General features: G+C 42.4%; 1 protein-coding gene across 3 annotated transcripts; it reads right to left on the bottom strand.

The window, feature by feature from the left end:
* Positions 1 to 4,369: 4,369 nt before the first annotated feature.
* Positions 4,370 to 163,535, bottom strand: Chd6 (chromodomain helicase DNA binding protein 6). 3 transcript variants are annotated; one of them, XM_075962929.1, is made up of 37 exons: positions 163,438 to 163,535; positions 125,623 to 125,679; positions 117,539 to 118,056; positions 102,593 to 102,740; positions 99,263 to 99,412; positions 90,650 to 90,712; positions 89,615 to 89,673; positions 88,873 to 88,990; positions 84,472 to 84,558; positions 84,171 to 84,305; positions 80,004 to 80,125; positions 78,402 to 78,645; positions 77,118 to 77,294; positions 76,513 to 76,656; positions 73,452 to 73,707; positions 72,007 to 72,217; positions 68,472 to 68,667; positions 55,332 to 55,496; positions 53,014 to 53,193; positions 50,855 to 50,965; positions 48,766 to 48,968; positions 47,958 to 48,157; positions 47,307 to 47,466; positions 45,811 to 45,900; positions 44,743 to 44,846; positions 40,723 to 40,852; positions 38,637 to 38,697; positions 27,529 to 27,589; positions 26,727 to 26,943; positions 24,941 to 25,149; positions 22,100 to 23,671; positions 18,786 to 18,937; positions 18,207 to 18,413; positions 16,891 to 17,343; positions 14,146 to 14,334; positions 13,085 to 13,204; positions 4,370 to 7,150 (listed from the first exon to the last, which is right to left on the bottom strand). In XM_075962929.1, exons 2-37 carry the CDS (start codon positions 125,653 to 125,655, stop codon positions 6,260 to 6,262), a joined length of 8,136 nt encoding a protein of 2,711 aa, XP_075819044.1. In that variant the 5' UTR covers positions 125,656 to 125,679; positions 163,438 to 163,535; the 3' UTR covers positions 4,370 to 6,259. The 3 variants fall into 3 exon arrangements, with proteins under 3 accessions (XP_075819044.1, XP_075819046.1, XP_075819047.1); XM_075962931.1 differs by having other exon boundaries at positions 40,723 to 40,801; positions 163,438 to 163,526; XM_075962932.1 differs by lacking the exon at positions 27,529 to 27,589 and having other exon boundaries at positions 26,727 to 26,938; positions 163,438 to 163,526.
* Positions 163,536 to 288,358: the final 124,823 nt, after the last annotated feature.

Consider the following 288,358-nt stretch of genomic DNA (forward strand, 5'->3'; position numbering starts at 1 on the left):
GCACTACTGGTAGCTGGTAGGGTAGGCAGATCAGTTTTCTGGTCGGCTGCCCAGGCTCCAGTGGGTGGCCCCACACCCATGCACATAATGAAAACACTAATTGGGGTCAGAGAGACAGAGAGAGAGAGAGAGAGAGAGAGAGACAGACAGACAGACAGACAGAGACAGACAGAGAGAGAGACAGAGAAAGAGAGACAGAGAGAGAGACAGAGACAGACAGACACAGAGAGAGACAGAAACAGAGACAGAGAGAGGGGACATGGTGGAAGGAGTTTGGAGAATGACTACACAATCTAATCACTCTTTGGGTCAGTTTTGCCCCTCATTCAATTCTCAGATCCTCAAACGCAGGGTGCAGTCAGCTGCTCCCTTGTACCCTTGTAGAGCATGGAAGGCTGTCATTTCAGAGTCCAGCTGGCTGGAGGGAGCCAGGGGGTATTTGCTGGCCTTGCTGTGGGTTGTAGCGGGATGGGGGAGGGTTTATGGTGAGCTCTTATTTCTGCGTTGATGTCAGGCTCACCTGCCACACCTGTCTCCCTGTAAGGTTTCCCTGTGGTCTCCTCTGCTGACCAGTCAAAGATGGCTTTGACCTTACACCCTGACATTTCTCCTTCTGTACTTTCCGGGTCTTCTCTTTAACAATCTCATCTCTTGGCAGTATCTTCAAATTTGCCCTCTTCTGCCCCTTCCCCAAAAGACAGGAAAAAGTGTGGAAAGGGCAGGGTAGGGTAGGATAGATTAAACTTCCCTCCAAAGTGAATGCAGGATGCTCAGGAGACTGCCTAGAGTCCGGGCAGCTTTGAAGTCTGTTTTTATCGTCCATTCTATGGCAGGATCCACACTCCTAGAGGACCATGCTTGAGTTCATGAGTATACTTTAACTGACTTAACACAGACTCTATGAATTAAATTGATGTGGGCCGGGGGTCAGCAGGCATTCTTGGTCAAGGGCCAGGAAATAAACATCCTAGGCTTTTACAGCCACAGGCTCCCATGGCAACAGCCAGGCCAGCACAAAAGCAGCATAGATAACCTGGAATGAGTGTGGTTGAGTACTAACAAACTTTACTTACGGTAATTAAAGCTTAAATGCGTTATAATCTCCATATCCATGAACTATTCCTTTGGTTTTTACATAGTTTATGCATCCGAAGTCCTTTCTTAGCCTGTGGCTATAGCTGGTTGGCTCCATTCTAGAAAGGTATGTGGGGCCTGTGGCTTCACACTCGCAGCCAGAGTAAGGGCACTGCGTTCAGACAGTCCCACATTCTTGCCTTTCTCCTCACTAGTAGTGCCACTGAAGGTAGGTGGTCATCTACTTGAGCTGGGCTCTCATCTGCGCAACATATGCTGTGGTAGATTCATGTCTCTCAAGCCTGACACAGTGACCCACAGAGGCACCAATAGGTGCTGTGGTGATCCTCAGCTGCATGAAGCTCAGCTGCCTGGGGTGGGAGGCCAGGCGTGGGAGGGTACTGTTGATTCCTCTTGTAGGTGCTTCCGTCTCAGGTCCTTCTAGCTGAGCAGGTACTCCCGCCCATTCAGACAGGAAGCCACATCTCATATGGCTCCTTGGTCCTAGGCTGATGAGGCCAAACATGGAGATACCAAGATATCTCCAGATTATACCCCAGCCCAGAGGCCTCCATCAGCACACTGGGCTAAGAAATACTTGCTCAAATTAACTGTCTCCCTACTGGCCTCCAGGCTGATATTGGTAGCAAAGGGGGCATGAGCCAGCACAGCTACTTTATGAAGCTCAGGGCAAGCTTGCTCCCCACAACTACCCATAGTCAATTCAGGGCTCTGGAACCAATCTGGATTCCCAAAGACCAGCTCTGTCACTGACCAGCTGGCTGACTGGACAAGCTGTTTACCCTCTCTGGACCTGTGTTGTCTTATAGATATAGAGATAATGCCAGTTACTGTGGAGAATAGACAGGGCCAGTCAGCATTCTGAATATGTCCTGGTAGTGTGTATTGAGCCACTTCCCTCTTCCAGGCTCTACAAAGGTCTCCTCACCCACCCACAACACAGGTGATGCAGAAAGCAACCTTTCTCGTGTGGGGGGCCCCGGGGCTGGGCCAGAAAGCGTGTTTCCTACAGTGTTTTGAATCCAATTTGCGGTCCACCTGTTTTAGGACCTGCAGTAAGTACTCCATTGCTCACAACTGGCTACTTAAATGAGTAAATTATCCAAGACTTGACTTTCCGTCAATCCTACTGCAGACCCTTCAGGATACAAATGACCACAGATAAGGCTCCTCTCCCCTCAGAGAAGGTAGGAACGCAGTTCTTTTGTCCCCTGGGAACCAAGATGTCTGTCTCCCAGGGACTCCACTCCCCCTTCTCATCCCACTTCTGCTTAGGCTGTTTGGGTAAAACCGATTTGTTACTGCCATGCTCAGTTCCCAGTCCCATGCTGTCCTCATGGAATACTGCCTTCGTACCAGCCAGGGCTTATTTCACCTGTTTCCCATTTTATCCCACAGATACTTTGTATGGGGACCATTAAAGCAGCTGTGAGTAGCATGTCCTGGGCTTCTGCTATTCAGCTCCTGTACCTCAGATGATGGGTTTGAAGAAGCTGAAAACACAACCAAACTAAAACCAAGTCCTTGGATTTGGTGAACCTTAATCCTGACTCAAAGAAATTCTTTTGAGGTTTCCAGACCAAGCAAATGAACAAAGTCACAAGGTAAGATGTAAAGGACCCAGGCACAAAGCTCTTCAGTGAGTGTGGCTTTGTGTCTGCCCTTTTCCCCAGTGCCAAGTTCTCAGCTGAGTTCTTCAGAGTTCTGGTTTCCAGGTTGAGAGGTCCCAGGCTGCTATCACAGAAGCCAGGAATGGGGCGTTGTCTTCTGCCAGTGGGACCATGAGCTCTAGCTTCAGCCTCTTCTAGGATAGCCTGGCAGCTGGCTTTCATTAGGCAGGCTAGATGTAGTCTCCTCCTAACCGACACTCACAACTTTGCAAGGACAAATGAAGTTGCCCATGAGAAATACATAATACTAGTGAAGTGTACTTGGGTAGGGGGCTGCCTGGGACAGGGGCAGAGGCCCTGAAAAACCAAAATGCTACTAGTGAGTTAGTTCTTCTCTATCCAGGTGAGCCCCTTAAGTCTCCCTTAGAGATTCAAAAGACCAATCGTTTACTCTCTCTCTCTCTCTCTCTCTCTCTCTCTCTCTCTCTCTCTCTGTGTGTGTGTGTGTGTGTGTGTGTGCGCGCGCACATGTGTACAGGTAAGGGTTACTTTCAGGAGTAGGTTTGTTCCTTCCACTAAATGGCTTCGGAAGGTCAAATTTAGGTGGGCATGCTCGGCAGCCAACCCCTTTACCCACTGAGCTAATGACCAGCTAAATGCTGGTCCTCCATTAGAGATCTTAAGTCGGTGGTCAGAATTTTTCACTTGAAAACCAGTTGCAGGGCCCTGGGACCTCATCCATCCACTGCTGATGCCTAGGACTGGTGACTCCGCCCACCAGTGAGGCTGGGCTAATGTCCTGTCCCCACTGAGGCCTCATTGATAACCTTCTGGAGGCAAGCGCTTCCCTACAGCCCAGAAAAGAAAGTTCTTAGACAGAGACCAGGTGTTCCTTACGGGACACACACCCCACAGCATTCTAGCTCTCTCAGAGATTCCAGGTTTGAGGTGAGACTTTCGGTGTGTTTTTAAAGAAGTGCCTTGAGGGAGAGCCTTTGCACGGGGTCTGAAGGAGAGAGGTGGTGTGGCTAACTCCTTTCCGTGGCACAATTTAAATCTGTGTTCTGGTGGTAGGGAAGGAATTGGGCACCTGGAAGGACTGTAGATTCCTGGTATACACATGATACACCCATAAAATGGCCAGATAGCCAGGCATCCAAGTGCTAGTGAAATCTTCAATACAAATCTGAATTTTGAACTTTCCATTTTAAATCCAGGATCCAGACCACAGACAGTTTATTATGTGAGACATGGGTAAAGAATGACCAAAGGACGGTATGACTGTGAGTGACATGGAATTAGATGAAGAGGCTCAAGTTTGCTGAAGAGAGTTTAAATTTGGCTTTTGCTCTCGGAAACGTCAAAATAATCATAAGAAGCACTTGTGCCTTACAGAGCAAATAATCCACAGTGTCAATTTCATTTTGCAAACAATGTCACAACAGCAGTCAACAGAAGCCTAAACACCCGCGAGTTAACATACAGGTTTGGTAGATAGAACAAGGGATTGTGCATGCTGGTGGTTGCCGGGTCCACACTGAACCCGTGACCTACTCGGAGGTTTGAGTGGGAACTAGGGGAGTAGCTTTCCACATGAACAATATGAGACAACAGGAAGAGCAGACTCTGCTGGCGGCTATAATGCTCATTCGCAGTAAGGCTTTCAAGATACAGGAGTTTTTATAGCATTTGTATTTTAAGGATTTAGGGCAAATACATTTTTTCTACTTGATAAAAAGAAAATTAGTACTTAAAAGGTTCAAAAATATATTGATTGAGTGTTTCTTTTACATAAATAAATTATATTGATTTTTTTTTTTTTTTAGGATTTAACAGCTGAAAACCCTTTCTGCTTCCACTGGAGGCAAACGGAACAGAATGTTAGTTCAACAGCGAGCAGCATTTCTAAGAAATCTGTTGTCAGTATCACAGACCTTCTACACTACGAACACATCATTAAATAGCATTTATTCAGTTCTTGGATTCTTCCTTCTTATAGATCAGATATAGAATTTCTAGTTTATATCTATGATTCATAAAACCGGGACTCTTCTTTTTGAAAATACACCTGATTGGTTTTTTCGGTCACAATTTAACAGACTTCTTTGAGATGCTCATTTTAACATTTACATAATTTATAAACCCAAATGTATAAAAGACAATGACAAAATCATCATAAATAAATAATGCAAACTGAAATAGCATGCCAAACTTTCAGACCTTCTGATAAATTAGCAAGACTGTAACAGGAAGAGTAAGAACAGAAACAGTCAATTGTGACAACGAAGTGAGCCTGGTAGGTGGAACACCTGCCACCTGTCCACCCCTGAGCCCTGTGCCTCAGAGAGCTGAGCTGGGCGTGGTTGGTTCAAGTCTCAAGCATGAGCTGTCCATGAAAGAGACCATCAGGAGGGACATGATGTAAGGGGGAAAGGGGAAGAAAATGGGAAGCTGAAGTGCCGCTGGCTGGGCTCTTCCCTGCTCAGTTCAACATGGAGAAGCAGGAGAGAATACGCTGCTGACTTCACAGAACCTTGCCTGACTGGCAATTTGGAATCTGGGCCCAAATCTAAGATACAGACAGAGTAGGGAGATAAGGGAGCGGGAAAAAATTTTCACAGTTGTAATGTCAAAGATGGTGTGTGTGTTCAGCCACACTACACTGATGACAGAGTCTAGCAAGTACTGAGCGATTACCTCCCACAGGCTCCATAAAGCCTGGCTCTGGGGGAAAGAACACAAAATAAAATCCAGCAGGTTTCTTAACATGGAGGGGAATGAGTGGCTAGAGTCCCGGGGGGCGGGGGATAAGGTGCCAGCAGTGCTTGTGGACCAGGGGAGCGGTGCTCTCCCACTTGCTGCAGTAACGCAAGCTGAAGCTTCTCTCATTTAGTGGGCATGATATGCATACTGCCTAGCTGGCCAGTATTTCCTCTTCTGCAGGTGTCTGAACAACTACGAGGGGGAAACTGTACTACTATCAGGAAGGTTCCTGGTTTAAAGAAGCCATCAGTACGTGCATTTTCAATCTCAGTTCATACACTGCAGACTACTCAGTAACCGTGATAACACAGAGACTCTTGAACTAAGAAAGCACGTACCAGCACTTCCTACTCTGTGCCTTTCGTGCCCTTGTTATAATCTTCCTATTAAACTGCTCAGAGAAAAAGAGCTGCACTTGCTTGTCTCTGCTCTTTGGCCCCGGTGAATCCTTAGGCAGCTTTCTTCTGCCATTTTCTTCCTCAGATAAGGGGGACTTGAAAGAGAAGGGGGAATAGGTATGTCACCAAGTACAGTATCAACTATGATTGCTGGAATGAACTGGATAAAAGAAAGAATTCTGTGCCCCCTACACTAGGTAGATGACATTCATCTAATGAAAATGGCAAGACCCTGCAACTATTAACATGTTACCATAGTTCTCAGACAGGAAATTAGGTAGGTAATATTACTGATGGAGACACAGGTTCTCATGAAGGTGAAGTGAGGGAAGTAACAAACCTTTATGGGATAAGAAACTTACAAGTCACAATCATTTCTTAAACGAAAAAGTTCTAATTGGTATCATCACTGGAGTCTTTGAGCCCCCCTTCCCCGGCCTGTGCCACGTGTTCTCTTTGTGGAGGCAAAGTGGTACTCAACTCGGTGCAGTTCTGATCACTGTCTGGCTCCCTCTCACACCCGGATGCAGGCTCTGGGTTGGCGTTATCCCCCTTTGTTTTCTTCTTTTTCCTCTTCTGGCTCTCAGGGCTGACCATCTCTGAGTGTCTGCCCTGCTGCATGGCAGGCAGAGCCATGCCCATGCCAGGGGAAAGAAACATGGATGGGTAGATGAGCCCAGGAGACACTCCTGGGATGAGAAATGGGTTGAAAGCCACAGGACTACTAGTAGTTATTGTGGGTTCAGACTGATCAGAAAACGGACCTGGGCCAGACTTATCTTCAACCAGAGTGTCTGCTTTTACTTCACGGCCACTTAGTTTGTCCTCTGTAGTTTTTTCAGTGGCTGAGGTACCACTTTTTGTTGTGCTTGAGAGAGATGCTGATGCAGTGGTCGTACAGGTGGTTGTCATGGGTGTGTTGAGAAGTCCACCAACACCAAACATCTGGGGCACTGCAGCCATGCCTGGCAGCATCATGGGTAGCATGCTGAGGGTGCTTTTAACCTCTTCACCAGTAGGCATGGTAGCAAAACCAGCTGGGAAGCCCACCAGCCCCGTGAGAGGAATGCCTGGAATATTTCTCACATTCTGCAATCCTACCAGGTCCATCCCTGCAATCAGTCCATTCATGAACAGTGGTCCCATTCCAGAGGGAGAGTCTGCCACAATGGCTGGAGCTTTTAGGAGTTCAGTCCGAGGCCGCCTCCCCCTCCTGCGGGGGCCTGCATCTCGAAGCACAGGCTCAGCTAGGGTGTGATTGAATTTGCTTTCTGGGAGAAACCCCTGAAAAAGGACAAAGAAACATTGGATGCTGAAAGTTAGCAAATGGCAGGTGGTGGCTGCAGCTGTGTACTGGCACAGCTCATTCCTAGTTCCACACAGGGCTCGGTTGGAAGGGTATCTACTGTCTACAGGCCCAGAGGGCTTTGACTCTTAGAGGCTGAGAGGATTTAGTGGCAAGGAAGCAACCAGATGCTGGTGCCCATCAGACAGTTCTTTCAACACCAACTGGCAAGAGCAGTTTCTACTGTGTGAGAAACTGGCAGAGCTGGGACCTGGAGACCAGCACTGATGATGCCCCAGCTTGACTCTCAGCCACGAACTCTTCACTGGAGCACAGCAGCCACCTTCTACACTGAAGCAGCAAAGCAGAGTGTGTTGGGGGAGGGGTTGGAGTCAGATGCAGTTAATTTTAAAGGTTGACTGGGCAATACTACAGCTGAAGCTGAGACTCAGGATGGGTCAGCATTGGTTCAAAACAAAACAAAAAGACAGTGACACTTAAAAGTCTCCAAAAGTAAGTGTTTAACATGCACCCCAGGCCCGTAGGAAGGACCACTTTTGAGGGACATGGCAGGGACATGGATGCTAATGTTGCACATGTTCCAATCTTTCCTGAGTCCCTGCAAGTAGTGACTTGGGATGAAAAGGGATGTATGCACACAGGCTGTAGAAATGAAGGACCTGGAGCACTGTTGGGCATACGTCAGTCAAATAACTAAGGCTCTGGCTTCCCTTAAGGAAGAGCATATATTTTCCTCTTTCTGGGGTTTGTGCCAAAAAACTTTTTTATTTTTATTTATTTATTTTTATTTTGGAGATAGGGTCTTTCTCTATAACCCTGACTGTTCTGGAACTTCCTATGTAGGCCAGGTTGGCCTTACACTCACAGAGATCCACTTGCTTCTACTTCCTGAGTGCTGCGATTAAAGGCTCTCCAGCTTTTAAATCAGTACAGAGCTCCGCAGTCAGCACTTGCCACTACACATGGATCACCCCCACCACGCCTCATCAGATGAGCACATGGCCTTGATGGTGGCAATAAGCAAGAGGGTACACAGTGGCAGGGAAAGTAGAGGCTGCTGCAAAAACCTGCTTCTTGGGGCCCACAGTCTGGTTGTAGAGAGGGCTAACAGAAGATGCTGGAATTATAATGGCTCCACCTCTGAACTTGTTTTGCAGGCATTGTGAATCCTTGAAAGGAGAGAAATCTGTTTCCTCCACAGGAAGAAGTGATCTCTCTTTCCATTTGCTGCCTGCAATCCCTGGGCCGTGGACAACTGCACACACCTTTCTCTGCTGTCCTGCACTGTTGTGTGTCTCTGCTCTGTTAGTTTATCACATAATATAGAGCCACAGGATTAAAACAACCCTGTGCTGTTGAGCAGTCTCAGTCTTTTCTCATAAAAAGGGTGCGCGCGTGCGCGCACACACACACACACACACACACACACACACACACACACACACACACACACGAGACCCCACTACCCTGTATCTCCTCCTTGTATTCATGTTACAACCTTCCTTTAACTCTGGCAAGGTTGAAAACAGAATGGTCAGAGCACCAGTGACGGGTCTTGTGAAACTGGGTGTGCCCTGTGGATACAATGTCAAGGCAGTGCACCTGTGCAGAGGAGCCTAGCATCTCTGAGCTGATCTGGTGCCTCTTCCTGAGAACCTGAAGGGAGGGGCTCCACAGCTGCCTGAGAACCAGAGACAGAGGTCTGGCTACACTCCTCAGGAGAGCAGAAAAGAGGAAAAAGGAGGCGCAAGTCTTACAACAGATACACAGGGCCAGAGGAATCCTATTATTAGGGCCTAGAGCCTTACTCAGACCATGGGCTTTTGAGCAGGTAAGGAATCTACTTTCCACTTCCTGAGGCTGGTATAGGAACTTTACTCACAGCTCTGGCATGGGCCATTGCTTTCACTGCCCCTCTTCCTCCAAAACTATTTAAAAAAAAAAACAAACCCTACAATGCTCAAAAGAGCTCTGCTTAAAGAGCAGTGACGGCTGTTGGTGACACTGGTTTCAGGCTCTCAGAGAGCTATGAGGACAGGCACAGAGGGCTCCAAGAGAGGCTCCTAGAATGCATCTGTTTCCCTGCAGGGAGTGCTCAGCAAGGGGTGACAGTGACAGGAAGAGCCGCAGTAGAAATGCCGCAGGACTCCACCACCTTGTCTCAACTTATTGTCACACCCTGAATCAGTACGACAGGGTAGCATCCCAGAGAACTAACAATTCACAGGCACGTGACTCAAATGCTTGAGTCCCCAGAGATAGCTATCTTTTGAAGTGCTATACCTGTCCTTCAATTTACCAAAGAATATTTCAGGAAAAAAAATTATGGACAAAAATACTTTTGATGGCAACTCTGAGAGTTCTTCAGAAAGCTTTGGTTTATATCATAGAGCTGGAAGGCACCTCTTCAACAGCAACAGGCGTCTTTCCCTCTCAGAACTGAGTGGCAAGGACTACTGTGGCAGAGCTGGGAGGGACTGGGTAGGAGAAGCACCCAGGCTCTTTTCATCCTACACCATGCCATATGCCTCTATTCCAATATGCCAGGATGGTTTGTCCTGGAGTGCCCGGCAAGTGCTCACCCCGGTTTTGGGTTAATCACGAGAAGTAAACTCCTGGCTGCTTATTTCTAAAGAGACAATCGGGTCTGAAGGATGGGACTCAGCTAAGAGGATGATTTTCTACCAGCCTGTCTTGAGCTCACCAATACAAACCACTTTGCTCTTGGCCTCTGTCTATACCATGCCATCTTGATCCCTTGCTTGTTAATAATCCCTTTTGCTAAGCACAACTGTATTTCAAAGCTTATCTGAGGCCTTTCTCTGCAGTCTGCCTTCAGCTGAGAGTCTAGGAGAGGTCCCAGGGAGTCTTCTTCCTTTACACTACACATACTCTAATTCTTCCCATAACTCTCTAATGTGAAGGGCACATTCCACATCAAGGTCTTTCTGTTGAGAGATAGGTTCAGCACTTGATAATAAAACCTTGTCCCAATTTTTAACAACCTGCTGTAAGAAAGACCTTTACCATAATTTAAACCAGTGGTTCTCAACCTTCCTAATACTGCGACCCTTTAATACAGTTCTTCATGTTGTGGTGACCCCCAAGCATGAAATTATTTTCGTTGGTACTTCATAATTAATTTTGTTATTGTTATGAACCATAATGCAAATATCCTGTATTTAACCCCTGTGAAAGGGTTGTGACCCACAGGTTGAGAAGCACTGATTTAAACTAAGTTCCTTCCCAGGATAACTCATTTATGACTCTGGCCTCCCTGGTCCTGCCCACTAGGTGCAAAGGGCTCCTCAGGCTCTAGGAGGTCTAAAACCATCCTCTCTTTGCCCTTGTTGAGAGCCACAGATTTAACAGGAGCACAGGGGCCTCAGAGAAACCAGAGCATGATGGGAAGGTGGAGGCTGCTCTTTCTTTTCTCCTCAGGTATGGAGAGCAAATGAGCCTGGGGGAAGAGAATGATCCATGTACACTGTGGGACACATGGATAAAGGAAGTCAACCCACACCACTTCCTGTGCAAGAGAGCTACTTTAGCCACCCAGATGCTGCCCACCACAGACAGGTGCCCCTCCCAGCAGCACTGCGACCACACACAGCAGTTAAATCGGGCTTTGGCAGTTCTCCATCCTGGTAATTATACCCTGGGGAGCAAACCTGCTTCCTCTTCTGGAAGAGGCCTGGACAGAGCGCAGGGAGAGCAAGAAGAGCGGAGGTGAAACTGCTTTGCAGATGACCTCATGGGGTCTGACCAGAGAACAGCCTCATCAACAGATGATGGCGTTTGTCCTCAAACTCTTGGGCAGAAGCAATGAAAGGATGGGGACCAAATCATTCTCATTACTCTTACAAAGGCATATCCAGAAAACACCGGGTAAAAACAGACCCGGTAACTAAATGGTTAAAAATCTCCAAAGCAAAGCAAAGCCAAACAATGCCAGGTCTAAAGGCCATTTCTGGAATCACTGGTAAAATCTGAGAGCGACTCTGGCAGCACAGTCTATCAATCTTCACATGTGTGACGGTGGTGATAACAAGGTAGGTAGTTACAGTGTATCTGTAACAAACAGATGAAGACCTCACCATATGCTAAATGTGTAGAGATGCAGCTGATAAGCAACCACTGCACCCCGGGCATTACAAAGTCAAGTCTCACTGCCCTTGGTGCTACATGAACGTCACCCAGACTGTAGCACATATAGCAGGACGCTGAGTTCACACTAAGTTCCTTACCAGCTTTTAATCTATTTTTAGAAGGGGGAGGGTTTCTGCCTTGGGCTTTGAATGTTCACATCCCACCCCAAAGCTGGGTGGCAGTGAGGGCTTTACAGTGATGAGATCATGGGGCCAGCTCCTTATGGATGGGATTAGTGCCCTCCTAAGAGATCCCAGAAGAGCTTATTTGTCCTTATTTGTGAGGGTGCAGCAAAATGTTTATGAATATTGGGCCCTCACTAGATACTTGACTTTCAATTTCTCAGCCTTGAGAACAATAAGAAACAAGTTTCTGTTGTATATACCCACTGAATGGTGTAAGGGCCCCTCTGGGAGGGAAGAGGCGGCCTGCTTTGAAAGCTGCAGACCTACTGCCCGTCTATGTTTTAGGAAGGCTGAGCAGTCCCGAGCGCCAGGCAGACAAAAACTTCCTGTTCTTGCCTCAGTGTAGAAAAGGGACCTCAGAGACACAGCAAATGTGTTTATTTCATAAAGGAAGGTGATGCACCATAGAGAGGAGGTTGGCTTGCAAGATTAGAAAGGGGTTTGCTGGCAAGAGGGTCAACACTTGTGAAGTAGCGGTGAGCAGTACTTTCCAGGACTGTGAGGGAAACTGCTGGGCATGTAGGAACTGGAGGTCTTCCCCTGGCCTTCCATAAACACTATGTGCTGAGGCACAGGACAAGACTGGGAAAGGGTAGATAGGACAGAAACAGAAGCGGGTCTGTGGGTAACACAAGGTCCAAGAATAACAGAACAAAGCAAGAAAAGGGTAGGAATGGAGGACAGACCTGAGTGACCAGGCCTGGCTGCGCTGTGGCAGCCGATCCAGAGGAATGAAGGCAGCTGCCTGTGGAGCTGCTGGGAGAGTGGCAAAGCCAGTGGCAGCTCCTTTCTGCAGAGGACCTGACTAGGGTGGGCAGTGTTTGCAGTTCAGTAAGAAATCACTCTCCCGCAATCCCACCAAGGCAGCTGATGCAGGGAATGCTGTGGCTTGGCTAAAGAGCTGGAGAGTCCAGGAGAGCTTAAATTTATGGGAAAGCTGGGGAAGAGCAAGTGCCTCTACCTCTGGATGCACTGAGAGATAAAATGCTCATGATGTGCTGTGGACCCAAAGTTTCCTAAGGGAAAAGTCACTACCGCCCCCTTGAGGTTAGGACTTTTCTGTCTCAAACTGTAATCCATCTGTAAGCTATAATTAACTCAGATTCGTTAGACTCCAAGTATTCTGAGGATGTCTTTGAAGCTGGTTCCAGTCTTATGATTCTATATTAGGAAGAGGGTAGTGCTCAGAGTCAGCTGTTTTTCATTGCCCGTGCAGAAGCACTAGGAAGAAATGTCTTACTTAAATGGTCATTAAAAACTTAGGTAAGACATGCCTGTTTCCATCATGGCATCTATTAAATTTGAAACAACAGAGTGACATCTAGGGCTAAGGATTTTTATCCCTTGTAATCTCTACAAATAGTAGAAAAAAAGATTTTGGAATGGTTTAACAAACTGTTCAGGAGGTGGAGACGGGAAAGCTCAGGAGACACAGTTAAAGCTTTCTGTGCTGGCCTCCTGTCCCTGGAAACACACCATCGCGCTACCCACTGCTCACACTTGGCTTTCTCTCAAGTGTGCACGATATGGCACCGTTAAGATGGTTCCCTTGCCCCACACTCAGTGCCCTCTTCCTACCCTCAGTCCTGGCTCCTTGGGGACAGCAGAAACTCTTTCTTCTCCACTCAGAGAGGGGATGTCTAATTTTCCAGGTTCTTTGCAGCGTGGTCTCCTCTGCTTGGGTTTGTCTGAAAAACTCTAGGAGGCAAATGGAGAAAATGTTACAAAACATTCTGCCACAGTCTGATATGGGTGGTGCTTTACCCAGAACTCTACACCAAGCCTAACTGCTGTCCTCCAGGTATCAGAACTCAGACAGCAGGCTGGGAAACAAGCTGCGGCCAGGCCTTGACTGGGGTTGGAGCTGACTGAGCAGCTCCCTGGGGGCATCACCGCAGCAGTGCTCACCCTTCTGAGTCTCTTTTCACTGTTACCTCACTAGCTGGTTCTGGAGTCGTGTGTGTGTGCATCTAGGATATGTGCTCCTGTCCTGTGGATTTATCTTAAGGAACAGATGGGGTTGGCACAAACCAAGAATGAACGCCAGTGCTTAGGAGCCCTCCTGCAGGTTCCTAACTGGGAGGAAACAAAGAAGAGGAAAAGGCATCTAGGTGACTTCAATGAAGTCCACCAGAGCAACAGAGAAAAGAGCCTTCTGCAGAAGCAAGAATAAATTAACTTGGAAAAATTTCATCAAGTGGTAGAGTTTATACAACCTAAAGATTCATCTGTGAACTTAAGATGTTATGTGGTCACTTCTGGGGAGATATGAGGGGGTGAACTTAAGTCAAATTCTGTTCTTGTAACTTTTGCATGTAAACTTATTGGTATGCTCTAGCAATTTCTGTTACTGGAGAATTTAAACATTAAAAACTAAAACAAAAAGATAATCTTTAAAATGATGTTCTTGTTAGGTGGTGGTAGTGCACACCTTTAATTCCAGCACTCAGGATGCAGAGGCAGTCAGATCTCTTGAGTTTGAGGCCAGAATGAGTTTCAGGACAGCCAAGGGAAAAAAAGAAAAAGTTCTCAACACAGATTTCTTCCAAATAGTTCCCACCTTCTAGTTTCCCTCAGCAGAAATTTCCCTAAGTTTTCAGTGAGCTAACTGGTCTGGGATAATAGGAGCCAACACTTACTGCCCCAAAGCCAGGGACATCCAAGGAGTAGTCAGCTTGTTGCCGCAGCCAGTCAAGTAGGCTCTTGCTGGGAACAGCTTTCTCAGTCTGGTCGTTGGCTGCTGCTGGCTCAGGAGCTGAGGAAGCAGCTCCTGGCCCTTCAGGGTGTGTAGTGCTTAGAGTAGTCTGCCCAGAATCTTCATGGACTTCCTAGATTAAGAAAAAATGAGCACATGTAGATAATCATGGAAGGATAAAATGAGTTCCTGAAACACCAATCTCTACATTAGTCATGCCAATCATGGGTCTACTGTAGAACATGTAGGTGTTCATTGGTCATGCCGATCATGGGTCTACTTTAGAACATGTAGGTGCTCTTTGACTTTTCCATCTGCTCCCAAACCATTATCAACACTGGGTGTTTGAATGTGAACCCATTGAACTACTGACTGCTCACTGCTCCTACAAATGCTAGGTGTGCACCACTGGAATGCCTTCCACCTGTCTACTCAGCAGGCTTGACCTCCATCCTAAAGCTCCACCCCTTTGTCATCATCACCCACTGTCCCTAGACACTGCCTCCCAGACTTCTTACATCCCAGAAAATTAGATGCAGAGGTTTGCTCACCTTTTCCTCCTCTGTGGCTTGGATGTGTGTCTGAAACACCAATACCTATATAAGTCTGATAAAATCCTACAGTAGTGCTATTAGTGTTTGTATCTACAAATTTAAAAACTATCCAGAAAAGAAAATATGTATTTTTTTCTTCCAGTGACTCCTTTGGAATACTATGAGCACAAGAGGAAAATCACTGCTTTGTATTTTCAGAAAAGAAGCACATGCCTTTAGCAGTGGGGAGAACACACTCAGAATGTACATAGTTGGTAAGTACAGAGCTTTGTTTATATACATGAGGACCTGAGTTCAGTCCTAAGAACCCATGAGTTTTTTGTTTTTTTAAAGCCAGAATGACCAAGAAAGATGGCTCAGTGATTAAGAGTACCTACATGGCAGCCCATAACTATCTGTAGCTCCAGTTCCAGGGAATCACTGCTCTCTTCCAGACTCTGTGGGTCAGGCATATGCATACAGTGCATACATACACATTTAAGCAAAACACTCTAACATATAGAATAGGAATAAGTAAACCTAAACTCCCTCACCAAAACACAAGACTTCAAACAAACAAACAAACAACAACAAACACAAGCTTGTACCATCAGAGCTGAGAAAGTGGGAAGGAGTGCATCCCTGGGGCTCACTACACAGCCAGGCCTAACTGACAAGTTTCCAGGTAAGTGAGAGCCTAGTCTCAAAAAACCAAAAGGCGGATGTGCCTGAAGCATAATACTCAAGGTTGTCTTCTGGCCTCCATGTGTTCATGCTAGTGTGTTCATGTACGTATGTACACACACACACACACACACACACACACACACACACACACTCACTTCAACTAGCTTGAAGGAAGGAGGTGTTGTGGTGGATGCCTCAGACCAATGAAATCTGAACAGGTAGATTGAAGGGTCCTACTGATCCTGGTGGCTGAGATAGGAGGGTCAAGCGAGCCCACAAATTTGAGACTAGTCTGAGCAATACTGAGATACCACCACCCCTGCCCACCTTAAAAAAGGGTGGTGGTGGTGGTGTTAAGATATATGTTAGCCGGGCGGTGGTGGCGCATGCCTGTAATCCCAGCACTTGGGAGGCAGAGACAGGCGGATCTCTGTGAGTTCGAGGCCAGCCTGGTCTACCAAGGGAGTTCCAGGACGGGCTCCAAAGCTACAGAGAAACCCTGTCTCGAAAAACCAAAAAAATAAATAAATAAAAATAAATAAATAAATAAATAAGATATATGTTAAATATCAGACTATTAAATGAAAACACAAAACAAATAGTAAAATTATTGTGTAGGACTAGATAGGGAAAAAGATACGCCCCTTCTACCTCTCAAATTATATACAAAATCTGAGAGGAAGACACAATTCAAATGACACAGTTCACCATTGATGTTCTCAGTATATAGAAAACAAGGCTCTCTAATTTCCTGCCGTCACTCAAGGGCTCCTTTTTAAAAGCTTTTACGCTTCAGGTAATCATTTTTTTTTTTTTTAGAGCCGTTGTGAGGCTTCAATTATGAAAGATTCCAAACACATTACACACTCAGTAAATATTATTCTATTGAAATTATGAAATATGAATATCTACTTTTAGGACTCAAGATTAAAAAAGGATCAGCCTCCTCAATGGTTTACAATGCTCTTCTCTGAGTTTAGAATGCACTGCTTCTCTATGATCTCTAGGTGTCTTCTCAGAGGCTGTCTATAGATGATTTAGAGAGAGCAGAGTATAGTTCAGTGGTGTGCCCGTATCAGTGCCAGATACCAAGGCCAGAATCAGCCTTCCATGTCCCACATTTCAGCTCCTGGAGAGTCTCACTATGCTGAGGGAATGCTGCCTGTCACCTGGCCTTGCTGTTCAATTGCTTGCCAATGGCTCTTTTTTGAAACACTGGAAGATTTGGGTTGCTTCTATTTGAAATAAGACCCTTTGGTTCACTTTTCCAGGCTGCATGCATATTAAGGGCCACCAATGGGTGGTTAGTATTACCTATTCTAGAAAAGATGGAAGGCATTTCATAATGATAGAAAACAAGGACAACTTAAGTAGGTGTAAAAGATCTGTAATTAAAACAGTTGGTATCTGAAGAATAAATTTGTTTCTCTATGTACAATGGTTTTTACCTAATGGACTCATATACCTACCAGAATTCCAGCCTGAAGTGTTTGCTCCTTCAAAAAGATGAGGTCCATCCCTCCTTCAAGATGTTTTCTCCTCCCTCTCCGCCTTCTCATGGCAGCATCATCTCTCCTGAGGCTTCCATTGACGATCTGTCCAGTTACTGGGTGGATTAGGCCAGCTTGCAGAATTCCAGACAAGTCCATACCTAGGGCTCCTTGAAGTGAACCGATAGCCCCAATCTTAGGGGTGCTGGTGTTCACTGGGAAAGGGGATGTGGCTCCTGGGGACCCCTCTGATGAGCAGGAGAGGTCTATAGCTGACTCCCCATGCCAGCCATTGAGGACAATGGGGGGACGCCCATGGGTAGCAGAGTATTGTTCTAGGCTCCGAGCTTTGGCATCCCTTTCCACCTCAAACTCATAGGGACGTCTGTGCTTTTGTTCATCTTTTGTGAATACTGGGGCTAAGAAGCTCTCCTGTGAACACACACGGCAAAAAGTTTGAATGTAACTTCTGTGACCAAACACCAGTTTCTTCTCCAGGCCTCATTTCCTCAGGACTTGTATTATTTCTAGTTATCTTCTCTGTGACCTCAAGGCTCCTCAAACATTAGTGCTAAACCACCATATGGCTTATTAAATCTAGAGTCTACTTTGGTGAATCTACACTTTTAACAGGCTTTGGACTGTACTGTGGTCGCGAGCTTAAACCTAGTGATTCTCAGCCTTAGTTGCATATCAGAATCATTTGGGAAGTTAAAGCAAAAGCAACTCAATATCCAAGCTGCACCAGACCAAGTAAACCAGAGCCAGCAGTTTTTCAAGGTCCCTACCCAAGTCTAAGATGCAGTCAAACAGACTCGGCGTGTGCTAACACCCCCTAAGTCACTCACCTTCCCTCCATATACATACCCCTTCCTGCCTTGATTTCATTATTGATATCTATTGCTGCCATCCTCTGGCCTCTAAGAGAAGACACCTGTTCTTTCCTCAAGTCATCGCTGCCAAGTTAGTTCCTTTCTCATCCTCTAACCTGCAGCCTAGAACTTTTTCTTTGCAGCATCCTTACTTGGTACGCTACTCTTCTTTCTTTGCTTCCCCCGACAACCTGCAGGCTCTACTTTAGGTACAAAGCTCTGCTTTTACTTCATTTTTCTTTGTACCAAAGCTTTTAATAGCTCATCACAGTCTACAGAATAAGGTGCAGAGTCCAAATTAACACTAGCTACCTGACTGAAAACCCCAAACCAAAACTCCTAAATACTTGTTGAGTAAAGGACTTAATGGAAAGTGGGTGTGACTACCGTTCTTTGGTAGTCCGCCATCAGCTGTAACCTCACCTTCTGGATCTGGGCTGCCAATGCTGCACCACTGCTGAAGCCATGTTCTGCTGCTTCTGGCTCTGAGAGGCTGTTTCGAGAACCTGCACTGCTGTTTAAAATTGGCGTGGGCAGTGCACCTGATGGCTCATACTGTTGGCTGGAGGGCCACTTCCCCTTTAACACCACATGGCAAATATTATCTAAGCGGTTAATTATCACACGATCCTGGGGGAAAAAATAGCAGCCCTGAGGAATAAGTTTCAAGTTATCCAATTCTGCAAAGTCCCTGAGAGCAAGGTCAAGTTTTTTATGAAGAGCTGACCAGAGATGAGTTCTCAGATGCATTCACTACATAACCTATAAATAAATGTCAAGGTCTAGAAAATAAAGAGTAAAAAAGTGCTATGACTGAAGATTCATTCCCTCTTATGGTTTAATTAGTCTGGTGAATATAATTTTTCTTTTTCTTAGTGTATCATCTTTAATGTTCAAATGTACATAGCTAAGTTTGTCTGATAGATGAATTTTATAAAGTTTAATGCAAAGGAATCAAAGCTGGGAACGCCCTGAGTGGAGGATGCAAGCTCTGGAAGATACCTTTGGCCATTCTGAGAAGGAATACAAGGTTTTCTCCTGCAGCAGCTGAGCAATGGTGGGAGCCCGTACTTCCTGTGCCTCTTCCCCAAGGTCTCCTGCAATGCCTGATGTCGAACTCTTACTCTCTTCCTCAGAGTATTTTCCTGGGTAGTCTGGAAAGACAGGTTAAAAAACAAACAAACAAACAACTAGATATTTGGGGAATGCTAGTGATATGAGGGTCTGGACATTTAAATCTGTCTCTTTTGTTTTCAATTAGTCCACTCAGTGCTAGCTTACTTTAAGTAAACTACAAATTGTCATGTTTTCTATCTTCAAGAGACCTAAATTGTTAAACCATAGAGGCAAATCCTGCTTGGGGCCTCTGAGGCAAGCTGTCATCTAAGACTACCTAAACATGCTGGTTTAGTGGACAAGAAGACCAAACACTGTAATACTTGACAGTTTGAAAGGATCGTCTAAGATATGAAATGTGATAGACCAAGAGAGATGAAGTCATGGACTTTCCAACAAAGCTCCAAGTTTCATATACAAAATAAGGCAAATGAGCCAGGAGCTTTACTGTTAGCATAAGTAAAGGAAAAAGATTTTTGCTATTTTGAGACAAGATCTCATTACGTAGCCTTGGTTGGCCTGGAACTCACTGTTGAATTGGTTTTGAACTCAAACAGATCTACCTACCTCTGTTTCCCCAGTGCTTGGATTACAAGTGTGTGCCATCATGCCAGGCAAGGTCAAAGTTAATTGTTAAGTGTGGCCTGGAATGTCAAAGACCTACTACTTAGCAATGAGAGAGCATGAGCAGAGGGCAGCGAGATGTCCAGGGTGGAGACTTGGACCTCTTTTCCCGACAAGGAATGTGTGAGTTTTACTTCTGACTGTGCAATGAGCCTCCCAGGAGCCAGAGCAGCTCCTTCCTAGGAGCAGCTTTGCTAGGACTGGCAGATCTGAGCTCTCAGCGTTCTCCCTGCCTCACAGGGGAGATAGCAAACAACCAACTATGGAGGAACAGCCAGAGTGTGGCAGTGCTGCACAAAGTACAAACATACAGAACATGGTGGCTCACGTGAGTAATCTCAATATTCCAGAGGCCAAATAAGAAGACTGGGACTTTGAGGCTATACAATGAGACCCCAACCCCAAGAGTAAAACATCCAAAGAGAAGAAAACATGATATGATGATGGGGAACAACAAGAAAGGCTTATCCTAAGTAGGTTAATACACAGGGCATCGGTGTGCAGGTGAGGAAGCAGGTGAGGGGAGGGAAAGGCATGCTAGGGAACCAAGACAGCCAGGAGTAAGGATAAGCATGAAGCTGGAGGCAGGAACCACCTAAGTTACCCAGAGTTGTTGACATAAAACTGGATTTAGCTCTGGAGTCAACAGAAGCATCACTGAAAGGTTTGAAGCAAGGGGCAGACCCTAAAGGAGCACAGGTAAGCTACTGCTCTTTCAGGACGGCAGGGTTTCTAGTTTCCAGAGTGGGCTCACTCGCCTGCACTACCTCTTCCGCACCTCTGTAGGCAGTGCCCTCCAGGGTCTGCACTGCACCGGTACTTATCCAATTATCACAAAGCTGCCAGCCTCACTGACCCCAGAAGAAAGGAGGAACGTCTCTGTCCTCTAACCCACAGTTACCCTGTGCTCATCTGTCTCAATTTTCAATACCTCATCTTTTTGATTCATTCATTCATTCATTCACCACAACAGGGTCCAAAAAGTGTTATGAATCTAATTTGATGCATGGCACGATCTTTGTTGGCCTGGGTAAAAAGGAAGCCTGGGGCATGGTCACAGACAGGTCCTCCTGGCCTTATTTGACCACAAGTCCATTAGGTAATTTTCAGTTCAGTTTCCAAGTCTTTACTGTAGTGACTATATAAATTTTAACTTGGGTTCAATTAGTTACTAATCACAATGACAAAAACTTTAAGGTAGGAGTTTTAAAAAAAATGGCTATATGGGTTAAGGAGATGGCTCAGTGGGGCAAACTACTGTGCAAAATTACTATGAAAGCATCAGAACCTGAATTTGGATTCCCAGACCTGACCCCACATAAAAGCTGGGCATGGTGGCCTAACACCAATGCTGGGAAATCCGAGGAGACAGGCTAATCCCAGGGGCTCACTGGGATCTAACTGAAAGGTGAGCTCCAGATTCAGTGAGAGACCCTGTCTCAAAAAATAAGATGGAGAGTGATCAACTGTGGCCTCCACACACGATTTCACAGGTGAGTGCACCTGCACATACACCTTCAGTGGCAGGTAGAAGGCACATATGTGTACATACACATACACCAAATACACATACACAAATAAAAATTAAAAAACAAAAAGAAGCTACATAACCCAAGATGGTCAGTCTTTTCTTCTCTAATAGAGGTCACGCTTGTCTCACTCCTGGATCAATACTTCAGTCAGTACCAGACAATGGCAATAATAAATGACCTACTTCATTCACCCTCTTATGCCCTCTTGAACCTAAGGAAGTAAACACCACTGCAGTTGTTCATCAGAGCCCCTCATCACTGTATGTATGTTCCCACAAAGCATAAAAAATTTCAGTCACCCATAATTTTTAACTTTTAAAATTCCTTTTTGAGACAGGGTCTCATTGCATACTCTGGCTGGTTCTGAACTCAAGAGATCCACCTGCCTCTGTCCCCTGAGTGTCAGATGAAAGGTGTGTGTCACCACATCAGGCCTGCAATTCCTTCTAACTTGAGTCCCCATTTAAGAATTCCCTATTTTAAAAGATCAAACCTATGCTTTCAGTTGTTTATAACTGCTATTTTTATTCGTGTTCAGTTCTAAAAGAAATCTAACACAAATGCCCTGACATAAAGCACAGGGTTTTGACGATGACACGAACAACTGCTTTCTATGCTCACCTCAACAAAGGCCAACTTGACTTGTATTTTTGGAGTTCCTGCAAATTAATGGCACCTGTATTAGTTGCAGGTCTCTGAGGTCCCAAAGCTGCTCTATTTCAGCTAGTTCGATACATCTAGTGCAGGAACAAAGCATTTCCCTGGGTGCCAGTTTGCATCTTCTGCACACTCACACATACACAGTCCCTGCTACACCATACGGCTGATGCAGTAGAGGCACTGTGACTGTATATAGTCACCCCCAGTTCTCTGAAGTGATCAAGCTGAACTGCTCTGCTGAATCTCTATATCAAGACCCGTACCTTGTGGTTTTACCCATGCAGTGTGGGTAGGTAGGTCCATTTTAGGAGTGAAAACTAGCAACCATGGCTTCCCCAGCACCCCTCTTCCCATCACATGAGTATACAATTCTATATACTGTACCTTGACTGTGGCAGGTTCCATCTTTCTCATAATCATCTTTATTCTCAAAATCCATGTCTTCTGGTTTGGGCTCAATTCCCTCAGGAACATACATGGAGAAACTCTTTCCCCCCTCTGCACTTTCTTTCCAGGGTTCTTTTAAAAGCTCATGCTTCAGTTTAAATGGCTCTGCTGGAATAATGGCAGGCTCACCTTCCACTCTAGTATTATTGGCCTTGCTTCTGTACAGGTCTGGTTGATAAGCCTTGAGTTTCTCTACTTCAGACTCCTCACTCCCCAGGCCATGTGCCCACCTTTCCATGTGTTTGCAGTGGCACTGACTGGCTGAGGGAGGAAAGGCCCTCTGTGGTCCAGGAGTCTGGCTTACCACCTCCAGGCTTCCTTTCTTGGCTTCATCCTGGTGGAAACAGAGGTTCTTTCCCCTTGGGATGTTTGCACTGGGCCTGGTGAAATGCAAGCCCTCTGGCTTTTCTGTGGTGCTTGCTACTATGGCTAAAGTTTCATCCTCATTTTCTTCCTCTTCCTCATCACTCTGGTTCTGACTCAAAATCAACTTACTTTCTAGACTCTTGTTTTCTAATAAATCAATTAACTGCTGATCTGATGACATTTTTCTTCTGGAGTCACACACGCTAAGGCTGCACAGATCTACAAACCCACTTTCATGTCCTGTATCTAAGGTAGGGGATAAGCATTTGGCCTCTAGGTGGCCCGTGCCTTCAGGTCTCTGTCCTGTCTCACTGCAGCAGGGTTCTCCTTCTTTTGAGATAGAGATCAACAAATGTTTTCCATTTTTAATGTTCATTTTAGCTACTCCTGCTTCTAAGCTGCTCATTAGAGAGTTTGAAGCGATTTCTGCCTCAATGCCAGCAGGTTGGCAGCTCTCATCTCTGCTGGCTGAGACGGTGACAGTATCTTTCCTGGACTGTGTGTTGGTACTTGGGGTTTCCTGAAAAGAGAGCGGCTCTCGGCTGAGTCCTGTCTTACCATACATCATGCTCTCCAAGGACTCGGGCAGCAAGCTTTCGTCATGGTCGATAGAAATGACCTCCTGAACTTTGGAAATAAAGTTTTCACAAGTTATGTCAGATAAGCTGCCCTCAGGCAGACAGAGATGATCGTCTCTGTTTTCCATTTTCACCAGATTCTCTGGCTCACTTTCCAGGGACTCTGAAGTCCTCCTCATTTGGGAATAAGTAAGAGATTCATATAGTTTAGAATTGTTCTGGTAAAGGCAACAGAGACTTCCAGGTGCCTGTGTGTCAGTTCTTTTGTGTTGGGCATAGTTTCTGTAGGCATCTAGGAAGGATAACTGGGGGTCGTTCATGATGTAATAGTCAGTGCGGTTGAGCCCATGTTTGGCAGTGCCGATGAGCAGGTCTCGATCATGTTTCCCACACTCCCACCAGACTGGGAGGTAGAGGCTGGGCCTGCAAAGCTGGAGGCGCTCATGCAGCTGTGGACACCTGAGCACTTGCTCACGGACTTTCCTCAGCAGTTCAATGCGGTACAGAGTTTTTGCTGCCCGCTCCTCAGTGATGGGTTCAACATAGATGTTGGCATCAGAGGAACCTGGAGAGAAAGATACACAGAACTTACTACATGAGGCTGCTATAAATACTCCCTGCACCCTCAGTATGGCGTTTTAGGTGTGAGCACCTACTAAAACTGGAAATCAAAGACAAATGGGCGCAGAAAAACAACAGTTCCCACTTATAAGCCAATACTATGAGCTCTCACTAAGTTCACAATTTGTTCTCCAGTTCTCAAAAAAATAAAAAAATCCTGATCACTTCTCTTTTAAGAACAATGAGCCTGTGCTCAGAAAAGTCATTTTGCTTACGGTAGCAAGGCAGAGTTCAAATCCAGGTCTCATTGAGATGACTCTAAGATCTAAATTAGCTCCTTGACTTGAAACCAAGCAGAGGTTCAGTGCTCGTCTCTGCTTTCCTAACATGTGACAATATCAGGCTGAAGAGACTGGAGGGAATCTGTGTGAAACTTCAACCAGGGAGAAACTTCAGAAGGGTTGCCTATTGGAGCAGATGTTTAAATGACAGTCATTTATCTTATCTGAGCCAATATATAGAAAATTACTTAAAGTTCCTAATGTCTCATTCAAAGATAGTATAAAGAGTTCCTAATGTCTCACTTAAAGATAAGATTTATTTATTTTATGTACATGGGCATTTTGAATATATGTAAGGGTACACATACATGCTTGGTGCCATCAGAGCTCTGAAGAAGGTGTTAGATCCCCTGCAACTGGAGCTACAGATGCTTGTGAGCTACTAGCTACTATGCGGGTGCTGTGAACTAAACTCGGGTCCTCTACAAGAGCAGTAAGTGCTTATTTATTTATTTATTTATTTATTTATTTATTTATTTTTTGGAGACAGGGTTCCTCTGTAGCTTTGGGGTCTGTCCTGGAACTAGCTCCTGTAGATCAGGCTGGCTTCAAAGTCACAGAGATCTGCCTGCCTCTGCCTCCTGAATGCTGAGATTAAAGGTGTGCACCACCACCGCCTGGCCACAATAAGTGCTCTTAATCACTGAGCCATCTCTCCAGCCCTTCGATCTTGATCTAAAAGACTAAACCCTATACTTTGGATAGCATAGTTAATGTCAATCTCTTAGTATTTCTGTGAAGTTTTAATTGAAATTCAATTTTCACAGAAGTTACACCTTTGGGGATTCAGAGATCTGAATGAGAAGATCAGACCTCTGACAACCTACTCATCTTTATCAGAATTCTTCAGATTCCAGTTTTGTAGTTCAGCCAGAGTAATTCTGCAATTTGAACCTTAACATTTGTCTCCACAGTGACAAGAGTTTTCTCACCATCATCTTTCCATGTGGGAAGACGACACACATTCCGGCACATGGCTACAAAACTATAAAAGTAGTGTTCCAGGCTCTCATCTGACTTCTTGTCCAAACGGGAAATGATGCGGAACTGTGTCCAGTCAAAGGCTTTCTTTTCTTGGTCATACACAACGCCAAAGGAAGACACTGTTCTATAGAAGTCGGCTTGTTCTCTTCTAGTCCACCTGAAAATTAATCAGAAGAAAAGTGAACTGTTTTTTCTACCTTTACAAACAGGGTTTTTTCCATGAAAGTTGATCCAGAATTCAAGATCTGCCTGCTTTCCTTTTTCTGAGTGTGGGGGTTACGGGTCTATATTACAACACTTGGCTTATTCTTTTATTAAGAACGTCAACAATTATTTAAGAACATGCTGTAGAAGCCTGTAAAATCCAAAGCACAGGTGAACTGCCTTGTGTATTTTACTAATTACCTTTAAGCTATGTTGGGTGGAAAGCCTTACATCCCACTCTCAAAGAGGGAACTGCGTTCAAATCTTCAGCTCTTCTGGTGTTGATCACTCTATACCAAAGCCAAGTATCTCTTTGCTATCTCTTGGTCATCAACTTAAGGATTTTTCTAGTTAAACTTTCACTTGTAGGGAGATAAGGACTCAAGATACTTACGTACTTACTTTGTCTTTTACTCTTTCCCTCATGACAACACAGAACAGACTCTTGCCCCATCTCAGTCAACCTCTCTACCTTACACAGGACACTGGGACTGAGAAGGCGAGTGTTCCCACTCTCCGTTTCCCTTTAGCTTTCTCCCTATTATTTGAGCAGGCGGCCTTAGTCAGTCACCTTCTCTGGGAGACAGAGGTCCTCACAGGATTCAGACAGTGACTCGGAGGGCAGGTAAGCTCCTGTCACCAGTCTTTATAATAGGTTCTTGGGTATGGTGCTCTGCCTTATATGGGAACAAAGGGTGGGATGAGAGGTCAGCAGGGAGTGAGAAAAAGGAAGGTGCTCGCAGCTGCGCCAGGCAGACTTCCCAATTTCGTGACCTCAGAGGGAGTATGGCGAAGTAATTAAATTTGCTATCATTTAATTTTCTGGGTGCTGCACCAGAAGAAAAAGGATATAAAGACTGAGAACTGCAGCTCCATTGTGTTCATTCCTAGCCTACACTGGCCTATGGCAGCCTTTGTAGCTTAACTCTCAAGTCTAGTGACTACAAGTAATAAGTACCTTCTTTTTGGCCTTGTATTTTATATGTATTTATTGATCTTACAATCTTGACTAAAAACAAGATTATAGTAAGACAGCTTCAACAAACTATTTCTTTTGTTATAAAAATCAGGGAATTTGAAATGGTATGACCTATATTAGTGTGATGTTTTAAAGTTGCATTTTCAAGAACTGGGGTCTGAGCCAGGTGGTGGTGGCACACACCTTTAATCCTAGCATTTGGGAGTCAGATGCAGAGGCGGGCAGATCTCTGTGGGTTTGAGGCCAGCCTGGTCTACAGAGCAACTTCCAGGACAGGCTCCAAAGCTACAGAGAAACCCTGTCTTGGAAAACCAAGGGAAAAAAGGGGTCTGATTTCGGGAGGAATATGAAGTTAGAAAGTCTTATGATTAGGCATTGTGCACAGAGGGTTCTAGATCTATTAGCCTCCCACTCACCACTGGAAGAAATTCTGAAGACAATCTAACTGTCACATGGGAACTAACCCACGAACCTCCACCTATAAGCCTTTCCCTTGTCATCTTTACCCCGTGACCAATTAGTTTAGCATGCTTTCTTGCTTTGGCTGTTACCTCTTTTGGGCTTCCTTGTTGATGAGGTCCATTTCTGAAGTTCTCCTGAACACGTCCTCCTGAACCCAGTATCCTTGATTACCTGGGCCTAGAATTTCAGGTCGGCAGAGCTCCTTGCGATTGCAGCGCTGGTAAATAGTGACCAGACGCCGGAGTCGAGCAGTGAGAGCAGATGAAACTGGCCAGGGTGATTTGTCTGGGTTGGAGCCATCCTGGGCTTCAAACATCAGTGAGGATATTAGTATTTACAAATGCAAATACAAGAGGGACTTTGCTTCGTTTGTTTAAATACAAAGACAACAGGCTTTAGTGACTTTAAAGCAGCTGCTTTAACATTAACCAGGAGTGAGGCTAGTGGGAAAGGCAGCAATTTTGCTTTAGAAACAGCTTTATATTGTGGTCAGTGCTGTTCTCACTCAAATATACACCTCTTTCTGAATGGCAGAGTTGCTCTACAGAAAGAAAAGAGCAAAAAATCTGTTGTCTTCTTCACATAGAGTCATGGCTTCTGTGTAGCTGACCTTTCCAACTACCAAAGCCCCAGCCAAGTCTGAACTCAGATACAGAACAGCCCACATCAATGAAATTACAGTCCCTTCTTTACTATCCAGATTCTATCCTAAAAACACCACTTGTTTAACTTTTGCATTTTGAAGTCAAGAGACATGTGTCACTCTAGGGAAGCTTAATACAGGTCAACTTACTTGGAAGTCTCCTTAAAGATAACATTGACTTCATAGAAATTCTACAATAACTATAAACTGAGACCTTACTTTTCTTTGCCTGCAGGACACAGTCTCACCTGCCTGGCTGTCATCCTTCTTTTCACCAAAAATGCCATCACTTCCATCACTGGGGCTCGCCTAGGGATAAATGAAGCCATTGCATCAGCGAAACTGCAGCCCATAAGAAACTCCCTGAGAAAGGCTCTTCTACAAGGACTATGCATGCACAGGGAGCCTGTGGGCATCGTAAGAGAGGACCTCACAGACACAGCTTACTCCAGCAGTTTGTCTAAAGGGACCTCCCCAGGGCATCTTCCCACAGAGAATCAGGCCAAGGGACAGCAAACTCAATTAGGGTTTATAAGCACCATGTCAGTGTTAGCTGTAAATTTAAATATCAGCTCACGATTTCATACTGTCATCTAACAAAGAACATGCCTGCATTTCTGTTTTGCACTGTGAAAAAGTGTCAGGCTAACTAACATTCATTCATATGGAAATGGACACTATTTTTATAAAGCATGACTGCTCCAGACATGGGCCCTAGCAGGGTAACGCCTCAGAAACTTAAAATGAAGGAAGATCTGAAGCTCCAGACAAGTCTGAAGTTGTCAGTGCATTCATGAAGCTGCATGAACAGACTGTTTCACTAACTCCACCCTGTCTCGGGTGAAACGTCACAGATGATGATTTGGAATCTGGAAAGAAGATGACACTTCTTAAAATGCAGAACCATCACTCTCTAACCGCCATCTTTTGGCCCAAATGACGATGCAGAATGAGCTCAGGATTCAAGGCTATATCATGTTACAACACAGGAAAAAGAGAACAAGAGTCAGCGGACCACAGCATGCATTCATTTTTGTGGTATATTTAAGCCCAAATTAAGAACGGTATATTTATAAGAAGGTAAGAAACAGAAGACCGTGACAGTGAGTGAAGGGGCTTCCTGTCCAGGAAATTCACTATCTGGTGCTGATTGAAAGCATTTGGTGTATCCTAGATAGGAGACAGGTGCTCAACACAGTGAAAGTGGACAGACACATACAGGTTCAAGTAATTAAAACCCAAAAACATTCTTTAAGGCCCCTGAAACTATGTATGAATCTGAAAGAGAAAACTCTTGAGAAAGCAAAGAGAAGTCAGTCCATTTCCTGAACACACACTTGTCCTGTGTAGAACGGTAGTAACAAACCCGTTATACTATGGCTTGTCTGGTTATGCCAACCATCTCCTGAGACATTACTATCTGTGAGAAACAGCTCGGTGAGCCCTCAGGGTCTCGGGCTAACAAATGGGCTTCAACAAAGGTAGTCTGATTTGAGGACCAAGTTATTTAAGAAAGGGCACTAAGAATTGCAGATAAAAATCTGCTTTGGAGAGTGAAAAGATACTTAGAACTGGGAAGCACTAGCTAAGTTCCCTCCTAGGGTCCAGAACTGTTTCCTGCCATTTAATACAGAGCAGAAACCTGAGGATGACCTAAGGTGCCATTCTGAAATGACATCTAACTGTGCCACCTCACTTTACTCTTTAGGGAGGAAAGAAAAACAAAAACTTCCCTACCTCATTTTGTATATCTTAGGGCCAGAAAAAAACCTTTATTGTTCAGAATATCTGTAGGGTTCTTTGAATGCTGACATTTATAATTGCAGATATTGGCAGGAGAAAAATATTCTACAGTTTATAAAATGTGGGTGGTATGCACCAGATGGAGAGAATTCCCTATGAAGGCATCATGGCAGCGAATGAGGGCATGCCCAACAGAACGCCAGTGTGATGTGAGGTAAGCATGCAGCTTTCCCCTCCAATCTATCCAGCAGTTTCTCCTGGTGAAGTCAGCAAACAGTCAAGCAGGAAAGGCTTTGGTATTAGCAAGTGCCCTTTTCAGTGGCCTGTCTTCTCTTGTAAAGCATTTCTCCGTAATGGAATGACAAGATGTGGTCAAGCTGTCACTGAATGTGTTTGATGCACAGGAAGCCAACAGGACTTGGTAGAAAAAAAACCGTACAGTTGAGCTCACAGTCTAACATGGCGCACCAGTTTCTGCTTACATGGGGAAAACATGTTCATCTTAGAAATGAATTGATTTCAGGTAAGGGGCCCCAGAGTGCTGACAACACTGACAGAAAGCACACAATTTCTCCATCCTGAGAGAACAAAAGCCCTCTGTTCTTTAGCTCTGGGCAAGGTGCTTCATTCTCTCTGAAGTGCCTTTCTAGGGTGATGGGGAATATAATGAGTACAAGGATGTGAAGTGTTTAACCACACATGGCAGTGGGGAGAGAAGGAGTACTCAGTCTGACCAGACCATCACTTAGCTTCTCTTTTACCTGAAGTGCATGCTCTTATGGAGACTCCAGAGTATAACCAGCAGTAACAGCACCGCCGAGGTGCCACAGACTGGAGTCAGTACTGCACAGCATTTTCTTTATTGTAACAACTCATTTAGACAGGAGAGTACGGCGTGGTGGCTGGGAACATTACCCAATTGCAAATAGTCATGGATGGTGAAGACCAGAGATCGGAGAGGACTACTGAGGATGTGGATTATATACACTATGCCCCTCCACAGCACAGAAGCCAGTTAAAGGCCACAGCTACATATATGATACTTCCTCAGAGGACTGGGAGATGTTTCCTTACTCAAAACTAGAAGTCCTAATCTCCTTTTCTTATGGCTGCCCCTCCAGGCCTGGATGCCTCCCAGATTTTGTCTCGGAAAGGAAGAGGTGTCCACAACACAGACTTGTTGTGATCTGTACACATAGGGGATTTCTTCTATGCCCTTACAAACCCCAGTGCCAACACAGCAGGTAGCCATATAGACCGAGTATCTTTTAAGTGTCAGGAACTGTGCTAGGCTCCAGGACTACAATAGTGAACAAAACAGAAACCTTAGGCCCTGGAGTTCTGTCTAGTGGGTGTGAGGGACAAGTAAGCAGGGGCTATGCCGAGCCACAGGCAATGTAGAACATCAGCCAGGTGCTGCTGGTGGAGGTCCAGGAGGTGACTCTGACACTGAAGGGTCTACAGGAGTCTGCAGAACACATACAGGCAATAAAAGGTCTGAAGGCAGAGTCAAAAAAGCCCCACTGATGTTTTCATTTCGCAGGAAAATCAAGCATTCTACCTTTGCATAGACGGTGCGAAAAGCAGGCACTGAAACAAATGTCATAAAGTTCACGTGTTTAGAAAGAGGTGAGCAGGTGAAGACCCTGCTCTTGTGTCCTTTGGTTGTAGGACTTGTGCACCTGACTGAGACTGTGTGAGCTCTAATCCCCTACAATGAGGATAAGAATGATGCCTAATTAAAAGGAAGACATGTTTGTAATCATGAACAAAATTTACACACAAATAATGCTGAGTTCAGACTATCTCAAACTCCTTAACTCACAAGAAATGGGTTCTTGTTCAGTTCCTAACTAACGTTTTCTTAGAGTAGGATTTGACCATTTAAGGCATAAAATTTTCTGACAAGTTTTTTCCCCTTCTCCCTAACCTCCCATTGGCTGCAACTTTCATCCTATTACAGACTTTCTATTTTAGAAAGTACAGGAGACCCAGCCCAGACATTTGTGGTTGAAACTGCAGCACACAAATAGAGTGCCTATCTGTCACAAGGTAATGTGCTAACTAACAAAAGCTGTGTAATGGAAATGTTACTTTCCCAACATAGCACACAGGTTTGATAGAGACTGCTGACCATTCTGGGCTTGATACCATTTGTAACCTTACTGCTGGTTAAATGTTTATTGATCGTAAGGACCACAGACATTAAAATATAGACAGGAGGAGAACACTGCGTTACTTCCATAGTCCCTGCTACCCTTAAAATCTCTGATTGTAACTTTTCTTTTTTCCCCCCTAAGACAGGGTTTCTCTGTCACTTTGCCTGTCCTGGAACTAGCTCCCTCGTAGAGCAGGCTGGCCTTGAACTCAAAGATCTGCCCGCCTCTGCCTCCTGAGTGCTGGGATTAAAGGCGTGCACCACCACAGCCTGGCCTGATTGTCACATTTTGAGAGAACTGGAGTTTGCTTTTGAGTTAAAAGAGTAGCAAGGAACTGGAGCTGATCTTTGATAATCAATATAAAGGAATTAGGGTCTGGACAGGACAGGTCTGCTGTGCTCATGAACTCCAAGTAGCTGTGGTTGCCTGAAAAGGATTAAGCCAGTCAGCATTCACACAGAGCGGGAGGTGCTCATGCTCCCACTCCTTATGGAGGAGCTGCTGACAGCTATGATTTCTGGGGGAGGGGGACAGCTTTCTTTCAAAGGTGTGGCCCCCCAAAAACTGGACTCATACATTATTTAAAAAAAACAAAAAGAGTACATAAAGTTGGGAAAAGGTAGAAAGTGGATCAGGGAGGGGTTGGGGGAGGAGTGGGGAAACTGAATATGATCAAAATACATCATATATAATTCTCAAAGAATTAAAAAAGTACTGTATTAAAAATATTTTCCTTGAAAAGAGACTTAAGGAGATCAACAGAGTAACCAATGTCAAGAATTCAAAATCTCACCACAGAGTGCACAGGGCCATGGGATGGTACAGCAGTGACGACTTGTGTTTGTTTAACCAGTCTATTTGTCCACGTGGGGAGCCCCACTTGGCGGAGTCAAAGGGTTATTGAGTAGATGACAGGTTGTTTTTGTAACTTTCTCGGGTGCCGCCACTGCTATGCCTCCTAATACAACAGCTGTGGGGTTCTTTCCACAGCCCTTTGGTGGTGTGTTTTATACTTACTGGGTACATAGGTAGCTGTGGATGGTCAGGAAGGTGATTTCTGCCTATACTTTTCATTACTCAGTCTGACATGGGATTCTCAGTCACAAAAACTAGCCTTTTACACAGACAGCTACCTTAGATTTCAAAGCAGATTAAAAGCAGGCTGGTTGCCCCTAGAGATAAATACATGAGGTCATTTTCCCAGGTGTTGTTTTACTGACTCAAGGCCAGAGCTTGAAGCAACTTTAGATATAACTTCCTGCGGCAATGGACCTTTCTGCACTCCCCAACCTCAAGGTTCATCCAATTGTTTACTGTCTGGGAAACCTCACCAACTTAGAAATATGTGCATGGGTTAATATGACATTTCTAGCCTAAGAGAAACTCCGTGAGTTATCTGGAGTTTGGTTGGGCCTGAAAAATGTAACTTCTAATTGTTCAGAGTGTGGCTGTGAAAGAAGACAGAGAGCAGAGCGAGGCGGCAGAGGGGACAGGCAGCGCGATGCAGAGATGTGCAGCTGATTAGGGAGAAGCTGCTAAAGAGGCACTGGGAGGAGAGAGCAGAGTTTTGTTTTTAAGTAGTAAAGAGAAAGTTACCATCAGAAAGAGTCTGCGTTTCTTTTTCCCCCTCAGATAGAAAAAGTCTAACCTTTCGATAGACAGGAAATTTCCCTAAGTTATTACTGCATTCGTGGATTTTCTTATTTACTCTGGTGCTGACGGGAGGCTGGTCCTCCAAGTCAGCAACAACAGAGGAAACAAAGTTTTCTGGTCCTTGTGGGACAGAAAAAAGCGAAGTGGAATTCAGAGAATCAAGTGAGAGGTACAGAATGGATCAGTGTGAGGCAGTACCATCCAACAACAAAGTGGACCTCATTCCCAAGCAGGAGGCACAGCCCTCTTTCCCCACCACGGGTCATAGCACAGTCCACTGAAAGACTGCTCCAGTATGTGTTAGCGCTCTCATCAGTGTGAAGATTCTGCCATTCTTCTCTTTATTCCCAGGTGTGCTCAACTGTCCCTGTAAACTGTATTTTTACATAACGGCCTGGGCTTTTTAACTTCCTACTAAGAAAGAAATGAATGCCCAGCTAGTATCTTCAGGGAAGAAGGTGCAGGGTGAGAGGGAAGGAGGAGGGAGTAACAGGCCTGATGCCCGCCCTTATCCTCCTCCTTGTGTACAATGTCAGTATGTGCACCAGAAGTCAAGTCACATCTGTTTAGAATCTGTCCACCTCACAATCTTAGAGAAGCCACTGCTGGTTCTACCTGCTTTTGATTATATTGTATTGCTAAGGTTCTGAGGATCTGAAAGATGAAGAAATAACTAAGCACTAGTTACTCAAACGAAGAAGACAGGCAGTTCATGCTTAGCTGAACTGGAGTGGAAGGTAAGTTACTTCTCGCGCCTACGCCCTGCTCTCTCCCCTCAGTGCCCTCCATCTGACAGCTATTCTGTGAACACGACTGTGGACAGTGTTCAGAGCTAGGCCAGGCTGCAGTTGGTCGGCAGCTGTCTTTCATGAAAATACGAACTACTGTTGCTGAGAGGAGGGGCTCAATGTACGCATCTGTAATACTTCCCTTCTCCTGGTTATAAAAATTCTCAACTACTAGCTACTAGAATTTGGCAGGCATTTAACTTAGAGGCCAAAATCTCTTTTCTCAATTGTCAAATAAGGATAAAAATATGCAATGTACTTCTTTTACACTGCTGAGGTAGGGGAAATGTACTTTAGACTGAGGGACATTCTGTATTAAGTATTACTTTCCTTTCTTTGGTGCTCAAATGGTTTCTATGAGCTAACACATTCTAAATCTCAAACAAAATACTTACTGATGAAAGTTAGGAACTGGACCCAGAGCCAGAGCGCGGTTTTTAACTGTTTAGAGCAGAGCCCCAGATCCCTTCAGTCCAACAGCGTAAAGCACCATCCTGACTTACTTTAGTTGACTGTGTCTCAAGTCTGTGTGGCACAGAAGACAAGTCTTTGAAAAGGTTATTTCCCACTTGGGAAAGTGGTGTTATTACTACAAGCAGATGACTCAAAAAGCTGATAGGGGATGTGTGCAAGTAATAAAGAGAAATAACTGCAACTGTGTACTAGGAGAGTGGTGACTCTAGCAATGGAATCACCCGAAGACAGTGCCATAAAAACTTCCGATACCAGCGTCCATGGCATTCATGGACATATTTGCTCTATTGCTCAGAGAGCATATGCTCAAATAGTGCTGGGGCCCATATGGCATTTTACACACACACACACGCACGCACGCACGCACACGCACACACAGGCACACACACAGACACACACACGCACCCACCCACCCACCCACACACACACACACACACACTTAGAATGTAAGAAAGCCGTGTGCCCCTGGGGCATGCACATGCACCTATTCACCACCTGTAAGTACAACTGAACACTCTGTAAAACAAACACAGAAAACTGTGAAAGGAAGAAAGCTGAGTAAAACAGGAACAACACGGTGCTGTTTCCTGGGCTTCCTTTATAAATCCTAGATCTGGTAAGGAAGACAACTATCTAAAAGTGATACAGGGTATAGAAAAACAAACAAACAAAAAACCCAACAAAAACTTGTTCTCTCTAGTAAAAGATCAAGAAAAGAGCAAGTTTGGAGCACAGAAATGTTAGGACAGTAACTGTTATGTCCACCCCAACAACACAGAAAAAGTGGCTCACCCAATCTATGCCAGTAAAGCTCATGTGAAGGGCCTAGACGTCCACCTTCTTCAGGTGCTATAGGTTGCTTCATTTGCCTGGTGGATGGTGCCAGAAAAAGCTAAGAAGTTTCCAAGTTTCATCCTTGATATGCAGCAATGACTCTCACCCTTATCCATAGCATTAACAAGGACCAATGGGAAAACACTACTTCTATGTCCATGGTACCGAGGCCATTCTCTGCCAACAGTATCAATGGGAGCATACCCAAAATGTAGAGGTCAGCTTCCATCTCAGAGAAACTAGGTGAACCTTAATTCCTGACTCTTTGCTAGTGTCAGAGGAAGTCAGCTACAACAAGGTTTAAATAAGATATACAGTCTCCCCATGTAATACCCTAAAATCTTCAGAATTCCCTTAAAAATGCATACCAAACATCAGGAAGATCTCAAACTTAGAGAAAAAGAAACTAAATGTCAATATCAAGTTAACAGTGGTTTACATATCTGACACAAAAATTAAAAAACCACGAATAAGCAATTCTAAACAAATATATAAAACCAAGTTTTATCAGAGAAACAAAGTAAAGAAGGACCAAAGGGCAATTTTAAATCTGAAAAGTACAACAAATGAGAAAAAAAAAACACTCAGAAAAAAGAAATCCCCAACAGCAGACCAGAAGAGACAAATGATCTGTAGAATTAAAGTCAGAGTATGAAAAAGCTCCGTGAGCAGAGAAACAGATTACAGTGATCAGGTCTCTGGGACTGTAACCAACACTCATTTCACCTGTGTCTTGAAAAGGGAAGAGAATTAGGGAGAGCAGAAACATACTTGAAGAAAAATGCTCCCAATTTAGCAAAAGACAATACTACAGATTCAAGAATGTGAGTCAACTCTAAACATGATAAAACTCAAATCCTTTCCAAATCATGTAGTTAAATTTCTGAAAAACCAAAACCAAACCAAAACAACAACAACAAGAATAAAAAACCTAATGGGGGGAGGTGTGTGAGACAAAGGATACTTTTACTAGAAGGGAAAAACAAGTAAACTGCCCAATTTCTCCCTAAAAGCATGAAGGTCAAATCAAAGACGCACAGTATTTTTAGAGCTGAAGGAAAAGAGTCAGGAATACAGAACCTTAGGTAAGAAAAACTTACAAGGAAAATCTTCAGTCTGACCCTGAAGAATGACTGGAAGAATTTCTCTAAACAGAAAACAGATGAAACACTCCATCCAGTAACAGGAAGAAAGCACTAGAACATGGAACGGCATTAACTCCTCCACTTCACAGGGTTGAATATGGCCGACAGTGCACAGAAGAAATACTTAGGACACTCTACATAGGAAAGGGTGGGCTCCTTGGGGCCCATGGGTTGGAGAGAACTGATTCCTACAAGCTGTCCTCTGACCTTTATAAGCAACCTAACCCAATTATAATAAATAAAAGAGGGTAAAGGGACAAAATGACATCTTTATACTTCACTTGAGTTGGAAAAACATGGAACCAGTGACCGTGGTGTTACCTATGTAACAAAATACAAATACCAATCAGGCTACAAAATCAACATGTACTTTTAGAGTACATATGGATGCTTCAGTAAGAATGGGCTGTAATACCGGACAGTGTGCCAATAAAATTGTATTCAGTGTGAAGACTACAGGTTCTATGTGGCTGCCTATAATTCTAGCTTCAAATGAGGGGATCCCTAGAGCAAACTGACTAGTGAGATTAGCCGTACTGGTGACTGACTTTGACTGAAGAGACCCTAACCTACTGAATATGGTAGAAGAACAATTGAGAAGGATTCTAGCTGAGTAGTGGCAACACATGCTTTTAATCCCAGAACTCAGGAGGCACAGGCAAGCACATATTTGAGTTTGAGTCCAGCCTGGACTACAGAGTGAGTTCCAGGACAGCTAGCTGTACACAGAGAAACCCTGTCTCAAAAAACCAAAAGAATGATCCTGGACATCAACCTCAGTCTCACATACATACACACCCCCTCCACATATGAAAAACATATGTGGACGGACAGGGACACACATAGACACACTAAATGAAAAGAAAGGAAAAATATTATCAAATAGAAGTATTCTGCAATACATAAAATAATTATATACTTGATCAAGCAGAGCTCATGCTAGTGCTGTAAGATTGGTTTAATATTTTAACTAATCATAGTAATTCTCCTTCCTGATAGGCCAAATAAGAAAAAAAACCACCAAATATTATCAGGAAAAATAGTGTATGACAAAATTCAACATCTGTTTATGATAAAAACTCAAGAACTAGGATTATGGAAATACCCTTCATTTTTGATGTAGAGATTTTTAAGGTAATCTACAAGCAGTGTAACTCTTTTTTAAAATTAGAATTAAAAATATTTACTTATGCTGGACTGTGGTGGTACACGCCTTTAATCAGAGAAACCCTGTTTCAAAACACACACACACCCACCCATGCATGCTTTCCATGCATGTATGTATATGGCAGAGGAAGAGAAAAAGAGATCACAGGACAGAATCCAGAACTTTGAAATGGAACCTCACAAACATGTCCAACTGTCTTTTTTTTTCCCCAAAGGTGCAAAAGTAATTTTATAGAGAGAAAGAATATTTTAAACACTTATGGAATAATGGGATGTGACCAGGTTAAAGAAAAACCTGATCTAATTCTCATCATTTAAATTAGAATTAACCTAAAATGGATCACAGACATTTATGTAAAACTATAAAATGTAGGGGAGGGGAGGACAGAGACTTTCTAGGCTGCAGCAAGAGCTCTTACACCTGGTACCAAAAACACAACCCACAAAAGTAAAAGTGAGAAATTCATTTCCTCAAATTAAAAATTCTTGCCATATTAAAGACAACATAGAAAGGGCAAAATGACAAAGCTACCTATCTGACAAAAGACTAGTATCTGGAATTTACATGAGCTCTAAAACAGCAAAGAAAGTAGAACATTTACTGAGCAAAGCACAAGAAGCAGTGAGCATCACTAGCCGTTAGGGAAATGATGTACAGGGCACTACTACACAAGCATCAGAATGCACCCATAAAAAGACAACAATATCAAATGCAGGATGTGTAAAAAGCAGGTCACTTATTTGCTGCCAGTAGGGGCAAAGATGATACAGCTACTCTGAAAAAAATGTGGCAGTTTCTTAAATAAATGTACATTATATAAACAGTGCCATATCCATGCTATGGAATAACATTTAGCTACCACCCCTGTCCCTAACCAAAAAAGAAAAAAAAACCTATGGTTTAACAGACAATAACTAATTTTCAGATTATGACAAGTGAAAAAAGCTAACTGCTAAAGATTCATACTGTATGATTCCATTTATAGAACCTCTTTAAAATGACGAAGTTATGAAAAGGTCAATAATGGTTGCCAGGGACTGAAACGTGGTGGAAAGGGAAGACAAATGATTATGAGATGGTGCCAAGACTTTTGTAGTGACAGGAATGTCCTTTACTTTGAATCATCAATGTCACCATCCTGAATATTATAATAAGCACAATCTTACAAGGTATTACTATGGGGGTACAGGGGACATAGGGTTTCTCTGTACTGCATTTTACAACTGTATCTTAAATTTGCAGCCATCTGGAAAAGACTTCAGAATACAAATGGAGTCCACTGTGTGGCTGGAATCTCTGTCATGTGCAGCAGTGCACTCCAACTCCCCACACCACGAGCTACTCTCTCAGCATGAAAGAGCATGCAGTACCAGGACAGCAAATCTGACTCACCGTTTGCTTCTGGAGACCATCTAACTTGTCCTCAGCACTGTCTTCTTTATCTATGTTGCCTCTAAATAAAAGTAATTACATACCACTTAGGATTTATGTTACTACCAGAATGCTTGTAAGCAAGCCCTCCAAATCACCGCTAAAGGGAAGGTTAGTAGATATCTTTCTTAAAGGCACTCAAAATCTTAAGATTTTCTCTTTCTTTTCAGAGAACCTTAGAGACACTGAGAACGAGAGAAACTACTACCAAAGAATTTTATCATGTGGGTGAGCAAGGACTTCAACTCGACTAAGACCTTCCATGAGGGTGAACCCTACCAGGCTCACTCTGAGGCTGACTGTTCGACAATGATACTGCCACTGAAACGGTGATTACAGCCCATCAAGAGCTGTCTGCTGCTGGGCAGTGGTGGTGCACGCCTTTAATCCCAGCACTCGGGAGGCAGAGGCAGGCAGATCTCTGTGAGTTCGAGGCCAGCCTGGGCTACAAGAGCTAGTTCCAGGACAGGCTCCAAAGCTACAGAGAAACCCTGTCTCAAAAACAACAACAAAAAACAAACAAACAAAAAGAGCTGTCTGCACATACAGCTCTGAGAAAGAGAACAGATTCTAGTCAAAACTGACAAAAGTGCACACCCTTAAGCACACTGGGGTAACCACTTCTAAAGCCACTTTCTGGGAAGACAACTCTCTCTGCTGTTGAGATGAAAGGGCAGGTTGTCCTCTCTGGTATTGCACTTGTGACTCCATCAGCTACGTCATGTCTCCTGTGAGTGTAACTATTCTGAAGCCTGTTTCCATTATTCTTCAATGCTTAAACTGGACAGCAGTTAGATGCCTTGCTCCTAGCTTAGGTGCCCCCTGGAGTCACCAAATAGAAAAGCTACACACAGATACCTCAGCCAGGTGGTACTTTTGCTGAACCAGTTAATTTAACTAACACCAGGACCTGCTGTGGCAACACCTGCTGTGGCAACACCTCCCAAAATATGCTTTTATTATCCTGTCCACAGATAATGGCTTTGGGGAAGAGAACATCAGACAGTTGAAGTGTTCACTGGGGCTACTGGCAGTGCCATACTTTCACGGCTAGGTCTAACCCATAGCCATGGGATCAAAGTATCTCATCCTTAGCAGAGGAGAGATGTGGACAAAGCTGACAGGACACATCTAAGAGAAATGCTGCTTTCTAAACCTTTGCATATCTTGGAGATCTATTGGTTTTAGCTGTTACTTTCATTTTCCTAAGAACTTAAACGTTTGGAGATTATACCAATGATAAATAAAACTCAGCCAAAGAGGATGTTTCTATATTTTGTATACAACTCTTTACTATACTAAATGGCTGCAACTTCAAAAAGTGCTGAGTTTGACTTATTCAGAGTTATATGATCCTTGGATATCAGCAATCAGCTGAGGAACTTTATGATCAGGATACTTGCTGTGTCTGTGTAGATTTTTGCCAGCTTTCTTCCCTGAAAGCCCTCTGGCTAGACATGAGAAGAATGGTTAACAAGCCAGGCAGGATCATCAGCCAGGGAAATCCATGAAGGACAGGAAGTGGAATTTGGTCCAAAGCATAAGTATACGGTAGAGTAGGATGAACGGAAAGAAGCAGTTTTGAAGGGCATCGTCACAGTACAACAAGGCTTAAGAGAGATGTCAGTCATTGAGGGAAACCTGTGGTGGTTTGAATGAGCAATGTACCATATAAGCTCAGGTCTCTGCACACCCGGTTCCTAGTCGGGAAGCTTACGAAACTTTAAGAGGTAGAACCATGCTGTGGAGAAATATACAAATGAGGCTAGGTTTTGAGGATTTAAAGCCTGGCTCCACTTTCTGTACCCACGAAATGTGATCTGTACCCACTCTTGCTGCCATGTGTCTTCCCTCCATATGAACTCTCTTTGTGAAATATTAAGACAGAATAAATGTTTTATTCTGCAATGCTCTTGGTCATTATCTCACCATAGCAACAGAAAAGTAACTACTACATAAAGATACAGAGCCCTGGATGGATGTGGAATAGAACACAAGTTGGTGACAAGGCAATGTGACATCAGAGAGGGCCTATGTGGCTTCTCACCTTTCAGGAATGTCTGGGGTTCCATCTGTGACACCCTGCTCTGCAGACAGGGACTTCTCATCAGGCATCCCGACTTTCTCTAGGAAGCAGAGTGCTGGGTCAGCCCGCATGGCATTGTACCTCTCATAACCTGAGCGGGCAATGACAAGTGCGAGAAGTCAGGGCAGAACCCACCAGACCTGCTCTGGCCTAGACATTCATTCTGTCTCTTTTATTCAGTGAAAACTAAGACAAAACAAACTTATCAATGCTTTAAACAATTTTAAGCAATTATTTAGGATTAATGCTAGCTTAAGAGACCTCCCAACTGGGAGCTACTATTCTGGAGCTATTGCAGCCTTCTGAGTAGTTTCTTACTAAAGCTGGAGCTCGCGTAAACACTGCCTGTGAGCAGATGCACCGCTGAACTATCCTCACTGGTTTGCTGTTCTGTGCAGCAAAGGGAAGGATATGAGTTACCTGACAACCTCTTCCTCTTATTCCTCACTCTGATACCCAGTTACGTACTAAATGAACTTATTTTCACACAGTCAACTCTATCTCACAGGTTAGAAAAGGAAGCTGAACAAAATGATAGCTCTAAGTGCTGAATTAAGAACTGGATCACGACGACTGTTTATTGGGTTAGCAGACTTGGCCCAATTACAAACCCAGTACAACAAAATCCTAAACACACTTGCTGGGGCTTTGGAATTGTTCCTCATCACATGTTTAAAGTAAATAAAAGGAATATTTTGACCCAGAAGATAGACTTTAATGGCAAAACAACTACATGAAATGCTCTGTGTTTACATGTGGAGGCTAGAGATTGATGTTGAGTGTCTTTCTCTACTGCTCTCCTTGTTTTTAGAGACAGGGTCTCACTGAATCCAGAGCTCACCTACTAGCTAGGGTGACCAGAGAGCACACGTCATCTTTTTGTCTCTGCCCTTTCCTCAACCCCCAGTGCCAAGGCTCCAGGTGTGTGCACCATGCCCAGCTTTATGTGGTACTGGGAATCCAAATTTAGGTCCCTGTGTTTGCATGCCAGGAACTTTACCTGATAAGTCACCTCTTCAGTTCCCCCCAAATTGTACTTTTTGAGAAAGCCCAAGCAGGAGGATGTGTAGTATTTTATTGAATCTAACATAATCTTTTTTAGGGAGCAAGGAGAGTGGGATTCTCCTGAAAGTATTATAGAGTAAAATGTAATCTCATAAATAAGGCAAAGCTTGTCCAAATAAAAGACCCAAATCTATTGTCATATCAAACTATTTTGGGAGACACTCTTTCAGGCAAGGGAAGACTCTTAGGGCAGTTCTCCTCACAGACAATGTCAGTCATCGGCTCTGTGACATGTGCTGGGACCCTGAGGTAGGTGCAGGAAATGCAGAATGCTAAAGATAACATGCTTGATTGTAAGAACAGATTCAACTTTGTCAGTTTTGTGATGTACTGCATCCGTTACTAGGATAAAGCACCTAGTACTTCTCAACAAGAACTACAGGACATTGATCTTTTTTAAAGTTTTGTTAAGATTTTTTAACTTTTAATTTTGTGTCTGTGTATGGGTTTGTGTACATGAGCCCAGATGTCTACAGAAGCCAAGAGATAGTGTTGGATTCCTTGGAGTTAGAGTCACAGGCAGCTGTGAGCTGCCCATAAAATGTGGGCCCTGGGAGCTGAAATTAGTCTTCTAAAGGGCAGCCCAAATTTAAATGCTGAGCCATCTCTCCAGCCCCAATGCACTTGATTTTTTTTTTTTTAAACATAGAGCAATCTTTCTGTCATCTTAGATAGGAGCTGTTGCCATACTGTCACGGAAGCATGTGCCGTGAGAAACTGCACTGCTTTCTGTTTTTGTCTTTTATCACTTATTCTTTACAATGGTGATCTGACCAATGCAAGTCTCTTTAAGGAGACTTAGGGTTCTCTAGAAATAGAAGCTTGGTCTTCCTCATAATTCTGAGTTTTGTAGGGTTTTTTTTGGTGTGGTTTTTGAGGGCCTGACATTATGCTCACTCAATAAGCAACAAGACTAGATGAACTGGTTTTCTTGAGATCCTTTTTCTTCCAATTACTGGTGTAGAAGAAAAATTATTCCGCACTATCTCCGTTGAAGCTTACATCAAAGTAAACTTTCCCCTAATATGTCTGTGTTAAAGAGATTCCTGCCATGGTCTGATCCCCATGAAGAGGTGAGTTATCAGATAGTGAGACAGTGAGCGCCTTCCTTTATTGTCCCATTACTATTGAGGGAGGTTAACCCTCCACAAGCGTTCTGCCTTCCTGATCTCTGCACGACATGATGGCAATGAGATAGGCTAGGGTCTTCCATGTGCCCACCTGGGTAAATTTCTACACTGTATGGTCTTATCATGTGTGGGCCTGATAGCTGGGCTCTGTATTTCTATTTCTTCATTAGTTACAAGGCTGGAGTGGGGAAGACTGAACCCCTAGCAGTGACCCTGAAAGAGAAACCAGGAGCGGTAACGGCAAAACAAAGACCTACAGCCACAAGACCGGTCCTTGAAGAGATGGAGGCTGCTTACCACATTTCGAGTAAATTTTTAAGAATATGTTTAGAAATACCAAAATCCTCATATTGAGGAATATTTCATGTACCCAGGCTGTCCCAAAGGGGCAGTTACCATTTAGTGCGTGTGAGAACTATCGGGAACATTATGCAGACTAGGCTTATGACAAAGTGTTCTGGCTGCAGGCTAGAGTTCCCACTGAAGACTCAGCCTATTCTACTACAGATGGCTCCAAGACAGAAATTTCTCACCTAAATATGGCTCCACAGCAGGCTGTCTGGAGACATACCCACAAAAACTTTAGGAGATGAAAAATTTCAGCACTATACTACACACCCAACCAAAGCATGGAGAAAGGTGTGCACACTTCGTGGTACACGATCTGGGGAAAATGAACCGTCTGTAATAACTGCCAGTCAACAGAAAATAATAGCAGACTCTTAAGGTAATGCTTTACCAAGGGAGGATAGGCATTTGTTTCCATTTCCCCAAGCTATTAAAACATGCTAGTTCTCTTTAACTTCTTGGTTAATGAAAAGAATTAAAGATTGCCCAGAACATCTTTACACCGAGATGGTAAAGTTACAAACTAAGAATTTTGAGTTCTTTAAATCTTCTTAGAATTCCACACAAAAATGATCTAAAACCTAGCACTTGCCTTCACTCCCTAATTCCTCTACTCAAGTAACAGGGGTACTTACTATGTGCTACACACTAGGGCAGACACAAGGATCACTAGGAACAAATGAGCGAGGTCTAGGGAGATGGCTCAGTTGGTGCTGTGATTTGAATAGGAAATGCCCTCCACGGCTCACATGTTTGAACACTTGGGTCTCCAGCTCGTGGCACTGTTTGAGGTTATACAACCTTTAGGAGGCAGAGCCTTGCTGGAGGAAGCATGTCATTAAGAGTGGGCTTTGAAGTTTTATAGCCTAGCTCTCTACTTCCTGTTCTCTGTTTCTATTTCTGGTGTATGGATGGAATGTGATGGCTCTGCTTCCTGACTGCCACTCCAGCCTCATATTCCTGCTGTCGTTACCTACCTACCACGATGGACTATATTTCCTCAAACTACGAGCCTTTCTCCCAAGCTACTTCTGTCAGGGCATCTACCAGAGCAATAGGAAAGTAACTAACACGGTTGGAAAGAGTGCTTGTTGTAAGGGCATGAGGAAATGCATCAGATCCCTGACACCCATGTGAAAAACCAAACACGGCTACATATTTGTGTGCCCATAACCTCAGTGCTGGGGTGGAGGGGAGGAAGGAAGGTCCCTAGGGCTTGCTGGCTATCATCTAGACTAGATATAAAAGGTCTGGTGAGAGAAACTGTCTCTCACACATTCATTGGGTCAAGACTCCAGGTAGGTGGACAGCTGTGAGGTTCAGCTTTCTGAGAATTAGTTAGCGGGATTGTTGGGAGTTTGCAGGAATATGTACAGCCTAGTTAAGATTGCTTGAATCAGTTTTTTGGGTAATTGATCTGGAATTTTCTAAAACACACCGTGCTTGAACACGCCAATGAGAAGAGACTTATCAGCCTCAGCATCCCACCAATCCACTGGGATTTCCACGTAGTCAATGTCAGGCAGAGGCACCTCCAGTTCCCTGTGGAAAGAAGGGTGTGGTTTCAGTGTTCTTTGCAGCCAGACACAACACAAAAGCTACTGAATCAACCCTGGTATGAAACCACATTCCTGACTGAATGTCTAAGTAACACTAAGACAATCCAGAAGGCTGTAGCTCACAAAGCTGTTGAAGCATAGGTACTAGGTTCTCAAACTCCACTTGAGACTGGAGGAGAATCTACTGTCAGCTGGCTCTGGACTGTGTGTGTAAAGCAGTTCTAGTCTGTCCCTTTAATTAAGAACCAACGCAAAAGTCTTGGATGTTTTGATCATGAAAAGGCGACATTTCCCCCAAATGACTGAATCCTTCATATTATCTACACCATCTTACCTCAGCGTTGACATTGGTATAGTCTGAGGTATAAAGAGGGCCTTTCAAAAACTAAGTGGTCCGTTAGGTCAAAACCAATCATACATTGCATTTTTCTGGCCAAAAGAGTGAGCATAATGCTCAGATGCACACATCAGGATTGGTGAACGAGCCAGGACTGGCGAGCCTGCTACCATCAGCCCCTCTGGGTTTCGGTCCATGTTCTAAGAAACACATGGACCTGAGCTCCCTGCCTTCATTTTCAGGGCTTGGATGGAGGAATATCTACCTGTATAGTTCCTCCGTCCTCTCCCCACTGCCTGGGATGGTTTCTCTGTAGAATTAACAACTGTCATTAAGATTCTTATTGTGACTGATATCCCTTGACAGGCCCAACTCCCTCTCCTAACACAGTGCCATTTTGGGATGAGTATAGTTTATACATTAAACCTAAACAGGACCAGTGACAGACTGCGAACAAAGTGGAGGCCTTTCTTCTCTATCTCCCTGTTTACTATCCAGTAGCTGTCTTGGGCAGGGTAGAAACATGGGTCTCCTGAAACAACAGGCTGGATCTGGCCAGTCTATGAGCAGGTAATTTACATAGATTATTTAACTCTGGATGATGTATTACCTGGCAGGAGTTCCCTCAAATGCTTTATCAGCTGCTTCTCCCAGTATTTCAGCTTTTAGGAAGTATAGCATTCGGACTCTCAGAAGCACCCTATGAAAGATGAACACATTAATACAATATTCTGGAACCTAAGATTGAGAACACATTACCTAATTAAGACAGAGAAATTAATAAGCATTCTTGAGTAGCAGGAAGGGGTATATCAGAATATACCAGAATAAGACACCAGTTATCAACGCCAGATATTACTAGTATCACCCCTTCACCATCCAAAAAAAAACAAACGCTTTCCCAGTTTCTTGCTAGACCATCCTGTTAGCCATAAGTCAGGGTAGAGACAATCAATAATACCTCCCTTAACCCCAATCTTTTCATGTGGCCACAAGGACCTCAGGGGTAGCTGGATTCCAAGAGGCTAGTTACCAAGTATACTAGTTACAAAAGAGTGAATCTGTTTGAATAGTGTTACTTTCAGGCAGTTTTACACATACACAGTTAGATACTTAAAGGGCAATTGTTTTTAACGGCAGTACTCTTTTCCTGAGGTCACATTCACTTTGATTCTGCACTCTTAGGCTCCATGGCAATGTACCAATTGTGTTTAAGACGAGTCAATTAAGTATATGTTCGTCAACTGCCACTATCCTGTACCATGCTATATGTTGTAAAGAATATAGCAAAGTAAACAATTCAATCATGCTCTACAGGCACCTAGAAGTCCACTGTGAAACGAGACCAACCACAAAGAGTCAGAACAGAGAAACTGACAGCTGAGGCCCAGGCTAAATATGCACAAACACAGGATGGAAATATGGGGAGGTGCAATGGAGAACACCACTGCTAAAGAAACGCTTCCTACTTAAGCTAAGCAGCAAAGAGGTCTGGAGGGAACACTTGCAGTTCACTCGTAATACCAGTCAAGAGTAAAGGTTAGCCACTGAGGGAAAAGCCTATGTACTCATATGGCAGTACTCATAGAGGAACTGACTTCCAGATAACTTGTGTGATGAGGGACCACAAATTTTATGGACGATACCGACCATTTTCAGGAAGAAAAAGTAGGTTATTTATTTATATATGCTGGTATTACAGTTCTCTGAAGAAACAGGCTAATAGACTGTCTCTGGAAAGCAAATGGGGGATCTAGAGATGGGAGGAAAACCTATTTTTGACAGAGGAATTTTATGTGCATGAGTGTGATCTATTCAAAAGAATGCAACTTAGAGGCTTCGAAATAAAGCATAATTCTATTAGATCTGAGTAGAAAATGGCACTGTGGCCCAGCTCAGAAGCAGAGAGAGGATGTCCTGACTGGTTCTCAAAAGTTGGCTTAGAAGTCTCTGGGTACTGAATATATTGTAGGAGAGAAGACGCTGAAGGAGTGGGGAAGGGGCATAAAGAATGCAGACAGTTTATACCCCCAATCCCCTCCTTTCTCCAGACCTTGCACGGGGTGTGAAGTCAGAAATCTGGCTGTTGGAGCGAGGCTAACTCACTTGTTGCAGTGCTGTTTGAGGTGTTTCTTGTATCCATCATCATGTAAGACCACCTCAGGGTTGCAGGTGGCTAGCCAATCTGCATTCTTCAGTTCTGGGAGCAAGAGCTGGTTTTTTGTCTTTTTTCCTTTCCTCCCTCTGGGGACAGGGGCAGACAACCCTGAAATGGAGAGATAATGACACAGGATGAGCCAAAAGGGCTTTAATATGGGCATTAAATCTGGGCCAGGTATAGAAAACGCATGGTGGGCCTCTGGTGACAGACTCCTCAAGTCCCCAGAAAGCAAGGTGGTCAGCAAGATTTAATAAATGACTTGTGAGACTCAGGGAGGAACAAAACAGCTTGTCCCTTTTGGGCTCCTGGGGTCTGGTAAGAAGGAGGAGACTTGAAGGGAAGCTTGGGTTAAGGAAAGAGAAGCACAACATAAGACAAGTCATGCCACAAGTGATGCAGACAGAATGGTGCAATGGAAAAGACGAGCCACAGAACACGAGGTCTGAGTCCTCAGTTCAGGGGACTCCCGACGGACTCAGGTAAATGAGCAAGACCACATGTAGGAAACGGCAAGAGCACTCACCTGCCCTTATAACAGAACACAGGCAACAGTAACCCCAGAGGAGAACTCACAGCGGACCTATTTTACCACTTACCTGAGTGGTTCTGGAGGGTCTGAGCTTGTCCGTCTTTGGAAGGTGTGATTAGCTCCCAAATAAAACTCTTGATCTTTTCATCTCCTTTATAATGCTTGACACAGTACACCAACAGGGCCCGGCAAATCATTTCCATGTCTTTCTCATTCAGGTGCCACTTAAATCGCCCATGAGTCAGGATGTCCTTCCACCGGCCCCAGCTGATGTAAGAATACAGAAAGTGTTGGAGGAAGAGTCAGACACACCCTCCACAGAGCAGAAATTAGAAAGACAAGAGGTTTCTCATCTTCTTATAGTGTATTAGTTACCCTAAAAGCTTAGTCCTGAAAGGCCTATGACTTTGACTGCATGCCCTACTTGTCTCTAAGGTGTCCTACATGCTGGATCATATGGCTGCTGGATTGTTAAGTAGTGATGGTCCAAATTACTGGGGGCAGAGAATAAGTTTGGAATTGAAAAAGTGAAGCTGCAGTAACCACTGCATAACCATGCCTTAAGCGCAACATTTTTGTACTGATTCCTTATAATACATTCCTGCGTGGAAGAGGAAATCAGTACCAGGCAGCAAACTGGTACCAGACATTTTCAGTGACATGTATTTGAGAAGATCCAGTATGTCTATATTACAGCAACATAGCACAGTGATGAGGGGAATTTTGATCCAAAGCACAGCTTTCTCTTACTGCTGCAGACCTCATCAGCTAGTACCCAGAGGGAGCTACAAGTTCACTGCACAAATCTTAGGGACTTAAAAAAAAAGTGAAAAAATAATGGTAACCCCTTCCCACTAAGCAGAGCCAGTTCCTACCCAAAGATGAGCAGGTTCTTCTCTACCCGGAAGCACTCGGCACGGAGGTAGCGCCTGGCTTTGTCATTGAGGCGCCTCGATCGTGTGGGCCTTTCATCTGAGTCACTGTCTAGCTCTGAGAATTCCATAAGCTCATCCTCTTCAAATGAGTTGTAGTGCTTGGTCTGCTTCCTCACACGTGGCCGGTCAATCACTAAGCTTTCCTGGAAATGGAGAAGACTGTGTTGAGAAAGCCCCCTTTTCTTTACTCCCTGCCACTGTGCACAGCACCCCGATGCCATTCCTCAGGGCATATTTGAGGAAGGACCACCCACATCAGGCCCTGGCAGGGAAAGCTCTTTGCAGCACACCTGCTGTCTCTATGATAACAGACAGGACAAGCACAGGGGATTCTCAGGAACTTCAGTTCCTTGGTTTCTTGGTTCCCAGTGCTGTCCACAACCATCTGTTGTTTACGCCATCATTCTAGCAAGCAAAGCCTCTAAGTGCCCAAAGTGGCAGTCTGCTAGCTCCAAGAAAGACTGGCAAGGGGAGCCCCAGCTGTTCTGTCCGTCATGGAAAGGGCAGTCTCAGTTCTGGAGACAGGACCAGTAAGAGGATTCCATCTGTTCAGCAACTTCCTGAAGACAGCGCATCCTGCTGCTTTCATATCCACTTCCTTTAATTGTATTTACTAACCTTTTGCTAAAAGACAGAATTTCTAGTTTAGGAATCTCATTTCAGTGGCTCCCCTGAATTGCTTCTTCTCTAGTCTCACTATTTTCTGTTCCTTATTCCTTCTTCCCAAACTCCTCAACACTTCTCCATGCAGCCCAGACAGTGAACCTCTAGCATCACTTGCCTCAGTGACCTTGTTCCTACTCTGGACTCCTCCCATTCTTTTTGCTGCCTACAGGGTAGGAGCTTGTCCTCCCCTACCGATGTCCTGCCCACACAGTTGCTCCGTGATTAAGAGACTCTTTATGGCACTTCAAGAGCTCAGAATCTTCTTAAAGGAGGAGAAACAACATTTCTAGTTGAAGAAAAGAAGCCAGGATAAACAAACCCAATGGTTAACTACAACAGAACAGTAATGTGGGTTCTCACTGACTTGGCTAGATTATAAGAAGGTTGATTTCATTGGTTAAATAAAGAAACTGTCTAGGCCCTTTAATAGGATAGAAAATTAGGTAGGCGGAGTAAACAGAACAAGATGCTGGGAAGAAGGCAGTGAGGGCAGTTGCCATAGCTCTCCTCTCTGAGATGGAAGTAGGCTAGAATCCTTCCTGGTAAGCCATGAACTCGTGGTGCTACACACATTAATAGAAATGGGTTAAGCAAGATGTGAGAGTTAGCCACTAAGAGGCTAGAGCTTATGGGCCAGGCAGTGTTTTAAAGAATACAATTTGTGTGTTATTATTTCCGGGGCTAAGCTAGCCGTGTGGGATCTGGGCGGGAACGTTGTCTGCAGCTCCTACTACATGTTTCAGAGATTTGTGGGCCACAGAGTGCAACCTACACTTGAAGAAGACAGAAAGAAAGGCTATGTACTCATCTTGAAGTAAGGCAGTGGGGTCAGGGACAGAGAAGGAGGAGCCAGCATTTTATGGGTATCTCATGGCTGGTCAAGCACCAGTGCCAGTCACCTGACTCTGCCCTGGGCTTCAACATTTCCTTTCCCACTGTCTGGGTAAGGTCAAGGGTGTTGCACAAAGGCACTGTCTAGTTCTACTCTGGCGCCCATGCCTCTCTCATTTACAGAGTGGAAAAACCTGAGACACTGAAGAAAAAAGAGGTAAAACCAGTAGGTATTTTCTCTCCTTCTTCCTTTTGATTGTTGAGAGGTGAGATTGCTTTTAGAGACATACTGACCAACCTTCCAGACCTGGGACTGACCGACTTACAAGCTGCATCTCGAACTGGGGGCTCAGCAGACGGCGTATTCCACTAGTCAGTTAACGCTGACCCAGGGCTGTCTGGGTGTCACCGTTTTCTAAGTGTGTTACAACAGCATTTCACGTAAGAGTCAAGACTCAGGAGTAAAGAATGACCTGTGCCATGCAGGCACGGTCCCATGCAATCCAACCCAGGTGAAACAGATAAGCTATACCTTTTCATTATTTGCTTCAGTGTCTAATTCGGCTATTTTAGCCCATTTCTGCCAAAAATTAGGATCATCCAAGGAAATATCTGTTCTGTTTCCTGAAGCCACAAAACTAGCCTGTGAAGGAGACAAAAATGAACAAACTGGGTTTAAACAGAATACAAATAAAATCTAAAATGCACCAGAAATACAAAAGCCACCCAATGTCAAAACTAAAAACCCCAACAGCAATTCCATAATCTCAAAATGATTCATTTTTCTCTTCCTTTTAAAGACCTAGCAAGGAAATAAAAATTTCAATCTACAGGCTCATTTTCCTGAAACTTAAAAACTTTAAAGTAAAAAGACAACCTCTTTAGACAATAGCAATATATTACCTGGTGTCTAGTTGTCTATAAGAGTAATATTTATTTGCTCATATTTTGATAAAAATATAACCAAGTACACACTTAAAACATATACATTATATATGTCAACATATATTTAAATACAGGATCTTACTATGTAGTCCAGGCTAGCTTAGAACCTGTGATCCTTAGCCTTCCAAATACTGGGATGACAGTCATGCACCATAATGCCTGGACTAACAGGTTATCTTCTTTCTTTTTTCTTTTTTCTTTTTGGATTTTCGAGACAGGGTTTCTCCGTAGCTTTTGGTTCCTGTCCTGGAACTAGCTCTTGTAGACCAGGCTGGCCTCGAACTCACAGAGATCCGCCTGCCTCTGCCTCCCGAGTGCTGGGATTAAAGGCATGTGCCACCACCGCCCGGTTTAGGTTATCTTCTTTCTTTCTCCCCCTTCCTCTTCCCCTTCTTCCCTCTGTGATAGAACCTCATGCACCTCAGGCTGACTTTGAACTCATTATATAGCTAAGAATGACCTTGAACTTCTTATCCTCTGCTTCTATCTCCCCTACCCCAAGTGGTGGATTGCAGACCTACTATGCTCAGTTTTATGTGATGCCAGAAACCGAACCCAGGACTTCATGCATGTCAGGAAAGTCTACCAACTGGGTTAAATTTCCAGCCAAGAGGTTTGAAAGATCACATTTTTCTTAACTTTCAGTTTTATAGTAAGTATCTGCTTTAAAAATGGCACTGGTGTGTGTGTAGTGTGTGCGTGTGTGTGTGTGTGTGTGTGTGGTGGGGGTAAGGCACAGTAGTGCATACCTTTCAAGACCAGCTTAGTCTACATAACAAGTTCTAGACCAGCAAGGGCTACACAGAAACTACGTCTCAAAAATCCCAAACACAAAACAGAAACAAAAACCCATAGAGGTCCTGAAGCTGGGTAGAGGCTCAGTGGGTAAAGTGATTGCTCTCCAAGTTTGGAGACTGGAGTCCACACCTGCATGTAAAAGCTGGGCAGGTGTGGCAGCCACCTCTTATCCCAGCATTTGAGAGGAAAAGACAGGTCATTCTCAGGGTAAGATAACAGAATCTGGACTCATCGAGTTCCAAGTTTAGGGAGAGACATGACCTCAATATAAATAAAGTGGAGAATGATCAAGGTAGACATCCAACATCAAGTTCTGGGGTGCACTGGCAGACACGTGGACACACTTTTAACATGCACGCACATCACATACACGACAAAAGAACGGTACTGGGTTAGTAAGAGGTATTGAATGAGATGCAGATTACCTATACTTCCCCTACTGTGCACAAAACGTTCTCCTGAACAAGGCTTGACAGGTGATAAAGATCTTATGGGAATTAACAGAACCTGCAGTTGGAGCAATTTAAGAATAATCTGCAGAGTTCTAAAACCCAGTGATCTGAACAACAGAAGAAGGTGGACCTGGGGTGAGAAGCTGAGAATCTTTTAAAAATTCCTATTTCTGTGAAGTGAAAAACACCTGCTTGAATTTGAGGACTGGAAGAAACAGCTGAGGTCCACTCTCTGACAGTGTTCAAAGAAAACTTTACAAAAGCATCAGGATGTCCGCTCAAGGGTTGTGGAGCAGATCTTGTAAAGAGTAGACCCAATGAAGTATAGACTAGTGTCTACCTGCCTGTGGCCACTAACTCCTCTTTCTAACAGTCTGTGTCTTCCTCCAAGTGTCTACATCATCAAGAGATTGCATGTGGAGGAACAGAAGCCTCACTGATGAGTTGAAAGAATAAACAGTGATCCCTTCCCCTTCATCCAAATGAGGTCATGTACCTTGGCGAAAGTGGACCCTTTCCCCTCCGACTGGATAGTGATGGTATGGGTTCTTCTTTGCAGAATCTGGTCTATATCTTCTTCACAGAACTTGGAGCCTTCATCTTCCTCATCCATTAAAGCCCCATAAGCACCTTTCCGAAGTAAGTCCTCCACTTCCATTTTTGAGAGCTGCTGTACCTGAACAAGTCACCAAAGTGGAAAATGCACAGGAGAAAAACAGCCTCAAATGTGGCTCTCATGATTCAGGACATGCAAACATCAGAAAGACGAGCCAGAAATGACAGCTCAGCTGAAGGTGCACTGACTACTTTGCAGGGGTGTCAGGCAGGCAACTGTCTATAGGGAGCTCTGTAGTAAAGCCTAATACATGAGCCAAAGGCCTAGCATTCTTCAGGACACTGGTTATCATCAAATGTCATAAGTCATTAAAGTTATGCACAATCGAAGAGGATATACTTGACATCTTATTTTAATATTTTAGTTTGAACTTAAAGTTTTAAAGCTTCCAGATGTAACACATGAGCTGAGAAAAAAAATGACTTACTCATTATTAAATAAATATATTTGTATTGGAAATGATGTCATCCCTTAACTAAAAAAAAAAAAAAAAGGATCCTTTGCCAAGTGTGATCTTTCAACCACTTGTTGAAAACAGGAAATGGAGTTCAAAACACCCTTTCCTGGTTCTAATTAACAATCTGGTTCTCTTTATTTCAATCACAAGAGGGAATTCCACAGCTCTCAGGAAGAGCAATGGGAGTATGATGGTTAGTAACACATGCATAGCTAAGGACACAGAACATCTGCACTAAGGCTTTTAACTCCACTTCTGGTTCTCTAAGCCCAGCGATGAAGGAGATACACTGCTTTATACTTATGAAAATTTAAGACTCTTAGTAGTAATTCTTAACCCTCTCCAATTCAAACCCCAAATTGTGTTGCCACTTTTTTTTTTCATTTTGAGATCGGGTCTTACTGTACCCAGGTTGTTCTTGAAAACTCCACATGTAGCAGAGGCTGGCCTCGATCTACTGATCTTCCTGCCTCCACTTCCTAAGTGCTGGGATTATAAGCATGTGTTACTATGCCCAGCTAGAAAAAGACTCTAATTACTGTATTTCAAACTTATTTGTTCATTTATTATTTACTGACCACCACACACTGAACACCTTTAAGATACTGTGCACTGTTTGGGATCATGGGGACACAGTTAACACTGACTTCATTACATCATCAAGAAGCTCAAAGCAGTTTGGAGAGACGTCTCTTTCGTCAAGAGCACTTGCTGCTGTTGCAGAGGCTTGGCTCCCAACACCCAAATGACAGATTACAACTATTTGTAACTCCAATTGTAGGAGATGGGACACTCTTTCCTGATGGAGGAGGGTCATCTGTCTATGTGTTACTTTCATTGGTTAATAAAGAAACTGCCTTGGCCCTTTGATAGGACAGAAAATTAGGTAGGCGAAGTAAACAGAACAGAACGTTGGGAGGAAGAAGCCATGATTCTCCAACCCGAGAAGGACATAGGCTAGAATCTTTCCTGGTAAGCCACCACCTCGTGGTGCTACACAGATTATTAGAAATGGGTTAAGCAAGATATGAGAGTTAGCCAAGAAGAGGCTAGATATAATGGGCCAGGCAGTGTTTAAAAGAATACAGTTTCCGTGTTATTATTTCCGTGGCTAAGCTAGCTATGTGGGAGCCAGGCCACAGCCCGCCGCTCCAAATCACTACACTTTCCTGGACTCTGCAGCCACCAAGGTCCACACACGGCACACATGTATACATGCAGGCAAGCACTCAAACACATAAAATAAAAATAAATAAATCTTTAAAAAAAGGCAGCACAAAGTCTGGGGTATAAGTTAGGGCAACAAATACGTCATAAAAATGTTAGGCCTTTGGCTCATATATATACACACAATAGAGAATGTTAAACCTACCAGTTCTGATGGGTGTGGTTAAAATGTATTGCAATGCTACTGCCATGTTGAACATCCCTACCACTACCACACAGCAGCTCCCAGAGACTACCTTTATCCATTCAGAAAATGCAGGAACTGCCTCCAGATTATTTCCTGCTATAGGAGATTACTACCTACCTATGCTGTGGAGGACTGACTCAAATGGTGAAAAAGGAACCCAGAAACAGCTTTTAGAAATAAATAAATAAATCCTAGAAAGTGCTCTTTTTTGCTGTTCTGAGACAGTCTTGCTGCTCATCCCTGACTGGTCTGGAATTCACAGAGCCATCTGCCTGGTTCTGGGGTCAAAGGCTCCTCAATGCTTCAACATGGGTACAATGTACTCACCCCATTGGTGCTGCCCTTTCTGTTGATGTCCTGAAGAATAGCTTTGTCCAGGCCTAGTTTCAGACTGGCCTTGTCAAACATTTCTCGCTCATAAGAGTTTCGAGTGATTAGGCGATACACCTTCACGGCTTTGCTCTGGCCTATCCGATGACACCGGGCCTGAGCCTGGGAAGAAGGTTCATACACATTTTATAACCATGGATACTCACATTCACACACAGACACAGTGACAGTGGCTCCTGTGGGATGAGTGGTATCATCTGCCATGTCTGGAGTCACCCATTTCCTTCCCGACTGCTTCACTGACTATGTGTGGTGATACAAAGCAGTGGGGAGGATGCAGCCGTCTCCCCTCCTGCTATGGTGGTTTGCAGGCATCTAGTGAGGTGATGCTCACCCTCGGGATGCTGTTCCACCCCTGGGAAATGCCTCAGAGGCAGCAGCACTGCTTTTCTTCTGTTTGTAAAGTTCACTACAAAAAAATCCCAAACACAGACAAAGCCAGAGAAAAGCGTAGCATAGTAGACCCTGGTGGACAGTCTGGTTTCCTTCTACCACACTCCTACTCTCCATAACAGCAAGGCTCATCCTTACATATTTTAATATGAACTTCTAAAGGTAAAACACATCCATCCCCTCACCACTGCTATGCCTAAAAACAACTCTGTCCCCCACTGCAATGGAGATTAAACAAAGGTCTAACACATGGCAGGCAGTGTTCTACTTCTAAGCTATAGGCCTCCAAAACAAAATAATTCTATCAACCAGCCTTCTGGCCTTCCCACTCAGCTGTTAGTGGATGTGCTGGTCCCGTTTCCCCATCTTGCTTACTATATTTGTGCTATATCTGAGTGAGTATTTTTGCCCTTATATTTCCTCTAAACTGGAGTTATACCTTGTGACCTTTTGGCCAGGCATCTCACAGATGAGATTTCAAATTCCGTTAAGATGCACATGCTAATCTGCCTGCCTCGTATGAACTTGAAAACTACTGTGCACATCCATTTCTTTATTGGAGGTTATATTAATATTTTGGTTGCCCTAATATATAATTATTAAAGAAAAGTTAAACATTTGATTCTTTCTCTTTATTTAATCAATTTCTAAAACAACATCCTCTAAAGTAACTAATAAGGTTTTTATTATTGGTTCTCTAAGGAACACAATGACACCATATGTTTCAATACAGTTGTTAGGTCTGACTGCACTGTAGTCATATGGCCTGTGCAGATTGATGCCTGAGCTTTTTCAACATTGTCCAGCAGACTATGGAGGTAAGACTCTACAGAATGACTCTGTAGTGTTAGCATGGAGGTATCAGTATGAATCAATGGTCAGGGGGGTGCGTGTTTGCACATACATGTTCAAGGAACACAAAGAGCTGTGTATTTAGCAGTTCCCTTGCTTTTAACATGTTCCGCAGTTCTTCTTGGTATTTCCTGAATAAAACTAAATTCACCTACTGTTTAAAAAGAAACCCTGTTGTTTTTTTCAACAAGAAATGTCTGTTCCCACAATCAAGTAGGGAGGGATGTCACTGACAGTGCATGCCACACGTCTGAAGGCTGCAGGTACTCCTGCAGACCCGAGTGCTTTCTTGCTTTGATAGAGGTGAACCCAAGCAGTGCTGATGTACCCTGGCTCTCAAATGAGTGAAGACTGGCAGAAAAGGACAGCTTCAGAGTCCTGCTTCTGTCTCATGGTCTTACTGTGACCCCCAGCATCTGGAACAGAACAGTAAGCAGTAGGACTCACGGTTCAAATGCCAGGAGGTTAAAGGAGGCTATCTGCGGGACAGGAAAAAGGAAGGAGTCTAAGTAAAATAGAGATTCTTAAGTCTGCTTATCTGGTTAGAATTTGACCCTTTTACTAACTTATGGCTGAAAATGACACCTGAGTCGTTTAGCAGTGCTCAAATGGCACAACAGCAGAAGACCATCAAACACAGAGACCAGTTTCATGTTGTGATGGCTAATATTGGTTGTCAACTTGATTACATCAACAATTAACTAAAACCCAACTGCTAGGCATGCTTGTAAAATGTTTTCTTAATTGGATCATCTGAGGTGGAAGACCACCTTAAATCTGGGCATCCCACATAAAAGGAAATGGAAGAGAGCTTTTGCTCACTCCTACTGGCAAGTTAACTTCCCGTGTTACTTAATATTGACTCTATTAACTCTGTTCCTTTAGCGAACCCTGACTAATATGCACATCCGTCTATTAACATGCTCAGAAAAATACTATTACAACACACCAACAGCACTAACTAGTGAAAACAGCATATTTTTCAATGGGAAATTAATTTCAGTGGTGTGTGTGTGTGTGTGTGTGTGTGTGTGTGTGTGACAAATCCAAACCAACACTGTACTCCATGTAAGAAAAATAAGACTTGAGCCAGGCAGCTACACATGGCTGTAATTCCAGCTACTGAAAGTTCAAGGCCAACCTAGGCAACTTAGTAAGATCCTGACTCAAAATAATAATTAAAAAGAGCTACTGATGCAATCAGCAGTAAAATGCATGCACAGTATGCATAAGGATAATATCAGAACACACACACACCTTGTGACTCCTACTGCAATTGTAACATCATCTAACCATCAAAATGAAGAAACTATTGAATTACAACCCACCGAATTAAAGAACCCGTGAGTGCACATTGACATAAATAAATCAGAAAAAAAGAAAAAAAAACCTCTGGAGCAGTATGTCAACTAACAAACATACATCAAGCCATGGTGTTAAGAGTATCAGCAATGTATAAGCACCAAGCAACAACTGGCTCAGGTAAAAAGATAACCAACAGGAGCTAATAAATACCACAGGTAAAACTGGAAAGAACTGTTCCAGTGCATCGCTCTAAAATTACTTACACACTGCAAAGGGAGAAATAGCTACTTCTGAGTAGGGAAACCAAAGTGATCAAAGTGAACATGACCAGAGAAATAAAGACCATGCTTTTGCGTTTCTGATGGCTGAGAAGGATGCATCAATCTGGGAGGTTCCAAATCTGAACTCACTCCTGAGCAGGCAGACAATCCAAATTAGAAGCACTCTACAGAACAGTCAGCTATCACTCAGTAAAAAAATTGAAGAAAAAGAGAAACTTGAGATGATCCAGATTAAAGGAAGCTAAAGAGTAAATGTAATTGTCAATCTTGGGTTGGATCCTGGACTGGGAGACTGATAAGTTATAAAAGAGCAGGAAAGAAATGAAACATTATTTCAATATTGACTAGGTGATTAAAGAGTAATGCTCTTATTTTCTGATTCTGAGAATTACACTATGGCTATAAAAGAGAAGGCCCTTGTACATATGGAATAGAGACCCAGGTGTTTCAAAGGTAAAAGGATCTACGCCCCTAACATATTCTTCATTGAAATGTGTGTTTCAGAGAAAAAGAGAAAACTGAAAAATGGGCAAAAATAATAAATAGGACAAAATGCAAACCTAGATATGAAATCTGGATAAAAGTTTATCAGAATTGAAAATAAAAAGTATATAAAAACTCAAAAAAGCCGGGCGGTGGTGGCGCACGCCTTTAATCCCAGCACTCGGGAGGCAGAGGCAGGCGGATCTCTGTGAGTTCGAGACCAGCCTGGTCTAAAAGAGCTAGTTCCAGGACAGGCTCCAAAACCACAGAGAAACCCTGTCTCAAAAAAAACAAAACAAAACAAAACAAAAACAACTCAAAAAAGTATATAAAATATATACAGAGAATTCCTTGCTGAGGCTATGCTGTCTATCTAATACACAGAGAGACCCAATTCCTCATTTTGGTTTTGAGCTGGGTGTGGCACCACACACATGAGAGCCCAGCTCTTGGGAAGGAGAAACTGGAGGATTATGAGTTCAAAGTCAAGCTTTGCTCCAAAAGAAATCTAAGGGCAGCCTGGGGTACATGAGACTCTGTAACAAACAAAAATCAACCAACCCGATGGGATAGAACTAAACTCAAGAAACTTTGGAAAATAACATTTTTGTTTATATACTGTAACATTATAAATAACCTGTTCTTTATTAATTACTTTTTTTAGAAAACATATTTTTTAACAAAATGTTGATCAAAAATACTATCCTGAGAAGATTTGATTTTTATGCTAGACATGAGTGAGTAAGTTTGCCACTGCAATGTGACCGAGAGATCTCTTTGCCAGAGAAAGAAGGCTACAAAGAGCCCCATAACGGGCCGGGCTAAGAAGCCTGATTATGGGAGACCACTTCCTAAATATAACCCCTGTAGCACAGATACTGAGAGAAACAATTAATATATGGGACCTCCTGAAACTGAAAAGCTTCTGAAGAGCAAAAGACATGGTCAACTCCGAGATTCCATCTTACACCTGTAAGAATTGCCAAGATCAAAAACACTGATGACAAGTTATGTTAGAGAGGTTGTGGGGTAAAGGGAATACTTCTGCATTGCTGGTGGGAGTACAAGCTGGTACAGCCCTTTTGGATATAAGTGTGGCGATTTCTCAGAAAATTAAGAAACAACCTTCCTCAAGACCCAGCAATACCACTTTCGGGTAGATAACAAAAGGATGCTCAATCATACCACAAGGATAACTATGTTCATAACAGCATTGTTTGTCATAGCCAGAACCTAGAAACAACCTAGATGCCTCCCCACGTAAGAATAGATAAGGAAAATGTGGTACATTTGCACAATGGAGTATTACACAGCACAAAAAATAACGGCATCTTAAAATTTGCAGGCAAATGGATGGAGCTAGAAAACATCATATTGAGTGAGGTAACCCAAACCCAGAAAGACAATTATCATATGTACTCACTCATAAGTGTATTTTAAACACAAAGCAGAGAAAAATCAGCCTAAAAATAACAATCCTTGAGAACCTAGACAATAATAAGGACCCTAAGAGAGACATACATGGATCTAATCTACATGGGAGGTAGAAAAAGACAAGATCTCCTGAGTAAATTGGGAGCATGGGGATCATGGGAGAGGGTTGAAGGGGAGGGGATGGACAGGGAGGGGAGCAGAGAAAAATGTAGAGCTCAATAAAATCAATAAAAAAAGAAGCCTGATTATGGATGGATAGCTACAGAATAAATAGTGTATGTGTCAAGAGTGTTTGTGTTAGTGTATGTACATCTATTTCCTAGTTCTGTAGACCCAGAGGTTCTAGCAGGAGCTATATTCAGTAGCCAGATCTAGCTTTCTGCTTTTACTTATTTACGTATTTGAAAGAGGCCTTACATAATCCAGGCTGGTGTCAAACCTGCTATGTAATTTTCCTAATTTTCTGTCCCTAACTCCCAAGTGCCAAGATTATGTTTGGCATCAGACCTCGATCACTAAACACTTTCCTCAAATAAAAAGAATAGGTATCTACGGCTAAATAGCCAATTCCAAGACATTGTTAGGAAAAATGTCAACATGAGACAGAATATCTTGTCCAAGAAAAAGCACTCAGATGATATGGTGGGATATATGGTATGAAGGCAGCAGTGAGAACAGTGGGTTGTAAGATACATAGACAGGTGCATTGACATTTGTGGAGTTCTAGCTACTCAGGAGGCTGAGACTGGATTCTCTGAGGCTAGGAGGTGTAGGTCAGCTTGGCCAATGCAACAAGACCTAAACATAAAACAAAACAAACCATCACCAGCAAAATAAAAAACATGAATAGCCATGAATACCTAGCTAAATAAATGGGATATAACTAGTATTATTCCCGCTCAAAAAAACAGAAAAGAAATGTCAGTTACCATTAGCCAAACATTATGGTAATTCTGACTGAGGGCAAGTTTGCTGATGGAAGTTAGTATGAGAATCAGTGTGTTTGTAAGACCCTAAAATATCTACTCATAAGATACTCAACTAATTTAAAAGAGTAAAAACTATTTTATAATTGAGAAGTTTGGCAGACAGCATCTGAATCAAGTCCAAATCACATCACAAGCAAATGGACACATGATATCACGTGCTCCAACAGGATACGTGATAAAGACACTATCATGTCTATGATATTCTTGCTTAAAATGCTTAACTTACATCTAAGAAAAAACTGGGCAAATACAAACCGACAAACCGAGGGAAAAACTCTAAAAAGCTTGTCAATACCTTTTACGGTCATGGTCCTGGAAGTAAAGAAAGACAAAGGTGCTGTCACACACTGGAGGATGCTGAGGGGGCGCGACTCCTGATGGAATGTGATTCTGCACCAGGAAAAGCTTCTCGTTCATGGGAAACTGAAGGAATACAAACAGCCTGTGGCTTCATTAGTAATGCTGTATCTGTGTTAATCTCTTGGTTCCAGTAATTCACTATACTACAGTTTGTCAGATGTTAGCACCACAGGAAGTTACGTGAAAAGTAAACCGAAACTCAGCATTTTGAGACTTTTTAAAAGCTCAAAAACCAATCTGTACAATAATGATAGAAAATATTTAAAGTGATTCTAAAGTCCTAAACTTAAGGCATATTTGGGAAAACTGGCTTCTGTCACGTATACTGTTTCCTAGCTCCCTCTACAGGTAATCATTTAAAAAATTATACAATGAGGACTGCTGAGAAGTCAAGAACAATGGCAGTGGGTTTCTGATCCTACTGCACGCACTGGCTTTGTGGGAGCCTAGGCAGTTTGGATGCTCACCTTACTAGACCTGGATAGAGGTGGGTGGTCCTTGGCCTTCCCACAGGGCAGGGAACCCTGATTGCTCTTTGGGCTGACGAGGGAGGGGGACTTGATTGGGGGAGAGGGAAATGGGAGGCGGTGGCGGGGAAGAGACAGAACTCTTTAATAAATAAATAAATTAAACAAAAATTACACAAACTGCTTTTTGTGTTTTAGTTTTACCTTTCTTTAATCAGGGACAGGGGAGACAAACATTAATAGGCCACTAAAAATAAATGTTAGAATTTAAGACCAGCCTAATCTATATACTAAGTTCTGGGTCAGGCAAAGTCAACACAGTGAGACCCTCTTGCACTCCCCCAATAAATAAATAAATGCTAGCATATACACACATTTTTATTTTTTTTATTCAACAATATATCAAGATAGATTCCATAGCAGTCTACAGAGATATTTCCCCATTCTTTGTTCAAAGTTAAGCATGGGAAAAAATAGAATTTATGCCCTGGCAATGCTGAAGCATGCATGGGTAGGTCGTATAGGCGGTTATGTTGAACTTGTCTATATTGAGTTTCATGGTCTAGATCGATGAGGACAACTGACCAGGTCTCTTCCTCAAGAGGGCACAAGATCTCATTACAGATAGTTGTGAGCCACCATGTGGTTGCTAGAAAGTGAACTCAGGACCTTTGGAAGAGCAGGCAGTGCTCTTAACAGCTGAGCCATCTCTCCAGGCCCCAAAGGTAAGTCTACTATAGTTTATTCAGGTTTCTAATGATAGATAACTGACTTGGTTGATTTTGGCTGTTCCATGCGTCAGTATATTTAGGGACAGCGAATCTTTGTTCTATCAGACTGGGAGATTTGGTGGATTAACTCTGGCAAATAAAGACAGTGATCAATGGGCTGACAAGATGGCTCAGTGGGTAAAGGCATCTGTCACCATGTCTGATGACCTCCAGGATCCCATAGGATCTGGCCTTCACTGTGGTGCACACTCCTGCTGTGGTGTACATCCTTCACCCCAATAAATAAAAATAATGAAATTTAATTAAAAATAAAGTGATTAAGGTAAATAATATGGCTTTTAGGACACAGTGGTTCTCAACCCTCCTAATCTGTGATCCTTTAATACAGTTCCGCATGTTGTGGTGACCCCAACCATAAAATTATCTTCATTGCTACTTCATAGCTGTAATTTTGCTACCGTTATGAATCGTAATGTAAATATTTGCATTTTCTGACATTTGAGAACTGCTGACCTAGACGGTAAGTAACTCTGCCTTGTAGTGGTCACTAAGCACTGACACTATTTTTTTCCCCTGGCTTTTCTGGCTTGAAAATAACCACAAAAGGAAGCTGAATAAGCATTCCAGACGAAGGTCTGGAAGAGGAGTGTGACAGACACACTCGTGCTTTTCTAGCATACACATCTCCTTTCTTACTCATGCCTAGAACCCAATTTTATATACAGGGCAGAAATGGGCTCAACTGAAGAAACACACATATTCCCAGCAACGGCGGGGTTGTCCGATCCAACTAGGAGATTGAGCAGTCTACAGAGTCATCTACGAATTCTGTGAGCCTATACAAATACATCACACTTGACTGCCTTCTTTTTCCTGCCTCAGGCTAAGACCAAGATTTTAATCACACACATGGAGGTTTGTAGGACAAAAAGCAAGCAGGATCATGGGTCTCTGACCACAATGAAGATTGTCTCAGACTCCTCACCTCTGGGCTGCTAGTTAACTAAGAAAAACAAGCAGCAAAATGGTATCAGCAGACAAACACAATGCTCTCTCTACCAAGACCATTTACCTGAAATGGCACAGGATAAGCAGATCTTGTCGTATTTAAGAGACTTGTCATTCACAGGCAAACACCCATAATAATAAGAGAGAGAGAGAGAGAGAAACTGACTTGTCTGTCATTATATGATCAAATCTCAAAGTATTATTTTTCCTAATCAGAACTTTCACATACAAAAGAAAGAAAGGGAGAAACATTCAGAAGAGGACAGCAATTGCAGTGGGGCCCAAATGAGCTGCTTCACAAGGTACAGAGTAGGACCTCGGGAGTGGGACACAGTTATATCTTTCACACCTGGGAAAAACCACAGAGCTCTGATGTTCTGCATGTTTTGTAGATTCACAATTTGTTCTTTGCTTTTTGAGCCATCTGAGGTGAACACAGGCCGGATGCAATGCTTTAGGAAAATAAAACAGCCACAGATCTCAGTGCTTTCCATGCAAACAAAAGGGTACAGCTCAGTCACTTAGCAGTGTCAAGTTATAAACTCATTCTGCCCTCATTTACTATTGTCAATCTCAAGTATAGAGGTCGGAAAAACCTTACATTATGCCTTTTACCATTGTGTAAAAATGAAATGGATGTCACAAAAAAAAAACAAAACAAACAAAAACCAGTTCAGTATGGTAGCTCATACCTACAATTCTAGTACTCAGCTAGCCGAGGCAGGATTTTGAGTTTGATGCTAGTGGGGTACAGAGTGAGACCCTGTCTCAAAACAACTTAAAAATTCCCAATAAAAACCCAAACGCAAAGCTATCTTTTCCTTTTGCCCATATTCTCTTCTGAGTTAGCACTTCTATTACATTTTTTTTAAATTTTTTTTATTGACAAAAGGAGAATAAAGAAAAGAAAAAAAAAAACAAATTTCCACCTCCTCCCAGCCTCCCATTTCCCTCCCCCTCCTCCCACTCTTCTCCCCCTATTACATTTTAAAAGTGTGTTTTCCTTATCACTTTAAATTATACTTGCTCCTTAATGCATGTACAATCACAGGTTAAAAAACAACTCACAGTCCCAATTCACAAACTCATAACTAATTCAACCACTTTGAGCACACTGCTGAATTTCCACCTTCCAGTCTTGGGTATTATGTCGATGCACTGCCATTTTCTCCTAAGGCTCTGGGATTCTGTACCCACGGCCTGCTTACTGCAGTACTGGAAGAGCACCCATCTCTGAATACTGACTTCGTCTCTGCCACTAGCAGGCTTACATGGCATCTTCCACTCTATAGATGGCTGTCAATCGAGTTGGGTGGGCAAGTTTAGCCAAGACATGAGGATGTGCATGTGTAGGAGTCACTGAGCCAAGTTCTGTCAGTATCTTCAGACTTTTGAAAGTCAATGTTCTGATCCTTTATTGTTCACTTATGTCTATTTCTGAACTGACCCCAATCAGGGAATGGGAGCAGGATATGATTTACTGGACAAATCAGACTTCAAAACAGATAAAGGAAATAACAGATGATATTCAATAACAATGTCTTATGAAGATCTAAATTAAAAAATATCCCTAGCCAGGCACAGCAGCATAGGACTTGAAAGGAGGAACAAGAAGATCTGGGCTCCATGCCAACCTAGGTTATGTAGTAAGACTTTTGTCTCACAAACCAAAGCCAAATCACCTCTCCCTCTCCAGAAAACAATCAGAGGGCAGAATGGATGCACAGTAACAATGAAAAGCCTAAAGGAAACAGGATTAATTTTTGATGCTAAGCTGATTTTCCAGAGACTGGAGGTCTATTCTCCAGCCACAGAAGCTGATATGTCCAGAGACCTGCCTTAAAGATGTGCTTAGCACTACAGAAAATGATGAGAAATGGGTCCTAGCAGGGGAAGATTAGGTCAGGGTGGAGATGTCCTTGAAGGGGATATTGGAACCAGCTACTGACTCTCTGCTTCCTAGCTACCACGAGTTGAAAAGGCTGCTCTCCCAGGAGCCTGGCACCATGGTGTGCTGTCCTGTTGCAGGTCTGAAGGCAACAGGGTTAAATGATCATGGGCTGTAACCTCTGAAACTTGAGTCAAAAGACACTCTTTGAGATGATCATCTTATATCTGTTTCATTAGCAAATTTGCCTAGTTCAGACTCACGCTTGCTTTACTTTCAAGGTCCTACAGGGCTCCATTTGGAATCAGTTAAGAAATTATCCCTTCTTGGTGTGTCCTGATTAGAAACAACTTTGGACTGGTCCAGATATTGCCATATCGATTGAGAACACAGTGAACTCTGGAGCTCTGCTAAAATTTCACTATGACAGAGGGTAAAACCTGCTTCAAAATGGGCTCTATTTCCCATAGTTTGATATTTATATCAGGCAGTATAGGTGGTATTTCCTCAACCCATTCCTAGATAAATGCTTATGACTAAATCTAGTTCCCAAGGGCAATAACCTCAAAGAATTGTTGATGATTTATTTATTAAAGATATTAATGTGTTTACATAAGCAAAACACACGGAATAATAATAGCACTTGGGGAAGTCTAGTAGTTTTTCAGTAGTGCTAGGATCTCTTATTTTACCCACCTTCACAGGTGATTTAGTTGCAGTCTTGGCAATCACAAGGAGGTCTGAAGGTCAAGGCTCCAGATTCTCCCCTACTCTGTATATACTCCATGTATAAGGGCAAACATTATGAAGAATGAAAGTATATTTGTGCATATGGAGATTGCACTGTTCTGTAGGTAGACTCCAGTCCATCAAGCATGCAGAACTTTGTTTCATCTCTAGACTCAGAGACTTAAAACTTGAACCGTCCCTATAAATATCATTATCACCTTTACAAATTTATCAATCACTCCCAATAATCATTTATCCAATTCCTTGCCTTTAACGTACCCAATATCTTTCTTTTTTTTCTTTTTCTTTTGATTTTTCGAGACAGGGTTTCTCTGTGTAACAGTACTAGCTGTCCTGGAACTAGCTCTTGTAGACCATGCAGGCCTTGAACTCACAGAGATCTACCTGCCTCTGCCTCCAGAGTGCTGGGGATTAAAGGCGTACACCATCACTGCTCGGTTTTTCTTCTTTTTTAGATAAAGTTTGATGACACGTTAAAAAGGGAAAAAAGAAATCCCTACCAAATTATGAACTCTTAAAAGCTAGACTGGAAGAGCAAGAGTCAAAATCAAACCCTGACCTGGGCTATCATTATTGTGCTGACTCCCTCATTCATTATGTTTTTGTGATGTTTGAGCATACAGGCTGCACCTTGACCATCTATAGTGTTGGTCTTCTTGGTCACTTCATTTAAGCTGAGTGTTAGAGGAATCTCACACACTAAAAACACATGGAAAAACGTCAAACTCTCTAATTTCAGTGCAGACTTCATGATTATTTTTTATCTTTTCCCAATTTTCCAGCAGTCCATATTAAAAACAGCCATTACAAAGTATCTCCTCCTCTCTTCTCAGATCTAATTCTGGACCGTTCAACCCACTTCCTTTGGTTGCTACACATGTAAGTCAATCATCTTGGATGATTTTACCTCTCTGTAGATTTGGCATTCCCACTTTTTGCTTTTCTTGGTGTTTTACCTATTCAATGGTTAATGATTACACTCCATTAGGAGAGGTAAGTTTATTCCAAAACTTTTGTCTCTGGCCTTAATGCTTCCAATCTGCTTTCTAAAAATTCCTGTAGGAATGTCTAAACTGGCCACTCATGTTTGGTTTCTCATACTATTGTTCTCGTCGACATTTTGCCCTACAAGCAATTTAATGTTGAGTAAGCATTGCAAAGGAGTCCAGAGCTTCATAGCTGCCAAGGGCTCATGAAGCAATCTGTCTAGGGTTTGTGAAGATTGGCCAAGTGCCTGATGCTAAATACTTTGTGGCTTTGGTGGTTTCTGTTGCCAACCTATTTACAGCCACCACTGCAAAATGAAGGTGACCAAAATATACATGGGAATGTGCTGTATTCAAACAAAATTATTAAATAAATAGATGGCAGGCATCAAGGTAATACTTTTCTAACTTTTTAAGTCTTTATTTAAAAAGATTAGCTGCAGGGATTTGTATATGCTAGGCAAGTGTTCTCCCACTGACCCATATTGTTCTTCTTCAAATGTTCTTCTTCTCCTTCTCGGTGGCGAAAAGGAGGATGCAAGACACAACAAAACCCATGTGGCGCGAGGTTTATTGCAGCGTGCGTACAGGTAAAGGGAGCGAAGGGAAAAGAGGACTAATGGACGGCGGTCCAGCTTTTAAAGGGTCCTCCATGCTCGTGCGTCAAACGCCACATTCTGCGCCTGCGCAGGCTTTGCATGGATCGCTAGAGGCTCCTGGGAAATTTAGTTCCCCAGGCGAACTACGCTCAGGGGCCTTCTGGGGAAATAACAAATATCCCTAACTTCAAATTAGGTTCTTGATAGATCAAATACTAGCTTTTGCCTTTTAACCTTAATGTTGAGTATATGTTACTTCTTTAAAAACTATTTACCATACTTAGCAACCTGTCTTTGATTCTAACATCCCTTCATCAGCACAAAGAACTGCCAATAGATTTTATTTATAATCACCAGCTTCCTTTGAAGCCAGGGTGATTAGTGGGATGGGTTAACACCTACTTTTCATCTAGTTTCTTCTCCTGGCCAAAGCCCTAAACGCTGATACCACTGCATGAAGCACAGCAGACAATCTATAACTAAGCCACATCTGTCATGACATCCTGGAAGTCAGGGCAGCTAACACAAAGAGCAATCATCCTAATGGTTACCTGCAAGTCATTTTGTGGGTTCCAGTCAGAATCAAATATGATGCAGGTATCAGCAGCTGTGAGATTGATCCCTAGGCCTCCTGCTCTGGTGCACAGAAGAAAAACAAAGCGGTCTGAGTCTGGCTTACAGAACCGGTCGATGGCTGCCTGGCGCAGGTTCCCCCGTACTCGCCCATCAATCCGCTCATAGGTGTATCTGAGGGGACCCAAATGAATAAAAGCCCAGGTGTTAATCATGGTTCAAAGAACAAACAATCAGAAAGCAAATGACCAATGGTCCCAATCCTCCCCTTCTCAATTTAGACCAAATGACAACAGCTTCAAAGAAATCCCACCCCCTACAGAAGAAGTATAGCAGATTAAAATAGCATCAAAAAAATCTCTCCCCTGTGAAACAATTAAAAAAGCCAGGATGACTACAAGAGTTAAAAATCACAAAGTACTGATCCCCAGTAAGTTGTCTAAATAACTTATTCTCACAAATTTCCCAGTTTATACTGCAGAGAATCTCATTCTACAATTTTCCTGGCAAAAAAGCAGATTCAGCAGTGCTCGTATCTGGGCTCAGAGTTCACTTCAGTTTCCAGTGGCTCAGAGTAATTGGAGGTGGTAAGGAGCCTGTACTGGCAGACCTGGACTATGAAATGGCCATTTCCACCTTGTCAGTTTTTCAAAATGTTAGATGCACAGAGCAAAACCTTCATGAGTAGAGTCAAATCATAGGAAGGGTTTCTAAGATGCGCTAGGGATAAGAATGCTGTACAAAATGATTTTAAGGTGTGTGACTTCTGTTTGTGCTGCATTTGTCTAACTCTGTGCAGTTGTGACTCTTTATCGTCTAAAACACCCAATGGTCTAATAAAGAGCTGAATGGCCAATAGTGAGGTAGGAGAAAGGATAGGCGGAGCTGACAGGCAGAGAGGATAAATAAGGAGGAGAAATCTGAAAAAAAGAAAGAGGAGTAAGATAGAACAAGCAGAGGAGGACACCAGGGGCCAGCCGCCTAGCCATACAGCCAGCCATGGAATTAAGAGTTAAAGTAAGATACACAGAAGTAAGAAAAGGTAAAAGCCCAAAGGCAAAAGGTAGATGGGCTAATTTAAGTTAAGGAAAGCTGGCAAGAAACAAAGTGAGCTAAGGTCAGACTTTTATAAGTAAAAATAAGCATCCATGTATTTATTTAGGAGTTGGGTGGCTGGGGTCCCTAAAAGAGCAAAGAGCCAAAAGAATAAGAAAACAACAAGGGAGCTGGAGAGACCGCTCAGCGGTTAAGAGCATTGGCTGCTCTTCCAGAGGTCCTGAGTTCAATTCCCAGCAACCACATGGTGGCTCACAGCCTTCTATGAGCTCTGGTGCCCTCTTCTGGCCTGCGGTCATACACACAGACAGAATATTGTATACATAACAAATAAATAATTTTTTTTTTTAAAAAAAAGAACATTCTGAGAAAAAGACTGAGCCTGGGGGCTCAGTGCTTTGAGTACTGGCTGCTCATGCAGAGGACCTGGGTTTGAGTCCCAGCAGCTACATGGTGGTTCACAACCATCTATATAACTCCAGTTCCGTTGTATCTGACATCATCTTCTGTCATCCTTGGGTATCAGACATGCACACAGCACACAGACATGCTTGTAGGTAAAATGTCCATATACATAAAAATAAATAAACCTGAAAAACTGTTTTTAAAGAAAGACCAAGTCCTTTAAAACAGCATTCCGGAAGGACAAAATCAACAAATAGGGATGACAAAGCTAGGACATCACCTGGGGAGGCATGGCAAGGATGGGTTGTGTCCATAAAGCAGAAAGCATTTTGGCAGCTATACCGTAACAATAGTTTTTTTTTTTTAAAACAAAAACAAAAAAACCAAACAAAAAAAACAAAACAAAAAAACAAAACGGTATGTGTGCAGAATGGCAGAGACGATCCTCAATCTATCACTTGTTTAGTTTTGAGGGAGTGCTCTCAAAGAACAAACAACTAAAAATGGATTTATATGAAGTCTTAAATCACTCTCAACTCTCCCTTTATTTCTGAGCCAGATCTTCTGGCTCTGCCCCCACTTCTGTATGAATCTGGCATGAAATTCAATGAGGACAAAACCAAACTGACAGCTGGAGCAGTAAAGACACTCAAGAACAAAGAAAACCTGGAAGGCTAATAAGTTCGAATGAAGAAAGCGATACCAGAAAATTTCTCACACTAAACTTCAGTAATTAACCCTCTGTGACAACTGTATTTTGAATAAGATCCCTAGGAATTAATGGGGCTCATCAAGCTGTAATTCTGAGAAACTCGTATGTCAACAAGAAGCAGGTGGCACTCTGGATAAACCTCTAAGGGACTGGATGGGGGTGGAGATGACATGTTTTTGGCACAAGAGTTGTTGACCTCAGAAAACCTGAAGGGAAATGAACAATTTTCTTGTCTGCTAGCAATGAGCAGTTGGAACACACACACACACACACACACACACACACACACACACACACACACACACACACACAGAGTGAGAGTGCTCATATTTATAACCCTTCATAAGCATGTAACATTTTTGTGTAAAATTCAGTAAGAAATAATCAGAATTAGTCATGGAACACCAGCAGCTGTGCTGTTCTGTTCACTTGGTATCTATAACAGGTTTCAACAGAAGGTTTAGACCCATTAGCTTTCTCCAAGAAGAGAATGGTAGGTCTCAATAATTCTTTCATGTAAATTTCTACCATGGTGCTCAGAGGACTTTCCTTATTATCTAATCTAATTTTGAAGAACTATCTACACAATATTAAAACTTAGCATATCCACAGTTAAATCTGCCATTTCCTTCAGTATTCTTTCTGTGAAGTGATGTAATTTATAATGACAAACAGAATCTTCAAAGATAGGAACATGTGCTAAGACAACTGAGACCTACTCCAATTTAACTACTTGAGAAGACATGTAGTGTTAATGCTACTAACTCCAATCACCATCTTTAGATCACCCGTATATCACAGTGACAGAGTCGAAGACAGTGAGAGGAGACCAGTGCAGTTCCTGCACAGGATCTAAACAATCCACAATGCCGGACTTCTCACTTGCACAAGCACAGAAGCCAGGAGTAAAAAGCAGGGTGCCATAGTCAGTGTCACAAAGCCTCAGAGAGCCACTGAGTGGACAATTCTTTCTGAGTTGTTGGCTCAAGTACTTTAGAAACTTAAGGATATAATGCCTTCAATGATGCACATCTACCATACTAGACAGTAAGAATGTCCCTACATCATGCTTAATGCTACTGCAATTCTATTTCTTCCAACGGAAGCAAAGATAAACAAGTGTGGGATTTTTCTTAAGCAAAACAGTAACTCCACATTATGAAAGCTATGACTTATGAATTTATTCCAGACAGTTAAACTTGAGACTATCTGGTCCTAAGATTAACAATGGACTTGGTCAATCTTTAAAAGGCATTCCTTTTCGCTGACAGTGACGTTTGTTGTTGTCGATGTTTAAGCCTCCAGTGCTGGGTTAGAGTGCTGAGGAAGGACAGCCTCACCTCCTCTGGATGAGATAATCTTCCAGGATATCGAGACAGCGCACCATCTGAGAGAAGATGAGCACTTTGTGGCCACCTGCGATCAGTTTGGGGAGCAGCTTGTCGATCAGCACCAGCTTCCCGGCTGCCTGGATCATGGCCTGCAGCTGGAAGTCAGAGGCCTCAGAGCTGTGGGCTTTCCGGAAATCTTCCAGAATCTTTTCCTCTGCCCCTGGAAAAGAATGAGCAAAATATTCTTGAATAAAATGTAATTAAAAGCTGTTCTTTGTTTTATAGATTCTGGGGAAATAAAGGAAATCCTAACTACTGGACCAGCAGTCAGATTCGGGGTCTGTACCCTTAGCAGTCAGTTTGCAGGGTAAAGTAAAGTCACCTTACTTTACTGAGAACTCCCTCTAGGAAATTCAGAGTTTGGGATGTCAAGTTCTAACCCAACTTACTCAAGCAGAGAAAATCATCCAGAGTTGGCAGAAGACTTTCATAACTTTGTTACTGCAAGATTAGCAAGAAAGGGATCCAAGTCCCACCACTACTAGGGTTCCTCAAACAGTTTCACCATCTTTCTAAACCTCTAAAACCAAAGCAAAACATCCAAACCCTGGGCCTACAGAGATGGCTCAGTTGGCAAGACCTGAGTTCAATCCTCAGTGCCACATGAAAATATGGGTATGGTAGCAGATGCCTGCAACCCCAGAATAGGGCAGGAGGCAGAGAAAGGAGACTACTTGGGCTTCCTAGATAGCCAGTCTAGTTGAATTGGTGAACTCGTGGTTCAATGAAAGACCCTGTCTCAAAAATAAGGTGCAGAGTGACTGAAGAAGACAATTGAGGTTGACTGCCACACCTTCTCCAATTAGTCAGAGTGACTAATATGACCGAACTTATACACGAACATTTAATCTCATTGCTGCACCATCATTCATTCAACTGAGTAACACATTTCTATTCTCAAATGGAGAGTCTGGGTGAGATTATGAGTCATAAGGGCAACAAATGGTTAATGCCACATTCTCTGCTAGGCAGGTCTACAGAAGCCCTGCAGAGGCAGAGTTGGTAGAAGTTATTACATTATTCAGGCAGATCCATCATTCTCAAATACCTCTATTTCATACTTACTGAAAAGAAAAAATGTTAAGTTTTAGTGCAGTGGTTCTCAACCTGTGGGTCACAACTCTTTTGGGGTTGCATATCAGATATTCTGCATATTAGATATTTACATTTCAATTCACAATAGCAAAATTAGTTATGAAGTAAAAATGAAATAGTTTTATGGTTGGGGTCACCGTAGCATGAAGAACTGTATTAAAGGGTTGCAGCATTAGGAAGGTTAAAAACCACTAGGCCAGTGTATAAAGAAAACTTAGCATAAGGCCTTTGCTCATCACTGGCTTTCAGCAGATGCCCATGCCTGTCCTGAGTTACTGCTCCCTATTGCCCTGACTCACCATTGATCAGGTAAGGGTGGTTGCAGCATTTTCTTAGTTCCATCATAGTATTGATAAGATTGGGCATGTTGTGCTGATTTGCGCCTTTGGTCAGGAAGGAAAAGTTTTTCTCCAGGATGGCACGGTAATACTTTTTCTGGATATTGGTCAGTTCTACTTCGATGATGGTTTCTTGCTTGGGAGCAAGGTTCTTTTCCACATCATCTTTCAGGCGCCGAAGCATCATTGGTTTTAAGATAGACTGCAATTTCTTTACCTGTTTAGAAAAAGGATAGCCATTTATTTGCCCCAGTTTGGACTAAATGATCAATAAGATATTTCAAGATTCACTATAATCTCTTCAATGTCATCATAGTATTGAGGTCATAAAAATCACATGAAAAGGGGAGCTTACAATAATATCTGGAAGAAAAGGGGATCTGGTTTCAATTCAACATATATCAAGAATCTCTGTGGCAACCTTTTAACAAAATAAAAAGGGAAAAGGAAGACAACACCTATTCTCTAGGATGGAAGAAACAAAGCTTTCTTGCTCTTTTTCCTACACACACATGCACGGAAATTACACCAAGAATACTTTGTCTTGTTAGAAAGTACAAGTGATACATTAAGAAGAAAGACAGAGATGCTGAAAAGGACAAAGTTAAGAACTAGAGGCAGTTTGAAATGGAGTTATCCTATGCCTTTCAAATAATAGCAGAAGTATTTGTGTTTAGAAGTAGGAGTGTGTGAAGAATTAATGCTGTATGGTAACATCGTGGGAGCTGTCATATTTGGTCCATTTCAAGTCTGGCAGTGTTCTTTGCTAAAATTTGGCTACGTGTCTAAGAGACCACACCTACACAAAGACCCCATTCACTAGACTGTAGAACAAGGTAACCCATTCCCTCTTCCAGGAAGACAGTGACAGTGTAGTTGATTCAAGGTCAAACACCCGAATTAACCCACATACAGCTCAAGTGTGACACCAGTAAGATCAACCCTATGAGAAAACAAAAAAAGGACATGAGAGCACAAAAGAAATTAAGTTCCAAAGTCAAGAAGGGCTGGCTGTCCACTGTTTCTACAAGGGGCAGGGTCTGCTGCAGCACTGCTCCCTGAAGAAACACAGCACAACCTGAGGGTCAGGTGAGGAGAGATACTTACTGAAATAGGTCTTAGACGATGAAGAACATGGTTTATGTTGGAAATAGACATTTCTGAGAACTTATATGTACTGTGTTTTAAAATAAAACATTTCTTCTTTATAAAATAAGTCGAATGAAGATTACCAGAGAGTGGGCTTGGGAGATGTTGGTCAAAGGTCATACAATTTTAGTTAGATAGAACAAAGTGAAGAGAGCTATTGTATAACATGGCAACTATAATTAATAACAATGTATTCTTGAGGACTGCTGTGAGAGTGGATTTTGAGTATTTTCACCACAAAATGTAAGATGATAATGTAATGCATAAATTAAGTAGTTTGATTCAGCTATTTCTATGTGTACATATTTCAAAATCTATGGTATAAAACGCATATACAATTTTTGTGTCAATTAAAAAAATATAATTAAAAATACAAAATAAACCAGACAGCTAATTTTTTTTTCTAATATCAACTTTAAACCTAACTGTTTTTAGACCTTAATTTTACTATCCAAAGGAATTTAGGAATGTTGTTCCCCCAATGGGTAAAGAGTTACTATGTAAGAGCCTAAAGAGAAAAACAGTACTAGCTAATTGTTAAAGGTAGGGACAAATGTCAATCTGCCACATGCTGGGTTCAGCTTTTGCCCTTCACTTGGTTCATACCTGAATCATTTAGAGTATACTATATGCCAGACACTTTGCTGGTCAATACAACAAACACAACTTTGAAGAAGATGTGGGCCTTGTCCTCAAGGAGATCATTGTCTAGGAAGAAGAAAAAATGCATACCACAAATTAAGTGCAATGGGAGAAGAGGATGCATTTCCAATGGTCCAAAAATGGAGAGTGGGTTGGAGCTGGCTGTTGAAGAATCAACAGATATTGAATGCAGAGGAGGAGAATTAGATGTGATTTTTTTCACTGTTTCCAAAGTCTGAAGTGCATGACAAGTAAAAGCAACAGATTGGAACCACAGTGTATTCACATCAGTTAGTGGCAGTCTTAAACTTTTCTGGTCCCCAAATTCTCTACACCAACACATTTTTGCACCGTTGCTAGATCAATTAGCTTTCTTTAAGAAAAAGTCTTGTAAGACTCCTCTGTTACCGTCTTGCTCTTCAACCTCCATTTCAAGATCTTCCAACAACATAACCATGACTCTTCTGGTTTTACTTTGTACTTCGGTCATCCTGTTTCAGCCCACCAGATCATCTGTCACTACTACATGATTTCATGGCTCTGATTATTCTGAGCTTTCCCTCCCATGTAGTCACTCTTTTTCACCATTGGGGACCTACTCTCAAAAGATTCTTATATCGTATCCTCTCCTTTGTCATTCCAGACTCCTAATGGGTATGACCCTTCCTTTTACATGCCCAACTCTGCTATTTGTTCCTCTTATAGCATTAAGCTTGTCTGACATATTTTTTTAATTCCTAGTAGAGACTTCTAACAACAATAGATGAATATTTTTATATATTGGGTTTAATAAACTAGACTGTACTAGATCTTCTAAAGCTGGAGAACTTCAGGTAATTGAAACAAAATTAGAATTATCAGTTACTCCACATATGTGACTGCCTTTTTTCCCTCACACTGTGTAATGTATAACCAAGAAGAGTGGCCCTGGGAACACGCTGCAGATTATGGAGCAGGAAGGATGAAGGAGTGAGGGAAGCAGAAGACAACACCATGCTCCTGAGGCCAGAGCTACACACATCACTGAACGGGCAAGGGCATTCAGTGAACCAGGAGGCCAAATAATTCTTATTAGCAGTAAGAATTGCTAATAATTAGGTGCTTTCTTCAACATAAGCAAATATTCAAAGCTCATTTTACAAGAGTAGGAACTTTAAAACATCCTGTCTTGCATTTTCCTTAACATCAAGGGAACCACCACGTTGTCTCAATCTGTTAGGTTCCCAATTACCTGCTCTTCTGTTTTGAGATCGCCAAACTCCTCTAAGAAAGCAGTCTCTGAAGGAAACTGTGAGGGCTCCAGAAAGTTAAGCAAACTGAAGAGTTCTTCCACAGAGTTCTGCAAGGGTGTTCCTGTGAGCAGCACTTTGTGTTCCTATAAAAATTAAAAACAGATTGTGAACCATGTTGGAGTCACAAAAATAGTGCATGTCTGTAGTGAAAAATTAGTCATGGCACTCTGTGCCCAATTTGGGGGTAAATGTTTAATGAAAAGATTGGGTGCCAGTGCTGCGAAGCAGTAGTCATTAGCAGGTCAGCTCTCCTTTCACATCAATGACTGCAGCGGCAATTGCATAGTACCCAGAGCAGCCATTCGTTCACTCAGAATTGCTACGGGCCTGCCTACCTCTGTTCCGAGGCAGTCATGTTAAGACTATCATCTCTAGTACCAGTTCACTCAGGGACCCAGCACAAACTGGAAAACCTCATGTTTCCAGGTTACAAATCTCATGGAATTTTAGTGCTTTCTAGGTCTCTCTGGGAGTCAATCTGTGGCAAAAAGGATGTGCAAAAGAAATTCATGTTTATTTATGTAAAAAGCTAGCTAGCTCTCACCAGGGCCATGAGCTTTAGCCCCTCCAGAAGTTTGCAGTTCCTGTTCTTCAATCTGTGGGCCTCATCGATTATCACACAGCTCCAGTGAATCTTCTTCAGCTCTGGGCAATCTGCCAGGATCATCTCAAATGTTGTGATGACAACATGGAACTTGAAGACTCCTGAAAGGGGGTTTCCCTGAGTATGACACAGATCAAAGCAGAGCTTTACACTAGGGCTACTGAATTCTACTTGTAGTTCTGAGAAAACAGCACAGTTCGATGGTAGATGAGAAGCCACATGTCCTGTTTTCTCTCATATGAGAAAGGAGAAAACCTAAGAATTAACTATTAGAAAAGAGAAGACCTCAGAATATCACAGAATCCAATTTCAAGTCAGTGTCCTCATGAAGAGGAGAAAGATGAAGGGCAATAAGGGAACTTTTCGTTTCTGAATCATGATTACTAAGAAGACTATTCATGCATTATCTTCAGCCTAGAGTCTACTTAAGCCAGGCTACCTTGAACACTCAAGGAAACCCTCTGCTACTTTTCAGATTTACATCATCTTACCCTATCACTCAGTTCTAGCACAACTCCAAGAGCAATGGGCACATAGCTGTTATAAGTGCTGCTAGACAGGCTACACCCCCTTCTGCTGTCTGTCTGGATGTCACCACCACATCTCAAGAGTAGAGCTGCCTACTGTTAAAGCAATATAAAATTTCTACCAAACAATGCATACATTATCTGAACCCCTGGTTTTCCTCTGATTGATCATTTTTTTACTTTAATTATAAAAACCACTGCCTGGTGAAAATACAGAAACATACTCAATAAAGTGATAACAGACAACAAAAATACAGAAAATAAAGTTGTGTTTTCAACATGAAACTTGCTTTTATCTTTCCTCATCCAATCTGTTTATTTCCTCTACAAATTCCCTGGGCTCAAATTTTAAACACCATACACTTTTCTTTTTAATAAATTTTTTTTGAGACAAAGTCTCACTACGTAGTCGTGGCTGACCTCACAAACAAGCAATTTCACAGGTTAGTCAGTAAACCAAGTTTTCAGTGTCCTAAAAAAGACCTCACGTGTATCTCACAGGGATAAGAAAGTACCTCTTCAATGTGTGTTTTGTTACAGTCTTACACAAAATACACAGGGTGAGCCTCAGCAAAAGGAACCCTACAAACAAGCAAACAGTAGCTCAAGATGAAGGACTGAAACTCCCGAAGACAGGTGGCAGAAAGGCTGTTGTGAAGTTAGGAGTCTCTGGGTCTTTGGCTTCAGGGGGGCTCACCTGTGCATCCCTGTACACCATTTCATACTGCTGAATCATCTGCCTGCTGATCTGGCTGCCATGGTACACAATAGCATTCATCTCCGTCCACGTCCGGAATTCTCGCTCCCAATTAGTGATGGTGGAAAGAGGGGCAATGATGAGAAAAGGACCATGGATTCCCCTGACGAATATTTCTGAAAGGAATGTGATGGACTGGATGGTTTTCCCTAGGCCCATTTCATCCGCCAAAATACAGTTTTTTCTGCAGAGGGTAAGAAGTATGAGTAATTCATTACCAACACAGAAAATCACAGAGGTTAGTTATAACTCAGGCTGATCTGAGGTGGATGAAAACTTTATAATTTTGCAGCAATGAAACTAAAACTAGTTTTATAATTATTGATGCTTTGCCTAGGCCAATTTATAAAACAAAACTATTAGAATAGAAACTATAAATACTATAAAAAACACTATTAAGGCAGGGGGAAAATATCTACAACCCAACTAGACTTTTTAAAATTTAATTTTTAAGTTAACTCTTTAGGTTAGCACACACACCATTGTGTTTTCTCTCATACATTATCATTACAGTTGGTTCCTTCTTGCCCCCAACCCCATGCTGAGTCTTTCTTTTTTGCTTCCATGTCACACACACTCAACTGTACTCTTATTCCTTCCTTTCTCACCTAAGACCTATGTTTATCTAAGCCAGTTTTCAGACCTTCAAATTTCCTAGAAACTACAGTAAAGATGGAAGTCCCATGGTTTACTTTTGTATTTATCAAAGAACAAAAATTTAACCTACATAATAAACTCCTTGTCATGAAAGTAAAGACATTTCTATCTAGTGATCAGAAGCAAAAGTGGTGGTCCTGGAAGAGGTGTGAACCCATCTGGTTTCACCCCCTCACTGTTCAGATATGTGACCCAACAACCTGTAGTTGGGTAACTTTTATGCTCTGGGTCGCATAGTAAGTAGCAAAGGCTCACTAGAACATTAGGACACCAGAATCCCTTCTAAGTGTGTTTTGCATTACAATGCACTGACTTAAAATACTGACTGTTGTCTTATGAAAATCTCAATCTATCGTTCTCAAATTTCACCAGGTTCTTCTAGATTCTAAAATGAACTAGAATACAAATAATTCACCAAAAAAACAGTGGAGTGAGTCTATCTGTTCTCTTTCACGGACTTTAAACTGAGGAGTGGCAGGTGCAGAGACAAGAGGCATGGTGGCAGATTCCTATAATTCTAGTACTTAGGAGGAAGAAGCAGGGGATCAAGAATTAAAGGTATTCTTAGTCTACAAACCTGGACCACATAAGACCCTCTATTAAAACACTAAAACCCAGAGAGACAAAGCCCATCTTCCTAGGATCTTAGTTTTATTCCTCCTATCATTTTGATCAGGCCATGCCCCTCTAAAACACACTTTCAATGACATCAACATATATCTCCTTTCATTCGGGAAACAACTGACATAAAAATAAAGTTCTGGAATGATTCCAAGCTGGGAACAGTGCTGCTCTTGCCATTTTTCTAGTCTACTCATTATATCTGAGGCTAAGGCAACAATACACCTGCAGTGTGTAAGCACAGGCCGGTTCAGCGTCCCTCACCTGTTGTACCAATTGAAAAGAAGCCAGTTCATCCCCTCCAGCTGGTACTCCCGCAGCCGGTTACTGTTCTTATACTCACGAGACGTCTCCAGCTTCTGCCAGGCGTCAGAAGCGGGTCGCTCCTAGGGAGGAAGCAGAGAGCACAGTGTACAAAAAGGTTTTAGAAACAACACGGAAAACAATGGGCAAGCTAGTATAAATTCCCATGCTGCTCCAAGGACGGATTCAAACTGCTTACATTTTTCTCAATGGTGCGACATTGTCTAAATCTTACCAGATTATGAATACTTCTATAAGGTTTACAAACAGTAATAGACCGACTTAATATCTAGTGTCAGACATCTTTACTAGGCTCTTGGATGACATTCTCATCTACACTTTAATTTCCCAACAAGTTTAGTTGGGTTTCATGGTTTCTCTAACAGAATTTCACTTTTGCTTGTTTGTGTCTCCTCACAGGGAAGGACAATGAGTAAAAGACTGTACTGATTTGTCTCTGAAGTTAGCACAGGAAGAAAAACTTTTATAATCAAATTATAAATTCTTTAATTCTCCTTACACAAAATACAGGCATTCTTTCCTTTTCCTCTCTCTCTCTCTCTCTCTCTCTCTCTCTCTCTCTCTCTCTCTCTCTCTCTCTCTCTCCCTCCCTCCCTTTCTCTCTCTCTCTCTTTTTGAGACAGGGTTTCTCTGTGTCGTTCTGGCTGTCTTTGAATTCATAGTGATCTGCCTGTTTCGGCCTCCTCAGTGCTGAGATTAAAGGCATGAGCCACCACTGCCTGGCCAAGTGTTCTCACTCTTTTGTTTGTCCAGATGAAATATCAGTTTCTAAAACTCAGTCATCTTGTGAATACTAGTGAGATGCCACATGACTATATACAAAGTTAAAAAGACGTATGTATCTGTGTGTAGGTATGTGACCATGAGTGCCCAGAGGAGGGTGTGAGATCTCCTGGAGCTGGAGTTATAGGCAGTCTTGAGTTGCTAAATAAATGAACTTAGGTTCTCTACAAAAACAGTAAATGCTCTCAGCCCTTTTCCCAGCCCCTTATATATTGCTTCAAGATAACCATGCAGCTATATCTAGACTGTTCATTTTTTTTTCATAGACTGTTTGTGAGTATTACAATAAAACCATTCTTTAATCACTGAAGCTATGTATCTGACAGGGACTTATTTTTCAAAATGGTGCTTTGCCAAGGTTGTAGAAATGGCTTAATGGGTGAAGCACTCGCTGTGTAAGCATGAACACCTGAATTTGGATCTTTAGTACACCCACAAAAAGTCAGGCATGGTCATGCAAAACTGTAATGGAGGGATGAGACATAGATGGGTTAATCTTTGGAGCTTTTTGGTCAGCCAGTTTAGTGAAGTGGTAAGCTCGCCCCACTCCCATTAAATGGGTAAGTGAACAATAACATAAACAGCAATAGAGGAAGATAGCATGTGTGCACATACATACATAAGATGGCTTTCAAACTCTAGCTTACGATTCTGTATAATTTTTGAATCAAGTTTTTTAAAATTATTATTGGAATTTCAATTAAAATGACAGTGCTTACTTATTTGGGAGACTATTTAAATCTTTATCCATTGAGCTTTTGTACCCACAAATTTATTTATTTAGGCTTTAGTTTCTTATTTACACAAAGAAACAACTTTTTAGCTTACAAACAAACTGAATCTCTAAACTGATATTTAAGATCTTAAAAAGAATTCTTAGGTATCAGAAATGAGAGACTGGATTTTTTGTTTTTCTAGATAGCATTTTTTCTTAGACTTTTGTGATTTTACTTTGAATTGCTTCTACAATAAAGTTTACATCTAAAATCTGTTGCTAACTGAAGCTAAGACATTTTTGTATGTGATATCTGAAAAATAACTTCCACTATGTCACTCATACTTGGAGTTGAGTCTAAGCTATCCATGACCTTCCAGAAAGACAGAACTGACAGCCTGCCTAGAGATTACTTCAGCTGTGTTAGACTAAGCACTTTGAAATGGGACCGTTGAATGCTAGCAGAAGCAGTTATAGGTGTTTTAGAAATAAAAGAGAAAACTTACCATTCCAATGTATTTTATAGAAACAGCTCTGAACAAACACACCCTGTACTCAGCAGCTACTCTGTCCCTTTGTTTTCAGAACCATTCAGCCCAGAATCCTGAAGCCCAAGCCACCCTGTCCATTGGGGGTTCTTTACAAGGAAAGGTGGAGGATTATCTGGAAGCTTCTCCACCTCTGTTGATTCAATCACTGGCTCTCAGTACTGCAGAGGCCATTTGAGGGGCCTTACTGAAAGCTCACGGCTGGCTTGGGAGCACCCTTGGGAGCACCCTCGTGCAGCAGTATCCCTCTCTGGATCATCCTTCGTTCAGACACTGAATGTCCTGTTCACCAAGACAGGCAAGGTCTCAACTTCAATACCCACAGCAAGAGTTCTTTTGCAAAAAGTACTGTTTTTAAAGGTGATTTACCCTTTGTTTATGTATAGTGTCCATTTCAGTTTAGATTTTTTGAGATAAAATTTCAAAATGCACATTTTCAGTGCAAACAAATCAATTGGGAAAAGGAGACAAGTCTAAAAGGACACTAGCTCACTGAGAAAACAGTGTCACAGCCAAGTAGTGAAGGAGAATGCAATCACCTGACATCACCTGAGAACTCCTCCTTCCTGCCCAGTGGGAGCTTGCTGAAAGAACGGGTTGGGATTCTGTTGACTTGTAGATGGTAAATCAGCCTCAGAATGAACCTCTGCTCCCACAATGCTTTGCTTGTGTATCATCACAGATAGGTGTGCTGTACTGTTCCACATGCATGTACTCTTTCCTTTAGACTGGACTCCTGGCCTGTACATTTTTTTCTTTATGGTATCACGCATACATCAACTTTTATCATGCTTAGTAAATGACTGACAAATTAAAAGAATAACTAGAGTACATATATAATGGAGGGCTAAAAGGGAGCTTGTCAACTACTTAGACAACACACCATGAGCTGTGTGAGTTTCTACTCGCAAGTCTGTATCTTCAGATGCTTCTTTCTATATATCTTCAATTGCTATTATACCAAAAACAAACACTGCTCTTAAATGGACTCTGACAGGGAGCTACACTTAATCTAGTCTTCCTCCTCCCACCAGTGATGCAAAAATTAGATGCAAAATTAAGTAACTGGATATTTTTATATGAAAATGGTGATTTAAAAAAAGAAACAGATCACTAAGGCCTACAGTCACCCTCTGATGTGAGATTCCCCTCTATATGCTGTGAATATGTTTTATTACCATTGGTTAATAAAGAAACTGCATTAGCCTATGGCAGGACAGAATAGAGCAAGGCAGGAAATCCAAGCAGAGATAGTGGAGGAAAGAAGGTAGAGTCAGGCAGATGCCATGTAGCTGCTGAAGGAGACAGACACTGGAACCTTAACGGTACAGCTTCTTGGTAATACACAGGTTAATAGAAATGGGTTAATTTAAGATGTAAGAGTTAGTTATTAAGAAGCCAGAGCTAATAGGCCAAACTGTGTTATAGTTAATATAATTTCTCTGTGATTATTTGGGTCTGGGCAGCCAGGAAACGAAAGTGCAGTCTCTGGTTACAACCTTCCTTAACAACTGCTCTTCCCAAGTTAGTTCTACCCTAACAAGTCTCTGATTCCAATTCTGCCTCCTTTTAATTGTTTGGGACACCATGTACAAATGACCTAAAATCAGAAGAGCAAATAAACCTATCTCAAAAACCTTTGCCTTGAGGTTCCAGGGATCTACTAAGGACGATTAAGGAGTATTCACTTTCAGAATATTCTAGTGGAGTGGGGATGGGGGATTATAAAACAAAGACTACTGAGGGAGCAAGAGATTCAAAACAGGGATTAGGAAAGACACTGCAGAGTTCCACACCATCTCTTCTGCATTCCATGTTACTGGTGCCAAAGGACAGATGAACACCAAGAATTACAAGTCCACACCCAAGCTTCTTACATGTTACACACATTAAAACAGAGTTCAGAGCAAGTGCTGATGAGGATGTAGATGAAGTTTGTCAAGGGGAGAGAGCATCAAGGGAAGAAGTCCTTCAGGAACCCAAACAAATACACATCATAATTTCTAAGTTTAAAAGTTTACATGTTACAAGAGGTGTCAGACAGACACATAGACACATTACCACGTGCTTAACTTCAGGGAGAACTTGTAGAGACTCAAATTCTTTAACTTTTGCAGGATCCACATCTTCTTCTAGCTCCCATGTGCTTTCTTCATAAGGCAGGGAGCACCATTTCACCAGGTAATGTGTCACTTCCTGATGGGAAAATTCAAGAAACTTGGTAACCATTCTTTGCCAGCCCCAGAAAACCCACCCTGCATAAGAACACATAAATGCCGTTAAAACAAAGATCATTTGTTGACAAGCAGTGAGTGTGGAAGAAAGGACAAATTTTACGAAATGAAAATGGCAACACACCTACCTCCCCTGTTTCTGCATCCTTGGTGTGGGCCACCTCTAAGATACGGTCAATTTCTATATAGTCTGGATTGAACAAGTCTTCATCAGGCTAAGGCAAACAGAATACAATTAAGATGTGTAGTGTAGCTTTCTATCTGCAACTCTTAACAACCAGGGTTTATTTTTAAGTGGCCCCTACTCTGGATTCTTTCTGAAAACAAAGAAATAAAGTGCTTGAGAACAAGTCATTTCACAGACATGCTGGAAGACTGTCCTCAAATCCTACTTTTCAAGACTAAATTTAAAGGATCCAACCACTGTAGAGGTTGAACCAGGGCCAAGTAAGACCTTCTATAGCAATATTCCAAAGTCAGCACAAGGATACACTTTGTCTTATAGCTCACTGTTCTTTGGTGACTTTAAATGAGAATTTCTTTTTCTTAATATTGATAAAGTCCTATTTCCTGATTTAGGTGGTAGTTACAAGTTTTATTTTGTAAAAATTCACTGAGGTGTATACCTTGGATTTATTTTCTTATATATGTATGTATTTTATGCTTCCAAAAAGGCTGAATTAGGTCACATTTAAGACCAGTTAATGTGTCCCAAGCTCTGCAAAATGCCGTCAGCTAATCCTTACTGAACAGGTACTATAAGTACTTTATGCCTCCAAGAGAGGAGAGATGGCAGGCAAAAGTACGTGTACATATTTATGTATGTACTCATACATAGCTATGTAAAATAAATCATCTGGAGATCAAAGTATGACACAACAGCAGCTAAAAACACTGTTTTGGACACCATTTTAAATAGCTTAACTACATGTATACTCATGATGTGTATGCTCATCAAAACATTAAGTTGTACACCTAAAATTTATGCAAGTATTGCTAATTATATCTCCATGAAGTTGAAAACAACAACTGTTCCATCAAGTGTTCTCAAGGCAGACACTATTCAGAGTCCCTCTATATACATAAAAGCACACTGAATCAGCAGTGGCTTATTCAAGTGGTCCAAGGCTACCCTGCCCTGGGTGTGTACATGGTCTGCGAGAAGCCCTCGCAGTTTGACTTCAGAGTACAAGTTCTGACCACTACACAATCCACTTCCAACCTCGGCACTGACTCAGTCATGCTTCCATCCCTGTACCACAACCTCCAATCCTCCTGCAGCAAAGCCCCCCACTAAGCGCTCACATCCAAGTGAGCATGCTGTCATGCTGAAGGCTGGTAACACCAGGCACAACAGCACTCTCCACAATGCAGCCCAGGCAGAATGACTTGACAGGCAGTAAGTTTGTGGGCAATTAAACTGGCAGTGCAATCATTTTGTCTACTAATTATAAAACCGCTGAACACTAACGCAGGCCATTAGACTCACTTCTCTATTTTACTCACCCTAGACTATCCAGACAAGCCTACACTCTGACTTTCTCACTGTTCATCTAATACTAATGCGACAAGAAGCCTGGGTTTCCAGAGTGGATTTCAAGTCAGAAGGCACTTACTTCTGTGGTATGTGTGAACTCTAGAGCAGGGGTCTCTCTCAGCTAGGCCTTAGATGTCTCATAAAGCAGTTGGAAATAATGAGCATGAAAATGAACAACCCAAAATTAAATCTCTATTCATATCACAAGATTATTTATCATTTGTCCAAGTTACTAATATAAACACCAAATAGTTGACATCCTCTCCACTATTACTCATTCTTAATTCTGTGATGTGCTCGAATCTTCTCAAAAGCTCATTCCTGGAACTAGAGATGGCTTCATGAGTGAGAGCATGGGATGATCTTCCAGAGGATCTAGGTTCAGTTCCCAGTACCCACAATACAGTTTACAACTATAACTCTAGTTCTGGGAGATCTGAGGGAACCAGGCACACAAGTACTGCAAATATACCTAGGCAAAATACCATTCTACAAAACAACAACAACAAAAAAGCCTTTTCATTTCTACCAGAACAAACTCCTGTTATACTATTCTAAGACACACTCAACACAATTTCCCCTGTCTGCAACCAAGGAAAAGCCACTCCCGTGGGACTGTATCAGAAAGCAGAGGATTGTATAGGCTTCATTACTAATTTTAGATTTATTTATTTTTTAAAAAAGGTAAGAAACGGATGTAATGAGCACTGATCCCATGCCTAGCTCCAGTGACAAACAGGCTGTCTGTCTGTCTGACAGGGCTTAAAATGAAGAGTCAGACGTGTAAACAAGTTACTACACTGCAAACTCTTGCGAAAATAGAGGTGTGAAAGAAATGTTCCAAGAAATACAGAGACTACCCGACGGGCTCACGATGGCCTGTCTCATTTAGTCATCGCCTTCTTTCCCCAACTCTATTTCGGAGGAACATGTTACAAAAAAATAGTTCTCGTGGGCTTTAAACTACCACAGAGACTCTGAATCAAACTGCAGTTTTATTGAGGGTGTGTATGTGTGATTGAACCCAGGGCCTTGAGCACTCTAGGAAACTGTCATAGCACTGACCTACATCTCCAGCACTAACTGTGAGATTACATCAGAAGGATCCCAAATGACATCATTCTGAAGCAACTTATCAATAGCAGAAGGACCACAATGTGAACCACAGTTGGAAAAATGGATGAGCAATATACTATAATTGATGGCACTTGAGCCTAAGCGGTCCTGTAACTCGCCCTGTAGACCAGGCTGACCTCAAACTCATGGATTTGCCTGCCTCTGTCTCTCAAGTGCTGGGATTAAGGACATATGCCACCACCACCTGGCTATAAGACTATGTTTTAAGAGTATTTTTATTTTCTCTTTCCTTCAAAAGTTATCTGTACAAAATTATACATTACATATTACAAAAAAAAAGGGAAAAAAGGAAAGGAAGGAAGAAAGGAAGGAAGGAAGGAAGGAAGGAAGAAAGAAAGAAAGAAAGAAAGAAAGAAAGAAAGAAAGAAAGAAAGAAAGAAAGAAAAGAGAAGTGTGGGCTGGAGAGACAGCTGAGCACTTCCAGAAGTCTTAAGTTCAATTCCCAGCAACCACATGGTGGCTCACAGCCATCAGTAATGGCACCTGATGCCCTCTTTGGGCATGCAGATATACATGTAGATAGAGCACCATATACATAAAATAAATAAATCTTAAAATAAAAGTGTTAAAATTCTATCAAACCAGAAAAACATGATATCCATGTATTTACTCAAAACATTTTTTATGTATTATTATGATGTTTCTTTTCTCTTGCATTCCAGTATGGAATTGCCCAATATTCTGTTGGAGCCTGGCTTTATTTATTTATTTTTTTAACTAACATCAGTTCATAACATTAAGCTTATTTCCAAAGTACCAATAATTTTCTTTAGTATTATTCTCACTAAATGTATAGTATCCTATTCTATGGGATATATAACTTAGACTATTATCCAACATTGTGTTTGCTTTTTAATTATCAGTATAAATATATTTTAAAATAGCTAATCTTTATACAAAGACTTTATGGTTTCTTTAAAATAAATGACAACTAGACTAAAACAAATTTGGGATATCTGATGGGTCAGACTTAGTCATGTTCACAGTAGGGACAAGAAAGCCAGCGTCTCTTCACTATGTTGTCCCCGATAATGGTTAATACCTAGAACAGCCTTAAACGCCTTTAAAACCCTCAAATATCTGATAAGTAAAAAACTGTAAGATTCCAATGGGCAGTGGAAGCGCACACCTTTAAACCCCGCACTTGGGAGACAGAGGCAGGTGGGTCTCTGAAGAATCTGAAGCCAGCCTGGTCTACAAAGAGAGTTCCAGGACAACCAGGGCTGTTACAAGCCCCCCACCCCCAACACAAAAAAACTAAACAACAACAACAAAACTTCAAAACTGTAAGATTCTAATTTTATTTGTACTTCTTTTGGTTTCTAGTGAAGCTACATGTTCTGGAATGCCTAATGACCAACATTTCCTTTCCTAAATTCCCTGCATATTTATCTACTTATTTCAGATCTGGTACTTTTCCTATAAAAGCTGTTTGGCATATGTCTGTGTAGACACGTAACTTATGTGTCTGTGGAAATATGCCGATTCCTCTGCCATGCAAGTGTGCACATGTGCATAATTAGGGAAAATGAATATACAAGCTATATACTCATATTTTCTATTTACGTGAGATGTCAGTTGTATCATCTGATCTAAAGCCACCCCAGATTTAACAATGAAACTCACAAGTCTTTTCTCTTGTTTTGAAATTCTCAAGCTTATTTTCTAACATTTTTGGCCTTTTGTATTTACATTCAAACTTTAAGAGAATGAATGTTGTTCTCCTTACTAGCATCATATCAGACTTGGCCAATAGAGCTATACAGGACTTCACTGTGGACATAGAAACTTCCACCTAAATGTTCAGTGCAGAAAGAAAAGCAGCAGTGAAATGAGTCAACACACATTGCTTCACCTCAGTAAAAATGTGCTTCATCTGGGCCTGTTTGTTCCTAAATCGCTTGATCTTCTGTGCGATGCGGGGATCCTTTTCCAGCTCTTCCATTGTGGCCCATTTACAATGTAAATAGGAACTATCCAAGGACATACAATTGTGAGACAAACACAGAAAAATACTATTAAGGTCCCAATAAAAAGGATGACCATTGTACAAGAAGTAGCAGGTGTCTACGGTGACACTGCTGGATACTGTTTACAAGGACCTTTCCCTAAAGGGCAACAATAGGATTGACTTCAAATCACTAATTTTTCTGCAGGTTCCACCAAAACTGGCTCAGAGGAGACAAAGGGGCAGACTTATGGACAAATTATCAATACACACCAGTGAAAGGAGGCAGGTAGCAGAAAGAGGAGAAATGCAAAAGCAAAAACAATATACACCACAGAACAGCTTTTCCACCTTGGGTGCACATGGGAAATGCTCAGAGCCTTTAAAAGCACATCAGTCCTTAGGGCCCACTCTGACTATATATCAAGTGGTTCTGGGTAGAGCGAAGGCTTTAGTAGTTTTTAAAAACTTTCTGGGTGATTCTACATGAAGCCCAAAATGGGTAATACTGACTAAGGTGAACCTGAATGAGTCAAGATCATGCCTTAGGGGTCAGCTGATAAAAACATAGAAAATAATGAAGTGTCATAGGAAAGAAAGTTTTATTCACATAAAATTTAAATACAAGTAGAATATCAAATAGACGTACAAATTTCTATACTTAACGTAGAACAGCTCCAGGTCAAATGGAGGTTCTCCTGGGTGAACCTGTAACCAACAGTAAACAGTTATCAGCCCATCCTCCAAGCAGCTCACCCACATAGGCCAAAACAAAACAGGTGAACCAATACCTCTGCCTCATTTTAGTAGGATTTCTGGAAAGCATTCCTATTATCTCAGGTCTTTTCTTACAAGTTAACAGCTAATCCTAATCCTAACTCTAAATTTTCCAAACTAGATGAACAGCTACTCAATAGAGTAAGGGGTACAAAAAAGGATCTCTGCTGACATTTTTCCAAGGTCCACATGGAAAAAGCTTTTAGTCCAGGAGAGCCCAGGATACGGAAATGTGAGGGCCACAGCATGGTGCAGAAGTAACTTAAGTTCATGGCTCTCTCCTGATTCTCTCTTCATGAAAACAACAATAAGGACATCTATAATGAAGAGAAGATAAGCTGTATCTACACTGGGACCAACATACTGCCTCACTCATGGAACGTTCTCTTAGGAATTCCTAGGACAGCCCAAGATGTGTAAAGAAAAACTCCACTGTTTCCCATTAGGATTTCTTATGCACCTATTCTTGGCCCCTGATGACTTTTATGGGATACCACACAAAGGGATAAAAATATGTTTGTTAGGATCTTAATGGAGAAAACTATCAACTGATTACTTAAGACATTTAAGAACTTAGTGTCCTAAGCCGGGCGATGGTGGCGCACGCCTTTAATCCCAGCACTTGGGAGGCAGAGACAGGCGGATCTCTGTGAGTTCGAGACCAGCCTGGTCTACAGCGCTAGTTCCAGGACAGGCTCCAAAACCACAGAGAAACCCTGTCTCGAAAAACCAAAAAAACAAAACAAAACAAAAAAAACCCTTAGTGTCCTAAGAACCTTCACAGTGACAATGTTCTTGACAAGCTTTCACACTAGCCAAGGATCAATAGTTGGTTCTCCAGGCAAATCCTTCTCCACAGAGGTAGTGTCTACCAGTGACAGAAAAACATGAAACAGGGGCCACCAACCTCCTGGACAGTCTTAGATGCCAGGATCTTCTCAATGATGTTTGCATCATCTTCTGGAGGCTCCTGAAGACAGAAATTTAAGAGAAAAAGAAAGGTTACCAGAAGCAGCATCTGAGAGAATAACTCTTAAGTGAAGGATGAGGTTCTGAGTTGAGGGATTTTTGGATTTTGGAATATCTGTATAGACTATCATCAGAATAAATGTAATTCAAAATCCTGAAATCTACTATTCATCTACCTTCACAAAGATACTCAGAAAGATTTTAGATTTGAAAACACTTTGGATGAGGGATGCATAGTTTGTTAAAGCATAGCTACTACCTCCTTCAAGGCTCACAGTACAGGACTAGCAGGATAGCTTGGAGGGTTAAAACTCTTAAAACAGAAGCCTAAACATCTGATTTAGATGCTCAGGTCCCACAATGGAATAAGACTGACTTCCGAAAGTGTGCTCTGATCTTGAGTGCGTGAGTATGTACACACACACACACGGTAATTAATTAATTAATTAAAAATGTAAAAGTTCACAGACTTTGAGTACCAAAGCCCCCCTAAGAAGTCCACAAATATTTTGCAAAGCTAGAATTCAAACAGTAGGGTGCTGAGTTCTGGGCATAGCCCTTACTGTAAAGCAGAAGAGATTCTGGGCTCTAAGACTAAAGAACCAATACAATTGCTCCAAAGACTTCCAATTTTCGTAAAACTTACACATTTTGATGCATAAAATTTTCTATAATAGAAAAGAATCTTGGGGTGGACGCAGTGGTTAAAGTGATTAAGTTACAAAACTTAATCAGTATGAAAGCAGGAAACAACAGCAGAGAGAACTAACTTTCACAAGTTGTCTTTTGACCTCTATCCATGTACCACAGCATGTATATGCATAATACAAATAAATAAGCAAATAAATGTAGTAAAATAAAAAAAGAAACCTGGAGTCTGACAATCTAATCAAACGATCCCAATTCTAATACCTATCAACTACTGACCAGCAGAGTTAATTACTATTTCTTGGTTTCTGAATAGTAGTTGTAGAAGTGGTAGGAAAGATATATACCACCATTTTAATAGGATAAAACAGCACGTGAAAACAGTTTTTCATAAAACCAAGGTGTAATAATTTCTATTCAACTGCAGTTTCACTGATAATCCCAACTGAAAATCAATTCCTTTCTTCCTATCTTAGTCACACACCAAAATTCCCAGGCCCCCAATCTCCATGAAATCTTAATAAATAAATGTATAATTATTCATTATACAAAACATCAGCACAAAAACAACAGTCTTGGAAGGACATCCTGAATCCGAGCTCCCTTAGGTTTAGCTTCTTTCTGGACTTGTGCAGTCGCCTTTCAATGGTTTCATATGTTCTATGACCTTTCTAGACCTACTTCAATCTAAGACTTGAAGCAGTACTGAAAAGAATGCTCACCACAACAACCTGACTACCTAGAACATTCCAGAAAGATGATTATGCTGCATATCAATTTCATATTCAATTACCCCAAGGCCATACCACTACAGAAAACATACTGTTAAACTGTCTTAAATCAAGCTCTTCCCAGAGTAAAGAGTGACGCCATGGCAGTGAAGTACGGTGCTCATCAAGCAGGCAGCAGATGGCCCAAGAAATCTGAGTATTTCCTCTGTGGTAGTCTTTCCCTGAACCTCAGCCTTGGCCCTTGGCTATGCCAGATGCCAGTAAACCTTTAAAATCTGCTGCCTGTCTCCCTTGGAGATGAGGGTATAGGTCTTTGTGAGGGGTTCCTGGCTTATTATACGGTGCTAGGACCTGAAATTGGTCATGACTGCAAAGCAGGTGCTCTTAACTGTAGAGCCTCAGTATTTTATTTAACCTCCCAAATATCTGAAGTATTATAATTTAAACACGCTGACAGAATCAATACAAAAATTAAAGTTTTTTTTTTTTAAAGTTCAATTCCTAATGTTTTCAAACTACAGTGTGTCCTTTGTACTTTCAGCATACTTCAATCCAGGCCAGTCGTATCTCTAATGCTCAATAGGCTCACGTGGCTAGCAATGTCCATACCGGGCAGTATTAAGTAATGCCTGTATTGAGCAATGCAGCTCTATTCTCTTTTACTGATTTATTTCCCTATCCTCACAGAAAAACCACTGTCTTTATTATGGCAGCTTAATTACGAAGTTTTCACTGGTTTTCCCTTTTTACATTTGATAACATATTTCTATGCAAAGGCATCATCTTATCCTCACAGCAGTTGAGTATGTACAATGAAAGCAAATGGAAACAGAAATGAGGGAGAGGGATCTATGAAAAAAGGGAAGTAGGATTATGTATTGGTTTAATGCTTTTTATACTATGAATAACAAAGAAAGGTAGGGATGGGAAGGAATAATAACTTAGTGCATGGGCTGTAGATGGTGTCTTCAGAGAGGTGGAAGCTTCCAGGGGTGAAGGCTCTCACACTAGGTCTTGATGCAGGCTGACAGCATATTCAGTCCAGCTTGCGGGTCAGGGCTTCTGAGTCTAGCTGTTCCTACTCTGATTCTGCTGGGACACGTTTTCCACTTGAGCCTTTAGCACTGAACTCTGGGCTCTTGCTGCCCTCTTCCCACATCTTCCCACAGACCAGCTATTTCTTAGTTTTTTTTTAAAAGCGCATGTCAGCTCACCTAAGACTTGCTCTTCACTGCCTGCAATTATTGACTCAGCTAATTTCTATGTCCACAGGTAGTAGATATCTTTAAAAATATGCTGTAACAACTTCTCCTTTTCTGCCCATCTTACAGCAACCTCACCCGGAGGAGAAATCTTCCGATATTAATTCACACTAACAAGGTGCAGGAAGATTTGTTTTAAGGTTTCTTTCTTACCAGTCCTCCTTCAACCTTTTTTTTTGGGGGGGGGGGTTAAGGGGAGGGGTCTACACTAATTTCAAAGTGACTACATCTAGTCTCATGATTTTAAATACTAATTGTACTGTGAGGTCTGCCAAATTCACACATCCCAGATTAAAACTTCTTTCCAGACTGCAGACTTACATTCTAATTATTTCTTGCATCTCTACTTAGATGCAAATTTTAAGGTATTTTAAATTAAAATTTCTAAAAATTAATTCTTGGTCTGATACATTAACAAGTCTCCAGCACCTAAGTCCTAATCCCTCAATCAAGAGTTCTTTCCCATCTGAGTTAAAGGAAATTCTACCTTTTCAGGTGCTCAAACCAAAGATCCTGATGCCATCTTTAACTGTTTTCTCTCCACATACCCACGTGTAGTGGTTTGAAGAAGAATCCTAGAGAGAATCTGTGCACTGATGCTTATTGTTATCTTGAGAAACTGGCTCAACTCTCACCAAGAATCCACATGTAAAATCAAAAGCAGAAGAAGCTGTTTTGGGCCGGGCGGTGGTGGCGCACGCCTTTAATCCCAGCACTCGGGAGGCAGAGGCAGGCGGATCTCTGTGAGTTCGAGACCAGCCTGGTCTACAGCGCTAGTTCCAGGACAGGCTCCAAAACCACAGAGAAACCCTGTCTCGAAAAAACCAAAAAAAAAAAAAAAAAAAAAAAAAAGAAGCTGTTTTGGTTCCGCAGCAGCTAGGGCTCTGATTTTGAAAACTTGTCAATAAGCTGCCCTCTCAAGGCCTGGGCATGCTAGCCTTGGCCTTGTCCTTTAGATTACATACTCACAAGAATACCACTCTGAACAGCAAAACTGACAAGAAAGCACACATCAGGCTCTTTCTTATTTAAATTTGGTGAAATTTTGGGACACAATTAATGCAAGACCAATTTCTACCTATGTTTCTCCATAAAATACTCTCTTTACTAATATACTTAGAGGGAAACGACTTGATCAATTTCTGAGATCATCCGTCAGATTAGCAACTGCTACCTTCAGGTAACTGAGAAGTCATAACCATATACCTGAAATATGTTAAAGGGTTTGGGATAAATAACTTCCAGCAGGAAATAAAATCCTTTGTAGTGTTTCAACTACCAATTAAACCATAAAATGTCCAAGAAAAGCCCAAATAAAGCAACACATTTCAATGACTCCACGCAGTCTTGCAAGAACTATTTTTTAACTATTTATTTGAAAAACACTGCAATGACAAATAATTCCTATCAATTATCATGTTCATTGGTTGGAGAACGTTGGCAGAGGAACGAATCAACTAACTGTGTGTGACCTGGATCATTCTGTCCCTCATTTCTTAATGGTTAATTCTGAACACTATCTGCCTGCTCCTTGCTACTTTTCTTGTAAAGACTGAAGAAGAGACAAGTGAGGTAACATGAGGATGCTTTAGGCTGGAAGAGAGGTGGCTGAAGGCCAGGCGTCAACAGCCTCTGTAAGCACACGAGTGTCTGGGAAGGATGGGTACCTGCCTTGCTACTACTCTGCGTGAGCAGTAGGTTCTGTCAGGCAGCACCAGGGTCTCCAGAATGACACACAGCTTGTGTCCCAGAATGTGTTACTGGCAACGATTTCCCTCCCACACCCACAGCATGATTCTGCATTTCCCTTTCTTGTCTTTTCTAAACCAGATACTTGGCATAGACCTCCTCAATTAATCCCCTTTTTACTTGTATGTCTGCACCAAGTCCCAGTGCCATCATTCTCAACAAATGCTCCCAAAAGGAAGAGAATGCAACTGGAATGTAAATAAGGTCATTCTGCTCTTCTGCTCTGATGCACTTGTGCCTTCTATCTCTAACTCAATCCACAGTATAAAGGCTACACATGCTAGCTGAGCCCCAAGGCTCTGCAGTGTGGCTTTTTCTACCCCTCAACCCTTATATCTCATTGTTCCACAAATCATAGCCTGGCAGGCAGCTATGCTTATCTCCATTGGTCATATAATCCATGGCTGACTGTTAGAAAATGTCTTCTGAATGAGCTCTTTTCTATTCCAGCTTCTGTGTGGTCACTGTGCCTAGCACATACTTGCAGGCTGCACTGATCACAGTGTTAGTAAAGCCATATGTCCCTCCTACCAGACAGAGCTCTGCGGCATCAAGAGTCATCTGGACACTTCTACCTACATCCCAGACTCTAGATTTGTAGCAGGCTCACAATAGTCATCTGTCAAACCACAGTTCCAACTATAATTACAAATTCATTTGATTTCATTATCAAGACAAGATTTACTATGTATAAGATTTTGCTCTAAATTATTTATTATTTTATGTGTGTAAGAATTATATCTGCATGTAATATCTGTGTACTATGTGCCTTCCTGATACCCAAGGAGGCCAGAAGAAGGTGTCAGATCCCAAGGAAGTGGGGCTACAAATGGTTGTGAGTCATCTTCTGGGTGTTGGGACTCAAACCTGGGTCCTCTGTGAAAATAACAAGTGCTCTTAACTACTGATCCATCTCTCCAGCCCAAAATGCTTACTTTTTAAGGAATTATAATATATGTTAGATGTGTAGCCTAGGCTGGCCTTGAACTCATGATCCTCCTACCTTTGCCTCCTTCAACAAATCTTACTAGCATGCGCCCCTACAATTGGCAGTTACTTTCTAAGCAATTATAATATATGTTACATGTGAGGGAGAGGAGAGGAAGACAAAAGGAGGCAAGAGAGGGGGAATTGTGGTTGGTATGTAAAATGAATAAAAAAAATGCCAAAAAAAAATGTCAGATGACACCTGTGTGGAGGTCAGAAGGCAGCTTGTGGGAACTTGTTCTTCTCCGACCGTGTGGGTTCTGGGGACTGAACTCAGCTTGCCAGACTTGGTGGGAAGTCCTTTTATCTACTGAGTCTTTTTGGGATTTTTTTGGAGATAGGGTCTCACTCTATAGCCCAGTCTGGCTGAGAACTCACTATGTAGTCCAGGGTGGCCTCAAACTGATGGTGATACTCATAATTCAACCCCCAGAATGCCACGATATAGATGGGATTTACCATATCCAGCAAGAATCTTACATTCTAATGAGTCAAAAAAAAACCCTTAATAAAAACGGATAATAGATCAGAATATATTAGTAAAGCATTTCAGCAGTTTTCTTCCCAATGGTAAATTGAGCATAAAACAGGCATTCCTTACAATCCTCAAGGATGAGGTACTATTGAATGATCTCATGGCAATCTAAAGATACAACTTAATAAAAAAGTGAGTTATATCCTCAGTCAGCACATAATTTATAAATCATGCCCTTTTTATTTAAAATTTTTTGAATGTGGATGCTCGTGAGCTACTGGTATGCCATGGATAGATTTTGGCATGATGGGCCTCAAGTGACTTTTGCTGAGGTGAAATGGGAGGGCACTGTATTTTGGAAGAATCCTGACCCTGTTTGATGTGAGGTCGAGGGCATGTTTGTGTGGTTTTTTTTTTTTCCACAGGAAGAAAAGGAAACTTGATGGCTGCCTGAGCATTTGGTGTGGTGTGTGTGGATCAGAGGAGTACCTGCCCTCATGATACTGTGGCTGCTGATGCTCCCCCAGAGGAGTTGGAGTGAGACTTCTGACCCTGTTTCCTGATCCTCTGATATTACATCCTGCATTCTAGGAAGGGGAGGAGATTATAGTGATGGCTGATGATTCCTGGCTTTTTGATCGACCAGACCTCTGGACCTGGAGAAGGAATGCCTATCTTTTTGATCGACCAGACCTCTGGATCTGGAGAAGGAATGCCTATCTTTTTGATCGACCAGACCTCTGGATCTGGAGAAGGAATGCCTATCTTTTTCCAACAATGAATCTGCGGCTGAGTGTTTGGCTGTTTATCCACACTTTGTCTTGGTACGTGGAGGTCACCTTTACCAGTATAGTTTTCATCGCTGTTGAAATAGAAGGCCTGGAGAACAGGTGCCTCAGACGTTTCCCCTCTGTGGGAAACAGACTCAGTGGAGCAATTAAACACTATTATGGAGGCAATGTGTGTCTTCAGTGTACACACATTCAGTGTACTATCACTGGAATTGAGAAATATGTGCTGGACTGGTTGGGAAACCAAACTGCAGGTACTGAAGAGCCCCCCCCCCAAACTGACTAGGAGGAGTGGGATAAAGGTTTTGCTGCTGGCATTCAGTATATGGGAACTGGAAAAGCTCAAACATCGTTGGAAGTTGGTAGCATAAATTCAGTGAATTTAGAGTAAGGAAAAGGTTCAGAATTCTGGAGTTGCTCATACCTCACCCACCACAAAAACATTTTTTCTCCCTTGAATGAATCAGAATTATGAGACTTGTAATTTAACCAATTGTGTGTCCATTATTAATACTCATACTAGAATTATGTTGTTAACCTGTTAATGTTTGTTATCTCTTCTGTTCACAATGAAAGTGTTACTGGATAGAAAGAGGTTAGAGCTCATTTGAGAGGAATTTGGCACGATGGAAATGAGTTCTTAGAGTTGGTTCAATTAAAAAGGCTAATTTGGAATTTGATGCAGCTAAAACTGCTAAAGACATCCTGGAGCAATTTTAAAAGCCATTTCACCTCAGTCTCCTTTACTCCCTTACTGGGAGGTATTGAAGCCTTAGGAGTATATGTATTGCTAGGCATTATTTGCTTGCCTGTGATTATCGAGTTACTGGTGAACTCTCAGTGGAAAGAGGATTCAGAGATGCATGGAGCTAATCTCCGCATCCTCATTTAAAATTTTCCAGAGGCTGGTTGTCAAAGATGGGCAAGATCTTTTTGCCTCCAGTCAATTTAAGACAGGACACGCATGGTGGAATGTGTGTACCAGTGATAGGCAAGTCTGGAAGGTTGAAAAGACAACCTAAGACAGGCACAGTCGTCCTATGTCAGAAGCAAAGGTATTAAAAAATTAAATGGAGAATTGTGTGAGTCCACAGTGACTTCCATCTTGACTTAAGGTCAGAGAGTTCAAGCTTGTTCTTACTCCTCAAGGCCAAATTGCAGGACGTCTGGCCAAAGGTATGGTCAATAGATGTTTTCTTCCTCATGCCAAATAACAGGATGTTAACATGCAAAAGGCATGGTTTCTAGATATTTTGAGAATTAGGGAGGTGATTATGCTTTGTTTGTTCTTTGAACCATGGTAAGGAAGTCTTTTGTTTCCCTCTTTTGCTTTGGGTATAAAAGGACTATGTGAAATAAATTCAGGGCTGCTACAGTATTTACTGAGAGCCCTCCTGATTCTTTAAAAAAAAAAAAGCTTAGAGAACACACATTCCAATAAAATTATAAGCTGTGATTATATCATGAAGGAAATAAGAAACAATCGCTGGGATGAGAAGCGGGGATCTAGCTTAGATGAAACAGGCAGGAAAGACCTTTCTACAGAGATCATGTTTTGTGAGACGTCACTGAGGGTGGCCCACTTATATAAAGTCTTGGCAGAGAGCATGAAAGCAGGGCAGTACAGGCCAAGGCTGTAGATGGAGATGAGGTGGCAAGCTTTGCGGCTGGAGGGCAACAACAGGGAAAGATCATTTCTCTAGAATGGCTATCTGGTGAAACCAGGAGAGTGATCGTGTGGGTGCTGTTGAGAATGAGGAGTCTACATTTTATTCCAAGTGCAGTAGGACACCATCTGAAAGGTTACCACTGGTTAAGGCAATCTAACTTATACTCTAGTGAAGAGCCATTAAACTCTTTCAAGTAGGCCAGCATGACTTTTCAGCCAAGATCATACAAAGGCTATACCTCTGCCTGCCAGGCCAGTGTAGAAGCAGAGAGCGCAGATGTCCGGCCAGCTCCCAGGACAGCGATTGTTTCCCCATCGTCATCCACCACTTTGAAGTCAAGATCCTCGTTGTATCTCCTGCGCTTTACTTGTCGTCCTGAGCGCCGTTTCTGAAGAACAAGCACACTTATCAGTGTGGCTGTGGGTCAACAGGAAAACTCCACAGATATCATCTACATCTACTGACAGGACAAGCACAATTTTCTCAACTTCCAAAAGGAATCTTATACTTTTTTAAGAACTAAATTCATAGAGCATGGGATCTAGCTAGGTGAGAGATAAAGTGATGGTACAACCTCTGAATTGCCTGATCCACTAAGAGATGTGTTTTAGTCATCAACGAACGGCAGTGGTGCTTTTTTCTTCCTTTCTGGGGCATCTAGTCCTAAGCAACAGGGATGGGAGGTAACCTCTGAATTCTGTCTTTGAGGTCCACTCAGATTTTCTAGTTTTTATTGACTTTTTTTTTTTCAAATTCACTTAGCCACCAACTCCTAAGAATGTACTGTGAGAAAATGAATACAAATTAACACAGATTTTATTGGGATCTAGACTGAGACTCTCATACAGTTAAAACAGGGAGATATCTTCAGTGTGACAAAATAACAAGTCATATGGAAAGAGGTGTCCCCTAACAAGTAGCTTAAAACTGTAAGGCAGCACACACAGTAAAGCAGTGCAGTGATGTCCAGCCCCACCTACCACTGGTTCCAAGCAGCACATACATTTTAGGGAACTAGTCACGGGGAGCATGTCCCCATATACTTAATCTTAAATACAACAGCCCAAACAAAACAAGTAGAACCTCAGTTCCTTTTTCTTCTAAGACATTCTGTAAGCACTACGTTGCTATTGCTTTTTCACTTTATCATCTCTATGAAGTCTAATGCCATTTGAGGGATTCTTTAGAAAAACAAAACCCACAAAACTTCTCCTTTTCTATTTAGAAATAACCATCCCACAAAACTTTAACTCGTCAAATGTTGTCAACTCAATATGGCTGCTTTCCTGCTAGCACAGTTGTCTAACAGCCCCCAGTTCTAGCTTATAGCCTGGGAGGTGACTTTTGCTTTGACAGTAGACACTCTAACTTATGAAGACCAGGATGCTACAAGCCAATGCCTGCCTAGAGTGAATGTCAATGAGAAACTCAAGGGGGCCGACCAGCATGGTCTAATTCTGAATGACGTTCCAGTTCAGATACACTGCTGTGGATAGCAAAGGAAATGGTACTTTCAAATGTTAGACTCAAGTCTTAGTGAAGATGAGTCACTTAAAAGAAATTCCACACTAGCTCAGAATTGAGAAATAGATGGTTATTTATTTAGGGGTAAACTCAAAAATCAGAATCCTCTTCTGGAACAGAGATTATTCAAATGTTAGACTCAAGTCCTAGTGAAGATGGGTTGCTTAAAAGAAATCCCACACTAGCTCAGAACTGAGAAATAGATGGTTATTATTTAGGGGTAAACTCAAAAATCAGAATACTCTTCTGGAACAGAGATTAGAAAACTGAAATCCGCAACCAGAACAGAGGGAGAGGCCAGGAAAAGAGGCTCTGCATCAGCATATATAAGAAGCCACGCCCCAGTAGGTGGGTAAGCACTAGCTGTAAGACTTCCCACACCACCTCCCCCTTTTGTTTAAATAAGAGAGTTCAAAGCCTAGGACAAAATTATATACAATAAGAACAAATATATTTAATAATTATCCTATCTTTACTAGTTTAAGTCTTGTATAATAAATAACTTGGCCAAGTTATAAGAGGAAAGTAACTACAATTATCTCGTCTTTAACCCCATCAAAGATCCGAGAAGGGAAATAATATTACTTGAGTAAACAGGAAGTGCAATCAAGCAACTTCCAAAATGTGCAAGAAATGATAGAAACAATTGGCTATGTGGGCAATCCCCCAAAGTATCATTTGCAACATTGAAGCAACCAACTTTGGCTAAAGCCTAGAATAATTGACAGACCATTTTCAAAGGCAGAAAATTTTTTAAAACTGTCTCATCCTGTCTTGGCAAGATTTGACAGTCCTGCTCATCCATTTTCCGATACTATGTATTTTGTCAGTGCTTGAGACATGGGCATTTCTTTGCCCAAAGGCCAGTTTTGCCAAGTGGAGTGTCTTTGGTGCTCACCATTCTCTCAGGAGCAGATCCGTGCTGCCAGGAGCAATTGTGTCTCACTTCAACAGAACCCTAACTTATTTAAATGTCGTATTTTATAGTTTTTTGAAGTGGTTGAAGATTAACTATCTATGTAGAATATAATGTCTATGTATCTAAAGAACCAGATTAGTCTAACCATAAACATGACAAACATAGATAACTACTGATCTATAATCCTTAATACCTATATAACTTAAAGACTAAGACTTCATATTAGAATATCATACAATAAACAATTGTGCAACAAATGAGAACAATGACCTCAAAATGTACACAATGTCTAAGTATCTTGATCAGAGGTAGAAATGTACATTGCAATATGATAAATATATATCAATATCATACATTAATTAATATAATTTAACTTTGAATCAATATACAAGAATCTATACCACTGTAACTGCCTATAAATAATAACTCACAAGTATTTACTCTATTACTCACTATTATTATTAGTGTGAGTAAGCTCACACTAATCTATTATCCCATCCTCAACGCAGAAAAGAACATCCCCACCAGTGTCAAGGGCACTCTGCATTAAGAACTGAGTTAGACACTGGATGGTGGTGGCACATGCCTTTAATCCCCGCACTCAGGAGGCAGAATCTCTGTTGAGTTTAAGGTCAGACTGGTCTACAAGAGCTAGTTCCAGGACAGGCTCCAAAGCAATGAGTTAGATGGGCAACTCCTTGTTTCCATGTTTGGAAACTTCCCTTATTATTCTGGTATATACTATACCTCTGACTTTGCCAGCAATGAGAAGCAGGACGTCCAGTATATACTAGCCTGTCACTCTGAGTACTACATCCCAAAACAGGTCTCTTACCTTACCTAGCCTGACTCATAACTTAATTTTCCACATCAATTGCCTCTGAAGACTGATATGCTACTTTATGAGAAGCAAACACACTTAACTTCTGAGAACTTAATGTAACTATCGGACTTGGGAAATAGCCTGTGAGTGGTCTATGTGCTCACCCACCAAGACAGTACAAGTGCAGCTCGGGTCTGTGTGTAAGGACAGTAAGCTGGGGACAGACACGGAGGAGCACTGAGTGAATGCCAAGACTTGTCCAGACCCCATAACCTCAAGCAGGTCCCCAGTCACAGCTGTACCTGACTGTCTGTAGACTCGGTGGGCTCCTCAGGACTCCGCAGGGTTGAGTTCGGCAAACTCTGATCCAGCTCTAAACTCTCCACAGTGGTTTCATTTTTCCTTTTTCCTTTCTTCTTTCTCTCCACTGGAGTTGGTCCTTGCTCCTTGCTATAAGACATTCAGAATTAAAACTGTTAGGAAGTTTTGAAAACACATGATTAAAGTTATGAAATCATACCCTGGAATTCTAGTACCAATGTGGACTTTAATGGAGAATCTGTACTTATTGTGCCAGAAATGTGCAGACACATGGGAGAAACATCTACATGGGCTGAGACAGAAATCACTTCATTCACCCCGTGATGACTGCCATGGTATGACTAATGTTAAAGGACAGAATATGAAGTTCCCTAAATCCTCACTTCGAACTTAAGCCAACATCATTCGTTAGTAAGTCTGATGGCTTCACAGACATTAAGAATCATCAAATTACAATATCCCTAAGGTACATGGGAAGAGCGACCTTCTTAATAGGTCATCCTCTTCTTTCTTTAGATTATGTTTTCATGTAACGGGCCAGAATGGGCACTGGGGACTAAAACAAGCACTGCCCTTGCTGTTTTGAGTGCTGTAGAGTTACCCTACACTCACATGAAAGAAAATGCTCCCCATAAGGAGCGGCACTACTAGGAGGTGTGGCTTTGTCGGAGGAAGTGTGTCACTGTGGGTGTGGGCTTTGAGGTCCCCTATGCTCAAGCTACACCCAGTGTCATAGTTCACTTCCTACTGCCTGCAGATCAAGACGTAGAACTTCCAGCTCCTTCTCCAGCACCATGTCTGCCTGCATGTGGCCATGGCCCACCATGATGACAATAGACTGAACCTCTGAACTGTAAGTCACCCCAATTATTTATATATATAATTTATAAGAGATGCCATGTTCATGTGTCTCTTCACAGCAATAGAAACCCTAACTAAGACACACAGCCCAAGGTGTTATATGGAAGATTCCTGAGAGGTAGGCAGAATATCCTGTAAGAACCCACCAAAACCCTGACCTTCCTATATGGTAAATTCTTACATTCGACAGACATGTTGGCAATGGTTAAGTACTAAAACTCTGCTATCTCACCTGAGTCAGTCATTATGACACCACGCTTAGAACTCATGTTCTCACATAATACCCAGATCCTCTGCAGATGGCTCAATAAACATTTACTATATAGACATTTTATACACCTCTGATCTCTTTTATCCTTCCTACAGGATCTTATTAGGTTCTGTATTCCTCTGAGTAGTCTTATATCTTATGCCACACAGAAAGCATTCAATTAATATTTAAGCAAGTCTTTAAAAATTTAAGGAATGGATAGATGGCTTCATTAATGGATGGATTGTTTGTGGGGATAAAGAGATGGCTCAGCAGTTAAGAGCACTAGGGGCTTTTCCAGAGGACCCAGGCTTGGTTCCTAGCACCCACAGCGAGGCTCACAACTGTCTGTAACTTCAGTTCTAGGGGACCCGACACCTTTTGCTGGCCTCAAAGGCACTGCATGCGAGTGGTGCACAGACAGTGCAGGTAAAACACCTATATACATAATGACTTTAAAATGATTATTTATAGTTGGGTATATCTGGGAAAGTTTACTTGAACAAAGATACACATCAAATTCTGAAAGAAATTCAAGAAAAAACCAGTAAGAATAACTAAGAATGACTGCAGATGTATATACATAGACTGAAGTATTGAAGGCCCAACTCTTAAGTCCTCTACGTGGATTATCTCCTTTAAACCCTACCAACTATCAGGCAGAAACAGTTTATTCTCATTTTATTGTGAGAAGTAAGAAGTATACTGAGGCTAAGTGGAATTTCCAGAGCTCCGAGGCTAGAAAGCAGTGGAGATGGAGTTTGAAGCCAGGAAGAACTGTACATTCTTGGGAGTCATCAGGCGTTCTTGGGTACTAAAGAGCTGTGTGGCTGGATGACAGTGCAAGGGGGATTCAGTCTGAGATATAGTTTGAGGATTCAGTCTAAGTATGCAGTCTGAAGTTTTGTAGAGACTGCAGTCAGTCTGAGGATTTATAGAGACAAGATCACCCCTTTAGTCTGAGGTAGAGGTAAGAACTAGTGGCTGGCTGCTCTGCTTCTCTGATCCCTCTGCTTTCACTCCCCAATATCTGACTCTGGGTTTTATTACTAACTAATTCTAACAATTGGAATTCATGCCACAATTATTCTCTGCCTTATTCCCTTAAGACACTGTTACTAAACATGAACTCCACCATGTTTTTTGCTTTGTTTTCTGCTGGGCTGGCTGTTTAACAAGCTCCCAGAATCCACCTGTCTCCCCCAATAGAGGGATAACAAGCCAAGAAGCCACTCCCAGTTTCCACAAGCATGTTAGGCATTTGAATTCAAGTCTTCATTCCTGCACAGCAAGTACACTTACCCACTAGGTCAGCTTCCCAGTCCCCAAATAACTTTTAAAAATTTAGTAATTCTACCGTGTGTCTCTGTGTGTGTGCCTACTGCATGTGTGTACATGTACCAAGGTTGAAGTATGGATGCCAGAGAACAGCTTGTGGAAACTGGTTTCCTCCTTTTACCATGTGGGCCAGTGATCTAAAGCATGTTATCAAGTTTGGTAGCAAGTGCCTTTACCTGCTAAGTCATCTTGCCAGGCCCCCAAACAACTTAAAATAAATAGCTATTGCATGGATGAAATGGTGTGAAGGAGATTAGGAGATTGTGTACTCAATACTGGTCCCCAGATAGGAAAGATACAACCAAGACTATGCTATGATAGTCTATTCCTTCTCTAACTGACTGGTCCACAGATGACAACCAGGACAACTTGGAAGTTCTTCCTTGAAAAGGATATAATCCGGGGCTGTGAGCATCTACATACAAACACATAAATACAGTAAAATAAATCTTATAAAAAATTCGGAGAGGAGTGGGTAAGTAAATTAATGTCTTTTCCTCTGCAACATAAAGTTGTAGTAGCCATAACTCTAACCAGGGACATGTAGAAAGCAACCAGAGACAAAAAGCCTTGGAATTCTCAATCAAACCTTCTGATTCTGTAAGCCAGCACACTCCTAATGATCAGCGTTTAACTTATGCTAATTTAAACTGGATCTGCACTGCGTGTGACCAAGAGCTCTGAATAATACAAAGTCCTCACGTTCCCTGTTTAACAGCTCTGGAGGAGGAGCAAAGCAACCTTACTTCTACTGTCTTCCATTTTTAGCTTCCAATTCAAAGAAAGAAAGGAAGGAAGGAAGGAAGGAAGGAAGGAAGGAAGGAAGGAAGGAAGGAAGGAAGGAAGGAAGGAAGGAAAGAAAATCACTAACATGTAGGGCAAGGGGGGGAGGAACACTATTTGGGGCAACAAAATGAAATGATTTTATAATAAAACATGGGTCTACTGTAAGAACACCCCCACTACGTACTTACAACACACAAGGAATTACCAACATACCAACTATATCAAATTCTAACCCTGTCTCTCTTGTATTCTACATGGCTTCATGAAGTAAGATTGCTGGGAACCTTTACTTGCTGTCGTTTATATCAGATGGCTTTCCAAACAGAAACAAACCACAATATCAAGCACTCAACGGACAGGATTTCTTAGACTTCTCCCCCACCCCACCTCAGCGCCCAGGTCTTGATAAGAAGCATGTGTTAAAAAGTTAGTGCTGCATCTGGAAATGAGAAGACACATGACATGTAATTACAGGTCTTACTACTCTGTGCCTGCAGATCTGAAACACTGAGTGTTTCTATAAAAACACATTATTACAAAGTAGTTCTTCACCCCATTTTAAGAATTAATACCTTTACAGGGTGAGAATTACAACAGGCAAGAATGAATTACGATCATGATACTTAGAACAGTTCCTAACCCCAGTCACAGCATCCACTGACAAGCAGAGGCTGAGGACTCAAGTGTGGGACCACTATTCCACTGGAGAAACAGCTCCTAAGAGAAGAGTTTCAGCCCAGCATCCCTGCAGGTTTTTATACTCCCGGCAGCTTGCTCCTAAAACACAGATACTACCATGAAAAGGCTCATTTGCACATTTCATTCAACTTTCATAGTACCCAATTTAATTCCATCTATAAATAGAGAACAGATTTGGCACAGAAAATAAGGACACTGGTTAAAAGGCACTTGTTTTGGTACAGATGCAATCTGCTGTAGACAAAATGGAGCCAGATCTACGCTGCCTTGGAGGCTTTCACTGCTAAATCTGCAGCATCGAAACAAAGGCCAACATACGTTGGTGACAATAAAAACTGAAAAAGAACCACAACTTCTAAGATGAAGATGTAGTGTTTTACCAATTAAAAGCAACTAAAGATACAAATTTACACAGTTTAGGAGGGTTTCAAATGCACAGTGCAAGCAGTTCCATGCACCACATCCTATTCCCCAAACTGGTTTTGACAACAACCTAACTAATATATCCACACATCTAGCCAGACATTCTTGAAGGCTTAAGTAATGGATACTGAACCCTGGTAAGAAAGTCACTGAATTCAGATCTTTATATAACTCCATTATTCTTGTCTGTACTTAACATATTTTTTTAAATTTAATTTGGGAACTTTTTTTTTTTTAAAGTCGTGTCTTACTATGCAAAGCAGGCTGGCGTGGAACTGGTAATCCTCCTGCCTTCACCTCCCAAGTGCTGGGATTATAAGTATAAAAGTCAAATGTCTAAATTCAGACAATGTTGTTCAAATTTTCATAAATTGTTTTCTGAGCATTTCTTATTTATAAACCATTCGGAGCTGGGTTCCGCTGTTTTGTTTAGGGTATATGTATATACATTGCTGAGATATCAACAAATGTATTCCACTATTGCATTCCAACTTTTATTCAACTGGGTGATCTCCCACTTAATCTGAGGCTCACTGATTAGGTTAGGAGGGCTGCTCAGTAAGTTCCAGGGATCCGTCTATGCTCAACCCTCAATGCTGGGCTCACAGATATGAACCATCACATTCAGTTTTTTATGTTGGTACTGAAGATCTGATGCTAGGTCCTTAGGATAGTAGGCACCTGACCGGCTAAGTTGTTTCCCAGCCTAAATCATCCTTGTCTTTTAGATAACACACCTCTCCTTGATCTGAAAGTACTAAATTTAGAGTTTTGATGATACAGGAATACGGCCTCAGACCTCCATACCTACTAGCATGACTAGAATGACCATCCCTTGCCCTATTTTCAGGGTACAGGCAGGAAAAGGTAAAGAAGCTGTGGCTCCTCTGCTCCATTCTTGTGGAGCAGAGCTAATGTCAGTAATGCTAACTCTTTCCTCCACTCCTCCCAAGGGTTACCAGGCCCCCATGAGAGAGAGGCACTTCCACTTCAGCTGCAAAGGCAGGCCCTGCATGTGAGCTAAGCTGGGACTCCCCCACAGCCATTTATGCACTAGGAAAAGAAGATAGTACTGGCCTTTCTTGTTGAGAAATGTAGGAGCATCTCTCATCTTTGAAGAATGTATTCCCCTTTGTTCTCCCAATAGTTAGAATGGGCCGTGAGAAGAGAAACTAAAGTGTGTTTGGTCTACCATCCTAACGAAGTCCCCAAAGAACAATTGTTTAAATGTCTTGCTCTTTTATATTTAAGTCTTCTCTCATCTACTAATTCCTTTAATACCTGGCTCAATACTCACTTCTTCCAAGGGACTTCCTAGGCCAGAACTGAAACACTCTTAATCTTGTAAATCTTTCCAACTCATTTGTATATAATTGTATCAGGTACTTTCATTTATTGATATTTCTGTCTGAAGAGTGAGGCCATCTCTGATTCACAGAGATTTTCAGCAACAAAGACACACGATACTTCTGTAATACCTTCTTTTCTCTTACTCATTAATAATAATACTCCCAATAAAAATGTCTATAAACAAATCAAGCCACAGCAGGCACTAAAACTACAGTGGAGTAATAGTTAAACGGGCATTTATTAAGCAATACATATATTATCTATTTCCTTAGAGATTTGATCTTACACCTGTAAGAATGGCTAAGATCAAAAACACCAATGATAGCTTATGCTGGAGAGGATGTGGAGTAAGAGGAACACTCCTTCATAGTTGGTGGTGGGAATGCAAACTTGTACAACCACTCTAGAAATTAGTATGGCAGTTTCTCAGAAAATTGGGAATCAACCTACCTCAAGACCCAGCAATACCACTCTTGGGCATATACCCAAAGGCTGCTCAATCATACTAGAAGGACATATGTTCAACTATATTCACGGCAGCATTATTTGTAATAGCCAGAACATGGAAACAACCTAGATGCTCCTCGGCCGAAGAGTAGATAAAGAAAATGTGGTACATTTACGCATTTCTTGCACCTTTTGGAAGCTGCTTGATTGCATTTTCTAGAGCACTACAGCAGTAAAAAAAACAACGACATCTTGAAATGTGCATGCAAATGGATGGAACTAGAAAAAACATCCTGAGTGAGGTAACCCAGACCCAGAAAGATGAGCATGCTATGTACTCATGCATAAGTGGATACTAGCTGTAACGCAAAGGATAATGAGACTATAGTCCACGATCCCAGAGAAGCTAAGTAACAAGGGGAACCCTAGAGAAACATATTATAGATCCCCCTGGCAAGGGAAAATAGACAAGATCTCCTGAGAAAATTGGGAGTACAGAGGTGGCAAAAGAGAAGGAGAAGGGTACAACTTGAGGGAATGGGATAGTCAAGCTGGGGAAAGGACAGATATAGAGAGTAAGAAAAGAGATATATTGATTGAGGGAGCCATTATGAGGCTAGCAAGAAACCTGGCACTATAGAAATTCCCAGAAATCCACAAGGATGACCCCAGCTAAGACCCTAAGCAATAGAGGAGAGGGTGACCATCTTGAATGCCACCATAGAACTTTCATTCAGCAACTCATGGAAAAAGAGGCAGAGACCCACAGTGGAGCGCTGAGTTGAGCTCCCAAAGTCCAGTTGAAGAGTGGGAGGAGTGATAATATGAACAAAGAGATTAAGACCATGATGGGGACACCCACTGAAACAGCTTACCTGAGCCAATGGGAGCTCACCAACTCTAGCTAGACAAGAGAAGGAAACAGCAAAGGACCAAACTAGCACCTCTGAATGTGGGTGACAGTTGTATGGCTGGGGCAGACTGTGGGGCCACTGGCAATAGGATCAGGATTTATCCCTACTACTTGTACTAGCTTTTTGGTACCCATTCTATTTGGAGGGATACCTTGCTCAGTCTAGATATAGTAGGGAGGGTCTTGGTCCTTCCTCAAAGCAATGTGCCTTACCCTCTGAGGAGTGGAAGGAGAGTGGAGGGGAGAGGGAGTGGAGGAGAAGGCGAAAGGGGAGGAACTGGGAACTAGAATTAGTATGTAAAATAAAAAGGGTTTTTTTTTTAAATAAAATAAAAAAATTTTCAGAAATATCCTACTGATGACTCAGAGACTATCTGCAATTGTACCAGACAGTAATCTTGAAAAATAACTATCATTTTAGTTTTTACAGGAGCTCATAGAAATAACATTGCCCCCATGACAGCTGGAAGTAATTCTAGAAAACGACATCCCTTGTCCCAACAAAGTTTGTCCTCAGGGTTAGAGATACCTATTTGGGGTTGGTTATAAGTGGTATAGGGTTGGGGGTGGAAATGAAGTAGGCTCAGAAATCCTTTAAAAAATAAAAGGGATTGGATGGGATGGGATAATAGGTAGATTAGTGTATTACTTGTGAGTTATTATTTATAGACAATTTACACTGGTATAGATCTTTGTATACTGATACAAATTCAAATTATATTTGTTATATTGAATATGCTCCTATCTCTATTTACAACATTTGTGCACCTATGCAAAGTTATTTTGTCATATAGTATGCATGCATGTTTCTACATCTGCTTAAGATATTTTGTATACTGATATAATTTTAGGATATATTTATCATACTGCAGTATACATTTCTACCTCTGATCAAGATTATATGTGTGTGTGTGTATAGTTTACATTTCGAGGTCACTGTCCTCATTTGCTGAACATTTGTTTAAATACTGTTTAATTTGTTAATATGAAGCCATATTAAGTTATATAGGTATTAAGAATTATAGGAAAATAGTTACCCATGTGTATCATACTTACAGTTAGACTAGTCAGTTTCTATACATGCATAAAGATTCTATTTCGTATAGATAAGTAATCTTTAAATACTTCAAAGAACTGTATAACATGGCATTTAAATAACTTAGGATTCTGTTGACATGAGACACAATTGCTCCTGGCAGCATTGATCTATTCCTAAGAGAATGTTGGGCACTGAAGACACTCCAGTTGGAGCTTGTTTTCATTTGGGCAAAGCTGGCCTTTGGACAAAGAACTGCTTCTACCCTGACTACAGACAAAATGCATGATGTCCAGACTGGACAAGTAAAAACAACTGCTAAACCTTACAAAGACAGGGTAAGACAGTTCTCCAAATGACACTTTGGGATGGCTCAGGCGGCTGTCTCTGTCATTTCTGCACCTTTTGGAAGTTTCTTGATTGCATTTCCTGTTTACTCAGGTAATCTTATCTCCCTTCTCAGGTCTTTAATGGGGTTGAAGATTAGATATTCATAACTACTTTCCACACATGACTTAGTCAAGCCATTTTTAATATAAGATTTAGACTCTTTAGGATAGGATAACTATTAAAACATTTAGCATATGTTTCTTGTTTGATGTTGTTCATGCTGGTTGTAATTCTAATTTTTAATGTATGTTTTTGCCTCTTTTCCCTGAAAAATATTTGATATTTGTTCTTACTGTATATACTTATGTATTAGGGTTAGAACTTTCTTATTTGGACAAAAGGAGGAGGTGTTGTGGGAACTCTTTCAGCCAGTAACCTTTAAGATACCTGCCCATTTTGGGTGTGGTCTCATGTACTGTAAGTGCAGATGAAAAGCGTGCACGACCCTCTTTTTTCTGCTGGATTCAGTCCCAGTTCCCAGTGCACGCAGAGGACTGCAGATCGCTACCTTTTATTATGAGTTTATTCCCAAATAAATAAACCTTTGTTATACTCAAAAAAAAAAAAAAAAAAGAAGCAGCAGCAGCAAGGAAAAGAAATGGCGTCCTGTTTTAAGTTGAGAAGAAATGTAGGGCATGTAGGATCATGCTTTCCTTCTCACTTTTCTTTGAAGTATTTCTAATGAGCAGATCATTTCTCATCATCTTCATTAAGACCATGTCATATGTAAATTATATTTCTAGCATTAAAGGAAATGATGCATATTTGTGTGATATTGACTATATAAGATATTGGACTGAATACTTACGTTATAGTTTGAATAAAATCTCATGAATTAAAAAAAATGACTGCCAAACTTTGTCAAGACAAGGTAGGACAGTTCTTCAGAATTCCCTGCTTCACAGGAAAGTCTATCAGATATGCTAGGCCTATAGGCCAGAGTTGGATGCCCTAACATTTCAGAGAAACTTTGGGTGACTGTCCAGTCAGCCTGATGCCCCTGTCATTAGGTAACATTTTATCCTCCTGGGGTCTTTGATGGAGTTGAAGACTAAATAGCTATAATTACAGTTTTTCTTAGTTATGATAAAAAGGTAAATTAGATATAAAATTTTAGACTCACCAAAATAAGATAGATAATAGTGTATTTTTCTCTAATTTGTCAAATACAAGTGGATTGAATATGGTAACTGTAATTCTTACATAATAACTGTTTTGTTATATATAATCTTATTATGTTAAAGTAAAAACCTTCCTTTTTAATTTGACAAAAAGGTGGAATGTTGTGGAATAATTTTTTTGTACACTTAAGATTTGTCATTGTGATTGGTTTAATAAAGAAGCTGGCTGGTCAAGAGCTGAATAGGATAAACTTAGGTGGGAGAGCTAAACTGAAAATGCTGGGTGAAAGAAGAGCAGAGTCTGGAGTCTCCAGCCAGATGCAGAGAGAGCAGGAAATGAATGTGCCATGCTAATAAAGGTACCGTCACCTGGCAGAGCATAAATAAATAAGGAAAATGGGTTACTTTAAAATATAAGTGCTAGCTAATAATAAGTCTGAGCCATTGGCTGAGCATTTATAAATAATATTAAGTCTCTGTGGCAATTTGGAAGCAGCTGCTGGGATGAGGAGTGGGCTGTCAGGACAGGAAAACTTTTGACTACATACTGTTTAGGTCCAGGACATGTTTTGTAGCACAAATTCTAATTGTTCATAATAATAATAAAATAATATCTGGAGTCAGGTATTAGGGGATGAAATCTGAGAAATAAGAGAAGCAGTACAGATAGTAAGTCATTAGAGAGACTTTTTACTTCTACCAATGCTCAGATTGAAGGGGAAATCCTGTCCTCAGATTGTCTCCTCAAACTGCTACTGTCTCCACCATACCTTAGACTGCATCTGAGTTTCTGTCTCCTCCTGCTTTATATTCCATTCTTCGCATAGCCATATCATTCCTCTCTCCACCTCCCTAGTGCTGGGATTAAAGGCATGTGATCCCAAGTGCTAGAATCACCTTTGTGTGAGCTCTGTTTCTCCTTTAGACTGGACCAATTTCGCCTGGCCCAGGGTGGCCTTGAACTAACAGAGGTCCGTCTGTCTGCCTCTGTCTCCTGATTCCTGGGATTAAAGGTGTGTGCCACCACTCCCTGACCTCTAGTGGCTTAGCTCTGCAATCTGATCTTCAGCAGCTTAGCTCTGCAATCTGATCTTCAGCGAAGCTTTACTTGTTAAAACACAAACAAAATATCACTACAGCGTTCAACTGTCTGCTGCTTGCTGCCTCTCAAAGGAAATGGAATCATAAAAAAAAAAAAGTTGGAGCCATTTTAGTCCTTGAAAGAATACCAATGAGATGCTGCAGAAAAGGAGCCAATCCCTACAAATTTTCCTGACAAGGGATCTTCAACTTTCATTCTTGACCTTAGTCACGGGAACCTAAGAGTTGACACTGAAGTTCATCAGTCTGTCCTGGACAAGTCACTTATCTTTTATTATTATTTCTTAAACATTTTTATTTTAAATAAATATTTTTTAAATCATGTGAATGTGTTCAGGTACACAGGCACCCAAAGATGAAAGAATAGGGAAATCAGCTCCCCTGGAGCTGGAGTTACAAACACGAGCTGCCTGACATGACTGCTAGGAATTGCTCCCAGCAAGAGGAGCATGGGTTTTTAACCTCTGAGCCATCTCTTTATTTTAGAACTCCTATTTTTAATTAGAAAGCAGAAACACCACCAAATATTGACAAGTTCATAAGGTATCTAACAAAACATCTTATTTTCAGGGGAAGGGTTCTTGAATGCAATCAAATTAAATATGTAGAATATTCTGCTTGTATCTGACAAATTTCTTTGCTCCTAGGGAAACAAGGGACAGAAAAGCATGGTGATCCGGAGAAGCAAGCCATACATACACCAAAACCAAAGTTAATAGTTATTAAGAGGGCCGTTGCAGAAAAAAGTATGTAAGACAAAAAATTGGGAGGCCTGAGTTTACAATATATATTGGGAATGAGTTCAGAAAAATCATTTCTCTGTGGTTCTTTACTTCCCAGAATACAGTATGATAGGGCTGAACTAGATCCCTTTCAGTATGCTGAGATCTAAAGCCCATAATTTTTAATGACAATGAAGGAAGGATCCAGTCAGAGGGCCATATAAGCACACTTTGCATTCAGACCTAGAGAACGAAAAGGACTAGGGATACTTGCAGGAAAAAAAGTCATTATGGTTGGGAGAAACAGCAAAAGCAATCTACAAGAAAAACAATTACCTCAAGGGTTTATGAAAGTGATCTAGCTGGGAAGTTTGCTGCTAGAATTAAGGGAAGAAGAAGCCAGACCTCCAAATTCTTGAGTAAGGGGGAAAGGTTTGCTCTGAAGGCAACTGTAACAACCAGAAGTTCCCATGCAAATATAAACTAAAGAAGAAATCCCCTTTTCTTATGCCTATATTTTCACAGGGAAAATATGCTTTACTCTTCAAAAGAGTGCAATGCTGGAGACATTTCTCTAACTGGGGACCCACCTGAGGTAAGACTCAGAAATGGGGAGGATTCCTGGTTCAGTGCTGCCATCTCTTCTCTGCCTACAGTTATAGGAATGCGTAACCAACAAGAAGTCTGATTTCAGCCACAAGGCGATGTGAGTTATTTGGCCCAGTTATCAATAATAAAACTGACCACTGGACCTCTTTTGCTGGCCACTTCTCAGCTGATTTAGAATCAAGACAGAGAAAAAGGGTTTAACACTGACATGACTGACAACATAAAAAAGGCAATGCTAATGTTTCAGAAAGACTGGTTGGGTTGTAGTAAAGAGGAGGAAAGACCAAAAGTCAATAAGCTGGGGGCCATGCTCCTGTAGTAACCCAGGCAACCAGTGAATCATCAAGTATTACCCAGGGTTTGAAATCAATAACTGTTCAAATAAAACAAATACTGAGCCAATTTACAAGAACAAATTACACACATACATACACACACGCACGCACGCAATTGAGACTTAATTACTAACATTTTAAAAAATCAATTAATATCCTTTCATAACTAAAAACTGGTTATGTTGACTGATGCAATAATTAATTAAAGGAACCAAAATATTTTTACAAAGATACAGAGGAAAAGAAATCAAAGGCTAAACAGTTCAAAACCCTATTTGGGCTACACAGAAGAGTATTATTACAAGTGTACACAGCCCTAACACACAGACAAAGCCTTCGTAACTTGCCCACATTTCTGAAGAGATGGCCATCTTTATCTACCTGTCAATCTCCACTCAAAAGATGCCTCCTAGATTTCTAAAGCTAGCCTGTAAAAGGACAAGTACTTCCCCAGCTCATTCACTTGGTTTAACTAGATCAGAATTACACTCTTTTCATCTAATGCTGTTAAGATCTTCATCAGTCAGAATCTTGATTTTGCCTCTACATGTGATATTCAACTTTATTTCAAGAAATAACTCCTTATTTTCCTGAAATAGAATTTCTAACAATGTCTATATGTTACCAACTTGTTTTAAATCTTATATAATGTCAGTATTAATTTCTTTAAGGAGAAGTCAATAAAACTGTGAACATGAGAGTTTAGAACATTAGTGAGTCCAGATACGTAATCTTCCACTGTCCTCCAAAGCACAGAGGTCCGCTCCTCTAGTTACCCTAATTCTCAAATGCTTAGGATTCATTACAGTTGATAACTCCACTAGTCTGAACTTCCTTCTTTAAACCTTTACCCTAAAAATTCCTTTACCCAAAGCAATGTACAAGTGTATGATTGGCAGAAGCCAAAATTACTATGTCACCCTACCCACATACTGGAGATCAGAGTATCCTTCCAATGTTAAATGAGCAATAAAGCTTCTATGGTTTCCATTAGTCTGAATACCAACTTTACCTGCCCCTTTTGGTCTTTCAAGGTGGACAGGATTTTATGACTATTCTTGCCAGCTACAACCCTAGGATCCATTGACCTTCAAGCTTCTTTGATAGGTAAAAATGAAATTCCCGTGGGAGTGAATACTATGTAATAACATTTAAACTTGGATTAGGAATTATCTATCTGGTCCTGACAAACCATCCTTCTGAAAACTAAACCAGCCACAAAGCAGACTTGAAGCTGCAGTACTCAGCACTAAAACACTTTCTAAACACACTTCTCCCTGTGCTCTGACCCAATCCAGGTGTTTGGCAGTCTCATTATGCGATGTTCTCAACATTCACACCAAACCCTTACGATTTCATGGTCTGATAGAACAGAAAGACAAACACCTCGCCTCTGTAGTTAGACTTCAGAAACTTAAGTTCTTTGAGTTAGGGATTATAATTTTTTTGTTTTATATTTTCTCAAAAAGTCTAAATACAATGTCATGCAGTAATGATTTTAAAAAGACATCCCATTTGTATGCAAACAGCAAATACTGATTTCTGTGTGAGAAGCACCATAGCTGCATGCTCTCTTTCATTACACACTGTATGGTGAATCTGCACCTAGGCCTCTGATCGACATAGGTCAGTTTGTTCTTGTCTAGCTTCATTTATCCAGCACTGTCTGAGCAGCTATGGAAGGGTCAGGGACTCTGCCAGACACTGCACTAAGGAACTAGATCAGAAATAATCCTGCAATAGAGCATGGAGCCTGGGGAGGAAAGTCAGTTCTCTTGTACACAGTCTGTCTGCTCATGGTTCTGCCAGAATACCATACCACTGACTCCTACGGCTGTGTACCTTTGCCTCTATACCACTGCTGTCTAAACATCCCCACTATCAGACCCAGGATGTCCTATGAAGTATACTTTAGACAAGTTGATATTTAAATTATTTTTTGTTTGTTTATTTTTTGTTTTCTCGAGACAGGGTTTCTTGGTGTAGCCCTGGCTATCCTGGAACTTACTTTGTAGGTCAAGCTGGCCTCAGAGATCTGCCTGTCTCTGCCTCCTAAATGCTGGGACTAATGGTGTGCACCACCACCACGACCCAACTTAAATTCTTTTTTAATACAAACTGAATACCAAGAGATTACATGACTAGGAGGTGAGAGGAGGTTCATTTTTTGATTGAAAGCTAAAAGGACATAAAGAACATATCCACAAGGCATTTAAAGAGCACATGTACAGCTGAGAGAGGATACCAGCCACCACATAAAGAGTGCCAAACACTAAGTACACAGACTAAAAGGATGGTAGGACTCTGAAGAAAGTTAGCAATTCTTGGAGTTTCCAAAAAGTACAATGTTTTAAGTATAATTTCAGATATTAAATTAGAAAACAACACCTTCCATTAATGCCAAGAGTTATCCCCCTCACTGTCTCATGTAAGTAAGGTACAAAGCTTGGACCAGGAGAGGTGTAGTCAAGTCGAGCCCAGGAGCTTAGGCTACTGACAAAGAGAAACAGCCCCATGAAGTCAAGGGCAAAGAGGAAAGTACACACCTAGCCTTCTTGGACTTCGTCCTGGATACGTAGTCAGTGCAGCTCCTCTTCTCTTTAGCCTCCTTGGTACCCGAGGCCTCCCGAGGCTTCCGGGGCTTCTTCACACCATCCTTCTGCTTTGCCTCCTTGGGCTCCTTGGCCCTCTTCGGCTCCTTGGCCCTCCTGGGTTCTTTTGGCTCTTTAGGTTCTCGTTTTCTCTTTGGCTTGGGCTCCCTGTCCTTGCTTCCCTTTGTTCCCTCTTGCTCTCCTGGATCCTTTTTCTTCCGTTTCTTCTTCACTCCAGTACCTCTGCCTCCACTATCCTCCATCCCATTATGGGATATCAACTTCCTAGAGAAAAGGGTATCAGCTTCTTCTTCAGTAGCATAAAGGTCCTTCTGGGACAGACAGTGATTGGCAATATCTTCGATTTTCTCTTCCTGATCAGTGCTGCAGTCAAATGGTGATGGTGATTTGTAATCAAAATTAACAGAGGCATCTGACATTGGGGAGTGACTCAAAGATTTTAACTTGGACAACTGTGAAAGAGAGAAAAAAAAAAGCACATTACTCCTTCGCTGCTCCATACAGACTGTTATTAGGTTTGATTCAGTCAATATATAGTGAGTACCTGAGCTCCGACCGTGTGTCAGTTCCAGTACGCTAGACCTTGGGATACAGTACAAGCAGGACACAGCCACCCGTGGCCTTATGCAGCAGTGGCATGATGTTGATATATTACAAGTCAGAATATAAGCCACTGAGATGGCTCAACAGGTAAAGGTGCTTGTGTTCAACTTTGGACCTGTTTAATTCCCAGAACCCTTGTAAAGGTGAAAGAGAGAACCAACTGCCCTTTACCTCTACCATGCACCATGGCATGCACACTCATACAAACATATCAAATTCTTAATTTAATATATAATAACATATAAAAATTTGAAGGACTTTTTCTACAAGGAAATCTGAGATTATTTTTATTATTTTATCTAAAACAGGCATGTATATAATAGTTTTCTACAAAAAAAAAAACCCTTCAGATACCACCAAATGATGGAGGAAGGTCATGGTTAAATTAAAAGAAACTGCTTGGCTCATTGGTTAGGAGATAGGTGGGAGGAGTAAACAGAACAAAACGCTGGGAGGAAGAGGAAGTGAGGTCAGACTCGACAGCTCTCCTCTCGGGAGCAGACGCAGGAGAGACGCCATGCTACCTGCTCCAGGGAAGACGCACGCTATGAAGCTCCGACCCAGGACGGACTTAGGCTAGAATCTTCCCGGTAAGACCGGTGCTATACAGATGATAAGAAATGGGCTAGTCCAGGTGGGAGAGTTAGCCTAGAAGATGCTAGGTAGAAATGAGCCAAAGCAGTGTTTAAAAGAATACAGTGTCTACAAGAGCTAGTTCCAGGACAGGCTCCAAAACCACAGAGAAACCCTGTCTCGAAAAACAAACAAACAAACAAACAAAAAAAAAAAGAATACAGTGTCTGTGTAATTATTTCGGGGCATAAGCTAGCCGGGCAGGCGGCTGGGGTATTGGGGACACAGCCCCGCCGCTGCTCCATATTACTACAACCAAATCCTAGGCATACTACAGAGATCTGCAATGGGATTTATGATACTCACACACAATGCTACTATTCAAGTATGTTGAAAGCTCCTGGTCATGAACTAAGGCAAGTTTCTGGGGTGATTCATGCACTCCTATACCTCTCAAAATTCATTAGTGACCAAGAAGTATCAACACTGAACTGCGCTGATTCTGAACAAGGAAAGTGGAATCATTCCAACTTGTCCTTTTTTTACGTTTACTTATTTGTATGTGCATATGCATGGGCACACAGGTCAGAGTGCAACTTGTGGGAATTCTCTTCTTCTGTCATGTGGGTCTGGAGAATTAAACTCAGACTGTCAGGGTTGGTGGCAAGTGCCTTTATCTTCTGAGGCATCTGATGGCCTACAAGTTTTACTTTTGATAATAACTAAAACTAGGCTTGTTCTGTATTTCATTGAACTCAGCTACTAGCCTCAATCCCAAATACCTTATCAGAGAAGATGGAAGTGGGCAGTAGCAGAGAGAATTAAATACAGAGAAAATAACTACAGCAGCTGCTAATGTTTACTGCACATGTCATATAAAGATAATGGATGACATAAGGACTCTAGCAAGGTCAGTATAAAGATACCAGTCTGTACAGGGAGAAGTGGGAATTAGTGATGGTAAGGAATATACCCTGAACAAGAAGCAGCTAGTGAGGACAGGGCTGTGGATTTGGAATTCTGGCAAAAGGCTAATGTGTATTTATGACCTCCCAGAGAATAGTGACAAATTAGGCCACCAGACCAGCCAGATGAGACTTAGTTAAACGTTGTTAAATGTGAGTGTATATACTGCTTTGGGAAAAGTCAGGTAATATTTTACTAAACTAAACAAACACCTAAACTGCTGCCTATGATATTCCACTACCTAGAATCAAAGATAATTACCCAGGGACCACCCCCTCAACCTCTACCAATTTTACAGATAAGAGACAACACAACTCGCCAAGGCTAAATTCCTAGAGTGACAGAGGTGGCACTTCTAAAAGGGGAAGAACATAACTGCTTGATGTTATAATGGAGAAAAGGCAAATACTAGTAATAAAAATATAAAATGTAAATTTTGGGGTCAGTAGTCCTGAGAAGTTTTTTTTTTTTCATGTTGGGAACTAGGCTAAGATTCCTGAGGAGCAAAAAACACATAAGACAAAAACATTTCTTTCACGTACTTCTGAGCCAGAGGGAGACAAAACGTCTGAGTGCTAAACCCTACGCCAGCGTCTCCACTTTGAAATAGCTCTAGGAGGAACAGGATGAAGACAGCATACCACAAGGGACTCAACAATAACTTACTTTACATCAACTTACATAGAAATCAGAGTCTAGGAACTGAGCAAAAAATGAAGGAGAAAGGGGCTAACTGTTAAAAAACCAAAAACAATGGTGTTCCTTTGATCCAAGCTTATTAACCCACAACAGTCCTGGAAAACAATGAAATCTAAAAGAATGAGATTCATCTTAATTTAAAAAGCTTAAGAACAAATGAAAAAATTATAGTCTAAGGTAATGGTCTCAAACTAAGAAAGCCCATTTTAGTCCATTATCACAGGTAAACATCTAAGTTTAAAGACAAGTTTACACACACACACATACAGCATATGTGTGTACTACTGAAGAGAAAACTGATATCCTATAACTAGAAGGAGGACAATGGAGACAGAGGTACTGGAGTGAAGAACTAGAAGAAAGAAAGGCCAGGGGAGTAAGAGAGAACAAAGAAAAGCAAAGACAGTAGCCAAGCCAAAGAGCCTAGGAGGCCAAGGAGCAGAAGGCCACTTTGGTCCCATTCTTGTCTGTGAGTTCATCAACAGATACACTTCACTTTCCTCTCCTGAGAGGAACATAGTCTTCACCTTAGAGGTAGAGTGTCCTGCTTCATTCATGTACCACACAGACAATGAGTCAGCCTTCTGGGCCCAGGCCTCACTCTGGCCTCAAGTGTATGTTTCAGAATACAAAACCTTCCCTGTTCACTTCTTTGAAGTAGATTGGCTGACCCCAGAGAGCTTACTTTTTCTAATTAGAATTATTGCAGGTGGGCAGGAATCCTGTGAAGGTATATGAAGAGACATAGGAAGAATTCAACGCTCTCTGGAAGAGTTGGAGAAAGTCTATTTTAAATCCTTTTGACTCATGAAGACAATGTTTTAAACTGGTTTTACTATCACTTTTAAACATGCTGAAAGGGGCAAACAAACTGAAGGTCTGAATAACGCTAGTCCTGCTCTGTTGAGGGATGCTGAGAAGTCTCAAATCAACTGTTTACTCATCCACATTATTACCAATGTTCGTATTCTTCCTCACTCACGATTTTCAACCAAGGCTAGTGACTGGGCAATAGTTCAGGCAGCAAACGCCTTCCTAGAGATTTGAGCTCACCCCGCCCCTGGCTGTAGAAGACAAAGACAGACTGTGCTAGGAACATGGCAGCTGGCTAAATCCACCATGCTTATTCCAGTTCACCTTTTGCCACCACCAAAATTGAGCACTGCACCCTAGGCTTACCCTTTCTCCCTTACTACCATGCACTTCCTGAATCCATCTACAATTACTCTTCCTTCCCTGTTCACTTCTTTGAAGTAAATTGGCTGATCCCAGACACCTTACTCTTTCTAAATTACTCAAATTCTTTGGTGGAGCTAATACTACCTGTGTCCCTATATTCCAATAGCAGACTACCAGCCTTCCATCCACAGTGTAAAATCCTGGTTCTTCTGAGGCAGGTACCATGCCCTACTTCAATTGTCTTTCTACAATCAGACTATACACAGTTCTTTAGAAAACATTTAAGTCACTGCTGAACCTGGCCTGAGGTAGAACTTAAAATATTTCTTGCACAAATAAATGTGAAAAACTCTGCAATATTTGCTTAGTGAATAATTCATGTTCATATTCACTCCAGGGAAGAAAGTATGCTCTAGCTGTCTCAAGGTCTGAGAGTCTGGCTGCTCATCTGAATTACTCTTCCCAATTCACCATCTTTGTGTTTTCTCGAGGACCTAAAAATGAAGGCTATGCCTGCTCAGCTCTTGTCCATGGAAGCAAGGGTCTCTGAAAGTCACCAGGTCTACTTTATTCCCTGGCTACAGCTCCAAGTTTTAATAAAACATTTTTAAAAACTGGATTGATCTAGATTACTAAAGTAAACCTTTTACCCTTACTATTTGTATATCACATCTCATCTGCCATATTTTATACTTCTTAGTAGCAAACAAGAAGCTGAGAGTTTAAAAAAAAAGAAAGAACCAGCACAGTTTGTTTTCACTAAGGTAAGGTTGTGCTCCCCTTAAGAAGTATATTTAGCTGTAAAAGTTGGGCTTTAATCATTATAATTCACACCTTATTTCCCTAGCTAATTTTTGCCTGCCTAGTATTGTTTGGTAATCTCAGTAATTAAACTCCACACACTTCTTAGAGGCAGTTTAGTTATTTTCATCAACACAGATAAAAAGACTGCAAGAGATTCATTTTTCACAGTCCTATTTTTTTTGGGGGGGGGGACATTTCCTTTGGCAATACAAAGTCAATTTCTAAAGCCTTTGTTTTTGGCATGCCACCTGTTATGCCCCTTCTAGTTAATAAGAAGCATGATTATTTATTGCTGAATTTTGATTAACTTGTAAAAATCTGTCATCTCATTTTAATTTTCCCCAATAAAATTTTGAGCAAGGAAATGAGAAATTTCAAAGATCAGAATGCATTTACATGCCATTTTTCTTCAAAGTGGAAAAACAAACTAAAAGAAATGAGGGTTTTTTTTTTTTTAAAGAATGGATGTTTTTAAAACAGACTTCCCCACTCCCCTTGCGCATGCTGGGCAAGTGCTCTAGCACCGAGCTACAGCCTAAGCCTTTTTTGTGTTGCTTCTATCGTTTCAGTATCATAGTTAAAGCAAGCTTGATGGCTATTCACTCTGTTACACACTAAAGATTTGCTTCCTTTTGATATATTAAATACTAAGTATTTGACTATCATTTAATTACTTTTCACACTGTGAAAAATGAGACTGAACTTTTTCCAAGAGCCTGTAAGTGATACAGTGGGAATTTCAATCCCATTCTATGAAAACCGAAGCCTTTTCGATCCATCCCTAAATTGTGTGGTACATACTCAGTCCTAGAGCCTACAGATTGTTTTGGCTCCAGTATTCCATTTTTATGTGCTGAATTTCTTGCAGTTCAATAGTCCATATGACCCAGTGTCAAATACTGCCGAAAGGAACAGGATCAGTTCTTCCTATTTATTCAACCTGACCCCAGCACAGCTAACAGTAATTTTCAAGTAGAATTCACAGTCTGCAGCAGGGCACAGCAGGGTCACCCTATAGTCCTGCACTCACAAGGCTGACGCAAACTGATATCAAGTTCAACATCAGTCTGGACTACACACAAGCCTATACTTCTATATCAAGACTATCTCAAATACAAATCAGAAGCCAACAAACCAACCCAAAACAGAAAACACATCCCAAACAGAAATTCCATTCTGTTTACTAACCATTACTCTAAGTTTAAAATAAAAATCTCTCTAAGGATACATAATAGTTTGCCTTAAAGAATGTTTAAAAACGAAACATGAAAATTGCCTTAAGAACTATAAACCTGCCTGCCTATCATAAATAACAATTTTTTGAGGGTTTGGAATATATTCTACAAAGCATTTAAATGGTGGTTTTGGATGGATGCGTGGTTCTTTCCATCTTCCTCATCATAAATGTAGCAGTAATAGAAGAACTTGTAGACAGCTCCAGGTGCCTGTCAGAGTGAACCCAGGATCAATTCCCAGCAGGTGAACCTTTTCTGTGGTGCTTACCTACAACTTCCAGTTCACTGTAGCACCAGAAAAGAGAAATCCAATATTTAGCTAGAAGCAGTGCTTTTCTTGTGAATAACTGACACTGATGAGAATAATTTCTCCAATTTATACTCCCCTACAAGGGTCATCCAAAGGGTAGTCTGTGATAGTCCACATCCCCTGTCTCTAACTAGGGTTCCAAAGGAGACTAGAAAGGAAAGAAAGGGTGGCTAGTTCTACCCAACAACCTTGCATGGGGTCTCAGTGCAAGACAGGAATTCAGACCACTACCACTACCCCATTGCTAGATTATCATCCAATTCCATAAAAAGAAAGGCCACTGATGTGGGAGAATTGTCTGTATTTTGTCAATCATGTTTTAAATAAACGCTGATTGGCTGATAGCCAGGCAGGAAGTACAGGCGGGAAAACCAGACAGGAAGTACAGGTGGGGCAATAAGAACAGGAGTATTCTGGAAAGAAGGAAGTTCTTTCCCCAGTCCTGCCCAGACTACCGAAGAAACAGGATGTGACCCGCCCCACTGAAAAAGGTACTGAGCCACTGAAAAAGGTACTGAGCCACTGAAAAAGGTACTGAGCCACGAGGCTAACACAGATAAGAATATGGGTTAATGTAAGTCACAAGAGCTAATAAGAAGCCTGAGCTAATGGGCCAATCAGTTTATGATCTTCTGGAGACCTCTGTGTGATTTTCTTTGGGGCTAAACAGCTGTGGGAATTGGGCAGGGCAGAAACCCCAACACACAGGCCCTCATGTTACAGGCCACCCATCAGACAGACTGTATAAGAGTCAGAGGCATATCTCCACGTCTCACTTCTGTAAGTCACACTGACTGATATTCTCTAGGTTCCTTCCAATATAAAGTCATCAGAAAACAGAAGTACTAACTGAGAAGAGGTATCTATACACTATATTAATGAGTCACACTGGCCACAGTTAACAAGTATTTTATAGATAAAAGCGTGCTTCTGAGCTGGGTGGTGGTGGCACACACCTTTAGTCCTTGGGAGGCAGAGGCAGGTGGATCCCTGTTAGTATGAGACCAGCCTGGTCTACAAAGCAAGTTTCAGGTCAGGCTCCAAAGCTACAGAAAAACCCTGTCTCAAAAGACAAAAACAAAGTAACAACAACAAAAGAACGCTTCTAGGACAATGAGGTGTCCCCATGGGCAAAGGCACCTGTAGAGTAAGCCTGGCAACCTGAGCTCAAGTCTAAAGCCCCAAAACTCCTCAGAAAGGAGGAAGGAGAGAAGTGACTCCACAAACTTGTCCTCCTATTACATGTGTACCTACTTCATGTGTGCACACACACACATAAAATGTGGGCGAAATTTTTAGCAAACTAAACCTCCAAAAATGATTAATACATAAAAACTATAGAGAATTGGTCACATCACTCAGAAACATCTAAGAAGTTGTTCCAAAAGAGGAAGCATTTCTACAAGGCTAGCTTGCAGCATTCTCAGTCACAGCTCTATTACACTGCTCTATTGTGGACATGACTGAAGCAAAGGGGGAAATTCATGTGTTAGTCATCCAGAGCTCTGCTACTTTGTATAATGAAAAGCAGAGACAACAGGGAACTACCAGAGGTTAAAATGTGAGCCCACACTGCTAGCCTATTCTCTTTAGTAGGCATAAGGGTACAATGAACACATAAAACACCTAAGAGAAAAGGGACCACTTACCTGCTTCTCTTTCTTCTGTATTTTCATTTTCATCAATTTAAGGGAAGGTATTTATTTCTATAAAACATAAAAGGCAAAGATTATGATAAATCTCACCAAAAAAATACTAAAGATTGACTCCAGATAACTGTCCAGCAACACCCAGACCTCTAAGTTTATACCTAACTCTCACCAGACCCAGTTTACTGTTCTAGATGGGATGAAGAAAGAGACACTGTTTTTGCAAATCAGGTAATTTAAAAAGGTGCTGGCTTACCAAAGCTACCGGGTAACGAAAAGGAGAAACAAAAATAAATGGTATAACTTTACTGATAGGGATGAGGAAGAAAGGGTACAAATGGGTAAGGTTCACACTTTGGGGAAATAAAAGTTCAATACATAAAGTTTACCACAGACAAATCATTTTAATAACAGAAATACAGATAATAAAAGAGAGACCTCAATGATTTCAAGTAACTTTGTCTAAGACTGGGACAGGGATTGACGGTGGTAGAGGGTAGAGGATGGTATTCTTTCATCTCATTGTAAGTTTTCCTATGTTACCAGATGTTTTAAAACCATGAAAATATATTACTTTGTAAGCCGCATTACAATAATTCATTGTTTAAAGGACTGCTTTCATTTTACTCAGGTCTTAAGCCTTTCTGTTAACAGTTCTCCTCAATATGAGTTTTGAGCACCTCAAGAGTCCAGCAGCTGGTTTTCCAGGACAGGAAGGAACCCTGGTCTTGCTTGCCTCACTAACCACAAGTACTACGTATGGGTCTCCCAACCTCACACACAAACAGTAGAGGGATCATAGAATATTGGTTTCTGGCTCTAGGCTAGATTTAAATGTTGCCTAACATTTTACCAGAAGCATACAATCACATCAAAATTAATCCCATCTATATGAATGTGATATGCAGGCATTAATAGACCATGAAATTAATGAAGTAAGTATCTGAAGTGGTGGCTATATGTCCCTTAGCTCAATTTAATTATTTCATGTTATATTCATAAATCCTTACATCACTTCATAGTTCATAAAATATATAATCACAGCTGATCAATTTACCACAAAAATTATTTTTTAAAATTAAAAGGTTTCATTGAAGTTCAACTTCTTAAGCTATGGGCTATGATGACATATAGTTACATAATTAAAGGTAGTGGTCACAAAAAAAATTGGCAACAGCTTAAAAGGTTTCTGAATTGCAACTACCAAAAATCAGTCAGAATCAATGCATAATGAAGGTAGATTCCTAGCAGTATTTGCCTGAGTCGCTGCAGCTTTGGCTTGGAACGTTTGCTCTTTGCACTGCATACACCATCACATTACAGGGCACTAGGAACACAACTATGTTATGCAGTACAGTACTTTCACACCTGCAGTTTTCTCCTTAGATCAAAACACAATGGCTTTCTTATAGAAAACTAAAACTTTAGTATTTCCTATTATCATTTCCCAGCATATAAACATCAAATTAGTATATCTTTGGATTGTATTATATTAGAATTTAATTTGTTTTTAAGTGCTGCTTGAGCTGCTGACTCGTGTTTCATAAAAAAGCAATTTAGCAAATTTTGGGTTGTGATTAGGGCAAAATTTCCAATTATTTCTGCAAAGGCCCTAAACATTTCTGTCATGTACTATGCATTTATGTGAAGCAGCATTCTCCACAATGAGCATTATAAAATCAAACTATTCCTCAGGAGTTAGGGCGATGGCTTAGTGGATGAAATGCTCGTGTGCACACACGAGGATCTGAGTCTGAACCCCCAGAACCTGTGAAAGCTGAGTGCAGTGGCATGAGCTGTTTAATTCCAGCACTGCTATGACAAGACCTGAAGTAGACGGGAATCCTCAGAAGACTACAGCACAGCGGCTAACAACAAAAAGACCCTGCATAGACACAGACATGCAGAACAAGCAAAAAGAAATCTTGCCTCAAACAAGAAGAAAGGCAAGGACTGACATCCAAATTTGTTCTCTGACCTTGACAGATGCCGTGGCATGCATGTGTCTGAACACATATACACATGCATACATAGAACATCCATGCAGACAAAGAAAAATCACCTCTGGAAAACCCTGAAGATCCTCTATGCCTTTCAGTCTCATATATTCAACAAGGATTTAAATCTTTATGGAAAAATAAACAAGTACAACTATCTCATTGGTATGTAATTTGCTTTCATCTTTATAAGAGGTAAAATTATACACATGACAAAAATGGCTTTAAAGTAAATTCCTTATAATTTATTATTAGTAAATTTTATATGCCTACATTCTAGAGTTACAAGTGGACAAAGTTTAAGATAACTTGCTCTAGTTTATCTATCAAGGTGCTACTATCTGCCAAGAGCACCACGGCCAAGGGGATAACAAGCTGGAAAGCAGGCAAAGCAGAGAGACAGACTGTTTGCTCAATCGGGAAAGGGAACTTCTATGAGGACATGATGCTTCTAAGTAAGTCAGAGTCAGCACTGAAGCAACAATTACTCACCCCAAGATGACCATCAATCCCAGAGAAAGAGTAACAGTTTTAAATCACAGCAGGTAAAGCCTAAAACAATATTCTTTCCTACATTTCAATATAGTTCTAGGTAAATTATATTAACTGTTTTTTCCCTTTAATTCCAACTTTAAACTATTAGACTCAGGAAGAATGCCATTCTTAGCCAGCACTACCATTTATTTCCTGATCATTGCAGAAAATCAATATTCTCAACCTATCTCACAAACTACCACAAATTCTGAAATTTTTGTAATTTCAGCTAATAAAAAGGATACTAGAATTACTAGAAATATATACTAAAACTTTTGTCCAATAAAATGAAATCATTAATACAGAAAAATTTTACCAACCCCAATATAGCCCACAAAATAACAGATGTTACTAACATCACTAAGTGTTCCTAAGCATCTCACAATATAAACATTCTCTCTTAAACGACCTCTTCTTTTTTTCAGGTTTTCTGATGACACACATTAAAACATAAAACAAACAAACAAATCCCACAACTGATCTTCCTGTAGAGCTGAAAGCCATGTACTAGGAATGGCTTGTGCTTCTGCACATAGTAAAAATGGCTTTTATGGCCCCTGTGGCTGTGTCACCATCACTCAGAAGTTGTGATTAGATAAGAGTCTCAATAAAGAACAAATCAAGCAGCAATTTCAAAATCTCAACACTTAATTAAGAAGCATAATATTTCTGAAAGCCCTGAGTGTATAAACCAGGAAATCTGTCTCAGGGGAAAAAACTAACTTCTAAATCGCATGACAACTGGACAGACTCTAGGATCCTCCTCTCTGTATCCCAATACCTATAAGTACAGCATGTAATTACCTTCTCCAAAGGTAATAACTAATAACATAAAAGTTCCCATTCCTTCCTATGCTCACCATACAATAATGTTTCTATTAAGAAACAAATGAGAGCCAGGTTCCAGTAAGAACATTTTGCATTACTCTCACTAGTTCAAGAATTCTTTTCACTAGTATCTCTGCCATTTTTACGTTCTTCAATGTTGTACAATGCACACTTAAAAATAGAAAAACATCAAGCTCACACTATTCAACAATTAATCCACAGGTATCATTTAAATATTTTCAATTTAAAAATAAATTAATTTTATTCTATTTTTAAAGATAATTTTTAAAATAAATTTATTTTGTTTTTAAAGATAGGGTGTTGTAACCCCTGACACTGCCTAGAGGGCTAGGACTCAGAAGTAGAATAGCCCAGAGACCTCAGATAAAATCAGATATAACTGGCAAAAAAAAAAAGTCACTGTAAGGATGCCTAATGATACTCGGCTATTCTTATAGAATGGTGCCTAGTCCAATGGTCATCAGGGGCGCTTCACCTAGCAACTGATGGAAACAGCTGCAGAGAGCCAAACATGTGGTAGAGATTGGGAAATCCTGAGGAAGAGGAGGAAAGATTGCAGGAGCCAGAAGGGTCAAGGACACCATAAGAAAGCCCAAAGAATCAACTAAGATGGGCTCATAGGGCCTCACAGAGACGGAACAGACAACCAGGGAGCCTGCACGGGACTGACCTAGACCCTCTGCATGTCAGTGACAGTTGTGCAGCTTGTGGGATTCCCAACAGAGAGTGCAGGAGCTGTCTCTGACTCTGCTGCCTGCTTTTGGGACCCTTTCCAGAACTGGGCTGCCTCGTTCAGCTTTAATGGGAGAGGAGGTGCCTGGTCTCACTGCATCTTGATAAATCATGGCTAGCTGATATCTACGGAAGGCCTGTCCCTTTCTGAAGCGTAAGGGAGGAGGAGAAGTGGATGGGGGCGGGTGGGTGGGGGTGACTGGGAGGAGAGGAGGGAAGGGAAAGTGTGGGTGCAATGTAAAAATCAACAAAGTAAATAAATATCTTTTCTTAAATGAAGAAAAATTAAAGAAAAAGATAGGACGTCACTATAATAACCTTGGTTGGTCTGGAACTCTCAGATTTCTGCCGTCCCAAAGCACTGGCATTAAAGATATAGCACCACACTCAGTCTCAAACAACAGCTTTTAAACCAAACATTCTAATAACACAATCCAAAGATTACTAATTTGATACTTCCATGCTGAGGAATAACAGGAAAATAGTAAGTCTTCGTTTTATGTAATTAGACCACTATGCTTCTAAAAGAGCAGGAATCCATACTTAAGCACAGTATTATAACACAACAGTCTTGAATCTCAGCCTTGGTGTTGGGGCAGTATTTGAGGGCATCGTGTTAAGTGACAGTGTAAACACAGCTCAGCATTGTGCTGTGTTCGGAACCACGGCAGTGAGGCTAGAATGCATACAGGCAGGTACTACCAGACACACCTTGGATTCATTACACATTTGACTCTGAATTATTGCCATTATCCTATGTGGGTATGTTCATGTAGGTTCCATCTCTAGGAGACCAAAGGTGCTGGATCCCCTGGAGCTGGAGTTCCAAGAGGTTGTGTGTCACCTGATGTAGGTGCTTGGAACTAAACTCAAAACCTCCGCAGGAGCAGTTATGTGTTCTTAACCAATGGGCCATCTCTCCAGCCCCCAGAAACCTGTTGCTGTGATATTTTTGGGACTCTCCCCAACACACAATTATACAACTCCACAGTTTAAGAACCTGGGTTTTTAATCACAAAGAGGATCCCATGGGTGAAATTTCCCTCAGCTTCCTACTTTCCTGCTATAATCCTTAGTGTTAATTGACAATTGTTGACAGAATTTAGAATCACCTGGGAAATGGGCCTCCGGGCACGGCTGTGAGGAACTACCTTATTACATTAACTGATGTGGTAAGACCCATCTTAACTGTGGTGGCATCATTCCAGGGAACCCTGGACTGCGGAGCATGGGGAAAGTATGCACTAGTTTGTTCTCATCCTTCTGTCTCCTGATTTTGGATGTTATGTGACCTGTTGCCTTCATTTCCCTGGCATGATGCAGTTTGAACTGTCAGCCAGAATAAAAAGTAACAAGATATCACCTGTTCACCCCCACAGCACAAACTGGACAAGGTCATTACTGCTTCACTAGACCTGAAGCAATTTAAAGGTATTATTAAATATCAAGAGTTTGAAGTATCAAAAGGCAGGGTTTAAATCCAACCTCTGAGAGTTATTAGACATGAATCCTTGGCTGTCAATGGTGTCACCTGTCTCAGAGGGTTTAGAAGAATTAAAGAAGATGACAATCTATGGTATCTGCTACTCAGTGAATAAAAACTATATGACAACTATTATTGCTGCCAACCCTACAGGTCAGGGAGGGTGGAAGCACTCCTGAGGACTAGTCCCCGAGAGTCCGCCCTGGCAAAGGTAACAGTCTCCAGATGGAAGGTGGTTTGAAGCTGGTTGGAAAGAATGATAAAGGACCAAAGTATAATGGTCACAGGGAAGAAAACCTGAATTTTGAGAGGAGTTTTAAGATTTTAACATGAATAAACTAGTATTTTAAGCACAGAGTTAAATGTATTAGATACGGATTTAATAAATAATGGTGGTAAACAACTATTGGAATGGTAACACTTCCAGGGTGGGGCACTTCTGTTACATAAAGCATTAAATTCAAGCTTACTATATGTATTACTTTGAAACGACCACAGGGACCGAATATCTGCCCCCCCCCACACATTCATTTCCTTCTAGAGTCTCACGGCCTCTTCGGAGATGCCTTCTCTGCTCTCTTTAACAGGAACAGCACTCCCCCATCTTCCGTTTCTCATCTTACTGTAATCCTATTTGACACATGCATTTTGCTTTTGGGTTATGAGTTTACTTCCAGTTCCCCTCTTTGTACACAACACTGGGAAGTTAGCCATTTTATTCATGATATACTCCTAGAGTCTAGAATCTCACAGGCTTCTGGTAAAATGTTCAATGAGCATTTGTTGAGTGAAAGGTTCACTTTCCCTAAAAGAAAAAAAAAATCACTAATTTCCCACTTTCTATAGCTCTTAGTTCAACAAAGAAACAGGCTCAACTCCAAACAGATGCAACTCTAACAAACCCAAAATACACCCAGTCTTCCTTCTTTCCAAACGCTTCCCTGAAGCTGTTTTCCTCAGGATTCTCATCCTCCTGTGGTTTTCCTTTTCCTTTTTTAATAGACTGTCCAACACCAAGAGTGTACACTATAAACTATGGGTTTACTATCTGAATGTTCATCCATCATTTGTAACATTAATAGGAAATGTAAATAATTGGAAAAACTAGGATAAAGATGGGGTGTTTGAAAACATTTTATACTATTCTGTACATTAAAAAATTAGCTTTTAAAAATATTACAAAGCTTTTATTATAGTTTATTTTGATCATATTCTTTGCCCTCCTCCAACTTCATATATTTTTTCTCTCTCTCAAGAAAAAAAGAAGGAAAAAGGAGGGAAGGGAAAGAGAGGAGGGAAGGAGAGGAGAATGGGGCTGTTTGTGCTGGCCAATCTCTTGTGGACGTGAGGTCCACAAGCGCTCCTGACATAACCAGTCACTCCATTAGAGAAGGCTGACCTTTCCTCCCTTAGCAGCTATCAATTGCAAACAGCTTCTTGGTTAGGACTGGCGCTTTGCCACTTCCTGTTCTTGCTGGGATTTTGTCTGGCTCTCACTGGTTTCTTAAAGGAGATTCTCTCTCTTTTTTTAAATTATTTATTTATTTATTAAAGATTTCTGTCTTCTCCCTGCCACCGTCTCCCATTTCCCTCCCCCTCCCCCAATCAACTCCCCCTCTCTCATCAGCCCGAAGAGCAGTCAGGGTTCCCTGCCCTGTGGGGAGTCCAAGGACCTCCCACCTCCTTCCAGGTCTAGTAAGTTGAACAACCAAACAGCCTAGGCTCCCACAAAGCCAGTACGTACAGTAGGATCAAAACCCAGTGCCATTGTTCTTGACTTCTCAGCAGTCCTCATTGTCGCTATGTTCAGCGAGTCCGGTTTTATCCCATGCTTTTTCAGACCCAGTCCAGCTGGCCTTGGTGAGTTCCCGATAGAATATCCCCAATGTCTCAGTATGTGGGTGCACCCCTCGTGGTCCTGAGTTCCTTGCTCGTGCTCTCTCTCCTTCTGCTCCTGATTTGGACCTTCGGGTTGAAGGAGATTCTCTTCTGGTTCTGATTACTGGCTTCGACACTCAGCTTCTTTATAGGCTCCTCCTCTCAAACGTCACTATGTCCAAGGCTTAGTCCACTCAACACCACAAAGTCTCCTGAATTTTCTCTTAGACTCCCAAACTTCTCTACACAATTATGACTCTACACTAATCCAAGCAATGCTTCTGATCTTTATGTAGATGCACCCAACCTAACCTCAGCCAGTTCCAATCAGGTATCACACAGGCATCCCTCAAGTCCTGAAAACTAATCTCGAAAGGGCCATCTCTGCACAAGCCTGTGCTCCTGCCCCTGTTGGAGGGCAGTGTTTAGCAAACTGCCTCTTGGCCCAAAACTCTTTTTCAATTCTTTTCCTTTCCTGTAATTTTTTCCTAATACCTGAACCCTTTGGTTCCTCCCAGCATCATTTGGTTTATTCCCCCTTTGGCATCATCTTCTGCCTGAAATAGCCTCCAAAGGGTCTTTCTACACTGGATGTCGTCTCTGCCCTCACCCCACCATTTTATTACTACTTAGAGTACTTTTTTTTAAAGATTTATTTATTTATTATGTATACAGTATTCTCAGTACTCTGCTTGCAAACCAGAAGAGGGCACAGATCTCATTACAGATGGTTGTGAGCCACCATGTGGTTGCTGGGAATTGAACTCAGGACCTTTGGAAGAGCAGGCGGTGCTCTTAACCACTGAGCCATCTCTCCAACCCTACTGAGAGTACTTCTTCCTGAAATGCTGACACATGGCTCTCATCTTCCTAAGGATTTCACCCTTTAATACAGTTCCTCATGTTGGGATGACCCCAGCCATAAATCATTTTCACTGCTTCTTCACAACTATAATTTTGCTACTATTATGAATTGTAATATATTTAAATATCTGATATGCAACTCTGTTTCAAATGAATCTGCGATTTTCCCTCCTGGGAGTCTAGGTGAGTAAAGCCATATCCTATGCCTGAAGGGTCCTCAAAGCACCCCTCCGTAGTCCCAGTACAGAGTGTGTGGCTTCTCTGTAAGGCCACTACTATCTTTAGCAACTACTTTTGTGAGCAACTTAAAAGGAGCTGCTTTTCTGGCCAACTAGGCAGATAAATTCCTGCATCGGTTTTCTTCCAATTCTCACTGTAAACCTGGCTAAAAGCAGCCAGTAACAACCACAACAATGTCATGCTATTCTGAAATTTCCACTACAGAATTAATCCCTGAAATCACGCTCACTCAAAATTTCAGGAGAGAGGCAAAACAAAATATACTAGAATGCAGCAAGAACGAGGGCTAGTCCAATCCCAACAGAATCCCTACACGCTAGACCCCCACTGCACACAGCTCCATCAGCACTCTGGGTTTTTGCACTCCCGCCAGAATCTCCCACTAAGCTCTGCTGATAGCATTCTAGAGCTTTTCTAGCTTGAATTTCCAAACTTTTCAAAATTTCTCAAGAAACAGTTTTGCAGGCTAAAGTGGCCAGGTCTAGACACAGTGACCATTCCACTGTTCTAGTTCCAGTTTTCCTATGTCAGCCACTTTGCATCCATGTAACCACAAAGCCTGACAGAATCAATTTAAAGAATGACTTATTTTGGCTCTGGTGTCCGTCTCTGAAAGTCTCTCGAAGGATCCACGCCAGGGAAGGAGGTGAAAGGTGTGACAGAAGCTTTCGCAACACAGAACAGGAAGTGTAAAGAGTTAGAAACCATGGGAACATTCAAGGCTTGCCCCTATTTACTTGCTTTGGCTAGTTGTTTCACCTTCTAAAAGTGCTACTGCCTCCCCAAGCAGCACCAAGAGCTGAGAACCAAACATTCTGAACATGAGCATGTCTGGGGACATCTGACTCAGACTGTAACAAGAATAATTGGGTGGCTACAAACAAACATCAAAACCTCAGAAGCTGCTATTCGACATCTGACGAGAAGTACAACAGTGGGGTACGGTGGAGGCTCAGTGAAGACTTGCCGTAGGAGCTGACGTCAGATGCCCAGCCTGTGCCTTGAAGATAACCCCGTAGGCAGTCATAGCCAGTGGGGAGTTGTTTTACAGAATATGTGTGATGAGAACCAAGGAGGTGTGTATATATATAACAACCCTAGTTATTTTTCATACTTTTCAGTTTTATAGGCACACATAAACGTCGATATGGGTCTTGCCATACAGCCCTGGCTGACTATGAACTTGAGATCTTCCTGCCTCAGCCTCCCAAGTATGGTGACTACAGTTATGTAACAACGCTGCCCAGGTAAATATATGATTTTACTGGTCATCTTTTAAAGTTTTCTCTCTCGAGTCTCATGGCTTTCTTAAGAACTTACAAAATAAGTAGTCATATCACATTAATATTTTGAGGTCATTCTTTCCAGTTCGTTGTCTCCTCTCTTCCTTTATACTCTCTAAAATGCCCAAACAACAGTGGGCCAACATGAAAAACTCCGCTTCCTCAACTGTGAAATAAAGGCTTAAAAAACCTCCCAGGTTTCTTTCTTGAAGAGTCCACACTCTTCTAAGCCCTCTAATTCTGTAGCCTCAATCCTCAAAATGTATGTATATATGTAAAACCTCTGTAAACAAATCCTCCACAGAAACAGCAGCAACATAGTCCCTATTTAACTAAGTTCTCTCTCTGGGTAAGTAAGAAAGCTTTGATTGACTGATAACTGGCTCATAGATAGACAGGCAGGTAAATAATGGATAGAGAGAAAGAAAACTAAATGGATTGTTTTCTCCAACCAAGGTTTACAAAGGGAAGACTGAACAGAAGTTGGAGGATGACTCAAGAAATCCACTTCTGACAAAAGTAAATACATCTTTAGCAAAACATGTCAAGTACTTAACGACATTCTCCATAGAGGAAAAATTAACTTAAATAATTATTATCAAAATTACAGTCTAAGTACAATTAAGAAATATATTTTTAAGCCTACCCCCACACAGCAAAGCTACAGAATCAACCCCACAAAGCCTTTCCTGCGTCACCATACAAACACTGTGTGGACAGTACACAAGCCCATCCCCTTCACCATCAGACCTGAGGAGGCTTCCTCATCTTTTTCTGTCGCTTGTATTCCTGTCAATGACTACCATCTATTTAAATCAAGAAATTAATGTGACAGTTCAGATTTTGGATAATCTAGCAATTTTCTTATTCACACAGCTTAACCTTCTATCAAATCAATACAAAGCAAGCACAATTCAAACAAATCATAAAGCTTTAAAAGGCACTAACTATTCTGCAATAGGATACACCCAACCAAATTACTCACTATTCATACCCAAATTAACATTTCATAGCAATAAAGGAAAAACAGAATTACAGCTAACAAAAGAAGGGGAAAAGATTACTTAATTTTGTTAAAATATGAGAAAATTACTTTGACAACAAAACACATAGATAAAAACAAATCAAACAACCACTAAGTCAGAGCCAGCAAGTGGGTAGGAGCACTTCCAGCCAAGCCTGCTGACTTAAGACAGATCCCTGTTACCCACATAATAGAAGAAAAGACATCCACAGTTGTCCTCCCCCCATACACACACCATGACCCACATGCCTGTTGTGGCGTATTTGTTTACACTGTGAAGATGTGTCATTATGACTGGTTTAATAAAGAGCCGAATGACCGATAACTAGGCAGGAGAGAATAGGTGGGATTTACAGGGAGAGAGAATTCTGGAAAGAGAGGCATGGACAAGAGTGAGACTCTGAAGAAGTCGGATATATGGTACAGAGCAGAGGTAATGGAGCCATGTGACAGAATGCAGATTAACAGAGACAGGTTAATTTAAGTTGTAAGAGATAGTTGGGGAAAGCCTAAGCTAAGAACAAACTTTCATAATTAACATTAAGTCTCCATGTCATTATTTGGGGCTGGCAATCCAAAGATAGTCAGTCTGACAAGAAAACTCACTATACATGCTCACATATATACATGTGCTATGTCTGTAGCTATTAAGATACTAGCTACAGACTGCTCAGGATGGTAGCACATTATAGAACCTCAGCACTTGGAAAATCAAAGCAATACTGGCTACAAAGCTGAATTCCAGGCTGCTGTGGCTACTCACAGGGATTCTGTCCTGAAAAATTAAAACAAAAAATAACAAGACACTATCCACTGGGCTGGAGACAGGCTTGCTGGTTAAGGGCGTGTACTATTCTTCCAGAGGGCTCACAGCCACTTGTAACTCCAGATCTGGGGCGTCCAAGACCTCTGGCTTCTGTGGGCATTTGTACTCCTGTTCACATACTCCCAGACACACATAATTAAAAATAATAAAGATACTATCTGTAGGCCTTCTGCTACAAAGACGTGTCCTAAGATCTTCCTCTGTGGCTGTGGGCAGAGCAACTATTTTATAAAGATAAACAGGGTTCAGAGGCTAGAGTAAAGACTCAAGCAGTCTGCCAGGGTTCTCACAGCCCTTCCACCTTTGAATTTTAAAAAATAATTAATAACTATAAAAATAATCCTATCTTCAAATCTTCCAGCTTATCAGTAATGTGGGAAAGAGTAACATGGTGTAATACCAGGGTGAAAATGAAATTTATGCCCTGGCAATGCTGATACACAAGTAAAATCCACAATTTGGGGAGAAGCAGCCAGTCTCCACAATAAATAAATTACATTAACCTCTAACGGGGGAGGCTATCATTGATTTAAAAACAAACAAAAAAATTGAAGACGTACCAATCAACCAAATGCTTTCTATGAACCTTATTTTAACTCAAAAAAGTAGCTGTAAAATGCCATCTTTGAAAAAAAAATTAAGAAAAAAGATTCAGTTTTAGTATGAGATTAGTGTTAATTTTTGTAGGGTATGGCAGTATGGTTTTCTATAAAAACCGTATCTGGAAGATGTGCACACTAAACAATAGGTGAAATGATAGGTTGATGGAACCTATCATTCCAGTATATGGAACCTATATGTCCAGTATATGGGACAAAAATAAATGGCAAGATCCATTGTATTATTTTACTTCTGTGACGCTTAAATTTTTTCTTAAATTAAAAATATTCTTAAGGACTAAAGAAAGGACAAGAGTTTAAAACCCTAAATTTGGCTATCACCCAAGAGACATACAAAACTGCGGAGTGCCTGGTTATGTAAATCAACAAAAGGCTAATGGCTCCATCAACTAGAGGAGAGGCTCTGGGTGAGTTTCTTTGTGAACAGAGAATTCTAGCCTGTGCCAAGAGAAGAGTGCGGCCACCTAGGTGGAAGCCAAAAGTCTTAACAAAACCAATCTCTCCCAACCTCTATGCAGAGAAGTTATTCAAGGAAACTGAACTAAGACATGCTAGTTTTAAACATATGTAAGTTTATTTCCAAGTTTTTAGAAGTTCATCTTTGTGCTGTTCAAGTTTTTCCAATATTCATATAAATAAATATTACTCTACAAGTTGAAGGAATCACTTTTGTATAGTAAAAATATCACTATCATTTTAAAAAAAAATCAAACTTAAGCCAACTGCTGCTCAATGTTCCCTGCTCTCTGTTTAGCAGAGGCTATTTAGTATGCCCTCATCCTAGGTGCTGGTGGAGTAGGAGCATTAACTGACTGTATCACAAACTTGTAGGTCAAATGTATAACCTATTTTTCTTTCAAAAGTTCACAATAGTAGTCTGCTGTACTTATAGGACACTACTCAAATGCTTTAACCATTAATAAAATACAGATTATTTCAATAATCCAACACCAAGGACTCTCTCATCAGGCAAGGGAAAATAATGAATCCACAATACTTCACCTTGCAAGACTTCTGTCTGCCAAGTACTTAGAATATCAATCTGCCTTCCCCTATTTGTGGCTCTTCTCTGCTGTTTGTAACTTGAACACAATTTGGTTAGTGATGGTAAAAAGAGCACCTATAAAAATCAAACAACACGTGATGTTTGAAAAAAAAGAATGACCACTATAATATATATTATATATGTGTATGTCAACATATAATGGCAAATAAACTATACACTAATATATATTGATTGTAGGAAAAGTCATCTGGGTATCAGCTTCTTTTGGGTACCTGTTTTGTGGTTGTTGTTTGAGATCTTAAGTCTTTTAGGAACAGGACAGATTATTCTACCCCAGAAAACAGAAAGGAACATTACCACCAGCAAGGTAGAATTAATTAGCTCAGTTCCCTCTCTGCCTTTAATATTCTAAGCAATGGTGTTACTTCCTTAATTAATACAGAAGTAGCTATATTTATCCACACTAAGATTTAGATGGTGTTTGGTTATTAAAAGCCCTCTACTTAAAGAACTTGGCTTCTAAGAATCTCAAGTTGGATTTGCCTTTCTAACATTCACTGTTAACAGTTAAGATGCCAGAAGGCAGTAAACTTACTGTTCAAATAATCTCACAAGATAGGAGCTATTATAAGTTCAATGAGAACCAAAGAACAGAAGGAAGATCAAGCACCCCCTGCATTAAAGATAGCTAAGTGAGGTGGCACACATATCTAATTCCAGCACCAAGGTGTCAGAGGCAGGAGGATCAGGAGTTCAAGGCGTGCGCTGTGATGGTTCATTTTGGTTGTCAAGTTGACTACGTCTGTAATCAATTAAGATCCAAGCAGTTAGGCATGCCTGTGAGGGATTTCCTTGATCATATATGGTAGAAAGACTCATCCTAAATCTGGGCTAAACCTTTAGATGGCAGCACACATAAAAACTCATGAAGAAGGAAGCTTTTACTTTCTGTCTGCTTGTTCCCACTCTTGCTGGCAAGTTCATCTATCTGCTGCCGAAGCATTCCTCCTCTGCTGTTATATCCAGACTCCAGCACCACACTGGGATTGCTGAGATTGGTACAACTACCAGTTCCATGGCCTTTCTGTCAGGAGACAACCACTGGACTACCTGATCCACATCTTGCAAGCCATTCTAATAAACTGATTTACTTCTGTTCCTTTAAAGAACCGTGACTAATTCCATACCTAACCTAAGCTAGGATGTAAATACAGGAAGTATGGCTCAGAATTCGCACTGTAACATGAGCATGTGCCTTCCATAACAATGTTACCATAATTACCAATAGAAGTTTTAAGAATAAAATTGAAAAAAGTAAAACCATTAGCAACTTACTATATATACTAGGAAGGAAGACTCCATAAATGTTTTTAAAGTACCACTTACTACTGTACCCAACATATACCTAAATAAATACTTACATAATTCTAATAATAGCCTTAAAATTGTTATAAACAAATTTTAAGCTGTCCAGATTCATCTGTAAACTGTCACAATAAGCTGACCTATTTTGTTTTTTTTTTTCTCAATTCTTTGTTTTGGGAACAAATACAGAACATTAAGGATGAGTCAGGTTTTCTTTTTGTAGAGGTCTCTTCTCTCAGACTTTCCTATGAAAGAGGCTGGCACTTCTTGCTAAAAGGCTGGGATTCTGAAGAAGGAAACGACGATGGAATGCAGCCCCTGAAAATTAAAAGCATGTGAATGCAATGCTAAAAAAAGTGCTCTGCCTGGGACCTGACAAGTTTTAGTACCCAGTGTCTAGGACTTCCTTAACAATGTAGAAAAGACTGTATTATCAAGACATCTCCATCCTCCTGCCCTCTATTAGTGTGGGAACCACTTGTAGGCACTCAAAACATCTAAAGACATCTCTCTTCTTCCAACACACCTCTTGCTATATCTAGTTGAAAAAAAATAAGCCAATCACAGTGGCCAATGCCTAAACATGTGAACACCAAGAACAGGACATTACTAGAGAGAAAGGTACCTGTTGGGCAAAACATTCTCTCATACTTGAAACAGACTGTACAGAGAGAAAAAAACATCAAGCAGTAGGAGTAGGAAGGAGAGATGTAATAATGCTGACTTAGGCCTGGAGAAACTGCACGGCTTTGTGTGCAGCATGGATAAGTAAGTTAAACATACAGACAAGAACATAGGTAGAATGAGGTGGTCAGTGCGTGAGAAAAGGAGGGTGAAGCAAATCACAGGAATCTTTGCAAATGTCAAATGCTAAAAGTCATCTAAGAAAATCTGCTTACCAAACCTTGGATCTCTCCTGGATTCCACAGAATGATGGTATTAATCACCTAGTGCCCTAACAATGCTGGAAAACACATTTCAGTGGTCTACAAATAAAAACCTGACATTCACTTAGGTTCATTCAACTGAGTTAGGTTAGTGCTGCTCAAAGCTGCTCTGCCATAGTCTGTGCTCTGTGGTCTCACAATGAGACCCAAGCTGAAGGGGCTGCAGCTACTGTCTTTTCATAGTAACTACCAAGACACTGACGAACAAACCGATTGGGCAAACACACCACACACCTCTGCCTTATCCTATCCACCAATATAGCACTGAGTCACGTAAATCAAATGACCAAGTACAAAATCAAGGAACACAATTCGATGTAGGAAACAACACCAAGCAAATAAGAAGAACGTGGTCTACAATTTCACCCACACCACTTTTCAAAGCTAGCCAGATTTAACTCGTATTCCTTAAAACCAAAACAATCAAACTAAACTGCAATGGTTAACTATCCTGAACTAACTCCTACTTCCTGATATGACACTATCTATGAACCCTCAGCTCTCTTTCTCACCTGAAAATGTAGGAAACAAACTATATGTACATTATCAATTTAAACAACAACAAAACAAACAACAAAAACACACACAAAAAAAACCCTTCTAATTAAAATGGTATGTGATGAGGAATCAATCAATCTCAATCTCTCTCTCTCTCTCTCTCTCTCTCTCTCTCTCTCGCCCGTGCCATACACCCGAGCTTCGACTTCTTATTCCTGTTTCGTGAGTTTGCCCCTTATAATAAAGAAAAATATATTTGGTCTATATTATAATTAGCCTGGTACTTCCCAACTCACAATAATTCAACAGTTGGTGCCCAATGTGGGGCTCAGGTCCCCTGCAGCTCCAGGCAGGCACCACCAGGTTCCACATGGTGCATTTGGGTAGGATTCCTCACATGGTGGTCCTGAGGAGCCACTTTCCAGGTCACCTGCGCCTTTGGCAGACTACATGGCTGGCTTGTCGGTGCAGCTTTCCCTGTACACTGCAGAAGCTCAGGCTGGGCACAGGCTTCCCCGGTGTCTCCCCTGTCCTTGCACTGCTGAGTAACTGCTTTCAATTTGAGCATAATTTTCAGTATCTGATGCTATAACCAATTTGAACTGTTCAAGCCAGCTATGCGGCTACAACTGTGCCACAACACCTACCTGCCCATAACGGTTATTGTACCTACTCCACTGGTTATAGTTGAGATTTATAAGGTCAAATTTATAATTTAAAAGGGCAAGATGACAGATAACTTAACAATACAAGAGTTCAACAGTTTTTTTTACTTCTACCATGGATGATAGTATGCAAGACTTAATGTGATTTCCCTTTTACATCCCTGTATTTGGTTCTGAGGATTAGCTTTGTCCTTCATATTTTCTCCGTAAAAACATGGTTTGATAATAGACAGACAAAACCCAATCAATGACAGAGGGTACTGAGACATTGTCTGAAAAAATTCATGCTATTATATGTATTAATCAGAATCAGTTACAATAGATTGACAGATAGACCGTCTCTCCAGGAAGGTAATATGTACACTATAAAAATTACATCCAAGACTCATAAGTGGTCTTTAAACACAAAGCAAAAAAAAAAACCAGCCTACAAATAACAATCCCAGAAAACCTAGAAAACAATGAGGACCCTAATAGAGATGTACATGGACCTAATCTATGTGGGAAGTAGAAAAAGACAAGATATGGGGACCATGGAGAAAGAGTTGAAGGGGAGGGGAGAGGCAAGCAGATAAAAATGTAGAGCTCAATAAAATCAATTTTAAAAAAAAGAAAAAAATTACAACCAAGGATGAGATGTTATCTTTACTGGAAAGACTTCCTATCTTAAAATCTTCAATGATGGCATTAGAACAAAACACCGGACAGGAGATCCAGACTTTACAAAAGGCAGTGGTAAAAAGATTTGAAAAGACTGAGAAATTTATCAAATTTGATGACCAGGGACAAAAGGTACAAAGACAAAATTTAGCCTCAGTACGTAACAAACTCTGGGATAACGTACATAGTCTCATATAAGAGGAGAAAAATCTAGTCTAGCAATATAATCAAAGACAGGCTAGAGTTAAGCACTAGGGAATATCACAACCCAACATACAAGCAAGAAACTTGCTTCACACGGATACACTGTGCCAGAAGGTTCTGCATAGGCAGCATTTCCTTCTCCAAACTAGTTAAAAACACAATACCTAGGTATTTCCCTCTACTACTGAGACATAGGATCGGTCTTAATGGCATTTCAAAACACTAGGGGGCGGTATGGAACTTTAACAAATAGAAGCACTAGCCAGGCCAAGTATGGAGGTGCACACTGATAACCATTGATAACCCCAGCAAACGGAAGGTAGACCATGGAATTAAAGACCAGCCTGGCAACCTTGGAGGAACACTGTCTCAAAACACCCAGTAACAACAAAATGGTCTAGACATACTATAAATAATAACAAAAGAAAGCCTCTGCCTATGATTTTGGGAATTCTCGTTTCATTTTTCTGTGGACACCTGTTAAGTTTCTATCCATCCTTCAAAACCCAAGTGAGATGTGAGCTCTTTGGGGACATTCTTTTTAATCCCTCTCAGTATTCCTCTATCTTCCTTTTACTCTTCTACTTATGGTTTCGCTGCAATCTAAATATCAGCCCTGTCTACGTCCCCTGTGACGTTTGTCACCCTAGCACCAAGCACATGGCAGGAGTCTTACATATATCATGAAAGTGTCTGCACAACTGTCTTAAAACAAACATCAATGGACATGCCATACCATTCAAATGTGGAGATTCTCAAAATAAGTGCTATTATTTTGCAGATGAGCACAGTCTGTACTAAAGAAGAGGTAGTGAAAAACTTAATTCTCTAAGATGTTGTTTTGAGTATTGCAGCTACCAGCTCTTACAGTGAACTTCAAGGTGACATCCTGACCATTAAGTGACTTAAACAGTGATTAGAGAATCTGCCTGGTAACTACAGTCCCAAAGGTATGGCATAGCAGACATAACCCCTGAAGCAACAGCTCACTCACCTCAAGGAGGTGCTTGGAACAACTTGGTTCTATAGAGTGTGTAAGCACAGGTCTCAACAGGCAATGAGACTGAAAGCAGAGAAAATAAGTAGATTTACAGTTGTACAGAACACAACTTTTACTAGAGACTTATTAACTGAATGGTTGTCCTAGGTGGTATCAAGACCAGGTGGATACCCACAGTTTGTGTCAAAAAAAGGATTTGGAACAGAAGTGATTCCATTTTGGCTTGAATATAACTCAAACATTTTAAGAGAATACTGAAAAGGACATCATGGAGTCAACAGCCAGTTGCAAAGCTCCAATTCCAAGTTTTATCTATGTATGGTACTCTGAGAAAATGTAAGAACCAGTGAAGGTTACTGCTTTTGTGGTAACCCTGTGACCAAAAGCAAGCTATGTAACCTCCTAGTGCCGAAGTCCCTTCACTGAGAAAATGGAGGCAATAACAGAGCCTGTAATCTCAGTGAGATTAATAAGGACTAAATAAAACAATACATAATTAGTGCTGGCATTCCCCCCAAGCAGTCTGAAAAAAAATGTTTATTTCATAGCTCTGGAACGGGATACGAATGCATCGGTTTTATCTGGTGCTATGCCTGCCTTTCCAGTACTGGGGCGAGACCTAGCCCGAGCCTTTTACTGCTGGCCTCCTTGCTGCACGTCTGAGTCCTCCTGGCAAGCTCTAGGGAAGGTGTTTAAAAGACACCTCTTCTCTGGGCCCACTTTTCTTCCATTCCCTTATGTGAACACTTATTATTTTTCCTGTATCATTTTCTTAGTGGCCTCTCGCTTGTCAACAAACTAATGATTACAAAATCAACCTACTCCACAAGTTTGTGATGGCAAGTCTTTATTGCCAGCTTGATGGGTGACGGATGCAGCACATTCTGGTTGTCTGTGAGGAGTCTTCTGACAAGAGGAGACTCCCAAGGGCTCTGATATACCAACGGGATTAATTCCCTAGTGGATATGTAAAATAATGGCATTACATTAATAGCTGGGGTGAAAAGTGGAAGATGGGAGGCAGTAGAGAGGAAGCTAGTCACTAGGGGTGTCTCCCTGTACGTCCCCAACCTCTCAAACTGTGAGCTAAAATAAACCCCTCCTGTTTCCTGTCAGCTATTTTGGTCACAGCAACACTAACCCAAATATCTGCTCAGGACGTCCCTCTCAAACACTTTTTATAGATGACACTAGCTAAATAATGAGAAGTTAAATATTTTAAGCTCCAATATCAAATGTGAGATTAAACTTTCCTCTCTCAATCATCTCCTCCCTTTGCTGCCATTCCCCAAGCCCCCTCGTTTTCTTTTAGGTAGGAAAGGGTGTGCCACTATCACCAAAATCATAGAGCAGAAGCCCCCTTTCACCTTCTGTAAAGCTAGCTCTAGTGTCTGCTAACTGCAACAGCTTTACAAGGGTCTTTAAAAAATTCTCTATAGGGCTAGGGAGATAGCTCACTAAAGGACCTGAGTTTGGATCCATGTAAAAAGCTGGACATGGCAGCATGTGCCTATAATCCCAGCACTGGGGAACAGAAATATGAAGACCCCTGGGGCATCCTGGCCAATCATTCTAGCTGAGTCAGTGAGTGCCAGGTTCAGTAAGAGACCCTGTATCAAACATAAGGTAGAGTTACTGAGGCAAATATGCAACATGATCTCTGGTCTCCACATGCATGTGGAAACATGCATGCATACCTATACACACATATAAACACATACAATCAACACTGCTCCCTCGCTTCCACATTCAAGCGCACACACAAACAAAGGCTCTCTTCAGCTCTCCCTTGCCGTGAGTCTCCATTCTACATAACACATAAAGAGTAAAGCTGCCAGTGTACTCAAACTGAAGGTGTGAGCTAGAACAACAGTCAGCACAGCAGTTCAAGGTAGGGATCCTGCCCTCCCTCCCTTCTGGCAGAAACAGGTGGTCTGTAAGCAGCTATGTCCTGACATTATCCTTGCTGGTTGTCAGGTTTCTGCATGAGCCACAGTCAGCATTTCTACTATTTTCTTGATGATCACTGATTACCACTGCCTGCTTTTTATACATAGTTCATGAGCTTTAGTGTTTTGTTCCTATTTTTTAATTATTAGGTCTCTTTTATGCCCCTTTGAATATTCCTTTGTATTACACATTTCTGTACTTGTGAAAGAGAATATTTTTCTTGCTGTTTCTAGTATTAATTCTGTCTGTATTTCACTCCCAGTTCCCTCTGTGATACAAACGTGATTCCAACCACACACTGAGCAGTTCCACTCTGTCCCATAAGCACAATCGAGCTGTATGAAGTGTTAAAAGGGTTTTACACTATAGAAAACATATTTCAATAAGACTAATCTCCAAAGCTAGAGAACATATAGACGAAAATGCATCATACAAGTAGGAGGAATAAACAGTGTAAACTTTCGCACTGGGCAGAGAGATGCCACACAAGTCTGACAACCTGAGTCTGACTTCCAGAACCCATGGAAGGTGGAGGAGAGAAGCAGCTATGGTGTGGGAAGTCCTTCTATGTGTTGCTTTTATTGGTTAATGAATAAAGTTGTTTTGGCCAGTGGCTTAGCAGAAGAGGGCAAGGTGGGAATTCCAAGCAAACAGAAGAGGAGAGAGTAGGTAAAGTCAGGGAGACAGACTCTGGAACCCTGTCAGTAGGCCACAACCTTGTGGGGATACACAGATTAATAGAGATGGGTTGATGATGTGGGGTTACCCTCTGTATGCTGTTAATACCACTGGCTAATAAAGAAACTGTTTTTGGGCCTGTGATAGTGTAGAGCACAGGTAGGCAGGGAAAACTAAACTGAATGCTGGGAGAAAGGAGGCAGAGTCAGAGAGAAGCCATGGAGCCACTGCAGGAGACAGACATGCTGGAACCTTTCTGGTAGACCACAAGCCTCGTGATAAAATATAAAATAATGCAAGTGGGTTAAATTGAGATGTAAGAGTTAGCTGATAAGAAGTTAGAGCTAATGGGCCAGTGATTTAATTAATACAGTTTCTGTGTGGTTATTTCAGGGCTGGGTGGCAGGGAAATGAACAAGCAGCCATCATACAATAGGTTGATTTGAGATGTAAGAGCTATCTAGAAATACACTTAAGCTATTGGCCAAACAGTATTGCAATTAACAATACATACAGATTTCTGTGTGATTATTTTGGGAGTCTGGGCAGCCAGAAGACGAGCAAGCAGTCTCACCCAACACAGCCCAAGGTTGTCTTCCAACCTCTACATGAGGGCCATGGCACATGCTCTACAATACTAGAAAGTTTTAAAAGAAACATGATGGGTAAAACAGTATATTGATTACTGTAAGTGCAGTCAAAAGGTTACAAGCTCTAGCCTCAGTGGCCAGATGTGAACAGCTTCTTAGTGGGACAGACAGCAGACTCTCCAGCCTGTTCAATCTCCAGCTAGTCATGTGAGTCCAACTTAAGTTGAAGCAGACATTCTCACTGGGGCAACAGCACTTTGTGGAGGGAAATAGCAGTTCTTGGAAAGTGAAAATACCTCATCCATATGTACCAAGGAAAAGCACACACAGATATAGTATATATATGGCATTAAATTTTCAGGTTACTAATGCCAAAAACATGGTCTGAAAAGTACTTTGGGGAAGCAAATGAAGAGGAAAAACTTTTCCAGAACCATCAAAAGAATTTTATTTCGTAAAGCCTAACGTTCACAAGGTGGAAATGGCACTGCTGTTAGAGCTTTCCCTCTCACAGTGTGTATGTCTATGTGCTGTGTATGTGTGTTTCTGTGCATGTGTGTAGGTAGGCTAGGGAGTGGGGGGTCAGGTCTTCAGGTACAGGACAGGATCCTAATGTTCCTCCTCTGGTCAAACACCATCATCTCACTTGCTCTCAAGACTAACAGCCCAGTCAGCTTCTGGTTCTCATGGAAAGATGCTGAGTTCAGTTGTGCTTATAGGACAGGAGGATGGAGCTGCTCAGTGTAGGGCTGGAATTAAGTTTGTATCACAGAGAAGTTAGGAGTGAAATACATTTACAGTATTAAGACTAGAAACAACCAGAAAAAAAAAATAAGCCTCTTTCACAAGTACAAAAAGATGTAACACAAAGGAATATTTAAAGGGGGATAAAAGAGACCTAAATTTAAAATAAACACTAAAAGTTCATGAACTACATATAAAAAAAATCAGGCCATGATAATCAGTGATCCTCAAGAAAATGGTAGTAACTGAGCTGGAGAGATGACCCAGAAATTAAGAGCATTTGTTCTTCTTGCAAAGGACCGAGGTTTGGTTCCCAGCACCCACATGGTTGCTCACAATCAGTAACTTCAGTTCCAGGGAATCCAATGTCCTGTTCCAGTGTCCTGTTCTGACCTCTGTAGGTACATGCGCACGCACACACAAGGTAGAGAGGGGGGGGGGGAGAGGGAGAGGGAGAGGGAGAGGGAAAACACTCAGACACTGTCTCAGGAAGACATGAAGGGGTATCTTAAGTCAGGGTTCTCTAAAGGAATAGACTGATAAACACACACACACACACACACACACACACACACACACACACACACACACACGGGATTAGAATGGTTTACAGGCTGAGTGGTCCAGCTAGTCCAACAATGCCTGTCTATCAACAGAAGGTCCAAGAATCCAGTAGTTCACAAGGCTGAAGGTCTCAGCTAGTCTTTAGTATATATATACTGAAATCCCAAAGAAGTAGGCTCTAAGGCCAGTGAAGGATTGGACTTGCGAGCCAGAGCAAGAGTAAGCAGGTAAAAGAAACTACAGGACAGCTAGGACTGTTACACAGAAAAACTGTCTCAAAAAACAAAAACAAGCAAACAAAAACAAAACAAAATCAGATTAAAAGTATGTCTTCCCATTTAAAATTATCTGATCGAGGAAAAAAAAATCCCTCAGAGGTGTACCTAGAGACTTGGTATTTAGTTAATTCCAGATGTAGTCAAGCTGACAACCAAGAACAGCCATTACAGGTACTATTTTGTATATTTTGTATCTTTTCAAAGCACAAAAGGGGGTACATAAATGCCTTCCAGTATGAACATGTTTTTAATTCTACGTGCTCCAATTCTCCATTAGGATGGAGAAGACCAACTTGACCCAAATTGCTTTATTTAAATACTGCTCACATCACAGTTTATTTAGCAAAGAGTATTTCACATGTAAAAACCAAGTCAAACTCTACTACAGTTGTAAGCAAACCCCCAGGTATGAGCTAAATTAGACTGAGGTGCTGTTTGGAAACTGTATTTGCCACAGATTGGATACTTCATCAGGGTCCTGTATCTTAAAGAGAGTATCAGTACTGTAAGCTTTACACAAATGCCAGAACTTAAAGGAAGACTTTCCTATCTGTGCTAACAGAGCTAAGGCAGATAAAACCTAACCACTTAACACTACAGTTGTAGATAACCTTGAACTTCTGACCCTTCCACTTTAATCTTCCAAGTGCTGAAATTACAAGTTTGGGCCAATGTACACAGTTAACTGATACATTTTAACTTTAACCAGAAGTACAAGACAATAAAACTGACCAAAAAGTTTCATTTCCACCTATTCTCACCCCACAGGCAATCTTACTTAACAATAAAAAGGAAAGAAATAAATTAAAATGTTCTACCTATGAAATAAAAACATCCTGACAAAGGGAAATTTGTTAAAAACCTACTATGTACTCATCTCTATAAAGAATGACCTTTGTACCCAGGAAGGCCCCAATTTTGTTAGAGAAGTCAAGCACACAAGAAAATAAAGAATAGTGGTTGGCTCTGTCTCCTCCTGTGTGGCTCCTGGCTAGGCCAATCCTGATTCATTATTTATTGGCAGGACACCAGAAATCAGTATTCTGAAACTGGTGTACACACTGGCATTGCCTAGGTAGTAACAAAAAAATCTAAAAGCTGGGTCCCTCCACCACCAATGTGATTTGATTCTGTGCAGCCTGGCCACTTGCATTTTAAAAGCTCTTCCAAGTGATCCTAAAGTGCACAAGATTTGAACACCACTATTCTAAACCAGCCTCTACTACCCAAGCATGGAAAACTACCACTAGTAAGATGAAAAGTCCTCACTGTGATCTTTCAGCATCTCAGCTTCCTACACCTCCCACCTATATACTCCACAGATCCCCAACCAATGTTCCTGCCACAACTCACCATGCACTTTTGATAAAGGCTTTTTCCCAAGTGAGAGGTTCTTCAAATTTACAGACACTAATCCTGGGCACTGATGATCAAACCTCAATCAACTTCCAAAAACCAATTTAAGAGTACCTTGCAAAAGCCTTAACTAACTCCAGGTTAAGCCCCCACATAGATAGCTAGGTACTCTTCCCTCTTTTCTATCAAACCTTGAACGTAGCACAGCTTTTAGTACAGTGCTTGTAACAGCTTACCTTTCTGCTTCCTCTAACATACTGTACATCCACAAGGACAGAGAGACCATGCACATTTATCTTCAAGTCCTCAGGGCTCAGAAATGGATGAAACTCAAAAAAATTCAAAAATTACTTACTAAATAAATGTGTAGCAATATGAGAAAAGACAGAGACAGTTCAATGGAAATCCTAAATTGGTTAACTAGTCAAAATATTTCTCTGTGCTTGATGAAAATAGATCCATATCTATTGCCAAGCACAAAACTCAAGTACAAATAAATCAAAGACCTCAACATAAAACCAACCACACTGAACCTCATAGAAGAGAAAGTGGGAAGTATACTTGAATGCACTGGTACAGGAGACCATTTCCTAAATATAACCCTAGTAGCATAGAGAGCAACAATTAATAAATGGGACCTCCTGAAACCGAGAAGCTTCTGTAAGTCAAAGGACATGGTCAACAAGACAAAACAACAGCCTACAGAATGGGAAAAGATCTTCACCAAGTCCACACCTGACAGAGGAGTGATGTCCAAATTATACAAAAAACTCAAGAAACTAGACATCAAAAGAACAAATAATCCAGTAAAAAAGGGGGATGGGTACAGACCTCAACATAAGAATCTCAAATGGTCGAAAGACACTTAAGGACATGCTCAACATCTATAACCATTAGAGAAATGTAAATCGAAACAACTCTGAGATACCATCTTATACCTGTCAGAATGGCCAAGATCAAAAACACTGATGACAACTTATGCTGGAGAGGATGTAGAGTAAGTGGAACACTCCCCATTGGTGGTGGGAGTGCAAACTTGTACAATCACTTTAGAAATCAGTATGGCGGCTTCTCAGAAAATTAAGAATCAATCTACCTCAAGACCCAGCAATACCACTCTTGGGCATGTACCCAAAGGATGCTCAATCATACAAAGGACATTTGCCCAGCTATGTTCATAGCAGCATTATTCATAATAGCTAGAACCTGGGAACAACCTAGATGCCCCTCAACTGGATAAGGCAAATGTGGTACATTTACATAGTGGAGTACTCCTCAGTGGTAAAAAAACAATGACATCTTGAAATTTGCAGGCAAATGAACACAACTAGAAAAAGAAAAAAGAAAAACATACTGAATGAGGTAACCCAGACCCAGAAAGACTAATATATACTCACACATAAGTAGCTTTTATACACAAAGCAAAGAATAACCAGTCTACAGCCCACAACCCCGGAGAACCTAGACAACAAAGAGGACTCTAAGAGATACACACAAGGATTCACCTAAGAAAGAGAAAAAGACAAGATCTCCTGAGTAAACTGGGAGTATGTGGGGTGGGGGACATGGGGAAGGGTAGAAAGAGAGGGAGGAAGAAGGAAGGGGAGTGAGGAAAACATATAGCTCTATCAAAAACAATAAATAAAATAAAATTTAAAAATAAAAAATAAAAATCAGAATGGTATCTAATACATAATTAAATTTTTAAAATGTAAATATGTAGTTTATAGATTTATTCATTTCCAGCACTCCTTTCTCCCATATTCTTTTTTTAAATTAATTTTATATGTATGGGTGTTTAGCCTGCACTTGTGTCTGTGCACCAAATGCACATCTTTTGCCAACACAGCACAGAAAATGGTGTCAAACATCCTGGGACTGGAGTTACTGATGACTGTGAGCCAAACAGAAGCGGAGCATAGAACCCAGATCCTCAGGAAGAACAGCAAGTATTCTTAACTGCTAAACCATCTCTCCAGCCCCAATTCCCCCAATTTTTAAAAATGTCCTATGTGAAACTGGATATCAACATGTAGAAGAATGAAAATAGACCCATATCTATCACCATGCACAAAACTCAAGTCCAAATGGATCAAAGACCTTAACATAAAACCAGCCACACTGAACCTTATAGAAGAAAATGGGAAGTACACTTGAACACATTGGCACAGGATACCACTTCCTAAATATAACCCCAGCAGCACAGACTCTGAGAGAAACAATTAGTAAATGGGACCTCCTGAAACTGAAAAGCTTCTGTAAAACAAAGGACATGGTAAACAAGACAAAACGACAGCCTAGAGAATGGGAAAAGATCTTCACCAACCCCACATCAGACAGAGGTCTGATCTCCAAAATATACAAAGAACTCAAGAAATTGGACACCAAAAGATCACATAATCCAATTAAAAAAAAATGGAGTATAGACCTAAACAGGGAACTTTCAACAGAGGAATCAAAAATGGCTGAAAGACACTTAAGGAAATGTTCAACAATCCTTAGATATCAGAGAAATGCAAATCAAAGCATCTCTGAGATTCCATCTTACACCTGTAAGAATGGCCAAAATCAAAAACACTGATGACAACTTATGCTAGAGAGGATGTGGGGAAAAGGGAACACTTCTGCACTGCAAGCTGGTACAACCCCTTTGGATATCAGTGTGGCTATTTCTCAGAAAATTAGGAAACAACCTTCCTCAAGACCCAGTAATACCACTTCTGGGTATATATCCAAAGGATGCTCAATTGTGCCACAAGGACATGTGCTCAACTATGTTCATAGCAGCTTTGTTTGTCATAGCCAGAACCTGGAAACAACCTAAATGCCCCTTGACCAAAGAATGGATGAGGAAAATGTGGTACATTTACACAATGGAGTACTACACAGCAGAAAAAATAACGACAGCTTGAATTTTGCAGAAAAATTAATGGAGCTAGAAAACATTATTTTGAGTGACGTAACCCAAACACTGAAAGACAATTATCACATGTACTTACTCATAAGTGGTTTTTAAACATAAAGCAAAGAAAGCCAGCCTACAAACCACAATCCCAGAGAACTTAGACAACAATGCAGACACTAAGAGAGACTTACATAGATATAGCCTACATGGGAAGTAGAAAGTAGAAAAAGACAAGATCTCCTGAGTAAATTGGGAGCACAGGGACCTTGGGGGAGGGCTGGAGGGGGAAAGGAGGGGAGAGGAAGGGAGGGGAGCAGAGAAAAACAGAGCTCAATAAATATCTATAAAAAATGTATAAAAAGCCGGGCGATGGTGGCGCACGCCTTTAATCCCAGCACTCGGGAGGCAGAGGCAGGCGGATCTCTGTGAGTTCGAGACCAGCCTGGTCTACAGAGCTAGTTCCAGGACAGGCTCCAAAGCCACAGAGAAACCCTGTCTCGAAAAACCAAAAAAAAAAAAAAAAATGTATAAAAAATTTTCCTATGTGAGTTTTCAGGACCCTAACCTGTGACAGTTAAAGAGGGAGTCTTATACCTTAAAAAAGAATAAGAACTGCCACAGACCAGTGAGTGCTACAGGCTCACAAAATACTAACATCACTAGGACCGCATTTCATTATTCATAAGGTTAGACTATATGTCCTCAGAAGTACATTCCAACTCTTCTACACACGAAAACTGAAAGTGCTTTCTTTACTTTCTGAGAAATCTAGTTAGAATGCCAATGTTTGCAGTATCCAATCCTCTTAAACGACAAACTTGAAATAACTGCTATAACCACACTAACGATGGTAGCAACAAAGCTCAATCCAAGATGGAACACACGGTCATGAATACCCAGGGAAGAACCTTGCTGGCACGAAACACTGCAAATAGATACAGAGTTGACAGGAGTGGAGAGAGTAGATATTATGGGTAAATCAGACGACTGATAGTTGTATACAGCTTATGTAATCAGTCATGTAGCACCATCTTAACATGGGAACATACTTAAAGCAAGGAAAATCACAAATGTTTTAAACATGGGATCTGTCAGACCATTAGATTTCAATTCCATCTATGGGCTTACCAATTCTTCAAGACCTCATAGTGGGATAGGGATGGAGCTCAGTTAGTAGAGTGCTTGCCTAACATGCAAGAAAGCCTTGGGTTCGATCCCCAGCATTGCGTGAAAACGAGTGTGTTTGCATATGCCTGTAATTTCAGTATTTGGAAGGTGGAAGAAAGGGTGTTTAGAAGTTCAAGGTCATACTCCGCACAACTAGGCAAGTTTGAGGTAAATGTAGGATCTCTGAGACCTTGCTGGAAGGTGGAAAGGAGAGAAGGGAGAAGGAAAGGATAAGAGAGCCAATACATGCACAGTTACCTAGAATTTTAATCCTTTTTCAAGAAAAGTTACACACAAGCCAGGCAGGCGTAGCGGCACACACTTTATATAGATCAGAGAGAGAATGGCAAGGATATACAAGCAAACGGTCTTTTAAAAATGCAAATAAACAAAAACTGAAGCAACATCTTTCAAAAATGACAAGTCCCCAAATCAGTACTACTCAGGTACTCATGTCATTTTCAGATAAACAGACACTCTCCTTACCACATCATAACCCACTGGGCCCTGAGAGCATAAGACCTGCCACTCAAAAGAACGTACACGTGGGAAACATTTGAAACAGCACCACAGACAGGGCCTGTTATAGTGCCTTCTATGCGCAGCTCTGCCCATGCTCTTTAAGGAACCTCATGACTAGCAGTCTGAGCCTAGAAACCACACAAGACAAGCCATTGCCTCTTTCTGTAAGACTTATTACCCAAATGACCAACAAGTTCCCACTTATGAAGTAAAATTTAGTAAATATGTTTAATCAAGCTGCTGTTTGATTAGACCCATTTATTATGACTAGACAGCACTTTAAAAATGATTTGCCATGTGATCTTCACAGTCAAATTTGACTTCTATACAATCAAACTTCTATCCACTTGCCAATCACAAAATAATTTGCAATTCTGCTGGGGATAATGATCAATATACTAAAATCAATGTTATCCTTGGGTTTCCAAAGTTTAAGATTTGAAGTACAAGCACATGGGGCAGGGAGAAGTACATATATTCCTGAATGATCAAAAGAAATTTCTTTTACCAAATACTTTTTAAAACCATGCTGCAAAGGGGGCAGAGAAAAACCAGTCTTTCAAAGGAGACTTAGATAATATCAAAATGGTTTCCTTTACAAACTGCAAAACCATCCCTGTATTAAGCTTATAAATAAATATACCTGAAGTAGAAACCCTATGACCATATGAGACGGAACCCATTATAACCAGCACTATTTCTACCGAAAACTGAGAACTACAGTACTGCACTTGAAACGCTGCTTGCCTCAAACCCGATGAAGATAACATGTCAGAAGCCATGCTGAAGTCACACAGAAAAGTGAAGAGGCCTTGCTGGTGAATCTACTAGGTCTTGTTTCTCAGGCCTCAGGAAACACATCCAAATTTATTTCTAATACAGTTTTCTGAACTTTCATATAAAAGCAGACAAATATAGGTGGGTAAATAATGTCAATTTTAATCGTATAACTAGTTCACCCTCATCGGGGACAGTCTTATCTCTAATTTGCCTTTCCAGCAAAAATTTAAAAAAAAACAAAACACTTTTGCTACAACAGGGGGTTAAGGGAGGGCAGAGACTAAGGGTCTAAAGTTGTGCCATTCTGTATCAGTGGCACTAGCCACTTAAAACTTTAATTAATATTAAATAAAATTTAATTTCTCTTCAGCCACATATGAGGGGTTTAAAAGTACATATGGCTAGTAACTCACGTGGTATTTCCATCAGAGTGCAAAGTTCTATTAGGCAGTGATCTTTTAGAAAAATTTCTCCAATGTCAATCTTCATTAAAAAATCTTTGATAAATTCCTGGTTCCCTAGTCTGACATTTCTAAACAAACTTCATGGCAGTGCTGAAGTATCACAATACTGGCACAGGTGTTCTCTAACCAGTAGAGGGCCAGTGTTCATGTCTGTTCTTTCCCAATCAGCCACAGACTAATACTTCTATAAAATATCAGAAAAATGGATTCCGGAAGGTTCTGGGGGAAAAAAACCACATCAAGCAGAAAAATGTAAGTTAATACTTTTATTATTAAATTTAAGAGGTAAAATATCTTTTCTAAGGAACTGCGTAAAGTATGTCTATTACAAGTACTGTACATGACTCAACCAAGAGACATTAACAGTTCCGACCTACACAATTCTAGGAGCTATTTTAAGTAGTTAGATCTGTAAAGACTCATTTTATATTTTTACAATCATCTTTCTGAAGCTTGCCATTCATTAATCTTTCCTAACTCTATAAGCTCCTCGATGTATTTTTACAATTCAAGGTAAAACTGTTAATTCCATTAAGTAGAATACTCTTAAATCCCTAACATGGTATCTTACCAAATCTGCTTTAGTAGGCAATCTAATGATGGCAGGGTTAGGATATGGTCTGTCCCCATAGACCACTTGTGTAGAAAAGCTGAGCCCTAGATGGTGACATTGCTTTGGGAGATGAGGCATCTTTAGGTAGTGGAGACTAGCTGGAGGTGGTAGGCAGCTGTGGGGACCTACACAGTTCAACAGAGAGATTCCCTCTGCTTCCTCATTTACACCAGTATACATCGCCCCTCACACACCTGCTAACACAACTACAGCCTGGCCACCAAGCTTGACCAACATGCCTTCCCCTGTACCAAGCCATCGACTTCTGTCTGGTCTCTGTCACAGCAACCTTACAGTAGCCAATACTGATGTCATCATTTACAGTGTGAGCTAATCCTGTCATCTGACCAGCAATGATGATGGCCTAATGCTTTCACAGGAACCTAACAGCTGAATTTGGACTGCTAACACTGCAAGAATTGTTAAGCCAAACTACAGGAGTCATAACAGAGAGTCCGTTAAATTATGTAAAGTTTCTTTCAGTAAAGAAAACCTATGATGTACCTAGTTTATCAGGCATAATTTTTCAAAGGACTTCTGAGAACATGAACTTTATTTTCTTGAACCCAAAGCAAACAGCACACACATTTCTTTACTATATACATCCAGAAAGGATTAAGTCCTTAGAGGAGAGGCTCTCAACCTTCCTAATGCTGCAACCCTTTAATACAGTTCCTCAAGTTATGGTGACCCCTAAGCATAAAATTATTTTTGATGCTACTTCATAACTAATTTTGCTACTGTTATGAATCGTAATATAAAACTATCAGTGTTTTCCAATGGTCTTAGGTAAGCCCTGTGAAAGGGTCCTTCAACCCCTGAGGGGTTGTAACCCACAGGTTGAGAAATGCTGCCTTATAGGAATCAGTGACCTTTACCAAACCTATCAAGAAAAATAAACTGATTCTTCTCTTCAACTTGTGTTCCAGTCTAATAAATAGCTTCTCTAAGAAAATCTATGAAAATTCCAAGTCCAATGACTTGCCAGAGCTGCTCTTTAGAGTCTCTTACTGCTCTAGACTTCTGTTATCAACTTATTTTTATTTATTAAATCACACAGTAAGAACCAAGAACCTTAAAAACAAGACACTTTTCTACAGTAACAGCTAGTTTGATGGAATCTGATAGGATCAACTTGTCACATTTTTAGAAAACTCCACTTAATGTTCACAGAACTTGCAAGACACTACATACAAGTCTTGAGATATTACTATAGCTCAAGTATTTTGTTTAATTATAACAAGGATCTGTTTGGCTCATTCCCTCCCTTAAGCATATGTGAATAAAGGCAAGGGCCTGGGCTATTTACTTTGGATTCAGGAAAAAGAAAATCCTCATATATGGAATGAAGCAAAAACAAAATGAATAAGGAAAAAAGAGAAAGTGTCATGCACTTTTGCCACAACTATCCCACTAGCCCCATCTGACACTGAGAAGTCCAGAGCCCTCTAAGGCTGTCTTACAACTGCCCCCTTACTTCCCACAACCTTAGACCCTACAAAGGGGAATGGGCGTGGAACACCTTCAGAAGAGCAGAGGGAGGAAGAAGTCTAGGAATGACCCCTGGGAACGTTCAACAGGTGGAGCTAAGGCTGCTCACGAAAGATGATTACTCTGGAGAGACTTACATCAGTGAGCCTTAATTTAAATCTTCTGGTATGTGGGTAGGAAAAGTGGGGGTAATATGAGCACCACAAATGACAAGAGATCTGCACACTATTCTTTGGCCTTAAAAGACAAACCAATGACTACTGAAAATGTTACAACCAAACCAGAAAGACCTTTTCTCCACCTGAAGTCAGCCCTTCTACGTAAACAATCTTTGGATTCAAAAAACAAAAATTTCCAGCTAGGCATGGTAGTGTATGTTTTTAATTTCAGCAGTTGGGAGGCAGAGGCAGACAGATCTCTATGAGTCAGAGTTTAGCCTGGTCTACTAGTGAGTTCCAGGCCAGCCTGGTCAACATAGTGAACTTCAGGCCAGCCTGGGCTACATAGTGAGTTCCAGGCCAGCTAGGGGTACACAGTTAAGACCCTGTTTCAAAAATAAATAAAAATAAAAAACCAAACAAATACATATATATTTTTAAATAAATAAATATGTGATGACATAGCACACAAAAAATTCAAAATATATTAGAAATTTAACTATTGTATAAAAATTTTACCTATAAAACTAGATGGATGAATACTCCTTATAAAATCCTTAAAAAATGCACAAGAAAAGGAAATATCCCTTCCAATTATTTATAAAAAACTCAAGTACATATTCATTACTTGCCATTTATATTTGGAAACACACCCTGAAAAGATTCTAATATTCTACTTCCTAATGCTCTTAAAATTTTCAAATATTGTCTTAAGTTCTAAAGTAATGGATAACATCACCATGTAATTCTGCTGAAAGACCCAGGGTTTTTTCTCATTAAAACGCTTTAAGTCAGAAGCTTGAGCAGTGGTTCGGCAGTGAAGAGTACTTGTTACTCTGGAGAGCGCCTGGATTCGATTCCTGAAGGACCCACAGGTGGCTCAAAACTATTTAACTCCCAGGTATTCACATGGTACACATTCATCTACATAAAATAAATCTTAAAAAAAAATTTAAGACATTCCTGATTACAGAGGAGAAAAAAGTTCAGAGTTTTAAAACTTCCAAAAGGAGCTTAATCATGTCACATGTCCCTTGCATATTCTAAAGTTCCCAGGACAGAGTAAGAACGGTAAAGGACATGAAGAATACGGAGGACAAGACTCTACCACAAGTTATAGAAACTAACATAGATACTACACACAAAATATTTTTCTCTGGGTTTTATCCAAACAATTTAGTTCAGGATGGGAGCGGCAATGGACATTTTAAAATAACTCTATTTTACTACCTTCGGGACTTTTATGGAAGTAGCAGAATTTCTCATGAGGGTATCAACGCCTCCACAACACAAACGAAAGAAAAGAACATTCTGGCACGGAAAAGTGACCGCATTCTCCCTCTGCATGTCATGATTACTGTGTAGCAGGCTACTCCTAAACTCCCGAGGGTATTACAGGGAAGGAGGGCGACTGGGCTTTCACTGTATTTCCCCCCTTTAAGTAATAAATTCTTGAAATGGAAAAGTAAAATTGGATGCATACTTAGGAAAAGTATGTTCGCTGACCTAGCAACATGTGACTAAACCAAGATGGTACGCTCAAGCGTCTAAAACCATCTTTGGAGTTGCCTTGGATGTAAAAGATCTGGGTTCAAATTTTACCTCTACCCTTTTCTAGTTTCATGGCCTTGAACACGTTACTTCGTTCTGCTGAACTGGAGCCCAGCTTCAGGAAGTGGCTATAGAGCAACAGAGCTATTGAGCTATAGACCGGTGCCTTCCAGCCCTATGGCCCCAGCCAGCATCCAGCTGAGTGCTAGAGGTATACAAAGTATTCAATGCGTGCTGGTTCTCTGTTGCTTGCTCAAATAAGTGATCCTTAAAGAGCAGACACCTTAGACCTAGCTATTATGTCTTCCAGAGTTTGCAGTATTACTACCCGGTGCAGAAGAATGCAGACAACCCCATGAAATACATTGTAGCTTTTTGCTTGAACTAAATCACAGCATTTATGAGGGATGGAGGTAAAAGAAACTCTCTAAATATTTATCAAGAATAAAACTATCGTAGGCTTGGCAGTAGGCAATGCAACCACTGGGGAAAGTGGAATAAAGACGCAATTTTTCCAGGGGATGTGAATACTGTCGCTGTCCTGTACCAAAGGTGTTTTTGCAGGAAGACTCTCTGAATCCTACAACCTGCTCAAAGCGCACATGAGACACACTGGTCCTTACCAACAGACTTCCCTTGGAAGTTGGAAAGCACAAGCAACGACAGAAGGAAATCTAAGGTTACGAAGCCTCATGGTTTAACACAAGAGGGCATAACCACAAGGTAGGCTTGGGATTAAGCCATGCTTCCAAGAAACCCAAAAATGTTTTCGAAACTTAAATAAACCAAAGAAACCTCCAAGATACAGTGGCCTCAGGGCATACTGTTTCTGATAAATCTTCTGTAATATTCAGCTGGCAAAATCATAAATTGAATGTCATTCCTAAAGAAAAATAATCTGCTACATTATATTATTTGCTATTTGGGACAGCTATAAAGAAAGTATACCAATAAATACAAAAAACTCCCTAGTGGATCTTCCTAAAATGGAAGGCGGAACTCTGATTTTTTCACTCCACTTTCAACTGGTTCTCCAACCTCTAGCCTCAAGTCATATACTGAGGAAGGCCTCCTCACTATGTTACTATAAAAATAATTGGAAAGATATTTGAAAATTGGGGTAAAGTCATATCCAGTTTGCACTGCTATAACGTAGATGCTAAATGGGAAAAACGAAGAAAAATAAAAACCATGACTCCAGGGAACCGAACATCACAGAAACACAAACTAACTTCACTACACCAGGACACCAGCTCAAACTTCTTGCTATAAGCGGAGCTTCCAAAGCAACAGCGGGGAGAGATCTATACAACGTCTGAACTTTCTCTGTGTGCCTGTGCACATGGAGACCAAAGGTCAATGTTTCTTCCTCAATGCCGCCCCCTTATTTTTTGAGACAAAGTCTCTCTGGAGCTTACCAGTTCAGCTATGCTGGTCAGCAAGCCCCGGAGATTATGGAGCTAGCTACCATGCTTAACTTTTTCATGTGGAGGCCAGAGACAAATTTAGGTCCTAAAGCTAGTATGGCAAGCACTTTACCCCATGAACTATCTTCCTAGCCCTCGGGTTAGCTTTATAATCCACTCATCAAGAAAAACATTTCAACACAGAAAAACTAATAACCCATCTATGATGGAGCTCCAAATTAAGTCATACCACTCCACATTTTCCCAGGCCTTTGCGAAACCACCTGCTAGGGTTGGCATAAAGCATGCTACATGACAACTCATGCCTAATCATTTTATCATACACAGATCTGAAATCCTTCTGTTGCCAGAGAACCACAAAGTTCACAAAAACTCTCTCGGAGGTTGCCAACCTGATCTTCCAACTTGGCTTCCGGCTAAGCTACTGTGCCACGCACAGCCAATGGGACAGACCCACTCACCCCATCACAGTAAGCTGAGCATTTGTAGCTCTGGGAACAGAGTGGTGTCTGTCCAGACTTCTCCAAAAGCACCAGAAGCAGATCTCCATGGAGTGTGCCAATATGGGGGTCTATTGGCATGATATTCTTATATATCACTTGGGAAATAATCAAATCCTAGGCAAAATATTTCAAACACTCTAAAAGCTGTCAATATTTAAAATATCTATTTTCTCTGTTCAGGGATCTGTTGCAGCAGAAATGAACAAGTTTTGTAAAGGGTGGAGGATAAGGCACACAACAGCCCTAGAGAAAGATGCTCAGAGATGCCAGGGATTCACTAGAAACCTTAGCCAGATTACTAATGGTCTATAAAGCCTAATTTGGAGAACACGGGCCTACGAGCTCAAAATTGAATTATACTGCCTTATTAGATCCCACACTCGTGAAACCACAGTCATATTAGTCATAACTGAAACCAGGAATACTCTGTGTACACAAATATAAAGTGCTTGCTTATGCATTTTTAATTGGATCAAATAAAACTGAAGCTGCAAACAAACTCACATTTCAATTATCTCTCACTAACGCGGGGATTTCCTAATAACCTCGTTTTAAACCCCAAGGAGCTGCCAAGCCCTCTGCACATCTGACAGGCATGGTCCCTGAAAATTTTAGGAAGGACATTCTCCGTTACTTCTCAATAGAAAAGAAAAATACCTGAAGGGGACAGATTCCGTTTCTATTTTCCTTTCCTCCCCAACCCCCTCCTTTTCTTTGCAAGCTCTAACATGCAATCTAATAACGCACCAAACTTGGCAGCGGGGTGGCTTGGTGGCTTGGAGTCTTCAGGGCTCCAATTTTCGGGGCGAGTGCGCGCTAGTGCGTGAGGAGCCGGCGGGAGGGGCGCGCGACCCGGGGACGCGCCGGGGCCCCCGCCCCCTCCCGGAGCAGCAGCCTGGCACCGGCCCACCCTCCTTCACCCCTGCAAACAGACGCAGGACTCAGAGCGGAGCAACTTCTCCGCGGGGGCAGCAGCCACTGGCGGACGCGGGGGCGGCCCTCACGCGCCGCGGGCCGCTGGGGTCCCCCGGGAAGCCTTGGCAGGCCCCGCCCCACCGCAAAGGCCCGCGCTCAGGGTCTGAAGCGGGACCCCCAAAGCTGGGCGCGCGGCCCGCAGGGGCGCTCTCCCAAGGACGGAGGGCGGCCGGAGCGCGCGGCAGCCTGGCAGGGCGGACGCCAAGCCCCTCGCCTCAGGCCCGGGGCCCTCGGCCTGGCCGCGCGCCCGCCGGCCGCGCTCGGACCCCTGCCCGGCCGGGCCTCGCGCCGCCGCGGCCCCTCAACCCCGGTCCATTCATAGGGCAGCCCCATCCCTGCCAGCGGGATGGAGACAGGGTCCCCGCGGGCAAGACCAGCCTGGTGGGGCCAGGCAGGAAAATAAAAAGTTAAGAGAAGAACTTACCTAAAATGGCTCCTGCAGCAGCCAAAATACAAACAGCTATTATTTGGTGAAGTTTAGCTCAGACACCCTGCAAGGACACCCTAACCCAGCTCAGGCCCGCCCTCCCCGCCACGCCATTGGGCTTCGCTGGCTCAAAACATAGAATTATTGGTCCTCTGGGCTGCCGCTCAGACTGAAACCCGTTTCAAGCTTGCTTGCAGGAGCGAGTGATGGGCTCGCTCCATTGTGCTCGTATTTGCATGGATGTGATCGCGGCGCTGATTGGCCGACGCCGACGCCGCCCCGCCTCCTACCCTGGCTCTCCCCGCCTTGCAGACAGCGCAGCTCGCGGCCCCGCCCCCCGGAACGAAGCGGTCGGGCCGCGGGGGCGGGGCGGGGTTGGGGGTCCCGCGGGCGGAGGGGGCGGGGCGGGTTTCTGCACTCCTCAGCTTGCAGGCAGGGGGCGGGGACCGGGGCGCTGGCTTGCTGGCGAGTCGCCAGGGCTCAACCTGCTGTTGGAGATCTTGCAGGTAGTGGACAAGCGAGCTGGAAAACCTGGGGCTGGCTCTCCTGGGATGGGAGAGGATATACTGGGGGGGTCCCACGACGGGAGCATCCCGCTGATGCCCAGCTCCTGTACACTCAAGCGTAGAGAGCAAAGGATTCCAGCGGACAGGAAAAGAAGATGCTGAGAGGCCAAAGGAAGCGAGGAGCCGGATCGTCTATCTCCAGCTGCTTCTCCTGCCCGCTCCGCCTGGCTCTCTAGCACACAAGGAGCTTCTTCCCAGGGCCCTGCACACCCCGGGAGTTTTCCAGCCCTGAGGATCCTGAAGCGCATTGGATATGCTTCAGTAAAATCAGGAGTCGAGCCATGGTGTGTTTATTTTCGGGCCTATCTCCGTTACCATCCTTGTAGCATCCTCAAGGACAGGGCCTAGCATATGGCAGAGAGTCAACCAGTTGTTATCTTCGGTAATTCTTTTTTTTAGCAACTAATTTTTAAGTGCCCACTAAATACCCGACATTGATCTGAGACGTAAGATATAGCGGTCAATAGGACAAAGCCCTCTGGTCTCACCGAGCAGGCAAAAGGCAATAAATAAAGTAAATAAATGAATACAGGGGAAGGAAGTGATGAATGCTGTAAGAAAACAGACCGAGGGAGGAAGGAAATCAGACCAGAGATGGGGAGGAGCAGTTAGGGCCGGAGGGATCTGGAGCTTACCCTGCCTAACTGAAAAACCCTCAAAGCGTCCTTCCCACCCTGGGACCCAGTGATCACCTTTCCTCTTCACTGCAGCCCCATCTGGAGTGTTTCCCCAGTGCATAATTAAGGAGGGTGGGGACCCCACCAAAGACTGGTTGAACTCTGACTTTAGAAGTTCATTTTACCTTAATTAAAGCAGGAATGATCTAAGTCTGATGATTCCAAGAGCAGTTTGTGAGAAGTGTTTAAGATGAGTATGGTTTGAGTCTGTCAAGGGTAGTCACACCTGGTTAAATTAACAGAGCTTTTCTGTACCGCTCTCCTCCCTCCCAGAGTATTTTTAGCTTCCCAGAGATCCCAGTTTTCCTCTATCTTTCATCTGTGTCCCTAATCCTCTTCTGAGTCTTACTTCTTGTCCTGGCTAGTTTTATGTCAATTTGATACAAACTAGAGTCCTCGGAGGAGGAAGCCTCGGCTGAGAAAAATGTCTCCATAAGATTCGGTTGTAGGCAAGCCTGTAGGCCATTTTCTCAACTAGTGGTTGGTGGGAGAGTGTGCAGTGCCAACTTTCGGCTGATGGCCCTGGGTTCTATAAGAAAGCAGGCTGAGCAAGCCATGAGGAGCAAGCCAGTAAGCAGTCCATAGTCTCTGCATCAGCTCCTTCCTCCAGATTCCTCCCCTGTGAGTTCCTGCCCTCACGGCTTTTGATGATGAATGGTTATATGGAATATAACCCTTTTCTCCTCAAGTTGATTTTAGTCTGGTTTTCATCACAGCAATAGTTATGCTAAGTAAAAGACTTTATTTCTTGTTTGGTCCCAGAGGTTTGTCCAGCTTGAAAATGCACAGGCAACAACCCCACATCACATAGCCGGCTCACCTGGCACCTTCCTTTCATTCATTTCAAGGATGGCCAAGATGTCTCACAGCCCATGCTTCCTTCTCTTTCCTTGTCCTGAGATGTTAAGTACAAGCTCTGTCATGGGTATTGTTTTGGATACAAAGACAAAGTATTAAGGCCGACAACGTTCCTGTCTCATAGGAACTTGTAGTCTAATTTGGGGCAAGGCAGAGAAGAGAAACATACATCTATAGGACCGCCAATCCTGCCAAGATTGTGAGTGAGTATACTGGTAACTAACTGTCCTCCTTCTGGCCTCTTAAGGAGTGGATAGCTTATTTACCTTCTAAGCCAACTGCTGCAAACAACTAAAGGACCAGGAAGCTGGTAGTAAGACCCCTTCAGCCCAAGTACAAGGATCAAGGTTCTGCAGCTCTCAACAGTACTCAAGGGACTGACTTCTATGAATTTGTCATTCCTGGGGTGAGGCTGAGCGAAATAATAATTGGACAGAGGGAGCAGCACTTATATGCCAAGGCACAAAGGCAAAAGAGAACCCAGGGAAGGGCAGGAGCTAGGCAGAGAGAAAAGGAAGACTTGATAGTAATTGCCATTCTCGAGCTTTGAGGAAAGTCAATAGCATAAGACACAAAGGCTCAATGTTAGGTGGTAAGGCCAGGAATCAATAGGAGTCCATGATGGATTCACAACAGTAGAAAGCAAAGGAAGTGCCTGAGGCTACATTCAGAAGACAAGAAACTTCAGGCTTAGTCTTGAAAGACTAGGCCTGCTGAACTGAGAAGGGTTAGTGGAACCTGGCTCTTAAGCATTTTCAGAGCAGCTAAGGGCCTATGAAGCAGTACTGAGCTCTTTGCTGAGTTCCGTCCAGAAGAAGAATACTATTGTACTATACTGTACTATAGAGAGGAATAAGTGTAAGGGATGGATGAAAAGCAAATTCCAAAATAACTGTTCGTTTGGCCTGCTCTAAGTGTGGCTGATGGCTTCTGCTCAGGGATAATTCTCTTGGAAGCCATATAACATGAGTATTGCCCATAAGACAGGGAAAGGAAGGAAGTTGACTCACAGCTCATCTTTCATTGGGCAGGGATTCACACCAGTTATTCATGACTAGATGCCACGCAAGCTTCTGTGGAGTCCCCAAACACAGGGGCAACAGGGACCCTGGAAAGAGGGCCTTGAACCAAAGCACTATCAGGATCTGCTTGTGTGAAGTCAGAAGGACCCCACGCAGAGCTGCTTGCCACAGCAACTGCGAGAAGACTCAGGTGATGTCATGATGCTACAAAGGCCTAATGCAAAGATGAGACCAGAGATAAAAGAATTCTGTAGTAATGCCCCCATTTCCAGAATGTTCTAGGAGGAAAGACAATGCATTAAAACACCAAAGGGTAGCCTCGGGCTACCTGCACTGCTAGAAGTTTCTGATAGTAACTCTACAAGCAGGCGATGGAGTTCTATCATTTCTGGGCACCTCCTAAACACTCCTGCTACTCTGCCAAGCTCGCTGCCTTCCCTTGTCTGCTGATCATAAGCACCATTATCCAGAGGAGAACCAGGAGATGGCACTCGTGTGAATCTGGGCTCCTGATTGACATCAAAGAGCAGAACCCCTGTGTTTACTTGCACTGGATGGGCAACAAACAAACAGTGTCAAGTGTCTGAGATACGCAGGTTGATTGTTGCATCCAGTTGCGCACCCTGACTAACACAGGACTTGTCCGATGCCATTGAATTCTCTGTCCTTCCATGTTTGTAAACTCGAGTGCTAGTGCAGTGTCTGGTACATAGCAGGCATTGCTCAAAGTATGAATGAATGTGTTGAGTCTGGTCTGCAAGGCTCCGTGATCAAACAGGAGGCGATGTAGCAGGTAGAAAGTGGTCCAGGAAGAGTGAGTGGCATGTGCAGAGATAGAGAGATTAGGGAAAACATCGTTGGGTCTCGGTGCTGGTAAGGGCCATGATGTAAGAGGGAGATGGCCAAAGTGAAGCTAGAGAGAGGGCAAAGACTGGATCATAAAAAGGAAACCTGGTGAGAGGGGGGTATGATAAAAAAAATCATATACGCATATGAAATTATCAAAGAATAAATTAAAATATTTATTTAAAGGGAAAAAGCAAGTTCCCCGTGATAAGACACTGTGACGAAAAGCAACTTGGGGAGTAAGAGTTAGGGCAAAAACTCAAGGCAAGAGTCTAGCAGCAGAAACTGAAGCAGAGATCATAAAGGACCCCTGCTGACTGGCTTGCTCCTCTTGGCTTGCTCAGGGATGGCATTGCCCACCGTGGACTGGGTATTTCCACATCAATTGTCATTCAAGAAAATGCCCTCATAGGCTTGTCTACAGGGCAATCTAATGAAAGCATTTCCTCACTTGAGGTTCCTTCTTCCCCAGTGATCCTGGCTTGTGTCATGTTAAGAAAAATAAAACAAACAAACAAACAAAAAAACAATGAAATGTACTCAAGGTCAACAGCAACAAGTAACAAAGGAAATTTTTGAGCTGCCATAGCCTCACCTGGGACTGGGTTTTTCCAGGAACCCATCCTGTGAAGTAGGCCCCAAGATGGGATGCACAGTGGTAGAACATGAAAATGCTTGAAGTACTGGTCTGACTTGTAAGCACGGAAAGAGACAGTCCTAGCAAATATTCTAATGTGAAATATTAGTTTCACATTCTGCAGAACTTTCTATTTGTGTGTATTTAATTTTAGTGGCTATTGGTCAATCCACATTTTATTAAACAAATACAAGTAAAAAATCTTTACAGTGTACAAGAGCTTTATCCCACAGCATTATTATCTGGGGTCTTTGATGGAGCTGAAGATGAGATAGTTATAATTATAGTCCTCCTCAGTTATGATAAAAGATAAATTAGATATAAAACATTAGACTCACAAAGATAGATAGATGATAGGGTATTTTCTCTGACTTTGCCAAATACAAATATACTAAATATTATAATTGCAATTTTTGCTTGATAACTGTTTTTTATATGGAATTTTACTAAGTTAAAGTTAAAACCTTCCCTTTTAATTATAAAGAAAAGGGGGAATGATGTATGCTGTGAATGTGTTTTATTACTATTGGTTAATAAAGAAACTGCTTTGGCCTGTGGCAAGATAAAATATAGATAGGTGGAAAATCCATGCAGAGAGCGAGCGATGTGGGATTTCCCTCTGTATTCTGTGATTACCATTAATGAATAAAGTACTGCTTTGAGCCTATGGCAGAGCAGGAAGGAGTAGAGCAGAGCTAGGCAGAGAGGACAGGACTGAATGCTGGGAGAAAGAAGAGCAGAGTTAGAGAGAAACCATGTAGCCCTGCCTGAGACAGATGCCTGAATTTTAGCTGGTAAGCTACAGCCACGTGGCGATACACAGATTAATATAAATGGGTTAAATTAATATGTAAGAGTTAGCCAATAAGAAGCTAGAGCTAATGGGCCAAGCAGTGATTTAAATAATATAATCTCTGTGTGATTATTTCGGTTCTGGGTGGCCAGAACAAACAAGGACTCTCTCCTGCTACAAGAGAGAGAAAATGAAGGCAGAGTCAAGAGAGAGGCAATCAGTCACTGGAGAAGCAAGATTTGAGGTAACATACCAGAAAGCTTATGGTAAAATATAGAATAATAGAAACGGGTTAATTTAAATTGTAAGAGCTAGTTAATAATAAGCCTGAGCTAATAGGCCAAACAGTTTGTAATTAATATATTTCTGTGTTATTGCTTAGGACTGGGCAGGCAGGAAATGAAAAAGCAGCCTCCAGTTACATAAGATGCCCAACCAAGTGCTTTGGGATGAGTATTTTTCAGAATTTGTATATCCTGTAACCTTTTGGGGGCATTTTCTTGGGAACTACATAATAGCATACCCACAAATGCTCAACTGACCTTGCACTATTAAAGTGTATAAAACTTTAATAATTCTTAAAAAAATTATTTGACCACAGAACTCTTTTCTCATTTCACAGCTACTACAACTGATATCACTTAGGGTTAAATCTGGCTACACACAATAAAAATGGCTTCAAAGGAATGCTGGAGAGATGACTTAGTGCTTGAGAGCACTTAATGTCCTTTCAGGAGATCTGAGTTCAGTTTTGAGCACTCATTTTAAGTAGCTCACAACCACCTGTAGCTGCAGCTCCAGGGAAATCTAATGTTTATGGACACTGATGTACTTGCATTCAAACGCATAATTAAAACTTTAAGAAAGAACTCTAAAAATAAAAGAAATGGCTGCAGAGAAATAATACTGCTAAAATTAGTTTCTTCTTGTGTAAGAACCACAGCGTACAGGCAAGCAGTCCAATGGTAGCATGGTACATTGAAAACCAGGCTTCAACATTTTTGCTTCACCGTTTTTAACTTTAACTCTTCACTTCCCATTCCAGGATGACTATTGATGTCTACAGAAGGAAAAAGGAGATGGTAAAATGTGAAGAGTGGGGCTTTTTCAACAGCCTCTCTGAAAATACTGTCCATCACACTTACTTGCATTTATTTGGGCCATAACTTGCTTGCATAGATTTTTTTCCAAAGCACAAAGGAGGCTGGGAAATATGATATTTTCTTTTCTGTGTGTCAAGTTAAAAAATTGGATCTATCACTAAAGAGCTGATAGACTCAACTAGCAGAATTAGGTCGATGTCCCACAAAGGTAACGTTCCACAGAGCGTACTCTTGGATAAAATGTCTAAGTAAGGAGATTGATTTTCTAAAACCGTTTTAGCCACTTTATTGTGGTACAAAATTCAATACTGTATAATTTGCTGCTGAAAAAAGTGCACAGTTTGATGGTGTTTAGTAAATCTATACAGTCAAGCAGCCGTCCCATAATTCAGATTTAGAATATTTCCATCACCCGCCAAAGCCCCATTTGCAGTTGATCCTCATTGTCACACGCAGCCATTGATTTACTTTCTCCCCCTATATGTAGTATTTCATGTCTGGCATATTTCATATAACATGAAATATGATGGCTCGTCTATACTGTAGAGCGTTTTGTTAATTCATTGTTTCTTCATTGGTGGGCAACATTCTATTGTATGGGCATCGTGGTTTCTTTTGGGGTTGCTGTGATAAAACACTCTTATCAAAAACAACTTAGGGGAAAGAGGAGTTATTTTAGGCCACAGTTCCAGGTTTACAACAGGGGAGTCACAGTGGCAGGAGCCTGAAGGAGTTGGTCCATATCACATTTATAATCAGAAACAGAACAATGAGTATAGTAGTGCTTATTCTCAGCTCATGTGGTCCACACTCTTGAGTTCCGCTGCCTAGGGAATAGTGTCGCCCACAACAGGCATGTCTTCCAATATTGATTTACATACTCGAGGTGATCCCCTAAAGACCTGCCTGCGGGTCAACCTAGTCTAGAGAATCCATCATTTACACTCTCTTTCCTGTTGATTTTAGATAATGTCAGTTGACCATGGAGACTAACCTTCATAACGAATATGCCACTTTTTGTTCATACATTCACTAAATGGTGGGTATTTATTTACTTATTTAGCAGCATAAGAGGATCAACCCCAGGGTTTTGTACATGTTAGGCAAGTGTTCTACCATGGAGATTTACCCCTAGTCCTCTTTTTATGGTTTTGGTTTGAAAAGTGAATTCACTAAGTTGCCCAGGCTGGTCACCAGCTAACTCAGTAGTCCAGACTCGACTTGACCTTTTGATCTCCCTGCTTATGCTTTCCAAGTAGCTAGGATTAGGATTACAGGCCTGTGCTACTAAGCCTGCTTATGACGATTTTGTTTAATGATCTCATTTTAGAGGAAGGATCAAAGGTCATAAGACTCATGAATTAAATGAAACTCACAAGTCTCAGACTCCTGAAACTTTCAAGACCCACAAGACACCTACCCAAAATTATACAAGCAATAAACAATTGCCGGGGAGAAGAGATTCTCCAGCCTGTCCAGCAAGGGATGCATATGTCATGTCTTTTTTTAACTCATGCCGCAGTGGGCTTTTCACTGATACAGCCACTTTTAAGTTGTTCATGCTCCTCTAAGAAACCCCAATAAATGTACTGGTTCACTAAACTAGACTTGGGTAGAAGCTTTGTTTGTCATTGGTAACTTATCTGAAGTTTTGTTTTGTTTTGGTTTTGGTTTTTGGGTTTTGTTTTCTTTACAATTCTACAGGAAAAGTCACACAATATGATGGGCATTTAAATTGTTTCTACTTTGTGGCTATTATGAATAATACTGCTATGGACTTTCATATTCAATTTTTGTATGTTTTTATTTCTTAGAGGAATTCTAAAGACGTTGATGTTTAAAATTGAATACGGTACTTTGAAAGTTCTTGTTTGTTTTTAAATGCCCACTACTGACAAACCCTGTTCTAGGTGCTGGAGGAGCAATAGTGAATAAAATTTGGTACATGCCCTGCCCTTGTGGAGCCTACAGTCTACGCAGGAATGGGAATTAGTCCAACAAACACAGAAACGATTTTAACATCTTGAAAGTCAAATATCACAAAGAGCTGCTACATGATGGTAAGATTGTACTAGAAAGATCTTCTTTGGTCAAGGAAACGAGAAAAAAAAATGCCCTTGAGCCAAGTGAGATCTGCAGTATGCTAGAGATGGCACTCTAATTATCCTTCAAGGAAATAGCAAATGTGACCACAGGGGCATTTCCACTCCTGCTGCCCATTGCAAGCAACTCACAGGTGTGCTGGTTTCAGGTCTGTCTGTCTTTGGATAAAGTTCCTATGTTTTAACCTCTCAGAATTTGGGAAAACCTCTGAAGCAAACACAACCAAATATTAATGAAATTTAGTTTTGCATAAACTCTTACCCCCTCCCATTTCTAATATTGACAATTGAGATCACAACATTGTGCATACTGGGCAAGTGTTCTATTGCCTTTTTAAAGTGCTCTATCATCCCCCCTTCTAAAAAAGTGTACACATGTGTTCATACATGTGTGGGTACCTTTATGTGTGGAAGCCAGAACAACCTTGGGTATCATCTTTTAAGAATTCAGTCTGCCTCCTTTGAGACATAAATTCTTATTTGGCTTGGAGATAGCTAATTAGACTAGACAGGATGGCCAGTGAGACCTAAGGCTCTTATTGTCTCTCCCTCCCCAGTGCTGGGATTGCAAACACATGCCACCATTGCCAGCTTTTAAAAGTGGGTTCTGTAGACTGAACTCAAGTCCTTATGCTTACAAGTCAACTGCTTTACACACTAATCCACCATCCCAAACCCTTTTGTTTTGTTTTGCTTGTTTGTTTTTTGTTCAAACACAGGCTGGGTTTGAACTAGCTACATTGCTGAGCTGGCCTTGAACACCTGATCTCCTTGCCTCTACCTCCCAAATATTAGGCTTATACACACATGCCACCACACTCAGCCTGGGTTGATCTTGCATATTATTCTCTGTATGTTTGAAATATTTTATGACTCTGTATTTAAATATATTATTTAAATACATAAAATATATATTTAAATACTATATATAGCATTTAAAATAAAAGTATATATATATATATGAAGTCTTTTGGAAATTATTCCTGTAGTGTGGGCTATCTTATCTTACCATATGTTAACCTTGTTTTCTCTCTATGAGGAGAGGAGTTAGAAGGGAAAGGAGTTAAAATTGGCTTCTGGAATCCGGAACCTAGAACCACAGAAATGATGCTAATAGCCAATGTGTATTGTGGAGCTGCAATCACTGAGGCTCAATCTGCAACTGAGGGATCCTCCTGCCAGAACTACCACTCCCTAGGACAGAACTAGAAAAGAACATTAACCCTACAGGCTCTGTAATGCTCCTTATTTCATTGAAATCCAAGTTCTGCTACCTTAAGAAATATCACTTACTGGGCTGGAGAGATGGCTCAGCGGTTAAGAGCATTGCCTGCTCTTCCAAAGGTCCTGAGTTCAATTCCCGGCAACCACATGGTGGCTCACAACCACCTGTAATGAGGTCTGGTGCTCTCTTCTGGCCTGCAGACATACACAGACAGAATATTGTGTACATAATAAATAAATAAATATTTTCTTTAAAAAATGGGGGGGGGGACTGGAGAGACAGCTCAGAGGTTAAGAGCATTTACTGCTCTCCCAGAGGTCCTGAGTTCAATTCCCAGCAACCACATGGTGGCTCACAACTGTCTATAATGAGATCTGATGCTCTCTTCTGGCCTGCAAGCAAACATGCAGACAGACCACTGTATACATAATAATAAAATAAATCTTTAAAAAAAAGAAATATCACTTACTTCACATATTTTATTCCAACTATTAGAGTTGTGTAGATTGAGTGATTCACACAGTGTTTAGCACATGGTATCTGCTCACTACTTATTGCTACATTACAGTTACATCCTGTCCTCTGCTCCATTTTCCTAAGCACCCTCTTCACTGCCTAGGTCTTTTTGAAACATACAAATTATATTGATTAGACTGATGTCACTGATCTTGCTTTGGGCCTGGGAGACCTCCCTTCTCTTCTGGTACATTCTGTAGACTCACAGCCTCCCCCGATTCCTGATGTAGCAATCTGATTGGGTTAACTCTTAAAGTGCCTACGAGTTCATACTCATGTCTGACTAACACTGCTAACATCTTGATTCATTCTATTCATTATATATTTACACATAGAAATAACTATGAGCACTCCTGGTAGCTATGATTTATGGAAAAATCACACCTCAAATGTTCTTGAGCAGGAATCTTTAAAAACTCTGGTCACCCTACCCTGAACCAGCCTCATAAATCTTTGATATCCTCACTCAGTGGCACACATTCCTGCAACAACAGCTAGACCATTTTAGTCATAAACAATTTTGCTTAAGCTGAAACTTTTTAGCTAAGCCTCAAGCTGCCATGGAGTCCTTTCCCTTATGTGTGCAATTCTATCTTAGGTACTGCTGACCAGTTTAGAGAGGCCACCATCTGCAAATGTACAATAAGAGAAGCAACACCATTTACATCTAAGAAAAACACACTGCAATTTCTTTGAAAAATAATGAATTTGTTTTCATGTTTTTTGCTGAAGTGTGGTAGCTATTCTTCAGGATGTCTCCCCAAGTATCTACCTACTGCCATTTGACTCTATATTGTCTTGTTGTGGAATATCACTTTAACTTGGCAAAAGTGTGTTACATTTGTTTATGCTGCAGAATATTACTTTAACTGTATAAAGGTGTATTACATTTTTTTAATGCTACATTTGTTTACTGATGTAAAGATGTGTTGCATTTGTTTAATTATGAAAGATGTGATGCTGTTTTACCTGGCCTACCTAGGGCACCTGATTGGTCTAATAAAAAGATAAATGGCCAATAGCAGGCAGAGGAGGGATAGGCAGGGCTGGTGGGCAGAACTGAAAAAGCAGGAGGAGGAATCTAGGCTCAGGGGAGAAGAAAGGAGAGAGTGAGCAAGAAAAAGAGGAAGATGCTGGGGCCAGCCAGCCAGCCAGCTGCCAGACAGACACACACAGAGGAAGCAGGAAAGTAGGAAATACAGAATGAAAGAAAGGGAAAAAAAGCCCTGAGGCAAAACGTTGATGAAGAGAAATGTTTTCATTTAAGTTAAGAGCTAGCAGGACAAGCATAAGGCTGAGCATTCATAACCAGTAACAAGTTTCCATGTCAGATTTGGGAGCCGCTTAGTGGCCAAAAAGAAAGCTTGCTACATTGTATTTTCATGTAACAAGTACGGTTAGATGGGCAAACAGTAGGATATTGCTGAAATGACAGTGTGTCTTCTAGGGCTAGCTCAGAAATGATACTGTAGCACTTCCTTCTTGGAATCCTTTGCAATGGGAGTAGCCATACCATGAGGATGCTTAGTCCTAGGAGTGGTCCTTGAGACATGAGACCTCTTGACAATCGGCATGTGAGAGAGCTGTCTTGGAAGCAGACCTTCCATACTGAGCCAAAGCTTCAGATGAAATACTACACCCCCTAAACAACATCATTACTAGAAGGACATGAGAGATTCCTTAGGTACCCAACTGAGCCATCTTCAAATTTCTGACCTACAGAAACTGTGTGAGAGAATAAATGTTTGCTGCTATTTTAAACCACCAAACTTTGAGACAATTTACTGTGCAACAGGAAACTAATATGTTTAGTATTTGATGATATAAGTGAGGGTCATAATCTTACTTATTTTAATGTAAATCATACTCATATAACAAGCTTGCCCAAAATTGTGTTGTCTTACTATGAGGCCTGAATCCAGATATTTTAAGGTGTTGCATATTTCAGGCCCACTCAGCAAACCTAGCAATAGCAGACAATCTAGACCAACCAGCAGCAATTTGAATCAGATTGATGACAGAAAGTTATATTTCTCTATCTGATTCCTTTTTTTTTTTCGAGACAGGGTTTCTCTGTAGCTTTGGAACCTGTCCTGGAACTAGCTCTGTAGACCAGGCTGGCCTCGAACTCACAGAGATCTGCCTGCCTCTGCCTCCCGAGTGCTAGGATTAAAGGCATGCGCCACCACCGCCTCCTGAGAGCTGGGATTAAAGGCGTGCGCCACCACTGCCTGGCCCAATTGCATTTTAAAATGATTCTTTTGTTCTTTCTCTTTACTCAAAAATGTTCGTGTATGTGTATGCATGTCATGTGTATGCAGGTACCCTCAGAGACCAAAGAGGGTATTGAATCTTCTGAAACTTGAATTACAGGAGGTTGTGAGTCACTTGAGTGCTGGAAATCTAACTCAGGTACTCTGGAAGAGTAGCAATTGCTGAGCCAACTCCCAGCCCAAGTCTTTCCAGCCCCAAATCTTACGGTTTCATTATTGTACGTAAAATTCTGAATTCATGGGAATTTTCCTCCATTTCTTTTGCATCTTCCAGAGATACACCCTAAAAGAAAGTAAAGTTGGAAGTAAAATATAGGCTGTCATGTTGACAGCTATAGAGTTTATTGAGCATTTAATATGCACCATACACCATTCTAACTCATTTACATGTATTAATATATTTAATTCTTACAAAAGAAAAAAATCTTCATTTTATAGTAGGTAAAACTGAGGCACATCACTGAAAGGAAAACTCTAGAACTTTCCCTCTCCCAGTCTACCAGCCTTTGGCCCTGGTGCTAAAGAGAACCTGTAGCTGCCATATCCACATCAGTTCAATCTAAGGTTCTAGGCTCCCCTGAGCTCCTATTGAAGGTATTGTAGCAAAATTAAGGCCAAGATTTCACAGAAGGATAAGAAAAGGCAACACAGACACTAGGAAAGAAAAAGGATAAAATGAAGACCATCCATAGGACCCAGGTGTAATTGACTAACTTGTTTGTTTACTTGACTGGGCCCAGGGATGGCTCAACAGTCAATGTAAAAGATAATTTCTGTGGCTCAGTGATAAAATGCTTTCTTCACAAGCATGAAAACCTTTAGTTTGGATCCCCAGCACTCACTAAGAAAGTCGGGTGTGGCTGTCGAGCACCTATAAGCCCAATGCTAGAAGGCAGAAACAGGAAAGGGCTGCGGACTCACTGGTCAGCTGATCTAGGCAATTGATCTCCATGCTGGGGGCTTGCTGGCCAGCTGGTCTAGTCAATCCATGAACTACAGACTCACTGGGAGATCCTATATTTTTTTTGGGGGGGGGAGGAGTTGAGACAGTGTTTCTCTGTAGCTTTGGAGCCTGTCCTGGAACTTGCTCTGTAGAGCAGGTGTTGTTGGATGTTTTATTCTTTTGACTTTTGCAGGGAGAGGGCACAGGACACAGCTTCCAAATAAATCACACATGAAGACTTATTCTTACTTATTAATGCCTGGCTTTAGATTGGCTTCTTTCTAGTCTGCTTTCCTAACTTAAATTATCCCGACTACCTTTTGCCTCTGGGCTTTTTCCTTTTCTTACTTCTGTATATCGTACTATCCCTCTTACTCCATGGCTGACTGAATGACTGGTCCCTAACATCCTCCTTTTCCTCTTCCAGATTTCTCCTTCTATTTTTACTCTCTGTCTTCCAGCCCCGCCTATCCTTGCTCCTGCCTAGCTATTGGCCATTCATCTCTTTATTAGAACTGTCAGGTGTTTCAGACAGGCAAAGAACCACAACTTCACAGAGTTAAACAAATGCAGCATAAATAAAAGTCACACACCTGAAAATAATATTCCCCAGCAACCAGGCTGGCCTCAAACTCAGAGATCTGCCTGCCTCTGTCTCCTGAGTGCTGGGATTAAAGGCTTGCACCACCACTGCCTGGTGAGACCCTATCTTAAAAGGTAAGGTGGAAAGAGATAGAGAAAACATCTGATGTTAACCTCTGACCTCCATATGGGAATGCACAGATGCATGTACTAAAACTTAAAACTCATCTGAATATACCCCAAAACATCTGCACATACATGTGCACTTATATGCATACACCACACACATAAATACACACCCCCACAAATCTTATTACTAAGTGTGCCTGTTGAAAGGGTGTTGATAAGACATTAGTTTTTGAATAAGACTGTAGGAGAGATATGTCTTTTACCAATGTTTGGTGAGCATCTTATTGGTTCCATCCTTAGAGGGCCCATCAGAGAAAAGCAAGAGGTTGGAATGCATAAATCCTCTCTGTGGATGAGCTAGAACACCCATTGTCTCCTGCTTCCAAACTGTGCTGGCTAGTTTTCTGTCAACTTGAGGGCAGCTAGAGTCATCTGACAAGAGGGAACCCTAACTGAGAAAAAAATGTCTCCATCAGACTGGTCTATAGGCAATTGGGGGGGGGGGGGGGGCATTTTCTTCATTAGGGATTGGGACATGGAAAGCAAACCAGTAAGCAGTGTTTCAGTTTCTGCCTCTGGTTTCCTGCCTTGGCTTCCCTCTGTGGTAGGCTGTAACCGATAGGCCAAGCAAACCTTTTCCTCCCGCCTTTGGCCAGTGTTTTATCACAGCAACAGGGAGGCAAACTAGGGCAAGGACTCAAAACCACACCCTCTTCTACATCCGCCTTGATTTTCAGCCTTCGGGCTTGGTTTCAGAGTCACCTCCACAGCTCCATGGTTCTCAGGCCTTTGAACTCAGATTGAATTTCAACATTGGATTTTTCTGGGTTTCTGTCTTACAGATAGTAGGTAATGGAACTTTTGGGCCACCAAAATCAAGTAAACTGATTTCTATTCTCTCTCTCTTCCTCTCTCTCTCTCTCTCTCTCTCTCTCTCTCTCTCTCTCTCTCTCTCTCTCTCCTCATGTGCATTCTATTTGTCTGTTTACCTGAAGAACTCTGATTAATGCATATATGTAACACTAATCTGAAAATAGGGACAGCCACAACTTAACTGGCTAAATTGAAGGACATGCTCCTCAAGATGTGAGCTCCGATTCAGTAGACTTGACTTAGATGTATACGAAAGTTTGAGGGGCTGGGTGAAGACTTAGTGGCTATGAGCATTTACTAAACAAGCATGAGGACCCATGCTTTGCCTCAGCACCCACATAAAAATCCAGGCATGGCCAGGGAATATAACCACAACACCATGGGGCGGGGTTATGGAAACACGATGATTGCTGGGGCTTTCTGGCTACCAGCCCAGCTCCAGGTTCAGCGAGAGATCCTGTCTCCAGGGAGTAAAAGCAGCAGAGCAAGGACTTAATCACCTCCTCTGACCTTCACCCTTGCACACACACCCCCACCCACACACATACACACCCACACATACACACACACACATATAGTTTAGAGTTACTAAAGTATCAGCTGAAGACTCAGCTGAGGCAAATCCTGGGCAGGCAGTTGACTCTAGAACACCTAACAGGTCTGGGTAGTTATTGCAGTTTTGAAGTGTGATAGCAGCCATGAAAGATGTCCTTATAGCACCTAGAGAAATATGAATGGGAACCAATGTTAGGAGGAATCAAACTAAGACTCTTCTGCGTGCATGTCCAAGTAATCTCATACTGGGGTGAAAGCTCGTGCCCATGATAGCTGAATGGCTTTAAACCAAATAAAATCATTTAGCCACATTTCTCAGTGATCATGTTTTGACATGGTCAGTCATATGGCATATGGCTAGTAATTTATTATTAACCAAGTAATAAATACCACAGTCTGAATTATTTATGTGTGTGTGTGCTCTGTATGTATACACGTGTGCAGGCAGGTTCCCATGCATTATGTAGTATATGTTTGTGCACATGTACTTGAGGGTGCATGCATGTGTTTTATGTGACAGTCAGAGGTTGACGTTGGATGTCTTACTTGTCTTTCTCTGCACCATCACCATCATCATCATTATGCGAGATCAGGTCTTTCACTGAAACTATCTGTCTCGACTATCTGGTAGAGAACACCGTAGAGCCTCTTGATTTGGTCTCCCCGACTCTAAGATGTGCTGGGTTCAGCTTTTTTCATGGGTGCATGGGATCCAGTTTCAATAACTTACACTTTACTCAGTCCGTAAAGTTCTTGCTTTACAGACTGAGCCATACTCCTAGTCCCTGCTTTATCTTTAAAAAATAAACAGGAGCAGTTACCTTCATAATCACGTTATTTCCTTTAATTTGAATTCTGATGTGCTCGTCTGAGCAGTCGAGCAGGCGGTGGCATTTTAGTTGCGTGCTGGGTCTTTGCGTAACCACAGCCCACCTTATCTATGTCCCAGCCTGTGGGGAGACCATTAGCAGTTTTGACAACTGTGAATTACAGTTGTGCTTGGGAGTGGTGGTTTTATAGTTACTGCCACTGTTTACGCTTTTATATCAGCAGTGCATGCTTTTTTCCTTATTAATAGCACCTTGGGGGAGAATGGCTGAGGGAGAACAAAACTTCTTGTTAAAAATAAAATTAGCTATATTTATTTTGTTTTTCCTTACATAATGGCAACTTCTGAGATCCTTAAATGCCGCATTTTATTATTCAGCTATTTACAAAATGCTTTTATAACCATCAAATCACAAATATTTTATGGTACCATTTGTCTTCTTGGGGAAAAATAACAATAACATGAATTGTGAGGAATAAAAGTTTTATGAAAAAAACTTTTCATGGAATCAGTGGCAGGGAGTCATAGAGAAACTGTTACGACACACAGCTCTAACCCAATACATCCCTATGCAAATGCTCACATACTGTAGGGTTGCTTATTCCTGGAAATTTTTCCAGGGTATGAGTAGGATTAACTCAAAGTTAACACTGTCAGGGCTCTAAGAACTAAGGAAGATCCAGGGAAGGTAGTTGCAGCCAGTCAGCACAAAGTATTTGCAGTTAAATTGGATTCAGGGACAGGAACCATGGTTAGACACCAGGAATTTCAAGTCACTTGGAGATAGGGTCAGAAGAGGGTTGAAGACAAACAACAAAGATACAGATAGACTGACTTATTTTGATAAGTATGTCCAAACTGTGGGATATGCCAGTGTGTGTGTTCGTGTTTGTGTGCATATGTATATGTGTATGGATAGATCTTGAAAGATTACAGTTTGGCTGATCAAATGGTCAGAACAAGTCATACTGTGGTGGGATTTTGATCCAGTTAACCAATGACTTTTGGGGCGGCAAGCCCTGGGGCATGGTCTTGTCTGCCTACAACTCAGCTTAAAAACTGAGGGAGAGGATCAGGGTTGCGAGCGCTCCCTTACTCCTGCACTCTCTTGGGTGGTCAGAGTGGAGCAGGTGGTGGAGAGATGACCTGTGGTGTTCTTCATCCCTGGACAGACCTGATAAACAAAGGCAGCCTCTGATTTGCTCTGTATCTGTGAGTTTGTCTCTTCATTGCACCCCTTAATAAATTGCTTATTAGACTTTTGAGAGTTTTTGCTTCAGCATACAAAGATGAGTGGTTGAGTAGATGAATATATTGATACATGAATGAATGGGCTATTGAGCAGATAAGTCAAATTAGGATCAATGGCTGTTATGGGTGAGAAATGAAAACTGGAGAAGTGAATGAGTAGTTTAATGGATATATGTACAAGTAGTCACTTGGATAAATGTACAAACATGTTCATAGATACATAATCAAATAGAAGACCAGAGAAAGAGACTGGTAGATGAATAGCAAGATAGATTAATAAATGAATGGACCGATGATATGGGAGGCAGGATAATAACCCAAAGCTGTTCACATCTTAATTTCTGGACTTTTTTTAGATTTGAAGAAATGTGCATGCTTGCATATCTGCATGTGGGCATGTGTATGTGAGTACAGGTGTCCTTGGAAGCAAGAGGCATTTTTTGAGCTGGAGTTACAGATGATTGTAAGCTGCCTAACATGGGTCCTCTGTAAGAATAGTATGTGCTCTTAACTGCTAAGCCATCTTTCCAACCCCAGGAGTTTTTTTTTAAAAAATATCATATATCTGGGTAAAAAGGAATTAAAGATGTTAATAAGCATGTCTGAAATGGACTGATTATTCTAGTTTATAAGAGCAGTCCCAAAATAATTAAAAGCTACTTTGTAAGTTTAAGAGAAAGAAGGTAGCCAGCCAGATGGCTTAGTAGGTAAAGGGGCTTGCCGCCAAGCCTAACAACCTGAGTTTGATTCCTAAGCCCTACATGGTAGAAGGAAAGAACTGACTCTCAAAAGCTGCCCTTTGATCTTCACACAAGCATTCTAACATGCATACTTCACACACACACACACACACGGGAAGATTTTAAAAAGAGATAAATCCAGGTAGAAATTCGAAGATGTTATATTACTGGCTTTCATGTTGGAGAAAGTTGGCCTTCAAACCATACACACAGGAAAAGTGATGGACAAGCATACAGAGATGAAATAGTGGTGTATGTATAGGAACAGATAAATGCATGATCATCTAGATGAGTGGGTGGACACATGGACTGTTACAATGGATATTAGATGGTTATCAATAGAAAATTAATGAGTACATACATGAGTAGGTATTTGATTAGAGATCTGATTTGATAAATGAGTATTGCATTTGTGTGTATACACACACACACACACAGTGAATCAATAAAACATTTGATTCTTAAAAGCAGAAACACTGTTTTTTTAGCTGAAATGTAGACTCATTGGACGTTAGAGAAATTTCTAGTTAGGAGTGGAGTCATCAAATGGTCTGTAAAAGGTGTGTGAAGCCTGGTTCTGCACTCAGCCTCAGGACTCCAGAAGGAATCTTCACATGTGATGGTTTCTCTATGTCCAATAATATCCATATTAGTCAGGGATCTCTAGAGGATTGGAACCAATATAATTAAATAATATATATTATATATAATATATGTAATATGATGATAGATAGATAGTTGTTTGAATAAGAATTGTCCCAATGTTTGAATGTTTGGTTCTCAGTTAGTAGAACTATTTGGGAAGGATTAGGAGATGTGGCCTTGTTGGAGGAGATATGTCACCAGACCAACACACTCTCTCTCTCCCTCTCCTTCTCTCTCTCTTTCTCTCTCTCTGCCTGCTGCCTGCAGATCAGGATGTAAAGTTCTCAGCTATGGCTCGAGCACTGTGCTTGTCTGCTTCCTGCCATGATGATCATGGACCCTCTAAAACTATAAACAAGCTCCCAATTAAATGCTCTTTTTAAAATATGAGTTGCCTTGGATCTACATAGGAAGGACAAAAAGACAAGATCTCCCGAGTAAATTGGGAGTGTGGGGGTCATGGGAGAGAGCAGAAGGGGAGCAGGAAGAAGGGAGGGAATCAAAAAATGTATAGCTCAATAAAAATAGGAGTTTCTTTGGTCTTGATCTACCTTCGGAGCCATAGAACAGTAACTGAACATATATTTATATGATTTATTAATTTAGCTTACATTTGAAACAGTAACAACATTCATCTCATATCTGAGAGCCTAAGAATTCAGTAGCTGTTCAGTCTACAAGGTTGGGTGCCTCAGCAGACCCAATCTCCAGCTAAGTTCACTGGTTCTCAATCAATGGTAGAAACCCGGAAATGCTGATTCTGGTATCCCTGAAGGAATCAACAGCAGTAGCAACAGGATAAATTAAGTCAGTAGCAAAAGGAAGGCCAAACCAGCAGAAGGCAGATGATCTTTGTTTTGCCATGTACTCTTCCTTCCATTTTTCCTTCCTTCCTTCATTCCCTCCCTCCCTCCTTCCTTTCTTCTTCTCTTTTTCGTTTTTCATTTATTTATTTTGTCAAGACAGGGTTTCTCTTTGTAGCCCTGGCTATCCTGGAACTCACTCTGTAGACCAGCCTGGCCTTGAACTCAGAGATCCTCCTGTCTCTGCCTCCTAAGTGCTGAGATTAAAGGTATTTACCATCACTGCCCAGCTCCATGTTCTTTTTCAATCTGGCCTGCTACCAGAAAGGGCCAACCCTACTTAAGGTGGTTCTTCCCATGTCAATTGAGACAGTCAGGATAGTTCCTCTGCTGAGGCTCCCTTCTCAGGTGACTAATTTGTGCCAAGTTGCTATGGACACCAACCATCCCAATATCCCTCCTGCAAACCGTGAACTTCTGTTCCTTCTTCATTACAACGCAAGCGCTACTTTCTCACGGAAGCCTTACTTGACTCGCTCTCATTTACACATTTCCTCTGCAGCACTTGTTTTAACTCTAATTCAGATTCACTTGCACGATCACTTGACTCATATCACTCTCTCCATTAGGCTATGAACTCTGAGGGAACTGTGAGAGAAGATTTTTGCATGCCATTTTTATCTTTATCGCTATATCATACTCAGTACATAAAATAGAAAGTATCTCATTGAAATCATTAGGTGTGATCCCAGTTTTAATTAATTAGTTAGCTGATTACTCTTTGACCATTAAATGCACGTGTATTACGTATTTCAGCCATTTTTACCAACCCCATTACCTTCTCTCAGCCCCTCCTAACTTCTGCTGAACACTTTCTTTTCACCCCCCACCCCCCCATTTTCATGCCTTTGTTGTTGGCTTGCTTTGTTTGTGATTCACTGAGTTTAAGGATTGCTCATGTGGGCATGGATGGGAAGTAATTTCCTGAAGCATGCGTACCTCTGCAGTGGCTACACCACTGAAGAAAATGTCTCCTCTTCATTCCCAGCAACTATTAACCGCCAACTGGGCATCATAATCTCCTCCCAGTCCATTATGTAATGTTGAGTGGTCCCATCTTGTGCTGATCTCATGTAGGTAACTGCAGCTGAAATCACGAACGCAATGGCCGGATCATGGCATTATTAAGAATGATCTTGATGGGCTAAGTCTGCCTTTACTGATGGGGGATTCTAAGGCAATGTTCCTACAAACCAGAAGAGTCAACCTGAGAGCTCAGGACCTCCTCTGCCATGGTTCTCTGTTTTACAGGAGGCAAGAGCCCCTATCTCTGGGACAGGCCAGACATCTATCGCTTTGCCTTCTCTCAGGCCTTCCTGTAGCACCTGCTTTGGAACCAGCATGCGTTTTGATTGACAAGCCCCCCCTCCACCATCGCTCATCCTGATCACCACCAGTGCTGGTTCCAGGGGCCTGCTCCTGCCCTGCTCTACATACAGGCTCAGAAGGCAGACCTCTTACAGCAGCGCACACCCTTCCTTCTGTCTCTCTAGCCATGCTCCTCTCTCCTCACTGCTGGCTATTTTCACTCTATCTTTCCCATTCTTTGCTAGGCTTCAGTTTGAATTTTGGAACCCATTCATCTTTTCTGCACCCCACGCACGCGAAGAGTCTGAGAGGCCGGCATTCAGATCCCAGCTCTGCACGATTCCAGCTCTGTGCCCTTGAGCACAATGTTTAAACTTTCTGAGCCTCAGTTTCCTACTCCACGAGCTGCAAGAAATCTATGCCTCAGGGCGGATGTGGAGATTAAACAAGATAATCTAAATGACAGGTCTAGGGCAGCAGCTGGCAAAAGTAAGTGGTAATTACATCCCACCTCCTTCCTCCCCATGTGTTCTCTCTCTCTCTCTCTCTCTCTCTCTCTCTCTCTCTCTCTCTCTCTCTCTCTCTCTCTCTCTCCTCTGTGCAGCACTGTGCAGCCTCCCTTTCTAGTTCCCATTTTCTGGCCTACGTAAAAATAGCAACACATAAAATGAAATTGCACAGTGTATTTTTACATCCTCCAAATAACGCAATTCAATTATAGACTGGTCAATTTTAGGTATCTGAGCATTACCAAAGCATCTAAAGCTGGTAAACAAAGTCCCAAATCTCTGTTCAGGAAATAAAGAACTAAATCAATACTTTGGGAAAAATGGTTAGGGAAGAACATTTTCCTTGAGGCCCCAAACCTTATATGGAGTGTGTCAGCAATTGCGAGCTCTGCTGGCTGGAAGACAGTGCACAAGGAATCCTTTGCACTTTCAATTTGACGCAGCCTCTGAGAACCTAGCGGAAGAATTGAAGCCCATGTTTTCTGGCAAGGGAGACTTGGCAGGAGATCCCTGAGTGCACCCAAAGAGTGCTCATGTGACTTATTTTGGGCAGGGGATCCAGAAAATTGGGGAGAAAAGGAACAACAAATGGGAAAGTCTTCACCAACTCATCATTGCTACTGTCAGTGGGACAACAGTGACTCTCCCTGAGCTAAAGGTGACCAAGACCAGGTCATAAGTATTCTTAAAACAGACACAGGGGAACTAGCATGGCCCAGGTTCAAATACTGGCACTGCTACTTTTTACTGTTGTGGGGATGTATCCCTGTTTATGTGTGTGTAAGTGCATTTGTGTGTATGGTCACACTTGCATGGGTGTGTTGTACGTGGGTGTTGAGGACAATCATGGATGTCTTTCCTCAGGTACTGCCTACCTTTTCAAAACCAGGTTTAGAAACCTTTGATAGCATCGGATTGCTGGGCAGCAAGCCCCAGGGATCTGCATGTGCCTGCCCTCCAGCATTGAAATTACAAGCATGCTACTACACCTGGATTTTAAAAATGGGTTATGGGGATCAAACTCAGGTCCTCATGCATGCATGGAACATGCATTACCAAATAAGCTAGCTCCCCAGGACCCAGTACTATTTTCTCAATTCTTTAGTCAAATAACTTCATTTTTATGGGTCTCAGTTTTATCTGTAAATGAGAAACTAATACTGTTTACGTGGTATGCTAGAATAATCCTGGACACCTAGAAAGTATTTAATCATAATGTAGGTGTGATTGTGAGTTATTATGATTACATGATTTCTTGCACTTTCTCTTTGGTACTTCATTCATTTTTGTTCTAGAATATTTATTTTATGTGTATGAGTGTTTTGCCTCTTGTATATATGTGAACCATGTAAATGCCTGGTCCCCTCAGAGGTCAGAAAGAGCATCAGATTCCCAAGAATTTGGTGCTATGGATGTTTGTGAGCAATTATGTGGGGTGGTAGGTACTGAACCCAGGTCCTCTGCCAAAGCAGTAAGTACTCTTACTGGGGAGTCATCACCTCAGCCCTCATTTCCTTGGTACTTGTCTTAGGTAGGGTTACTATACCTGTGATGGAACACCATGCCCAAAGACAACGTGGGGAGGAAAGGGCTTACTCACTCATAGCTCCATTGAACAGTCCATCAAAAGCTGTGAGAACAGGAACTCACCCAGGGCAGAAACCTGGAGGCAGGAGCTGATGCAGAGACCATGGAGGAGTACTGCTTACTGGCTTGCTCCTCATGGCTTGCTCAGCCTGTTTTCTTATAGAAGCCAGGACCACCAGCCTAGAGGTGCTCCACTACCCACCCACAATGGGTTGGATCTTCCCACATCAATCACTAATTAAGAAAATGCTCTTTAGGCTTGCCTATAGTGGGATCTTATGGAGGCATTTTCCCCCTTGAGGTTTGCTCCTCTCTGATGACTCTAGCTTGTGTCAAGTTAACATAAAACTAACCAGGACAGTACTGCTTCCTTACCCACCCATGGGAATGTTGGGAGTTATGCCTAGGAAAAGAGGGGGAAAGACTATCATTTCTCAGAGAAGCCTACAGGAATCAACACCCCCAGATTCTAACTCCAAGACTTAGCAAAGAAATCAGACTTTTTTTGTGTGCACTAAGAAGAAATTTGTTTCTAGGGAAGATTTCATACTAACTGAGTTCACCACTAGATGTTAATGGTGGCTGCTTTTCTGTACTGTGTACTGTGAAAGGTTATCCCGTAAACGTGTCCCCCAAAGGCTATGCACTGGGAATTTACCCTTCGCATTTATATTTTAATCATGTATGGGAGCAATGCCTTGAGCAGTAACGAGGGTTAGGCGAAGTCATGAGATGAGGATCCATAAATGACGTTAGTAATTTTATTATTCAGTACTTTAAAAATTGGATAATTCTGTATAGCTCAGGCTGTTCTCAAATTCACAATCCTTTCGCCTCAGCCTCCCCAGTGTTGGGATCGTAGGCCTCAGACCCCATGCCTAGCTTGGCATTAGTGACTTTATACAAAGAAAGAGACCAACTGGAATGCCAACTCTGTTTCTCCATGGGATGTTCTCTGCCATGTTATTACATAGCAGGAGGTCCTCCCCAGATACAGAATGCATGTCAACACCATGCTTTTGAGTTCCTAGCCTGTAAAATTGCAAGCCAAAAAGTCATACAGAACCCACTTTTAGATGTTTTATTATAGCAACATTAACATGGACTAACATATACTCACTGGTGATTTTAATCACATAATGTTTTTTAAGCTTCTGGATAACCAAAATACCAGAAATAAAGTCCAAATACAAATGACAAACTAGAAAAAAATTGTAATAAGTGTGGCAATTAAAAAGTTAAAATAGTATACATAAAGAACTCATATTTACCAATAAGAAGAAGCCAACTTTTATGAACAAATTGGTCTAGAAGAATGAGTAAACCGTTCACACAAAGAACACAAATAGTTTGTAGATAGAAAGGAAGCACACTGCTTTATTCCTTGCAAGTGAGAATTATATCTTATGATTATAATTCACCACTTTGTTAGTGAAATACAGCTATATGGCTGTATATTTGCATATGTACAGTGTTTGTGTGTGGTTAATAGTTATCAACATGCATTCTGGCAGCTGCATCTATCTTTTGTAAATTTTCCTTTCTTTCTCTCTCTTTTGTCTTGTTTTTGAGACTGTCTCACTCTGTTGACCAGATTGGCTAAGAACTTAGTTAAAATTCTCCTGCCTTTGCCTCACAAGTACTGCGATTATAGGCAATTAATATATTCTTATTGATTTGAAAGAGCTCTTTATATATGTGTGTGTGTACACACACGTGTGTGCATGCGTGTGTGAGCACTCTACACATGCTGAATAGAGAGTCTCCCACTCATTCCTTTCCTGGGTTTCTCGAACAGTGTCTTGAGCATGAAGCAGAAGAGAATTCCCTTTAACTGAGCATCCATTCAGTACCAGAGTATTACACTTTCAGACTATCTTAGGAAGTAGGTACAACAATCTTTATCTTATAGTAGAAGATGCAGTGGCTCAGAGACTGGGTAGTTTGCTCAAGGGCACACAGTTAACAAATTGTATTTGAACTCTGCACCTAAAGCTGTGCTGTGTTTTTGTTTTGTTTTTGAGATAGGTGTTGCTGTGTGCCCAGGCTGGCCTCAGCATCCAGGTAGCTGGGATACGAGTGTCTTCCTTTGTACCCAGTTAAAGCTGTGATCCCTTCGGGTCTCTTCAGGGAAATGCATATCCAGCACGCCCACCTGTACCGTCTCCTAATTCCCATTCTTTTACATTTAGGGACCCAGCTGCAGTTCTTGCTCCTTCTCTTTCCTGAACCAGCTGGACAGGAGCAATCAATATGCCAAAGCTGGTCACAGAGCCCTTACTCTGGAACCTTGCACGCCTGGGAATGAGTCTCAGACTCACAAGGACCTACCAAGTACAGTTTCCCCTTATCTCTCATGTCGGCTTTCTTTCCTCCTTTGTCAGCTAAGTCAGCATCCTACAGGTATAAGAAGAAAACGACAGAAACTGGCTGTATCATCTGCCCTCCTTAAGAGGAAGTATCATTTGATTGGAGCAGATGTTCAGGATGTGGAGCCACAATCTGTATCTACTTCTGGGTAAGATCAAGATCATAGTCAGGAGCTGGGCGTGGTCACGCACACCTTTAATCCCAGCACTCAGAGGCAAAGGCAGGCAGATCTCTGAGTTTGAGGCCAGTCTGGTCTACAGAGTGAGTTCCAGGATAGCCAGGGCTACACAGAGAAACCCTGTCTCAAAAACAACAACAACAACAACAAAAAAAACCCAAACAAACAAACAAAAAACCCAAGAAGAATATCATAGCCAGGCATAGCTAGGAGCACATCCTCTCTCTGCCTCTCCTCAGTGTCTGCAGCACTGGCTGCATAAGCTCATTGGCAGCTAGACCCATGCAAAATCCACAGTGCCCCAAACAGGCTTCTCTATACCCCGCCTCCATGACCACAGCTCTCCGCCTTACCTCTACTACAAAGGATGTCTAGCCTTTCCCTCACCAAAGGCAGAACGAGGTCTTCACTTGTAAACGCCACAGGCCCCATGTTTATCTTGCCATAGCTTTAACCATGCTTGATTGCAGTCCCTGCTCATATATATGACTGCCTATCAAAATCGAACAAGGATTTCCTCCAGGGCCAAGACTGAGCTGTGCACGTCCAGTGCCCAGCATCACGTGATGAACGAATGAGGGTGTTTCTGAGCCTCTCCTTCCCTCCTTAGGCTCTGACTCACTGAGCTGCTTCCTGCTTTGGATCTCGTTTGTTTGACTGAGGGATTTGCTGTTTCCTCAACTTTCAATGAAGGTTGCTTCTTGTCCCAGTCTTGCTATGAGGACACCATATAGCTCTTGATTTGTATCACGGGCCAGCTAGACTTCTCATCACTAATTCTGGCTGCCTGGCAGGAGAGTCTTGAAGGCTGGGCTGCAGTAAAAACTCTGCAAGCCTCTTAAATCCTCTTCTGAGCTGGCAGAATTCCCATTATCTCTGCTACACTCCTGGGGTAAATCCAGGCCCAGACCCTAACTCTTCTGGCTTTCTACATGGTTTTATAGGCCAGGCCTCCTTAAGACAAGAGGGCTCAACCTTGCTTCCAAGGCGACTCCCTACCGTTTTTATGTCCCTGCTACACTGCTTCAGCGCTAGAAGGCAAATCTGCTGAGTCACTGCTGGCTAGGAGTCCTTCAGCATCCCAGACACCAAAAGAGCAAGAGACAAAGAGCTCATTCCACAGACTTGCAGCAAAAGTAGCTAGGCAGCCCAAGGCTCTAGGGGATACCAGACAAAGAAGTACCCAGGTCGCAACTGTGACCTTAGCTGTTGTGACCCTTTGGAGAGAAGTGCTCTTAGAATCTAATCTTGCAGAGGCGTTTGTCTCTGAGCAGACTTCATCACAGGGAAGGGACAGTAGGGCCTCCCTAGAATGTCTCTAGAACACTCGATTTAGCTGTCCTATATCTGTTTCCTCTGGGTTGGACGTGACTGTTACCATCATTAGTCAGAGCAGCTGTAATCATTGCAAAAGACACTCACCAGATCTGGGCTATTAATATTCTTGACTGGAAGGAAGGGCAGGAGTTGGGGGCTCCTGAGGCTTACAAGCTGTCACAAGATCCTCATGAAATCTCTTCCTTCCCAGAGGTTATAGATAAGAGATAAAACAGTTGACTAGGGCGCGACTCTTCTATAATGTAGCTATTAGTTATTTGTTCGTGGAACTTACGGGCGGTACAGGTGTCTTTGAGTCAGTTACCCATGCTCTTATAAGTATCCCCAAGTTGGACTTGGATGGACTTGCTTTGGTCTGTCAGTGCCCTGTTTCTGTTCCCCAGGAAAAGACATGTGATTTTTTTGCACATTTCCCAAAATTGAGGTCTGTGACTCAGGGCTAGGAAACTACAAGAGACTGTGTGTTCTAGGCTCTAGGGCAGGGTGTAGGAGGGTCATCATTTCAGGTACTACTTTCTGACCCCCTAGCCAGCCACATAAGTTTCTGAAATGTCATTCTTGACACAGTGTAGTTGCTTTTATAATTTAATTTAATTTTATTATTTTACTCTTTTACTTTTTGGCTTTTGGGGAGCCCTGCCACCCAGCTCCCAAAAAAAATCACAGAGTCTTATTCTTTCTTATGAATACCTGGCCTTAGCTTGGCTCATTCTAGCAAGCTTTTCTTAACTTAAATTATCCAGTCTACCTTTTGCCTCTGGGATTTTATTTTTCTCTATTCTATATACTTTTCTTTACTTCTTACTCTGTAGATGGGGTGGCTGGTGCCTGTTGTCTTCTCTTCTTTTCTTGCTCCTACCAGATTTCTCCTTCTATTTATTCTCTCTGCCTGCCAACCCTGCCTATCCTTTCTCTTGCCTTGCTATTGGCCATTCAGCTCTTTATTAGACCAATGATGTTTTAGACAGGCAAAGTAGCACAGCTTCACAGAGATACACAAATGCAACCAAAAAGAATGCAACACATCTTTACATCATTAAAGAAATATTCTACAGCATAAACAAATGTAACACATCTGAAAATAGTATTGCAGAACACCCAGCTTGTCCACTCATGCATGCAGAGGATGGAAGAGGAGAAAGCACATTGAACAGAGAGTTGGGACAGCTGGTTTCATTTTCAAGCTGTGAGATGTTCAGATGATAGGGTGAGCAACAGGAGCTGAACTAGAGGAGCAGGTCACTAGAGGAGCTTCATGTTGAAGACTCAGCCACTAGAGCAGAGCAGGAGAAAGTCAGTGAGTTAAGGAAGGCAGAAAAAAAAACCAGACCTGTGAGTGAAGATGGCATGCTTAACCTTGTACCAGTTGCATAGAAATCACTGGGTTAAAGAAGCACACTTTAGTTCTGTGTTTGATACATGATTAGTCTTTCTGAGCAAAGAAGCCACAGACAGTAGAACCGTGGAGGACCTTCGTTGTGGAGTGGTCAGCAGATCTTATCACATCAACCTTTGAGAAACTTAAAGCCAAGAGACAAACTGCCAAAACCAGAATGGCTTGGCTGTGGAGAGCACAGAGAAATGCATCCAGCAGAAGCCAGCAGGCAGCAGAGCCATCCATTAGAAAGCAGCCGGCAAGAAGCTAAGACCTGCTGGGAGTTAAAGTGTGGGGTGAGAGACGTCAACGCGATGATCAAAGTCAACAGAAGCACAGAGACAGCAGTGTGGATAGAGAAGACCTAACTCATGAGCATGGCAAAGTGACAGAGGACCAAGGATGTCCATCTAGCAGGGAACCACCACACAGTGCCCTGGGAACACAGCAAACATTTCCTGTTCACTCTCAACAGCTGGGCTGTAGGAAGAGATCCAGCTCCTGTCTCCCTGGCTGTACCTCCAGGCTGTTGACGTGCCAGTGTGGACAGGCAGAGGGCCAGGATGCTAACAGAGCGATGGGTGGATCTCCTGAGAATATGTTTGTTTTGTAGGTCTCATTTTCCCATGTGGCTGAGATGGGAAATGGCCTTGGTGGTTGAGCTACCACTAGTCCATTAAGGGAAGCCAAAGGTGGGTGGTAAAGTCAAAATCTGGAAAGAAACCCAGAATCTCTATTCTGCTCAGTACATTTTCCCTTGCTTTTGCCATTTTGCACCACTGGAGTGAGGAGTGCGAATGGGTCCCATGGCAGAGTTTGGGGAAGAAGAAAGGATGTTGTACTGTCAGACTTCTGGCTTCCAACTGTGAATCTAAAGGGAGAGGAATTCTTTGGAAGAGCATGATGGAGCTCAAAGAAGTGATTAGAAGGCTGGCAAACTGGCCTCAGAGAAGTCAGATAAGATTTTAGCACGGGCAGGTCATTTCTATCAGTGCTATGATGCTGGGTGCTGCCCTCCTTCATGCTTGGCATTTGTTTTCTCCAAATTCAACTGGTTCTCAAACATATAGGACCCCTTAAATGACAAACGCCCTCTTCTAAGAGAAGCTACGTCTTCCTTGAGCCCAGGCCAAAGAAACGCCCCCACGTTGCTCCATCTGGCAAAAAACAACACAACAACAAAAACACCCCCCCCCACACACACAAAACACACACACACACACACAAGGCCAGAAGTGCAGAGAAAGTAAGACTTCCCATTCTCTTCTTCACATATTTCCACCCAAGACTGGGGCAGGTGGAAAGGACAAGATGACTGTGACAGGCAGGTTACAGGTTTGGGGAATCCTGGGTAGCCTCCAAGTTCCTGTCAGATTAACTTAACTCTTCTTGGTTGGCAACTCTTTCCTGAAGAGCACCAGGCAACACCTGATGGGTGAGTAACTGTCAGTCAAAGAAGTAGGAGTGCTTAGAAAGTTCTGGTTTGTGGGACACATATGCAGCCCATTTGACCCCCGGTGGCTATGGAGGTAAGCAGAGAGAAGAGTGCGTGGAATGAGCATACTAGGGAGTTTGGGATGTTATGCTAGGGCAATGGGACGCTGTTGCTATAACTTAAACTGGGAATAGACATGGCAGTATCTGTGCTTTAGGGACGAGATGGACAAGGTCTTTTGTTTTGTTATTACCTCCTTGCTAGTACCAGGGAAACTAATCTAAACCCAGGTAGTGATTTGGCCTACCTTCTGAGAGGAATGCTAGAGTCTACGTCAGTAGGGAGGCTTGAGCCCAGCATGCTGGCCTCCGACAGTGGCCATGACTGTCAATCCAGACATTGCCTTTAGTGTGTCTTTGCCTTTGGACACCTATCCAAAACACTCTATCAAGGGCCTGCTCTGTGCCCTGTCCTGAGGTCCTGCCCTTCTTTCTAGGATTTCCACTTCATTGTGCCTACGATGGGATGACTAGCCCTGCTGGGAGACTGAGCTGCATCACAATTGCTTTCTCAAAATTACATAAGCCAGAGCAGACCGCTAGAATCCAGGTTTAAGGCAGCACAGACTGACGCAGAGGGATGCTCCTGTGATCTTTGCATCATATGTACAGTGGAAAGAGCAAAACTAAATCAAAGTCAACTGTGTAGCAGACGCTATGTGCGCACACCTTGTGTAGGAAAAAGAAGCCTGGTTTATTTGTCCCAGGGCTGCTGTCACCACGTCTCTGTGACACTCCCACTTCATAGCACTCTGATGTGAGACCAGGCTGTCTAACAGTCATCAGCAGCGGAGACATAATGCAGAGAAGGCAGGAGCCTCAGCAGGAGCTCGGCAATTTGTGTTCCTTACTTGACACATGGTACTTCCCTGATGTTTGTTTGTTTTTTTCTCCTCTCCATGCCTGGATGTGTGGAGATACTGGACACTGCTCTGCTAGTGACATTGTTGTTTAGGGGGTTGGGTCACTGCCTCCCCTTCCCCTACAGATTTGATTCCAAGAAAGTGCTACTATACGCAAGCAAAGAAATGGCTTGTTGTTTTTGTGTCGAACATGGCCAATATTTAAAATTTTTTTGCTGGCAGAGAAGACTTGTGGGATATTGTTAATAAGGAACTGAAGGATCGTGTATGCTTGAAACTTTATGTACATTTAGTGCTAACTACTGAAATATTATATTCATTTTATTATGAAAACTAATGCTTGAGGGAACGGAATTTAAGCGACAGAGTATGTGTTCTTCAAAATCTGAGTGCACGCCTTCCTTCTGTCCCTGTCACTCGCTGAGACAATTGCTCTGACCCTGCAAATCCTTTCTGGGGCTCTTCTGCCAGCTAGACTGTGGTGAGTAGAGCATGATAAGGCTGACAGGAATTGGGGAAACAACCAGAGTCGTTCTTTCTCTCTGCTACTGCTGGGTCCTGTGTCCCAGGCTGGCCTCCAACAAGCTGAAGATTACCCAGATCCTCCTGCTGCTACCTCACAAATGCTGAGATGACAGGTGCACACTGAAACATCCAGTTATTTGGTACTGGGGATTGGGCCTAGGAATTGTGTGCTAGGCAATCGCTTTTCCAGTTCATCCATCTATCTATCCATCAATCTATCTATCTATCTATCTATCTATCTATCTATCTATCTATCTATCTATCTATCTATTTATCTATCTATCTATCTATTTTTTTTTTTTTTTTGGTTTTTCGAGACAGGGTTTCTCTGTGGTTTTGGAGCCTGTCCTGGAACTAGCTCTTGTAGACCAGGCTGGTCTCGAACTCATAGAGATCCACCTGCCTCTGCCTCCCAAGTGCTGGGATTAAAGGCGTGCACCACCACCGCGCGGCCTGCCTATCCATCCATCCATCCATCCATCCATCCATCTATCATCTATCTATCTATCTATCTATCTATCTATCTATCTATCTATCTATCATCTATCTATCTATCTATTCCCCTGGTAACATCTCCAGTAGCAGTTCCATGAGTCCAACTCCCATTAGACCTGATTATCATGTTCCTCCTAGCTTCCCCCAGTACCCCTGAACCCTGAGTTCCAGTAACACCACCTCCCATCTCTCCAGCTTTTGGTGACTGTGGCTTCTGGATGCTACTGAGCTCTGAGACATTTCACTCTCCTCTGTTGGGTTGACCAGCCTTATTATGGCCTGTGTAATCAGTGGTCTTCAGAAAACTCCTGTCTTAAATGATTCAAATGGTGCTGTTTTCCTGGCAGGACGCTGTCTGGTATTTGCAAGATTAATGGAAAAGGTCACAGGTGGGGTACTTTTGTTTTAATTTGCCTTTATTATTTCATTGTTTGGAGACAGGTCTAATATATCACAGGTTGGCCTTGAACATGACATGTAACTAGGGCTGGCCTTAAATGACTTATCTTCTTGTGTCTACCTCTCCAATGCCACATATGGGCACCACTACACCTTAGTTCCATTTTAGACTTCTTAAATATATACGATTTCTCTTCTGCTTCCTAGCTCCTGCTAGGGAACTCATTCCCACAACTCACTCCAGTAGTGCAAAGAGGCAAAAGCAAGAGAAAATGTACTGAGCAGAATAGAGATTCTGGGTTTCTTTCCAGATTTTAACTTTCCCACCCACATTTGGCTTTCCTTGATGGACTGGTGGCAGCTCAATCACCAAGGCCATTTCCCATCTCAGCCACATGAAAAATGAGACCTACAAAACAAATGTACTCTCAGGAGATCCACCCATCGCTCTGTTAGCATCCTGGCCCTCTGCCTGTCCACACTGGCATGTCAACATCCTGGAGGTACAGCCAGGGAGACAGGAGCTGGACCTCTTCCTACAGCCCAGCTGTTGAGAGTGAACAGGAAATGTTTGCTGTGTTCTCAGGGCACTGTGTGGTGGTTCCCTGCTAGATGGACATCCTTGGTCCTCTGTCACTTTGCCATGCTCATGAGTTAGGTCTTCTCTACCCACACTGCTGTCTCTGTGCTTCTGTTGACTTTGATCATCGTGTTGACTTCTCTCACCCCATACTTTAACTCCCAGCAGGCCTTAGCTTCCTGTGAGCTGCTTTCTAATGGATGGCTCTGCTGCCTGCTGGCTTCTGCTGGATGCATTTCTCTGTGCTTCTCTCCATGCCCAAGCCAGTCGCCTGTCTCTCTGGTTCAATCTTTCATTCTTCTCAAAGGATGCTGCTCACTTTCTGGATGAAGCAGCAAGGGGTCAGAAGTTGGAAGTTCATCTGGGAATTATGGGGGAAAGGCCTACGGTCATTTTGAAGAGACTCAGCCGGTAGATCTAGGGGACAAGGATGACAGGGTGAGAGTCATCCTTACTGAATTAGGTAGGAGTCTTTGATGGTTAGTGACAGGTATGGACTTTTGGTAACCTAAACATAACAAGAGGGGTTTATTGAAAGACTATAGGAAAGTCCACAGACTTTCAAACAATGACTAAGAATAGACTACTGGGAAAAAACAGCAACAGGGGCAAATTTGGGGTGGCAGGAGTCGGGTGGGGTGGAGTGGGGTGAGGGAAGTGTCTAGAGATTAGATTTAGCAGTTCCTTTAGGAAGTTTGGTTAGAAGACCTCTATTATCAAGTCATAGGTTTCGTTCTTGGACCATTCTGCCCAAGGTTCCAAAATCCCCATAGGGATAAGTTAAACCTTCACACTTCCCAGGACCTCTAGGAAAAAGTGGAAAGCTTTGTATTTGAAGCTTGGGCCCACAGTAAGAATCAGGAATAGGGAATGGAGAAGTTCTTTTTTGAGGAAGCAGAAGAGTCGTCCCCCTCACCCACAGTCAGCATGGAAGTCAACCTGAAGATGAAGTGACCGGAGCTGAAGTCATATGCAGGGACCCAGATAATCCATGGGGATTTCCAACTTTGCACTAAAGACAGCCGATTGCTTCCATGTCACTCGGGAGCAGACAGGGTAATCCTTAACCTGCCAACTCAACCTGGATAAGGTGTGGTGCGGGCAAACCCCCAGACAGGCGGCCTAAGCACAGGACATGGATAGGACCCCTTGACTCTGTTCCCAGGGTGAGTTAGTGAATGGCATTTTCTTGTACTCCAGGGTCTTTAGTCAAGTGTTATTTAGTGTTGTTGTTCCTAAAAGCTTCACTCTGAAGAAGTACCCAGTGGGTCCTGGTCCCTCTGTATATTCTCCGTAGAAGAATTATATTCCATAGTTTCTATGGAATATGGAGGTGTAAACAGACTCATGAAAGCCAGTTGCAAAATCTCTCCTGAGATCAAGAGATATCATCTACCAATCTAATTTAATCTATTTTCATATATGGAGTGTAGACCAGTCTGGGGATGTTTCTGTAGGGTCACTGCCATTGGTTTCTAATAGGGAATGTATGAGGGGCTTTCAGGGAGAATACTCACCCTTTGCAAAGAGGAAACCACAACTCAGTGAACAAAGCCCTCGTCATAGACAAGTCAGAGTTGAAGGAGGTGGTTTCCACTCCTTGATATCTAATAGGCATTTGTCTGGTAGAGACGCAGAAACAGAGACAAAGGCAAGCGATACTGAGCTCTGATTTCTGGGAAATGAAAACATGCTATAAATGGGACCACTGGAAAAGTCCTTACACAAGGCGTTTTCTAAATCCTTGTTGCTCAAGCAGTGTATCTGTGGGTGTTATGTTGGTGACTAAGTTAGGACACCTCACCACCTCTTTGAATCTCTGCAGCCATGGCAGGAAGAAAGCATCACCTAGCAAAAGCTAGGTACCTAGCTGTACCCAGTGCTAGAGCCGAAGGAGAATATATCTGTAAAGCTCTCAGGATAATTCCAGGTTGAAGCACGGTGAGGCACACAGGCCCTTGTTTGGAAAGAAGCGCTTACCTGGGATGGGGAGAGAGTTGAAGGTAGGGATGAGAATAATCAAAATACAAAAAGGAGAGTTGTCCACGAAGAGTCTGGCTGTCTTAGTTGGGCTTCTATTACTGAGATAAGCACCATGCAAAGCAAGTTGGGTTTATTTCACCTTACACTTCCAGGCAGCAGTCCGTCAATGCAGGAGGTCAAGGCAGGAACGGGAACCTGGAAGCAGAAACAGGAACCTAGAGCCAGGAACTGAAGTGGAAGCCATGGAGGAGTTTGCAGATCTGATGGGGGCACTTTCTCCATTCAGGTTTCCTCTTCTCAGAAGACTCTAGCATGTGACAAGTTGAAAAGAACTAACTAACACAGTGGTAGGTCATGGAGACATTGACATTCTGTGGCGGTTTAATTGAAAATGGCCTCCATAGGCTTATAGGGAGTCACACTACTAGGGAGTATGACCTTGTTGGAGGAAGCATGTCACTGGGTGGGCCTTGAGGTTTCTATGCTCAACCCAGGCCCAATCTCTCTCCCTCTCTCTCCTCCCCCTCTCTCTCCTTCCCTCCCCTCTCTCTTCCTGCTGCATGCCAATCCAGGTGTAGAACTCTTGGCTCCTTCTCCAGCACCATGTCTGCCTATACTTTACCTTGCTTCCCTCCATGATGACAATGGACTAAACCTCTGAACTGTAAGCCAGCTCCAGTTAAATGCTTTCCTTTATAAGAATTGTTGTGGTCATGGTGTCTCATAACAGCAATAAAAACCCTAATTAAGGCATAGTCTTAATAACCCCATAAGATTGGCCAGGTTGCTATCCTTGCAAAGATGTCTATACCTGGAGTAGCGGCACACACCTATGATCCCAGCATTAGGAAGGTAGAGGAGGAGGCAGGAGGATTGAGAGCCTGGGGTGTATGAATGAGACTCTGTCTCCAAAACAAAAGCAAAAATCCAACTCTAGTCATTTTTCAGCCCTGTGGGTCATCCATCATAGAAATACGTTAGCCAGCCCTTGTCTTAACACTAAAGAAGTCTGGTTTGTTAGAAGTTGAGCCTGGAGCTGGTTGGCCTTTCTGGTGCATTGATGGGCTTCCCTTCCTCCCTCTGTCAGGAAAGAATGTTCACAAATTGCTTTTGTTTTTTGTTTTAAAGCTGAACAGCAGGCTCTGGATTGCAAAACCTGCAGGTTTGCTGCCTGCTCAGCATGATCAGAGAGCAGAGGGAAGACGATGAAAGCTGAGCTAACCAGAAGAAAGAACCACCAGGAAGCTTATTTCAAAGGGTAGGGGAGACTTTGCGTAGGGCACTTGGGGCCAGAGTGGGGTCACTTCCCAAAGCATATGCCATTTGCCCTGCAAAACAAGCGCCAAGCATGTGACTTTGGTGCACGGGAGTAACTCTGTGGGCAAGTCATTAGAGCAGTGATGCCCGTGCCCACTATGCTTATGAGAGTCAACTGTATTTGAAAGCAACTGTCCTGCCGCACTGGTCCGGCATCATTTGAATAGTCTATTTACATTGTTACCAGCTGTGTTTGTACAACCAGAACGTCCACCTGTTTGATAATTTACTTAGGTGCATAACATATTTACATGGTATAGACCTGAGTGGGAAAACTGGTTATTCCAGTGTGAGGCCAGAAAGAGTCGAAATGAAACGGCTGTGTTCCTCTTGGTTTTCCCAAGCCCGGCCCTTTCCACAGACGTTGGCACGTGGTAAATACTAAATAATCATAATCATGAACTTGGGAATAATGGTTTGAAATCTACTAGGCATTATTCTAGGAGTTCAGAAAGTAATATGAAATATTTGCTGTTGTTATCTCCATTTTATAGATGGGGAAACTGAGGCACAGAGAGTTTCCAAAATTTACCTATTTGCTATAATATGGATATAGTTTGTCCTGACTGAACTTTATGTTTAAATATAATCCCTCTCATGGGATATTAAAAGGTAGAACTTTTATTTTTATTATTATTATTTTTTTTAATTTTTCGAGGCATGGTTTCTCTGTAGTTTTTTTTTGGTTCCTGTCCTGGAACTAGCTCTTGTAGACCAGGCTGGCCTCAAACTCACAGAGATCCGCCTGCCTCTGCCTCCCGAGTGCTGGGATTAAAGGGGTGCGCCACCACCACCCGGCTTAAAAGGTAAAACTTTTAAGATGTTGTTAGAGCTCTTTTTTTTCATGAATAAATTAATAGGTTAATGGACTATTTCAAGAATGGGTTGACTATGGGCTTGATTACTGGTAACTCATGTTGATGCCCTGGATTGCAGTGAGACTCTGACAGAAAAAAAAGGCTATCACCAAATGTAACCACTCAACCCTGAACCAAAACCAAAAAGCAAAACAAACCTCTTTTCTTTATAAGGACACCAGCCTATGGCATTGTGTTACTAGCAGCAGACTAAGGAGCTTAGAGCCAGAATCTAGAGCTAGCATTTGTATTTAGTCAGTCTGGATGTTTATATTGTAAAGACTAATACTGTCTGTCAAGATCCTACCAAGTACAGACCTTCTAAAGAGGTGTAAATCTACAAAGACTGGGGCTGGAGAGATGGCTCAGAGGTTAAGAGCATTGCCTGCTCTTCCAAAGGTCCCGAGTTCAATTCCCAGCAACCACATGGTGGCTCACAACCATCGGTAATGAGGCCTGGTGCCCTCTTCTGGCCTTCAGGCATACACAGAGACGGAATATTATATACATAATAAATGAATAAATATTTTTAAAAAATCTACAAAGACCAAGAGAGTGGAGAAGACAAGACTTGAAAGCATCATCACAAATTAAAAATCTGGAACCAGAGCCTCTTCAGTGGAGCTGCCTATAAGCTGTTCAGGGAGCCCCAGGGATGCAGTTTTCATGAGTTGTGATCCAGACTGGGATAGACTTGGTGGTGACACAGTTAATTCTGAGCTACCTATGTTTCTGTGAGTAACCCCCATAAACTCACTGGTTCAAAAATCTCTCTCTCTCTCTCTCTCTCTCTCACACACACACACACACACACACACACACACACACACACACACACACAAACCTAGAAAGCAGACAAATGAGCAACAGCTGACTAAAGAGACTAGACTCCTAATGTGCTAACAGGAGAGCCAAGAAACAGCAACCTGATGTCCTTGGCAAAATAACCCTCAAAGACTCAGGTAATGGTTTGACTGGATGGGGTTAAAACAGAAAGACTGATTCAAAGCCCAACATACAGACTCACAGGGCTCCTTCTTCAACTCCTGCAGAAGATTCTAGATTTATTTTTCTGGAGGAGGTAAAAAAAAGTCTTCTGGACTTGGTGGTGTTGGCTACAACTGAGGCAGGAACGCTTATCGCTAATACAAGACATGGAATAAGCAACTCATACCTTTATCTTCTCTCATGAGTACTTGGCGCTGGTAGCCAGGATAGCATCAGCCAGGGAGGGGAGCAGCGGCCTCTTGCTGGAGAATCTGGCCAAGTCTAAGAACTTAACAACGGACCCAGGGGACTCACCAGAGAATAAAAGTCCTTATGCCCAAAGTGAGATCAAAGAACTTCTGATCGCCAGGCAGTGGTAGCACACACCTTTAATCCCAGCACTTGGGAGGCAGAGACAGGTAGGTCTCTGTGAGTTCAAGACCAGCCTGGTCTACAGACCAAGTTTCAGTACAGACTCCAAAGTTGCACAGAGAAACTCTGTCTCAAAAAACAAACAAACAAAACAAAATAAAACAAAAAAGCTTCTGATCAGTTTTTCCATGCTTCACTTTTGAGTCTGATGAGGCAACTAAGATCAACAACTGGCCCTAACTCGAACATCAAAATATCCTACCGTGGTGAGGCTTCTCTGAGTGTGACGGTTTTAATGGCCTATACGATATAGACTCCCCTGAGAGGAGAGTCTCAATGAGGGATCCTCTAGATCAGGTTGGCCTTGGGGCGTGTCTGCAGAAATTGTCTTGGGTGCATTAATTGATGTAGGAAGATCCAGCCCACTGTGAGCAGCATCATCCCCTGGGGTTGGCTTCAAGCTGTATGACAGTAGAGAAAGTGTGTTGAACAGTAAACCTGCATTCTGTTTCTGGTTTTGCATGTGGATGTAACTAGTTGCTTCAAGTACCTGCCTTCACTTCCTTGCAATGACGAATTCTAACTTGGAGTTGTAATCCAAATAAATCCTTCCTCCCCTAGGCTACATTTTTGATTAGGATATTTTTTTTTTAAATTACAACAAAAGAAATAAAACTAGAACCCTGAGTCTTTTTGAAAAACCCTCTCATAGGAAAGACAGAACCCAGATGCACAAGTATAGTTGGGAGAAATTCAAGACCACGTAGGAAGAAGGGAAGATTAGACATTGATCCTATGACAGAAAAGGCGAGGTATTATAAGGGGGATGAACTGGATAAAGAAAATAAAAACATCCTTAGAAATGAAGAAACGCCATAATTTAAAAGATGAGCAGATGAAATAATTTTCCCAGGGTATTTAGAGGCTTTCTGTCCACACAGGTTGAGGCGTTTTATGCTATTATGACTTTTGGCATTTTCTATTAAAATTGTTGTTAATCTCTGGAAGCTTCTAGGATCCTCTCACTGTTATCAGTGCTCGGATGCTTTCTGAGGTTAGACGGGGTAGAAATATCATCTCTAATGCTTGCATTGGCTGCTCTTTGGAATCTTGAAATTAGTCATTTTTTTCCATGGGACATTCCAATTATTTTCTACATGCTTTGGTAAATCTATGATCATTTTGCCCTATCTATTTCTCTGTTCCATATTTTTTTTCAAATTTGTATCATTCATTTCATTCTTATACCTCCTCACTGGTGTGCAAAATCATTTATATTTTCTCTCCGATTGTCTACACCCATTTATCTCACCCCACCTCAATTTTCACTTTTTTCTGAGTCTAATCCTGAATAGAGATTTGAAGACCCAGGGAGGGTTTGTAGCATCCTTGATGTGCTATCTATTCTTCGTTTATATTTGAGTTGCAGGGTGTGGAGGTAGAATTGAGAGCTGTCTGGCTTTTTTTCTTTTCTTTTCTTTTCTTTTCTTTTTCAGTCCTTAGATCCTGGTACAACTCTCTATACAAAGGACAAATTCTCTCACCCTGCAAGTCTGGGATAAGGGAAGGAAAATGGGCATATGAAATTGCTTCAGAGTCTGACCTATTAGTTAGTATATTCCTGCAAAGCCAATTTCTAACCACCCCAAAGGAACTGACTCCACGAGCACCCAAAACATGACCAGCACTTCTCCGCTTTAGGCTTGCTCTTCTAAAGCTACTACCTGGTGAAATACAAGATCCATCTGATAGCTAACTGTACCTATATCAGACTTAGGGAATCATAGGTCATCACAACCTGGGACAGCAGGATTTTTGTTAGACCTTAGATAACACACCACTGCAACATGGGATGCCAGAGGACTTGTTTCCGTAGCAACAACAACCACATGACAGGAACATACAGAGATCTGGAGATGTTGCTTAGCAACCATGTTGCACCTGCTGAGGCGCTGGGCCAACAGCTTAGGGCAGGGAGCCTGGCTTTGAACTCGGGAACTCCCATCACACCTGCCAAAGAGAAGGGCCTAATTCTGGGAAGCCCAGTTTGGGCCTTGAGCATTCGCGAGGATGGTAGCTGGAGAGGAGACTGGCTTTCCAGTTAAAATGGCACAAGGTGGACGGTATGAGAGTAGCCTGGCTGATGGAAGAAAGGAGGCCTGTCGGTTTGATGCGCATAGCAGTTCTCTGCCTGGCCTGCCTTAGAGAAAACCCCAGCACCTCAGGGAATGGGTGTCCACCCCAACAGGGAGCATGTGTCTGATGCAGAAAATCTCAGGGACTTGTATCAAATCAGAGTATCGGGTTCTCAAGAGTCGGTCTAAGGGGACTCCCCACTGCAGGGAGACAGGGTCTTCACAATGAGTGGGCATGGGCAGAAGAAGAGGATGCAACAACACCCCGCGCAGGAACCTATGCAAACAGGCATGGGGGAGATGCCCATGGTTCTGGGTGGTCTCCTTAGCACTCTCTTCCCCTAGCCTCATCTTCCTCCTCTTGTCAGGGCCTAGTTGACTTAGAAGGAGGTTTTTGAGTCAGACTGCCTCAGTTTGGACTTGCTTCCTTAGTCAGGAGGAAAGGAACTGAATTCTGTGTTGAGTTCACCCATCTGTACTGTGGGAATGGGAAACTCTGGGATCATCGCATGATTAAATGAACGAGCACATTGCTAAAGTGATTTGCATATATCTGCATACACTACATGCTCAATGCAATCATCATCACCCTAATCCTTTTCTAGAAGGAACTGGCTCTAGAAATGGAGTTTATTGGCAGGTCTGCTCCCTGGAGCCCATGGCAGTAGGGAGTAGCAAAAATGTTAGATCTTTCTGTGTGCAGGTGGAAGGAACATTCTCCTGCCCCAGGGGAGCTTACTGCGGATGAATATTCTTGGCCAGCTGTCTTAGTTTTAGTGAGCCAAGTGCCTCTCCAATCCTTGCGATGCTAAATACTCCTGACTACCTCACCTGGGATTGCTCTGAAAATTGTGCATGCAGCATGGCACTTTAGGAGGCAGTGAGATAATGGGGTTGGAAGTTGAGCTCAAATCTTATTTTCTGCCATATCTTGACCAGGAGGCTGTGAGCAAGTTGCCATCTGTTCTCCGAGTCTTGGTTTCTTACCTGTGGTAAAGACAGAGGAAGTATCTAACCTCTTTGATATGAGCTATGAACTACACCTGGCTTTTAAATGTTAGTGGTGTTAGCATGTATTAATAATCAGTGGTGGGACTCAGTGTCTCTCTCTCTCTCTCCATCTGTCTCTCTGTTTCTATTTCTCATGTTTTCATCCATCCTTTTATGAACTGACTTCAAACGAGAATCTGAGGACCAGTGGCATGCCAGTTTCCCACTGGTTCCTCAGAGAGAAAGGGGGCACTCATAGAAGTGATGTCCTTGCCTCGACAGCTTCCATAGCAAGCAGCCTTATTTTTTCTAAGCCCTGGCCACTGACTACCAGCTTTCTGACCCAAAGGGAATCCCAGCCACCCTGCCTTAAGCTGTTTCTCCTGTCCAAGGTCTCTCGACATTCCTCTCCCTGTATGCCTCGGCAGAAGCGGGTGCCTCTTCCTCTCCTCTCAGCTGAGCTTGTTCCCGAGCTGACCCCACAGCTGTGTGTTTCTAAAATTAGCTGCATTCTGCATTTGACTCTGATAATTAATTACCCAAATGGAGAAAATTGAATAGTTAACTGGTTCACAGGAAGATAATTAGCTTTTCTGAGCCCCTGTTACCGGGAAATAAAGAGGAGGATTGTTTCTCAATTGCCTTCATTAAAGGGAGTTCCTCTCACCCAGAGGCTCTGGCCCAGAGGCCCTTGCGGCCCTATAGGGTTCCTTAGTGCTCTAGAGGCTTCATCTCCAAACAGAGAAGCAGCTGGCACAACACAGCCAGCACAGTCTTTGGACTCCAATAGGCATGTTCCTAAGCTCCACCTGCACCATGTATTATGTATGTGGCTCTGGTTCATGGGCTACCATATCACTTAGCTTCAATATTCTTGTCTGAAAATGAGAAGAAAGCTCTGTAACTCTCAGAGATGTTGTAACAGTGAATTGGTATAATGTCAGTAAGATATTTGGTTCCAAGCTCAATGAATAGACTGTTTTCATTGATAAAGTCCTTCATATAGTTCACTGTGCATTGATTGGAAGCCATTTTAGCATCATTAGCGTGACCATCCCTGCACATGAAACCAAATCAAACATACAGGGAGAGCAAAAGAAAGCTAAGTCAAGCATTATGTGCTGAGGGTAGGGGAGGCTCATGAGGGTTTTTTTTTTTTTCTCTTTTCTTTTCAGTTGGTCCTGATGCTCACGACAATGGCTTAATCTCTGCTTCTGAGATTTCTGGTACTTCAGATGGTCACCAACAAACTCCAGAACTACCCCAAGCTCAGAATCTCATTGGCAGCTACTTGGTCATAGACCTTTGAGGATTTTACCTATTCCTCTTAAGAGCACATACACACACCCTGTATCTATGGGGAGTTTGATTCTAGAATCCCTTGTAGATTTAAGATTTCAAAACCCTTGGACTTCCAAGCCTTTCATCTAAAATGGTGCAGTAGTAACCTGTGATTCACAAGCATCATTCTGAATACTTTAAATCACCTTAATAAAGCAAATACTATGTAAATAGGTGTTAAATACTACTGTTTAGGAAGTAATGATGAAGGAAAAGTCTGTACGTGCTCAGTACAAATACAATTTGGAGTGTGTGTATTTTTTGACTTGTGGTTGGTTAAATTCATGGGATGTGAAACTCTGGAGTAAAGAAAGTTGACTGTGCGTGTAGGTGTCAGGAGTAAGGACCCCGAAGCCAATGACTTGAACTCACAATCAGCTTAGGCATCCGTTAAAGTGATTTGGCTTCCTCATTATAAAATGGGGCTGTAAGAGCAGTGCCTGCTCTGAGTTATGTGTAGTGACTAGCTACACATAAAATACAAGGCCTGGGTCTTTGATGGGATAAGAGTGTTGTTTATTGCTGTAATTACCCAGTTCAGATGCTGGACCAGGCAAGCTGAGGCATATAGATGGAGTGGAGAAAGGCAGATGTCACTGGTGTGGGTGGACTCAGACTAGACTGCTTCAGAAATGGTGGCTTGTCCCCAGAAAGATCGACTGGAGCAGTATTTCATCCCCTTGGTCCCTGCATTGTATTGTTTTCTGCCCCAGTGCCTGACAGTCCTTCCCTCAATTTCCCTCTCAGCTGATAATGTGGCTTCTTCTTTCAGTGAAAACCACAAACAATGAGGGAGGAACTTCAGAACCTCAGTCCATCACGTTTGCTCCCTACCGGGGCTGTCCATATATTCTACTTTCCTTGCTGTTATAGTGTGGGGGCAATCTATCTCCTCCCAAGACCATTTCCTTATCACCAGACCCTCTTCTTTCTTGCTTACTCAAGGACATCACTTGAGCAATTTTCCCACTCTTTCCCGTATCATCAGTTTTTCTCTCCACTGGAACATCCCACCAGCACAAAATCATGTGGCTATTTCTTCATTGTTAAGAGAAAAAAAGTGAAACTTGTTATCTCATAATCCTTCCTGCTAACTAACTCATTGCTTCGCTTCCATTAACAGCAAACTCTATTGAAAGCTCTTTTGGTTTTCAACTATGTATATGTGTATGGTGTGTGTGTGTGTGTGTGTGTGTGTGTGTGTGTGTGTGTGTGTGAGTGTGTGTATGTTCAGAGGTGTATGGAGACCTCACTTTGATATTGACTGTCTTTCTCTATTGCTCCACCCCATCTTTTGAGACAGGGTCTCTCACTGAACCTAGAGTTAGTTCATTGTGTACACTGACTTGCCAGCAGCCTAGGGATCATTCTGTCCCTGTTGCCCACCCTCAAACTGGGTTTACAAGCATGTGCCATAAGCTTAGCTTTGCATTTTTTTAAAAATTATTTTGTTGGGGCTGGAGAGATGACTCAGAGGTTGAGAGTACGGGCTGCTCTTCCAGAGGGCCTGAGTTCAAATCACAGCAACCACATGGTTGCTCAAAACCATCTAGAGTGAGATTTGGTACCCTCTTCTGTTGTGTAGGCAGAAAACTATATACATATACATAAATAACCCTTTAAAAAATCATTTTATTTTTTATGTACCTGTGTTTTGCCTGCATATTCATTTGGATACCAACGTGTGTGCAGGACCCACAAAAGCCAGAAGAGGGCATCAGATCCCCAGGATCTAGAGTTACAGATGATTATGAGCCACCATGTAGGGGTTGGAAAATGGAACCTGAGTCCTCTAGAAGATTAGATAGTACTCCTAACTACCGAGACATCTCTACAGTTCCCCAACCCCCATGCTTGACTTTTTCATGAGTTCTGGGGATTTGAACTTGGATCCTTCTACTTGCATAGGAAGCGCTTTACTTATTGATCTATTCCCCTAGCTCCCAAACCAGTTTTTGCTTTACACAGCTGTTGTCTTCAATTTTCTCTTGAACCTATTCTGATCAGGTTTGTACAGTTAACACTCTATCAAGATTGAACTACCGCCATCATCAATTGCTTTGATATATTTAAATCCAGTACTTGATGCTTGGTTCTCCTGTTGTTGGAACAGGTAGTAGAGAGGCGTCTGTCATTTACATTTCTACTCTTGGGCATCAGCTGGAGAACATTTCCCAGACTGACTTGTAGTTGGTGGTGATGAGATGGCTGGGTACCAGTCAGACTGAGGGACTAGGAAGCCACGTCCACCTTCTTATCCAAAACTTTTCCTAGCTCACTTTTTTTTTGTCTTTCTCGAGCCTCCACATTGGATGCCATATGTAGTCTGACGTTCTTTTCCACCGCCAGCCCCAAATAATGACACGGAGACTTAGTTATGAAAGCTTGGCTTCAGCGGAGGCTTGTTTTGAACTAGCTCTTTTAACTTAAGTTCACCTATAGTTTTTGGTCTACTTTCTCCCACGTGGCTCGTTACCTCATCTCTGCACAGCCCATCTTGCTTCCTTTGCATCTGACTGGCAACTCCACCCTCTTCTTCCTTCCCGAGTTCTCTCTCTGCCTGGAAATCCCACCTGTCTTCTCCTGCCTAGCTATTGATCATTCAGCGCTTTATAACACCAATCACAGCAACGCATCTTCACGCAGTTCACAGATACCCCACAAACTTCCCTGACTATTCGTTGTAGCAATAAAATAGTCATTGACTTGTATATAGATTATTTTTTATTAAATTTAATAATATTTTTATCGTTTTAATGGATTTTTCAAGAAGAAAGGACTATAACCTGGAAATAAAAATAATTTTCTATCTCTATTAGTATATGTCCCCTCATTTCTTTTTCTAACCCATTGTGGACAGAAGGAAAAAAACACAGTAAATATGTACAGCAGAGTGATATTCCGTTCATAAAAAGAAATACTTCCGTCACTTGTGAAAATATGAATGGAAATGGACATTGTGGTTAGCGAATAAGCCAATCACTGAAAGTCAAATAGAGCCTGCTCTCATGTGTGCAGAATCGGCAGAAGCTGATCTCAAAGAGGCTACGAGCGGAGGGCTGTGGGTCTTCCACACGAGACAGAAGCCTGGGAGAGGGAGAGGAGTGGAGAGTAGAATGGCGGTTACGGAGGTGGTTAGAGTGGGCGGGGGAACAGCGGTGTGGACCAATGTACACTAAGTCACAGTTAGAGACAGTGAGATAGCCTGGTCACCGGTATATTACTGTACCAGTGATGATTACTGCAGGATAATAATAAAACACTAGACATGTCAAAAGTTTAGAAGGAAGGATTTTAAAAGCGTTTGTCATAAAGAAATCAATGTTGGGCTGGAGAGATGGCTCAGCAGTTAAGAGCACTGGCTGCTCTTCCAGAGGTTCCTGAGTTCAATTCCCACAATCATCTCTAGTGGGATCTGATGTTCTCTTCTGGCATAAAGTCGGCAGAACACTCATATACCAAACAAACAAACGAAAAAATAAACAGAGAACCTGTAGCTCCTATGGAGATGGAGTGAGAAGCAGTGAATATCTGCTGAATAGCACTCTGATCTACCACAAGCTGGATCTCAAAGAACTGAGAAATGTTCTAGAGAGAGGTGGGAGGAACCAGTGTTCCAAGGAGAGAAACCACATCAAGGAAAGGCAGAGGCACGCAAGGATATAAAGTACACTGAGAAAGTTTTGGGTGTTTCAATTAGAGGATGCTTCAAATGGAGGAGCTCAGTGGGAGGCACAGTGCATTCGGGAAGCAAGAGGATAAGGGAGACAAAAGCTGGGATCCCAGGGCAGGAGGAAAGATCTAGGCCGACTGATGCAGTTAAGAGTCCTGCTCTCCATGCTGGGTCTTTGGAATAATCTTGTCCTGTGTCTTAGGGCCATTAGTATCTGGTAATAGAAAAAAATGAATAAGTGAATAGATGAATGAATGAATGAAGCCTCCCATCATCCCTCTGTGCTACATAGACAACCCATACTTTTACTCTGCCGAAGAACTTTAAACGCCACACTCAAGTGCTGTGGCTGTGGCTCTATGGTAGCGTGCTTGCCTAGCACAAGAAAGCCTCTACATTCAATCCTCAGGACTGCCCCAAATAAAGAAACTAAGAAAAGGAGTGCCTGAGGAGGTGGCCCCGTCAGTAAAGTGCTTGCCATGCAAACATGAAGTCTGAGTTTTGATTCCCCAGCATCCATGTGTAAAAGCTGAGAACAGGGCATGCGTCTGTAACTCCACTGCTGGGGGTGGGGCTTGCTGGCCAGCCAGTCCAGCCTGATCCATGAGCTCCAGGTTCAGTGTGGAGAGCAACTGAAGAAGGTTCCTGACATTTCCTTTGACCTACACACACACACACACACACACACACACACACACACACGTACACACGAACCAAGAAAGAGGGAGACAGACACACAGACAGACAGACACAGACACACAAAGGCAGAGAGACACACACACATGTGCACAGTGTACATGAACCAAGAGAGACAGACAGACAGACAGACACACACACACACACACACACAGAGAGAGAGAGAGAGAGAGAGAGAGAGAGAGAGAGAGAGAGAGAGAGAGAGGCGGAAAAAGAGGGGGAAGACCAATTGAGCCATTTTCTCAGGCACTTCTTTTCTTAGTTATTAGGGAAATGCAGATCAAAAACTACTTTGAGATTCCATCTTACACCAGTCATGTGGGCCAAGATCAATAAAATAAATGAAAAGCTCATCTAAGCCTGGACAAGCCCAGGGTCAGTGCCCAGCAAACTTCTAGCCACCTGAGTGAAGAGTCGGCAAGCACGTCATTTGTAGCTGAGGTTATTACAGTGTTCGTTATGCTGCTTAGCTCACAGTTAACAAGGTCTCTCGTCCATGTTTATCCCATAATGGATTTGTCCTCCGGCTCCACCGTGCACCCACCACATTTGCCAATCCTAAAATTGCAGAAATGCTTTTATTATACTGTATCATAACTACTTGATTGGCATGCTTACATCCCATACTAGATTGTAAGATTCCAAGTATACCTAAAGGATTGGAAGACTGTCCTAGTTAGCGTGACTGTCAACTTGACAGGTTCTAGAATCACCTGAAAGAGAGTCTTGACTGAGAAATTGTCTATATCAGGTTGGTCTATGGGCAGGTCTGTGAAGACAAAAACTTGTCTTGTTTATTGATGAATGAGGGCTCAACCCACTGTGAGCAGCACCATTCCTAAGCAGGTAATTCTATGTGAGAGATAGTTAAGAATGAGTCTGTGAGCAAGCCAGAAGAAGGCAGAAGCATCATTCCTCCGTGGTTCCTGCTTCTAGCCTCCTGCCTTGGGTTCCTGCCCTGACTTCCCTCTATGGTGGTTGTGACCTGGAAGTCTAAGCCAAATCAACCCTTTCCTCTCCAACATTTTTTTTTAAATCTGAGTGTTTAATCACAGCAACAAAATTGAACTATGGTAAGATATTTATTCAAGTTCTTTGTGGGTTTCAGAATCACCCCTGATACTCAATTGTAGCTGAAAAGTTATGACTATTGACCAAGTTGCACCAAAACCCCTTAGCATACCATGCAACAGATGGGAAACACTTGGTATTTTCAGGTTGATATTTGGATACTACAGAGGCTGCAGTACGCTAGACCTGCAACAAATGGGGTGAAAAAATATGGATGTGCACCATGGCCATGAGCTCTGCCCTAAGGGAGGAAGTTGGAAAAAATCCATCCCCCTTCTTTAAAGTCATGGCTAAACATTATAGGATGTCTGAGGTTTTAGAAAAAGGAGCAACTTCCACCAACAGAGACTGAAGGCAGCCTGGAAAAGAGTCGAAAGTTGCTTAGCATTGTCTGAGTAGAGAGCTCATGGATGTTAGAATAATCTTTGAGGGTATTCTGCCTCCATTTAAAAACTTGCAACTTATTTGGATATTTTAAAATAGCCAGGTTGATTTTAAATCAACAGGATCTAGCCTGAGGCTGGCAGTAGGCACATGTTTGATATAAATTGATGCTGATGACTAGTTCAACATATGAATCAGCTCAATGTGTGAATTAAAATATTTAAGTGTAAGAAAGGGGATTAGGTATGTCCTCTATGCATAAAACATCTGCAGAATATTCCAAAGTGTGAATGCTTTCAGGGACTCCAGAGAAATACATGTGACCCCATTTTATACCTGAGGTTGGTATGAATTTGAAGTTTTGTTATGTGTTGAACATTCTTGTAAAAATGAGTTTTTGCAAATATATGACAAGACTTTAAAATGTATTTAAAATGACATCTCTAGGGAGTACAGCAGCCTGAAGGAATTACTCAGAGATATAGATAGAGATCTAAAATAATGTTCACTACATGGTTATTTTTAATAGCAAAGAAGCAGAAAGGACTCAACAGCAAAAACTGCATTGTGATGTGTCTAGTTATTGTGAGCGCTGTGCCATCTTTCTTTGGAGACACAGGCCAGTTTGATTCACGGGGGGCCAGGACTAGGAGAAGGGAGAAAAGGAAAGGGGAGTTTGATGAGGGTAGAAAAGAGTGAAGGAGGAAGAAAGAGGCTGGTGTGGACTCAGGGACAGTCAGGACATCTCCAACAGGGAAGAGGAAAGAGGCAGGGGTGGGCTGGGGAGAGACGGAAATAGAAGCAGGGATACAGGCAGGCACAGGGCGCAGGCCATCAGCAGTCTTTGGAGAATCAGTTTTGTGACAGAAAGATTTCAAAAGCAAGCAGAGTTACGCAGACACAGAATCAGGTTCAGAGGCAAGACTCCAGCTCCCAGCCTGAATTACATCTCAGTGGCTGTGGAACAGCATTGCTGGGACTCTGGGAACACAGGCGAAGGAGGCTTCTGGCAGGCTTGAGTGGGGTAGGGTAGGTTAAAGCTAGCAGCGTGGACTACTGAGAGGGGAAGGAGTCCTAGCACTGCCCTGTTTCTGTCATGGGCTGAGGAAACAGGAAGCATGCGTGTGAGTCATGGGTGGGGTAATCCCCACCCCCATTGTGGTTTTGGAATGCAGCCTTAGCTTGTTCCAAGATCTTCCATGTTTGCTGCAGGAGTCCATTCATAGGCACAGACGGCTCTGGAGCTGTAGATGCTTTGGGATGCTTGCCTGGGACGGTTTTAGATCTTCTCCTCAATCATTATTCCAATTTTATCATTTTATGAAAATCCAGAGCTCCAAGAATGTCTTATACTTTTTTTGTCTCTCAGTTAAATTGTCCTGTATGTCACTGGGCAGTGGCACACGCCTTTAATCCCAGCACTTGGGAGGCAGAGGCAGGTGAATCTTAATGTGTTTGAGGCCAGCCTGGTCTACAAAGTGAGTTCCAGGACAGACAGGACTGTTACACAGTTACACAGAGAAACACCAAAACCAACCAACCAACCAGATATTTAAAAAATTGTTGTGTGTGTGTGTGTGTGTGTGGTATGGGTTTACAGTGGTCAAAATCATCCTTAGCCATCCCTGGCTTAGAATGTCTCCTCCCACTGCCACTGAGTTCAGGTTCAATATCATTTGCTTTCCCATGATGCTCTTCTCTTCAGCACTCCCAGGCAGCCTTTTCATTAGAGTCCTTTTGCCTCAAACCTCACACCCATACTGTGTTTGTGTGAACAACGGTGTATTGAAGGCTAGTGCTTTAGCCTAGCCCTTTCCCACTGCCACTCATCTCCTCGGACACTCCACTTCCTCTCTGCTTCCCACTCTCTGGGTGTAGTAGGACCACACAGAAACTGTATTAATTAAATCACTGCTTGGCCCTTTTAGCTCTAACTTCTTATTGGCTAACTCTTACACCTTAATTTAATCCAGTTCTAGTAATCTGTATATTGCCCCGAGACTGTGGCTTACCCGGTAAAGTTCCGATGTCTGTCTCCAAGTGGGGCTACATGGTTTCTCCTGACTCTGCCTCCTCTCTCCCAGCATTCAGTTTAGTTTTTCCTGCCTACCTCTGCTCTACCCTATCACAGGCCCCAAACAGCTTCTTTATTAACCAACAGTATTTGTAGTATGCAGAGGGAAATTCTGTATCACCTGGGTTCCCTTCAGAGGCCCATGTCTCTGCATTTAGTTTTCAGAGGCAATATGAGTCTCTACTCTTTCTTGTCTCCAGGGGCTTCCTGTTCATAGCCACAGAATTCAGGTTTCTGTGCTCAATAAACTAAGGGTTCCCCATTCTTCAGTCTTCTGGTAGCAAAACACCAGGAAGGAATTCTGAAACAGGAGACCATGTTCAGCTGATTTTCCAGTAGCAGGCCCTGAGTAAGGGATTCATGGAAACAATATTTTTAAAATTACATTAATTTTTCCTGGCAGTGCTGGAGATTAAGCCAAGGACCCCCCACACACTAGACAAACACTCAGTCAGCAAGCTATATCCCCAGCCCTCATGTAAACGTAATTTAAGAAGTAGTTCCCCCCCCCCAATCAATTTTGTTGGAAGATGGCTAGGTGAGAAAAGAGGGAGGTAGGAGGCAAAAGAGAGGCATGACATTCGGTCTCCCTAAAGGTCTCTTGGTTTGGTCTTTCCTGGGAACTTTGGAGAGACCTTTAAACTGCCCTGCAGTTGGGGGTGCTGCGAGAGAGCTGGAGCAATAGGCTCCTATGTTTGCCCTCCATTTCTTAAGAGCTATCCCTTGTGGGAACGGAGATACCCAGGCATAATACCAAGAGCTGCAGGTGCAGGCAGTGGGAAGTGACAGCACAGATGAAGTGAATTCGGAGAAGAGTTTCCTCATTGATGCCAGCTCCTGCGCTCCAGGAGAGATGCCTTCCCTTTGGAAGGCAGCCGCTGGCTCACCGGAACAAAAGCCATTCTTCCAGGCCCTGCTCTCACTGACCTTTTGGGCATGGCCTGGCTTCACAGTTTGCAGGGTGCTCACCATCAGAAGGGAAGGGGGAGCCGTCACGCTGAGCGCTGAGGAGCCACAACAGTTTGGCTTCCTTTCTAGAAGGGGGTTTCCTTAGCTATTTGAGACAATGCCTCGTCCAGGTTCCAGAGCTCCAGCTGCAGAGGGGTTGACTATGCTGTCTGCTTTCAGAAGTGTTCCATCAGCTTTTGTTTACAAGATGCAAAAGGCAGATTAGTATTTTATTTGAGACACAGCTTTTATTTACGTTGATCTGCCCCACACTGGGAGCCAAGAAGAGCCTGTAGCTGTTAATGGAGTCCTGGCTTTTCAGGGGTTGGGGGATGTCCCTGGAGATGAGAAATAAACTATTCTCTTCAGGAACTTGACCTTATGTGCTGGAGTGATGCCTGTGTTGGTTCCTTGACTCTGAGCGAGGAGTTGCTAGTGTGCTCTCTGCCTTGCTGAGCTGTGCCTCCTGAGTCCCCTTCCCTTCCTTTCTGAGAATTAAATCAGCTAAGGAGGGGAATGAGGTGAGGGCATTCTGTCCATATTTAGTCCACCAATGTTTTGCTGATCAGCTTTTTAAAATTGTTTATTTGTATTTTATGTGCATTGGTGTTTTGCCTGTATGCATGTCTGTGTGAGGGTGTCAGATTCCCTGGAACTGGAGTTACAGATAATTGTGAGCTGCCATGTGGGTGCTGGGAATTGAACCCCGGTCCTCAGGAAGAGCAGCCAGTGATCTTAACTGCTGAGTTTTTGATGGATCCATTCAACTGAGTATGATGATTCTCCTTCTCCAGTTCAATAGCCTCTTCCAGCGCTCTCTCTCTCTCTCTCTCACACACAAACACACACACACACACACAGAATCCTGATTCATCACATAACCAAATTCCAACCATGTCAGGCAATCATCCAGCAATACAGAAGCCCTAAAAGTCAGAGGGTGCTCCAAATATCCAAATATACGTTTATATATATATATGTATATATATATGATTAATAATAAGAATAAAGATATTCATTCTGTAAGTTCTGCTATTCCAGAGAACCCTGACTAATAATCCTCCAAGCTACGTGCCTACTTCTTATATCTCTGCACTGTAAAGCAGTGATGTTGAAAACGTTTGCATTCATTTCCCATCTTCCCCAATTACTGAAAACAACAAGCAGTAAATAGATTTTTGCCAGGTGGTGGTGGTGCACGCCTTTAATCCCAGCACTCGGGAGGCAGAGGCAGGCAGATCTCTGTGAGTTTGAAGCCAACCTGGTCTACAAGAGCTAGTTCCAGGACAGGAACCAAAAGCTACGGAGAAAGCCTGTCTCAAAAAATCCAAAAAAAAACCCAAAAAACTAAAAAACAAATGAAAGTTTGAGCCAAGGAGTAATATGTACTATACTTCCTTGAAAATTCCATTTTTAGATGCTTTATCTTTGTACTATTCAAAATATGGTCCTCAGACAAGTGTGGGTTGATGAATTGGTCTGCCATGAACTAAATATAGAGCTGAACCTAAGTGTTTTGGAACGTGTACTGCAATTTTAGAGTGATTTTTATTTAGATCAAGTCTAATGATTCAAACATGGGGTTGTATATAATATTTTTCTAGAATTTTTTGTTTATAAAAACATTGTTATGTAATGAGTTGTTTCAACTTAAAAAAATCAACTGATTGTGTACAAATGGCTTGTGTGAATGATTTTACTCAAAATTGACGTCTATTTGATTTTTTATGATGTATAGATTTTCTTAAATGTTGAGCTCAACTGCTAAAATATTAATTTTGTGTGGGATTCCAAAGTTGTTTTGGTTTGTTCCGGATATTGCCTGATATATATTAAGATGTGCCTATTCTCTGCGTGCGTTTTCCTCAGAGACACATGTAAATGTAGTTGTAATTTCCTGTTCCTGGACACTCGTCTGTAAATAAAGAATCAGAGGGTACACCTACATGTAGAAGGGCAATAAACTGGATTGCTTTCCAGGCGATACCTTTTGTAATGAACTATTAGCTATTTTCTGTTTTCTTAATTACATAAAATATCACATGATACAGGAAAATGATATAGAAAAGCTGCAAGGCATTTGAGAGTCTTTAATTATTTTGCATAAGTGAACCTCTTTCTATAGGGGAATGAGACCTATACATTAATAAAACATTATCACTGTAAGAACAAAATCAAGCTAATCTCATCTCCAGCGCTTGGCAGCATACTTTCTGAGAAGTTCCAGGCTGTGCAGTTTCCAGCAGGGGCTCGAAGCTTGCTTAATAGCCTGCATGACAGCGGGGAGCCCAGTCTGCTTGGGAGTCTGCCTCCACCGAGGCAGTGCAGCGGGGGATGCTGGTGTGCTCCAACATACCAGTCGGGGAGCTCTTTTTTTCCCTCCAGGAAATAAACACAGAAAATTAAAAAAAAATAATGTTTGAAGTTGTATTACTCCAGTAAGTAATCTTACACCTGCCACCTCTCAAGGGAATTTTTTTTTTGGCTATGATCTTTCATTTTTTTTACTTTCATTTTTTGGAAATCTGAGAAAACATTGCCTATGCGTGACTTTTCATCAGGAACAACCGCTCTCTATTGTAAAGCTTTGGAAAAGGCTTTATGTCTCCCATCTCCCACACACGGCTATTTCAACACACCACTTTAGAGTTTGCTGGGTTCCTTGCTGTTTCGTATTTCTCTATATCTCTATGCTTCTGCTGAGTTTAAATAATATCTTTTTTCTTCCCACCAAGTTTCCAGTCTAGAATATTCCCGTCCTATTTTGCTTTGTTCCGTGTTTCCTTCTCGTGTCTTCAGAGGACAAACCCCTGTGTGTAAAGGTGAGAACGAAGGTAACAAAGGTTGTCTTTCCTCAACCCCGGGTGACTGACTCTCAGCAGCAGACTCTCTACATCGGTTTACCTTCCTTCCCCCACGGTCACGCCAACAAACGAAGTTGTCAGCTTTTTAAATCTTACCCACCTGGTTGATTTAGAGTGGTGTCTTATTGAGTCTTGGTTTGCATTTTTCCCGATCATGAGAATGGACATCTTTTCATAGATAGATCAATCATTTTAATTTCTTCTTCTGTGATTTACCCTTTACCCATTTTTTTGCTGAGTTTTAAAATTACTGATTTATAAGTTATTTACTTGCCCACTGCGGTCTGGGATGCTGACTTCGGTGCTATCAACTTGTTAGATTAGGTACTACAGTTTCCCTTTCAGGAAAACCTAGCAGACTGAAACCGGATAACTGTACTAACCAGGTGTTTGGAGTTACAGAATGTACTGAGACAGGCACGGATTCCTGGAATCTAGGCTGGCTAAGGGCCAAAATGCAAGAGGAAATTGATAAACATAATGGATCTCGGACTTCCACTTTTGCGGAGTCACAGTCATGGGTGAAGACTAAGTGATGGAGTAAGAACAGGTAGTGAAAAACTCCCTAAAAACGAGGCGATCAGATAGATCGTTAACGGCTTCTCCACTTACGTAATTAAGCAATTAGAAAGTCTCCATAGCTGCTGCATAGGCAGCAGCTGTTAAAACAGCACGAGGAGGTCCTATAGTGTCTATAGAGTCGGCAGTAGCGAGAATATGCAGATATGATATGTCAGAGGAGCTGAGGCGGCCAATCTAGAAGTCCAGTCTAGGCAGTGGTGGATGCTATTTACTCAGAACCCAGGATCAGCCTTTCACTCACATTCTGGTAACAGTTTACTGCGGAGATCATGTGACTCAATGACCCTGCTCCTTACAGGCTACAAAAGCTCGTCCGCCTGCTTCTTGAAATCGTCTGAAAACTCCATTTCCCAGAGGGTCTCATGGCTCCTACCTCCTCCTGATGCTTGCAGTGTGCGGTTTGCCAGGAGCACTTGGGGGTTTTATAAGCAATGAAAAAGAGTAAACGTTTCTTATTAAAACATCTCACTTTTGAGGCTGGGGAGTCGAGCTGAAATCTTTGTTTTGAAACAGCTGGCCTCAAGGTCTTCTGGGAAATGTAGTAACTTTAGCTCGTAGTTCTGTGGCGCCCCAAATCTCTTTGCTGCAAGGGGCGGGGGCAAGAGTCCGTGTAAAAGAGCTGTAGACCCGCGGCTGTCCTCATCGGTTCTTCCCTTCCGCCAGATGGCGCTGTAGGAGAACATCTGCGGGTCCCAGAGCAGGCTGTCCCACAGTAGGGGGTTTCCTGCGGGTCAGCTGTCTTGAGCGTCCCCGGGCTTGGGTTTCTAGTAATCACCTTTCAGAGAGATTTGCTGAGAAATGGAAAAACTGTGTAAAACGAGCAAATAATGCCCCTAAATGACTCCCCAGCACGTGCTGTTCTTGGGAAGCTTTGAGAAGTTACAAAGAACTATGGTGCTGGGCACATGGGGGCGGGAGGATAAGCCCTTTTAAAGTCAAGAATTGTAGGAGGCTGTAACTCCTGTTCTATCGGATAGGTTGTACGTTTTCCAGGTATCCCTTGTGCAAACACTGGCATCGTCCCCAGTCTAGACTTAGAAGACCTCTACTCTGCCAACTGTAGCTCACTGAGGGAAGACTCAGGGCGTGGATGAATAAAGAGTTGTGTACCTCAAGCTGGACAGAAGGAGTGTTAGAACCCATCTGAACTAATTTGGTCTCATACCTGCCCCGAGGAGCTGTCTTCTCTCATCATGGTGGCTGGCACATTGTTATTTTGAGCCTTAATCATCCTAGCTATACCGGTTCATTTATCAAGTATTCATTAAATATGTAAGCACGAGCCGGGCAGTGGTGGCACACGCCTTTAATCCCAACACTCGGGAGGCAGAGGCAGATAGGATCTCCCTGATGGAGGCCAACCTGGTCTACAAGAGCCAGTTCCAGGACAGCTAGGACAGTTACACAGAGAAACCCTATCTCACAAAAAAAAAAAAAAAAAAAAGTAATCATTGTGTTTGGCGTTGTGGACAGTGCTGAATGACCCCATCTGCATGGAATTTATAGTCTAATGGAGAAGACAGATACGATATACACAAATTATAAAAATTTGACGGGCAGTGATGGCTTTAATCCCAACACTTGGGGGGTAGAGACTGGCAGATCTATGTAAGTTTGAGGCCAGTCTGGTCTACAGAATGAGTTCCAGGATAGGCTCCAAAGCTACAGAGGAACACTGTCTCAATAAATAAATAAAAATAAATAAGGTAAGAAACAGGATGCTTTAGGAGATAACAATGGAAGACATACATTAGATTCAGAAACGTGGGGGGGGGGTGCATTATTTGATCTGAGACTTGAAGGTTGAGAGAATAGACCTTCTTCAACAGCAAACAAAGGAGTTGTCCAGGCCGAAGGAACACAAGGACTGTAGGTGACTGGGTCCTGAATTGCGTTCAAAGGAAAAGTGAGGTGAACATGTCTGTCTGCTTCCGGACTGCGGATGCAATGGGACCAAGCTCTTGCTCCTGTGCCTTCCCTGCCACTGTGGACTGCACCCTCGAGCCATGAGCCCAAACAAACCTCTCCTTCCTTGGGTTGCTTTTGTCCGGCATTTTGTCACAGCAATGGAAAAGCCGCTGCTATATTGCCTCTTCTAAACGCTACAGAAACATTTTCAGTACTCATGCATGGTGTCTGTTAGACTTCCAAAGTATCCCCAGAAGGCCCATTTGTTAAAGACTTGTTTCCCAGCTAATAGGATTTGGGGAAGCAACTGCATTCCCAGAGCTCCGACTAACCGACTAACCAGTGGTTTAGTTCCTGATTGAGTAATAACACAGCATTACTGAGATGTGACAGAAACTGGCAGGTGAGGTCTGACTTGAGAAGCACCTCAGGGGCAAGTTCTTGGGGGATGCATCTTAGCTCTGACTCTTCTCCGGTCTCTCTCTGCTTCCCAGACACCATGAGGCAAGCAGCTCTCTTCTGCCACACCTTACCCTGTGATGCTCTGCTTCACCCAGGCCCAGAATCAGAAGACCGTGGGCTGGAAACCTCTGAAACAGTGAGCCAAAGCCAATCTTCCTTCATTTGAAATTGTTTCAACTATTTGCGGAACTTTGTCTAACAATACATTGTTTACCACGGCAATTTTACTGCTTTCAGAGGCTCTGTGTCACTCCTTGGTTTGTTCCTTTTATATTTTGGTGGCCAAGCCCTCCCCTCTGCGTTTGCAATGCATACTTACTTCCATGTACTCTTTCTGTCTTGGCGGAACTCTCACCTCCCCTGTGCACTTCTCCCTGTGGGTTCTCAATTAACTTATCACCCTTCTGCTATGCAATTACTGGTGTGTACACTGGTCTCTCCCATGAGGCGATGAGTGTCGCCTTTCAGGGACTTGTTTTTCTGTCTCTCTGTGATGCAGAACACAGGCCAGACAGTTGGAATTTTCGCAACCAATATCCATGGAGAAGGTGACTTGTGGCTTCTATCCAGAGCAGAGGGGAGATTAACATCTTAAAGAGCAAGGAGGTGGGGTTGGTATCGGTAGATTGCTTGTGCATCGTGTTTAAGGCCTGAGCTCAATTTTTGGGGAACCCAAAAACAACAAAAAGAACAGCAAAAGGGTGGAAAGAGTTGAGTATGAAATTTATTCTCGCCATGAGTCAGATACTGTCTCGTGTAAATCTCATAACGACTATAGGGCTAGCTTCCTTTTGCTGGACAGAAAACTGGTGTCCAAGCCGGGCGATGGTAGCGCATGCCTTTAATCCCAGCACTCGGGAGGCAGAGGCAGGCAGATCTCTGTGAGTTCGAGACCAGCCTGGTCTACAGAGCTAGTTCCAGGACAGGCTCCAAAGCCACAGAGAAACCCCGTCTCGAAAAACCAAAAAAAAAAAAAAAGAAAAATAAACAAAAACAAAAAACTGGTATCCACTTGTTTGTCCTAAGACTACCCTCTAGTAATTGGGAACATGAGGTCCACGTGACCTCCAAAGTTAAATTTTACAACATCCCCTTTGTTCCCCTTGGTTTCATTTTGACCTGGTTAACCAGAACAGAAACCTGAAAGTTTTTAAACTGAATTCCAGATGCTGTCAGTCTTTGTCATTTGAACCTCTGAGGACATCAGTCCTAAGACAAACATTATGTAGCAGCTCCATCCCTCCCAAAACTCAGTGACTCATAGCAGCCTCTGTTTCTGTCAGCATGTCAAAAGACCTAGAATGTCTGATAGGCCCTGAAGGAGCAGAGTGTTCTGGAAAGGGCAGTGCTGCTCACTAGAACCCTCTGAGATGGTTGATGGGCTCTGTTTATGTGCAGAAGACCCCCCTCCACACACACCCACATAGACAGACAGAAAGACACATGTGGAATGTACGTGGCTCAGGAGATAGCCAGTGCGCTGTGGTGATTCCTGCTCTCCCATCCTACCTGGACCCTGGCCCAGAGCAATTGTTGGGTTAATATGGCAGATAAATGAATTTATCTTTTTCTATTTCATAGGTTAAGGTCTTCTCATTTACTACAGTTGGCTTCTAGAATCTTTCCTACACATCTTGAACTTATAAATTTGAGCCAGTCGGCGAGGTTTAATGAAACCGGGGCTCCATAACCGTCTCTTCAATTTTTGACGTCTCGGGATTGTCTGTTAAGGGACAGCTGCAGAGGCAGTGAGTAATTCTTCGCAGTTTTATGTGATGATAGGATTTATTTTGAAAGCTTGTGTGTAAAATGAAAGCCCAAATGAACACCTGCTACTTATGATTAGGGGCAACTTGGTGCTATGGGAAGAGGATTGGCTGAGAGTCCGCCCAGGCCTGTGACTGACAGGTTGTATGGCCTTGAGCAAGGAGCTCATTGCTTAGAAACTCATTTTTTTTCCTTGAATGTAAAATGAAGACATTAGCTTCTAAGCTTCTTTGTGCAGTTATTACTTTAAAAATTGCTTTAAGTTGCATTAAAATATTTTAACATTTAAAATACACTAAAATATTATTGCCATTTAGATTTTACCTGGCCACACCCACAAACAAAGCATGTTAGACATATAAACAGCTGTTGGGGTGTGCTGTCCTCTGAACAGAGCAGTTGTCATATTCATCAGACCGGGTGTGCCTGCTTGCATCAGGACCACTGTAGCTGTGCTCCTCGCTGCTGGCCTGCCCTCGGAGAAGGAGGGGCGGAGGTCGCTGGGCTCTGCACTTCCTTCCAGCCACTGTACAGTTAGCTGTATGCAATTCTGCCCTAATTGAACTTGATCTTGGATCTGAGTTGCTGCTGTAGTTCACTGAAGGGGACTTCATCCTCGCTGCTGCTAGGGAGTCTTCACCCATGCTAGGTGCAGACCGTCCAGCGCAGGATGCTCGAGGGTCTCTCAGTCCTGTCCTGTAAGTCTTCACCCATTCTCTGTAAGTAAACCCCGTTTCCTCATTGGTTCCCAGGATGAACTTTGACAGAATCTCACGTTGGTTTGTTGTTAGGCCCCCAGGAGGAAGATTAGACACGGTTTACAACTCACGTCAGGAAAGAAACTTTCCAGTGATCACTTCCCTGAATCTGGCCTGTTTTCATTGTTTGCTCTTTCCCACACCTTTCACCTACTCCTTGCCCTGACGCTGTCTTCACTGCCATCAACTCTTCATGGAAATTTACCTGCTTTTCATACTCGAAGTCTCTGGTTTGAGCCACTCGGTTACTTGCTCCTTGACAGTGCCTAGATTCCCTTTAATCCTCAGTCCACAGACACAGCACAGAAAAGCACTCCTGGCCTCTTATACCAGTCGGCTGGCCAGGCTCCTTTGCTTCACTTTGGTGTTGGGAGATGTGGGTAGAATCTCTTCCAGTGCCTGAGGCCCAGGATTCAATCTGACAGAGCCAAGAATTTCATAGCTCCAAGTCCTGAGAGCTAGGGGGCGGGGGGGGGGGGCTGTTGCTTTAGGCGTTGGAAGCCAGATGCATGGTTCTGGACTCTAACTACCAGCAACCCTGACACTTGGCAGCTATGGTAATCCTTGCTTCTGATAGCAGTGGGCAGAAGTAGTGGGCCATGCCTTTGGTGCTGCAGCTCCTAAGTGGGCCTTGAGTGTCGGGACTCCCAGCTGACAGTTGTTAATGTCATAGTTCATCAGCCTTGGCTCTTTTTTATTAACATAAATATTTAATACACATTTTTTATTCTTTTATTTTATGTGCATTGGTGTTTTGCCCGCATGTGTGTCTGTGTAAGGGTGTCAGATCTTGGAGTTACAGTTGTGAGCTGCCATGTGGGTGCTGGGCTTCTAGTGAACCCAGGTTCTAGATCCCAGCTGCTCCAGTCTCTTGAGTGGTCTTTTCTCGCCTTCTTGTGCACACACACACACACACACACACATGTATATGCATGTACATGCCCATGCCTATATGTGAGCATGTGGAGGTCAGAAGTCAATTTTGATGGTCTACCTTCCTGTCCCTAGCACTGGAATTACAAGTGAATGCCGATAGACCTGGCTTTTTTTTTTTTTTAAAGTGGGTACTGAGGCTTGAACTCAGATCCTCATACTTGCTCGGCAAACGTGTCACCACCTGTACATCTCCCAGACCTCTGCCTTCCTTGAGTGAGATGAGTTGGTAAAAAGTGACAGGAAGTCCTGGAAGTGGTAGCTTTGGTAGAGGCAGAGGCAGTGGCAAAAACAGGTAGCCATGGCCAGTGTGGTCATGGCGGCAGTGGCAATAGCCGTAGCAGGGGGAGAGGAGCTAGAGAGTTCGGGAGTGTGGGGTAGGGAAGGCAATGATGGGGCCAGAGGAGATGAAAATGACTAGGAATGATGGATGGACAGAGAAAGGAAGAGAGAGACTGTGGGTCCTGGTGAATAGAAGAGCATCAGGGAGCTGCCAGCCCTTGTGGACGAAGGGTCCTGACACCCATGCCCGGAGAGCTCTAACACGAACCACTGTAGGAGCCGAGACCCCCGGTACTCAAGGCCCATCCAAGTGCTGTAACTAGCAGGGACTGCCATTCCGTTCATGGCTGTTGGAAGCACAGAATTACAATAGCTGCCAAGTGGCTAAAGCCCAGAGTAGTGAGCCTCCAACTTATCTACCCCAAAGCCATAAGTTTCTGGCTTCTAAAGACTGGGGCAATAGTCTTGCAACCTTCAAAGTTTTGAGCTGTAAGCTTCTGGGGCTGTCAGTCTAGCCCATATGCCTTAGGCATTCAAGGATCCAGGACTGTCCAAACTAGGAAGTCTTTTTACCTGTTCACACTTTCTATCCAGGTAGGGTAAAAAAAAATTACAGCCAGTTGGCTAGCCACACTCCACATTCCTTATCCAGGCACTGAACTACCCAAAAAAATGAAAAAAATTAAAAAAAAAAATCAGTTTCTATCCTGGCAGTTGTCCTTTCTCACCACTAGATGGCGCATGTACTGCAGGTTATTCCTGCTTTGGAGCAAGAAGTCTATATATAAGAATGATACCTCGATCCACTGGCACTTTGATGGGAATTATAAAAAGCATAAAATAAACAAAAAATAAGATAAAAAGCCTAATATGCTGGAAAAATTAGAGAACAAGGAGAAATAGCTATAGCATGGCATTAGCTCAAGGAGATCTATGCCCCCTCATGTTTCTTTCTAATCTTGAGCAGCCAAAGAGGCAAATGTCAGTGGTTACAAAATTCCAGATTTTGTTTTAGACAAAGTAATAAATCAAGACCCAGGACAAGAGAAGAATTTTTTTTATGTGGGTGCAATGACACAAAGGCAGCAATGACTTCATTAGAGCTATTTCTTTTTTCCTTTTCAAGGTAGGGTTTCACTGTAGTTTCGGAGCCTGTCCTGGAACTAGCTCTTGTATACCAGGTTAGCCTTGAACTCACAGAGATTGGCCTGCCTCTGCCTCCCGAGTGCTGGGATTAAAGGCATGCGCCACCATCATCTGGCTAGAGCTATTTCTTAAAATGCTGTCTCCACCTGCAGTAGTTGAGCAACAAGGTCAACCAGTTGTCTTTCTCTCCCCCTTGGAGTACTTTTTTAAAAATTATTTTAAAAAAATTGTTATGTATACAGAGCTCTGCCTACATGTATCCCTGCAGGCCAGAAGAGGGCGTCAAATCTCATTACAGATGGTTGTGAGCCACCATGTGGTTGCTGGGAATTGAACTCAGGACCTTTGGAAGAGCAGACAGAGCTCTTAACCACCGAGCCATCACTCCAGCTCCCCTTGGAGTACTTTTGAGTTTCCAATATAGCTTCTGTTGATTCCCCCCTCCCCATCTGCCTCTCCTGGTCTCTAGTGCCCACCAATTTACTCCATTCTTTTATGAGAACAAGGAGAAATAGCTATAGCTATACAGGAGCATGAACTAGGAAAATTAACCTTTATGGGTTCACAACAAAAGTTTTTCGGGATAGAGTGAACTCATTGTTTTCTGTGTGCATCTGTATTTTTCAACAGCAGCCTTTAGACATTCCTTTCCCGGGATCTGGGTGAAGTACAGGAAGAAAGAATGCTCTTCCCTCCCATACCCTGGGAATCAGTTTCCACTCTGTACTCTCTGCAGTTGAGAAATGAGAGCCAAGTGACTGTGCAATAAAAACTCTGACATTTTGAGCCCAAATAAACTTTTCCCCCTTTAAATTGTTCCCCTCAGGGTTTTTGTTGCAGTGATGGAATGCTGCCTAGTGTGGTGGGGCAAAGACTTCAACTGTCTTGCTTACAGCAACATCTGTAGTGTCTAGCAAGAGTCCTCCTGTCTGATGATTAGGGGTCTCATGCTGGTTCAAGGCCTTCCTTTGAACTTTAACCTGAAAGAAAGTTTTATGGTCAACCACTGTTTGCTAAGCCATTGTCACTTTGTCTTCTGGTAAGCAAGAAAATCTATATCTAATTGGGGCAGGATCTCACTCTCATAAGAGCGCTTGCAGGTAGGCACATTAATGTCCACTTTATGAATATTAGAATAATTGTAGAGTCAAAGCAGAGCCCAGGGAAGCAACTGGGATATTTTTAGCTGCAACTCACAAAGCAGATAAGACCTGCCTGGGGAATTTGCTTGGTATACACATTGGCCCCCATCCTCACCTACTAGGTCTCCTTAAGGCCTTTCGAAGCTCCTTCCTCTCAAACATTCTAGGCATTTTTATCATCACTGAAGAGGATGAATCCCTGAATGGGTGAAAACCAATGAGGAAGCCCTCAGATAGTGAACTGTAGTCCCTAAGAATACATCTATGAACTTAGGAATCCTCCACGGAGCTTATAGACTTTGGGTTCCAGTTTTCATTTGGAAAAATAGAACGATAAAGTCAGTAAGTCTTGCGTGGGGCAGGGGATTTGCATTTTTGAAAACTTTCCTCATGATCCTGATGGTTGTGATGAACAGAGTCCGCCTCGTGAGACTCCAGCTTTAATAGGTTTGGAGCACACGGGTTGTACAGGATGGACCTGGGTTTTGACTCTTGCCACTGTCACTTCCTTGCCACTTGTCACTTACTTACCTGGACTGGGCTAATTAAGCAGTCTGTGTCTGAGGTTTCCTCCTTTCCGAATTGAAGAAAATAATGAGGTCTACCTGGCAGGGTTGTTGTGAGGATTCAATGAGATAATTTATGTAAAGCTCTTAGCTTAGCATAAATGTGCTCTCAATAAGTGGTGGCTATTGTCATTATCATACCCAAAGCACACGTCTTGCAAACAGTATGGGCGCAGAGTCCTATTACCATGGATAATTTATGCAAAATCCAGGGAGCCACGATTCAGTAGAGGCTGGTAGACAAAACTACATACCCCTTTCTCTTTTCAGCTTCCCCTTTATTTCTTCTTCCTCTTTCTCATCCTTCTCTTCCTCTCCGTCAGATTTTAAATTACTTATTTGGTGTGTGGTGTGTGTGTGTGTGTGTGTGTGCATGGGTTCATGGGTTGTGTGTGGTGTTCACCAAGGTGCATGACAAATGTGTGTGGAGGTCAGAGGAGAGCGGGCAGGAGTCCCGGTTCCCAACTTCTCCCACAGCGGCCCCAACCCCAGGGATCAAACTCAAGTTGTCAGACTTCCTCCTTCTTTTTGATAGGGTCTCCTGTATTCGTGACCTTGAATTTGCTGTGTTGGCTGTAAATGGTCTCAAACTCCTACTCAAACTCCTAGTCTTCCTACCTCCACCTCCCACATGCTGGGATTACAGGTGCATGCTGTCTGGTTCAAAGGAAACTCTGATCCCCCAAACTCCAAAAGGAAACCCTGGACTATAGGAGGACTTCTGGTGGCTAGATAAAAGCCGGCATTACTCAGGGACTTGTGAAGCAGGTTCCTCTCTACCCCAAAGAGTCATTTTTTCCTTACCACTGTCAGATGTGACAAATGGCTACCCGCGGTGCCTATTAGCATAGCAAAGCCCAGGTTGGCTTCCAGGCTCCCTCAGTATTACAAGTACCTGTTACACATTTCAAAGTCCAAGCTAGCATCCTAACCTTCCTCTCCTCCTTCCCTCCAGCTCACTGGTTTCACTCCCCTCAACTACCCATTCTCCTTATATCCCTGTTCTTTTCAATATGCTAGCTCTCTCTCTTTTTCTCTCCCTTCCCCTAATCTCCCTCTCCCCTTGTTCCTGCTTCTCTCAAGGCCAGGTCCAGGCTGCTGGCCATGTCCAGTCTACTTTCTCGCTCCACTCTGGACTCTTCCAGACGCCTCTGTCTGTTCTCTCTCTTATATCTGCAATAAAACTTACCCCTTAACCATGCCATGGAGTGGTCATGTTGTCAGTTTCTCCAGGAGATACCACATGGGCTTCGAACCGCTTCTAGTCTCGAGAACAAGGGACCTACCTGTGCACAAAAATGTTAAATAAAGGTCTTCAAGTATGTGTTCCTCCATCTGGAAGCTGCCACCTTCTCTCCCTTTCTCTCACACACCCTCAACAGCTCCAGTTTCTCATGCCCCTCAGTCTTCTGCCAGTCTATTCTCAAGTGTGGCTCACAGAGGTCCCTGTGGCTTCCAGTTTGCAGAACCCAGTGGGAGTTTTATATTCTTCACGGAACCGTCTCAAGCGTCTGTGGGCTCTATTTACCCCCTCCTGGCCCTTAGAGCTTGGCCATAAGGACTCTATTATTCTGTTTCTCCTTCTGAGTCAGTGATCTATTTTCTTAGCTTTTGTTGACAAAATTACCTGTCTATGAAGTACATATCTCTGATCTCTGTGGTTTTGATCCCTGAAGGTACTGGGGATTGAACCCAGAGCTTTGTATATGTTAGGCAAGCACTGTACCACAGAGCTACATCCCCATTCTCTATTCTCTGAACCCCTCATGTTCCCCAATTCCTTTTCGTTATTTCTTTCTTTTCTCTTACAAGAGTCCATTGTCATTGAAATTGTCTACATTCTAGGAGAATTATTTCTTTTTCTTAGGATATACTTGCCTAATGCAGTTTTTCCTACCTTGGAGTCACTTAAATCAAGTTCTAGAGATGTGTGTGTGTTCCAGAGTCTACCCCACAGATCTACACAGGATGCCTAACAATGTCCACAAAAACAAGACTAGATTTCCTGTGAGTCAGACTCTAGGGTGTTACATGTTATACTCATAAGGGAGACAGAGTCACCCCAACTGTTCCTAAAGGTGGGCCCTAAGGTGTAGGTGGAAGTTTCTACCCCACCAGCAGCTCCCAAATAAACACACCGAGGCTTATATTAATTACAAATGCTTGGCCAATAGCTCAGTCTTATTACTAGCTGGCTTTTATATTTTCAATTAACTCATATTTCTTATCTTTGTCATGTGACTTGGTACCTTTTCTCAGTATGGCATGTCCATATTGCTTCTTCCTGCATCTGCTGGTGACTCCTCTGACCCTGTCCTTCTTCTTCTCAACATTCTTGGTTTGACTTTCTTGACTAAATTTACCCTGTTCAGCTATTGACTAGCCAGCCAACTTCTTTATTAAACCAATCATGGTGACAAATCTTCACAGTGTATAAAAGGATTATTCCACAGCTCTAAGGTCTTACAACCAGGCCATTAAGCCACTGATACCCAGGGTCTTTTGGAAATGCTAGCTTATTTTGAATTGGTGTTTAGTCTCAAGTTTCAATTTTTTAAAATATGAAGTGATGAGTGTGTGTGCCTCCTGGTTTGTGCCATGTGAAGTTCTGGCACCTGCTGTCATCTTCTTGTAGTTGCTCTGCCATGCCTGCTCCACTATGACAGACTGAAATCCCTCTGAAACCAAAGCCCAAACACTTCCTTGTAGTTGTCAATGTCAGGTAGTCTGTCACAAAAGCAACTAACATGTAAGACGAGGGCTTTTCCAAGACAGTCTTACTGACAACAACAAGGACCCAAACAAAAACAACCAACTTACACAGCTATCAGCTGAAGTCAACTAGATGGATAGAGGCAGAGCTGAGGTGCATTCTCATGCAAATTTGTTTCTTATAGTCTCCAAGGAATGGTTCCTGGAACAGTACATGCTCACGGGCTCTTTGAGCAGCATTGCTAAAGCTTAAAATGAGGGATTTACATGTGTGTAGATAAACAAAGCGGCCTAAAATATTTTGTTCATTTTCAGTCCCTACAGAATACCTGAGAATATGTAATTTATAAAGACTGGAAGGTTAATTGGCTCACAGTTCTGGAAGGTAGGGAATTCTAGAGCAGGGTGCTGGCATCTGCTCAGCATCTGGTCTTCTTGTTGGGCCATAGCATGCGTGGCAGAAGCCATGACAGGGGAGGCAATAAGCAATGTAGCTCAGGAGTGTCTGCCTCGTGCATGTGTGTGTGTGTTATATGCATGAGTGTATATGTAAGTTCTTGTGCCTCTGTGTGCATGGGTAGAGACTACAGAAAGATATTGGATATCTTTCTCTATTTTGTTCTGCTTTATATCTTTAAGACCCCTGGGTCTCCCCATTTTTTTTTTTTGGCTAGGAAGCACGAGCAATTTTTTCATCTCACTCTCCCCGACCTGGTACTGGGGCTTCAGTCACATACAGCCATGTTCAGCTTTTCACGTGGGTACTTACAATCTGAATTCACGTCCTCTGATTGTGGGGCAACTGCCCTTCTTCCACTGAATCATTTCTCTTGCCCCAACTCTTCTTTTTTTTCCAAGACAGTGTTTCTCCATGTAGCAGCCTTGGCTGTCCTGCTGGAACTCGTTCTGTAGACCAGGCTGGCCTCGAACTCACAGATCAGCCTGCCTCCACCTTGAGAGTGCAGGAATAAAAGACATGCACCACCATTGCCTGGCTTTTCTTTCTTTTTTTTTTAAATTTTATTTATTCATATTTTAATGATGAGTGCTCTGAAGGGAGTATCAGATCCTCTTTTGCTGGGAATTGAACTCAGGACCTCTGAAAGAACAGCCCGTGTTCTTAACCCCTGAGCCATCTCCTCAGTTCCCTCCCCAATTCTTCTTATCAAGCCACAAAGGGTGTTCTAAGGGCTCTACCTTCATGGTTCCAATCTTAGTTACTTCCCCAAAGACATTATTTCCAAATCCCACCAACATATAAATTCAGGGATTAAATTTCCAACAAATGAACTTTCAGACCACTATAGACATATTGTTAAAAGGAAAAAAATTCTATAGACCAGAATGCTATTTTCAAATATTAAAGCCCCAAAGGGAATATAAAAGCACATGGACATGCTGGTTGGTGCCCAAAACACTTTTGGAAGGAGTCCTAAGAAATTAATAGTGGATACCTCTGGGAGTTTGGAGAGAGACCTCTTTGCTATATATCCTGGATGTTGCCTGGTATTGGTCAGGGTCCTTTTTAGTTTAGTGGTGTGGCTGGAATCTCTTTGCATTGGTCTGTGTCATTCCTGTAGCAGTTTGAACGCCACTCCTGTTATAATATTATACTCCCTCCCTTTAAAAACCGTTGAATGCTTGTTACACAGACAACTCTTTCCCCAAGAAACCAACTATGTATTTGTGTCCCTTCCCCATTTTAAAATGAACTCATTATAGAAAGAATATTGGTGCTTTTAGGACCTCAGTTTGCACAACACATCTCTTTCTTTTCCTTCTTCATTTTCTCCCAAACATTCTTTCTCTTTCCTCCCAGCTGAGTCTGCACAAGGCAGCTCTCTGTCAATGCAAGCTCTCTTGTCTGGCAGATACATTTACAGGGAGTCATTCCGGTTCACAGCCTGGTGATGAGGAAGGCTCAGGGGCCAGTGTGATGATTATGGTTCTAATTTGCAATTATACAGTGATTTTTTACACTGATCATGGAATCCTGACTCCCCTCCTGTTTGGGTTGGAGAGTTAGAAGGCTCTGATTTGATTGGAGTAGTATAGGGTGTGATTACAGTGAGAATTTGGCTTATTAAATTGATTTGGGAAGAACTACATATCGGGCAACAAATGTAAATTACGTTCCTCTATTTCTCACTCCTACACAATTGCATATTTACTGTGTGTAGCTGACCTTGGGCAGAAATGTGCAAACCCTGTCTCGAAAAACCAAAAAAAAAAAAAAAAAAAATAGGGACCAATGAGACACAGCAGTGGGTTCTTTACACTCTTGATAGACAGGGGCTGCTGTCAGGAGCCATTTCCCCCCAAAAGTATTGCAGGGACCATTGTCCTGGGGAGTTTGCAGAGAGCCCCATTTACCCCAACGGTATTTAGAGCTGTTTTGTTGGCAGAGCCTACCCCACACCCAACTGTCTTGAGAGCTATCTGTTAGCTGAACCCGCCCCACATTCCAACTATCTAGAGAACTAGGTGTGTCAACTCGTGACTTCCTGACCGAGGAATCGTGACCTGACCAATCGTAACCTCCTGGCATATGACCTCGTGACCGGCTGGAACCATCGCTGCAAGATTCCTTCCTGTCCATGGCTCTGCCCCCCATCCCAACCCAAATTCCTCATCCAGGGGCTATATAAGCTGCAACCATGACGCTAATAAACGGAGGCTTTGACAACATCTTGCTTGGCCTCCTTTCTCTCTCTTGCCCATGTCTTTTCAGATAGCGCCTCTTCGGGACCCTGGAATAAATTACCAGCCAGGCGGGTTACAACCCCTAGACTAACTGACCCGCCAGGGCAGTCTACAGGCTGCTACTGTTGGAGGTGGCATGGAGCTGAGGCAATATCCCTAAAGCTAGCTTGTTTTGATTCAAATGTTCTAGGTTTACCTCTTGTGGTTCCCGATTTTGTGTTTGCAGTTCTGGAATGAACTGAGAGATGCACCCTTGTTAGGCAAGAGCTGTGCTACTGAACCGCATTGTCTGCCCCCCCCCCCCCCCCCCCCGCCCACCACAAAAAAAGAAAACAAAACAAAAACCCTATGGTCCTTGATGAAGATTTAAACAATTTTTATTTAAAAAGTATTTTGTAACATTTTCTCTGTGCAGTGAAGAAGTTGAGGGTCAGAGGAGATGTCCCATTTAGTAAACTGCTCGTTGTGGAAGAAAGGGGATCTGAGTTTGGTTCTGTAACCCCCAGGCAAAGCCAGGCATCATGGTGCACATTTGTCATCCTGGCACTGGAAAGTGGAAACAAAGGGGATCCCTAGGGCTTCATGGTTTAGCCTAATTGCTGAGCTCTAGGTTCATTGAGAGAGTTTGTCTCAGAAAACTAAGATGGAGAACAACCAAGGAAGACACTCACTGTGCCTTCCAACCTCCACATGCATAGGAATAGGTGTGTGAGTGCGCACACACATACGGACACAGACGAGTGTGAGAACACATTTAGGGTCCAGAACCATCTGTGACCCAGAAACCTGGGTATTATTCTTAAAATCTGCTCTCTTTCTCCTCCTGCAAGCCAGTCTAGCACTTGGTCCTGTTCTATTTATTTATTTATGATTTTTTTTTTTGAGACAGGGTCTCTGTGTAATAGCCCTAGTTGTCCTGGAACTGCTTTGTAGACCAGGCTGGACTTCAACTCTGCCTGCCTCTGCTCCCAAGTACTGGGATTAAAGGCGTGTGCCACCACTGCCTGGCTGGTCCTGCTCTTTTAACCACCTGAAGAACAATACAATACATTTATTTTTTTTCCCTCCTCTTCCTTTAGCTTAGTCCAAGCCATTACTGTACTGTAGCCACCTAATTCAAGTCCTTGTCTGGCAGCTGTTAGAGAACCTGGACTCCTCCCTCTCCACCCTGGGTAACCAGGCTCTAAGCAGAGAGGGGCTGTAAAGAGGGCAAGAGCCCAGTCAGTCTGTTGACAGCCTGTCTGCTAACGTAATATGAGGAGCCACACATTACAAAGCCCCACTGCCCTAGGAAGAGAAAAGTGATGCCTGTCTCATAGCCTGACATTATGCCCTGTTTCTCTACCTTGACCATGTAGCACATGTTACATGCTAACTAAGCCTGCTTCCTTGTGATGTGAGACTTCCCTCGAAATCAGATGGTTTGTTTAGAACTGCAGGATGAAACTCAGCTGTAGACACTCCCTTACTGCTGCGGTTGTATTAATAAAGCTGCTGTCTGATTTACTCTCTTTCCATCTCCCATCCCCCCTCTCACCAAGCAGCAACAACACAGGATCCCCTTCAAAGGATCTTATAAATAGACAGCTGATTTAATCATCTCCTTAGATAGTTAACCAAGTCTCAGAATCGTTCAATGGAATCTTCTGTTCTTTCGGAATGTTTAAAATCTCCACCAAGGCTCCTGGATCATCAGTAACTCTGAATACTGCTATCCCCCCTATTGTCTCCACTGTTGCCTTCACTCCCCCCGTTTTAGTTTCTTAGACACCTACGTCCTGAGATGTACGCGTGTAGGTAGGCACATACACCCACTTGTTCTTTAAGTCTGTGCTCTTCGTTCCTTTCCCCTGGGAGCCCTGCCTCTTGTACATCCTCAGAGCACACTATTCCTTTACTATTGGCACTTATTACACATTACCTTCCTGCCGTTGTTCAAGGTTTTATTACACCGTCCAAGCCCCGAAGGACCAGGATTTTCTGTTCCTCCTTTTGCTAGCACCCCCACACAGCACAGTTAGCACGGAAGTCAGCCCTCCGTAAATATTTGGGGTCGCTGAAATAGTGAGAATTCCATAGGATTCGTATGCATAAACAATTGTTAAAGGAATCATTAAAAAATTACAATAAAAAGAATGTATTCTGTACTCTCTTAGAGACTTAGTAAGTTTGACAAAGAAAAAAATTATTTATTTTATCTTCTCATTCTGACTTCAAAACTTCACAAGAAACTTTTTTGTTTCAAAGTACTTCCTATATTTAAGCATTATAAAAAGAAAGAGCACCCAACATTTCTTCCCTCTTTCCATTACATCTGGAGCTATCTGAGCTCTCAGGGTGGCCACAGCAGCAAATGAAGTGAGAGGCCATTGATATGCAAATGAGGTTATTATGATTGGAGGCCACTCCCCAGAACCCAGTCTCAGTTCTTCCCAAGTCAAAGCCAATTTACATAAAAAATTTGAATCTCCCAACTTGAAATTATTCTCCAAAGCTAAAATGCATAGAAATTAAACTATTAAAAAATTGAGCTTTCAATAGCTATACCGCTGTTTTGAGGAGGACAGAGTGGCTGTCCGCTAGCATTTAGGCTCTGTTCGGTTTGTGAAATGCTTTTTGGGTTAAGAATGACCAATTTTGACCTTGGCCTGACCTCTGTAGTTTTCTCAACTATGGAAACATCAAGTCCCAATGTCAGTGCTGTCAGAGAGGTTGCTGTAGTGATATTTCATTTGTATTTTAATAAATAAAGCTTGCCTGAAGATCAGAGAGTAAAACAGCCCCAATAATCAGCCTTACTAACCAGGCAGTGGTGACACACCTTTAATCCCTGTAGTCACATTAGTTGCCGTAGAAACTGGACAGTGCATGTCTATAATCCTGGTGGTGGATGCCTTTAATCCCAGCCCTAGAGAGGATTATAAAATGGGAGGAGACAGCTCTCAGTCTCAGTCTTATTCTGAGATTCCTGGAGGCAGGATCTCCATTTTCCATCAGAGGTAGAGGTAAGAGTCAGTGACTGGCTGCTTTGCTTTTCTGGTCTTCAAGTTGAACCCCAGTTTCTGTATCTGAGCTTTAATTAATTGTGCTTCAGGTTGCTACTATTTTCAAGTTATAGCTATGGGAACTGAGAACCAGAGAAACCTTTGGGTATATTTAAAACTCGGATTGCTTTTGTGTTTCAAGGACTTGACTCTTTCCTCAACATGGTCTTGTTTTCCATTTTTTCAAAAAGCGTGTTCATACATGTGTGTTTGTGTTGATGTATCTGTGTGCATGTACGCTTGTGCACCAAGTGGAGGCCAGAAATTCATGTTGGGACTTAGCCTTGATTGTTCTTCTGCCTTATTAAGTCAGGGCTCATCAGTCAAACCCAGAGTTTGCCGATATGGTCAGTCTTTCTGTCCAGCTTGCTCTGAGGGTCTTCTGTCTCTGCCTTCCCAGGCTGGAATTATATAGGTAGGCTGCTATGCCCACCTGGCATTCACATAGTTCCTGAGAGCTGAATTCTGGTCCTGGCTCTCTCAGCAGTTAAGAGCACTTTTGTTTTGGTAGAGGATAGTGTTTGGTTCCCAGCACCTACATGGTGACTCACAACTCTTTATAACTGCAGTTCCAGGGGATCTGCCCCCATCTTTTGACCTCTGAGGGTAGCAGGCATGCACAGGGTCCACATACAGAAATACAGGCAAGACACCCATGCACATAAAATAAAGTCATCTGTTAAATTAAAAAAATCTTTTAAAAAAGCCCTCCGACTCTTCCTGCTCTTATTTGGATATGGAGTATTGCCTTTTCCCTTCCCAGAGGCTTGGGTACCGTACGATTGGTGTGCTAGCTGGTTTTATGTCAACTTGACACAATCTAGAGTCAGTTGGGAAGAAAGAGCCTCAACTGAGAAAACGGCCCCACCAGAGTGGTCTGTAGGCAACCTGTGGGATATTTTCTTGGCCGATGACGATGTATGGGAGCTCACTGTGCGAGCTGCCACCCTGGGCTTGGTGGTCCTGGGTGGTATAAGAAAGCAAGTTGAATAAGCCAGGAGGAGCAAGCCAATAAACAGCATTCTTTCATGGCCTCTGCATTAGTTTCATCCTGGACGATGGGCTGTGAGCTGTAAGATGAAATAAAATAAACCCTTTCCTCCCCTAGTTGCTTTTGGTCATGGTGTTTTTTATCACAGCAATAGACCTAAGACAGGTGGTCTCCAGCTAGCGGCACTATTGGGAGTTGTTGGAAACTTTATGAGGTGGGACCCAGATGGAAGAGGTAAGTCACTGAGGGAGAGGGGTCCTCGGGAGATATACTATCCCTGGTCCCTTCCTGTCAGTGACCTCTGCTTCCATTCCTCCCACATTCCCCCCCTGCCATGAAGCCCTGCCTGAGCACATGGAGCAAAGAAACTGTGGATTGGACCCTCTGAAACAATGACCCCAAATAAATATTTCCCCTTTAATATTCTGTTATGGCAGCGTTAAAGCTGACCAGGGCAGCCATGATTGCTTTTAGTATAGAAACCCACCCAGCCAGCGCTTCCTTACGTCCGCTGTTGGTTTCTAAATTTCACAGGAGCTTTGAAATACATTTCTAATCTCACAGAAGAGAGGCAAAGCAAACACCTTCCAGGAAAGTGGGGGTGTTTTTTATCTGTCTTGCTGCCTAAATTTAGTTTCACATAAAAATCTCCAAAACTGCTGTCAAATCACTCCAATGGCTGGATGCCAGGGTCAGAATTGATGACTTGAGAGGAAAGGGAGCAGGGAGTCTGTGATGATCTTGGGGAAATGGGATGTGGCTGCCGAAGCCCAGAGTTTGGCTGCTTGCAACCTCAGCGCTGGTTGCCATCCCTACCTCCTGTTGCTGACGGATGGTGGCCCTGTGGCTCCTGCACCTGCCGATATACTGACGCCTGCTTTGGACCTATAGCAATGAAGCCTTTGGGTTAGACCATCCTCTGCTTCTGTTGGCTCCCTTCTTTGTTGCAGGATATTACAGTTACTCTTCATTGCCGACTTGACTGCATTTTGGAATCACCCGGGAGACACACCTCGGGCAGTGTCTGTAAGAATATTTTGACAGAAGTTTCACTAGGGAGGCCAAGACCTAGGCTAAGTAGTGTGAGCTGTGAGCCCACAGTGAGTAAAATGGGGAACAGGGACAGGAAAGCCAGGTGAACAACTGCATTCATCTCTCTTTGCTTCTTGATGTGGATAAAATGAGAGCAGCCACTGCAGGCTCCCACTGCGTAACGAACAACACCCCTTCGAGCTCTGAGCTAAAAGAAGCCCGTCCATCCTGAAGTTGCCTTGGTGAGGATGTTTGTTACAGCTGCAAGCAAAGTCGCGTACACAGTCACTGTAGGAGGCGGGTAATAATTAAGACCATAGGTACCGCTGCTCATTGACTCTTTGGTCTTCGATGAATGACCTTTCTGACTCGTAATGACACCATCTGTAATGCTAGAACTTGAGGAGAAGGGGGAGGCTAGCTATACACTGGTTGCCAGCTTGAGTTCAGGAAGACAAATACCTGTGTATACAAGCCATGAAACGTGGATTTGTTATCTAAATGTACGAGAGTGTCATTGCCCGAATGCCCCCTGAGGTTCAGGGAAACTGCTCGAGGTAGATGGAACTTCTACTGAATATGCTTCACTTGATTTGAAACTGAGGGAACCCCCCAGTTTAGCCCATTCTGGGATTTACACTCCAGGCAACACTATTTTGCTGGCATTGAAATATATCCAGCTCATTGGGAGGAGTTGGACACAGGCCCAGTCGTCTAGGCCAGTTCTTCTGTGATCTGAGTGGGCTTCATTTCTAGCACTTTCCACAGTCAATCTTACCCTTTCCTTTTGATGTTGAACTGAACCTAGGGCCTCATATGCACTAGGTAAGCATGCCGCCATAGAGAAGCATTCCCAGACTTGTAATTCTTGGGAATTACAAGTGAGAGGAGATAGAAATAAATTGGTTCAAGACTATACAGACACCTGTGCTGCAAACTTCTCTTCATCGAATTCTTGTGATCATCAAATATGATAGCACAATGCAAATACTTAGCTCAGTGCCTGATGTATCAGAATAGTTACTATTAATTTTTAAGTATGTTAGAAAAAAGAAACATGTTAAGGTCTCTGCATGAGGCCGGGTAGTGGCGCACACCTTTAATCCCAGCACTCAGGAGGCAGAGGTGGGCTGATCTCTGTGAGGTTGAGGCCAGCCTGGTCTACAAGAGCTAGTTCCAGGACAACTAGGACTGTTACACAGAGAAACCCTGTCTCAAAAAAAAAAAAAAAAAACAAAAACAACAGCAACAAGAACAACAAAAGATCTCTGCATGAAGATCAGCTACTACATGATTCAGGATGTATTTAAGGACACTTTGTGACAAAGTGTATCAAAGTGTATCATGGGAAATGGTTTTGGGCAGACTCACTCTGAATAATGCCTGAAAGGCTTTGCAGGAAACAGAAAACCAGCTTTATTTCTTATGGACATCCTGGCCAAGGTAGCTCTCTAATCCAGGTCTGCTATTCCTGGAACTGGTGAGTGACAATTAGTTTGTTCAAAAATATGTGAGGGGAGACCACACCACGGACCAGCAGGTCATTTAATCACACTGGGAAATGGTCCTCAGCTTTGGGGTACCACTTCTGTTGGAGGGGAAAAAGGGCAATGGGAGAAGGTAGATGGAGAAGTACAAACTCCAGATACGACCAGGAGCTCAGTTCTTTTGTTTGGGGCTCATTTTAATTTTGTGTGTGTATGAATGTTTTGTCTGTGCCACCACATGTACATCTGGTACCTGCAGAAGCCAGAAGAAGGCATTGGATCCCCTGGAACTAGAGTTACAGAGAGTTGTGGGCTATCTTGTGGGTGCTGGGAATTGAACCTGGATCCTCTGGAAGAGCAACCAGTGATTTTAACTGCTGATCTATCTCTCCAGCCCTGGAGACCCATTCTTGACCTTGAATAGGTCATTTATAGACAATGTAAATTTAATGCTTACAGTTTTGGAGATCAGGAAATATAAGGCCAAGAGGCCAGTAGATTCAAAGATGGTTCCTTCTAGGTATGTTCTCACCGAGCAGAAAGGGTGAACAGCTCCCTTTGGTCTCCTTTGTAAACATACCTAATGCCACTTATGAGGGTGGCGCTTCACGATCTAACCACCGTCCCACCTTCTCCAGCACTCCCCCAAACCAGCTTGTAGGTTAGGGTTTCAAATATTAATGGGCTGGGGCAAGTCTTTAGCTTGTAATGGCTTCTATTTCCTTGAGAAGCTACAGAGGAGAATACCTTGTCTCATCTTTTTCACCACCTGGAAAAAGTGGCTCTTTTATCTTCAGAATAATTCGGATAGCATCTTCAGAGCTATCGTTGTTTCCTTTGGTACATGCCTCCTCTTCCGATTCTTCCTGCATCCCTCCTCTGACTGTGTGATCCTTCCCTTGTCCTGTGAGATGTTAATTATAGCTCCAGAGATTAGACTGTGGACATATTTGGGAACAGTTTCTTAGTCTGCTGCATTTGACATGTTCTCTGCTTGGCCATGCTAGTCTGGAGGTGGCCATGCTGGGGAGGAAGTGCTCTGCATTAGTCCCAGGAGCTGAACGAACACACAGCGACAGTAATGGCAGTCACATTCAACTACAAACTCTGGAGTCAGGGATACCGTTGAGGGATTAGTGTCTGGGAGCTGTCTTTCATGGCCAGTGGCAGGGTTCCATCTCCTAGAATAATCTTGTTGCATTCCTAGCGCTTTAAGCTGAGCCATAGCCTAGGCTGTGTTGGCTCATAAATGTATCTGGGTGGAACTCTTGTTTCCAGCGAAGGCCAACATGAGGGACTTGGTCTCTGTGATTTTCTATTTCTTGTTCTCTTTGGAGCAAGGGTATGGGAGATGGGCCCTCTAAAAGAGCCAAGAGGCAGGAACCCTGGGAGTGTCATGTCAGCCAAGAGAAATAATTAATACTAATCCATTGCAATAACATAATCCATAGTGATAATATTCAATAATTGTTAATTAAAATTTAATTCAATGCATAAAATTAAGTGTTATAAATATTTTAATGTAATATTTATTACAATTTAATAATTTATTTGTACTGAATGCTATGTACTTTTATTATTTTATTAACTAATTCATATAACTTTAAAATAGTATGAGACCATATGGTACCAAATATAAGCTCCCTTTTCACCTAAGTCTCTTAGTTTTCTTTTCTCAGAAATGCTGTCTTTCGTATATTGTGCTGGAATTGTTCTTCAGTGTTATTGTTTCTCTAATTATTTGCCGGTTTATTTATTAGCACCAGGGCTGGATTGAATCACTATGGAGCTACATCCCAGCCCTTGTTCTTTTGAGACAGAATCTCTTTATGTAGCTCAGGCTGGTGCTGACCACTTGATCCTCTGGTCTTAACATTCTGTTTTCGTTGAGAGAGTGGGTCTCTCTATGTGGCCCAGGTTGGTTTTGAAGTCCTGGACATAAGTGATCCTCCACCTCAGGCTCTTGAGGTGACACGTGTTACCTCTGAAAGCCTCTGTCCTATATCCTCGGTCCTACCAGACTTTCAGGACTGGGCTGTGACGTTAGCAGCTGTGTAGCTTCCTTTTTTTTGGAAGGCACTTTTCAGCCGAGCTTTCAGATACCGCCAGGGCTACAAATTAGCACACTATTTTAGGCCGTTTCTGGGCCATCATTTCATCCTCCCTTTAGCTATTTACTGCATGCAAATTTTCCACTCGATGCAAATTCCAATCACCTTATGCAAATCATCTACTGTAAGTTCCTAAGCCCCAGCACCTGCATCAGACAGAATCAGATGATTCAGGCCCTAGAGTATTAAAGTGCAAACACTTAACTCAAGAAATCTCTTGGGGAACAGTTGAGCATCGACTAAGGGACAGGAGCTTCTGCAAATAGCCGGCTTCCATTACAGAGCATGCTGAACCCTGCAGCTTCACCACCGGCCTTCCCCAGCTACCTGCGAGCCCCTTCCAGGTGGTAATGATTATTTGGAGTAAATATTTTGATGTGAGTGGAATGATTAAGTCTCAGCTGGTTTTGCACAGAACTTGAAGGCAATTAGATTTCCCAGTCAGTACAGGTGAGCATGCCATTGTGCCTGGCGAGGCTCAGCTAGGTGCTTTGAAAACCCATTTTTCTAAGGTAGACTTCCTGGAGCAGGAAGTGAAGTAGTTAGTGGTTTCTTAATCTTGGATAGATACTAGAGTCACCCTGGAACTTGACAAAGCGTTCAGGCTGGTCTTACCTTCTCAGGTATTGTAGTTTGAGCAATGGGGTATGCAGGATGTAAGAACCTGGTCAGGTGGTTTAAAGGGGGTAGAACAAGGTTGAGGTACATGAGTCTCAGCAAAAGGCAGGAGGCTCTGCCAAAGGTGGCATGGTATTGCACACCTGCCCTTCAGTATAGAGTATTTCAGCATCAGGTCCTTTCTGCTGGAACATAGCTGGGGATGAGACTAAATGTAATAGTGGGCTTTCTTCTTTTCTTTTCTCTTTCAACTTTTTCATTCAATCTTTTATTTTGTATGTGTGGGGATGTGCATGTAGGGGTCAGAGAATAACTTGAGGGAGTTTGTTGCTGATTTTGTTTGTTTGCTTTTTTGTTTTGTTTGTTTTGCTCTTTGGTCTTTGGTGAGGGGGGGGCTGCCACCCAGCTCTCAAGTAAATACACAGAGGCTTATTCTTTCTTATGAATCCCCAGCCTTAGCTTGGCTTGTTTCTAGCCAGATTTTCTTAAATTATCCCACCTACCTTTGCCTCTGGGCTTTTACCTTTCTCCATTTCCGTATACCTTTCTTTCTTCCTTCCTTCCTTCCTTCCTTCCTTCCTTCCTTTCTTTCTTTCTTTCTTTCTTTCTTTCTTTCTTTCTTTCTTTCTTTCTTTCTTTCTTTCTTTCTCCATTGCTTGCTGTGCAGTTGAGTGCTGGTCCTAGATGTCTTCCTCTCCTCCTTCCTCATTCCTTGATCTCTCTTTTTCTCCTGCCTGCCAGCCCTAGCTATTCTTTCTCCTGCCTTGCTATTGGTCGTTCAGCTCTTTATTAGACCAGTCAGGTGTTTTAGACAGGCAAAGTAACACAGCTTCACAGAGGTAGGCAATTACAACATAAAAGAATGCAACACATCTTTGCATCATTAAACAAATGTTCCAAGGCATAAACACATGTAACACATCTTAAAATAATATTCTACAACAGGAGTCTGTTCTTTCCTTCCACCACGAGGGTCTTGGAGATTAGACTCAGGTGGTCAGGTCTAACAACAAATACCATTTTACTGATCTTTCTGTTTCCTTTTTTTTGTTGAGGCAGGCTCTCATGAAGCCTAGGTTGGCCTCAAATTTGATATAGCTGAAGTAGACTTGAGTTTCTGATCTTCCTGCCTCTACCTTCCAAATGCTAGGATTTTGGTCATGCAACACTAGTGCTAGGGATTGAACCCAGGACTTTCTGCATGCTAGACAAGCAATCTACCAACCTAGGGATTGAACCCAGGACTTTCTGCATGCTAGACGAGCAATCTACCAACCTAGGGATTGAACCCAGGACTTTCTGCATGCTAGACAAGCAATCTACCAACCTAGCTCCACCCTCAGGTCTAAGAGTGAGTTTTAGAAACAGTCTAAACTTCATGTGTTAATTGTACAGTGTGATAATTTTGACATATATGCAACCTTGAAACCATCACAGGCTAGTTTGCCATGGCTGCTGGTGTAGGAGGGTCTTCTTTCTATGTGTTGCTTTTATTGGTTGAATAAAGAAAACTGCCTTGGCTTTTGATAGGGCAGCCCTTAGATGGGCGTGGTAGACAGAACAGAATTCTGGTAGGAAGAAGACAGCGTGACAGACACCATGAATCTCTAGCCTGAGACGGACATAGGTTAGGATCCTTGCCAGTAAGCCATAGTCACGTGGTAATACACAGATTTAATAGAAATGGGTTAATTAAGAAGTGAGAGTTAGCCAAGAAGAGGCTAGAGCTAATGGGCCAGGCAGTGTTTAAATGAATACAGTTTCTGTGTAATTATTTCGGGTGGTGGGAAGCAGCTTACCGCACCCTTTTACTGCAGGCTGCTATGATAGGACAGTGGTTTCAACCATAGAAATGTCTTCTCCCACAGTTCTAGAGGCCAGAAGTTCAGCATTAGGTTGTTGTCAGGACTGGATACTTCTGAGACTTACAGACAGTACTCTGCCCCACATCTTTGTCCTCATGCCTCATTCCCTGAGTGCATATCTGAGTCCTAATTCCCTCTCCTTGTAGGACACTGGTCATAGTGGATTTAAACTCACCCCAGTGACCTCACTTTACCTTGTGTGGTGGTTTGGATGAAAATGTCCCCCATAGGCTCATAGGGAGTGACACTATTAGGGGGTGTGACCTTGTTTGAGGAAGTAAGTCACTGGGGATGGGCTTGGAGGTTCCAGATGCTCAGGACAGGCCCAGTGGTACACTCTCTTCCTGCTGCCTGGGGATCCAGATGTTGAGCCTCAGCTATCTCTCCAGCACGGTGTCTGCCTGTGCTTTACCTTGCTTTCTACTGTGTTGATAAGAGACTAAACCTCTGAACTGTAAGCCAGCCCTGATTCTATATTTCCTTACAAGAGTCGCTGTGGTCATGACATCTTTTCCCCACAATAGAAACCCTAACTAAGACACCTTTGTTCCCTCTTTACACACTATGTCTCCAAACACAGTCAGACTGCAGTGCTGGAGTCTAGGACTTCAACATGTCCATCGTGGGAGGATAACATAACACTGTCACATCTGAACGTTTCCTAGCGACCCTTTCTAATTCTGTCTCCCCTCTCCACTCTACTCCATACCTGGGCAAGTACTGATTTATTTTTCTGTCACAGTAGACTAGTTCGTGTTTTTCATAGAATTGTATACAAATGAAATTACACATCATGTATTCTTTTCTTGTCTGGCTGTGTTTTTTTTTCTACTTAGCATTATTATTTTTAGATTCTTCTGTGCTGTCAGTATCAATGTTTATTTTCCCTTCCCCACAAAGCCTCACCAATTGTCTAGGCTGGCCTTGAACTTATGACCCTTCTGCCTCAGCCTCTTGAGCCCTAGGATTACAGGTCTGTACCTTCACATTTGGCTCTTTTGAAATTGCTTCCCCCACCCCCCATCAGTGTTCCATTGTATGGGTATGCCACATACAGTTACTATTTACCTACCGATGCATGTCTGTCTGTGTTATTTCCAGTTTTTGGCTCTAGTGAACAAACTGGTTGCAAGCTGCCACATGGGTGTTGGGAGTTGAATCTGGGTCCTCCGCAAGAACAACAGATGCTCTTGACGGTTGAACCACATCTCTAGTGCCCATACTTTTCAAGTTGTGGGCTACATCTTCTCTGACTCCACACTATAGTGTTGCAAAAGCTATGAGTCTGATATTTTAGGTTGTGGGTTAGGGAACCAAAGCAAGGCGTAACTGCCATGCCATGTAGGAAGGAACCAGGCTGCTCCCTTTTCGATGGTCTCCTGGGATGGGACTCCAAGTGGTCCCCAGTAGATGTTTACTTCTTCCAGCGAATGACTAAATACATGAAGAGGAGAGAGAATGTTGCCTATGGTTTCCCAGTAGGTTCAGAAGCCAGGCTACCTCTCTCCATGCACAGAACTTCTATTAAATGCTTGGAGAAGGAGTATTAGCACTGGGCAGTGGTGGTGCATGCTTTTAATCCCAACACTTGGGAGGTAGAGGCAGGTGAGTTCGAGGCCAGCCTGGTCTACAGAGTGAGTTCTAGGACAGCCAAGGCTACACAGAGAAACCCTGTCTCAAAAAACAAAAACAAAGAAACAAACAAAAAATGAAAAAGAACGTTAGCTTTGTCACTTCTTTCTGGAATGGGAGTCACAGAACCTGCAGTTGTCTCTGGTGTGATCGGAGGTGTGCTGGGACCTGCCAGTCATGGAAGTGTTGAGGCTGCACCAATTGGTTGACCCTGGTTAGTGGGGTCAACCAAAACCAAGGGAGCAATAGACAGCTTCTGATTGGGCACATTCCGGTTAGAGCATGGTGAGGGTGCTTCATGACTTCTCACCTCCAAATAAAGTGTATGGCCCAGCCTGAGTTTGTGCCTCTAATTTGGACTCCAAGCTCAGGTCTCTGGTCTTTGTCTCTTCACGTCCTTTGATGGAAGGCTTTTCTGTGTCCCCAAGGAGGTACATGCAGGATACGGAGTGTGTATATGTGTACTTGTGTTGTGTGTGTGGTGTACTGTAAACTATAATCTTCTGTGGAAGTTGGTTACCTCCTCTACCATATCTTAGGTATAGGTGTCTGTGGCCATAAGAAGCCTGAGTTATGTAAAAATACACCTTTGTGTAAGGGAAATCTTACCTGAGACATGGAACCCTGTGTCCTTCTTTCTGTGTGTTAACCTAGGGTCCCATCATAGAACATTGATTCCTAGTGTCTGTGGACACATGGGAGGCAAAACTTCATAAACACTTGAGTAAAACATCTTATCTGTTCAGCCATACCCCTGCGGGAAACAACACTGTTCTCATTTGGCTGATTGAAATTCTGGCTGGAAGTAAAGTATCTCATCTAAGGTCTACCTGGTAGAACATAGCAAAGATACACTGAGACCCAGAACCTCCTGAGGGTTCCCACCAGGTAGACAGGAAGAACTTCATGTAATCATGCTTCAACACAGGAGACCTGCCTGTCAGAGGAAGGGCTCTTAGCATTAAGTGGTTCTGACAAGAGCAGGGGAGTGGTGAGGGTGGGGGTGGGGGAATCTGAGTGGGAGACATTAACTAGAGCCAGAGGGGATGATGGACTTTGAACCCAAAATGCCAGAGAGTTCTAATCCAGGACTCTGCTTTGTTTTCTTTGGGTTGGGTGTTAAACCCAGGGCTTTACTTACCCGTGCTAGGCAAGCAATTTACCACTGAATATATTCTCAGCCTCTCCAGGTTCTGCGTTTGTGTGACCCCATAGAAGTCTTTTTACCCCTCTAACCTTAAAGCTCCTTATTTATAAGAGGAATGTTGTCAGCAATAGCTTCCTTTTATATTTGTGAGGATGGCGTCAAATAACGGATATAAAACCTCTAGGACGTTGCTGCACATAGTAGGGACTTACCTAATTTTAATTTTTTCTCTTCTTTTTATCCTTGATTTTTGTGTGTGTGTGGGGGGGGGGAAGTTGGGCGCAGATGACGTAAGTTGTAATTTTTAGAACATTTGTTATTAAATAGTAAACAGGACACAAAGGACACAATCACAGAGAACCCGAAATGGGGACATTATTGATTTAATTCTTAAATGTTGGGAAGATTAAGCTTCCAAAGGAACCTTTCAATCAAACATATTGTGCAGCTCCAAAACCCACAGCAGCAGGAGAATGTTGCCTGCTGCTCCATTCCATAGCTCACATCTGTCTCAGCTGGATTGTTCCTGGGCTGTTGTTGAGTTCTCAGCTGGGGCTCACCATGCCCCCAGGGAGCCCCACAGTCCCTTTCTTCTTGCTGCCCTTAGGTGTGGCATCTGAGTTCCTTGTAATGGACCCTGTATTCATTGTTCAAAGAAAGACCTCTACAGGGATGGTTAAAAAATAAAACACCAACTCAAGGAAAGAAGGGAGGAAAGTTTTGGGGACAGGGGCGCTTTCTGCATCACCCCGAATGAGCATACTCCCATGCCTTCAGGGTTTGCTAAGAGCTGGCATGCTTGTTGGAGCAGGAAGGATCACTCTATGAGACTAGTTAGTGCTACAGGCAGCGCAGGTCTCAGGCCAGGGTTACCACAGCTGCAGTTCTTGGCTCAACCCGGTGTTCGCTCCCTCTGCATTCTCCTTTCCCCTCCCCACCCTCTTCTTATCCTAAGTTTTAGCCCGTTACTGACTGTCATTCTCATTCTACCCAGCTTTTCTCCAACACGAGGCTCTCAGGTCTAGGGTTTCCCACATCCCTTCTCCTCCCCAAGTCACAGGATCCCGGGGAGGGTCAGGTCTTCTGCAGCTAAGGGAGCCAGCTGTCCTTGACATGCTGATTCTAGCAGCTACAGTTTACACGCACTCCGCATGCCTCTTTGTTTTCTTATGCTTCAGTGAAAGAAGCTAAGGCGTGGAGGGCAAAGGCCACCAACGATGGTCACCGACTGTTGGACATCACTGAGTGAGAGCCAGCGAACACCGGACTCCAAAGCGAGAAGTTTATGTATAGTTTCTTTTTTATTTTGGGGTGTATATGTGCAGCGGGGTGCGAGAAGATACGTGCTCACGTGCGTTTGTGTGTTTGCGCATGGATGCCAGAAGCCCACCTTGCTTTTTGAGACAGGGCCTCTCATTGATCTGGAGCCTGCCTATTAGATTAGTCTGGTTACGCAGTGAGCCCCAGGAATCTGCCTGTCTCCCCCTCCCCAGAGGTGAGATAGGACACACAACAGCATCTGGCATTGTTAAGTGGGTTTTGGGGATTCGGCTCAGGTTCTCAAGCTTGCACAGCAAGCATTTTATCAATTGAGCTATATCCCCATACCAGAATATTCCTGTTTCTGATCGGAACATATACCTCCTCCCTTTTCATGAGTTTTAGGCCAACTTTAGTGTTTTTTTTTTCTTGGTACATGTAGGTGAAAATATTCTAAATGACATAATGTAAAGGGGAGTGAACCTGTTTGCGCTGGTTGAATATTCCCCAAGGGCACATTGTGCTGGAAGACTTGGTCCACAGGGCAGTACCACTGGGAAGAAGTAGTCCCTTTGACCTCAGATTTACTAGTCTGGATGCTGGGGACCACCAGAGGGTGCTATGCTTGGGAATCCGAGGATCTTGGTCTCCCTCACGCTGACTGCCACTGGGCTTGATCTTTCCACAAGTGACATGTTAGCTGAGAGAGATGAATCAATAATTTACTTTTGTATATATGCCCACGTTGCCTGGATGTTGCTTTCTGTCCTGTCCTATGCACCAGTGCCTCATCGGTTTCCTTCCCTGTGCACACTAGCCACCCCTGACCACTCAGAGAGGGGCTTAGCAGCTCTCTGAAGAGCAAGGACCTTAAGACCAGTGGCCTTTGTAATCTCATCACATAAAAGGGCAGGGGACGCACTGCAACAAAGTTCACTCCCTGCTTCATTCCCAGAATAATGTGTCTGTAAATGAATTAGAAGCAGATCTGACGTGTATTTAAATGGAAAGGTCAAAGGCATCACAACTCAGAACCTTTCCTGTCTAGTCAGGCCTGTCAGCTGTCATGACCTCTAACCCCCAGGGGAGGGTGGCAAGGGACTGATGCTTATGGGTCATACAACTGGAGGGGCCTCCTCTACTTTCCTCTGAGACCAGTTCATTTTTAATATCTCTCTTAATTTATAGGTGAAGAAAATGGGGCTTAGAAAATATACTGGGTATCTATTGCTGTAACTACTTGCCTTAAGACTCGATGGATCAAAACAATAAAGTTAGTGTGTCTGTGGTTTCTGAGTGCCAGGGGTCTGTGGGTGGCATAGCCAGGTGCTTCTGAGTAGCTCTGAGGTCCCTCTTGAGGTTGCAGTCAAGAACATCTTGACTGCATGTTGGCTTGGATTGTTGTCATCTGCAGGCTGGGTCATTCGATTTCAAGATGGCGCCTACTCATAGCTGTTGGCTTGAAGTTTCAGTTCCTAGCTGTGCAGAGCTCATAGTTGGGCCATGTCATTAATGAGTTTGGCTTCAGCCAGTGCTAATGATCCCTGGGAGACCATGGAGAAACCGTGTGCCTTCTTACGAACCACAGACCATCCCTTCTGCTCTACTCTGTCGGTCAACTTTGTTCACTGTAAGTGGAATTATGATTAAATTTAAATTTTTATCTTTTAACTCATCCATTTTCCTTCTAAGATTCTATTTTTTTAGAAATACATACATACATGTACAACACATATAATTTTAAGAAGAAATGGAAATGCTTTTATAGTAGGAAAAATTGGAGGCAAATCTTAGATCGGTGAAATTGTTGTCATGATAGTAGAATGCTATATAGGCCCCCAATAATGAGGTGGGTATATATGGAAACTTTCCAAGACCACATGTTGATTGTGTGTGTCAGAGGTTGTTCTATATGTCTAGAAATATGTGGTTACATATAGCTACAAATACAGTTGTATACACATTTAATTCATTTAAATATAGGTATTTACTTTCTAAAAGATTTATTTATTTATTAATTATGTATACAGTGTTCTGTCTGCATGTATGCCTACATGCCAAAGAAGGCGTCAGATCACCTTATAGATGGTTGTATATCACCATGTGGTTGCTGGGAACTGAACTCAGGACCTTGGGAATGCAGCCAGTTTCTTAATCTCTGAGCTATCTCCCCAGCCCCCTATTGTATTTACTTTTATATAAAGGTAAAACACAACAAACTGGGGCTTGGGCTATGACTCAGTGGGTGAAGGTCTTGCCATGTAAGTGTGACGACCAGAGTTCTGGTCCCCAGAACACACATAAAAGCCAGATACTAGAACATGTGGGTAATCTCAGCATTCCTGTTTTCGGAAGGGAGGTGGAAGTAGGAGAATTCCTGGACGCTTCCGGGCCAGGTAGCCTGGAGTACGCAGCAGTGAACGAGACAGGGAAAAGGTGAGGACCAATATCCGAGTTTGTCCTCTAGCCTTCAAACATGCGCTATGGCACACATAATGCTCCGCCCTGCACGCACGCGTGTACACACACGCTCACACACCAAGCTGCTAACAGTGGTTATGTGTAAGATGCAGGACTTTGGGAAGGATGCAGCTACATTGGCTCCTTTCCTAACTAACAGTACAATAGAATCAGCCCAGACACATGGTTATCGACTCTGCGACCAGCCGCCTTGGAGGCTGCCTCTCTTCCTCTAACATGTTTCTTTTCTGACCAAGGATCCAGTGATTTTTTTTTTCCTTCTCTGTACTTAGTTTCATATCTTCTTAGTCTTGTCGAGTCTGAGTTTCTCATTTTTCCTTCCCTTTCACGACCTTGGTGTTTTTGAAGATTACAGGCCAGTCATTTTGTAGAATGACCCTCCATCTGGGCCTGTCAGGTGCTTCCTTGTGATTAGATGGAGATTATTCATTTCTATCAACACCACAGGGTGATGTCATGCCCTTCTCCAGACAGCTTTTTATAAGACTGCCTTATAGCGTAGGGTGTCAGCGGCTAAATACGGTGTCGACAAGTCTTCTCTGGTCAAGTTACTATTTCTCTTCCTGTATTTAGGAAATCTTGCTTGCAGCAATTATATATGGTGTTGTTTGCCTAGTAGTTTTTTTCAATTTCTATTATTTATTGCATATTTACTAGCTGACTATTTTTTCTATAAATATAGGCTGTACCTTTCTGCCAATTTATTCAATGATTATTTATTTCTGTATGAAAAATAACCATGCTAATAAGTCTATTCTTTATAGCATTAGTGTAAGTGAAAGTCTTGATTTTCTGTTTAGTTATTGTTTTTCAAAAAGGATGAGTTGATCGTATCTGGCAGAAGCTACAGCCTGATATGCAGGGAGAGGGAGCAGGATTTTCAGGTAGGAGTCTGTTTTGGGGGACAGACCAGACCCCGAGGCACCTTGCAGCATGGAGATTCTTAATTTCATTTCACACATGGTGAAATGGCTCAGAGAAGAGAATTTGGTGATTCGTGCTGAGGACGCAGTTAGGATAGACATCCGGTTCCAAAGTCACGTGTCTTCCACCGGCCTACTTTAAACATCAGGAGGCGCTGAGCTTGAAGGCGCCTTGAGTCTGAATTTCGGCACCTGTGAAGTCTCCCAGCTGTGCTGAGCGCTGCCTCCATCCTCGGTTCTGCCGACAGACGCAGACTGGAAACTCACTGCCCACGGGCAGCCTCAGTTGCTTCAGTACCACCCGGGTCTGTCTGAACCTCAGAGATAAGCGTTTCTTTGACGAGCCTTTCCGCTCTCTCACCCTGAGCAGGGCTCCATCCGACAGCAGTTCTTGCCTGCGCATGATTTAATTCCTCTTCAGCACAAAGAGATGAGAAATCAATTGTGCGTGTGTATGTGTAAATGTAAATGCGAAAGCAGAGCACGTTCCCTGTGTTGCATGGGGGAACGGGGTAGGTAACCAGATAAAGACTCGGTATGGAGGGATGGGCAAGGCAAATTCCATCGTTCCCAGCAACGGGCTCCTCTGTCAGTCTTGCCTGTACAGTGTCTTGGGTGTTCATCTCCGGGGCCTGGAGAAAGTTGGTAAAGAGCTTGCTGTACAAGCATGGCGACCCAAGCAGATCTCCAACACCCATCCAAAAATCCAAGTGTGGTGCAGCATGCATGTTGAGGGTGGGGTACCAGAGGTCTCTGGAGCTTATGCTAGGTGGCTAGTCTTGTGGAATTAGCGAATTCCAGGCTCAGTGAGAGATCGTGTTTCAAAAATAAGGTGGAGCTCAAGAGAGGAAAACATCCAACACTGTGCCTGCATTGGCAGAGAATGGAGAACTTGTGAATGGTGACCCTTTCTCTAGTCTAGGCCTGTGCCACTGCCTGCCAGGGAAAGCAGAGTTTTCTCGAAAAAAATCAAGGTTACACGGTATTGAATCCACGCTGAATTGGGGCATTGATTTTATGTTTTTTTTTGATTTTTATAAAGGTTGAGAAGTGAGTGGGCCGGATTGTTAAGTAACCCCATAGATATCCTTATTAAGATAAAACCGCGAGTTTTCAGAAAAGCACTGTACACATCCAGACAGCTGAAGGGACTGACTCAGACTCACGGTGTTCTCAAAAGTGCCACAAGATGGCGCCGCTGCTGCTTCCCAGTCCTGACTATAGAAAAATTGCCTGTAGCTGCTTGAACAGTTAGTTAAAAGTTCCTTCTCTCCAAGTTTGAAGTGATTACCCAGTGAACATCCGTTTTAAATGATCTTGAATTTTGACTGCTGGCGAGTTCCTCACAATGAGGCCCTTTGAAACAGGCTCCACGGGAAGCCTTGCCCTTTTGGCTGTGTTTGCCAAAGGCTGGATTATCCTATGGGAAGAAGAAATGGCTGGTTGGTCAAAGAACAAACTGCCCTTGAAATGCCAGCACAGACAGTCCTTTTGCATCTGACTCTTGGCTGTTCTCTCCAGCACAAGCCAGGCTTCAGAGGGCTTCCCCATCCTGCCTCCTGTATCTTCTTCCAGGTGTCTAACTGCTCCTTCAGTAGTTGTAACATTGAACTAGACTCCACTTGGCGTGGGGCTCTGCATGAAGACAGCATCGAGGCCAGTAATTAGACATTATAGCCCAGACATGAATGCATGCATGCATGAATCCATCTGTCCATTTCAACTGCACCCGGCACTTGCAATGTTTTAGGTAGCAAGCTAGGAGCTAGAAATACAACAAATCCGAAAACCAGATGTCTGGATTTGCCAGACCTCTGGCTCCTGCCCTTTTACGCCTGGAATCTTGCCCATGGTAGGGATTTCTGTCCTTTCAACTCTGTCTTTGGTCTGTCTTTATGCTCAAATGGGATCTCACAGTTTGATTATCTGAACTGTAACTTTCATGCTGCATCTGGGAGAATCTTCAGGAACCCTGTCCACCTCTGGTTACTTCCTCTGGTAGACAAACAAGCTGATCTGGGTTGGGGTGACTAACCAGCCCTGCTTGACTGGGCCTTAGAGCTGAGGAGCTCTTCCCAGGTTGCAGAACCATCTCTTTAGAAACAAAGACTGATGGCTTCCCAAGATGGAGGCTTTCAGCACTACAATCAGACAAACCTGGGCACCAGTTAGTTCTCCCTCACATCCCTGACAGGCCTGGCCTCCTTGTCCTTCTAGTGTTTCCGATGTCTGTACTGCCATAGGCGCTCCCAGCATCCTTTGCTTGTCCTATGCTGACTGAAATTGGGGGTGACTGGTGGGAGGCCCAGTGTGGGAAGGCATGGTTGAGCACAGTGTTCACCGTGGACAGGAACAGCTGTATCTCTCAGCCTCAGCTGCTTTTATGGTAAAATAGGTATCATTATCCCTGCCTCACATTTATTGAGAGGATCAGAGAGCTCATGCATACAAAGTGTCAGGTACTAACCTAAGCACGTGAGCACAACCAGATGTTGATGATACACGAAACAACAACAACAAAAAGCACACAGACTAAAGCGGCAGGAAGAATTCAGAGCTGCAGAACCCAGGGCAGAGAACTGGCATGGAAGGGTAGAATGGTATGGGTGTGGCTGGAAAAAAATGGCGTGGGTGAGGGCAGAACTCTGCGGCCTTCCCAGCTCCCTACGATGTACTAGACTTTACTCTGATGGCAGGAGAGAATCGCTGAGGGATTTAAGGACTCCATCAGTTTGGGTTTTAGAAGACCCACCCCTCACCCCTACCTGCTTTGGGGATGTAATGCTGGTCACACACTAGGTACTTAAAAACATCCCTCTTTTGGATGTAGTTCAATTGGTAGAATGCTTCTGTAGCAGGCACAAAGCCCAGAGTTCAGTCAGTGCCACATAAACCAGCTGTGGTAGCACATGCTGTTACTTCTCGCACAGCAGGAGGGGTGTGGGCCAGTGCCCCTGGTCAAGATACATTGTATCTCTGTATGGAATTGTCAAGTAGTAAATAAAAATATCATTAAAATAGATACTCTCTTTCCTTACACTGTCCCTTACAGCTTCCTCAATTCCTTCACCTGCCTTTCCAGCAAACCTTTATTAACATCTAAGTCAGAGCTGGAGACTCTGACTGGAGATCGGGGTTTTCAGGGCCTGCACCACCAATAGATCCAGTCCTGGGCCAATCAGGAAGATTCTGGTTGGATTGCGGTATGCTGGGTCTCAGTCCACTAGCTGCTTAGACCACAGTGAGAGAAACGGGAGAGGCTCAGCAGTTGGCCCCAGAACTAGCCTATCAGAAGTTCTCGTGGGAGTGGGCTGCTTCATTTCTCTTTTGCAACATGACAAAGAATGCAGAGCTGTCCTTTCTGTCCTATGGGGATACAGAACGGAGGCTCTCACTGGACAACAGACGCTGGTTGGTACCTTGATCTCCACTCAACTTTCAATACTGTGAGAGATCACTTTCTTCTTCTTTTAAATCACCCAGTCTTATGAATTCCATTATAATATTAACAGTACCAAGCAGACTAAGGTAGCATCTATTATTCTGAGTCTAATGATCTTGCACACAGTCTCTCCCAAAGATTCAATGTTGGTTAAATTAGAGCGCATGTATCACTATTCTGCTTTACAAGGCACAAAGCAGTTCCAGCTGCCCCCAGATAGTGTTGACAATCTGCAGCGTGACGTCCATGGTCCGGCCGCTGTCTGCTCTCCCTCAGCACACTTTCCCATATACCCCATAACCATTTTAGGGTAGACTGCTCAGCCGAGATAATGATCTGTTTTACTTTTAATAGTTATTTTCAAATGAGAACACTCAGAGATTTCAAAAAGTAACTAGCTCAGTTCTATGCTCAAATCAAGTAACTTCTGACATCCTTAGAATGTCTGCCTTGTGTCAGCTCTCCCTTCTGCTCCCCACTGCAGGTGGACGCAGCCCTCCAGTGGCTGTGGGTGCACGCTCGTGCTGTCCTTGCTTGCTCCGATGCTAACATCTGTATCCCTGGTGTACGGTTGCTTCTCTTCAGCCACACTGACTAGCAGAACAGTTGAAGTGCCACGTACATGTGTACCAGCTGATGAGAGGGTAGAAGTCAGTCTTTAGTGCCCCCAAGTTTTGAAAACTCCAAATTTGATTTTATACATTTATAAAACCTGAAAGCCTTCTTACTTTCATATTTAAAAAAATCTATATCCATGCCTGCCTGTCACCCACTCTAAAGCAATATTAAACAGGTGTGTGTGTGAGAGAGAGACACACAGAGAGAGAGAGAGAAAGAGAGAGAGAGGAGAGAGAGAGAGAGGGAGAGGAAGGTCATAGACAACATTAGGTATCTGTTTTTGCCTTCAACCCTTTTTGTTGAGAGTCTCTATTATTTATTTAATAATAATATATTATTATTAGTGTAAATGCCACACTAGCAGGACCGCAGGCTTTCAGAGGTTCTCTTGACTTGGCTTCCATCTCTATGCAGGATCACAAAGATCGCACATGTGAGCTATTACACCTGGATTTATATGTTTTGGGGATCCAAACTCAGGTTCTCACTTTTGTGTGTAAGCTAAACTCCCTGAGCCATCTACCCAGCCCACGGTTGTGTATTTATCCCTATCAATCAATCTAATGCTATCTTAAAATGGAGTTGGGAAACTAATGTGCAGTCTCCGCCTACAGAGTTACTGACAAATTTTTTTGTTATTTGGGAAACAGTGGCAACAAACCTCCAAGCCTCATAGCAATCCTGGCACAAGAGCAGGAGTGTTCACTGCCCCAGTGTGTGCAGTGCTCAGTGAAACGGCAGAAACACTAGTCAGTATTGACTATGTTTAGTGCACACGAGCATGCTTAGTCAGCTGAACACGGCTGAGAAATTTGTGTTTTGATATGGCAAGTCAGCACGTATATGGGCTACATGGAAAGAACTTACTTTACGTGAAGTATGGATGCATAGTTCTATTACTGTGAAAGAGACTATTCATATATAGTTATAGAAGCCTAGAAAAAAAAGAAAAACCTCAGAGACATTTACTAGCTCATAAAATGAATTAAGGGTTTGGAGGCTATAATAGAGAATGGAGTTGTAGACAAGAGAGGACTTTTTCATTTAAGTCACACGTTACCATCTTTCTAACAAGGTGTGGTGATGTACACCTTTAATCTCAGTGCCTGGGAGGTAGAAGTGGGTGAGTTCAAGACTAGCCTAGTCTACATTACTAGTTCCTAGAAAGCCAGGGCTACAAAGAGAAACTACTGTAACTGAATGTTTCTCTCCTGCCCTCTAGTTCCTAAATAACCACTCAGAGGTTTAATATTAATTACAAACTGTTTGGACTACTAGCTCAGGCTTATTATTAACTCACTCATACAATTAAATTAACCCATTTCTATTAGTCTATATTTTACTGCGAGGCTCGTGGTCTGTTAACCTCACATTTTGCAGCAGCCCTGACTCTGCCTTCTTTGTTCCTCTATCTCTGATTGGAGTTCCCACCTTGCTATATTCTGCCCTGCCATAGGCCAAGGCAGCTTTATTCATCAGCCAATAAAAGCAACACATATTTGCAGCATACAGAAGGACATCCCACATTTAAAAAAACCCTCTCTAAAAGAAGTTTTGTGCGTGTGTTTGTGTGTGTGTTTAAATGAGACGAAGTGTTTAAATGTTTATGTTTTGGGATGTAACAAAGCCTATTAAGAGAGGAAAACTCGCTTCTTTTAATGCTAGAATTTTAAATGGAAAGGGTAAAACTACCTTTAGATAAATGCATAAAACACAAGGGTGGACGTCTCACAGTGGTTTAGACATAAATAAAGGGTAAGCAAAGAAAAAAGTTGAAACTGAGCGCACGAGATCCGCTTAGTCCTTCCTGTAGCTGGAGTTAGTAGCGTGCAGCCGGAGGTCTAGTGTGTGTCGTGTCAGTCTCTGTGGGGGCAATTTGGATTTCAGAACATCTAAAAAGACCAATTAGGCCTTTGAATTTGGGAACTTTATAGTTTAGTGCAAGTTTTGTTTTGATTCATTGTGCGAGAAATAATTTGATTTAGGGGGTATATTTTTGTGTGCATGTCAATTTTATTAGATTTTACCAAACTGTTTGGAAACCTCTTATATGTTGTTTTTATTTCTTAAAGTTTCGAACTACATTTATGATGTGTGTGTGTGTATGTGTGTGTGTGTTTGTGTATGAACATGTACATACCATACATGGGTGTGGTGGTCAGAGGACAATTTGCAGGGCTGAGTCACAGGAATTGAACTCAAATCACCAACTTGGTAATAATCACCTTTGCTCACCGAACCATCTCATCAGCCAAGTTTTCACTTCTGAAGTTTAAGTTTTGATTTTAGAGTTAATGTTTGCAAATAATTCATGGGTATGTAAAAAGGATATGCCTTAAAGAGAGGATGTGGTATTTGAATCTTATTGGGCTGACCTTATACATTTTATTAATTAGTTGATTTATTAGGTCCTGTGCATTCTTGCTGGCTATTAGTTCCAATATTCTTGCCTGGCATAAGAGCTGTGTGTAGTGTTTTTTAAAAGCTTCTGGTAGTTATTAGAGTTTTTATACTATATAGTTTGATGACACACTCTGTTTAGTGTTCAGAGATTTAGTGTCTTTGTTTGCATGTCTGTTCTGTAAGCTCTCAGTGCAATCGGTCCCCCTCTCCCAGGAGAGTGCCTTCTTACTTTAATTAATGCTTGGTATCACTGCACCAATCATCAACGTCTTTAAAGTTTTTAAACACTTATTTATTTGTTGTGTTTTTTTGCGGGGTACACATGGAAGATGACTCACAGGAGCCACTTCTCTCCTTCCACTCTGTTCCTCGGTCATCATGAACTTTGTAGATTTTGAGGCAGAGTCTTTCACTGGCATGGAACCACCAAGTAGACCAGGCTGTCTATCCAGCAAGCTTGAGGGATCTTTCTGTCTCTGTGTTGGATTATGAGTGTACATTGCTACACTTAGCTTTCTCTAACCTGTGCTCTAGTGTTTGAACTTATGTCCTTGTACTTACAAGGCAAACACTTGCCAATTGAGCAATCTCTTCACAGCCTCATTGAAGATTAAAAATAAATTCTCTAAGGCCAGAGTCATCACTCAGTGGGCAAAGGCACTTGCTGACCAACGTGAAAAACTGAATCCGGCCACCAGAATTAACATGACAGAAGGAGAAAACTGACTCCTCCAAGTCGCTCTATGACCTCCATCCACACACATAGTCACCACAACACAACCAGTTCCCAATAGATAAATAAATGTAAAAAATTTCAAATAATCTACACTTTCTGCTCCTTTCTTTCTTTCTTTCTTTCTTTCTTTCTTTCTTTCTTTCTTTCTATCAATCATCTCACCAGGTAGCTCTTTCTGGCCTCAAATTCACTATATAGACCAGACTGGCCTTGAACTCATAGATATCCACCTGTCTCTGTCTCTCAAATGCTAGGATTAAAGGTATGTTCCACCATTACTGGCTTATCCTTAGTTTTTTAAGAGAAGAGGTTTGAGTCTTCCTAAGAAAATCTTAGAGTTCATAGTTCTTCTGGGATGATTCTCAGTCACCTTGACAATAAGGTGTCAAGTGTGAGGACTTTTCCAGGCCTTTCTATTAGATGAGACCCATCCACTGGATTCCATTAGAGCTGTCAGCCTGTCTAACAGGGTGTGCATAATTATTTATGCACTGAAGTACCCTGATAATTAAACTCATTCAAAGTCACAATGATTGGTTACTTAAGAGACCTGAATTGCTCTAAGTGGGGACGGTAATTCGAAAGTATGTCACACTGTTTGGTTTGTAGAGTATGTCACACTGTTTGATGTGTAGAGTATGTCACACTGTTTGGTTTGGAAGTACAGCAGTTTACTGCAACAGGGCAAACAGAAAATGTTCATGCACTACTTAAACTAAGAATGGCAAGTCTAGTTGACAAAGCCTTCAGTGATCCACAATGCAACTCAAGGCTTAGAGTTATTCCATGTTCTCATCAGGACCCAAGGGGCACACTGCCTTCTAAACATCAATAGAATTCCACCTTCTCGGGTGTAGGCTATCCAGAAACAGGATTCTGGGCCAGCCTAGAGAAGACTGTTTTTATTATTATTATTATTTATTTATTTATTATGTATGCAATATTCTTTCTGTGTGTATGCTTGAAGGCCTGAAGAGGGCACCAGATCTCATTACAGATGGTTGTAAACCACCATGTGGTTGCTGGGAATTGAACTCAGGACCTCTGGAAGAGCAGGCAATGCTCTTAACCGCTGAGCCATCTCTCCAGCCGAGAAGACTGTTTTGTTCCTCACATTTCTTATGATGCCTACTTTGCAGCCTTGGTTGACAGCCCTACTAATAGTGTTTTGACGTCTAGGGCTCTGTGTGGCTCCCACTTGTGTGATACCAGGCATAGAAGATCCTTTCAGAGAGAGTTGATGATGGGAAGTTTGGACTCTTGACTCTTTACCTTCCTCCTGTGTCGTTGGATGCTTGTGTCCTCTTTGGGTAATTTCTTTAAGTGTCTCTAAGCTTTAGTTTCTTTATCTACAAAAATGGGACAGCAGGACGCCAGGGAGATGGCTTTGTCAGTTAAGTGCTTTCCTTGCAAGCATGAGGACCTGAGTTTAATTCCCAGAGACCATGTAAAATAAGCTGGCTACGTATGGTGGTACACACTTGTAATTCCCATGCAGAAATCGATGGGCTCCTGGGGCTCACTCACAGGGCCAGACAGCTTACTGAGTTCTGGGTCAGTGACAGACTCTGCCTTAAAAATTAAAGTGAATAACTCCTGAGAAATAACAGCTGAGGTTGCCCCCAGGTTGTCACATGCATGCACAGATATGTCTGTACAGGCGGTGCGTGCGCACGCAGACACACACACACACACACACACACACACACACACACACACACACGAGCACACATACGCAGCCAGTAGTATCATGATGGGCTTGCTGAAGATTGGCTGAGAAAACGATTTTAAAGTACTTGGCTCAGGGTCTAGCCCACAGTAGGTGTGAAACCAGTGTTATCTGTTGCTGCTGTCATTATTGCAGGGACGCTGTGGTTGGAAGCAAACTTGTTAGGTTCTCTCTAGCATGTTGCGCCCCACTTCTCTCCTGGTATCCTGTTTTCCGCTCCTGGTTGGCGCTTTATCTCTATTCCTGGGAACATTCCAGCACATTTTTTTTCCCTCTAGATTTCCATAGGAACAGAATGAATGAACCCTTGGCTTACAGAGCTACAGGATTCTGTTAGGAAAGGTCTTCATAATCTTGGGTCAGGAAATGTTACCTTCTAACCCAGTGCTTAGAAAACTAGCTTAAGTGAGGGCAGAGAAGGGAAAGGACTCGGTTCTGTCTTGCACTAAAGGGATACTCATGCACGCAAGAGTGGTATGTTCTTGGCAGAGTTTTAGCCTTCCTCAGCTCAGGGCTATGCGGCAGAGACACTGGTCCATCCACTGCAAACTCATCCCTCTTTTATAGTGTGATGTCATCACTGAGAGGGGCCCGTTGGGACAGAAGTTTCATATCCTAGCTGCACTTGCATCTAAATGAGGTCATGGGACTAGTTCTTCCTAGTGAGCGAGAGTGGCAAGTATGTCCCACCTCTGTGATTCCAATGTCCTTTCTGCTTTGACTGACTGGAAATAGAGGACCCTGAGGACCCTGGGCAGTGGTAGAGCCACAAGTCAGAAGGACTGTGTATCCTCCCATCAACATGTAGAGGAAAGGCAGCCGTGAATGTTTCACTGGACTTCTAGTGAGTGTGCTGTGTCAAGAGATTGAAATGTCGGGTTTCTGTTACAGCAGTCAGTGGTATTCTGATAAAGTTAGCATGTAAATGAATGCGTTGCCTTGAAGTTCTCTACCAACCCAAGCCACAAACTCTCCATTTATTGGTTTATTCATTTGTTTTTATTTATTTAAAAATATTTTGTATTTGTTCTTTGAAAATTTCATCCATTTACACAATGTAATTTTATCAAATCGATCAAGCACTATTTCCCTCCAACTTCTTCTGTGTCCCTGCCCTGTCTTCCTCCCAACTTCATATCCTCCTATTTTTTTTAAAAATCAAGGATATTTTGGCTCTCTTATCCAAATGATAATTAAAGAAGAAGAGGGTGTGAATTTGAGAAAAAGTGGTGGTGGGGGGGATGGGGAATTGGAGGGGAAAGAGGAGAGATTGAAATGATGTAATACAGTACTCACATATAAAATTCTTGAAAAAACTTTCAATAAAAATACCCCCAAGTCAAGTTAGTGTTGTTCAAATGTGCATGGGTGTGGCCATCCACTGGGGGTGTGGGCAACCTATATATTTAAAGTGAAATTTTCTAGGGGTTCTACTTGAAGCTCTGGAGACACAGTGAAGACCAAGACAGATAAGACCCCTGCTGGGATGAAGAATTTGTTTTGGTTGTGGAAAAACATCATCAGCTATATCAATAACGAGATGAGTGTGAAAGAGAAAGAGAAACCAAGGGATGTGGTATATGACATTTTGTAGGATTCTTGGTGACTGTGTTTTTAAGGAGGTGCTAGCACTGGAGTTGGGACCTGGTGGCAAAATCATAGTATTGGATCTCCCCACCTTGGCAGTGATTCACCCACGTCAGATGACCTGCCCTTCTGGACAACACACACTTCTGATTTTTGCCTCTTGGAGATGCTTTCCCGTCTGTGCCCCTCTCTCTGCAGACCCAGGTCTCCCTTCTGCAGGGGGAGGGACTTCTCACACAGAACAGCTCCCTTCTCTACTGTGCTCCTGTCCTGATGCTAGACAAGCAAGCTGTGCTGTCTTCTCTTTGTTATCCATTGATTTCCCACGTAGTCTGAGACCTCTTGCTCATTCATCTCTGCAGTGTGGATTATTGCACAGTGCTGGGCACACAGCAGGCGCTCGATAAATATTTGTGTAGTTGACTAGAATGCAAAAATCACAGTAGAAATGATTGTTTGGTTTGTCAGGAGCCTGCATAATGCATTGTGTTTATAAAGCAGCTTTTGTGTATCGTCAGTGCCTAGAATGCCAGCCCCCTTAACTGTGTGCATATGGTGACTGAACCAATTTTAATTACTATGTGCACAAGCACTCATATTTCTTAGACACAAGGCAGCCTCCCTTTGTTTTCTTGTTTCTTTCTTTTTATTTTCCCATGGTTGCAAAACATCTTCTCCAGCTCCTGGTGAGCCTGACAACGCTTCTTTGGCTGATGAAATAATGTCTCCTAGACCCTCCATCAGGAGGACTTGAAGGCTTGGAGCAAGAGAAGACTTCACGTTTCTGCTTCACATTCCTGCCCAACTGACAACCAGTGATTCAAGGGACACATGCATAAGACCACAGTTGGGAATCCTCTTATGCTTGTGACAAAGGTCACTGTGTCACCCTTCTTCTGGGGAGCCTTGTTGCAGGAAGGTAGGGTGGAAGAGAGGCAAGCTTACATTCAGTGAGCTGAACTCTTCAAATCCAAAGCTCTGGGTAAATCCCTACTGTGCAGCCCCATGCAAGCCATCTCCAGCCCTCCTAGCCTTGATTTGTCTGTCTTCAAAGTAGAGACAGGAGCAGCTATAGTACAGTTTTGTTTTCAGGATAAACAGGACAATGTACCAGCGACCGTGATTTCATTAGAAGTCATTAAGTGCTTCTTTTTTTTTTGGTTTATTCAAAAAATTTATTGAACAGCTAAGGATACAAAGGTATTAAAACAAGGTAAGAAATGAGGCATATGCACAAGTGTAGAAAGCAGTAAAGTTCTCTGCATCACAAGAGTGAAAGAAAAATGCTTTAGGAAAACAAGAGATTGCTTCCAGCGTGCAAGGGTGAATGGATGGCCAATCAGGAAAGGGGATTGAGATTAAATAGAATACTTCAGTCTGGGATTGTTTAAGGCAAAAATGCAAGCAAGTATAGAAAAAGCGCATTGAACATTCCTGGGCACTACTGGTAAATTAAGCCCAAAGATGGGGAAAGAGGAAAAGGAGAAACAAATATAGTCCATACTGAGTACCATTAAGTGCTTCTTAAGTGTCGTGTCCTTTATATACATCGTCTCTCTTCATAGTCACAGATATGAAACACAGGGCTCACTTTGTTTAAGGATGGGGATGTGGCTAAGTGGGCAAAGTTCCTGAGTTCAATCCACAAATCCCTATGTTTGATCCTTAACACTGCATAAACCAGGCACTGCATAAAGCAAGTCCACACCAGTAATCACCTGTAATCCCAGTCCTAGGGAGGAGAGGGTGGGAGGATATGAGGGCATCCTTGGTTATGTAGTCAGTTCAAGACAAGTCTAGGATACAGGTGAGCCCATAATAACATCATTAGCAGCAGCAGCAGCAGCAGCAGCAGCAGCAGCAGCAGCAGCAGCAGCAGCAGCAGCAGCAGCAGCACCACCACCACCACTACCACCACCACCACCACCACCACCATTACTATCACCATCAACATCATCATCATCACCATCATCATCAGCAGCAGCAGCAACAGGAACACATTGAATGAATAAGCCTCCTTTCCATTTCTCCACAGGAAACTGAAGTTTAGAGGGCTGGCCTATTTCATTTTGGACTTGATTTCCCCTGGCAGTCTGGTTCAGGACATTCCAGGAGGTAGAGTTATGATTGGCAGGGCTCAGTGGAGGGAGGGTATTGAGAAAACTTGTGTTTAGGGGACTGGTTCTCTCTGAAGGGAGCAGTATTCTTTTCAAATCTCCTCCTCGGTGGAAGCCCCAGAGAACAGTTGTGTTCTGTTCCTTCCTCTCCAGTTTCCCCCTGTATTATCTGACAAGTGTGATGGTCACAAACACATCATTTTGTTGTTGTCCAAGTGCATCTTGATGTAAAACACAGATTATTTGTCTCAGAAAAGTGAGTGTTTGGAGTCATGATTATAGGACCCACTTGCAGTTTGGGTCCATTTGATTGAGTCTGAGCTACACAATAGGCAGAGAGTGCCCAAGAGCACCTTCCCAGGTGTGACTGTCCATCTTGGTCACCCAGGAAAACATGGGACCGATGCTCTGGCTGCGACAGGGCAGACAAATGGTCTCTCTTTAGCACCTGCCCCCTCATCTTTGTGGACGGCTGGAGACAGAAGGAGCAAAATTCCTGAAAAGAGATTTGGGAAGTTTGGAGCTACAGTGGGAAAAAAAAATCGGTACTAGGAAAAGAAAAATGATTTGGAAAGATAAATGTTTTAATTTGAGTTTCCCTGGAAGGAGACACATCTTGGAAAGCAATGCCTTATCTGGCACTGAATTCCAGGAAACACTGGCGGGGATCACAGGGAAATGAGGCAGGGGAGGTGGAGGGGAGGAGGAAGTCTACACAGGATGCTTTCTCTATCAAATTAGACCTCGGGGGTAGGGGAAAGGAACCAGAATAGAAAACACGCTTCAGAGTTATCCTTGAGGCATGAGGAAGGTGGGGTATTTCCACAGACACCCTCATCCATCCATGCTTGGTTTGGCATTCTAGTGTGCCGGAGGCCACACAGGTGGATGCTGCTCAGTGTACGCTGAGATAGTGAAATGTGGAGGGAATGTGGTGGGTCATCGCCAGACTTGGCTACAAGCCCCCACCCTGAAATCAGATCAGAAGACCTGCATTTGAACTTTACGCTCTCTGGTTTGCTGTGTGATCATGTCCAGGCTGTTTTCTGATGTGTGGGATTTATTTTGTTTTCTATGGGAGTGATTTTCTGTCATGTGTCTGTTGTACGGGGTTTACAATAGTTCAGACAATGCTGGGTGGCTGTGAAGATGAAGAGAGAGAAGATATACAGAATGCAGGGAGGCCCAAGGCAAACACTGCATACATTATAGCTATTGAAATTGTTTGGTTTATTTATTGTGAGGGGAACATTCAGACATAGATTATGTTGGTGGGGAGAGGACAGGAAACAACGGCCTAAGATTTTCTTCTAAGAATCATGATAGGGAATGAAGAAATGATAAGTAAAGGGCCAGAGAGCAATCCTTGCAGAAAGTGGGGGATTTTGAAAATGGTGGGTAAGAAGTAGCTGTGGAAGAAAGGACGTTGAGATCAGGTAACATTCATTTTGACTATGTTCTTTTTCCTTCTGCAATACGATACTCTATAAACCCCTGTTGACAAGGGGAATAGTCTCATGATGGAACTCCACCTCCAGGACCTCTCTGTTGCACGGACCCACCAGAGTAACTGGAATATTCTGAGAACCTCAAAGGGGAGCCATTGACTTTTTAAAGACAACAGTGTATTTCAAAGTCAACAGCATTGTACATAGGTTATTGCAGGTCTAGATTGCTTAGAACAAGTGGATGACTCTTAGACCATCTTTCAGATTCTGACTGATTGGTACGACAATCCTCAGAACAGGTGATGATGCCCCAAAGCAGCTGAGGACACAGGCAGAGCAGGATGTGGTCCCAAACTGTCCAGCAGACCATGATGCCCAAGATGATAGGGACTGCCTGGGATGCAGGATATCATGGTAACAACAGGTAACATTTATTGGAAAATGTTTATGTTCCAAGTCATGTGCAAAACATTTCTAAAAGATTATGCCATTTTCTCATCGCAGTAATCGAAGGAGCATGCCTGCCATAACTAGGCGCTTTATCTAGAGTTTATGTGAAAAAAAAATCATTCCTTTGTAACTAGTTGTTTCCCCATTAGACATTTTATTTATTTATCTTGAGTCTGATCTTTGATAACAAGCCCCTGGATGCATTCAGTTGCTGGGCTGTAGATTTGGTTGGATTCTTCTCCACTGGGCACTAGGTCGTACTTTTATCCCCTAGGAGTAAACCTGCTACATACAGTACAGGAAAACTATGAGCTTATTGTCACCAGCAAAGCGGAGGCAGGGGGAGGCTCATGTCTTCTTTGGGTTCAGCAACCCGCCTAGCGGTTAGCAGACAGTAGCATAATGGCCAGCCGGTGTGGCGCTGGGCAAATTGCCTCATAAATAACTCGTAATGCACAGGCGACACCGAGAGGCCGTAGCTCATGGATAAACGACTCCCTGCCGTTTTCAGGGTATTAAACCAGGGATAAGCTGGACCGCTCCACGGGGATTCATTAACGGCTATGGGTTTCCTACATGCAGGCGTGTGGTACATGGGCGCCTTGCTTGGCACTCCTTGAGCCTCGTGGCCAAGGCAAAACACTCCTGAGCAGGGCTATTAGGAGGGGAAAGGAGGAACCTTTAACAAGCACGATGGGTATGAGCCCTGTCGGAGCTACATCTTTCTCTCTAGAGGACTCGCTTTTGAAAGGAATTTCTTTGTGGTCAGAGAAATGGTTATAACTAACATTTACTCTGTGCACTTACACTACACTATGACAGCTTGTATAATGTCCTGCAGTCTCGTTAAGCAGATAATATTAATTATTCCTGTTCTTATCAAGGAAGAAATAAAGGCTCACAGAGACTTTAGTTATTTGCTTTAGGCACTATAGCTAGCTAATCTGTGCTGAATGTATTGGTCAGCTTTTGTTATGCTGCAGTAACAAAATGAGCCAACAAATCTCTGGTTTAAAGTCACTGAATTTTCTCCACTCCGACCTTGCGCTACTCCTGGACAAATTTCTTTCCTCTGTTTAGAGGAGGAGTGGGAGGGAGGAAGGGAAAGAGGGAGGAGGGTCCACACCGAAAGGCCAGACTTTGTCTGGGCCACATTATTCTCATTGTATAATGACCACAAACTCAGGGCAAGGTGGCACGGGCCACGGTGATTAAGGCTCGGAACTGAAAGAATGTATCACTGATACTTGATGGAGGAAGGTCATTGGCTAATAAAGGAACTGCTTTGGCCCATTTCATTGGTTAGGACATAGGTAGGTGGAGTAAACAGAACAGAATGCCGGGAGGAAGAGGAAGTGAGCTCAGACTCGACAGTTCTCCTCTCGGGAGCAGACGCCTTCAGAGAGACACCATGCCTCGCTCCCGGGCAGACACACGCTATGAAGCTCCGACCCAGGATGGACTTAGGCTAGAATCTTCCCAGTAAGACCGGTGCTACACAGATGATAAGAAATGGGCTAGTCCAGGTGCGAGAGTTAGCCTAGAAGAGGCCAGGTAGAAATGAGCCAAGCAGTGATTAAATGAACACAGTGTCTGTGTAATTATTTCGGGGCATAAGCTAGCCGAGCAGGTGGCTGGGGTGTTGGGGACGCAGCCCCGCCGCTGCTCCTAATTACTACAGATACTCACTTTTCAACAGTCACAGAAAGTCACACGGCCAGGCCTCTTCTCAGTGGAGTTAGGAAATTGACTCCTTACACCGCAGTTCAGTTCAGTGGGAGAGAGAGACTTTATTCCTTTACTAGGAAGGCCGAGAAGAGAGTCATGTCATCTATACTATTAACGCGGGCATTTCTGACTATATGTTTTGTGTTTTTAGTTTCTGCTTTGCTAAATTTTATTTCGGGTGACTTGGGCTCTTAGGCCATGGCCTTGCACAAAGAGACTCGATGACTAAGGGAAAACTGCTTTCATGCCTGTGTCCCAGTGTCCTGGCTTTTGTTAGATTTCCCCAGAGGCCGACTTGGATACAGAGCTATGAACGTAAGTGATTTATCTGAGAGGTGGTAAGAGGAGGTGTGGAAGTGAAGGGACTCAATGGAGCATGTTTTTAAGTAGGATGTCCTCAGAGAACTCAGTACACAAATCCCCTGAGAAACTTTGGTTGGGTTCCGGCTGAAGGTAGGGAGAAGGGCATTTGCATTTCCTCCGCCCTCCAAAGGAGAACCAAACCCACTCCTAGCCTTTGCATTGTATGAATACCTATTTTCATCTTCCTTGGGCCCTTCACAAACATGGCTCCTCCCAGGTACCATAGTTCTTTCCTGTGTTCTAATAGAGATTGCTCTTCATCCACCTACCTGCTTTCATTGGTTCTAAGGAGGCAGCACCAATGATACTCTTGTACTCCCATTTGCAAATCAGGCCTCTCTCATTCTATGCAAAGAATTACTTTGCCTAGAAGCCCTTGCCCTGCCACCCCTTTTGGTTCTGTCTCTGTCTCTCTCTGTCTGTCTGTCTCTGTCTGTCTCTCTGTCTCTCTGTCTCTCTGTCTCTCTATCTCTCTCTGTCTCTCTCTCTCTCTCTCTCCTCTCTCTATTATCCACTCCTTTCCAGCTAAGTTTCATTCACCTAGGACTGGTTCTGAGCCTGCTCTCCCCTTCTTAGTTACCACCCAAGGTCTCCCCCTTGTCTCTGAGGTTTTTGCATTCTACACCTTCAGTTTTTACACTGATGTACCTGTCCAGTTTGGATCACATACACCTTCCTCCAGGCTGTCTCAAAAACAAACAAACAAACAAACAAAAAACCTAAAAGCAAGCAAGCAAGCAAACAAAAACCCTCTTCCCCAGGCTTCTCCTGTATTTCCAGGATGTCCTCCATTTATTTTTGTCTCCCCACGAGTCCACACTTTTACTAAAGCCACCTCCCAAAAAAAGGAGCGTAGGAGAAACAGCAAAGTGTAGTGATCTAGCTTCTAATTCCATTGGCACTTGTAAAAGCATTTACTCTCCCTGCCTCAGCACCTCAACTTCTAGACGGATCTGACTCAAAAAATTGTTCCCTAGTAACACCTGGCACACAGTAACCAGATTTCAATAATGATGCCCTCCCCTCACCCATGCTTCAAAACACAGTCACCCACAGAGCAGAGTCTGGATTGGCTAGTCTGTCCCTGCTCCCCTACCCCACCCAGTGTCCACCTGATGTGGGATGCCCCTCTGTATGCTGTGAATATGTTTTATTACCATTGATTAATAACATGCTTTGGCCTATGGCAGGGCAGAATATAGCAAGGCAGGAAATCCATGCAGAGATTAAAAGAGGAAAGAAGGCAGAGCCAGAGAGATGTCATGTAGCCACCCAAGAAGCAAGACGTAACAACCACAAGCCTCATGGTAAAACATAAAATAATAGAAACAAGTTCATTTAAGATGTAAGAGCTAGCTAGAAATACACTTGAGACACTGCCCAAAGAGGGTTGTAATTAATATAGTTTCTGTGCGATTATTTGGGTCTGGGTGTCTGAGAAATGAAAAAGCAGACTCTGTTTACATCCGCCTCTCACCTCCTGTGTGTCCCACACTCCAGGAGTCAATTATTCCATGTCTCAGTCTTACACACTTGTTCTCTGCCTCCAGAGTGTTGAGATTAAAGGTGTGTGCCACCACCACCTGGTTATTTCATAATACTTTCTGAGTCTTAGGCATAGGGGTTGCTTTGTAGATGCACCAGTTGGGTTGGGCATCTTATGATCATGCATTATCTGTATTTTTCTCTAACGGATTCTATTTGCTACAAAAAGAAGTGTCACTGATGAGGAACACGAGCTACACTTATCTGTCACTAATGGGGGCGACAGCTGCACTTATCCGGCTGGGCTGGTACTCAGGCTGCAACTTCTGTGAATGTCTATCAAGACTTTAAATAAAGATGGGATCTATCCTGTTGTTGTAAGACGCACTTTATTCTAACCTTGGACCTATTTGATCCTGGGCTAGCCTGATGGATGCTGAAAGACCCTGTGGGGAGTATCCAGTTGGTACTGGTCTTGCTTGCTATATGAGGGCGAGAATGTTACTTAGGACTTAATGTTGCAGCAGCAGGAGGAGGCTGCTTGTTGGTTCCCAGCTGCTCAGCCTCAAAGTAATCACACAGAAACTGTATTAATTAAATCACTGCTTGACCCATTAGCTCTGGCCTCTTATTGGCTAACTCTTACATATTAATTTAACCCATTTCCATCAATCTGTGTATTGCTATGTGGCTGTGGCTTACAGGCTAAAATTCCAGTGTCTGTCTCTGGCAGGGCTACATGGTTTCTCTCAAACTCCTCCTTCTTTCTCCCAGCATTCAGTTTAGTTTTCCCAGCCTACCTCTATTCCCTGTGCAGGCCCAAGACAGTTTCTTTATTAACAAATGGTATTCACAGCATACAGAGAGGAATTCCACATCAATTATATCCTGACACACAGTAGGGGCTTTAAAAATACATTTGAGTGAATATGTGAATGAATGGACTTTAAAACTTAAAGGTGGGGAGGAGGCAGAAATCCTTAATAAATAAATAAATAAATAAATATTTTTTTTAAAAAAAAAACTTAAAAAACCCAGAATAAGAGTATTGCTCAAACCCCACCACACCTCTGGCATTTACTTAGAGCTATCACAGGCAAAAGGACACTTGGGGGTAGCCTTCACCCCATACATCCTAAAGAACTTTATTGGGTAGGGTTCTCTGGGAGTTGAGCAGTTCACAGACTTACAGGAATGTTTGCAACATTCCTGTAGCCAGGACCAGGCTAAGCAGAGGCTAAGCAGAGGGCCGGGAGTGTGTGACCTCAAGTGGAAAGAAACTGAGGATGGGCCAGAAGAGGGGACTGGGACAATATCACTCTGATCTTTATGGTCTCACTCCTTCTAGGCATCCCTGGATGTTGCTTTCTGGTAGCCATCATCCCTGGATATTTGTAGTCCCATCCCAGACCCTTTATTGTGGCTGGCCCTGATGACCTTGTGGGCTTCTTATAGAATACAAATTCCTGACCTCCATCAACTTTGATTCTTAATTGATTCTTGTTTTCAGTCTATAAAAGTAATATAGGCTATGATTAAACCTTCAGGCCATGTTCAAATACCAGCAGATCTTTTTGTTGTTTTATTTTAAATTCAAGGCATAATGCTGTAGCCCAGGATAGCCTGTAACTCATGGCAGTCTTGCTTCCTCAGCCTCTAGGGTCCTCAAGGAGGCTGGTTGCATGCATAGCTTTGGGCCAGAGCCACAACCTCTCTCTGTGTTTCAACTTCCTACTTATAAAATGGGATCATAGATCCTATGGTGCCACCGGGTCAGGCTGAGCTGGGCTGTGTTAAACACTACAGTTTCTACGGGTCTTTACATATATCTCTGTTTTTCCTCTTCATTCTGGCTGGCCTGAGGCTCTGATGAGATGCTGATAGCCTCAGCACACCTATCCAGGCCAGCCTGTGATTCCATCTATGTCTTAGATGAACTATTGTCTCTGTGCTTTGAAGGCTGACTCTATGGGAGCAATGTCCTTGGTAGAAGTGGGTCTGCTGGGACACACACACATACACAAACACACACACACATGCACACGCACACAGACCACTTCAAGGTTCTCTCTGAGCCCTTCATACCTTATTCAGGCTCATCAGCACCTTATTATAAAACCCTTTCCCAGCTCTTTGTCCAAAGGTCATCGTAATTATAATCACTGCTGTAATTATGTCCAACCTCTCGGCCCCCGGCTGTGAGCATAGAAACATCATCACTGGTCTGAGAGGCCTAGTTCTGTGAGGAGGTGTATCTCCCCCACTCCATGCCGGAACAGCTTGACCACTCTCTGTAGGTCATGTAGGGATGGCCACAGTAATGCCTCCCTTACTGAAGTCACCAGGTCCTACCTGTGCTGCTCCTGGGCTTCAGTTCTCTGTCCTCCCACTCCTCTCTGGGGTAGGGGCTCCACTGCGGGAATTCTGGATGGTGTCACACTAGGTAGGAGGTGACAATTTCCCCTCACCCTTCTGTGGTACTCGTCAGGCATTTCTCACACTGTTTCTGATGAGAGTACAGGCTGCCTAAGTGAGAGATGAGACAGGGATTCTGACAGGAAGGGCCTCACTGGGTGGTAGGATAGAAGTGAGATCCCTGAGGCAGGATGAACATGGGGTGTATTCATGTGACAGACCCAGGCATACCAGCAGCTCACGGGTTCAGCAGAGCTGTGATCTCTGAGATTTCTCACTTTTAAGGCTTTGCCCATTGTTATAACTAATTTGTGTCCCCTACACAAAATTTACACATTGAAATCTTAACTCCCATGACTTACATATAACTATATATTTTATGGATATTAAAACAGTTATTAAGGTTAGATGGAGTATTAAAAGTGGACTCGAATCCAATAGGACTAGCCTCCCTAGACACAGACATGCATAAAGGAAAATGGGGGATGGCTTGGGGAGAAGATGGCTGTACCATTATATTCAGAGGAATATAATCAACAAGAGATATTGATAGAGGTCCAGAAAGAGACAGAGTATGTATGCTAGGCTGTCCCATCATCTGTGACCTGAATTGGAGACCAAGGAAACTCATTGGTATAGTCTGCCCAAGCTTAGTGACTTGAGATTCTGGAACCCCAACACCCAAGGGCTGGAGAAGATGGAGTTCTGTCTTCTGGAGGTGGAGAGAATAAATGACTATGAATTTACCCTTCTTCTACAACTTTTATTTAGGCTCTCAGTAGGCTAGATGATGTACACCTACCTTGTGGGGTAGATCTTCTACCCATTCAACTGATGGTCTTTTCCAGAAATACCCTAACAAACATACTCAGAAAATCATGTTTTACTGATAATGTGAGCATGCTTAGACTAATCAAGCTGACAAAAAAAAAATTGACCATGATAATGTCAGTTTGTCCGTAAGTCAAGAGAGATGCCCCAGAAGAAATCAACACTGCTGGTATGTTGATCTTGGATGTTTAGCATCCGTAACCATGAGGAAATTTTCCATTGTTTAGAGCACCCTTTTCTGGAGCTGGAATGTAGCTCAGTTGGTAGAGAGTTAGCCTACTGTAGGGATAAGTCCCGCCCCTTAGGGGGCGTGTTCGCCTCGGGCTAATGTCTGCCTATAAATTTGGCGAGCGTGCTCAGAGCTTCCTCTTCTACTCTCCTGGTCTCCGCGGGAACGGTGGTTCTGTAAGTCTATTTCTACATTAAAACTATATATATTTTTACAAACTGTCTGCATTCGTTTACGCCGCTACATTTTGGCGTCCAACGTCGGGCTATTTTGCCCTCGACTCAAGCGGGTAGCCCGCTAGCTAACACAGCACCCTCCTGGGTGCTGTTTTTCAGTTCGTGACTCCGGCCCTAGTGCCGAGTCCGAGACATACTCGGCCACACAGGCCCATTCTGCCTGCCTTGGCTAAGTTTTACAGCGGAACCCCACTGCCTGAATTAGCGGAAGTTTAAGTACCTGCGGTTTTACAACAAAAGCTGCCACAGCGGCAGATTTGGTCTGACACAAAGTGACTTGGCAGGGCAGTGGTGGCGCACGCTTTTGATACCAGCACTTGGGAGGCAAGGGCAGGCGGATCTCTGTGAGTTTGAGGCCGGCCAGGCAGTGGTAGCATACGCCTTTAATCCCAGCACTTGGGAAGCAGAGGCAGGCGGATCTCTGTGAGTTTGAGGCCGGCCAGGCAGTGGTAGCACACGCCTTTAATCCCAGCACTTGGGAAGCAGAGGCAGACGGATCTCTGTGAGTTTGAGGCCTGCCAGGCCGTGGTAGTGCACGCCTTTAATCCCAGCACTTGGGAGGCAGAGACAGGCGGATCTCTGTGAGTTCGAGGCCAGCCTGGTCTACAAGAGCTATTCTAGGACAGGCTCCAAAAACACAGAGACCAACAACTGGCAGGAACCGAATATTGCAGGTAAAAGATTTTTTCTTTTATAAATAAAATGTCTGAACACATTACTGTTCAAGAATTTAACAGTTTTTTTAATTGTACCATGTGGGAGATTTTACAAGAGGTGTCTATCACGCCACCTCTATGGATCCTTCTGGGATTCGTAGTTTTCATTGGCACCAAATGGTTTGATAATAGAAATATGATAAAGTCTTTACGAGACGAATCCAGGATTCTTAAGGCAGAGATAGAACGCTTAAAAACAATTGAGAATGATAGCAATCTTCTCAAGAATCAGTTTGAAGTTCTCCAGACTGATAACAATCTTCTCAAGAATCAGTTTGAAGTTCTCCAGACTGATAACAATCTTCTCAAGAATCAGTTTGAAGTTCTCCAGACTGATAACAATCTTCTCAAGAATCAGTTTGGAGTTCTCCAGGCTGATAACAATCTTCTCGAGAATCGGTTTGAAGTTCTCCAGGCTGATAACAATCTTCTCAAGAATCAGTTTGAGGCTCTCCAGGCTGATGTTAAGGAGAAATTCATTACTATGGAAGAGGGAACAGCTGATCTGGATCGTAAGGTTCAGTCCCTCTCTGTAGGAACTGAAACATTAGTGGCTGATATTAAGGAGAAATTCATTACTATGGAAGAGGGAACAGCTGATTTGGACAATAAGATTCAGTCCCTTTCTGTAGGAAATGAAACATTAACTGAGAGAATCAAAACTGCTGAATGTGACAATCGGATTTTGTCTAAAGCTTATGACAAATTGATGGAAAGAGTGTCAATACAAGAAGGCACTGTTTATGCCATAAAAATTATGTCCAAAGATAAGATGTTATCTCTAACGGACAAACTTCATACTTTAGAATCCTCAATGAAGGCTTTGGAACATAATTCTGGACAGGAGATTCAGACATTGCAGAAGGCAATAGTGAATAGAATTGAAAAGATTGAGGAATTTCTAAATTCTGATGAAGAAGAGCAAAGGGTAGAAGGGCAAATTTTAACTACATCCATGGGTAAATCTCTCCGGGACAATTTCCACAAAGCTCTACCGACAGCTCTACCTGCCTTTCCAGTAATAACAACAGAGAAGGTGGTTGGTTCCAGAAACCCTAGGGTCATCAAGGAGGATACATGGGAGCCTGTCCGTATGAATGACCTCAAGGAAATTAAACAGGCTGTCATGACTTTTGGGATGCAAGCCTCTTTTGTTAAAGAGATGCTAAGATCTTGGGCCACGACAAACAAAGCAACCCCCTTGGACTGGCTCCAGCTGAGCTCTGCAGTACTTGAGAGTGGACCACAATTGAAATGGCAATGCTTATTCAGGCAAGAGGCTAAACTCTTAGAACAGCAGGAAAAAGCAAAGGGAATTGACATTTCCCTAGATAAAATTATAGGTGAAGGGCTCTTTTCCGACCCTCAGGAACAAGCTAATTTGGATGAAAACACACTCTCCATGTGTACTACAGCAGCCTTAAGGGCTTGGGACAGGGTACAAGACCCAGGACAGAGAATAGAATCATTTGTCAGAGTTAAACAGGGTCAGAGAGAACCCTTTAGTGACTTTTTACAAAGATTAACTAAGGCTGTACAAATAGGGATATCTGACCCAGAAGCAAGACGTATAATGATTGAGTCTTTGGCTTATGAAAATGCAAATGTGGAATGCAAAAGGATTTTGGGGCCTTTAAAGCTCAGATCAGCGCCTTTGGAAGAATGGGTCTTGCATACACTCAATGTTGATACATTTGATTATGGCACTGAAGCATGGGTAGAAGAAGCAATTTCCAATGGTAAAAGGAGACACCAGAATACCAAATGTTTTAATTGTGGCAAAATGGGTCATATGAAAAGGAATTGTAGACAACGGATTTTCAGAAATAATAATAATAATAATGCATCTTTCAGAAACAATAATAATAATAATGCATCTTCTAGAAATAACAGAAATAGGAGGACTCAGCCTTCAGGTTTATGTAGAAGATGTGGAAAAGGCAGACATTGGACGAATGAATGCAGGTCTACAAGAGATAGACAAGGCAACCTGATACAGTCGGGAAACGTGAGAGGGGGGGCCTCACAGGCCCCCATGGCAAACATGGTTCAGTCATATCCAGTTTCTGCAGAGAACGTGCCTCATCAGGACAATTAGGAAGCCCCATGCTTACTGTTACAAGCAATAATGATCAGAAAGATAAGTTACGTGTGTTTTGGCAAACTTCTATAAATGATCAAAGACCTAAACTGAGAGTGTGTGTAAATGGCATTTTTATTACTGGCCTGCTGGACACAGGTGCTGATGTAAGTATCATTACCCCAGAATCTTGGCATCCGTATTGGCCTCTTCAGAATGTAAATATTCAGCTCCTGGGAATTGGAACCCTATCTCGAGTAAGGCAGAGCACGAGATGGGTTGAATGTATAGGGCCAGAGGGACAAATAGGAAAATTAAAGCCATATGTAGCCAATATCGCAATGAATTTATGGGGTCGTGACCTATTACAACAATGGAATACCGAAATTAACATTCCTGCTACTTCTAGAGCCTATAGTTCTGAGAATAATATTAAAAGATATTACAAATGGAGAAAACCGGCCATTCGGGCTGTACAAGAACAAGCAATTGATGTCCCTTCAGAGATACCAACAGCCTTGCCTCTAAAATGGTTGACTGAGAAACCAATATGGACAAAGCAATGGCCTTTAGCTGAGGAAAAGTTACAGGCTTTAGAACAGCTGGTACAAGAACAATTAGATGCTGGACATATAGAAGAATCTACCAGCCCTTGGAATTCTCCTGTATTTGTGGTTAAGAAAAAATCAGGTAAATGGAGAATGGTGACAGATCTCAGGGCCATCAACAAGGTTATTCAACCTATGGGCCCTCTGCAATCTGGAATTCCTTTGCCCTCTTTATTACCAAAAGGATGGCCTCTCATAGTTATTGATTTAAAGGATTGTTTTTTCACTATACCTTTGCAAAAAGAAGATAGAGAAAAATTTGCCTTCACAGTGCCTACTTATAACAATTCTCAACCTTCGAGGAGGTACCACTGGACCGTTCTCCCCCAGGGTATGTTAAATAGCCCCTCCCTGTGCCAATATTTTGTGAACCAACCATTGCAAATAATACGCAAGAAATTTCCCAAATCGATAGTATACCATTACATGGACGACATCTTGTTATCCGATTCAAACATGGATACCTTGAACAGACTGTTTGAAGAAATAAAGATACTTTTACCTAAATGGGGATTGCAAATCGCTCCTGAAAAGATTCAGAAGGGAGATTCTGTTAATTATTTAGGTTATAAAATAGGTTTGCAAAAAATTAAGACACAAAAAGCACAAATTAGGAGAGATCGCCTACGGACTCTTAATGACTTTCAAAGACTGTTAGGAGACATTTCCAGTCTACGACCAGCTATTGGAATAACACCTGATCTAATAATTCATTTGAACAAAACCTTGGATGGTGATAAAGATTTAAACAGTCCCAGAGAATTAACAGCTGAAGCAGAAAAGGAACTGACAATGATTGAGGAAAAATTACAACAGGCACATGTGGACAGGGTGAATCCAGAGCTCGATTGTATTCTTGTCATACTACCATCAAAAATTTCTCCTACAGGAATTTTAATGCAGAGAGATGATATTATTTTGGAATGGATCTTTTTACCACATAAACCAAGTAAGAAACTGAAAACTTATGTGGAAAAAGTCTCTGAGTTAATTATAAAAGGCAAGCTGAGACTTCGTCAACTAGCAGGCATAGACCCAGCAGAAATTATAGTGCCCTTCACTGCTGATGAACTAAAGAAATTATGGGAAGATAATGAACCATGGCAAAGAGCTTGTGCTAATTTTTTGGGAGACATTAATAACAACTATCCAAAAAGCAAGCGGCTTAACTTCATAAAGAGAACTTCTTGGATTCTTCCTCGAATCGTCCGTGATGCTCCAATAACTGGAGCCCGTACATTCTATACTGATGCCAATAAATCAGGGAAGGCAGGTTACAAATCAGAAGACTTGGATAAGGTGGAACAAAGTCCGTATAATTCTGTCCAGAAGGCAGAATTATATGCCATTCTTATGGTGCTAAGGGATTTTAAAGAACCTATTAATATAGTTACAGATTCACAATACGCAGAAAGAGTTATTTTACATATTGAAACTGCTGAATTTATACCTGATGATACTGAACTAACCTCATTGTTTCTCCAGGTTCAAGATTTGATCAGGAACAGGCTTTGCCCTATGTACATAACACACATCCGATCCCATACGGGTCTGCCAGGTCCTCTAGCACAAGGTAATGCAGAAATTGATCAATTACTGATTGGTAGTGTGCTACAAGCCTCTGAATTTCATAAAAAACATCATGTTAATAGCAAAGGTTTGAAGAAAGAGTTTTCAATTACATGGCAACAAGCTAAGGAGATTGTAAAGAAATGCCCTACTTGCTCTTTCTATAACCAAACGCCACTGCCTGCAGGGGCTAATCCAAAGGGCACCCAAAGGAATGAAATCTGGCAGATGGATGTGTTCCACTTTGCAGAATTTGGCAAATTAAAATATGTTCATCACACCATTGACACTTATTCAGGTTTTCAGTGGGCAACTGCTTTAAGTTCAGAAAAAGCTGATTCAGTAATCACTCATTTATTAGAAGTCATGGCTATCATGGGTATACCTACACAAATAAAAACGGACAATGGTCCTGCTTATGTTTCTAGGAAAATGAAACGGTTTTTTGATTATTACAATATCAAGCATGTTACAGGTATACCATACAATCCTACAGGTCAAGCAGTCATAGAAAGATCAAATCGAACTATAAAAGATATGTTGAACAAACAGAAAGGGGTGGAAAACACCCCCAGAAATAGGCTACATAATGCTTTGTTAACCTTGAATTTTCTCAACGCTAATGAGAAGGGTACAACGGCTGCAGAAAGACATTGGATAATGGAAAAGTCTACTGAACTAAATCAACCAGTTTATTTCAAGGATGTGCTAACCTCACAATGGAAGCCAGGATATGTGCTACGTTGGGGAAGGGGTTTTGCTCTTATCTCCACAGGTGAGGAAAAATTGTGGATACCATCAAAATTAATAAAGGTTCGGTTTGAAGAAGAGAAGCCACTTGGAAAAGATAAATAACAATTCTTTCATAAGGATGGCGAACATACTGATGGTAAGAAATACAGATAGGTTTGGAGGCGGGGTTCTTTTCTTATCTCCACAGGAAAACACTCATCTTCAAAGAAATTAAGGAACCCTGAATATTTAATTACTGATGGATGGACACATTTTGTAAGTATTAATTTTTATTTATATATCTTATTAAACATTTCTTTATAAATATATAGAGCTGGTTTTGAAGTTGGACTCTGGCTCAGTCCCTCTCCAATTCCAAGCCTGTTAGTAAGAGAAAAACCCAGAGTTTCTGGAGTTTCTGTCTCATGTCAAGAGCCATGATATGGGACAGAAAGAAATACGAGTTTAGAAAACATCCTTGCTTTTCTTCATATCTATCATACTTTTCATTGAATATATATATCATGCCTTTTATTGAATATATATATGTATGTATATATATGTCTATATGATTAATGTTTAAGTTTTTCACAATGAACAATGAGTTTTTCCCAAAGTGACATTTGAAGTTTCCAGGAAGAAGATGGGGCCCCACAACAACAACTCTACCTGGTTGAGATGACGTCATGATACTGATAGCGCTACTACAAGACCTGTTTTGGATACCAGCTGCACAAGACGATCCCAACTTGGTTAGCTGAAATGGTGCACATCTTGCACAACATTCTGGCCAGACCTCCACAAAATACTCAGAGACTATTTGCAATTTTAAAAGACATTGATCTTGAAATTTAACCATCATTTTACTTTCACAGGATCCCCCAGAAAGAACGTCGCCCCCATGACAGCTGGAAGTAATTCTAGAGGACGACGTCCCCTCTCCCAGTAAAGTTTACCCCTGGGTTTAGGGACATCATTTAGGGGTTGGGAGGTTGGGGGAGGAATTTTATAAGCTCAGGGATCATTTTGAAAAAAAAAAAAAAAAGAGGGAATGATGGGATTATAGATTTATAATTGTGAGTTACTGCTTTTAGACAAATATATTGGTATCAATTCTTGTATATTGAAACAAAGTTAAATTATATTGACTATTGTATGCATGCATGTTTCTATGTCTGTTTAAAACATTTTTATGTATTGACATATATTGTATTGATATATATATTGTATACATTTACCATATTGCAATGTACATTTCTACCTCTGATTAAGATACTTATATAATGTTTGTGCATTGATATATATTTACCATATTGAAATGTATATTTGTACAGTGTTTATATTTGGAGGTCATTATCCTCATTTGTTACACAGTTGTTTATTGTCTTAGTCTTTAAGTTAGATAGATATTGAGAATTATATAGATAAATAGTCATCTAAGTTTGTCATTTATAATCAGACTAATCAGGTTCTTTAGATATATAGAGATTATACTCAGTATAGATAGATAATCTTCAACCTCTTCAAAGAGCTGTAGAAAATGGCCTTTAATCTAACTCAGAGTTTCGTGATAGTGAGACACAATTGCTCCTGGCAACACCACTCCATTCCCGAGAGAATGTTGAGCACCAAAGACACTCCACCTGGAGCCTTTCTATTTGGCAGAACTGGCCTTTGGGCAAAGAAATGCCTATACCTCAACCACTGACACAGATACAGAGCGTGCATCAATGGATAAAACAGGACTGTCATATCCTGCCAAGACAGGGTAAGATAGTTTTGAAAAGTTCCTTGCCTTTAATAATGGTATGTCAGTTATGTTAGGCCTTAGCCAAAATTGGTTGACTCAACATTGCAAATGAGACTTTGGGTGATTGCCCAGGTAGTCAGTTGTCTCTGTCAATTGTTGCACATTTTGGATATATCTCGTTTGTTGAGTAGTGTTTATTCCCTTCTCAGATCTTTGACAGAGTTGAAGATTATATAATTGTAGTTACTCTTTACATTATTTGGACTCCTTGAGATAGAATGTTTAGCAAAGCTTTTGTTCTCAATATTGTTTGTTATATTTATTATTTGTTGTTATTGTATGTAGTTGTATTTGGTTTAGTTCTGTCTTATTTAGACAAAAAGGGGAGATGTAGGGATAAGTCCCGCCCCTTAGGGGGCGTGTTCGCCTCGGGCTAATGTCTGCCTATAAATTTGGCGAGCGTGCTCAGAGCTTCCTCTTCTACTCTCCTGGTCTCCGCGGGAACGGTGGTTCTGTAAGTCTATTTCTACATTAAAACTATATATATTTTTACAAACTGTCTGCATTCGTTTACGCCGCTACAGCCTACCATGAGAGAAGCCTTGGACTTAATCCCTAGCATCACATAAAACTGGGGATGGCCGGGCGGTGGTGGCGCACGCCTTTAATCCCAGCACTCGGGAGGCAGAGGCAGGCGGATCTCTGTGAGTTCGAGACCAGCCTGGTCTACAGAGCTAGTTCCAGGACAGGCTCCAAAACCACAGAGAAACCCTGTCTCGAAAAAAAAACCAAAAAAAAAAAAAACAAAAACTGGGGATGGTGGTGTATAACATCCTTGTCAATATATCAAGTTTGAGGCCAGTCTGGGATATGAAACCCTGTCTCAAAAAATAAAAACAAAACTCCCATTTCTATAGTAATTTATTATGGCAGTCATAACTGCCACGTTTTATTGATTTCCCTCTGGGCAGGTGTGGGGGGTTCACAAGATGCAGTCTTCCAATATATACTTTTAGGAGTGAAACATTAAATTTTGGTTAAGGGGAGATACCTTCAGTCATCAGAGTAGCTGTACTCTTCATCCAAGATGCTCTTTCAGAGTGGACGTCTCTGGGAGGAAAACTACTACTTTCTCAACTAGATGTCTACTGGTAAACATTATACATAAAATACTTATATGTTTGGGACTCTGGGACCATCCCTTCCTGGGTGTTGCCCCAGATACCTTTACAGTAGTCCAGTGATATAGGCTCAGTTTTGAGCCTCATTTTGTTTGATTGATTTTTATTGAACTCTACATTTTTCTCTGTTCCCCTCCCTGCCTCTCCCCTTCCCTTCAACCCTCTTCCCAGGTCCCCATGCTCCCAATTTACTCAGGAGATCTTGTTTTTTTCTACTTCCCATGTAGATTAGATCTATGTATGTCTCTCTTAGGGTCTTCATTTTTGTCTAGGTTCTCTGGGATTGTGATTTGTTGGCTGGTTTTCTTTGCTTTATGTTTAAAAACCACTTATGAGTGAGTACATATGATAATTGTCTTTCTGGATCTGTGTTACCTAAATGATGTTTTCTAGCTCCATCCATTTGCCTGCAAATTTCAAAATGTCATTTTTTTCTGCTGTGTAGTACTCCATTGTGTAAATGTACCACATTTTCCTTATCCATTCTTCAGTTGAGGGGCATTTAAGTTGTTTTCAGGTTCTGGCTATGACAAACAATGCTGCTATGAACATAGTTGAGCACATGTCCTTGTGGCACGATTGAGCATCCTTTGGATATATATACCCAAAAGTGGAATTACTGGGTCTTGAGGAAAGTTGTTTCCTAATTTTCTGAGAAATCACTGCACTGACATACAAAGGGGCTGTACCAGCTTGCATTCCCACCAGAAAAGCAGGAATGTTCCCTTTACCCCACAACCTCTCCAGCATAAGTTGTCTTCAGTGTTTTTGATCTTGGCCATTCTTACAGGTGTAAGATGGAATCTCAGAGTTGTTTTGATTTGAATTTCTCTGATGACTAAGGATGTTGAGCATTTCCTTAAGTGTCTTTCAGCCATTTTAGATTCCTCTGTTGAGAGTTCTCTGTTTAGGTCTGTACTCCATTTTTTTTTAAAAATTGGATTATTTGTTTTTAATGACCAATTTCTTGAGTTCTTTGTATATTTTGGAGGTCAGACCACTGTCTGATGTGGGGTTGGTGAAGATCTTTTCCCATTCTGTAGGCTGTTGTTTTGTTTTGTTGACAGTATCCTTTGTTGTACAGAAACTTTTCAGTTTGAGGAAGTCCCATTTATTGTTTGTATTTAGGAAGTGGTCTCCTGTGCCAGTGTGTTCAATGTACTTCCCACTTTCTTTTCATTGAAGTTCAGTGTGGTTGGCTTTATGTTGAAGTCTTTGATCCATTTGGACTTGAGTTTTGTGCATGGTGATAGACATGGATCTATTTGCATTCTTCTACATGTTGACATCCAGTTATTCCAGCACCATTTGTTGGATATGCTTTCTTTTTTCCATTTTATACTTTTTGCTTCTTTCTCAAAAATCAGGTGTTCGAAGGTGTATGGTTTTATATCTGTGTCTTTGATTCAGTTCCATTGGTCCTCCTGTCTGTTTTTATGCCAATATCAGGCTCTTTTCAGTACTGTAGCTCTGTTGTATTAGGGACACACCCCTGCTACCCGGCCGCCCGCATGGCTAGCTTTATCCGAAATAATTACACAGAAACTGTATTCTTTTAAACACTGCCTGGCCCATTAGTTTCAACCTCTTATTGGCTAGCTCTTACATATTGATCTAATCCATTTCTAATAATCTGTGTAGTTCACGAGGTAGCTTACCAGGGAGGATCTTAACCTGCGGCTGTGTCTGGTGGGAGAATCATGGCGACTCACTGACTCAGCTTTCTTTTTCCCAGCATTCTGTTCTGTTTACTCCACCCACCTAAGGGTTGGCCTATCAAATGGGCCTAGGCAGTTTATTTATTAATTAACCAATGAAAGCAACAGATTAGAAAGAAATCACTCCCACATCATAGCTCTGTAGTAGAATTTGAAGTCAGGGATTGCTATGCCTCCAGAAGTTCTTTTGTTATACAGGATTGTTTTGGCTATCTCTGGTTTTTTGCTTTTCCATATGAAGTTGAGTATTATTCTTCCTAGGACTGTGAAGAATTTTACTGGGATTTTTATGAGCATTGCGTTGAATCTGTGGATTGCTTTTGGTAAGATTGGCATTTTTACTATGTTAATTCTACCTACCTAAGAGCATGGGAGACTTTTTTCCACTTTCTGGTGTCTTCTTCAATTTCTTTCTTCAAAGATGTAAAGTTCTTGTCATACAAGTCTTCTACTTGTTTGGCTAGTTACTCTGAGATATTTTATGCTATTTGTGGCTATTCTGAAGGGTGATGTTTCTCTGATTTCTTCCCCAGCCCATTTATTATCTGTGTAAAGGAGGGCTACTGATTTTTTTAAAAGTTATTTTTGTATCCTGCTACATTACTGAAAGTGTTTATGAGTTGCAAAAGTTCCTTGGTAAAATTTTTGGGGTTGCTTATGTACACTACGATATCATCAGCAAATAGCAAGAGTTTGACGCCTCCTTTTCTGATTTGTGTCCCCTTGGTCTCCTTTTGTTGTTGTATTGATTGAGCCTCAATTTATAGAAAAGAAAATGTAGGACTAAGGCTGGAGCCTAGCAGCACACAGCAAGGGAGTGGGCCAGGGCTCAAGGGACACCTGGGGAGAAGGCTGCAGTGATCTGTCGGTCCTGGTGCTCAGTTCTTTCTCCTTGTGTTTTTCGGTGTCTGTCTGTTTGGGCCTTGTTCACAGAAATACCAAGATTTGTGGGGCTTCCAAGAAGGCAGCAGCCTGCAATAGAAGCAAAGAAGGAGAAGAAAACAGCATGAACAGGCTGCCCTGGGCAGGGGAAGTCCAGGTGAGCCATGAGAGATGCTGGGAGCACACATGTGTCTGTCAGGGCCCGTGTTTTGGTCTGTGTCTCTAGGGAGGAGATTATGACAGTCTTTTCCACGTGTGAGCAGGATTGTGCTGCATCTTGCTCCCACAGAGCACCCTCTAAGCTCTGTCGCTCTGACATAAGGCGGTTTCTAGGTCAAGGGGAGAAATTCGTGTCAAGGATAACCTTATACCCTTTAGTGGAACCATGGAAGTCACTCTAATAGAGCTCACCTGCAGCTAAAGACAGGTTTGTGATGGGAAGTAGTTGAGATGCCTGACTATATGTCCCGTGGACACCTCCAGCACAGGGGAGACTCTCTGGGCTAAACATCTATCAACAAAGTATATAGCTGAAGTAGGAAAATATCCCAAATGGTGAGATTAATGATTTTAAAAGTTCCCCACTAAGGATTTACTATGTATTTCATATGCCCCAGATACCATATTAATACTTTGCATGCATTAGATATGGCTGTGTAATCCTCACAACCCTATGCTGGAGCATTATTCTATGACTCCCCTTTTTGTGGAAGTTTAGAGGGATTTAGGTGACATGTAGATGGGTACTGACACAGGAAACGAAATAATGGTCCCAATAAAAATCAAAGTTTGGGCTGAAAAATCCACATGTACACATTCATGGCTGCCATTAGTCATTACGATGATGCTTTGCTCATGAGTTGAGATTCCTCTCATGTGTGGGTGGGCTGGTGGTCTTCAACATGGTAACTCTGTACTATTTGCTATACAGCTCACACAACTTTACTGTGTCACATAGTTTAGAGGTAGAAAACGAGCAGTAGCTTCTTTGCAGATGGAGAAACTGAGGCTAAGTTACTGCTTTTGGTCATCTGTTTATGGAGAGCAGAGCTGGGATTCAAGCTTGGGCATCTGATGGAGAATTGCCCTCTTCTTACAGGGACAAGAAGAGGGAAACACATTTTCTCTTCGTGGAAACAGCAGGAAGTCTCTGGGGGAGATTTGAAATGAGTTCTGAATAGTCTGATGGGTTCGAGGCTCTTTCTGGAAGAACCTGGAGATGTGCTGTGGTCTCCGGAGCACAGTTCTAGCCATCTTGCCTGTCCTCTGTGCAGAGGACTTCCCATGGCCTTTCTGGGTGTGCGCACCTGGTCCTCGAATGGGTGTCTGAGCCACTTCTCTCTTGGCTTTATCGATGTAGAGTGAGTTGAAGGTTATTGCAATGAATAATGAATGAGCTATTATAGTGGAACTGATTATTCCGAAGTGTTACCGATGTTTGTGTTGATAACAATGAATAAGCGGCTAAGTGTTTGCCAGGAATGGAAGAGTGGATGCATAAAGAGGAAATTCGTATGTGCCTGGGATAGTTAGTAACAATGAGTCTTGAAACAGAGGCAATCAAGGAATGGGGTAAAGCAGCTTTGCGATTTGTTATGTAGGACAATGACGACAGAAGCCTTCGTCTCCAGCCATGTTGGCTGCAAAGTGGTAACAGACATTGGCCTTGAATAGAGGAGATAATAGAAATCCTGAAGAGAGAATAAGGGGCAAATCCTTGTTTGCTTTTTCTTATATATAGAGAGACATACAGTAGAAGGATGCTGCTGTTATCATTCAGGTACCTCTGTGGCTAGAGGTAGGAACATTATTGGTCTTCAGTGAACGTAGTGGTCATTGAAGATCATGAGAAGTCAAATGCAATAGCCAGGGTAGGCTATCCACTGACTAGTTCTTCTATGTAACCTCTATCTAGATATTCACAAGCCCTTCTTCCCAGGTTGAGACACATCACCAGCGACAACTCTTGGCAAGCTGGCCAAATCTCTCCTTCCCCTACTTAAACAAAGAGCATATCAGAAGTCACATGCAAGACAATGCTACATATGTTCAATAGATCCTGACCTGTGTGCAAAAGTGTAGCCGAGCACCACAGCAAATGCACATGGATGCTTTGTGGCGTGTGTGTGTGTGTGTGTGTGTGTGTGCGCACACACATATGTGTGAGTGTGGACGTGTACATCTGGGTGTGTGTTCCCATGTGTGGGCTTGTGTGAGGAGGCCAGACAGAGGTCAGTGTCAGATGACTACTTGCTTTTGTGGGCCTCTCACTGAATGTGGCCAATGAGCTTTAAGGGTTCTTGTTTCCATCCTCACTACCTCAGTGCTGGGGTCTGGATGCAAGGTTATGCTGGACTTAGCAACTCAGCTTCTCATTCTTGTTTGACATAAACCATTTTTTTCTCTTAAACTAGTTATCTCTGCTACACAGTATTTGTTTAAGTGTTTTTAGGGAAACACAACATTCTCTGGATATCATGTTAACTGCCGCCTCAGGGCAGGTCACAGTTTTAACAATAGATCGAGCTATAGCCCTTTGGATGATGTCAGTCCTTGGAAGCTGTGATTTTTAGACCTCACTGTGATTAAAGAGTATGAAGTACAAATCAGTGTAGAACAAGCGACAAGGGAAGCGCAATCCTAATTAGTCTTATTAAATAAAAACCCGGAGTCAGATATCAGGGTGAAAGCTGAAAGATCAGAGAAGCAGAGAAGCAGTCACTAGAGAGACTTCTTACCTCTATGAATCCTGAGACAGAATGGGGCGGGGATCCTGTCTCCACCAGTCTCATATTCCTGTCTCTACCTCCCTAGTGCTGGGATCAAAGGCGTGTACCACCACTGCCTGCCTCTGTGTCTCTTTTAGATTTTTTTTTTATCTTGTGTAGCCCAGGATGGCCTTGAACTCCTGTTTCTTTCTTCCGAGTGCTGGGATTAAAGGTGTGTGCCACCACTGCTTGGCCTCTATGGTTAACTAGTGGCTCACTCTGCCCTCTGATCTCCAGGCAAGTTTTATTTATCAGAAACAAACAAAATATCACACAATAGAAGAACATCCCTCTACCCACTCTGATTGTAAGATCTGAGAAGTTTGCAGTACCCAACAGGCACACACATTAATAAATGACTGATAAATGATCATAATTATTTGAATCTATACTTGATCATAGCCAAAGGCTGAGAAGTGGTTAGTTATTTGAGAATAACTTAAAAATATTTTTCTTTCAATTATGCACATTCTTTGTTAAATCTACTATTAATTCAGCTATGTTAGGACATAAAGTCAGGACTTATTAAATCGTTTGGATTTAGTTACTTAATTAGTATACTTGTTAAGTGTCTGTATTTATTATGTTATTGCTCCCATGAAAAAGTTACAGAGGCACTAAGGGACTTAGGGGATTAAGAGTCATGCATCCGTTAGGTCCTGTTGGGAACCAATGGCATGCAGAGGCTCAGTTATTCCCGTGTGTGTGTGTGTGTGTGTGTGTGTGTGTGTGTGTGTGTATGTGTGCACGCGTGCATGCGTGAAGATAATGGGGTGTGGATTTGGCTTACGCCCTTACAGCCTC

The sequence above is a fragment of the Microtus pennsylvanicus genome, chromosome 2, assembly GCF_037038515.1.
Source record: "Microtus pennsylvanicus isolate mMicPen1 chromosome 2, mMicPen1.hap1, whole genome shotgun sequence".
In the NCBI taxonomy this organism is placed as follows: domain Eukaryota; kingdom Metazoa; phylum Chordata; class Mammalia; order Rodentia; family Cricetidae; genus Microtus; species Microtus pennsylvanicus.

Coding starts and splice junctions, on each gene's coding strand:
- Chd6 (XM_075962929.1), bottom strand. CDS start 125,655: ATGAAAATGAAAATACAGAAGAAAGAGAAGCAG. Junction 102,741..117,538: donor ACGAAGTCCAAGAAGGCTAG/GTGTGTACTTTC, acceptor AATGTCTTATAG/CAAGGAGCAAGGACCAACTC. Junction 84,559..88,872: donor TGAAGCACATTTTTACTGAG/GTGAAGCAATGT, acceptor TGTTTGCCTTAG/CCTGATGAAGACTTGTTCAA.